General features: G+C 47.4%; 4 protein-coding genes and 1 long non-coding RNA gene across 10 annotated transcripts; 2 read left to right on the top strand and 3 right to left on the bottom strand.

Moving 5' to 3' along the window:
- Positions 1 to 84,068: 84,068 nt before the first annotated feature.
- LOC135188795 (uncharacterized) lies at positions 84,069 to 86,136 on the top strand. The gene is made up of 2 exons (XR_010307832.1): positions 84,069 to 84,461; positions 85,627 to 86,136. It is a non-coding gene; the product is annotated as an uncharacterized LOC135188795 (long non-coding RNA).
- A 73,207-nt stretch (positions 86,137 to 159,343) lies between these two features.
- Positions 159,344 to 163,229, bottom strand: GP1BB (glycoprotein Ib platelet subunit beta). The gene has a single exon (XM_064168840.1). It carries the CDS (start codon positions 160,790 to 160,792, stop codon positions 160,214 to 160,216), a length of 579 nt encoding a protein of 192 aa, XP_064024910.1. The 5' UTR covers positions 160,793 to 163,229; the 3' UTR covers positions 159,344 to 160,213.
- A 94-nt stretch (positions 163,230 to 163,323) lies between these two features.
- SEPTIN5 (septin 5) lies at positions 163,324 to 210,602 on the bottom strand. Of its 3 annotated transcripts, none has more exons than XM_064168839.1 (11): positions 210,478 to 210,602; positions 174,281 to 174,377; positions 173,683 to 173,769; positions 172,903 to 173,026; positions 172,610 to 172,744; positions 171,889 to 172,006; positions 171,469 to 171,570; positions 169,925 to 170,021; positions 168,878 to 169,013; positions 167,392 to 167,494; positions 163,324 to 166,869 (listed from the first exon to the last, which is right to left on the bottom strand). In XM_064168839.1, exons 2-11 carry the CDS (start codon positions 174,288 to 174,290, stop codon positions 166,813 to 166,815), a joined length of 969 nt encoding a protein of 322 aa, XP_064024909.1. In that variant the 5' UTR covers positions 174,291 to 174,377; positions 210,478 to 210,602; the 3' UTR covers positions 163,324 to 166,812. The 3 variants fall into 3 exon arrangements, with proteins under 3 accessions (XP_064024909.1, XP_064024907.1, XP_064024908.1); XM_064168837.1 differs by lacking the exon at positions 210,478 to 210,602 and adding an exon at positions 180,552 to 180,732; XM_064168838.1 differs by lacking the exon at positions 210,478 to 210,602 and adding an exon at positions 180,422 to 180,519.
- A 2,952-nt stretch (positions 210,603 to 213,554) lies between these two features.
- Positions 213,555 to 265,385, bottom strand: LOC135188663 (septin-2). Of its 4 annotated transcripts, XR_010307779.1 has the most exons (14): positions 265,176 to 265,251; positions 258,083 to 258,134; positions 256,964 to 257,063; positions 254,939 to 255,025; positions 253,606 to 253,729; positions 246,393 to 246,527; positions 245,831 to 245,948; positions 239,969 to 240,070; positions 236,747 to 236,892; positions 235,514 to 235,597; positions 234,541 to 234,598; positions 223,565 to 223,658; positions 217,324 to 219,131; positions 213,555 to 214,331 (listed from the first exon to the last, which is right to left on the bottom strand). XR_010307779.1 is itself a non-coding variant. In XM_064168231.1 (13 exons), the coding sequence occupies exons 2-12, from the start codon at positions 258,107 to 258,109 to the stop codon at positions 223,590 to 223,592; spliced, it is 1,050 nt and encodes a 349-aa protein (XP_064024301.1). In that variant the 5' UTR covers positions 258,110 to 258,134; positions 265,287 to 265,385; the 3' UTR covers positions 213,555 to 214,331; positions 223,565 to 223,589. The 4 variants fall into 4 exon arrangements, 3 of the variants coding, with proteins under 3 accessions (XP_064024301.1, XP_064024300.1, XP_064024299.1); XM_064168231.1 differs by lacking the exons at positions 217,324 to 219,131; positions 265,176 to 265,251 and adding an exon at positions 265,287 to 265,385; XM_064168230.1 differs by lacking the exon at positions 217,324 to 219,131 and having other exon boundaries at positions 213,555 to 214,334.
- A 13,314-nt stretch (positions 265,386 to 278,699) lies between these two features.
- CLDN5 (claudin 5) lies at positions 278,700 to 280,391 on the top strand. The gene has a single exon (XM_064168566.1). The coding sequence runs from the start codon at positions 278,775 to 278,777 to the stop codon at positions 279,423 to 279,425; it is 651 nt and encodes a 216-aa protein (XP_064024636.1). The 5' UTR covers positions 278,700 to 278,774; the 3' UTR covers positions 279,426 to 280,391.
- Positions 280,392 to 287,639: the final 7,248 nt, after the last annotated feature.

Raw genomic sequence — 287,639 nt, 5'->3', positions numbered from 1 at the left:
GGACACTTCTCTGCCCCGTCCCTGCATCCCGCCCGTGGGTTTCAGGCGGGAGCCGTGCCGGGCGGAGCTGAAGCGAAGGGCCGGGGGCAAACCCATCTGTGGCAGAGTGAACACCGAGGAGCGGGTGACACGGAGCTGTGCTGCAAACGAGGTTGTCTCCCCTCCTGAACTCCGCAAAGGGCCTAAACTGAGAGGCTGCGTTTGCCAGGCACCTCCCGCAGCCCTGTGGATGCTTGTGCCGCTCCGCAACGCTAGCTAAGCGGATCCAGCCTCGTCGAGGGGTTGCTAACCCGGGCTAGTTAGCCTTGCTGCTCTGCCCCAGGCTCTGCAATCGGCACTGGGCCGGCGCGGGGTGTGTCGAAGTCGATCGAGCCCGAAGGCTATCGTAAGAGGGCGAAGATTTCCCCCAGCTCACACCTCGCTCGAGCAGGTAGGAGGGGAGGTCGGGCTTGTCTCGCCGCCTCTCCACCAGGAATGGCTCCGCTCTAAGAAAAATCCTGGAGTTCCACGGGGAAGAAGGGCAGAACATCACCCAACCCTCGCCCTTCTCCGCGGGCATCCCTCTGCTTCGCCCTGAAACGCTCGGGCTCCGGTGGTGCAAAAGCCCGTGGCGACACCGAGGAAAAGCAACGCCTTGCAACGACACCCGCGTCCCCGTGATGGCAGCCCCCAGGTCCCATGCGGCCCGCGGAGCCCGAGCATCGGGTACTGCTACCTTCCCTGGCCTGGGCGAGGGTTCTCGCCGCAGCTGGTATTCACTGCCGCCCCGGCCCGCGTTTGGTCCTCGCAATCCCCCAGACCTTCCAGACAGGGCGGATACCGCGGACCGTTGCTTTCGCCCTCACTCGCAGGGGTTTCCCCGCCAGCACCGCTGCCCATGGGCCGGGGCAGGTGTCCCCGGGCGCTAACAGTCACACTCCGCTCCAGCCACGGCCCTTTTACTGCGGAGGTGCCCAGGTCCCTCGGGCCAGGTTTCCTCGCGCACCCTAAGCCCAGAGCTGAGCTGCAGAGAGCTGAGCTGCAGGTGTGCTACGGCCCTCATGGGCTCTCCCTGCTACCCCGGGGCCCTGCTGGGACGCGGCCCCGCCACCTTCCCTCCGTCCACACTTTGCATCTCTCCTCTCGTCCCTCCCGCGATCCCTCCTTTCTGCCTGCTCCTCTGGCCCTTACCCGGCCCCGGCGTCCCTCCCGCCCCCAACCTCTGCTCCCCGATGGGCCCCCGACGAGACCGGGTTGCGGGAGGGGCGGCGGGGGGGGCTTGGACTCTACGGGGGGGCTTGGACTCTACAGGGGAGCTGGAGGCGGCCCCGCACAGCCCGGCTTGGGCTTGGCACGGCAGCCACGGTCCCTCTCTGAGTCACAGGGCGGCAAATAACTAACGGAGGGACGGCGGTAACGAGCCGAGACTGGGCCACGCAGTGCACCGCACTCGATGCACACATCCGCAAACGCTTATTTCTCCGCACACCTCCCACTCGGGGAGGGTGAACCCCGCGGCCCTGGAGCTTCCCCGCTCGCAGGGGCAATACCGCCGAGAGCCGTGGAAAACGGTACGGGGAAGGCTAACGCTGGTGGTAGTGATGCTGCCGTCGAGACATTAACAATTGGTAGAGGTCCAGCTAACGGGAGTCGCGGCATTTACGAATTCACTGTAAAAACTGTTAAACAAGCCTGTAGTTCCAGCGGGTTCCGGGAAAACCAGAGATTTTCTGGCATTTAATCTGAGACCGTTATCGATGAGAGCTGTTATTGTAACTACAGTTATCCTCCGTATTACTCCCACTACGGCTATAATTTAGCAACTGACGTTTGAACTAAAGGAAGCGAAATTAACGAATTCATCTAACAAATCCCCACATGTGTTAACCACTCTTACCAAGAAATAGAGACAGAAAGATAGGAAGTAGAGCAAGACAGGCAAAAAGAAATAAGAATGAAAACAGGAAAAAAAGAAACAGAAAGACAGAAAGAGAAAGGAAGAAGGAAAAAAAAGAAGAAAGATCGGGAAAATTAGAAAATAAAGAGGAGGGCAGAAAGCGAAAGAAGGAAAAGAGGCAAACACGGCAAGAGAAAGAAAAAGGAAAATACAGAAAAGGACATCGGAAAGATCGCCAGAGCGGTGCGGGCAGACGAACGAAAAACTGGGCAAGGCGAGCACACGACGGGGCCGCTCTGCCCATCCGCTTTCCCGCATGGGGAGCAGTTTGGGCTGGGGGTGCTGGCACCACGTCTCGGTGCTAGTCGCTGTCCTTGTGCAGGGCCCCGTGGGGTCTCCGGGAGTTCGTCGGGGCTCACGCCCCCGCTGCGGCTCGCTGGTTTCCCCGGAGCTCACCGACTCCGCTCACTCTCGTTGAATCTCTCCGAGCGGCCGCAGCGGGCGGCTCTGTCCCAGTCCGGCAGCCCGCTCTCGCACGGCCCCGCCGCTGGTGCTGTGCGGGGATCTGAACTGCACCGACCCATCCGGCGTCGGCGCGGCAGGTGCGCGGCTCCGTGGAAATCGGCTCGTCCCCCTGCAGAGGCGACAGGGTTGCCGGCAGCAGGCACCTGGAGTCGCGCAAGAAGTGGCTCATGCCCGTGACGACGACAACTTTCCACGGCAGCCCTGTTGTCCTCCGCACCTGGGTGCGTTTTGAAGTCGAGCTGGGGTAGGAGAAAGATGGGAAGAAGAGAGACAAGGAGAGGAACAAATAAAAAGAAAGCAGGAGACAAGGGCAAGAGAAAGAAAGAAAGAAAGAAAGAAAGAAAGAAAGAAAGAAAGAAAGAAAGAAAGAAAGAAAGAAAGAAAGAAAGAAAGAAAGAGGGAGGGAGGGAAAGGAAGAGAGAGGGAAAGGAAGAGAGAGAGAAAGAGAAAGACAAAAAGAAAGAGAGGAAGAGAAAGAGAAAGACAGAAAGAAAGAGAGAGAAAGAGAGAAGGAAAGAAGGAAAGAAAGAAGGAAGGAAGGAAAGAGAAAGAAAGAAAGAAAGAAAGAAAGAAAGAAAGAAAGAAAGAAAGAAAGAGAAAGAAAGAACGAAAGAACGAAAGAAAGAAAGGAAGAAAGGAAGAAAGAAAGGAAGAGCGAGAGGAAGAAAGAAAGGAAGAACGAGAGGAAGAAAGAAAGAGAGGAAGAAAGAGAGGAAGAGAGGGAGAGAGAAAGCAAGAAAGAAAGCAAGAAGGGAAGGAAGGAAGGAAGGAAGGAAGGAAGGAAGGAAGGAAGGAAGGAAGGAAGGAAGGAAGGAAGGAAGGAAGGAAGGAAGGAAGGAAGGAAGGAGAGAGAAACACCTCGAGGAAAAAGGCTTTTAATACCAACTAATGACTGTTATAACCAGCACAATCCTCACGAACAGCAGTTGTTCCCTTGGTAAGGACAGTGACGCGCCTGGGAAAGCGAGGGCTTGCGGGGATCGAGAGACCCTGCAGACTGGCAGGGCAGGGAGCCCACGGCTGGACGTGGGACTGCGCAGCGTCCAGGGGAGCAGGGCTGGGCTCCCGCACTCCCGCTGCCTCCCGCTTGCCAGCCTCGGCTCCGCGTTATTTACCACCGGGATTTCGGGCTGGCATATCCCAATGCAGAGATCACGCACGGGGGAATTCTCACGAATAAAACTGGCAACTGCTCTCCCCTAGCACAGAGCCGACTTTCCCCCTCTTTTTTCCTTTTTCTGATCATCCCTACCCCGCCTTCCCCGCTCCCGCCCCAGCCAGCCCGACAACTGCTCGTGCTTCTCCAGCGAGATATCCATGCTGTCCTGCAGTGCAGCTGCCCTCTGTGCCCACGGTTTGGTGCGGCAGATTTTGGGACCCCTGCCCAGCCCTGGAGCGCACAGCTCTCTTGAGAGCTCTGGAATGGCCTAGACAAGGGGACCTGGCAGTTGAGGTCATTGCCTGGGGCTCCCCCAGAAGCCCTCTCCCTCTTGTCGGATTTTGAGCGCACTAGAAGCGCTCTCTAAAAGCAGTCACTCTTTGTCGCTCCTGCTCTCATTAATGATCATCAACGCTCCGGCGAGCAGGGGGACGCTTTTGCGCTGAGCGCACCGGGAACCGGGACTGCAGCTACAGGAAAAGGAGGCACTTTTAGTTTGAAAGAAGGATCCCGCCCCTCAACCCCCTCACACCCACCCACTCTGTACTGAGGTGCCAAAACTGGCTCAGCTGAAGCGCGTTTCCCTATCGCAGCACAAGTCTGAGGAAGACCGTGAGGAGCCCGTCGGAGCGCAGGGGGACACCGCCGCTGTGCTGCATTCAGAGGGAAAGCAGCCGCCTCGCTGCTTCTGCAGAGAGTCTGCGGAGCAAGAGTCGATTTCAAGCCCCCCACTTGCAGTCGAGTCACTAGAGGGAAGGGGAGACATTTCCCTGCTGCAGTCCTGTAAAGTTTTTTCCCTTGTGAGGATTTTTTTCCTTTTTCTGTTAGGCAAAAAAAAAAAAAAAAAAAAAAAAAAAAAGCCCCTGACATGCCTTGCTTTTCCACCTTGTCCCCTGTCACAGCAAAGAACACATCAACATCACTTGTTCAGAAGCTCAGAAGCTCACATGTTTGCATGGGGTATGGTGTGGCAGATGATGTTACATATTAATCACCAACACAACACAGGAAACAAATTAACAGAAACAATAAACCACATGGCTTGTCATGTTAATGGGGGCTGCACAATCTACAGGGCTTCCAATCTCTCTGCCTTGCTAAGCATTTCATCAGACACCCTGCAAACTTAAGCACCATAAGGAATGAGTGCTTCAGCTGATAATTAGCTGCTTCTTCAAACTCAATCCAGCATAATATCTGACAAACTTAATCACAAAGATTTTTCTTCTTTCATTGGTGCTGGAGCTTTGTCTTCTGGAATGTGTTCACAGCAGAGGCAGTAGGCGCTGCACAGTCACCAAGGGCAGCTCATGCTTCCTAACGTCACATGGGAGAGTGCAGTCTCTGAGAGCAGATACCAGACCTGAAGATGAAAAAAGAACACTTTCTGGAGCTGGTGTTAGTCTGAGAAAAAAGCAGTGTTGCTTCTGTCAGCCTTTTCCACTTCTCTTCTCTTCTCTTCTCTTCTCTTCTCTTCTCTTCTCTTCTCTTCTCTTCTCTTCTCTTCTCTTCTCTTCTCTTCTCTTCTCTTCTCTTCTCTTCTCTTCTCTTCTCTTCTCTTCTCTTCTCTTCTCTTCTCTTCTCTTCTCTTCTCTTCTCTTCTCTCTTCTCCTTCCTCCTTCTTTCATCTTCTCTCTCCTTTCCTCTCATTTTCTCTCTCTTTCCTCTCATTTTCTCTCTCCTTCTTCTTCTTCTCCTCCTTCTTCTCCTCCTCCTTCTCCTCCTCCTTCCCCTTCTCCTCACTTTACCAACTTGTGGATATGCCTATTGTTAGGGGCTTTTTCAGAACATTGTGGTGAGGGAGGGGAGCAGGAGTGGTGGGCCCTTCTGACTGCTTACAGACTCACACCTGTAGTACTAACAGCACATGCCTCTCTCTGACCACAAGAAACGTGAAGGTATCAGGCCACTGTACTGGCTCCTGCTTCCATCAGCCATCAAGCCAGTCACACACCTTGCTGCAGGTGCTGGGGGACAGACAGATTGTGACTGCTGGAGCTCCAGGCTGCTGGAGCAGACAGCCATAGCAGTCAGGGCCTGCCAGGCACAGAGACCACACAGCTGGGTAGGCAGCCCTGTCCACATGCACAACATGCCCAGCACCTTGCGCACTCCTGCCTGCAGGGTCCTGGCTGGAGACCTGGCACCCCGGCTGGAGATAACAGGCATCTGACTGAAAGAAAGTAGCAGGGACTTGTCCAAATGCTGGGAAGCATAGACTTTGCAATCCCTGCACAAGCCCTGCTAAGGACAACGGTGTGTTAGTAAACTAATTAAGCATAATGAAGCAGAAGAGAATAAGGCTCAGTGCTCCCACAGCTGCCTCTGTGATGCCTCAGACAAAGTCAACGTGGAGTGCCCAGAGTTGCTGCGCACATTTAAATCCCTCTGCCAGTTGCAGTGTCCTGTGAAAGCACCAGTGCTGAGGTTTAGTCACCTTGGGAAAGCTGTTTGACATTGAAAGGGATCCAGGGTAGTCTTGGCTTAGTTTTTTTGTGTAGTTTATTTATGGTATTTTAAAGGTTTGTTGTATAAAGTAACACTGCAGAGTTTCTAGTTCTTCTCAGACAATATCATAGTTGGTTCTTGTTCTTCCTACTCATTAATTCCATTTCCTCCTTTGTGCTTTAAATGCCAGCCTGGAACTGGTCAGGAATCCACATTCCCATGGATCTTTTACATCTCTTGTGATACTCTCAAAGAGTATTTTTAAATGGGTGTTTGAAGCCAGTCTTTTCTCACAGCTGTGGTATACGCATGAGGAACATCCTCCTTTTTCTCCTACTGGGCTCAGAGACAGAGACAGGGTTTGTGAAAGAGATTTGAGGGTGCCCAGGCAGACTCCTCAGTCATGAGAAGAAACACAGATGCCTTATTCCTCATGATTTTAACTGGAGAAAATCTGGCCTCAGTGAAGCCAGTGGTGGGACCCCCCCATCATCTGAGGAAGACATGCGTAAGATAACTCCAGGCTGTGCTGGCCACTGGCTCTGTGGATGTCCTGGCTGTCACTGGCCCTAGAGGCCAGGGCTCTCTGGCTCTGCCATGCATGGCTCACTGTAGTCTGTGGGCCCTTCCCATGGGCCATGGCCTGGGAAACACCACCATCCCTGCAAATAGCACAAGCCGACTGGCACTGAGGGGTGGCTCAGTTTCAGGAACTGCCAATGCTCACGCCTTCCTCTGCGGAATTACACAAGGACAGATTAAAGAAAGCCAATTTCCTTTCTCATCAAATCAATTCCTTCTGGGGCAAACAAAGCCACGAGCGCCACGCTCTTGTCCTCCCGTGATCTTGTGGTTTGCTCTGGCTGGAAGAGGCAGCTTTGGAAAACCCGAGCCCATTTCCTGCTCTGCATGCTGCAGTGTATATCCTCGCCTCAGCCCTGGAAATGCTTTGATGGATATTATTAGGCCCGGAAAGCATTTGGAGCTCCTTTCTTCTGTACAAGCTGACCAAACTGCGATGGGATGAAAGAGGGGCAAATTAGAAGGGTCTGTGGATGCTGTGTGCCTTGCTTACGGAGCCCAAGTTGCACTGCTGCCTGTGATATAGGGACCGGAGCAAAGCAGCTGTGGGGCAAAGGCTTACAGTCAGACCCCAGGTAGGGGACATCTCTTTTATACCCTTCTGCCAAGAGGCAGAGCTGATGCCAGCAAAGTAACCCTCCTGGATGCATCCAACCCCATGCAAGGCACCTTGACCTTTTCTTAAATCCACATACGAGGTTCATCAGTTCCCACTCCCTTCCCCATTAAATCTCATCGAATCTTGCAAGCAGAATCAGCCTTTTGGTCCTTTCACATGAGCCATTGTCCATCCTGAGTCTTCACAAACCTGTCTTTGCTCAGCCACCAGAAGCAGGAGTCTCACTGCTTTGTACAGAAAAGTGGCTGAGAAACACAGCCAAGCAAAACTTTCACTTTGCGAGAGTCTGGAGCTCTGATCAGTGTTTTGTTGCTGAAGCAGTCAAGAAATGACAGTGCAGAAATCTTGGGGAGCGAACAGCACTTGTGGTTATTGGTGAAATCCCATATTAGCAAAAGGGTCTGGTAAATGGAAGCAGGAGTCGCTCTGACTACAGCATCTGTTGGATGTGGAGAGTGGTTATGACTCTCTCCAAATACAATGCACATGTACAGGGGAAAATGACTGCTACAATAACAGGAATAAATCTTAATAGAGACTTGGGTGATAACAGACACCATAGGGGAGTTATCAAAATGAAAAACATATGGCAATGTTTCTGCCAGACCTGCATGGAAACCCCTTGGAAAGACTAGCACATCTTGTACCTGAAAATGAAAAAAGAGTGAGGGAGCCAGTGACAGGGAAATGGGGCTGAGGGAACAAGAGAAATTCTGTCATCGTGCCCTGATGGGAAGCTAGAGAGAAAAGGGATCCGTGTCAGCATCCCTTCTGCATGTCTGGGTCTAAAAGCAGCCAGGTTTAACAGACTCTTCCCCACTTCTCCCAGCTTTGGCAAGGCAGAAGGCTGCAAGTCAGGCTGGACAGGGGCCACTTTCGACTGCGTTCAAATGAGACCTCAAACCGGATTGCTTTTTATGATGAGACCTCATTTTCTTTGGCTGTAGCAACAAGCAGGGGCAAAGCTGGTGGAGAGTCAACACTGGAGGAGCAAAATCAGAGCCCAGAGAAGTTTAGGCACAGCCAAGGGCTGCAAGGGCAGGATGGATTTGTTTTTCTGCAGTTATAGGAGCTACAAACTGAGCCCAGACATCATGGTATGGCAAGGAACAAGAAAATGGGAAGCTTGGCTGAAATTGACAGTTTCTTGGCAGGGAGCAGTGAGAGCCAGGACAGAGCTATGTTAAATGAAATTGCACCTTCTCCCAAGCACTTAAATGTCTTCAGCAGAGGAGAAGCCACAAATGAGCCAGAGTGCAGAAACCCAGTTTCATTTTGCTCTCCTCGAGAGCAGCCTGGCAGGTGATGGACAAACACGAGTGCAGTGGACACCAAGCAGGTCAGCACGGGGTGAGGGTATTGTTTGCCCCTTGGATTTGCAGAAAGGGAGCAGAAGTCATAAAGAGCATAGTCAAGATCCCAGGAGCAAGGGAAGGGGGCCATTCCTGCTGATCATACCTCAGTCTTTGGTGTCAGGAGCAGGATATGCTGACTGGCTCCCTGTGAGGTTCTCCACCACCACAGGGACTGGCCACTGCTCCTCAGTTCTCTTTAAAGTTTGATCCCCCACCAGAACCTCACTGCACTGACTCTGACAGCCAACATGATACTGGGGTAGAGCCAGACTCTCCAGCAGAAACTGTTACCTTCTCCTTCACTCTCAGAGGTGACTGTGCAGGCTACCATCATCTTGCCCAGGGCCAACTTGACAACTGGAGATTAAATACTGGAAAATTCAAAAGACAGCTGAGTAAGGGGCTTATATTAGTCAAGACACTCCTCACACTGGCATTAGATGACCGGGCACACCAGCAGTAAATAGAGATGTTGTTATGGTAATGGAAACAAGGCTGCAGGGAGGGAGGACCACAGAGCAGACCCTAAGTGCTTAATGCCTCTAAGTTGTCAGGGACTTTGCCCCTGGCTGTCATTATTTTAATTGCATACTAAATCTGCAGCCTCTGGCCAGAGCAGGTGTCTGAGGATATGGGATGGATCAACTCTGGTGCCTATCTCAGCCATGTCTGCACTAAAGAGGGAGTCAAATGTGATTTTTGGCTACAACAATCATCCACATTGGTATAACCCAGGATTAATAACCCCATCTGACTTGTTTGCTTACAGCCAAAAATCATCCCTGTCCAGGGAGTCTGCAAGGAGCAGCATGAAGCTTTGAGCTGGTCTGTTCCAGCAGCAGAGTTGCAGATCCTGCCCTTGCTTCCCCAGGCTGCGACTCCTGACAACAGCAGCAATTGCTGCTGGGACAAAACTCTGCCCCAGAGACAGGCAGGGAGTGTCTGATCCTACACAGGCTGTGGATGCCTGGCTTTAGCTCAAGATAATGTGCATCAGGCAGAATAACTCAGAGGTCAAACAGCATCTTTATGCCAGCCTCAGCCAGAAGGTTTGATTTATTGTGTGCTTAGTCACAATAAACTACTCAATAAAGCAGCAATAAATGGTCACTAAAAAATATTTCAGAGTCAATAAAACAAAAGTGAAGTTTAACAGAGAGAAATGAATCATTAACACTCCTCCTCTTGCCTGTCCTATAAAACATGTCAGGTTTTAAAGGTGATGGGCAAACACAAAGCTCCTCTCTGGTCTTGTAAGACAGGCAGCACGACCAGCTGTGAGCAAAGCGACCACCCCAAAACCCCATTGTCAACATAGCCTCGATTCCCTCTTCTGCTGCTGGCAGGGACCCCTCCACGAGGCCGCGGCTCTCCAGGGCTGTGGGGATGCAGCCCGCACTCCGCAGTCCCCCTCCGCTGGTGCCGGGAGCGCTGCGGTGACGCAGCTATAGCCTGCAGCACTCGCAGGCGCTGCCTGCAGCAGTCGCCGCCGGCGGGAGCCAGCCCGTAAAGCCGCGGGGCGCTGAGCTCAGCTCTCGCCCTGAGCAAACACGACTTCCTAAAAGTTTAGAGGACCACCTTCACGAGCAGAATGACCCCCCGTGTTTAAACCAAACAGTCTTGACCTCTCTATGAGTTTTAACCACATAAAAGCTCACCTCTTGGACTCTCCATTAGGTTTTATGATGTGCTTCCATATTTAAATGGACATGACTCACACCAGGGTTTCTGCCGTGCCTGCGAAGGAAAGAAAAGATGAATGCCAGATGTTACGTATGAGTTACTTCAAGGCAAAAAAAAACAAGGAGAGAAAAGGAAATTAAATGTTGGGCTGGGCTTTCACAGCTCTCTCTGTTCAGGTGAGCATCAGTCTGGTGTTTGGATTTGCTGTATCAAGGCAGTTTCCTCAGCCCAGCTGCACTCCTGGCTGCCCTGCAAGCATGCTGCCCCTCTGCTCACCCTCCTCACAGTGGGGGCTTCAATTTTCTGTCAAAAATCTTCTGGACAAACCTGGCAGCTGTCAGCACCTCTCTGTTTATTTGTGGAGGAGAATGGGGAGCAGAGAAGGGGTGGAGGGCAGCCCTGCTTTGGGGTGACATCTTCCTTCACCCAGAAACCCGCAGGTATGGAGTTGGGATGGCCATGCCAATGCAGAGGAGCTGCACAAGGCAGGGCAGTTCGTGTCTGAGAGTGCAGACTCCAGCCACTGCACCTGACAAGCTGTCAGCCACCCCCACCAGCTTACAGCTGCTTTCATCTGGGCTGCAGTGGTGCTGGGAGGTAGGAAGGGCTCCACGGCAGACCACCTTGCAGCCTTGTTCCTGTCTATCCTGTTGCTATTCATATGTATAGGCAGAGCACCCCCCCAGACCCTCTGAATGTCATTGCCTGGGCCATTCTGCTCTCCACAAGCTCATCTGGCATATAGCTCACATTTTCACCTGGCACAGCCTTCAGCCAGGCTCACGCCCTGGGTTAGTCCTTCCCTGCACTCAGTGCTGTACACACAGAGAGCATGAAGCACAGCCATGCCTATGCTGAAGTCATGGGCACCAGGTCCTGCTCTCAGAGCCGACATGAGAGCATAGGGGCTGCAAAAACCCTCTGCACCACTCTGGTGAAAGAAGGATCACTCCACCTATTATATCTTCTCCATCATGAATGCAGCCTCAAAAACTTAACCAACTATTTGTGTTCAGTCTCCTCTTGGGAGGGCCTGATGCTCCATGTGGCCTCTCCTCCCTGCAGCTGGCTGAGGGGACCCACAGGTTGACATGAAAGGGGTCCTGCTGCTTCCAACTGGGGCAGGCTCTCCTGCTGCAGACAGATGAGTCTGAAACTCCACACTAAGCATGTGTAAGGACATTAAGCTGTTGGAACTAAAGGATAATTTGAAAAGTATTTTTCTTAATACTGGCATTAGGTTTCCCCAGCTTTGCAGTTGGTAAAGAGAAAAAGAATGTCCTTACTAAGGGAAAGCAAGTGAAAGCTGAACCGGGGAGGAATTAGAGGGTAGTGGATGCTCAGAGCAGGGTCCCTTGCTAGGCTCAGGGCACTGATTGTGCTTAGGGCAAGAAGAAGGCCTGTTCTCAGCCCAGCCCCTGCTGAAACACCCTAGAGGCCACTGGCTTTCCCTCACTGGTACACTGCAGCTCGGCAAAAGGCAACCGGTGTGGCCACACACATTCTGCTGTAAGCTAGAGCATCCGTGCTGCATCCTGCCTGCACGGGGGTAGGGCTGCACTCCTGCTGGGGCCCTGGAAACATGTGGGTTAGGCAAAAAGCTCTACTTTTCCCAGAACCTATGAACTGGAAGATTTCTCACCCTCACATCGCACTGAAATCCCCCCTTGGGCACCCGCTGAGCTCTGCCACTTCTTTCTGTAGCTGCGGAGTGCCCTGGGCATCAACAGAGAGCACAGACCTGCAATTTTTATTTCCCTTGGCTGGCTAAATCAGTACTGTCAGTGGCAGCAGCAGATCTGCAGCTACAGCAGCTGCAAATGGTGTGTGGTGAATTATTTTAGTTCTCAGCACTATCCTGTTTCCCAGCTTCGCAGGGAGAGCAGCTCCATGCTCTGAGGCTCATGAGTCTCAGCCCTTCAGCGCAGCCTCTGTGCTGCCTCTCTTAATTCCTATCTCTGCTCCTGCAAACGTCCCAGGCTGTGGACTCAGCTTCCACTCCCTGCCTTTGCCACCCTAGGCCAGGGCAGCAGGTGGGATGTGGAGGCCAGGGCTGCACCCCAGCTCCTGAGTGCAGGAAGCTGATCAGTTGGCAGCTTGGGGCGCAGGGCGAGGCGAGTGCTGGTCGCAGGGCCAGCAGAAGAGCCTGCGTCCTTCGCAGAGGAATTCCTGTGCCCTTGCGAAAGGCTCCTGCGCAGGGAGGCAGGAAAATCAGCGGCAGTATGGCTTTGTGTGATCGCAGAGAAATGCCAAAGGAAGGAAAACAGAAAAAGGTTCCCTTTTCCTCTCACTCCCCTTCCCCACGATGCTGGAAAGGCTCAGGAAGTGCCCAGCCACCAGGAACAATGTGGAAAAAAAAAAGGTACCATTTTCCCTGGTGAACCTGGCAGGATCCCAAGCAAGGATGGCAACACCAGGCAGGAGCAGGGCTCCATTGTGCCCTTATGGGGAGATGAAGCTGGGCTCCCTCCTTTCATTTTCTTCTTTCTCCTTTGCTAGGCCCTGCTGCCATGTCATGGCCCTGCCGGGGCATGCCGGTGGCATGGGCAGCCACAAGGGCTGGGAGGGGGTCTCCAGTGAGCTTCCTATCTCTGGCCCAGGTGGGAGCAGTGGACTGCAGAAGAACACATGCTAGGTCACTCTATCAGTCTCTTTAACTTCACATCTCGTGCCCAAAATGCCTTTTGATGGAGCATTGAGGATGCTCAAAAGCTGCCTCATCATGAACCACTCATGTCTGTGCAGACATTGTGGCTGTGACCAATGTGCAGGACATGTCCCTGGGACCACTCATCACATTTTGCAGGTGCTGCAACTACAAGAATGTCAGAGAAGAACCTGAGTTACCAGTAGTCATGTTCCTTCCCTGTCTGCGCTGCCCAGCTGGCACAGTTCAGGGAAGAAGAAAGGCAGGAGCTGATTTCCAAGGTCACAGCCCTGTTACAGACAGGCCAGGCCTGGTTCCATCCCCACGCTGGGTGTGAGGAGGGCCCAGGACGATGAGGAGCATCTATGCTCCCAGGCAGCATGTTGCCAGGAGCAGGCATCACGGCCCAGCCTCCTCCAGGGCCTTGTGCATCTCCTGGGCTCGTGTAAATGCTATGCTTCCCCAAATAGCTGCTTTTCTGGGAACATCCCACGGCCCTGTGGAGGCCTGGCTGGTTGGCATCGGATGACCAAAGCTGTTGCGTGCTCCCATTGTTCCCCAAGGTGGTTATTAATAGAGCACCATCATAATAGGGGATATTTATAAAAAACCTCTGTCCCTGGGAATCCAGAGCAATCTGCAGCCCTATGCAGGTCTGCCTGTCTGCAACCCCATGCAATTCTGTCTGTCAGCCCTGAGCTGCCCTGGTGAAAGGGAAAATGAACCCTACACCTGCTGAACAGTGTGAGAAATGTGCGGGCTGGAGGGGCTGCTGCAAAGGTCTGGGGCAAGATGTGAGCACCAGCACTGTGATCCTGCACAGGGGCAGGGGCAACTGGGGATGGCCCTTGGCCACCTCTCTGTCAGCAGAGTGAGAGGAAGAGTGAGGGTCATAAATGCTTGTCTGCTGGTCTTTGGCTGCAGCCTGGTGCTTGGGGGAAAGAAGAGTTGCCACTAAAGCCATGAAAGCTGGCATTATCTGTGGCAGCTTGATCGTCCCCAGGACTCTCATGACTACCTGTGGGGCCAGGGTTCAGCTAGCAAGGGAGGCTGCACTGGTGCCACTGCCTTTCATGCAGTGTTTGGTAAGAAGGATCCATTTGTTGCCCTTCCATGTCATCTGGCCACAGGGAGCAGGACCAAGCTCTGAGAACAGGTTGAGGATGTGCATAAAGCTCTGCAAATCTCTCAGCCCCTGTGCAGAAGATGCACCAGAGGGTGCAGACTCTTCTATAGCTTTGGAGATGGGAAAAGGAAAATGAGGCACAGGATTCAGTCAGAACAAAGCCAGCCCCTCTGTGCTGTGTGGACTGCAGCTGGGCACAGTGCCTGGGAGCTGCCAGATAGGTGTCCAAACACAGCTGGGATGAGGACTGGACTACCCATTGCTAACCTTCCAGATAGGTTATGATGACCTTGGAAGAAAAAAATTAAAGGCTATAAAGAGAGACTTCAGGGCCTTGGGTCAAGTGGTCAAGGGAGTGGGAGCCCAGGAAATATTCTCTTCTATCCTCCCTGTTGAAGCAACCAACACAGAGAGAGTGAGGAGGACTCACATGCTCAATGCTTGGCTTCCAGACTGGTGCCTCCAACAGGAGTTTGGCTTCTTTGACCCTGGGTCCCCCCACATGACACCAGGGCTGCTGGCAGCAGATGGGGTGCACCTCTCTCCAAGGGGAAGGAGGTTTATGTCGCAGGGGTTGGCTGGGATCATTAATCATGCTTTAAACTAGGCTGGAAGCGGGGGAGGCTGGAAGCCAGGCTTACTGCAAGCAAACCTGAGACAACTGTGGGGCCATGTGGCAGCTCCACTGGCAGCTCCACTGGTGGCTGGGGGGAGGTAGGTAACAATGAGTTGTGTGCTGGAGAAGAGGCAAGAGATGGCATATCAGGGAGGGAGGCTAACAGGAGCCTTCAGCCTGTTACCCTGCAGCACACTGGTGATACACAAGAACTCTTTAAATCTTGCTGGGATGGGCCACGGGGATCAAGCAATGAGGAATCAGCACATGCAGAGCTTACTGCTAGGCTGGGGGCCATGGAAGGGGCTGGGAATGGCAGGACAGTGAGAGTGGAAGCTAATGGACTAACTGCCTCTCTGAAATGCTTACATACCAATGCACGGAGCATGGGGAATAAGCAGGAGGAGCTGGAGATCTGTGCCAGGCTGAACAACTATCACAGTATCCCAGTATCATCAGGGTTGGAAGAGACCTCACAGATCATCAAGTCCAACCCTTTACCACAGAGCTCAAGGCCAGACCATGGCACCAAGTGCCACGTCCAACACTGCCTTGAAGTGCCCCAGGAACGGCGACTCCACCACCTCCCCGGGCAGCCCATTCCAGTGTCCAATGACTCTCTCAGGGAAGAACTTTCTCCTCACCTCCAGCCTGGTGTAGCCTGAGGCTGTGTCCTCTTGTTCTGGTGCTGGCCACCTGAGAGAAGAGAGCAACCTCCTCCTGGCCACAACCACCCCTCAGGTAGTTGCAGACAGCAATAAGGTCTCCCCTGAGCCTCCTCTTCTCCAGGCTAACCAATCCCAGCTCCCTCAGCCTCTCCTCGTAGGGCTGTGCTCAAGGCCTCTCCCCAGCCTCGTTGCCCTTCTCTGGACACGCTCAAGCATCTCAATGTCCCTTTTAAACTGGGGGGCCCAGAACTGAACACAGCACTCAAGGTGTGGTCTAACCAGTGCAGAGTACAGGGGCAGAATGACCTCCCTGCTCCTGCTGGCCACACCATTCCTGATGCAGGCCAGGATGCCACTGGCTCTCTTGGCCACCTGGGCACACTGCTGGCTCATGTTCAGGCGAGTATCAATCAGCACCCCCAGATCCCTCTCTGTCTGGCTGCTCTCCAGCCACTCCGACCCCAGCCTGTATCTCTGCATGGGGTTGTTGTGGCCAAAGTGCAGCACCCTGCACTTGGAGCTATTGAACCCCATCCCCTTGGACTCTGCCCATCTGTCCAGGCGGTCAAGGTCCTATGGTATAATTGTCATCACTGAGACATGGTGGGACAGCTCCCATGGCTGGAATGTTGCCATGGATGACTCTGGGCTGCTCAGGAAGGACAGACCAGCCAGACAAGGCAGGGGAGTTGCCCTCTACGTGAGAGAGCAACTGAAATGTGCTGAGCTCTGTCCAAGGCAAGGGGCAGAACAGGTTGCAAGCTTGTGGGTAAGGATGAGGGGATGGGGAAAAGGAGATGAAATTGTTGTAGGGGTCTACTATAGACCCTAGACCACGAGGAAGATGTTGATGAGGCCTTCTACAGACAGCTGGAGGTAGCCTCAGAGCTAACTCCTTGGTGCTCATGGGAGACTTCAACCACCCTGATGTTTGCTGGGAAGCTCACACAGCCAGGCACAGACAGCCCAAAAGGCTTCTTGATGCAGGTAGTGAAGGAACCAACAAGGAGAGCTGCACTGCTGGACCTTGTATTAACTAATCAAGAGGGACTGGTTGAGGACATTGAGGTCGGGAACAGCCTTGGGGACAGTGACCATGACATGCTGGAGTTTAGTGTGCTAAAGGGTAGAATCAGAGCAACAAGTAGAATTGCAAGCTTGGACTTCTGCAGGGTAACTCTGTGCTCTTCAGGGACATGCTTGCAGCAATCCCATGGGCTAAGGCTCTGGAGGGGAAAGGAGCCCAGGAAAGTTGGCTCATTTTTAAAGACCACTTCCTCCAAGCCCAAGCCAGGTGTGTGCCCCTGAGTGAAACATCAGGTAGCTGTGCTAGGAGACCTGCATGGTTGAATAAGGAGCTCCTGAAGGAAATCTCAGGGAAGAAGGAATCTTACAATGCATGGAAAAAGGGATTGGTCACTTGGAAGAACTATAGAGAAGTAGTCAGGGCTTGTAGGAAAGCAACAAGGAAGGCCAAAGCCCTCTTGGAACTGAAGCTGGCAAAGGAAGTAAAACAGAACAAGAAAGGCTTCTTCAAATCCATCAGCAGAAAAAGGAAGAACAGGGGAGGTGTGGGGGCACTGCTGAATGAGGAGGCAGCCCTGAGAACTGAGGATGCAGAGAAGGCAGAGTTGCTGAATGCCTTCTTTGCTTCAGTCTTTACATCTAAGGCTATGTACTCCAGACCCTGGATGAAAGAGAGGAAGCCTGGAGGAGGGAATGCTCCCCACTGGTCGGTGCAGACTGGGTTAGGGATCAGTTATACAAATTAAACATTCACAAGTCCCTGGGCCCTGGTGAGATGCACCCAAGGGTGCTTTGATAACTGGCTGATATTATTGCTCTGCCACTCTCCACCATCTTTGCCAAATCATGGCAGACATGAGAGGTGCCTGAGGACTGGAGCAGAGCCAATGTCACTCCAGTCTTCAAAAAGAGCAAGGAAGAGGTTCCAGGAAACTATAGAGCAGTCAGCCTCACCTCCATCCCTGGAAAAATGATGGAGCAGCTCCTGCTGGAGGGCATCTCAAGGCACTTGGAGGAGAAGAAGGTTATCAGGAGTAGTCAGCATGGATTTACCAAGGGGCAGTCATGCTTCACTAACCTGACAGCATTTTATGATGCCATAACTGAATGGGTAGATTCAGGGAAACCAGTGGATGTAGTCTACCTTGACCTTAGCAAGGCCTTTGACACTGTCTCCCATGACATTATAGTGAGCAAGCTGAGGAAGTGTGGGATGGAAGAGCAGACAGAGAGGTGGGGTAGCAACTGGTTGCAAGATAGAGTTCAGAGGGTGGTGATCAGTGGTGCCAGGTCCAGCTGGAGAGCTGTGACTAGTGCTGTCTCCCAGGGATCAGTGCTGGGGCCAGTTCTGTTCAGCATCTTCATCAATGACACTGATGAGGGCACAGACAGACAGACAGAGTCTGCTCAGCAAGTTTGCTGATGACAGAAAGCAGTAGGAGGCTTGGCTGATACAGCTGGAGGCTGTGCGACCATCCAGAGAGACCTGGACAGACTGGGAGCTGGGCACAGAGGAACCAGAGGAGGTTCAACAAGGACAAGTGCAGAGTCCTGCGTCTGGGGAGGAATAAAAAACTGCACCAGTACAGGCTGGGAGGTGATCTGCTGGAGAGCAGCCCTGTGGAGAGGGAGCTGGGGGTGCTTGTGGCTAACAAGTTACCCATGGCACAGCAATGTGCCCTTGTGGCCAAGAAGGCCAATGGGATCTGGGGGGCCTATTAGGAAGAGTGTGTCCAGCAGATCAAGGGAGGTTCTCCTCCCCCTCTACTCTGCCCTGGTGAGACCTCATCTTGAATACTGTGTTCAGTTTTGGGCTCCCCAGTTGAAGAGGGACAGGGATCTGCTGGAGAGGGTCCACTGGAGGGCTAGGAGGATGATTAGGGAACTGGAGGGCATGGCTAATGAGGAGAGACTGAGGGACCTGGGGCTTTTTAGCCTGGAGAAAAGAAGACTGAGAGGGGATTAGATAAATGTTTATAAGTATCTGAGGGCTGGCCAGGAGCGGAGGCGACAGGCTCTGCTCACTGCTCTCTGGGATAGGACAAGGAGCAGTGGGTGTAAGTTGCAGCAAAAGAGGCTCCACCTCAACACCAGGGGGAACTTCTTTACTGTAAGGGTCCCAGAGCACTGGCACAGGCTGCCCAGAGAGGTTGTGGGTTCTCCTTCTGTGAAGACTTTTAAGGCCTGTCTGGATGTGCTCCTCTGTGCTCTGTGTTAGATAGCATTGTCCTGCTCTGGCAGGGGGGTTGGACTCAATGATCTCCTCGGGTCGCTTCCAAGCCCTAATATTCTGTGATCCTGTGATCCTGTGAGAGGCACACAGCCTTGCTGCTGGGCTGCTCCACCAGGACCATGAAACCCAAACAAATCCAGTCTTACCCCCAGCCTTGCCTGAGGAATTAGAGAAATGAGGCCATTTATGTCTTCACACGGGCGGCTGAGCCTGGCAATGACCTTTGGTCGCTTCAGAGCAGGGCTGGATTTGAAATGTGAACCAGAGACCAGGAGGTGAAAACCTCCATATCCCATTACAAATCCCCAGGGATGCCCAAGACTTGTCAAGTCACAGTGCTTTGCTGCTTATTTATGACTATTTTTCTATGATTGTAGCCATTGCCAGGGCTCACGTTACTGCTTGGGCAGTGGTCAGCTGCTGAGTGGCCTCTGGGGCCAGCTCTGCTCCTAGCAAGGCAAGGCTGGGAAAATACATTGGTCCTTCCCTGTCAGTGAGTAGGAACATCATGCTGGGTGACATGGTTCCCAGGCTGGTGATACCCATAAGGAGATGCATTCACTCTTTAAGATAATGAAGTATGCAGCTCTCACAGTATCCCTGAGCCATACTACAGTGAAATAAATGTTAGATATTGAACATGCAATACTGCACATTGGCTTATCCACAGCTCGACAGCACTTGCTGTTGGATTACTAATGCTCTAAGACAGGAAAATCCTCTGTCTGGCTTGAGTTTGTCCTCTGAAACAACTGCAGAAGACCTGCATGTATTCAGCAAGTGATCTGACTGACTTTTATCCCAAGAAATGTCTAACCCATCAGATAGCCACAGCTTCAGAGAAAAGCAGGAGACAGGCTGCATTTCTTTAAAGAAAAGAGCTGTATCTCTCTCTAAACAGAAAATTCCCTTTCATCCCTTTTAAGCCTGCTTCACTCCACTCCTTCACACTAATCATCTTATTTCTACTTTTGTGGTCTAAGAGGTATCAGATCATTTTGCAGAGTAGAGGCTGAGGCAAGCCCCTGGGTGGTCGGGGCAGTCTCCCCAGAGTGGCTTTGCTGGATCAGCCCTGCAGACAGAGGGGCAGGTTCCCAGGGCCGAACAATGGGGTTTGCAAGATGATGTTTTATAGAAGAAGTTTTAGCACCCCTGTGTGGCATCACTCTGCTATGTGAGAGCTGAGCGGCACACGGAAAATCTGCCTTGGGCAGCCAGCAGCAGCTTGTGTCTGCTGGTGGAAATGCGAGTCTGCCGGGAGGCTGAGCCCGAGAGAGCTCCCCGTTAGCAGCTCAGCCTCCCCAGAAAGCCACAAACCCACCTCACGGCAGCGACCGACACCGCAGGGCTCTCCGAGGTGGAGCTTCTCAGAGGTGCAGCAGGTTTCCTGATACAGGAGAGGAAAGAGTGTGCAGAGAGCATGCAGTGATGAACCCGGGCAGATCCGTGTGCCCGGCTGTGACATTGAATGCCTGACAGCAGAAATGCTGATCATTCACTTGTTTATGATGTGGGACAGCTGATGGAGATTGCTGAAGCTGGCAAGAGCCAAGGATGCTGCAGTGACTTCCATGCAGGTGCAGGGGCTCTGCTTGTTACACACGATGGGTTACTTCCCACCAGGGGCCTGGGTGACACTGTCTTCAGAGGTGAGAAACTACTGAAGTGCATATTTGCTGAGTACCCACAGGTTTGCCACCCAAAAGTATCCAGGCATTGGTCAGAGGGAGATCAAAGACCAGTAAAGATGCATTGCTGGTTTAGGCACTATTTGGTTTAGGCACTTCTGCAGACGTGATGCAGGCTGCCAAAATGCCTGCACTGCCTTGAAAATACCACCTTGAGTCTTACTGATTCTCAGGAGGATTTATGCTGTTAAATCAGGTCTGGAAACACCAGCCAAGAAGCCTCTGTTTCTCCAGGGTCTATCTGAAGTGCATTGCTTCCAGGTGCAGGTAAAAGTGTGAGAAGTGGCTCCAGCAGCTCAGCTGATGGGAGATAATTTGTGCATTCGGTGAAACAGTGCTGAGTGCCTGCTGCTCAACAGTCCAAATACATTCTGAGGGTTGTTCATGAATAATCAAGCTACAGAAAGAGAAATATGGGACTGGAAGAAAGTGCAGCCAGACCTGGTGCTGAATAATGGGGATTCCCAAGAATGGAGCTCACTGGTGGCTTTCCACACACAAAGCTAATCCAATAAAGTGAATTGTCCAGTGCAACCTTTCCAGTATGTATGGAATAGGATTAGCTTCAGGCTCAGTGAGCAAACACAACCTTTGTAACCAATGCTGTAACCAACTGCTTGCTTTAGCAGAAGCATATTGTGGCCAACCTGAAATGGCAGCCTCAGTGAAGACAGAACAGAAGCTCCTAGGTGTCAGAGAACCACCAGTCAGTCAAGTATACAATTATGATGATGCTCTTTACGGCCCTAAAACTTAGACTAGCTTCTAGTTAACATTACATATCTGTTCCAAGTGTTTGTTTTTGTTACTTGTGTCAGGAGCAGAGTCCAAAATACCTAGCACTGCATATCAGCCTTGGGAATATCACATTCTTAGCCCAGTGGCTGGGTTGTGCTGTAGTGATTATAGACTTCTTGAAAACACAGACAAAGAATAAATTAGCTAAGTAGAAAAAAAGTTCAATGTGAAATCTCTTTGAAACAATCAAAGTCTGCAGCCTTTGCAAAAGTGTCTGCAGGAACTGTGTGGTGTGGCTGTGCTGAGAACACTTCCATTTTAATGGCAGGTTTTTAACGATTTCCACTTTATGTCATGCTCTGACAAACCTGCAGGAGTTTGCTCTGGTCTGAGGAAGCAGTGTGCTGTGCCAGAAGAGGCGAGCAGCTCTAGAGGTGAGCGGAGGCAGGAAAACATGCTCAGCTTTTAGTGCACACAGCAGAGATCTTGGCCCAAGGGCTTTTCTGCACACTGCCTTGGAGCCCAGGGGCTCGGATAAACCTCCCCTTTAGCCCTACAACCAAGGCCCTTCACTGAGATTCTGCTGCTTGCAAAATATTCTATCCGTGGCACATGGTTGCTACAAAATGCCTCCCGGTCCCTATGGCAGCCAGGGCATCAGCCTGCCTTGCCCAGTTTGTGGAGAGAGGGGGCTTTAGCAGGTGGCTGGACTGATGCTCTCCAGTCAGAGTGTCAGATGCCAGGGGGCCAGGCTGGGTCGGGTGCTGCTGTCACCAAGAGAGGGTTTTTGGCTTAGCGAGTTCTTTAGGCATCTGGCAGGTATTCACAGCCTCGGGGGGCGGGGGCTGGAGGGAGCCGGTCCAGACAAATTTGACCTCCAGCATGTAGACAGCATCAGGGAAGGGCCTGCTTTTACTACCAAGTCCATCAGGAAAAGCTTAGTAGTTTTGGGGGGCAGACCCTGCCTTGCCCCTGGCAAGAGGTGCCCCTGAAGGCTAGAGTGTGGCAGGGAGGGAACGGCAAAGAGCTGCTCAGGTGACCCCAGCCTTACCTGGAGACTTTTCACATCAAGAAAAATGTGGGGGATGAGTGCCAAAGCAAAGCAATGGTAGCTGTGACTTTAGAGAGGAAGACTTTGTGGGAGTAATTTGGGGCCCAAATTCAGGGGCCTCATGCTGGTTTTGTGGAGGGTAGCACTGCAGCCCCCATTGTGCTTCCCCCACAGGTCCTTTTCTGCAGATGATGGGAGAGTAGGTACAACCTGGGGCAGTGACAGATTTCCCAGCACATTTCTGAAAGTCTTGGTTTAGCTGCTTCTGCCTTAAATTATCAGGGCATCTCTGGACATGGGACTTCTCATCTCAAGTCCCTGCACTGTCCCCAGCAGTCAAGCAAGGCATTTGGCAAGGGAGGGCTGACATGGAGCGTGACGGTGCTCACTGCAAACAGAGACATCAGATGCCACGTCAAGGCCAAATTTAAGTGTGGGTAATTACATTTCCCCATTTAAACTTCTGGCCAGTCTCAGCTGGATAAAATGTTCCCTTCCTAGCTGGAAGTGTTGCTGTCTCCCAGGAAACTGTGACAAAGTCAGGGGACAGCTGCTGCACAGAGAGGACTGACGTACTCGTGGCACCCGGCTGCCCGAGCCCAGGTACTCAGTGGCAAGAGGCAGTGCTGCCAAGGGCTTGCCTATCTGCTGGGAGCCCTGAGAGTCTCTTTGAACTTTAGCATAGCCTAACCCAGTGTCTGGCTGGTGAGGAACTGGTGGGATAGAGAAGTCTGAGTGGTACTGGCAAAGCTGGCTAAATTGCCAGCAGTGGAGTGCTTAGCATGGGACAGGGACAGAAACCTCTGCCCATCTGAGTGCCTGTGCTCCTTGCAGAGGACACTGCCTCAGACACAGGATTTAGATACAGCCAAGTTTGCAAATGAGACCAAATCCAAAGATCTCTGAGTCAAAGACAAGCTGAGCCAATGGCCCAACTTGGTGAAAGCTGGTGAAATGCAGACTTTGCCTTTTCCTTCCCTGCAGCCCTGGTGAAGGGCACAGTCTCTCAAGTAGGTCTTTATAAACGATCAAAGCATCTGTGTGCCTTTTCAGGGAGCTGAGCTTCCACTCACAACCCCAAGTCCAGTTTAATAATGTAGCTTGTTAAATAAACAAGTGGCTACCCAGAGCCCCAGCACTGTGACGACGGAGAAGATCCGGTGTTCTCTCCCCACTGCAGCGCCAGCTGCTGATGGACATCTGTCTGTAAAACATTGGGCCTTTCATTGTTTTTAATGGAAGAAATGCCTTTTCCTGGAGACCACCACTGAATACTGCTTTGCTAGAAAGGCTCCTTCACAATCCAAACAGAGAGCAAGTGAGCATAAAGGATCCATTACCCAAAAACTCAACAAAATCTTCCTCACCCATGAAAAGTGTATGCACAGGGAAGGACGATCTTGGGGATGGGGCTTGGAGGAGGGGGGCAGCTGCTCCCAGAGGGTGGTGCTCTGGGACCCACCAGAGGAAAATACTTCCATTTTTCTATCCAATAACTCCTGCCTGGCTAACAAAAATAATCCCTTATTAAAGATAACAGGAGTCTGGCTTGTCTAATGTATTCACAGAGATTGATGTGCATCCAGTTTTCAGAGTTCCTAAACCTTCAGAGAGACAAAAAGCCACAACATCTGCATGACGGAGGGGACAAGCTCTCTTGCAGACAGTCTGGCTTCACATTTTTGCATGTGCATTTGAAATGCAGCCTTAAATTTAATCTCAGCCACTAATACAGAGTTGTCAAGGTCTTAACCTGCCTGAAGAGGTGGCCCACTCAGCCCTGCATATGCCAAGGAGTTGAGGGGTGCATGCATCTAACAATCTCTTTCGACCAAAGGCACGTAGCCACACTATCTTGACTCTCATCCTTTTATTAGACCAGAGATTTGTTTTACTAAGAGAATATGGAAAATGCAAATGCCAGTAATATGTTCCTTTAAGTGAGCCAAATTCCACATTCTCTTGTGCTCTCAGATACCTCCACCAACAGCATTATTTTGTCTAGTGTGCAAAAAGCACTGCAGGCTCTTAAAGCCTCTCACTGAGAGAGTCATTGGACACTGGAATGGGCTGCCCGGGGAGGTGGTGGAGTTGCCGTCCCTGGAGCTGTTCAAGGCAAGATTGGACGTGGCACTTGGTGCCATGGTCTAGCCTTGAGCTCTGTGGTAAAGGGTTGGACTTGATGATCTGTGAGGTCTTTTCCAACCTTGCTGATACTGTGATACTGTGATACTGTGAAAGCAAGAAAGTTCAGCAGAGATGCTGCTACTGTCCTCGTGAGGGACTGCCTCAGAGTCCCCCACTGTGAACAGAGGCAGCCAGAGAGTTACAAAAGCACTTGTACTGCCACAGGTCACCTGGAGCCACCTCAATGCTGACACATGTCCCCTGCATCTGCTTTGTGTAAGAAGGGATGATTTCAACCTGACAGGTAAAATCAGTCCTTCTTATGCATAGGTCCCAGAGGAGATATCAGTGGTGAGATAGATGCTAATTGCTAATGAGAAATGGTCCATCAGAACTGGCAGTGGCCCCAGCTCTGAGGTGGTAAATAACCCTAGTGCTGTTCTGGCAGGAAAGCAAAAATCTGCTTTTGTGTAATGGTCAGCAGAGGAGAACTCGACTGGAGCAACCTGGGGCATGCAGGGGAGGTCCCAGGGAGAAGGTTAATCCAGGAGTTGTTTTACTGCCTTGCAGGATTTGTGATCCATTTTTGTGTCTGGGAAAGGTTAACTTCAGTATAGGAAAGTTCCACCCATCTTAGAATAGCTTTGGTTTTCCAAACACAATTTGATATCATCAGAGGTGATTTCATCCTTTGCCTCTTTGTGGGTGAAACTGCAGCTGAGCAACATTCTCATGTTATGTAGAGACAAGTGCAGGAGAAATTCCTCTAGTTGAGAAGTGCTAAACTGCAGGGTCACCCTGCCAGTGTGAGGGTAGCAGAGGTGAGGAGATCCCCATGTGGGTCCCACCAAAGGTAGGTTTGAGAGTGCCCTCTTTACCAGGACATGGTTCTCCCACCCTGGGCTCCCTGAGCAATGACAAGATCATGAAAGCTCAGAGCCAGGATGTCCATCTCCTGGCTCCTTTCATTCCTGTTTTTCAGAGATGAAAAGCAGTTTCCTCCTGGTAACACCCAGGAGCTGGCAACTTTCAGTCTGGAGTAATCTAATTTATTGTTATTATTATTATCATTTTCTCTCCCAAAGAGCTGTGATAAAAATAACCCCCACGGAAAAAAAAAAAACCCAAACCCTTGGAGGCCTGACGCAAGCTTCACTCACAGCAGCACCAGGACAGACAATACCATAATAAAGATCTGAGGTATCACCAAGAAAAATAGGAAGCAGGCAAAGTAAAAAAAGGTCACTGCAAGCTGGCTGTAAACAGCCTTGCTTTGCAGAGCTCTGGGCTGCCCCGGTCTGATTGCTAGCAGGCGAGAGTGTGACGCTGCATTTTCAGTGCTGCAGGTATTTATTTTACACTCTGGCTCGGAGTCTGAGCCTCTGAATGTAAAAACAATCAGAAGGCTGAAGTGTAAATTCTCCCTGCTGATTTATTTACTGTTGTGTTTTTATAGCACCACATGGCTCTAAGTTTGCACTGGGCCCATTCAACCAAAACCCATGTCATACACTTCCAGAGAAATGAATGACTTTATAAATTCTCTACAATAATAATCCCACGTACAGGAATGCATGCAGAGAACACCCAGACGGGGCTGGAATGTTTTAAGAATATAATATTGTGCTTTTTTGGTCAGGGAAACACATTTCTCTCAGGGATATGTGGTGTGGCCCAGGCTCCAGCCCTGTCTGCCTACCACCTGTAATGAGCCCTTTGGGAGATTTTAGTTCAGGCCACCCAAACTGTGAGCTGGGCAAAGAGACATCAGCTCTACGAAGTTAACAGCCTTAATGAAGCCCGGCCCAGAGGAGACTCAAAACATCCACAGTGGGGGGAAAAAAAAAGAAAGAAAGGAAAGAAAAGAAAAGGCTTTGATAGGAAAAACATCTGATCTGTGTTCTCTAATCTTTGCTTTGTTAGTTAAAGCATCTTTAAAGGGCTTAATAGCCCTGGAACAGGGATCTCTTTCTCTCCCTTCAGAAACACCAATTAGAAAAGCAGGAAACTGCTTCCAGAAAGGGGAGCTCTTTAGAAGAAATCTTGACTTTAGCTCAAGGGATCTGATTGCCTCTTTTTCACAAGCTATTTTGCTCCCCCCAGCAGTTGTGTGGCTGAGCAGCTCTTTTCTCCAGGCGAGGAAGCATCTCCTCCTGCCAGTTTTGCTGATGAAAAGTGAATGCAGTGGGGTAAGGAGAGGAGAGATTCATGGAATAAAGGGACGAGAAGACAACGGCGTTTCTCTTTACATGCAGAGAGAATAACATCCCTACGGTGTGGCAGTCTGAGGAGTAAGCATGCTGCATGTTGGGAGCCGGGAGGCAGCGAGCTGGGTCCCAGCACCCATGCTAATCCTGTGCAGTCAAGGCTCAGCTGGGCACAGGTAGTGCTGGTGGTGCCAGATTACTTTGTCTTTGTGCTGCTCTATACTCCACATGGACAGAAAACTTCCCTTCACAGATTTCTCAGTGCTTGAAGCATGTGGGCAGCACACTTTCCCTGCACAGGGCTGGCACAGGCACAGTCAATGCCCACGCAGCAGAAGGGCTGCAGCTTGATGCAGCTCAGTATGGGCAGCCAGGTTTTGCTGCTGCGAGAGATGGTCACGGAACTCCTGGTGTCATCCTGGGGCCCATGGCCCATGCCTGCCCCTGTCCCAGGGACTGATGGTGGGAGCAGATATGCCACTGCATCCTGTGGGGTCTTGGCTAAGTTGCAATCACCAGCACAGTGGTGGCTGCTGCTGCCGCCATGGGAGTCCCTGCAGCTGGACTAAGCTGCTGATGGCTGCTCTCCTTCATGGCCATCATCCCTCAAGGCTGTCCTCTACTCCAGGCTGTATCCCAGCCCCACTCCAATCACAGCTGTTAAAAATGATAAACTCTCTCATCTTCACAGACCCTGTTAACCCAGAGCCCTGAAGGGAAACATCTGAACAAGCTCCTGGCTCTGTTCATGAAATTCCTGGACATGGTCCATGCTAGGATCTCTTTCTCTCTAGCAGAGTATTTTCCTTTGGACCTCAGGGATGTTACAACAGCTGTTTGTAAACAGTTTGCATCCAAAGTTAGCAAAGGGGTGGACAGGGGAATCACATATCAGCTTTGTCCTCTTGAACATCTAAAAAATGTTGCAGCTACCTTGGCACTGCCACTGCAGATGGAAGAAGTCAGCCGAAAATGCCAGTAACCATCAGGCAGCTGCCTGTGCCTGCCTGTGCCTGCGGACGCAGCCAGGATTGGGCTGTGGGATGCAGCCCTGCCAGGTCCCTGCCTGCTGGAGGCTCAAACTCATCTCAGAACCTGTGGCCAGGTAGAGGCCAGCAGATTTCTGGGGTAGGAAGGAGGCAGAAGCTGATAAAAGTGGTCAGAGCTGAGAAGCTGCAGGGTAGGTAAGTGCAGAGGAGACTAAGAGTGATGTCCCTCTGTGAAAGGCCTGTGTGTGTAGCTGTGGGGTGGCATAAAGCTGGGCTTGAATCCAAGCCCTGACAACCCTCCCCGTGTTCCTGAGCCTCTTGTGAAGATAGAGACCCTGAGTCCCTAATCAGATCAGCTGAATTTTGTACCAGAAAGAGATAACTGGCAAAAAAAATCTCTATAAATGTCCTGCACCATAATAGAGAGAAAGAGATCTTTGTCATTACTACATGCTGGATTCCTGGGCCTTAGAAAGGTCTGGCTTTCCTACACAGCCTGAAATGATCAGGTCCCTTTGAGAGCTCAGCCCCATTGCATGAAGCTGTCACAGCAGTGGTCTCTGGAGTCACCTGAGCTGGTGTAAAAGAGGGGCTTTGTGAAACTACGTGGCCCTGACACAAGACCTCAAATCTAGGACAGCCAGAGCTTGTCACCCTCAGGAAAAGCCACAGCACTGGGTGCAATAGGGCTGGGGGGCATCTGCAGGCCACCTGTGCTGGCCGAGCTTTTTCTGTCTCTTTTTCTTCTCAGGGTGCCCCTGAGATTGTGTTACCTGTCATCATTTCTGGGAACAAGTGTATTTTGAGAGGCATCATTAAAACTGTGTCCAGTGACAGGCTTCCATTCGTCCAACACCCAGAGTAACCCGAGTAAATGGAGCTGCAGCCTTTGCCAGGGACACTGTTTGCTCCCCCAGGCTTTTCCCTCTAGAGATGACTCTGCTGCCTGCCTTCCCCCACTGTCACAGGTGGCACAATGCCTCCACACTCTTCCCTGCTGGCCCTGATTGACCTTCACTGTGTGCTGGCACAGCTCAGCCATTCTGACAGGTCCTTGAGTGTTTTTCTGGACATGATGGATTGGCACAGGCCATCAGCAGAACCCAGGATTTTTCTTTCCATGCTTTGCTGGCAGTCTTTCAGTTGATGCTGGGAGGACCTTATTTGCTTTCTTCTTCAACTCAGTCTTGGTGTTAAAAATATTGGCACTGGTGCTGACACTGTACAGAGTATTTTTTCCAGCTCCAGTGAAAAGGTGAGTTATAACTCATTGTGCTCAGCCTGACATCAAATACTTGTGAGTGTAGACCTGTGTAGGTTGTGGAGTGTTTTGCATTCATCTGCTGGGGCTGCTGCTCGTTTTCTGATGCTGCTCAAACTGAAATACAGAAAGATGAAGTACAGGACCTCTGCAGACCTCAGGCATACAATCAGCAGCAGGAACTACCTGAGATGGGGCAAGGGGCTCTGTGGATTACTGCTCTGGTGCCAGGTTAGTGCCAGGTATTTGCTGTGGAGTGACACTGCAGTTTTCTCCAGACTGTCACCCGTGGTACAGCTCTGGGCACTGAGGCTAGAATAGCATGAAAGTGTGTGCAGAGATACTTTTGGATGTCACATCCTGAGGCAAACTGATCAAAACCTGTGTTGCAAATAATTGCTTGATAAGAGAAGGTAGAACCTGCCCTTGAACTTTCCCATACAATGAGGCAAAGGCAGAGGATTATTTTTACTGGTTGCTTTCTCCTCTCTTGGCCACAGATTCCACTGGGTACCAAACACACTCTCTCTGCTGCTTTCTGCCACTCAGATGCTGCCTGGCTTGTCAGGCTGAAACAATACAGGACATGTTTTACAAGGTACTTCTGCAGTGGGGAGGGAGAATTCGTAATTTTATGGAGCTTGTAAACTGAACTTGTAAAGTCCTTTAAAGCCCATAGCTTGGCCATTTCATCCTACTGATGCTTAGGGATAAAGGCCAGCAAGAGCAGAGTTGAAAGGGGCTGAACTCTGAACAGGCTGGAGAGCCGGGGGAAGGCAAACCTTATGAAGTTCAATAAGGACAAGTCCTCCATCTGGGAAGGAATAACAACAGGCACCAGTACAGACTGGAGGCTGCCCTGATGGAAAGCACCTCCATGGAGAAAGACCTTGGACTCCTAGCAGACAGCAAGTTCTGCATGGGCCAGCAATGTGCCCTTGTGGCCAAGAGAGAAAATGACATCCTGGGGTCCATCAGGAAGGTGTGGCCAGCAAGTCTAGGGAGGTTCTTCTCCCCTTCTGCTCTGCCCTGGTGAGATCACATCTGGAGCTTTCCAGTTCAAGGGAGACAGGGACCTGCTGGAAAGAATCCAGTGGAGAGCCATGAGGATGACTGAGGGACTTGAGCATCCACCCTGTGAAGAAAGACTGAGAGTCCTGGGGCTGTTTAAGTCTGGAGAAGAGAAGACTAAGAGGAGATCTCATCAATGTATACAAATATCTGAGGGGTAGGTGTCAAGCGCATGGGGCCAATCTCTTCTCGCTGGCCAGCAGCAATAAGGAGCAATGGCTACAGACTGGAAGACAGAAGGTTTCACCTCAACATGAGGAGAAACTTCCTTACAGTGAGAGTGACAGAGCACCAAAACAGGCTGCCCAGGCTGTGGAATCTCCTTCTCTGGAGACTTTCAAAACCTGCCTGGATGTGTTCCTGTGCAAACTGCCCTGTGTGATCCAGCCTTGGCAGGGGGGCTGGACTTGATGATATCTTAAGGTCCCTTCCAACCTCTGAAGTTCTTTGATTCTGTGATTCTGTGAAATACAGCAGGATCTGGGGAGAAAACTTGCATCTCTGGCAAGTTTTGTTCATATGCCTCAGAGGTTGGGGTGAGCATCCCTGGGCTATGACAGCAGGGGAATGTCAGGTACCTGCTAAAGCAGCCCCCAAGAAGGAATAAATAGCCATCTATTGCAAAGCACCAAGCATGAATGCAATTGAAGGCAAACAATAATGGTGAGTGTTACAACAGAGCTTCTAATAAAGCCTGCTCTGTGTCCTCAGCCAAGTGCTTTACCTGCCACTGTGGGCTCTGCAAGGTAATTATTCCATGGGCAGCCAGGATGATTGATGGAGATATTCATTAAACACAAACCTGACACTTTGCTCTCTAAGCCCAAGTAATCCAACCAGGCTGTCTCTGAATAGGGCACCCTACCCTCGGCACATTTTTAATGGAGGGGGTTCAAAATAAAACCAGCAGTCAAGTACCAGAGCCCAGACCTAACGGGGGGATCCCAGCTCGCTTCTGAGGGCCGAGGGCAGGTGCTCGGGCCAGAGCCAGCTGTGCACACACAGACCCTAAGCAGAGAGTATTAGGCTGGGACAGCTGCAGCCGGCTCTGAAATAAGCACCAAACATGAAGAGATTATGATAGATTTTGCTCGTATTATGAAACTGATTTTACATCATAAGCAAGGCAAAAAATGTCTGCTCAAAGGGATGGAAAGCTTTTTGCAGGGCCGAAGGAGCCAGCCTCAGGGCTACTGGTGGGAGTCAGGTTAACAAAGCACCTTCTCTGCACAGGACTCTGTTTGCAGGTACAGCACAGAACAAAACATGTATTGGATGGTCTGGCTTTAGTTTGAAAGAGAGGTAAGCCCCTCTCCCTTTCCCTCTCCTGTCCCTCAGGAATTTAGATTCACCTGAGCAATAGTGTTATTTCTGGTGCAAGTTGGTCTTGATCTTCCCCAGGCACTGGCCACTGCTGGAGGTAAGAGATGGGCCTCGGTAGAGCTGTGGTTGGACTCAGTGCTTTCTCTCTGCACCTTGCCAAGACTAACTAGCAAGGGTAGTGGGTGGGAACCAGGGTCTCCCAGCCCTGTTGCAGAGCAAATACTCCCAAAGCTGGATGTTTTCTCTAGGCTCTTTCAAAGCCAGTGAAAGGCTTGTGGCTCCCAAGGTGCATCCGACACCTCTGGGATGTTTCCTCACTTCCTGCACAAACCAGGTGTTGGCTGTGGTGCCTGGGGAAATCTGCTTGGGGAAGCAGGATGCATCATTGCTTCAGGCTCCTCTTATGGCACTATTTAGTCATTGGGGTTATGGGAAATAGGCTGAGCTCTCCAGGAACTGACAGTGGGACCCCATCCTGTTATCATGCTCTATGATAGCCCATCAGGAAATGACATAAATACCCTTGTTACTCTCTATTTTATTTTTCACCATTGTGAAGCATCTTTTTTGTTTTGTTTCTGCTGGTGGCAGGTGACCAGTTGCAGTGCCCTGGCTCCCCACATCCTGCTGGGCAGGCTCTGCCTCTGTCCCTCTGAGAATCAGGCAAAGGATGTGCCTGTTTGCCAGTGTTTTTTCTTGCCGCCCCAGTGATGTTGCCTGGTCAGGAAACAAACCTGTTTGGAGAGTGGCAGGAAGGCAGACTTTTATTAAGCTGCCTGTGTGGAACATCCACGGCATGATGGGCACAGTGTGTCAGCTGGGCCAAGTGCTGTGAGAATGGGAGTTCACACAAGTCTGGCTGTTGTGATCCAGAGTGACTCCAGGTCACTGACTCCTAGCAGCTGACCCCTTCCCTCTGGGAAACCTGCATCTTCCCGGAGTGGCCTTTGCCACGACGCTTTTAATCTAACTTTTACACTTTGCATCCTGCCTATCCTGGAGGGGGAAGCTTCTTCTCTTTATGTCATTGGAAAGATATAAAATATTACTGCAAGTCAATCACCCTCAGATTTCCACCCCAGGCAAAACAGGGAAGAGGCTCACCAGCTTGGTGCCACTGTCTCTCCATGCTGTGGTCACAAGCTCTTTGAGGACAGCTGCTTGAGATATCTTGCACTGAGCAGACACCAGTCTGAGATCTAACAGAGGGGAATCCTCTTGCTCTCATCCTGCACAGAAAAAGCCAGGGAGACTCATAGAGCATTCTTCTGATTTATAATGGAGCTGTGGTGGAGTAGTTCTAGTTACCAGCTGTTTTGTTAATTTGCAATTTCTCCCATAATCTGTGTATTTTTATCCCAGCTAGAGCATGGTCTGTGATATACAACAGAGAGCATTGCCATTAATCATGTGCAAGTGAAAGTACAAACTGCTTTTACTAGCTCTTAGAGTGCCAGGTCACATAAATTAACTGGAGCCTGCATGTAATGTGTCCTGAGCACTGCCTCCTACCTTTTTTTGGTGGGACAACGTCAGACAGGAACTTGTTCTATCTGCACTGGCAGCAGGACCATAGCCTCTCTCATGCTACCCTTGGGCTGACTTGCCCATGCTGTCACACTGGGGTTTGTCTGGCAATAAGACAGGCACCCTGAATGTAGAGATGTCCAGGTGCTGTGGTGCAGGACCAAGTCTCAATGGAGGGCACTGCTGAGTGATGCCCACACTGGGGCATGCATTGGTGGGGCCAGGGCTCCATCAGTGCTGGGATCCCAGAGCAAAGTGTCTGAGGCCCATGGCAAAGGGCAGATGCCACAGAAAGGTTTCAGCTGCCTGGTGCATTTCTGTGCCACTTTAGTGAGTGACTTGTATGTCACTATTGGTAGCCAGGCCCTGTTTATTGCAGGGCTCCACTTTCTCTTAGCTCTCACCAGCTGCTGTGGGGATGAGCCAGTCCTCACCAGAAAGCTAGCTGGGACATGAGCTCACTCACCCAGGGCTGCAGAACAAGAGGGTGATGGCAAAGCTCAACAGAAATAGCATCCATGACCTTAGCAGCAAGTTCTGCTAATGGGAACAATCTTACAAGCTGCAGTCCTAAGGGGAAGACAGGAAGCTGCTGAGGCTCAGCACCCGCTTCTCAGTTTGGGACTGTGATGAGGTTGGTAGCACATCCTGACACCATCCCAGGGCCATGTGTCATGTTTAATTATCCTTCTGCTATACAAGTGAGAGGAGAGGCAGATGGGAATGGTGTCCTGCTGTTGTATTTCTGAAGCACTTACTTGCTTAGCACTTTGGGAAACAAAGCTTCTCTCCATTTTAATTACAACAGCAATTGTTGGGACAATTGCTGGGACGCTGCTGATGCTAGATGCTATATTTGCATTGAAGGTGGTCTGCCTAGCCCCGAGAAAAGGGCTTTTTACTATTACTAGAGATTATAGGTGGGAGAAATGAAGGCAAAGTGAGATGATACAGTGGGTGTGCTACCAGCACATGCAGAACCAGGAGCCCAGTCTGCGTCTCTTGAGACTTGAGACCCAAGAAAAACTTCCTGCAATGATTTTACTGCAACCCAGCATGCTCTTGCATCTGAAACTCAGCTGCACAGGGTAAAGCTGTGATACAGGGGAAAAAAAGTGACTCAGCTCTTTATGGCTTCCACTGCATCTGTGCTTCCTATGGCACACAACGTGTAGCCCTCCAAGGGCTTGGGTTTTTTGGAAGGCAAGGGTGTAACCAATTCATTAGCTGGCCCCAGTGGCCCTGATTTGCATAGGATGCTCTTTTCTGTAACCCTAGAGTACCAGCAGTGGTTATAAACACGGGGTGGAGAGGGGTGAGGGTGCTGAAAACCACTGCACTCACACATGGGGCAGAGTGCTGACGGACAGGTTGTGCTTGCAGGGTCCTGGGCAGCCTGCTGAGCTCCCACATGCTGTGGGAATCCCCCAAAGTGGCTCAGCAGCTTTCCCGCAGGAATTCAGCGGCCCCTATGAGGGTCCTCCCCGTATGGAGCCGTTGCTATTGGACAACACTGCCTCTATGAAATGCCATCCAGCTCCCAGATCAGAGCCTCTGATCCTGCACGTGCAGTCTAGACAGACTGTGTCTCAGTCCTGCAGCTCAGAGCCCCTGCCTTGGCAAATCTGGGGCAGCTGGAGCACAAAGTGGATGGATCATTTTTGTGTGTCCCAGCCCTCAAAGCATGCAGAAACTGCTTGGGTTCTGACACAGACTTCGGGCTAAGCTAATCCATGCTGGCTGCCAAGCCCCTGAGCTTGATCTAGTATCACAGGAGGGCCCATGGCCTCTCCTGACCTCAAATATCCTCTCTTGATCTTACTTGGATATCCAAGTTTTGCTCAGAACACCTCCAATTCTTCATAGTGCCATCAGAAGAGCCTCACCATGAGAACCAGATGTGGTACCTGCTCTCCTGTCACCCGTTCACTCAAACACAGACTATTAATCTGTGCAGGGATGTGTTATAAATGGTTTGATACGGATGTAAACCCCAGATCTAGAGTGTTGTTCTTGGCAGCCTCTTCCACAAGCTGATGTGTAAAACTTTCTGCTGTCAAGTCTGCAAACAATTTGCTGGATCTCAGCACCTTCCATCTGAACTTGTAGCGACCCAGTGTGAGAAAGATGGGCAATGCCAGACTAACCTGCACCTTGTTTTGGAGAGCTTTGATATCTTTTTCTTTCCTTATTCCAGATGAATGCATCTTTCTGGGTTGCCTTAGTTGCCCCTATGTTTCCCCAAACAGCTGCAGAGAAGATGCCAGTGACTTCAGTGTCTTGCTCTTTCGTAGAGTTTTCATTGTGATTTTTCTATTATTTCCTCATTTTGCTCTGCATTTCTCTTCCAGTTGCACAAGCAAAGTGAGAGAAGAGATATACAGCCTTTAGGAAAGAGCATGTGGTATTAAGCCCTAGATTCTTTGGTACATTTGGATTTTCATTTCCTTTTCTCTTTTAACTGAAAGCTCACAAACACAGAAATAGTCTACATTTATTTTACTAATGCCCACAGCAGTAGCAAGGAAAAAAAACCCAAACCCTGCATATTTCAAGCAAGTTATCACTTATTTGGACAGTGTGAATTAGACCACTTACTGTCTAATCAAGTATTTTATTTCTGATGCAGATCAAGATCATCAGAAAGAAGCAAGAATCTTTTTCTGGGATTAAGAACTAAATAATTGAATAGCTCATATGGAGAGGAAGGTGGTTTTCCTGATGCTGGCAATTAGCAGTTAACTGTTGCACTCTGAGACACAATTGTTTCGAGCATCCACCAATCTATCCTCTCTACTTACCTCTGCCCTAAGTCAATAGATGTAACTATCCCTCTCATACACAAACCCGTCCATGTTCATGATAGAAAATGACCATTTATTATCCTTGGGCACTCTGGTCTCCAGTGGATCTTTCAGGAATTACTTCTGTGATCTAATTGCTACAACAAAGATTTCTTCTGATCATGTCCTTCCTTCTGCTGGTGGAAATAACTAACCTCTCACATCCTTCCAACTCCCATTGGTTTTAGAATTGTTCTTGCAGTTTCCTAGCTACTGAGTCAGTGCTGCTGGGTATTTTTCTGATGCAGAAAAGAGGAGGGGAAGCTGATGCTCCTAGCTGCAGGTCTGAAAAAGTGATTTGAACTGTTACTTGGCATTCACTCCTCTGCTTAAAACACACTCATTTCCAGCCTGGACCCTATTTGCCTCATAAAAACCTCTCCTTGATTTGTGACCCATTTGCAGGTGCCTGGGTTCTTAGTGGCTGAGTGTCCATGTCCTAAGGTGACATCATTGACTATTTGAGGACTTGCTTCTTTCCTTGAAAAGACCTTGGAATTTCCAGAGACCCAGTGAGCATGGGCTGCTGAGTGGGCTTGTTTTTACCCAGAGAAGAGGGGATGCTGCAGACTGGCTTTTGTCAGAGTCTCACACCTGATTCTGCTCTAGTGGGTACTTGTGATGGGATCATGCTGGAGAACTTGAATTGTTGCAGGGTGGTGTGACAGTGGATCACCTCGTCTGTCCTTGTTCCACTCAGCTGTTTTCTAGGATCAGTCAGGTGTCTGTTGTCAGGCCTATCTCTCTGGCTCACATCCCAATGCTCTGAGCCCCTCGGCCACATCCCAAATACACCCTCACATGTGGGAGGCTCACATTTTCATTTGCACAAAGTGCTGTGTCTACTGGGACTTGATTCTCAAGTCCATTTATGACTAAGACTGTATTTAAGATAGAAAACACCTTACTTCTCTCTCGGGACTTTATCTGTGTCTATCATGGTGTTAGTGGTTGGGCATGGAGTGACTGCTTTGTGCCAGCTCTCCTAGCGATCTTCTACCTGTATAATTTCATCTCTGCAGCAGTCACTTGTGTTAGCTTTTCTTTGTCCTTACATAAATCAGCCAGGAGGCATAGTTAGCAAAGAGCAGTCTCTCATTGTTTGCACCAAGTTCGAGAAGAGCTGCACACTACTCAGCGGCAGGAAACCCAGGACCCACCCAGATGTGTCTATGTTCAAAAATCAGGGCTGAACCCCACCTGCTCAGTCCTGTGTCAGTTCAAGCTCCCTGCAAAGACCAGACAAGGGACACTGATATGTCTAATGACTGCCCCTAAGCCTGCAAATCCACTGAAGGCACTGGCTCCCTCTAGGTAGGATGTTCATACACGGCAGTGTGACACACAGTGACAAAGAGATCACTGGACAAAGAGCTCTGTTAGCTTCTTGCTTTTCAGTGGTTGTGGATTATATGTTTAGCAGATTTCTATTCTACTGTCCTGTGATTCCCCCCAGTAAGGAGGCTTATTTTAACCAAACTGGCCACTTTCCCCCTTGTTTTCCTAAGAATAAACCATCTGTGCACCGGGGAAGTTTTTATGGGCTATGAAGGAGCACTTTGAGGTGCAAAGTATCAACATTCCTGTAAAATTAAATTAATTACCTGTTGGAAACAAGGATTCCTTTTTCCCTCGATTGACTAAAATTCCCAGGTCTGCCTTCCAGTTCCCTTCGAAACTGGGAACTCGATCAGATTAATCAAGGCTAAAGGCATTTCCGTTTGCTATCAAAACACTGCAGCTCCCCTTTGTGCTTATCATGGCGCTGCTCAATCACTCACTGCCATAGAGGAATGGGCTTGGCTGGGGGACAGGGACAATGCCTGTACTTCCTTTGACTCAGATCTACCGTCCCTCTCTTTAGACTCACTGTAGCATTGCTTACAGCCCAGAAGTAAAATCTCCTCCACAGGAATGCAACGAGATGCTCAGAGCTGGCAAAGGCACTTGCCAAAGTGAAGGAATCTGTATTATAATTTCCCTGGCATTTCTTTCCTGTCTTAACTGCTCTGTGCCTCATTTTTGCTCTTCTTCTCTGAGAACGATGCATGACTTTCCTATCCTTCCTCTCTACTCCAGGCAGCATCAGCTGTATCACATGGGCTGCCATCACATCCTTTCCTTTTGTTTGAGAAGTGTCCATAGCCTATCCCATATGCTCAAAATTCAGTGATGAAGCACAAAGTGTACTGGATGGAAAGATGTGGAAGGAAAGGATGGATGTAACAGAGACTGGGATCTCTGCAGTACATTGCATACACCCAAGAAGCCACACTAGAGCTGGGGGAAACTTCCCTTACAGAAACCAACTAGTTCCTCAGCAAATCTGCTCTCCCATTTCTGATAGCTACACAGGCTCAAGAGCTGACTGCCCAGATGTCATTTTACTTCTAAAAGCCATTTTCCAGTCAGAGCAATTTCAGAAGAAGCTCACCAGTCAATTAATTAAATCACTTAATCATAAATAAGGAGAAATCACAAAGAAAGTGATAAAATCCCTGGTAAAAGCCTTCCCAGTTGCTCACAGCAATTTCAGGCCATAGTCACCAGGAACAGACAGAAGCACTTTCAACTACAAGAATTTTTACATTCCTACAGTTAGCTCTGGGGTCTTTATGTAGTTGATTCAGGAGGTCACCTACATTAGAGATGGAGAAGACTCTCTGTGTGTCCCTGTGAGTCCCCCAGCACAGAACCCTTCCTTATGGTCCTATGCGCAACCGGCACTAGCAGAGCTTTTAAATGTCTTGGGTGAGAACTTTCTCTCCCTTGTCTTGGAAGCTAATTAGAACCCATCAGCTGGATGTCCTTTAGTTTTAACTCATTATTTGTCTTGGACATACTCATGGTGTTAGCACCAGTCCACAGCCAGGTGTGTAGAGAGGAAACTTCTGCTGGAATGGTCTGAGTGAGAAGCGGCCAGCCTGTGTTGGCATGTGGCTTGCAGGAACTCGGCACCTTTAAGACAGTTCTGTGGCTGTGTTCTGGCAAGAGGAGGAGTTTCCCCCTTTCTTTTTGCCCATGTGACACACAGTGAAGGATCCCTGAAATATTAAAATAAACAGAAAGCCTGACTTGCAGAACCTGTCTGCTAAGCCAGGAATCACATTTCTTGCTGCAGCTTCAAACCGCCATCCAGAGACTTGTAAAACATTGACAAAACCCTCTTTGCCCCCAGAGCTTTCAACAAAAACAACAGCCCAGCACCCATTCTTTACAGAGCAAATAGATCAGCCTGGTCCTGTTTCACTCTCCCTGCTTTTCCCCCTGCAAAAGCAGGAGCTCTGAGTGCATTCTCTTTGCAATTTCAATTTCTTTTCCATTCTTTCTGTTACAGCTGATTTAAGGATTAGAAGGCCCCAACATGCCAGATGTGGGGGAAGCAGTAATGGATGTAGTAAAAGAAAGGTAAGGAACCCCCCTGATCTAAAGGCTCATTTCCTGCTAACTCTCATCACTGCCTGCTTTCAACAAGGAATGCATAATCTCTTGTTGGACACAGCACTACTTGTAAAGTGGGACTGCTGTGAGTCTGGCTCACTACCATGAGATATAGTAGCATAAAGCACAGAGTGCCCATGAGACAGAGACCTCTAACCAGATGATAGATGGATCTGGGCAAGTATTACCTACATGATGGCTGCCTAAGATACCTTCCCCAGTGACCTGCTGGGTTCAAGAGCCACCACAGATGCACACAAGCACAGGGACAGGTTAATTTGTGACTCACCCAGGAGGTCTGTGGCAAAGCCAGGAGCTGAACCCGGGGCTGAAGGGTGCCTGATTATGCTCTCCACGGTAGATAGGCCTGATTCTTCTCCTTCATTTAACAAAATGCCTGCTGCTTTCTCTGTTGTGAGAAGAGAGGGACTTCCCTAAATGACTGTGTTTGAAAGCATTCTGAGTGAACAAGAGTCATGAAGTGCACTCATGGCTGGGGTGTGAGCTTTATAAGTACTGAAGAGTTTTTTTACCCCTTAATATTTGGTACTAAATACTCAGAAGAACACTGGAAGTGTGTTATTTCATGGAGACTCTACTGAGTTTATGTAGGGCTTTTAGGTGGTGCTTTATGGAATATATCCCAGCCCCTTCTGTCCTCATTTTTGGAGAGAGAGTTCAGCTTCTACACACCACCCACAAGAGCCATCAACCCTTAGGCTGATAAAAAATGATTGAGTCATTTCCAGAGGAGCTTGGGGTTCTTTTCTATGCTTTGTCTCTCAGCACTCATAAGTAGTTGGATTTGAGAAGATATTTGATGTGAAAAAGCAATTTATGACCACATCTGACTAACGCTATCCTGCACTTAGGACCATCAAGTTTCATAGTAGCTGCTGGCAGAGTATCCCAGGTTTGGTGCCCAGTGCTTCTAGCAATCCACAGCCAGCAGCCAGGCATTGGTTTGGTGAGGAAACACCAGTCCTGCACAGACTGATGAGCTCCTTCCTCCTCTGGTTTTCTTAGGGAATGCTCCTTCAGCTGTTAGAACATACAGACCTTGTCCATCTCAGAGGAAAATCAGCAGGGATAGGCAGCATCCTTCTCTTACCTACACACCCTAAAAGGCACAGATGGGGCTGATGGGATCCCTTGCTAAGCATTCTAGGGTCCCTCCATATTGCCAGTCTAAACAGACTTAGAAAGTTGGATACAGCCAGATGAGCTTTCCAGTCCTCTTGGTGAGAGGAAAGACAGAAAGGTTTCAGACAAGTGAAAAAGCCTTTTGAAAGCAGCAGAGAGGAAGGGGGTAGTTGGTTGGGTTGCTGTGCTCTAGATGATGGGAGACAAACCCATCTGAAAAAGCATCCCATGAAGATAGGTGGTTCAGACCTTGGCAACCCTTTGCTAGGTGAGCACATCAGCACCTGGAAGTGTTTCCATTTTCTCTAGTGTCCCTTTTTTTTCTTCTTCTTTTCCCATGTCCCCCCTTCTTTTTCCTTTTGCTTTTCAAGAATGTGTTGCTAGCTGGGTTTTCCTATACCTTGGCTGGCTCTGCTTCAAATTCTGTTTTGCTCATTGAACAAAAAGTCTTGGCAAAGAAACCTTGAGAAGCTGTGGATACCTCTGATCTGGTTGAAAGACTTCCACTCTGCTGAAAGCTCAGGATTTTACTAACAACCCCTGGCTGTTAATTGCTTCCTTTATGCTCAGTTCTAAAAGCAGAGTCCAGGGATACAACTATCAACTGTTCATATCCCACATTTCAGTAAGGTCAGACCTCTGCTCTAGGTCTTCTGCTGCACAGAGATCCAGTGGCTACAGAGTAGGCTGAGCATCTGACATCTTCTTGGAGACCTATTCTCTGGGATTTCTGCCCACATCTGCACAATTCGGTGCTGTGCACAGCAGATACTGAGATCAAGCATAAGATTTTTAGTATCAATGAGCCCAGTGCACAGCATGAGGAATTAACCTACTTTTGGCAATAGGTGTAAACCAAACCTGGTCAGTAACCATTTCCAGTCAAGAGGCAAGAAGGAGAGCAATTGGTTTTGTCACATAGGGGAGAAATATTTACACTGGTCAAAGCAGCCCAAACAATCCCTACCTGAGTGATAGGAGCAGAGAAAGATGAGAGCTGGGCTAGATTTTAGCAGCTGAGCTATGGTAATCTCCTGAGGGGGAATCTTGTGCCTTGGGGATGTTTGCACCCAGTGAAAGAGAGAGGACTGCCCATGTAAGTGTCAGGGACAGAAAAGGCAAAAAAAGCACGGACTTAATATCTCACCAGCTCACAGAGGAGGTGATAGAGAGATGGTGGGACAGAAGAGGGTATAAAATTGTGAGCTTTTATTAGGTGTGGATGATAACAAACGTGCTAGGCAATTGCTGTATGTTTGACATCCCAGGAAAACTGACTCCAGATCTGGCACCTAGAGAAACAAGCTCCCAAACTACAAAGCTCAAGAGTCTAAGTCAGTTCTTTATTGAATGATGCAGGAGATCAAATGAGAGAATTTGCTTCACCTGAATCAGCAAATCATTGCTAACTCATTGTTTGGGCTCATCTACACACAGAGCAAGAGTATCTGCCTGGCCTGCTGGCCTCCCTTAGTGCTGAGTGGTTTGCAGCTCTTCAGCCACAAGTGTTGGGAGCAAGGTGTGAGATGCTGTACTGAAATCACCAGCTGACAACTTCTAGGGGAGCTTGGGAAGCTCCCTGCAGCCTGTTCCCTCCCACAGTCTCTGACTCCCATGACCTCTCCACAGATGTGTAAATGGCACCTGAGAGGCCTGTGTGCAGAGCTGGTAATTTGTCCTCACCCAGTCTATCCCCCTCCGGTATGCAGAAACATGCTTGGTGTGAGAAATGTGTCCCTGGCACGGAGCCAGGGCCCAAACAGACAAAGAAATAATGTTTACCCCCAGGGCCTTTTTGACAAACAATAAAAAAGCAATAGAGTCAAGATAGATTAGGCGTCAGCTAAAATATTGCCTCTTCCTGCCAATTCTTCTGAAAGGAGGCAGAGCTGCTCCTCACACTGCACTGAAACTTCTGTTAGAATACTCAAGCAAAACAATCACTTAGACAGCATCTTTCTCTCTAGCCAATGACAATAATATGCTGGTTAAACCTTTATTGTGACCGTCTGCATTAAGGGGTGCAGCAGGCAGCTCGCTTTGACCACAGAGTCCCAAAAAAGACTTAGAGACTCACTCCAGACTTAGAATCTGGAATGAGCAGTCTGGTGATAGCACTTCTGCAAGCTGAGGAATGGACTAACTTCACCTCTGGCAGGTAAAGAAAGCAGCTTTATGTTGGTTGTTGACTTCCTTTTGTCCCATGCATAATCCACTCTCAAAGGCATCACGGAAATCATTGCCACCAGAGGGTATGGTAAGTGGGAAGCCCAGGCTGCCTTCCCCTGAGCCAGCAAACAGCATGCCAGCTGCTGACTGGATGCCTGTGCTCACCTGAATGGGTCCTAACCACAAGCAGATGAATAGGCACCGTGTGAATATTTTATTCAATAAACTTGGCTCTGCTGCTGTAGGGAGGGTGAGGCACTGTGATTTATTACTTACAAGAATTTGGACAGCCCCTGGCTTAATGTGAAAACTGGCAAGTGTCAGGAAACTCAGGAACTTTATACACATGATTATCAATGCCTTTTATTAGCAAACAGTTCTGATATCCTCCCTTTGGAAACAATGCCACTGGCCAAGCTGAGCAAAACACCCCTGTGGGCCCAAGGTGGCAAATCACACACTGCCATTTGTAAACAGCCCAGAGACAAAGATTTGTCTGGGGAACATCAGCAAGAGGCAAAGGTTCTGCTTGGGAACAGATTAAGAAAAGGGTGCAAAGCCTGGGTGAGTTTCCAGCAGGCAACACCTACAGCAGCGTTGGACCCAGACGCAAAGCTCCTATCACTCTGACTGAGCATCACTGAGAGTCTCGGTGGGTGTCTCTGCCCTGGCATGAGCTGGCAGAGGAGAATCACTCCTTTTGCAGTGAAAAATACAACCAAGCAGATGAGATAAGCTTGAGATTGCGTCCTTGGCTTGGCAAACTTGTAACTTCCTGTTACAGAAAACTACTCTCTGCACTCAACAGAACCCAGTTTTGAATACTGAGCTTCCACATTGGTTATCACACTAAAATATTTCTGTGAGTCAGCCAGATCTTGCTTACAACCCTCCACACTTGTCTAAACCCACAGATCTGGCAGTGAGACAAAATGTTTACTCACAAGCATCTGGAGCTGAAATGAAGAGTTCAGAGAGGCATATATAAACTAAGCATTTGCTATATAAATTAAGCTCTATGTCAATCCAGACAATTGAAGCATGGAGTCCTCCTGCATCTCTCAAAGCCCATGGGTGGAGTTTGCACAACAGTGATCACACAACAGCGATCACAGGTTGGACTGGGGTGATCTTGGAGGTCTCTTCTAACCTGGTTGATTCTATGAATCTATGATTCTATAATACAACATCACACTGTGCATAGACACTGGATATTAAGTTCTGCAGGAAGAACCAAGTGGTTCTGCAGGAGAGTTTCACACTGGCTGGTGTCCTGCTTAGGAGTTAAGAGACCATTCAGACCTTAAACACATGCTCAGGGACAAACTGCAAGGTAATCTAAGGCACTTCAGTTTAATGGTGTTTAAGAGTGCAGCTAAGGGGGGTTATTAGCATAACCACTCCTCACTTAGAATCATAGAATCAACCAGGTTGGAAAAGACCTCCAAGTTCATCCACTCCAACCCTAACTTGGGTAAGAGGGAAACTAATCACAGTATCATAGTATCACAGTATCATCAGGGTTGGAAGAGACCTCACAGATCATCAAGTCCAACCCTTTACCACAGAGCTCAAGGCCAGACCATGGCACCAAGTGCCACGTCCAATCCTGCCTTGAACAGCCCCAGGGACGGCGACTCCACCACCTCCCCAGGCAGCCCATTCCAGTGTCCAATGACTCTCTCAGGGAAGAACTTTCTCCTCACCTCCAGCCTAAATCTCCCCTGGCGCAGCCTGAGGCTGTGTCCTCTCGTTCTGGTGCTGGCCACCTGAGAGAAGAGAGCAACCTCCTCCTGGCCACAACCACCCCTTAGGTAGTTGCAGACAGCAATAAGGTCTCCCCTGAGCCTCCTCTTCTCCAGGCTAACCAATCCCAGCTCCCTCAGCCTCTCCTCGTAGGGCTGTGCTCAAGGCCTCTCCCCAGCCTCGTTGCCCTTCTCTGGACACGCTCAAGCATCTCAGTGTCCCTCCTAAACTGGGGGGCCCAGAACTGAACACAGGACTCAAGGTGTGGTCTAACCAGTGCAGAGTCCAGGGGCAGAATGACCTCCCTGCTCCTGCTGACCACACCATTCCTGATGCAGGCCAGGATGCCACTGGCCTGCCTTTCACAGTAAGAATAGCAATGGAAATCAAAGAAGCATATCCAGAAGTAATGAACCCCATTATATGCAAGTATGAGCTCTCATAAATGTGAATTTGAAACGAAAGAAAAATAGCATATTTCTGTCTTTCAGAGATAATGACAACCTCTCTGGCCTGCCAGAAACCAGGGAGAACTTCCACCAGCCAAGAGCTTTAAGATCAGCAGAAGTGACAGGTGTATGACCTACTCCTGTCAGTTTTAAGGAAATTTTGGGGAATATGAGGGAAATTCCACAAGACTGAAAAGAACTGCAAATTGTGCCAGCATTTGAAGAAGGGCAAATGGCAAACCCCTGGTGGCATTAAGTCAGTTAATCTGCTATTGATTCCAGGTTTGGTTGTGGAAAGACTGGTCCTGGACACAAGCACTGAGGAATTTAAAGGTAACATATTTCATGCCAGCCAGCGCAGGTTTGTGGAAAACAGGCTTTGCCAAAGTAATGTTCTGCTGCTTTTTGATGGAATTACAAGTTTTGTTAATACTGGTGTTGGTGTAACACAGAGTTTCTTATAAGGCATGAAGTTTGCTTGCAAGACACTCTGATGACAACAGCAATTGCTCCACCAAAGCACTGGAGCAGTTCTTAAGTTGATGACAATTAGGGAACTGATAGAACACAAAATAGGTGTAAATGAGGAGCTGTGATTGTGATGAGAGGGGGTTGTTTCTGGTGGTGTCCTAGCAGACTTTGTTCTTGACCAGTACTAGCCAGATTCTTACTTAAGGATACTGAACTAAATGTAAACATGAGTAGGGATAACACCTACAAGTGGCTCAACAACTGAATGTGGTAGTTGGTAACAAGAACAAAGTACATCTCTATAGACTGCTATGAAGCTCTCCCTCCTTTGATCAATATGCACTTGAACTGACCACACAAAAAACCCAAACAGCCAGTGGGAAACTGACAATCCCACTTCTGATATGTGTAGCCCTAAATGCTTTCAAAGGGACCTGGGGAGCACAAAACATCATCACAAAACTATGGCTAAGAGCATCTGAACGCAAAAAGAGAAGACTACCACAAGAAGAGTAAAATGATAATGTCTTAGCCTGAGGAATTAGTGAAACTGCTGCAAGAATCTTCTGCCCTGCTTTTGGATCCATCTTTCAAAAGGATGTGTAAAAAATCGGGGTGCACTCAGTAATGTACATTTAAATGACTCATAGAATCATAGAATCAACCAGGTTGGAAGAGACCTCCAAGATCATCCAGGCCAACCTATCCCCCAGCCCTAGCCAGTCAACCAGACCATGGCACTAAGTGCCTCATCCAGGCTTTGCTTGAAGACCCCAAGGGACGGTGCCTCCACCACCTCCCTGGGCATGCCAATCACTCTCTCTGTGAAGAACTTCCTCCTAACATCCAGCCTATACCTACCCTGGCACAACTTGAGACTGTGTCCCCTTGTTCTATTGCTGGTTACCTGGGAGAAGAGACCAACTCTCACCTGGCTACAATGTCCCTTCAGGTAGTTGTAGACAGCAGTGAAGTCACCCCTGAGCCTCCTCTTCTCCAGGCTAAACAACCCCAGCTCCCTCAGCCTCTCCTCATAGGGTTTGTGTTCCAGGCCCCTCACCAGCTTTGTTGCCCTTCTCTGGACATGTTCCAGCACCTCAACATCTCTCTTGAATTGAGGGGCCCAGAACTGGACACAGCACTCAAGGTGTGGCCTGACCAGTGTTGAGTACAGGGGCAGAATAACCTCCCTTGTCCTACTGGCCACACTGTTCCTTATGCAGGCCAGGATGCCATTGGCTCTCTTAGCCACCTGGGCACACTGCTGCCTCATCTTCAGCTACTATCTACCAGTACCCCCAGGTCCCTTTCCTCCTGGCTGCTTTCCAGCCACTCAGTCCCCAGCCTGAATATATAAAACCTCGTTCATGAGACATGGTTTGGAAACTACTCCAGACAATGAAAGGCTTAGGGAATGTAATCTGTGTAGTTCACTGAGCAGAAGCTGAGAACAGACTTCGAGGAAAGCTGCAACATTTTCTGTGTTCATTTTCACTTGGAGTGAACCCAAAACTTAAAACCTGACATCTTTTGTGAAATGGATCTTCTGCTCTCTGAGCTGTTTTCATCACAGTGATCCTCAGTTCTACCAAATAATATGCCAAGGGTAACATGAAACTGAATTTTAATTGGAGATTGATTAAGTTTCTTTCTAGGCAAATCATTTGCTAGCGAGTGCAGCTACAGAATTACACACCCTGATGTCATGAACAGTTTCTCCATGCATCCAAAGAGGTCATGTGGCTGAGAAATGGTTAAAGGAGGCAAGGACTAAGCCATGAGCATCCTGGGCTCTAATCCCACCTAAGCCCCTACCCAACATTTTGAATCTGAGCAAGTAATTTAACCCTCTCAGCCTCCAGCCCAGACATAGAATTCTGCAAAAATCAAAATCTTGTTGAAAAACAGATGCTGCATTTTGGCTGAGCTTTAGGTTTCTGAAAAACAACTCAATGAAAAGGCCTGCTGGAGACTGCAGCAAGTGGATGGACGGAGACTGCTGTAATTAGTGTCACTTCACAGTATTCACAGGGATTCTTCAGGATAAAGGGGAAGAGGCTTCTGTCTGATGATCAGTTTATCCCAGTAGCATCCCCAGAATTAAATTCACAATGCTGCCAGCAGCCAGATTTGAATTTTGTGTACTGACAGCCTGGGCAGAACCACTGTCTCAAGCAGGGGTGGCCAGAGGTAGGTGCTTTCTGGCTACCATCTCTTTTGGAGCAGAGCAGTGAGCCCTGCCATTGGAAAGCCTTCTGTTTCAGTTCATATTTATTCATGTGCTCGTTTTTCTTGTTTGGTGAATGTTGCATGTCAATATTTAGACATTGCCGTGGAAACAGCAGCACACATGCAAAGGGAAAGGAGAGAATAAGGAGGAGGGAAAGAACAGAAAGCAGTAGGAGGCTTGGCTGATACAGCTGGAGGCTGTGCAGCCATCCAGAGAGACCTGGACAGACTGGGAGCTGGGCACAGAGGAACCAGAGGAGGTTCAACAAGGACAAGTGCAGAGTCCTGCATCTGGGGAGGAACAATAAACTGCACCAGTACAGGCTGGGAGGTGACTGCTGGGAAGCAGTCCTGTGAGGAGGGACCTGGGGGTCTGGTGGCTAACAAGTTACCCATGTAACAGCCCCTTGTGGCCAAGAAGGCCAATGGGATCTGGGGGTGTATTAGGAAGAGTGTGTCCAGCAGATCAAGGGAGGTTCTCCTCCCCCTCTACTCTGCCCTGGTGAGACCTCATCTTGAATACTGTGTTCAGTTTTGGGCTCCCCAGTTGAAGAGGGACAGGGATCTGCTGGAGAGGGTCCAGCAGAGGGCTAGGAGGATGATGAGGGGACTGGAGGACATGGCTAATGAGGAGAGGCTGAGGGACCTGGGGCTTTTCAGCCTGGAGAAAAGAAGACTGAGAGGGGATTTGATAAATGTTTATAAGTATCTGAGGGCTGCCAGGAGTGGGGGACAGGCTCTGCTCACTGCTCTCTGGGATAGGACAAGGAGCAATGGGTGTAAGTTGCAGCAAAAGAGGTTCTGCCTCAACACCAGGGGGAACTTCTTTACTGTAAGGGTCACAGAGCACTGGCACAGGCTGCCCAGAGAGGTTGTGGAGTCTCCTTCTCTGGAGACTATCAACGCCTGTCTGGATGTGTTCTCTGTGATCTGTGTTAGATAGCATTGCCCTGCTCTGGCAGGGGGGTTGGACTCGATGATCTCCTTGGATCCCTTCCAACCCCTAACATCCTGTGAGCCTGTGATCCTGTGATTTTAAGGAACAACCAAGTCGACTGTGTGTCCACTTGATTCGGGAACGTGAGTTTGTTTTGCCCACGTGCTTGCAAAGAGAAACAGGACTTTAAAAGGAAAGTGCTATCAAACTGTTTACTTGAGACTGTGGGTAAGAGTGGAAGCCAGAACACCAGAGAACCCTACTGGGTGTCTCTGTGCCTGCACAGCTCTCTGGAAGAGCTGCATGGGCCCAGTGCTGCAACAGAACTGGGGTGCTTTCAGTCACCTCCCCTCCTGGCCATGGCTCATGGGGCAGCCTGACCTGCTCTTGAAGGGGTTCCCTTCTGTTCCTGTCACTAGGGCCTGAATCAGAGCTGAGGGTGAGCAGCAAGGACCGGAGACATGCAGGAATGTAAGACTCTCTGGGTTGGACACTGAAGAATATAGCATCACTCACTCATAGACACAGTTCCTCTCCACAGCTTCTCTGCTTTCCTGTGGGTGATATCTGTAAGGTCAAACTGGTGAATGCAAAGGTCTTTTAAATTAGATGCTGAAGACCAATATAGAGGACCAGTGACCATCAGCAGTATGCTATGTGTCTGGCCTGCCTTGCTTCAATGCACACTGTGCTCAGATGTGTGTCATCTGAGAGTGTTTCCAATCAAAGTTATATACCTCTGAGTGCTGATGGGCTGGAGGGATCAGCTGCAAAGAGGCAATGGAGCTTTGGAGCTCCTGACCTTCCCTTTCATTTGCAACTTGCACTGAAAAAGCAGAGACAACAAGAAGATAATACTCAAAGGACTTCTGCTGATAAGACCTACAAATGGTTACAAATGAAGTTTCAGTGAGTAAGATAAAAAATGCTAAGGATTTTTCAAGCATAAAGTGCTGCAGATAATATGCACCTGATGCATAAGAAAACTTAATTGCCACTGGGAAAACACTGGATTTTAATTACAAGAAAGGACATAGGAAAATTCTGTTCTATATTTGAGTTACATTCAGCTGAGGGGAGGGGAAATGAAAATGTGGTGACTGTGATTCCCATGGAATGTTGTTTGCTTCACAAATAGCAAGAAATTAGGGGAAGTCTCTTTTGTTTCTGTTGGTGAAAGTGGAAGAGGTATATCTAGCTATGATTTGGAGAAAGAGCCATCAATATAGTGAAGGGTAGCTATTATCTGTTGCACTTGGCAATGGGTACATCCTGAATAAAGATACAGGGATGTGCATGCAGAGACCTGAGGAAAAGTCTAACCTGAAAGAAAGGTCAGCTTGTGCTGCCAGTTAGGGCTGCAGGCTTTGTTCTGCTCTGGCTCTGCTCTTTCAGTATGACATTACCCTTTGTCAAAAACTGCCGAGTCTCAGTGAAACCCTGCAGAAAGGGGAGACTGCTACACCCCCAGGCTTTGGCAGCAGTTACAGAAAATATGTGTGTGTATATGTGTGTGTTTAGACTCTTGATTGCAAAAGAAAAATGGCATTAAGTTGGCACAAGAATGGAATTTTATACCTGTCAGTTTTTGCACAGGTCTGTAAATGGCAGAAACTTTCAACTTCTGCCAAAAAAGCATCAGGGTTCCAGATACAGAGCCAGAGAAATGATATATGTAGACCAAATACAAGAAGGTGATTTTGCTCTCAATACAGTCACTTTGGGTAGAAGAGCTCACTACATCTGCAGAGACTTGGTATAATCTAAAATTGAGATAATTCTTGGTATGGAGAGTCACATTGAACATCTCAGACCACCCTGCAGCATATAAGCACCAACAGAAGACTCTTTAGGAGATGTATCTAAAGGCTACTCAGACTTACAATCACTGATGTTTGGGAGAAGGCTAATGTGACCTCTCAGAATCTAGAATGTGGGAACTGAAGACCAAGCACCATTATGCACATGGCAAAGGTGATCTATTTGTCTTCCCCCTGAAACTGCTCTCCAGATTCACACGATGGTATCTGTGCATTTGCTGTCTTCTCACATGGGCAGGGATAAGCTTCTCTGTTTGGGCTAAGTGAAAGATGCAAAACCTAGTATTCATCAAAGCTGGCTTGTTAGCTGCAACCCAGCAGTGCATGGGGCCTTTGGTACAAGATCCTGGAGTGGCCTAGCACTAAGGAGGGGGACACAAAACTGTCCTGCAGCAGATGTGGTGGCATGCCCTTTACATGGGCCTCATTGTGATTCTCGTTCTAAGAACTCAGGAGGGACTGAAATCTTCAAGTTCTTCCAGAACTCAACAGGGATAATTAAAGACAAGTGCCAAGCTGATTACAAGTCTTCCTAGGACTCAGACTAATCCTAGTGGGTCTGAGGAGATGTGTGGGTGAGGCTCCAGGCAGGTATCTGGGGCTGCTAGTCACTTTATCTGTTCTTCTCTGTGGCTCTCCAATTTCCATCAAGAAACTGCAGAAAGCAGCTTTTTGGTGACTGTGCCATGTTCCCATCCAGACCAACAACATCCTTTCTTGGAGAGGGTGTGTAACTTGTGCTGGGTCTGCACTGAGAACGTTAAGTACATGCAGTCCCTTTTGAATCACAGGAAGTATGGAGGCTTTGGAGATTATCAGCCCATTATTAACATTTCAGAAAAATAGAAAGTGGTTTCCGCTTTATCTGTTTACTCTGTGGCTGATAAAATATTAACATGTTTCAGCCTCCACTGAATAATCCCTGGTCCTCCTATTCCCAGACATTATGGTGTGTGGCTTAAATGGATCACCCCAAACGAAGCTGTTTCTCTTGGCTACTGTCATACAGGAAGCTGCTGAGAAAGAAGGTTGTTTGCACAGGATTTAAGCACGAAAAAAATACATTCTGAAAACGTGATGCTGAGGAAAACATCAGGCAAGTAGTAAAAGTGCTCTGCATGTGTGCAGCTGTTTCCTGGACATTTCTTTCTCTTGCAGGAGTGCCTGGTTTACGGGAAATTCCAGCTCACATACAATGCCAGTCTACCCAGAACATGGGCTCCGACTTCAGCGTATTGCCCTCTTTTGTGCAACAAGCGGTGCTGGTGATTTCACCACCTGCATGCCCACAGGCAGCAGCGCTTGTTTTGATTTGATCCCGCATGATTTGTAGGAAACAGTAGTAGATTCTTCCGTCAGCTGTTTTATAGCAGGGCAGATGTTCCTGATGCTAAGTTTTGGGCCTGCCCAGATTAGATATTGGTCCAGATATAATTTAGCACCTAAGCTCCCCGGGCAAGCGGCTGGCTCTCGGGTCGCGCTGCCGCCAACGTGGCGTTTGGTGGGAGCCCCGGTGGAAAGAAGCAGAACTGCAAATCCAGAAGCAGATCTACTGGCACAGGCTGAGGGGCCCACAGCAGCCTTCTCTGTACATCCAGAACTTGAACTAAGTTTACAGTTCTTGAGAAATTCATGGTTTCCACCAGCTGGGCTGTTTTTCCAGGTTTAGTGTAGTGCCAGCAGGAGATGGGTACAGACTCCAGCAAGCCCAGATAAACTTCACATGTTTAGCATTTTCTCTTGGATAGAAACCCTAACTTGCTCCGAGCACTGGTATGGCTCATCACATGGCACACTCAGCAACACTCAGTCCTCATCCGGAGGTGCTGGGAGCAAGACAAGTGCGAGCAGGGTTAGCTGGAGTTCCCATTCTGCTGAGCTGGCAGAAAGCCTCGAAGAAGCAGATGCAGGGGGACTGAAATGATAAATGGACTTTGGAAAGGAACCCAAACATGTACATACAAATTAGTATTTAACATACAGTTGCTATTTGCAAACTATTCCCTCGTGCTTTAGCTCTTGAATGAAAGCAACTGTGTTAGCTGAGCAAACAGTAGCAGAGGGAGCAGCAGAAATGCACCTATGCTCCCGCCCACCGCTGGACCCTGGTGGGGTCCACACACCAACCAGAACACACATTGACACAAGGCACCCAAAACACTTCCTGGGCATGCTCTGTGGTGTCCTCTCTCAGGCTACCAGGCACTGCAAGGCACATGAGCCACCCTTGCAAGCTGCTAGTCCAAGTCAGGGCCCTGGACTGTGAGGAAGGGGCTGGTGGGAAGTTGTACTGTCAGCACACAGGTGGCTGGGGAGACTAATGGCTGGGCGCTTGGCCAGGTGCTTGGGTGGAAGACAAGCTGGGTCACTATCCCAGGTTTTTATTGGGAAAGGATGTCATGGCAACACATGAATCACAAATAATTTGATAGCAAAAGGAACAAGCCATGGTGGCCCAACACCTGCGTAACCACCTTGATATCTGGAGTGACACAGTGGGCTTGACGTGGCAGGCCAAGCTCTGACACATGTTGTGAATCCTCCAGATTCCCAGAACTTCTCCAAACCTCAACAATCAAACCAAGTCCTTCCCAGTCTGGCCTGAGAGTCCCTGTGCTGAGAGCCTGCACTGCTTCTGGGGCTTTGGGAGGGACCAGGGCAGAAGTGAGGAAATCAAGGCTGTGTAGCATAGTGAGCACCTTCTGTGGTGCAGCCAACTCAGCTTGCAAGGTGCTGGGACAGCAGGTCCCAGCTGAGGAGCCTGCCTGCACTCTGTAAATAGGAAGAGCTGGTGAATAGCTGCCTCCTGCCATTGCTCCTGGCACCGTGTGCTAAGGGTTGTGGAAGGCAGGCAGATCATATGGCTGAGCACCCAGATGAGCACAGCCTCCACCAGGAGTGGCAAAAGTCACCATCCTCCCCCTGACCCCAAGACAGGGCTGGAGTTTTGAGATTCCGGAAAGGTGGTGTTACTCCGTGGCCCACATTTTGCAGGTCAGGTCTTTCCCAGCCAAAAAAAGAGGAAAAGGATTACATTTCAAAATAGTTTCCCTTCCCTTTGGAGGGAGAAGTCAGAGGTAGAGCCAAGCAGCTGCTACTATGCATGATTTAAGGAGATAAGAAGTAGCAGCAAGAGGGAGAGACTGGGATTTATAGTATCAACCCTAAAAATAGCTGTTTAGAGAAAGCCTAAGCCTGGCAGAGCCTCACTGGGAGTTGCCCCATGCACCATGGCTCAACTCAGTGGATGGCATCTAGGTGGGGAAGACTCAACATTGAAGGGTTTGTCTCCATCATCACCACTTTAGCCTAAGGTACCAATGTACACCTAAGGTCAAAGTGTCTCATCCCCTTGTGTGGATGTCCCTGGGAAAGAGGTCACACTGAAATATGCTGAAAACAGAGCTGTCAACACAGCAGCTCACACCAGTTTATAAAAGGAAAGTTCAACCAAAGCCAATGTAACTTCCTCTTCGAGCACCTCTGAGCAGTGAAGTGACTTGCCCAAGCAGGTTGGTGGCAGACACTAGTGTGCAGAGGGGCTCTCCAGGCTGCATTTACAGCCAAACCCGGATGACATACCTAGGTTGGCAACCAGGCCTGGAAAGATCACCTGCATGTTCAGTCTAGTCCTCTGCAATCACAGACAACCATGTCATGCAAAACCATTTAACTTTGCTAACTGTGCTGCTCATCCTTTCCAATCTACCAGGAGTGGTTTTAGACCCTCTCCTGTCTGCTGGCGTCATCTTTGCTTTCCGTGCCAAAACAAAAGTCCCTGGGGCAGTGGGACCAACAAATACACATTCCAGAGCCAATCAGGAAAACCCATCTGCTCAAGAAGAGAAATCTAGAGACAAGCCCTAGTGAAAGTGAGATCAATAGGTATCAGTAAGCTGTCAGATGAGCTTTCTGCTCGCATTTGCTCTGTCTGTCACCCAGACATGTAAAAAGACACTGCTGCTGTTGCACAAGTGTGCTTTGTGTACTCCGTGTTGTGAGGAAAGAAGTCTCTATCAAGTGTTTGCGTTAGAAGTTGTTAGGAAGTTGATTTGCTGCCCAAGAAAAAAAAAACCCAAACTTTTCTATTTTCTTTACAATCCTTCTTTGACTTGAAAAATAATTTCATTTCTTTTTGGTGATGGGAGAGAGTGAGATACTTCATAAGGGAATTTTTGCTGGCAAAAAAAAAAGGATGTTGCCTCTGGGGATTTCCATGCAGAGAGAAAGCAGAATATTTTCCACTAAAGGTAAAGGTTTGATCCTTTCTGTTTGGTTGTCTCTCCCAGTCTGCTCACTCACAATGCTAAGCATCAGGTAATCCCAGTCTGTGCCCTGAACTAGCCTGGCTCTGACACTGTGTGCTGCCCAGCATGCCAGCCATTGCACACCTCATCCTCCCTGCCAGCGGCAGCAGAGGCTTGCTCATAATGCTGGTTTTGCTCAGACTGTCCACAGGCTGTTTCTCATAAAACCTGATCTTGTTCCTTTTGATGCAGACGACAGGAACTGCTCCTGGTTTAAGTCACCCTGCTGGAGAGCGCACACCACAACCAGCCTGCGTTAACACCGTGCAACAGAAGAGAGGGACTCAGGAAGCCATAAATCAACTGTGTTGAGTTATGACATTGGTGACAAAGGAATGGTTTCTCCTCCATCAAGCCCAGCTGAAGGTACTTGGTCTTTGAAGGCACTGCAAAGGCTGGGCTGGCAGGCCCCACAGCAGAGCAAAGTGTGTTTATTTGTCCTAACTGCACTCCAGAAACAACCAGTGCTGCTATGGATGGTTTGCATGCAAGTCTAATAAATAGCATCAATAACACTGAAAAGCCATTGCTTTGGTAACACCGAGGTCCTACTGAAAGTCTCTATGTCACCACGTTGGCATTATTCAGCCTCTTAAGCAGAACTAGTTCACCCCCAAAGAGAGAAGATGGATGAAGAGTAAAAGAGGCAATCGGGGCAAAGAGCAGTGGCTCTTCAAGGTCATAGAGCAGCTTGTCAGTTCAGCGGTCCTGGTTCAGCCTGTTATTCACTGCTCCTCACTAATCCCTCTATCATTGTTCACACTATGAAAGCATCTGGTTCTGAAGCCTCTTAAATATTATTTGGCCATTAAATCCCATGACAGAGAAGAGACTAGATGAGTGAGACCCAGGGAATCCAGGCCCAGTGTCCTGCAAAGCAACATCTGGTAGAAACAGCCTCTCTTGCTGATGTGTTCCCAGAGAAGCTGCAATGCTGGTGCTTGGCTGAGCTGTAGGATGTTATCTGAGCTCCAAGCACACTTTGAGCAACCACATCTAACAAGCAGATTTTGTCACTATAGCCCCACAGTACTTCCAAGAAGGAAGTGTTGTGATGAAAGTAGCATATCATCCATTGGATGGCCAGAGAAAGAACTGTGAGTCCAGGATGCCAGGCATTACTTTTCCACCCCAAGCAAATACCGAGATGCCCACACAGGACTCTACATGGTATCAGAGATTCACCCACACAAGGAGTTGTATAGGGTTAACACTCCAGGGGGGCATAACCCTGAACCTGACCCTAGGGGTCTTGGCCCCTCCCCAGGGGTGGGCCACACTCCAGGTGATGGTTAGCCCACTCCCCCCGCTTCCTGTCCTATAAAAGACAGAGGGGCTTCCTTGCTCGCTCTTTTCTTCACTCCCTCTCGACACACTCACACTGCATACCAGCACACGAGGCAGACACCATCACATTGCTCGGGTTGTATCCATCCCTTTTTGTACTTTGCTGCTTTCCCTTCCTTATCCTTTGGAAACTTCCCTACCTCCAATACCTTTTCTAAGTTATTGTTAAACTTTTCCTTTGTTAACTTCCAAATCGAGTGAGATTGATTTATTTGGGTGTGCTTACCTCTCTCTCTCCCTGTATCTAATCTCTGTTTTTTGGGAAAGGAGGGGAAAGAGGGGAGGGCACTCTATAAATTCTATAAATTGTTATTGGGTCTATTAAATTTATTAGAGTCTCTGGGAACTTGCAAGTGAACCCAAGACAGGAGTCAACCACCAGAGTAAGGAATCTGTTTGGATGGTAGAGCTGCAGCAGGGAGAGAAGGCAGATGGGCTGATTTGACTGCACACAGACACAGAGCTGTGTGGTTCCTAAAAAGCAGCTTGGAGAGTTCATGGTGACCTCCTCTGTGCTGCTACTGGAAAGCTGAAGGATCTGGGCCAATATAACACCAGTGCTGAAACAGCATGCCCCTGGCCAGGCCACACAGAGCATGGCTTCCTCCAGGGGCACAGCCTGGGGTAATGCACTGTTTGTCTAACTTGCCTAGTTTGTCTGTGGACTCCAAAGCAAATAACTAAGCACGCATCTTGAATTCAGCTTGTAAAAAATGTCATGTCTCCCTCTTTACTCTGTGATATTTGCTCAGACAGAAGCTAAAGTCACACCAGTGAAGCAAACAAGAAAGGAGAAAGAAGTCACAGAAAACAGTGAAGATTAAGGTCCAAATCAGCACAGGAGAATGGAGGCCATCAGATATGGTCACACCACCTCTCTCCTTCTCTCTCACACATGAAGTTATTTGTGATTGTATTTTAACAGAGCTTCTCAGAGAAGCTTGCTCTTAGCCCACAGTGTGAGATGTGATCTTTTGGTCATATAGGTTCCTTGTGTGGAGCTGGGAGGACAGGATATGCCTTGTCCTCCCTGGAAGAGGTCTGCAAATCTATACACAGCACACCAGAGCCTGGAGCCCTTCCAATACCTGCACAGCCTTTGGAGGGAGATGGATGGCAGTGCTGATCTCATGAGAAAGGTGGCAGCCTCTGCGCCTGCAAGGGGGAGCTGCCTGAAGGCTGGCGAGGCTCTGCGGAGCACTACGGCAGGATCAGGAATGCTTTTCATTCCTGCTGCTCCTGTGATGGAAACCCTCCTGCCACTGTGAAGTGAGTTGTGGATTCCCCTATTTGCTCCTGTTGGCTGCACAGACAGTAGATGATAAATTGAACACATTTGACACCACAGAAACTTCAGAGGTGACATAAACCTCAGTGTGGGTTATACGTTGGGTGTGTGTTGGTCAGAAAACAGGTGTGAGTGACCAAGTGCTGTGGTCTGGCATGCAGCAGTTATGCAGCATGTAACTGACCCCAGCCAAGAGCCTGCAGGAGTGCTGGAAAGCCACAAAGTTGGCTGCAGGTGGAGGTGGAGGTGGAGGGCTGTGGGGTGATGCCACACTTTATGGCACTCTTCCTGTAGCACACAGCCATCTCCATGGGTGTAGGAATGCTTCGCATACCCACTGAATACCAAACCCCAGTGAGATACCCTCAGAGCAGCTGTTTCCTGCCTAACTTATCCCAGGGTGTAAATGATACCATGGGTTTGCCTTCTGCACAAAGGGATTAGGGTCAAGGTGTGGGCAGAGTGAGGGAGTCAGCCCTGTGACATCATGTTTCACAGGTAGGTTTGATCTGATGCCTGTAGGTGAAGAGCCAGATCCTCAGCTTTCGAACTAACTCGTTTCACAGACTCCAGCATGCAGCAGGCTATTGAGCAGATCCTAAAGAGCCTCTTCTCCCTTCAGGGCAGAAGGAAAGCTGCTGAGCTGAATTCAGAGAGAAGCTGACACAGATGTATATGAAAGCTGGGTAGGGGATTTTTCTCATTTAGAGCACTTTGTGCAGCAGTGCCTATGTCACTGGGAGTGAAGAAAAACTAAATATGGGTCTCTGATGCATTTGGGTCAGGCAAGGTCATCACCAGACACATGGCTCTGCTTACAGACACAGTGTGGGCCTTGATGGAGCACAGCAAGGCTGCCGTGCCTTTAATCATCCCCCTTTGCCCAGAGCACCAACTCTGCTGTGCTTCATTTGTCCTGGCTTGGTGCAGAAGGTCTGAACTGCCTGAGCCTACACAAACAGCTCCCTTTGAAAAGAACTTTGCCTTCCATCTCCAGATACACAGGAGAATGATCTTGTTGGGGTCTCAGCAGCTCTCCATAGTGCTTTATGCCACACATACACATTCCACTAATTCAGTCACTTGTTTATAAATAATTTTAAAAGCAAGCACATGGACAGGCAGAGAAGTAGAAGAGGCATCTCTATCCCTCGGGAACTGCTGGCTCCTGTCCATGGGATTTTCACAGAGCACTTTTCCCTCATTAAAATTCTGTTTTTTCATGTGCCATGGAATGATTTTCTGTGCACAGAAAGGGTTCATAGTGCTCTCAGCTCTGAGCAAAGGAACCCACTGAGGGTGGCTGGGAGAAGTTGATGATACAGCTGGACCCAGAGAGGAAAAAAAGGAGCAAGAACAAAGCTACCAACATCATGGTGTCCTCCAGGGAGATGCTAGAAACATCAACCTCAACAGCACCATTTGGAGGCATCAGGCAGGCATCACTTATGGCTCCCAGCTCTGACTGACATGGAGTCTAAGGAACAGTGGCAGATTGTTTCTCACAGCAGGAGCCCCACACTTGCCTCACTGTTCACCATCACCTTTTGGTGACCCTCTTGAGGAGGGAGCACATTCAGATACATTGCTCAGCAGGGTGAGAATCTGTTTCCTCCTTGGTGTGCACCTAACATCTATCTTCAAGCCCCCTGCATGTCCCATTGGGCTGGGGGCCAGCAGTGCTGGACACAACCTAGGACAGAGGGAGCTGCCCCTGTTGCAAAGATTCTCTCCATCCCTTCCAGCTGTCTCCTTTATAGAGCTAAAGGCCTGTTTACAGTACCCTGGAGCTGCAAAGCATTTTGGGCAGAGCCAGAGTCTGCTCTTCAGCTGCTGGAGCTCCAGGAGTCTTCAGCTCTCTGGAAAACGGAGTCTAAATACTACTCATTTGGAGAATGCACAGGCTGAAGAGCACTTCTTCCTTAACTCCTACTCAAAAGGAGGACACTGATGCTAGCTGCCCTGTGCTGTCTGCCAGTCCTACAGGCCTGTCAGTCCTCCTCTAGACCCTTGTCAGCAGGCTGGTCCATCACTCAACCTTCAGCGCCCTGCCACATTCCTCAAGCCGCCTGTTTTCACACCCGCAAAACTGCTCCCAGCAAAATATTTGAACAGCTCCTTCTCAAAACACCAGGAGATTAATATAAGGCACGTGTAGTGCTGTGGACACCTCTTCCAGCACATGGAGATGAGGAAGATGCAACGAGTCCCACATTACTAGTAGGTGCCTCTCTTTTTTCCAAGCAGCTATGGCCAGAGCATAATCTCCCAGCTAATACTTGAGAGACCTTAATGTTGCACAAACCTATCAGCTGGAGAGGACCTGGCTCCCAGCCTGTGAGCCTGGCATTCCATGCTTAGAAGTTCAGATGGATCAGTCCCAGTAGGTGAGAAGAGCTCTTTCCACCTAACTGCTCCATGCAATCCCCACCACGGGCCATGCAGTGTGCTGTGTGCTCTGCTTATGCCTGCTCCTTCCAGCTCTTTGTGTCTTTTCCTTGCTGAGAGTGTTGATGTTGGATCAAGAAACAGAGCTTGTAATAAATGAAGCACAGCCTTTTAGCTCCAAGAAACTTTGGAGAGACTCACGCAAGGCTAGAATTTGGCTTTCATTCTGAAAGCCAGGCTGCAGAAAACACCTCTTTGAGATCACTTTGCTATTACCTGGGTTACTTCTTCCCACCCTTTGGCAGGAGGCTACAGCGCCAGAAAGTGTCAATTTTCTCTCGCTATTGGGCCAAGAACATCCCTGGTACAAATTTATTGCTCTTAATAGGGCTGGGCCTTTAATTCCTAGTGCATACTTGTGAAGAATTTTGGCTTGTCACAGAGGAGCAGGAATTATTTTCCTCTCTACAGGTAGAGGCAGGTCCTCCTTTGGCTGAGAGCTCTGCAACATCCCAAGAAAAGCACTGCTGCAGCACTCCCATAAAGGGGATTTGGAAACCCCATAAGCACCTGCCTGAGCTGGAAGCCAGAAGAGGAATGGCTGCTGTTCAGCACAGGGAATTTTTTTCTTACTTCTTCCCCCTTTTTTATTGCTCTGCTACTAGTTGAAGTGCTACTTTGGGATCAATCTGCTCCCAGTCCCCTGGGGAATTAAACAATAGAGTAAAGGGCTCCCATAATAAAGACTGGGCACTTCTGCCATTAAAGCCACTAACAGCTGAGTTAGGACTAAGGTTTCACAGTGAATTTTATGACTTAATCTCTTTCTTAAAGGGATCTGGTTTAAATGTTCATCAGGCTCAGTCGGCTGGGGTTTCTGCCACGGTTCTCTGCACACAGGGCTGATGTTCTCAGTGCTGCAAAAGCTGCTGCTGGTGGCTCCAGTCACCGATCAGGCAACTGATAATGGCAGGCCACCGATAATGGCAGGCCACCAAATGTTTGTCCCTGAGAGGCGTCCTGGCAACTGGAAGAAATCTGTCTTCTGCATTCCAACTAACTCAGTGTCTGCAGGACAAATCTAGAATAGAGTGCAGCCAGGCCAGGAGCTCTGCTCATGGTCCTAAGGTAAAACTCCAAAGCCTGAGTCTCCCTGAGAGCACAAACAGTGTCTGCCAAGGGGATGCTCTTTGCCCAGCTGCATTTAGCTACAGCTCCTCCTTCACGGGCATGACTATCTGTGGAGACTACTGTTACTGCAGACCCTTTCCGTAAGGATGCCTCTGCACCCATCTTGGCAGCAGAAGCAATTTTACATCTAATCTGATCCCAGTTTGCAGTAGGCTCCCCTTTTGGCATTTCTCCCAAGGACACCACTAACTTCCTCCTTCCCTGGGGCTGTCACCCTGTGAAACCACCAGCAGCAGCACACAGTGGCTTGCAGTCAGGTGCAAGACTTTGTTTCAGGGTATTGTTTGAGTTGTCCACGTTACTGAACATGGCTTTTCTTGTGCAAGGCAATAAAACCAGTCTCTGATCAAAAATCCTCTTTGGCTGTTGGCTAACTGGTGTCCTGGATGCATCACATCTGCAAAGGAGGTTTTATGACAGTTGGAAAAGCCCAAGTAAGAACTCAGGAGAGAATGAAAGGCAATGCAAATTCAGATGTCTGCCTTTACCTCCCTACCAAACTCCTCTGGACTCAGTCGTTATGGAACATTTGTGTCTCTAGTTTTCCAAAGGGATCCTATTGTCCCAGGACAGGGGCTTGGCAGACCTGTCCCTTTCTCTACACATCCATTTCTGCTTTCTGTGCTTTTCTGTGTCTCAAGATGTTTTGTGTACATCTGAGAGTCTGCACTTGCACTCAGCAAACCATTTCCCTGAGGCCTTCATTTCACAGACACTATATGAGCTGGTCTCCAGATAGCTAAGGCTGCAGAGGTTGAACAGCTAGTTACAGTAATTAACGTTTACATCCACTCTGCCTAGAAGCAGCTTTTTCCTTGGGTTTCAGTGCCTGCTTTTTCTCTTTATGAAGAAGAGAAAGACGACTGCAGTCTCATCCCAGCTTTACAATACAATGCCAGTTTAATGGCAATAGCACCCAAAATGCTTTCTGCTTTACAAACACCTGCCATTCGCTTTGTAGCAGGGGGAGATGCTACTCAGCACACAAGGGAGGCTTGATGCCTGAGTCTCAAGAGTGCTTGACTGACACACTGCCACTCCCTGAACTGCTGTCCTTATACACTGATTCCAAACTAGAGTTTTCACAAATGCAGCTTCTCTAACTGGTGACATTTGCTACATTGTGGACATTTGATTATAATGATTATTAGCTGGCATTAGAACATGATTTATTAGGATGAGAGAGCTTCCATGACTTCAGTGACAGCAGGAACTTGGGATGAGACTCGGTCCCGGCCCCACGAGGGAAAGCAGGCAGCATTTGATGGTTGTACAGAGCCTGGCAGCCTCCTGTGGTCTCCCAGGCTGACCACAGCATCCAGGCTCATGGAGAACAGGAAAAGCTGCAGATCCTACAGTCTACTTTTGGGAGACTTCAAGGACAAAACCATAAATCCAAAGCAAGTCCAGCTTCTTAGTTCTGTTACTCATAGGATAATTTGCTAGTGGTCTTATTGTTGTTGTTATGGAATATCAGAATTAGATCACAAATTTATTCCCTATATTCACAGTTTGAAAATTCCTCCCTTGTCCTCTTTTTTAAAATACTTGATCCCCAATGGAATGCCTCTAAAACTGTAACCTGAATAGGAGTGAACATTCCTTGCAAAATGAACTGTGTTTCAAAACCAATCTTCTCTTTGTGCATTTAGAATAGTTAACTTTTCATTCTCAAAATCTAAGGTTGGGTACCTGAGGATTTTCAGTTGCAAGGGCACTGCAGTAGAATGGAAGAGGCAATCAGTTTGTCTCGTGGATTGGTACAATGCTGGACAACAAAAGAGAAGCAGCACAAACAACTTTCACCCTAGGAAACTCTGCTTCATCTGTTGTTCTCAGCATGGCCTTTGTTAGCTGAGGAAGCACACAGATATTCAGAGCATCTTTCAGCACTGAACTCCCACTTTAAGCTACCAGACCACTGAACTTTTGCCTTAAAAGAACTGAGCTCAAGAGTAGATATATATGATGGCTTTGCAGCCTCAGTTAGGACAAGGGAATAAAGATAAGGGTAATGAAGGTGATAGCTGACAATAGAAAGGGGTAGCAATGCTGCCATACTTTCTAAGTTCTGCAATATTAGCTCTATAAAAGTTTCTGACACACAAATGATCGCAGTCAAACCCACCCATGCTCTAAGCTTTTATCAACAGGAACCAAACCCTGCAATAAACCCAGTTAAGGCCAGGCAGCTCCCTCCTTACCCTTTCTAAGCATATTTATCACATTTTTACTCACACATCTCACATTTTTAACAGAACATGAACAAAAGTGAACACAGCAACATACTTCCTCTCGAGGTATTTGTAGCTCTCAGTCAGAAGAGAGAAGGAACAGAAATCTACAGTCCTTTGAGGACTTCTAACCCAGTTTGAAGACCCAGGAGACACAGGGAAAGGGGATGGGTAAAGTGAGTTTAGCACTTACTTAGATTATTTCCAGCCTTTTGTTCCACATCAATAATAATTTATCTCAATCCAAGTGATTAGAGAACTTTAGCAAATCTCAGCACTGTAAGTCAGAACTGCTTGTTTGTTAAATATACAGCAGAGTTATTCTCTTCTTTGCTGTCTTTAAATAGTTCTCAGCTATTTAGGAAGGGATTTAAACTCAAGCTTTGGAAAGACAGATTATGTGAAACGTAGCATGCTGGAAAACCTGTGGTGGTTAAGTGGCTGCCCTGGAGACACATGTTCAGAAGATAGAGGAGCTTGAAGTTAGAAAGTTCATGGAAGCTGTATAATGAATTATTTTCATCTAAGTCTTTTGCTTGCATGTGTATGTGTGTCCTTTTCTCTTGGAGCTGGAGGAACTGTTCCAAGATGTGACCTCCACTCTGACATGAGATAAGTTTTTCATTATTTTCAAAGAGTAAAAGAAGCAATTTTTCTTAAACATGGAGAACAGAACCTGTAAACATCACTGGTCCAGACAAACCACCTAGCTGGGTCAGCTCACTGCTTTGAGAAAGGCCTAGAGAAGAGGTCTTAAGAGGAGAAGCTGAGGGAATTGGGATTTGTGAGAGTGAATTGCCTCAGGCCAGTGCAAGCTTCTGAAAGAATCCAGAAAGTTGAATGAGAAAGAGACAGATTTCAGAGGCCTCACAATCTTGTATTTCAACAAGATAAACAAAGCAAAATGTAGTGGAGATCCAGAACTCGTCCCAGGAAATTGAGTTCTGCAAGTTATTTCCTTCCTTTCACCAAATGTAGCAAGAACATCACTTTTTTCTTTCTTCCTTCGGTGATCTGGTTTCCTAACAGATTTCACAGGAAGGGCCTTTGGAAGCTTCCTTGCTTGATGGTGGCTTACTCTATTTCCTAAAGTCAAGATACTTCATAAAGCAAAGAAAATGCCAGTACCAGGTACTCTGTGGTGGCCCTGATCGAGCTACACAGCTTCAGGCAGTCAATGTCATCATTTCTTCATAGAATCATAGAATCAACCAGGTTGGAAGAGACCTCCAAGAAGCCAGGCCAATTTATCACTCAGCCCCATCCAATCAACCAGACCATGGCATAAGTGCCTCATCCAGGCTTTGCTTCAACACCTCCAGGGGCAGTGCCTCCACCACCTCCCTGGGCAGCCCATCCCAATGCCAATCACTCTCTCTGGGAAAAACTTCCTCCTAACATCCAGCCTAGACCTCCCTGGCACAACTTGAGACTGTGTCCCCTTGTTCTGTTGCTGCTTGCCTGGCAGAAGAGACCAACCCCACCTGGCTACAATGTCCCTTCAGGTAGTTGTAGACAGCAATGAGGTCCCCTCTGAGCCTCCTCTTCTCCAGGCTAAACAATCCCAGCTCCCTCAGCCTCTCCTCATAGAGTTTGTGTTCCAGGCCCCTCACCAGCTTTGTTGCCCTTCCCTGGACACGTTCCAGTATCTTAACATCTCTCTTGAACTGAGGAGCCCAGAACTGGACACAGGACTGGACACACTTCCTCCACTACACCAGGAAATGTGTCTCTTGTGTCAGCTGGGTATGTCCCAGGAGGAATGATTCTTCCAGGGGCTCAGTACCTCGGTGGTTTGTTCCTACCAGCCACCTTGCCCCTATTTGCTCTAGTGCAGAAAGTGAGGAATTTCTAAATGACTCAGGAGATAATCCAACCTACTCTGAGGAGCAACCTTAATTGAATCTGGACTGTTCTACTGCCCATTTTCAGCCATATCCTGTATGATTTTGTTTTTTGGACAGTGATCACTCTGTGCTTTGCATCAGGCATGTCTCACAGCAGTGGCTGTGCAGTGGACAAGAGCAGGCTCTCGTCTGTAAATAGATGTGAGGAAGCAAAGAATTGCAAGGCAGGAAATGGCCACTTGGCTCAATGAGCCTGGCCCTTTAAGTTTATCTCAAACGCACCTCCTTGCTTTGTCTTTGCATCTGCAAATCTCCTCTCTCCCCATAAAAATGTCTAGCTGTCTCTTAAACCCATTCAAAGTATTTGCTTAAGTGACCTAACTTGGCAGCAGCTCTATAGGGTTTGGGCTGGCCTGAGTGACATAATGCTGCTAGAATCCCCTGTTTATTTTTCATGTTGCCTGCAATCCTGCCATGCTGGGCTGGGCTGTAGCAGATAAACAACTCCTGTTCAGCCCACAGGAACCATCCACAGAAACCCCAGGACTACTAGAAGTGGCAGTGCTGACTCAGCATCCGAAACACTTCTCATGAAGTAACTGGAGTCATCCTATCTGGAGCTGAGTAATGGTGCTTGCAGAAGAGCCATCTCTGGGTAGACTTCTGAACTGGCTTTGGTTTGTTTTCAAGGACAGATGGAGGGAGCTTCTGCTGCCCTCTCACCTTAACCTCTCTCTTTTCTAAGCATATTGAGGAAATCTCTGGTTTCTATCTGGCAAGTAGCCAATTTTAAATGGAGTTACAGTTTGATAGTAAAGGTTCTGTGACAGTTCTCTGTCTTTTGTGCTCCTTACAACTCTTCTTAGGGTAGACACCCACCTGCTTGTTCTAACCTTACACTACTACTGCTATTTGCACTGTTTACCACAGTTTCTTTCCCTGGTGAAACACCAGTTCATAGAACAAGGGGACACAGTCTCAAGTTGTGCTGGGGAAAGTATAGGCTGGATGTTAGAAGGAAGTTCTTCACAGAGAGAGTGATTTCCCATTGGAATGGGCTGCCCAGGGAGGTGGTGGAGGCACTGTCCCTGGAGGTGTTCAAGAAAAGACTATGAGGCACTTGGTGCCATGGTCTGGTTGCCTGGCTAGGGCTGGGTGCTAGGTTGGACTGGATGATCTTGGAGCTCTCATCCAACCTGGTTGATTCTATGATTCTATGCTCTGCCTCCCACTGCAGTTTATAGCAGATAATTTGTTTCCCTTTATCTGTTGTTGAATTGCTCTTATTGCTGCTGTTGAACATACACTGCCCCAAATGCATCAAGTTTGATGATGGGTCTGATGCAGTATATTTATACCTACCAACCCCCTCAGTGCTCTTCACCCATTTTCTGTTGGCAGCCCTCCCCAGGTCTCTCTGTGGAACTGTACACCCCATAGCACAGTGGACTGAAGCCAGTGAGCTTGTCATCACATTTTCCTACTTACTTTTCCTGCACCCTGGAGAAGATTTCAAACTAAAAATCATAATTAGGAGAAAACTTTATCAGAGGACACAGAACTTCATCCACCTGCACCATTGTGTACCAATGGTTATATATAATTTCTAAACCCTTAAAGTCACCAAAATAAATACAGCAACATGCAGCCTTTTGTGGTTTGTTGCAGCTTATACTCTTGTTGAACACACTGTGAACAACCTGCACTGTTCTCCTCTGCTAGTTGCCTCAGTGTTTGTCAGCTGAGCTGCAGTGGGGGGGAGGCAGCAATTAAAACCTCCAACCATAACCTTTCACATACACTATATTCTTAGGTTACAAGCTAATCCTGCATGTTCTTATAAATGGCAACATAATCATTGACATGAAAACTTATCTGGAATATTAGGATCTCTTCAGTTCTGGTTATTTTCAATGTCTTGTGAATGGTTGCAAGATCCTGCAAATGGAAAAATCCTTTTGCTCTTGATTCAAATCCCCTTCTCATAAAGATTTTTAAATGCTATTATTCCAGGTTTGTAAATAAGAACAAACCTTTAAAGCATGTGGAAACAGAATCACATTTTTAATGAGCCCTTTTGCCCCCCTCTAATTACTTTTGGGAGCATTTAAAATGACAGGGTTCCTGATGTAGATATTCTGCAATCACTAAGATTATTGCTACTTGACTTTTTTTGGTTCATGTCTTTTGAGCACTGCTGATGTATTTTATGTCTAATGTACCTGTTCTACATACATGTGCCAATCTGGCTTTTTACCTTGATCCTGGGTGCACCAGTGCCTTGTAAGAGGAGACTAGATCCTGCTCCTCCTGGAGAGCTTAGTTCTCAACTTCTAATAAAACTTACTTTCCATTTTCCCATCTGACTTCTTCCACTGGGCAAACCCCCTGCATGTATTAAATTGTGCTGCCTAAAGCTGCTTCTTCATCATCAGTCTGTGCACAGAACATCCTGTGCTCAGAGAGATCTATACAATGCTGCAACCCAAAATTTCCCTGTTGAGGAGAAAATCCCAGTTTGTGAAAGTCTGGGTGAACATTTGCCATAGCCTCAAGCCATTACTCAAAAAGTTTTCTTTCACCCTGCATTTGGATTCCACATTCACTTCATTCAGCCTCTTCCACAGTCTGGCAAACAGCTAAAATTCACTCAACAGCTTGGTATCAATGAATGCTCTATGAAAGAAAGCCTAACCCACATTTAACTCTGTGTAGGGGATATGAAGGCTCTCAAGAAGACTAACAGTACATAGGCAGTGATGTTAAGAGTCCCTCTCTGCAGTGCCACAAGCCTGGGCAGCCTCACACTCTCCACTCATCTTTCCCACAGTTAAAGAGCTGCAGCTGGTGCCACCCATATACATGGCCCAGCCAACCCAAGATGCACACACTCCCCTGTGTGCAGCTGTGGATGCTGAGCCAAGGGGCACCCAAGTGAGGCTCATACACTCATTTAGCTCATTAGACTCAGACAGCTGTAGATTAGAGAGGGAACAAGAAGAGAGACAAACCTACTAGAGAAAAGTAGAAGGGAAGGCCCCGAGGATGGCTGTGCTGTGCTACTGCATCGCCTGTTTCCACAGCACCATGTTTGACTTGCTCCTCTGCATCTAAGTACTTCTAAGCAGAAATCTGATCTGCACATTTGGGTTTAAAACAGGCCAAGTTCCTGCTGTAGCAGTGCATGTGTTTGGTATCCAGATCTGCATGGGAAGGAAGCTGCCTTTCACAGTAGGAGATCTGAATGCCTCTAGAAGATTTAAACATCTTGGCCTTTGTCATGGAGATCCAAGTGTGGCTTCACAAACTGCACAACCCAATTGTGATGGGCTAAAAGAAAGAGGAAGGTGGGGAGATGGGAACAGTCTTCATAGAGGAGCTGGAAAATAAGGGAGGAAGGCTGTTCCTGGTTGGTACATGCTTTTTTCCACTGTTGATGGCAGATAAATCACTGACCCCCTCCTTTGCAGTCCCCGTGGCAGGTGTGTACAGAGCAGCTGCTCTTTGGGCTTTGTTGCCCTCTAATAACATGTGTATGTTCTACCTACACCTCTGTCACAGCTGCTGAGAAATAAATCTCTGGACTCATTGGAAGGTGGATTCCTCATCATGTCATGGGGAGAGGTATTTTTGTGGGGAGACAAATGAGAAGATAAGAGGAAAAAAAGAGCTTTGCAGCAAGAAATGTGCAGAACAATATTCAAAGTCATAGTCCTGTCTTGCCATCCAGATGTTTATAGAGACACCAAACCAGCACATACCAAACTCAGGGCTTCTCATTCCCACCAGACAGGCACTGCATGAGGAAAGGATATGTTCACTGTTTAACCTCATTTATTCCTTAGCAACCAAAAGCTCCCTGTACTTTCCCATCTTGGGGGCTTATGTGCGGATCCCCATTCAGTGACATTCTCCCACCATGAATGATTAAGGAATCTGCATCTTTAAAAATTGCCAGATCCCATTTCTATTCCTAAATACAGCCCTATATAGAGAGATAAGCCTGGGAGGCCATGGGATTTTAGTTAATGATCCCTTTTTATGGGCCAAGAGGCAGTGCTATGAAAAGGAGGGCTGGGGCCACTTGTCCCCTTTCTGCCTGTGCTTTGCAGAGATTTATGAAACCATTTTTGCTGTTTTACCTTGCAGTGCTGTATAGCAGAGCAAGCCAGGATCTTGCCCTGGGAGGTATTGCACAGCCACCTGCCAGGTCTTGGAAGGTATCTTCAGCACAGGCCAGTGCTAATGGGAAGAGAGGATGAACATCTTAATCCCTGGATGTAGCTGTGCCAGCAAAGCCATGCTAGAAAAGCCTAGGCAGTGGGCAATTACCTCAAGGTAGAATCATGTTCAAGGCTAATTTGGGCAGGCTTCTCCTGAAAGAGCTGCCTGGTGCCTTGCATTCCCATTTTGGGTATTAATGGCATTTTACCTCTCATTCAATAGTAGTATAATTTTGTCTTAATGAGGGGAGAGTTAACTAATTAGCAAGCTCAGTGCTGTGCAGAACTTTCCTTACCTAATACAGCTCTTGAGAACAGGTTTGTCTGAGTGTTTTACTTCATCTACCTGCAACATTTTCCTTCCTGCACAGGGCTGAATGTATCTATTTAAATTCATGCTTAGGACCAACTCCATGGTCAGTCCACAACAAGTAAGGTAGATGAGACTCAGTGTCTCATCATCTGTACTCTTCTGTGAAAGATGGTGGGACTACAAACTACAGGGCAGCAGAAAACAGCCATGAAATATGGAATGTTCTTAGCAGTGCTGCTTGACCTTAGAGCCTGCAGGCTTAGGGAGAGTAGAGTGTAACCAGCAGAGCCAGCAGCTGGATTTAACTGCCCCAGCAGGAACTGGAAACAAATGAACAGACTAACTGAAATATACCTTCCCCTTCATCTCTCTGAATCAACACCCTGCTATTTACAGTAGTGTATAATAATATTGAATCAAGATTTGCATGGGACAATTTCTGTTCCACAGCACAAGATAACTTCCCAACAACTTCTTTTTTTCAGAGATGCAAAAACATTTACTTTAATGATAATGAAAATAAAGTCAGTAAAATCCCTTTGTCCTGTCGTTTTGATCAGATAAACCATATCTACCAACTGTTAGAAGGAGGATTAACTTGGGCTGACATTTTGTTTTAATGTACTATGAGAAAAGCCCTAAGGCCAAAACATTTACGGGCCAAGTTTTAGTGTATGTTGATCTAATAGTTTCTCTGAAGAAAATGTCTTCAGAGCTGGCAGGTGTGTATTGGTTTTCTTTATTTCAGGTGTCTCCTAGCAAAATCTTAATTCATGGGGTTGGATACAAAATATTTCCAATGCTGTAGGAGTGAGGAACTCAGAAGCAGGACTCTTGGGTTCTCTTTTCAAGTTGCTGAACAGGTTGTGATAGACAGGACTGGAGTAGTCTTGCCTGACTGTTCCACAGTCCTCAAGCTGGTGGGACAAGATCTCTGGTATCCAAATGTTCCTCTGGTGTATTATTTGTAAGACCCCAGTCTTGCTCTGTCAGGTACTGCAGAAACTGTCTCTGCTAGGGACTAAATGGAAGTACAGGTGCAAGGAGATGGACAGAGGTGGCTGAAATCACCCAGCAAGTCTGAGACAAAGCCAGGTAAAGGTCCTCAGGTACTCCTAGACCTACTCATGTGGCCTGATCACCTTGAGCTGGCCATCCACCTCTGCCCACTCTTCCTGGGGAGATACCCATTTTGAGGTCTGCAGAAGACCAGGGGACAAGCCTAGCAAGCTGCTTGCCTTCTGCAAACACAAGAGGAGAAAACAGGGCATTTGCTTTGCCTCTTATCAGAGACGTTAGACCACAAGAGATAAAGCTATTAGCAAAAACATAACGGTGGTGCTCCAGTCAGAGAGCAGAGGAGATAAACCACTTATCATATCTGCTTTTTTATAGAGGTTCCCTCACTGCTGCTATAATTTTCTGTTAATATTATATACATAATTGATAGCATTTTATTTCTGATGGACAGGTTCTTTCCACTTGTCTTTTTCTTAACAAGTTGTCTTTTTTCCTCTTTCAGTTGGTTGATGTTCCCTCTGAAATCCTCAGTTTGGCTGCTTCATTTTTCTCTTCCAGGTCCACTTCATCCCAGTGGTTTTGATTGCATTTTTTAATAGTCCTTTGCCTTCTGCTGTCACTCTTTCAACAGAGATGCTGGTCTAGAAGACAGGTTTTCTACAGTGGCAGCATCAAATGGGACAGTTTGCCCTTCATCCAAAACCCTGTTCTATACCTGATGAGCATTGAACCTTCTGTGTTCTTGGGAAAGAAAAACTCCATGACTTAGCTGTGCATTTCTGAGGATGATTCTCCAGGAGAAGGTGTGCTCCTGCTCTGCAGGTACCCAGTTATTCAGAGCTCTCCTTTCCTTGCCATTTCTGTGTGCAATGGGACATGAGCTGCCGGAGAGCTGGGCCTGGACACCAGAATTGTGCCAATCCAGCTCCTGAGCAGCCTGACTATGACCTCCTTTGTGCCCAGATATCCACATGCTTCGTGCATGTGGAATAGTCTGGCAAATTCCATCTTTCTCACCAGTATCCCTCTGCTTGAATCCCTCATGTTTTCTTCTGTGAATATCTCAGAGCTGTGCTGCTTGCTTCCTGTGGCACTGGAATATGATTCCTCCACACAAGATGCCCTGTTTAAGCCAGGCCTGCATCAAACTGCATTTTGTCCCTCTTCAGTACTCTGAAGCATAATTAAATTCTTGCTTTTATCAAACTAAATAAAATTAAAAGATTCAGTGAGCATCAGAGCTCTCTGGTGACCTGCTTGCAAAGGCAAGTTCCTTGAATAGTCCCTGCTGCAGGCTCTTTTATTTTTGACATCAAAGTTCATGACTCTGAGAATGTAAAAGCACCTTCATGCAAACAAAAATTAGTCCCTAAATTATGAAGTGCTAATCCTGTACCACTGAAATTAGCAAGAGATTAGTCACTACTTTCAAAGGGCATAGGGTCAGGCTCTAGCAGAAAAATACAGTCATCCTCAGTTTATCATCCACATTCTCATGGGGCAGCCTTTGAGATGCAGCAAAGATCCCAACATGGCCAAGTTAAAGGGTATGTAGAACCACCCCCCCCCCAGAACCATCTGCATTCTCCTTATCATGCCATGCCAAGTCAAGCTGAAAATTTGGGTCGTTACCATGCAGATTATAACTAATTTCATACATATGATTTTGAAAGAGATCACTTTACAGGGCCTTTGCACAGGGATTACTTACAATCCTCCTTGAGGAGTGATCTCAAAAGTTTTTTTCTCAGTATGATAGATTGATTTTTCTATTGGCCATTTGGGATGATTACAGCAGAGATTTTGACAGGTCCTCCCATGAAGGGTCAAGTCTTGCTCCTGGAAAGATGGGAGTTGGCATGTGGCAGCCTGCAAATGGGACAGGCATCTAAAAAACCAAACACTGAGCCATGGCATTACTATGAAATGTCTGGATGCAAATGTACTTGTCCAGCCCTCTCGTTCTCATATGAACCATTTCCAGGAGTTCTCTTTCCTAGAACAGTGAAGATCTCTGAGTAATGTTATTTGGCTGCCCCCAGAGTACCTCAGCCCAAGCAGGACATATCTTAAATACCTTTTAATTCCTTCCCCTCTGTGGTGTATAATACCTTGTGTATGCCACGTTGGTACACTGGCCTCTGAACTTAGAGCCCAGTGAGAGGCTGCAGTCTTGTGCTCATCAGGGACCAATGGCTTGGGACATTGTTGGACTTTCCTGAATTTTCACCAGTCTAGGCTTTAGTGGGTTTTTTTTGGATATCCAGGCACATCAAGAGCACATGTGAGACCCATTCTTGTGGCAAACTGAGCAGAACAAGTGGTTTATTTTTTCCTAGTCAGCTGATTTTCTCCTTTATAAATCCAGAATGGAAGAGGCCGTCCCCAGGGGCAGAGCCAGGCTGCTCTGTGGCAGAGACTGGCAGTACCTGGGCACTGTGTTCTGCAATCCAGCTCCTTCCTTCTTCATTCCAGAAAAAAACATGCAGCCCTCAAAAGCTGAACTTTGTTAGTGGATGTGGCTTCTTTATAAGCACTGGCTTGGTTTGTGATGCTGTACTACTGGGTCACTTTGGCTGTGCTTCATCTGAAAGTCCCATTTATAGATGACTTCTAAAGACAGTCTAAATGCTTAAACCCATGCATTGTATGCATATAAATAAGATTATTATGAATGGTTACAACAAGATCAGAGGAAGATGTCACAGAATGTTTTGAAGGACTTCTTGGATGCTGTAGCAGTCACTAACAATCAGCTGCCCTAGTTGTCATTTACTGACAACTTACATCGTATGTGTCAATAGAGAATACAAAACACAGCCAGATTATCTATTTGCTGAAAATACTGCAGTCCCAGGGATCCCCAGCTCTGACTTGATAGATCCCCTTAAAGACCCCAAGACGCACAATTAGGAACAATAGCTCTGGTATGTTTCCCTTTCACAACCACCAGGCAAATGAACTCTGACGCAGGGAGCAGTCTGGGGTCCTTTTTCAGCCACTGCCAAAAGTCCAGGTAACCTGGAACACGGAGTTCAAAATTTTCCTTCATACATTTCCAGGTCTGAGAGTGTAAGAAGTATGTGAAGGGGAAATCTGAAGTGAAATGCATGTGTTTTAGCTGTTAAACAAGGTCAAAAGTATTTATTTACCTGACAGTGATACAACTCTACAAGTTCTTAATGCAACCTGAACTCCAAACCCCTTTTCACTGAATAAAACAGTAGGAGAAAAAAGCAAAGTGGCATCACTTGGTGAAAGAAGAACCAAGCAGTGATGGTTGCTTGGGCACTGGTCAGGCCAGCTGCCAGCTGTACAGGGAAAAGAAGCTGCAAGTCTCGGTGTGAAAACGCACCCACACAAAGCCTTAGGGTCCGTGGTATTCCGGGCTCCAGTGAAAGCAGAATAACTTTGACTCAGCTGCAGAAGCACTTAGGAGTTGTGTGGGAGTCCCCAGAACACGTAACAAATCATGGAGTAACAAAGAGAATTAAAAGGTGGTAATATGATACATGATTTAAGAACATGCACTCAATATTGCATTAAGCCCTTCTCCCTATTCACCCTACAGCCAGTCCTTTTGCTATAAAATGGTAGCAGGAGCCAAATTCTACTCCTGCATTAATAGCAATGAGCAGGAATTGCAATGGAGTTATGTTAGAACAAGCCTGGGATGGTGAGAGGAGCCTGAAGCCAGGCAGCAATGTGGTCAGGGCATGCCCAGGAGGGGATGGGGTGAGCAGGTCTCCTGACACAGTTGTCAGTGTAGGCAGACAGGCCCTAATTGGTCTGATCTGATTGCTTTTTCCAAAAGCTTTGAACTTTGCACAGGATGCCTTGGGCCTGCCGGAGCCGCGGCTTTGGTGGGGAATTAACACAATGGCTGGGCTGACCTCCCCCCTCCGCCCCCAATTGAGTTTTATTATCTAAGGGGCAATGGTTTGGTGATGAATGACTGACAGGTGTGATCAGCTGACGGGACTGGCTGGGGATGGTACACATACACTGCACTTTTACCAGACCATAATGTATTCTGCAGTGGGCAAAGGATAAAGCTGGTAAAACATTTGTTTTAAGTCTTAAAATATCAAATTCCTCATAACTATGGGCTTCCTAAAACTGGCTCTGGTAATTACAAGTGTTGAGCCATGAATAATTTCATGCTAGGAGGTGCATGAATTTTAAACTCCTCCTGCCTCCTCCAGACATTGCGAAAGCGCATTACCAGTGAGGACAAGTTTATGATCTTATCCAGGACAACTGGTGCAATAATATGAAATGAAAACCAAGACAAAAATGTCATTGTCTGCTCACTCTGTACAAAGGGATCCTGCAGAAAACTCCCTTTGCAGCCTGAGACCAGGAGTAGTGCTCCAAAGGTGTGAGAAAGATTTATGGAGCCGTTCCAAGCGCATGGTTCAGACCCTGCCAGATCCGGCCGTTCGCAGCCTGCTGTCTAGGGACTGCTTCAAGGAGTAGGGAGGAGTTTTGACATCACTGTCCCTACGATGGTTTGCATTTAACAGCTTCAACCAGAGTTTCACAAAAAGCCACGGAGACCAGAGTGATCCAGATGTGGCATGCTTGGTCCCAGAAGAATCATGCTGCACTCTGGGGTACTCGGGTTTATAGTCTCACTGTCACTGAGTTCATGGTAGAAGCGTAAGGATCTATTTGGCAAGCTCTCTCTGCTTAACATCTGCATGTTTCTGTCTGTTCACATTTAGGGCAGCAACCCCATCGTTTCACAGCTCACTCAGAAGCTACACCTCAGTCGGAGAGGAAACAGGCAAGTCTGGCTTGAGGAAAGATCAGAGATTTCTATCTTGGGCAGGGCACCCCACAGAGTATTTACTATCCAGGCTGTGTCAGAGGCAGCACTGTCAACACCATGCTCAAGAAGGATGTATAATACAGATGTTAAACACCAATTATCCCGTTAAAGATCAGGTAAAGTCAAATAATGGCAAGGGTGTGATGCTTAGCATTGAACAAATTAGGAGATGATATTCTCTCCCTAACGTTCCCAGGTGCCCCTGTGGTAGCTCTCCCTCACCTTGTACTACATCAGACCGCGTGTGCTGTTACAGCAATGCATAGTTGTGAAGCAAACAATTATCTTGACGTAGCATTTGGAAACCTTGGGGTTTGCTTCACAACCTCGGTGATAAAATGCTGACAATGTCGTTCTCAGTTGCTTCTCAGTCCCTTTGAATTGAGCTAAACACCTTGAGCTAAACATACAGGCAGTCCTGGTTTATATCAAGACATGACAATACAGAAGTCACTCAAGTCCTTGGGCTGCACAGTAGAATTTAGCTTCCATGACCTTGAAAAAGAAAATATTTGGGCACCCTATTTGTCCTTTCTAACAGCATTATAGCACTGAAGCCAGATGAAGTTATTTTCTTGGGATTTTTCATGCCACCTTCTTATCCTTTAAGAAAAATGCATCACTGTGCCACTATTACTAGGATGACATTTTCCCCTGGAAATCAAAGCACAAGAAGAACCCTTTATCAGTTTCCCCCTACTCTTCAGAAAGCTGTGGTAGCAGATGCTTTAAAGTCTCTCGTGGGTGAAGGGGAAAGGTTGGATTACTAAAAAAACAATGCAGGCTTCAGCGTGTGGAGGAGGCATTAGGAACTGCTTAGGATCTCAAACCTGCAACACCTTGAACCCATCACCAGCCAGAACCATGATGGATGGGAAAGGATAAAGGGCAGTCTAGCTGACCCATGATGCCTTCCAGTGCCCTCCAAGAAACAAGAAGAAAAGAGATTCTTATCACTCTGTGAAAGAACAGAGGGGGAAATTATCATTAAAATGCCTTCCTAATAAAACTAACAAACAGGACCTTTTTTTTTCCCTTCAAACTCCACTCTCTTATCCCTTCCCTACAAGCTTCAAGATGCCACAACCTGAAGAATTTTAGTCTTTGGATGAACCTTTCCTAAGTAGAGGTCACATCCTACTGCCTAGACTTCAGTTTTGCTAGACAGTCTTCTTTGAAAGCCTCATGAAAATAAATAATGTGGGGTCTCTCACCATAGTCATTGGTATACAGAATCATTATGCAGAATTATGCTAATACACAGAACTAATATATGGAATAAAATGTCTGTGTTTGTGAATTCACACCCCACAACACCTGCTAGAGGATCACTGATGAAACATAAATGAGTCACTTTATTTTCTGTTTGCTTTAGGTCTGGGAATTTTGCTATCTCCTTGGTAAAGTGCTGTAGGATGACATCAGTTAGTGGAAAGGTAGATGTGCTGTGGAAACCAAGGCAATAACAGACCTTGCAGCACACAATCTACAGAGTAGAGCTGGCCATTGGAACTCCATTTGCTATGGTTGTTCTCCCACCTAGATCTTTGCCAGTCTGGCACTCACAGCCCACTGAAACTCATCCATTTTCCCCTCCAATTCGTCCATGCCCAGCATTATCCTGAAGTCCAGGAACCTGACTGTCTCCTGGCACTCCAAATATCTCCCAGACTCTTTCCTGCCTGTAGCTCTCACAGAGAAGATAATCTGTCTCTCTCCTCTGTTTTCCTAGAGCCTGTCCTTCTAAACCTCTCCCATTCTGCTCCCAGGACACTGCACCTCTCAATTTCCATAGGCAGTCTTTGAACTGAATACAACATAAGTTCAAAAGCCAAGGAATTGGAATTTCTATGGACATGAGAGTGTGTTACAAGCTGGTATCTGTGGTTCCCATTCCCTAACATCTGGTGCCCTGTAATCCAAAGTCCTATGAAGCCTTCTGGCTCGAATTCCACCTGTGCAAGAGGTTGCTTATTAGGCAGACACCACAATTCCATGAAAAATAGGCTCTGAGAACTGAACCCCAAAGCCAAGGAATTTACCATCCAGCTGTCCTAGTACTTGGCCCTATATTAAATGCTCCAAAACATTTGGGTTTTTCTAGTTCTTTGAAACCAACCCTTCACCTCAGTATTGGGTTTAGGTTGTCAGCATCACATTAAGCCCCATAGATCTTTGGAATTTGTTCTGCAAGTCAATGACTACATCCAAAGTGTTTGGTGGGAGAAGCCAGGACAGATACATTAATTAACAAAAAAGGAAATCCCCTTTTTTTCCATGACTGAGTGAAGATATCTCAAACTCCTAATACAAGCCATCTTAGCCACCTTCACCATTATGCTGCCCAGATTCTCTCTCAACATCGTCAGGAATATTGCCTGAAACAGATCTTACCCTGGTGAGAAATCAAGCTCAACCTCCTGGAAAAGTCAACTAATTCTACGGGGAAAAAAAGAACAAAATAATCTTTGCTAAACATGTTCATATCTAGTAACCAGGCAAGGTCTTCTCTCTGCTTCTATCTCTGACATGCAGCTCTGACCCAGTAAACTCCTGCTCCTACTAACTAAAAAGCTCTTTCCCTTCATTCTATGAATCTTTCTTTCTTTTTCCACTCTTCAAACCAAGGTTCAAGGTGTACTTTCCAAGCAAAATACCAGTTTTGCTATACAACTGTTCCATGAGAGCTTTTCACTATGGAACTGGAAGTGTGTCCTAAAAGTCACACAGACATGATGGCAAAAGAGGATCAGAAGAGGGCTCTTTTGCTTCTGTGCTGTCCATCATCCAGCTGGCAAAAGAGGATCAGAAGAGGGCTCTTTTGCTTCTGTGCTGTCCATCATCCAGCACTGCAGACTGGGCATGACAGCCCCACTAGCTGGCAGAGATGCTCCAGTGAGCCTGGGCAGAGGGGCTAACATTAGATTTTTCTGAGTGCCATCATACAGCTCAGGCCTTTTAAAGCAGTCTTGCTGCTGAGTGCCCGACTTACTGAACTGCCCCAGATCACTTGTAAATCTTGGCTCTTCTCCTCCAGAGTCTGCCAGGTTCCCATGATCACCCAATGGGGGCTAGATTGTAACCTTTCTCCATTAAGGGTTTATTCCTAATCCTGTCGGTTCCTATCTCACAATGACATAACTTGGATCCCCCAAACATTCCAGTAATTCCTCCCTTTTGAGCCAGCAGACGTGGTGCTTCCTTGGCAAGCAGGCATCCCACATTCCTGAACTCACTTCCCAAGCTGTCTTGCCCACTCCTCAGGAATGGCTTCCCGCAGGGACTTATTTCCTTAAGGATGAAATGTTTCCATACTCTGGCAAGTTTCCCACTTCCTATCATCACATGTATCCCATGGAAAGAGAAGTGCAGGTTTCTTCTTGGCTGTTTTGAGTGCCCAGCCACCTCAGGATGACAAGCAGGTGCTTACAGAGTGTGAGGTCCCTTGTTCTGACCTGGGACACTGCTAGAGGATCACTTGCCTTGGGGCAAACTCTGCCTGAGGCACGACACAGTATAGGGAAAAGCCTTTCAGAAGTGACATTAAACTCATCAGATTCCTGAGAGGTGCTCCCAGGTTTATGCAAGAGACTAGATTTCCAGCAGCTAGCAGCACTGGGAAAGCAAATACAGTCTAAGGCAGCCTCACACATGTGAGCTCTGCTCCTGCACAGGGATATCAGAGTTTCTAAGCCTCTTTCTAGATCAAGCACAGGTGTGATGTCTGAACACTAAGCTTGTCTCCAAATGCATCTGGGCTGAATTCACCACCCTCTGTGTGGTGCTGCCGTGTGCATGCACAGCCCAGAACAGCAGCACTTTGTATCTCATCATCCACCTTGGCTCTGCTGGAAGCCCACAGTGAGAGCTGATGTGGGGCTGCCAACACAGTCTGACCAACTCTGCCTGAGTGCCCAGATCACGCTGCCAGCCTTCTCACCCACGCAGCCCCTCTGCCCTTCCCAGATTGCTGAGACCTGTGAAATTCCCTCCTGTTGCGGCTCCATCTATCCATCCCTCTCTTTACAAAACCAGAGACAGCCTGCAAAGAACAGGAGTTTCTTCAGGCATTTTTACCACCTCAGTATGCAGAGATGTGGGCACAAACTCAACACAAACTGCTCACCAGTCACAGGATGGGCAGCTGAATTTCTGCCTCCAGACGCTCTTAGCTACTCGTTTGCTCATTGGCTTTCCACTGCTGCTCCCAGGGGTGCTGCCGGCACTTACATACATTGCTGTGTGGATTCCAGTTTATTTGGGGGAGAAATAAACTCACTTCCCATTGCAGAGAGGTCTGGTGTGGGCTCTGCTTATCTCCTGCCGGCCTAGCTCTGCAGGAAGCGTCCCCAGCCCCTGCCCTGCTCGCCGTTACCGTGTGTCAGAGCGGCGGACACTGTCCCGCCGTTACCGCTCCCGCTCCAGCCGCGCTGCGGCACACGGAGCCCTCTAGCGGGCAGAGGCGGCAGCCGCAACAGCACTCACACCGGGAATGGCGCGGTCCGGGAACGGCACACACAGGCTGGTCGCTGCCTCCGTGCAGCTCCGTGCCGGCGGGCCCGGGGGCTTCTCTCGTTTTCACTGACTAAGCCCCACTGCAGCTCCGGTTCCAGTCCCTTGCCATCATGGACTGGTTCAGTCACAACCTTCAGTGACTTCCCCCAGGATGCTATGGCAGTTCTGTAGGAAGACAATGTAAAACGTGACAACTTTCCCAGCATCGCTGCTGAGACAGAGCTTGGCAGCCATGATCACCTGGTGTGCCAGGCTCTCTCTCCAGCCCCGCTGCCCCAAGAGCCACTGGTCCAAGCCGTGCTGGATCCAGCAGCTTAAAACTGCAAAGGCTGAAGCTGTTAAACTGTGCATTGCCTTGGGGAAGTGTGTCACACACGGGAGCACCCGAAGCACAGCAGCGGCAGAGCAAGCTGGGTGGAAGGCCAAGGGCAGGAAGATGCTCAAGTCAAAAGCAGATCTGTAGGGCCAGTATTCATGAAGCTGTCACTGCTGCAGGAGCCCAAAACACAGATGACCCAGGGACAGCCTTATGTTCTAAGCAGACAGGGCATAAAAGTTGCTCTTAAAGCTGAGGAAAGAGATGATGCAGAACACTGAATCCGAGCTGAGGAGTTCTCCTGTGGAGAAGAGGCCACACAGGTTTGCACTGTTCCTCTACATGAGGCCACAAACCCCAGGACCTGCAATTTCTTTGACAAAAGGGGCAAGGTGATCACCATGTGTGCAGCTGGCAGAGAGTGCCAGCTGCTGACACTGGCCCTATGTACAGCTCTGCAGCAGAGCAGCCAGAGTCCCCATGAGCAAGAGATGCTGGGAGCCAAGACTTGGGATGCTGAGGAGCTGTCAGGAATTGCCATGCCACGTGCTTTGGCTTTCTTGACTTGAAAACAAGGTTGCAAATAATATATGACCCGCAAGGGTGTCATTAGCATTGAGAGATCTTCGAGGTCTCTGGAAGAAAAGTGCTGGAGAAATGCAATCTATTAAAAGTACAATTTTCTGCTTGCCAATTCTCTTCTGCTTCAAGGAAAGGGGCTTTTGCAATGACAGCTGGGATGAGCTGGTTTTGACAAGTCAGAGTATGCAGAGTTTAATGGAAGATTTAAGTGAAACGACTAAAAGACTAAGCTGGAACACAGTGCTTTTGCCTTCTATGTCCGAGTGCTTCACCTCCTCTTGAAACAGCCAAGGCAGGGCGCACTGAAGTGTCAAGAAACCCATGTTGGGTTTCAGCAAGGCACCAACAAGTCCAGGAGAGCACATGGACTATGTTTGCTCTAGTAAATTCTCCAGCATATTCTCCCACTGGGCTTTTTGCTGGACCAGCCTGGAACCAAGCCAGCCCTAGCTGATAATCTCAGCTCTTGTAACTGGCTGTCATTTTCAGGTAGGGGACTTATTTGTACAAGGCAGATTCTCACACCTGCTTGCCACTTTCTAGAATTAATGTTTTTGCTGCTAAAAGTTCTGCTGCTTTTATTTCATGCTACACCAAAAGTGAGATTTTCCTCCAAGTCTGAGTTCCCTATGCACACCTCTGAGGGGACTCAGGGTCATCTGAAAGACCAATCCTCCCTGCTCCAAGTGCAGGTCTTTGTCACAGCCGAAGCCTGGCTTACAATATGCTGTTTAAAACAAAACATTGCACCCAATAACATGGGCCCTGAAGCAAAGCCAGGATCTTGGGTGCAGTCTGGTACACAGCAACAATCTGGGCTTAAGGAGAACAAGGCTTTTGGTTTTAAAATGTTGGTGTTTTTTTTTCTTGGAAACTTATCTTCCTGACCAGTCCAGAGGAACAGAATCTGTCCCTGAAGACAAGACTCAGCTGGGGATGTGTGCTCACTGGCTGCTCTGGTGGGCTGTGGTCAAGCCTGCACCTGTAGATCTTTCCACGCAGTGCCCTGGGCAATGCTGCCCGGAGCGGGGCCTCGGGGAGGCTCTGCCTCACAGGCCAGAAGGGGAGGCTGAGTGCACTGCGTTGTGAGAGCTCAGCCATGGTGACCAGGATCAGCCAACAAGTGCCGGCACGCACTGCAGCCTGCTCACGCACATGGCACGCAACATCAGAAAGGCCCTCCTGATTTTATAGCATCAGCTGACATCTGGGGCCACAATCTGCTCTGGTAGAGTTAAAGCAGAAGAGAAGGGAGATTTTCCCAATGTGTTAACTTGTAGTTAAATCTTAATGCCTTAATTAAAGTAAGGAGGGCTTAATTAAGGACTTAGCTAAAATTTAATACTTTAATGGGACTAAAGACTTTAATTTATCACTGAGTTGAAAATGAAGAAAAAATCACAAGGACTCTTTTGAGACACACGTACACCCGGCAGCCAATTATGAAGGAATCCTGGGGTGTCAGGTTCATCAGTCAGAGCACACTCTGTACAAGGGGTACCTCTGGTTGTTCACATTTCCATGTTACCTGCCTAAAGCGTAAGCATAGCTCAAGATCACCTCATTAAAGGGAATGTGGTACCTTTGCCTTCTTCCAAAGAGCTTTTTCTGCATTGATGAAGCCCTGTTTCTGGGCTAACTCACACTGTGGTATAAGCCCAGGGATGAGTCTGGAGGTGTCCTGGTGCACCTGCAAACACCCAGGCTCTGAGCCCACAAGCTGCCGTTTCGGGGCAGTATGTGACTGAAGATGCCCCATCACTGGCATACGGCCCACAGGTCCCAGAGGCCAGGCCAGCCCTGCTCAGTGTTATTGCAGTGACAGGAATGCTGCAAGGCATTTGGCTGGCTTTTAAAGGCCAAGTTTTCATGGGGCTCAGAGCTCAGCACCTCCCATCTTCCTCAAACGGGATGTTTATCAGCTTCTTGTGGCTGGGAAATACGAACCCAAGTGACTGAATCTCACTTACAGCTTTTCAAGTGTGCCAGCATTACACAGTGATGTTTGTGCCACAAATAAGTGAGCTTTAAGGAGCCTCTGACTACAACTTCTGAAAGAGTCCCCACATGCACCAATCTTTCAGAGGAATCACTTCCAGTCATTTGACTTTTCCAAGTGTAATCCACTGCAACAACTAATGTGGTTACCTAAGAAGGAATCAGAACTATTGACAACCACCCCTTTACGTTTCCTTATGCTGCATTTTTGCCCTACAGTATTTTCTGTAATTGATCTTGAAAATCCACTGAAAGGTCAAGAAGTGTTATTGCAATTTTACCAGCAGAGAAGTTGAGGTATGGATGGGGTAGTAAATGACTAATCCAAGATCAGACAGTGACCTCACAGATATTTTGAAGACCCTTCTCCACCAGGCTATGTGCAGCTGCACTCCTTTGAAGGGGATTGTAGCTTAAAAAGAGCCTTAGGTTCAGCAAAGGCAGCCCCTCTCCTGGGTGTAATGTGATACTGAATGGGGCTTGGCATTTTGGTCAGACTGTCATTTCTTCAAACAGAAATCTGCCCAGCCTATGGAGAAAGGACACATATGTTTCCTATAAGGAGACTGTACCTTATTTTTTATATGCATAGGAAGACTGTAATATCTGAGAAGAGTCATTACTTGCTATCCATTCATATCTGCAATCCTCTGCGGAGCTGCAAAGGCCTAATATGTTAACTACATCAGACACACGGAGGGCCAAAGCTTCATCTCTGTCCAAGGAGCACAGAGCACAGCTCAGTGCAGCAGGGGCGGCGGCAGGGTGCCAGGACTGGTCTCTGTTCCTCTGCCCGCCTTCATCAGGAGCAGAGCAGTCCTCTAGCATCCTCAGCAGTGCTTTCAGCTGCTATGCACTGCCAGAGGTAAGAGCACAGCTGGAAGCAACGAGGCAGGGCATGAGAGTGTAGTAGCCCAGACATAGCTCCTCTGCTGATTTACTAGAGGGAAACCAACCTTTAGGTTCTGGGTGACTTCGCTACCCTCAGGATGTGTGTACCTATGAGCAATGCAGAGGCAGCATGTGGAGGGTGCAAACCACAAATGCTATCCAAAACCATGTTAACAATTTCTCCCACAAAGCAAGAAGTTATGGTGGATTCTGGCTGCCAGCACTCTGCACCAGGATGCTCCTCTAGCACGCCTCACTGGCTGGATCTGTGTGCTCAGCCTGTGGAGGTAGCCTGGGACTGAGGAGCCCCATGCACTAGCAGTAATTATTCCACTTTGATTCTAGCTTCTCTCTGGCCCATGAAATTAAGGCCAAACTCTGGAGTGTGTGTGGGGGGGGTGAGGAGATGGAAGATGGGCCCAAACTGCCTTAACTGGTTCCACAGAGCTGCTGGTTGCTGCAGTGAGCAAGCCAGAACAATGTCATCTCAATACCCCGCGCTAATCTGGGGGAAACTGAGCGTGACCGACTTCACGCATGACAGCCTGGAAGCCAAGCATGGGAGGTCAGCACCAGCCTCACTCCGAGCTCCCTCACAGCTTGTTTGGAGACACAAGGCACACGGACAGCCATGTTCCATGCCAGTACCCATCTCTCTCAGCATCCACTGCCACTGGCTTTTTTCATTGCACTGAGACCCCAGTGCCCACGTGTGACAGGCCAGCTGAACTTCAGAGTCCCAGCTACCCATCAACAAGAGAGGCTGGTGCACTTTTCAGGCGTGCTGTCATTAACAAATGAGGCACAGCACTTGATTAATTCCACAGGTTTCTTCCATTAGGAGCCACTACATCATTGCTACACAAGAGCCTTCCTCCCCTCAGTGCTGACCTTCCTCCCACAGCTCGCCCATTTCCCTCGGCTGTGGAAGTTATTACAGACTGGTTATTTGAAAGACCTGGAAACCAGGGCAGCCTCTGCTTCCTTTCATCTCCAGCTCTGCTGCTCCTCACTCCTTGGCAGTTTGGAAGGATGGTGGAAGTAATTAATGGCTGGGGAGGGGAGGAGGAGATGCTCCTAAGAGAGGAGTCAAAAATTCCTCTTGACAATGACCACATGTCTGAGGCTCAGCTACTAGTTCACCTGACAGCAATAAGGGTCTAATAGTCATTAGTCACCACTGCAGACACGCTCCATGCACTTCTCCATTCTCTTTTCTTTCCCTAATGAAGGCTGAAAATGAAACAGCATCAACCACCCTGGTGCTTTCAACCACCTTTTGTCATCTTGCATGGAAAAGACTAGAGAACTGATGGCTCAAAAAGCTTTGTCAGCATCCCTGACCACAGGCAGGGAAGAATCTGCTAAGCAGAGGTAGGGCAGATTAAAACAAACAAACAAAACCACAAACAATTTAAAACTCCAACTAAAACTCTCTAGGAAATGAAACAGCTGGGAGTAGACAGAGAATACCCAGAGGGAATTGAGACTGATCAATATAAAAACTTTGTGGGACCTGATCACATGTGGCTTCCTGCAGCCTCTCCTGCACCTCTCTGCCTTTAATTTCTCTCTGCGCTTGATACAGGGCTATATAAGGCCTTGCTTTCAAAGAACTTTCTTCTTGGAGTGCAAGCTACAGGCATGAAAACACAACAGTCACACAATATCCCCAAACTAAGAGGGGAGCTTGGCTCTGCAGCCTCATGTTCAGGCAGCAGGAAGCAGAGGTTAGAGCCCAGCCCCTGACTCCCAGCCATGTGCCTGCTCTGGGTGAGAAGCCGAGGCCAGGAAGCCTGCTTGCTGTTCTCCCAGGTCTTTCCCACCCGCTCACACATGATAACATCTGAGGTTTTGGCTCGGAGTCACCTGTAATTAGAACAAAACTGGCAACTTTCTGAGGCTAAGCTCCAGATAAAATTGGTTGTGAATGAAAAATAAAAGAGAACGAATGGTACAAAGTGGAAATGATATATCTGAGTGCTGATCAAGATCTAGAAGAGCAGCAGGGGAATGCTAATGCTCCTCCATGGAGAATTTGGATATTAGGTTTTGGACTGAGTGCAAAACCAAAACATTTTGAAACACAAGCAGGAGGGGAGTGCAGCTCTGGGTCTTGGCAGCTAGTCTGTTCGCCAAAATGTCTTGCAGCCACAAGCCATGGAGAAACTCCTGAGTACTCTGCCTGTTGTAGACCTATTGACTCTGCAAGGCCAGGAGCTCAGGCACAAACCTGGCACCTGAGCCATGCCTACCTGTCAGTTTGGTATTGTTACCCAAGTGCATTGGCAAGAAGCAAGCAGGCTTGCTGGCAGGGCTCTGCAGAGATGCCTGCCTGGGACCTTCCAGCCTCGCTTGTTATCTGGCTGCTTCTCTGCATCAGATGGATTTTGAACTCTCAAAAGCCTTCTGAAACAGAGGCCACAGCTTTGCTTCTCTGGGAAGTCTTCAGTTTTAGTATTTTAAGACCCAGCACCCTGGATCACCTATCCCATATCTCTGCCAGAGAAATTAATCATGCATCCCCATTTTTCAATAGGAAAACAAGGGCATAACAAATCACAGCAGCCAGTCCAGAGCCAAACAGAAGATCTGACCTGTTGAATTCAGGTCACAAAGTTCCTCAACCAGAGTCATAATTGCTGGATCATCCATTCCTCCATCCACAGCTGCCCAGGACAGGAGTTTTCTCCCAGAAAAGAGGGTAAACGACTCACTGAGCCCAGCTGCATTTCCTAAGTGTCTTTGCCAAGTTTTCTGCCCCATTTAAGCGGGCCCAGGCATACTTTATAAAATATCCAATGGAGATCTCTGAGATAAAACCATTTCACAGTACATGATTTGGCTGCAAAGGACAAGTATGGCTTGTTTGCAAAAGAGCTCTCCTATGTCTGACCTAGACATCAGTCATTATAAGTAATTAGGGGTCCCATTACTGAGAGAAGAGCAGATCCTTTCACTGGTGGGGCAGCCATACTGTTATGAGGCAATCTGCACTTTCCAAGGAAAGCCACACCAGGCTTGACTGGCACCCAGCTGCCGTGCAGAGGTTGAACCAGATGAGCTGTGTGAAGACCAGTGGAAGGCAAATGCATGGTAGCTGCTCTGAAAGCCTCTCTTCCCCTAGATTTGTCACTGGCTGCATTATCTGCAAGAAGGCACAATGTAATCAGAAACATATTTTTGAGTGAAGGACTGACCTCTGTAGAATCACCAGGAATTTCTGAGGCTATACAGCTGCACAACTGCCTTTTCATCTCTGTGAGGCTCTCACGTGGTGCTGAGCAGCATTTCTTTCCACCTTAAATCCATGCACTGCATTTGAAATACAGCTGTGATGCACTGAGATCTTTCAGAAGATAGCAACTTTGCACAGTCAGAGATAACCAGTTGAATCAGAGGCTCCAACCTGAACCCTTCTCTACCCCAGCATTTCATTTCATCTAGATGTTTCTATGCAGAGTTCAATATCAAGTGCTTGGCCACTCACTGCTTGTCTTCCAGAGCAGCACCTCCTCTTGATTTGAGGAAGCAAGAAACAGAAGGCTGTACAACTAACCTTGTTTTGGTCATTAGTTATTCTCACTGGTGAAAAAAAGAAGAAAAGGTGCCTAGTTTTATATTCATCTGGCTTCAGTTTTCAGCCATTAACTCTTGTTCTGCCTTGCAATTAAACAGTCTCTTCACCTGGTATTTCCCTTCTGAAAAGGTGCTCATCTACTGTAACCGAGTCATCTACTGTAACTCAGGCTTTGTTTTGGTGGATTAGATAGGACAGAGCTGTTTAAATACTTCACACTGTTCATCTTGCAATCATTTTTGTAATCTTCCTTGAACTCTGCCACTTTCCTCACCTACATTTTTAAAAGCATGGAGCTAACTTCAAATATGGCCCAGCCAGCAGGTCCTAGCATCAGTCCCAACAATGTAACACCATGCCAAAAGCCTCTCCTTTCTGTTCCATGCTGATCCCCTTTCAGATTCCAAGGAGAATCCCAAGGCCATCCCAGGACACACTTCCCACTCCCACTATCTTGTGGAGGTAAAAACTTGGAGTCAGGTGTACAAGAGCTGTGGAGACTCTGGCCTTGGTCTCCAATGGGAGCAATAGAGGAAATTCTACAGAAGCTACTAACAGCCTCAAAATGCAATTAATTTCCTGCAAAGTATTTCATTAAATTCCTCCAGCAGCCACATTCTCAGAAAGTACCTCTGGAACCTCTGAAACCTTGGCCCCTGGGGCTCAGTCTGAAGAGTGCTGAACACCTTCATATCTTGTTGAGGCACTGGGCACTGAGATGCTCAGCACCTCCAAGGCTGTGGCTGCCAGCTGTCAGTCAGAGCAAAATGCCCTCCTGAAGCTAAGGATGCAGGAGGCCATGCAAGAGGAGGCATTTGTGTGCAGATGTGAGGTGTTCAGCGCATCCACTCCTGGCAGCAGGCTGATGGCACTTCTAATGTGTCTGGGCAATGCACTGTCTGTCATGCTCCTGTTGGCTCTCCGGGAGGGAAATAAGTCTTGCAGCCTCCCAAAGTGCTCCAGCTTCAGGCTTTGAGCTGGAAATCCTGGGAAACCTTTGCTGGCATTTGGAGACAGCAATTGCTGACAAAACTTCACAGGGCATGAACTACTCTATCTTTGGACTCTTTCAGCTTTGTTTTCAGGACAACATATAGAAACCAAGTGCAAAAATTATTTATACTGAAACTAAGGATAATAACAACCAGAAATGGAATAAAAATGCACAGCCAATGCTTTGTTTCCTTATTTTCTTCTTACTTCATTTTTCTCTAGATCCTCTTACCAACTGGTTTCACCTAAGGAAAAAAGGATGGGTTGGTAGTTCTAATGAACATGTCCATTTTCCAGTAATTTGAAGTCACTGTGGTATCAGAGAGCAGGTGAGCTCAGCATATGGTTTTTCTTCTCCTTCTGCAAGCAAGGGCAGGCCTCATGAATTCTCTTGCATACATAAATCCCATAACTGCTCGTGCATCTCCTACACAGGATTAAAACCTTTTCAAGGTGAGAAGTTGTAGCCACAATGCTGTGGTTGAAAAGCTGAGCCTTCACCTGGCACTGGGACAACTTACTCATGAGTTCCTGCTCTTGACAGCAGGCAAAGCACTCTGCTAAAATGCAAGTGGAATCTTTTCAAAAGCACTTCCAGAATTTAAATCTTCTATTTCAATTGCTGAAATAAGAAACAGTCCTTCCAAAACACCTGGCACCCAGGAGTGCCCCTCTGAAAATCTTCTTTATCACTTCAGTATTTTTTTATAACATCTGGCAACTTTCTGTCATGCCCAACAGCTGGGTGACAACCCTGGTGACTTTTTGCAACTATCAGCAGATAGCTGGTGGACAGTAAGTCCTGGACAACAAGTTATCCATGGGACAGCAACGTGCTCTTGTGGCCAAGAAGGCCAATGGGATCTTGGGTTGCATTAAGAAGAGTGTGGTCAGCAGATTGAGGGAGGTTCTCCTTCTTTTCTACTCTCCTCTGGTGAGATCTCACCTGGAATATTGCATCCAGTTCTGGGCTCCCCAGTTCAAGAGGGACAGGGATCTACTGGAGAGAGTCCAATGAAAGGCTACAAGGATGATGAAGGGACTAGAGAAAAGGCTGAGAGCCTGAGAGCCCTGGGGCTGGTTAGTCTGGAGAAGACTGAGAGGGGATTTAACAAATGCCTATAATATCTGAGGGCTGGGGGTCACGAAGGAAGGGAGAGGGACAGCTTCTGCTCACTTGTGCCCTGGGATAGGACAAGGAGCAATGGATGTAAATTACAGCACAAGAAGTTCCACCTCTACATGAGGAAGAACTTCTCTTACTGTAAGGGTCACGGAGTAATGGCAGAGGCTTCACAGAGAGGTTGTGGAATCTCCTTCTCTGGAGACTTTCAAGACCTGTCTGGGTGTTCCTGTGTGACCTGCGCTAGAGTTTATGGTCCTGCTCTGGCAGGGGGTTGGACTGGATGATCTCCAAAGGTCCCTTCCAACCCCTACCATCCTATGATCCTGTGATTCTGTGATCACATTATTTGTTCTTTTCTATCCCAGAGCTCAGATGCAGCATTGAAGACTCTGAACAGCAGAGCACCTTGCTGCTCTTTATGGTTACTGGGAAACACCTACGAATGCAAAGCAAACATATCCTAAAGGCTCAGATGTCAAAAGGAAGATAATATTTTTAAAGTCTTGATTTTTGGCCTACTGCATACATTTTGATCACTGGTGGTTTTGCAATTATGCAAATGGCTGAAGAGCTCTCTAAAGGTGTGGCTGAGCTGGAGTACAGACTGATATCTGTAATAAAATCCCATGATGACTTAGGAGTGCCACTTCAGGCAAATACCCCTTTCCAAGATAAAGAGCAATATACTATTGCAATAAGTTGGGTTCTTTTCATTCTTTTGCCTTCCTGATGTTTGGCACAAGTCCAGATCCTCTCTGTTCCCCACCCACCCATCAGACATATTCTGCTAAATATCCTGTCCTCTTGTCGTTTTGGCAAAAAATAAGCTATGCAGGAGAAAGAATTATGCCTGTGAGGCTCTCATAAAAAAATTCCTCTGAACGATAAATCAAAACAAAATAATAATTATCACCAGCCACAGGACCACATTTATGTTTCTCATATTTTCCTCTTACTTTTCATAGATTATCAAGTCTACACAAGAGCGAGAGCCAGATTTTCCTAAAGATATTGGTACAGCAATAATCTCCAGCTCAGAAACTGAAGCTCATCTTGTCTCCAAGAGATTTCTCAAGCTTCTTTCAGAGAGGGTTAAAATTTTCTTTAAGAATTAGAAATGGTACATTTCTGTCCTGGAAACAAAATGCCTTGTTTTGGACTGTGGCTATATAAATCTTCCATAGTCCCTCTGCTACCTCTGACTTGTATTAAATAATGAGTACTTATAAAGTGATTTTTCCTCTTAGACTCTGAAAGGCATTGACATATACCCATGTAGTTGGAAGATGAAGAAGATGAAGCATAAGGGACTTGCCCAAATTCACAGTATGCCTGGGTGGAGGCATCAGCTTTCCTGATGCATGACCTCACTCAGTAGGTGTATGACCCTCCACTGAGCGCCACTGGCACAGCTAATCCAGATCAGGCTCAAGGGCATGGGCTTCAGTGCAATGTGGACCAACTGGACAGGGTGGAGTGTTTTGGAAAGAAATGTTCATTAAAGAAATGTCAATGAACCAGCAAGGTTCAGCCTAGAAAAGAGAAGGAAAAGCCATACCTCACTGGTTTTCCCAGCTTTGCCAAGTAGCAATGTCTCACAGCCCCTGAAGCCATTCAGAGCTGTGGCAATCAGCACCCAGAGCTAGGGTGTAACCTCACCTTTCTCTCCCCAGCAGCCTTGGAGCTTGAACAGAGTCAAATCCTCTGGAAAATCCAGAAGCAGATGGAATTAATGTATGAAACTCCACCAAATAAAAGTGTATGGGACTTTTCCTAACACCTCACAGAAGTTCAGACAATCATCTAGCCTTTGTGTCAGCACCTATCAGCTTATTCCCACCCCGACAGGCAACGAGTTGTGTCTCAGTGTGTTCTTACAATAGCAATTAGGCTCATTAGAGAGCAATTAATACTTTTACTTACTAGCCAAGTTAAGAAGATTTTAAAAACTGAGTTTAAAAATACATTCTCCCATAGGAAAAAAAGCCATGATCCTACACTTTTACTGGATAGCAGCATTATTTCTGGATCTTAACTGCATCTCTTGCCTTGGGAAAGGAAAGGGAAAGGAAAAGGAAAAGGGAAAGGAAAAAGAAAAAGGAAAAAGAAAAGGAAACATTAAATGAAAAGGAAAGGAAAGGAAAGGAAAGGAAAGGAAAGGAAAGGAAAGGAAAGGAAAGGAAAGGAAAGGAAAGGAAAGGAAAGGAAAGGAAAGGAAAGGAAAGGAAAGGAAAGGAAAGGAAAGGAAAGGAAAGGAAAGGAAAGGAAAGGAAAGGAAAGGAAAGGAAAGGAAAGGAAAGGAAAGGAAAGGAAAGGAAAGGAAAGGAAAGGAAAGGAAAGGAAAGGAAAGGAAAAAGAGAAAAGAAACTCTTGTAATTACTCACCAAATCCCCTGCAAAGGGGCATTGAAATAATTGTTTTCTGATGAGTTGTTACTGTCAGGATTAAGTAGGAAATTATAGCAATGCTTTTATGTTAATACCTCAATTTTTGTGTCAGTACATTAGCTGTGCTAGTGTCAGACAAAATCCTGATTACAAAGTGGTGTAATACGAAGGTGCAAGCCCAGCCAGCTGCGGCATTGTGGGAGCAGCTACCGCAGGCGCTGTGCGTGGATGAACCTCTCTGCCCACACCAGCGGGAGCAACTGAAGTGTAGTAACATAGCTAAGGACAGAGAAGTCCAGGAGGTGAAGGCTCACAGAGAGAAGCAGCACACACCTAAGCTGTGGCTGGGATCTTCTGGCACATTTGTCCTGTGAAATGGAGTGTGATACAGCCACCAGAGACCACAGGGACACAAGCTCATGTTCAGCACAAACCAGCGCCTCCAATGTCATGGTACATGGTTTGGGTGAGTTAAGCACTGCACAGAAGCTAGCAAACCCCCAGATGTGTCAGGTTAATGCAACTATATCACATCTAACCACTTTAGGTATCCCTGCAGTATGCTCTCCTTCTCACCTGGTCTGCAGCTATCACACTTCTAGCAGACCTTAAAATGCTATTTATGATCAATGTCTATTGGAGAGAAGTGCCCTCTGAGAGCATCCATGGACAGCTGCTAATGACATAATAGGGTGAACAAAAGAAGGAGCTGAAGAAGCTAATGTGTTAGCTCTGTGAGGGCCTGAAGGTTTCAATACTAGGTTTTTGACAACTTGATGTTTGGGAGAAAGGGAGCAAAGGGGTGACATGTTATTGATGGGCTATTACCCATTAATAGCTTCCTTTTGGAGAAGCCTCTTCGGAGTAAACCTAGGACACTCATGCCTTGTCTCCTGATGACCAAGCTTCACTCTCTCTAGAGTTTGTTCTCTGCCTTCCTGGTCTTTCTGATGTATTCATTCCCAGTTAGCTGATGCAGAAGAAACTTCATAAATTAAATTTCTCTGTGGTTTGATTCCATAGTTTTCTGCATAAGTTAGTGCTAAGTACTGATTGTATGAGTTGACCAAAACACTTCAAAGACAGGAAAACCAAACACTGAGATAGAATAAACTTTCCTGGCTGCTCACAGACATAGAAACAAATGAGCTGCAGAACTGGAAGTCTCTTTTCTATTAATAGCTTTGTAGCCCAGCATGGCTGAAAAAAGGGTGTCTGCACAAACACTAGTATGGGGCCTGTTGATGGTGTCTACAGCTGTGTCACGGAATATCTTGAAGCTCTTCTTCCTCACTAAGGTTTTTGTATTTAGAAAGAGAAGATCCTGCTGCTTTAACAAGTAAGGTAGTGGTTAAAAAATAACAACCAACCAAAACAAGCCATAATACTTTCCCCTCTAAGATGACCAGCAATACAACACAATATAAGACAAACCCAAGAATAATAAATAGTCTTGTCTGCAAAAATGAACACTCTGGGAGTTTGGGAGAGCTCTACTGCAAAAGAGGCAGTGGGATACTGGAGATATTCTGATTATCACTTGGTAGTGCAGGGTGTTTCTGCAGGGAAGTGGGTGGGGTGTGCCGGGTCAAAATAAATGTGGAGGGTCTCAAGCTGACATCTTATGTTGCTTGGACCAAAGAGCTCATTCTGTGAATTCTCCACCCAGTCATCCATGGCAGGTGTAGTGGTTTAAGGCTGATTGGAATAGTCTAATAAGAGAAATTAGACCACTGGTTGTAAAAGAATGCTAATGGTAAAGTCTATGTCATTCATTGGCTTGCTAAAAGGTATAAAAAGCCAACATGTAAACAATTTGTTCTTTGCTTTCAGGCCCTGGCTTTCTTTGCTTACCTCTCTAGTCTCTTCCACTAACCTTGGCTGACTAGATAACATGTGAGCCTTGCTGGTTCTTTTCTGCCTGGGTGGTGTGGGTCCCTTCTGGGCTTTCTTTGTCCAGGAGGGAAGTTTGGATTTCTGTATTGTTTCCCAATTGTGTACAGTTGTAAATACATTTTGTATCTATGCCTGTAAAATTAGCTTTGCTGTAAATATAGCTCTATCTTACTTCCAATCCATCTGAGCTGGTCTGGTAAATTTAACTGGGGGAGGGGAAAGTTCCCAACCCACCAAAGCAGGGTTAGGGGGAAGACTGTAAAGCACTCGTACACAGTAAGCCTTTTAGTTTTGTTTTCATAACTACACGCTCCCAAAAATAAAAGCCAAACCAGCACATCAGAGGCAACATGAGCCACAATCTTGGAATGTGACTGCATGGTAATGTCAAGGGCAAGTTTCTAAACACTCCCCACCCTTCCCTGAGAAATGCAAAGACACAGGCTATTAAATAATCTCTTCATTTCAGTAATTTAGTTGCTGTTTGTACAGCACTTTGAACATGTACAGGGCCACAGCACAGGATTGCTAAGTACTGTGTTATTTAGTTGCAAAGCCTGGTGATAATCCCTCATTATGAAATAATAATTAATCATCATCATTTTATTCAAGAGCTCCTCGCCCCCACCCCCATCCAAGCCCTACAGGCGCTGACCAAACTCTCTCCCAGAGCACGCCTGGACAGGACAGGTTGGCTATGGATGCAGAGTTCAGGTATGAACTTTCCCAAAGTTCAGGGCTGTGCCTACCTGCGTGTCTCACCCAGCCTGGCGGAGGGACAACGCTTCCTAATCTCCACTGGAGGATCAAAGCTGCAGATCCACCCAGCCCAGCCACTCCTGTCATCCTCACTAGCCCAGTGAGGGAAATTGAGACATTCAAAGGGTAACTGAGGACTTTTAAGAGGCTGCAACTAGAGAAGTCCTCTCTTTCCTTGAGGGACAGAGTTCCTGACTCAGCCATCTCTGTTGTATGGTTAAAGATGGAACAGGTCTTCCGGGCCTACTCCCTGAGAGCAAAGACTGTCACCTTGGAAAACCACCTCTCAGCCTTTTTCCCAACACTTTACCAAAGAACTGTCTCCATCTGATCAGACTTTAAAGTTTTAGTCAATCTAAAGTGAAAATTACTGCGAGATGGTTCATATTCTAGCATGCATTCTGGAGTGAATACATTAATCTCCTAGATGCCAGAACAAGGACAAGCTCAGAGTGAACAAAGTTATATCTGAACCTCAAACCAATGTGAACAGTTTCCTGCACATCCTCACAAATAAGCAGCACTCACCAAAGCTGCTACTTTAGCAATCTCTCATTAAATTGACCAGCAGAAAGGAATGACTGTGGATGGGGATGGCTGCTATGAAGGGTCATTTAGACACAACACCACTGGAAATCCTTTGGTATGAGAAAAGCATGGGTGAGTGCCAAACCTTAATGTGCTTTAGATGGAGCTCCACTGATTTTGGCTTTTCACCTGTGATAGCTACACCAAGTATCACTGTACCACTGCCATGGTTCAGGTATGTTTTAAGAATTAATTTTCCCAGCTATGATTTTCCTTTATAACCGTGCTTCCAACTTTACAATGAAGCAGTTTAACTCTTTTTGATGCAAATAAAATGTGTTCTAATTTCAGGCTAGCTCAATATTTAATGTGGAGGCACTCCCCTTTCCTGGTGGTAGCAAGCCTAAATAAATCAGAATTGCTGACATGCCCCTCTAAGCTTCTGCAGCTGAGCTAGGGGTAGTGTGAGCACTGGTATCAGGCTGCACCAGGTAAAGGGAGAGTCACACCCCTTAGCAGATGCTACTCAGCACTTCATGGCATGCAGGAGCAAGGAAGCAGACTGCTCTAGCAATAGATGCCTTATTGGCACCTCTATGGCTATGAAACATTACAGTGACTCCTTCTCGATCTTGTGAACACAAATAATGCTACCAAAAGTCTGTGCAGCATGAATTAAATAGCCTGAATTAACTTCAAAGACAGAATGCCAAAAGAATTTTCAAGAGGAAGGAATCTGGGGAGTTTTTGGAAGTATCTTGGGCAGACACATTCTTGTGCTTTTTTGTTCAACAAGGTTCCTACTATTCTTTTTCAATAGCCTGGAAGAAAATGTAATACCAGCAGTGGAAAAGAATCCAGAAAACTCTGGCAGCAAGTTGGATTAGCTTTACACTCTTGCAGGAGAAGGCATCCTGAAACTCAGGATATTTAAGCTCCAAGTAGATCAATTAACATGAGAAATAAGACATTCCCTTCTGATTGTGAGTGGTGTTCACAACTGGAACAGAGATGGTTTCTCCACCACTCACACTGATTAAATGAAGGAGCAGAGGTCCCTTCTGCCCTTAAAATTCCTCTGAGTAAATAAAACCAGGGCAAAACCTTGTTTGGAGTTACACTGGATTTAATTCAGAGCAAATCCATGAACTTGTAAATATTCTCTAGGTTTACATCAGCATAAGAATGTACTTTTGAGCCCAAATACTTCATTTTCACTTTCTCACAGGAAAATGAACAATGCCAGTTCCAGTCAGACAGTGTTTTTTTTCCCAATGAGCTGATGACAATTGTAAGGTAGTTTCCATATTCTCTTTATCATGCATCCAGCTCAAACTGGGACTTTTGCTGTGTCTTTCTCTTTGCTCTTGAGTAGATTTCCATTTAAATCAAGTTGTTTGCCTCTTGGCCATAGGTCTTTCTGCAAAGAGCAACTTTCAGATGAGCTGATATTTCCAAAGTGAAGGAAGGGATGAGTCTGACCATGCTACTCCATAGTTAGAAATAGATCCTTTCATTTATGTCACAACTTCTTGACATTAAAAGATGGAAAAGTGGCATATAGAGAATGGCTTGACTGTAGAGCTGTCCTCCAGCCAAGACTGGCAGTGGGTTCATAGGGATAAGTAAACATCAGTTTCCAAAGCACACAGCCCTGGTTTTGTCCAGCAGTGGCAGCAAAACTCCAGCTGGGAAGGCAGGAGAACAGTGAAGCCCTGGACTGTGTCCCTGAACGAGCAGTCATATGACTTGAGACAGGTCATGACAAACAGCCTCAGTTTCTCCACCTCTGAAAATGGTGTGGTGATAGCTTGACAAGTCTGTTACATAGATTTGCAATGAAAAGATGTGCAACAGACAGACTTGCAACAATATTAAAACTACAGTCAAAGAGAGATGAGATGCTTCTTCCATTCCCCTCCCATCATCCAGGTTTGACAAACCAAAGGGCCTTAAGAGAAAAAATGGCCAAACCAAGTGCAGAAGCAGAACCAACATTCACTCATTGAGACCTGATTTTGCTCTTGCTTATGTGGGTGCAAAACCCACATGGCTACAGAATTACAGGATTTTAAGGAAGAAAAAGAGCACAACTTCTCTTTTTGGAGAGGTTAGTGGTACTTAGAAATGTTTTGGAGATTTCTTAACTTGAAAGATTATGGTCACGTTACACCAAAAGCAGTAATGATCTTCAGTGCTTCATATGGTACAATGAACCACCCATGATAGCATTTTGCCCTTGCATACCCACTGAGGGAACAGCTGCTCTCCAAAGCTCTCTGGTGATTGCACTCTTTCTGTGGCATCTACTCTCTTTGAAAACACTTGAGGAAATAAAACAAAAAATGTGCTGTGAGCTTCTTCCCATCAGAAACCACGGGGATCTTAAGCTGCAGAAACAAGAAAAGCCTTCCCTAGTGCCTGACAGCAAATTGCATTCTTTGTCGAATGGGAGTCAAGAGGTGACCTTGCCCCTGCCTGACTTCCTGATCCTCCCTGGCTGCCAGCACTGTGCCTGGGAGCCCTGGGCCGCTCCGGGCTTCCTCACAGTACAACTGCTCTGCTCAGCCGACACCAAAATGGCCTGACAAGGCTGGAGGGAAAAGGAAGCTGCTCCTATTCCCACAGCCTCTTGTTTGTTTTTAATGGTGAATGGTAACTCCATCACTGCGTCCCATAGGTCCCAAGGAGGAGAGCTGTGGGCTGTGCAAGGCCCATGTACTGGTGAGCTGCACAGGTGCCACCACAGCTGCAACTCTGCAGGGGCTCAACAACACCACCATGGGCAGAAAGTGTCTGGGAGGGTTGGGACATCATCCCTCTGGTCAAGAATGATTCTCTCTGTAGCTGAGTTTTTGACTTCTCCATTGCTTCCTAGGCTCTTAGAAAAGAGATGAGATGACACATGGTATCAGGTACATCGGGGCTAATTTGTCGCTTACAAACAACTAAGTGAAATTTACTAGAGATTCTTGGATAAAAGGTCTAAAGCATTACGAACAGAATAAATGGGGGGGGGGGGGGGAGGGGGGGAAGAGAAAAAAAAGAGTGAATTATAAAAACCAGAATGTACCAATGGACCTGCACGAAGCATTTGGAAACTGGAGTACCCTTCAAAGCAGATGGCTTTACAGAAACAATCTGAACAGGGAAATCATTGTAAAGACCACCAAAAAAATCCAGTTTAATGCCCAGTTCAGGAAAGCAGCCTTACCCAATAAGGAACCCTACACACATGTATAGAATAGCTAAGCATGTTCTGAAACAGTATGACTCACAAATCATATTTCATTCACAGGCACAAAATATTTCCAGTTGCATTTCACTGCTGGGCTAGAGACAGAGCATCTTTGCTTACAGTGTCCCTCATGGACATCTCAGTCCTTTGGCAAGAGCAGCACAGGAAGAGTCACTCCATCATAAATGTTTTTCTCTGAGCAACCAGGAGCACAGACGGTTCCTTTTGCTTCCAAGGAAACGTCTGTGAGGACATGCAAGAGAGATATGCAGGAAGCTCAGCACCAGATCCAACTTGTCTTTCTCATGTTAATCACTTGTCTGTCATAACACAACAGGTAATTCTCATTGTACAAGCAGGCACTTGGAAGACAAAGGCAGTCAGCCGCATGTGAGGCTTAAAATGACTGGCAAGTGCAGAAAATCTTTCTACCCGAGACAATTATGTGCTAGTCTGTGAGTTAGCTTGGGGCTCCCCTTTTGAGAACCTAGTTTTCAGGAGAACTCTAGACATGCAGTGTTTCTTTTGCAAAAACAAATATATTTTGCTAAATAAACTTCTGTTGGCCTGGCTGTATCATTAATTCTTTGAGGCTGAAATTCTTTAACACACTTTGGCTTTACAGGAACTAATGGGTTTTGCTTAGGGCAGTAGTGATACTGCTACCACCTGACACACAGCTTCTTGTGAGAAAAAATATGTTCATTGCAAATGACTACACCAGAGGTTTCCAGCATACAAAGCTGTGTGGAGGGCTGCAGCTCCCTCAGTTTCTCCAAATTATCTCTTGCTTCCAGAAGAAAGGATGAAATGTGAACATCATAACTAACACTCCTAGCTTCTTGCAAGGCAGTCTGCAAAGCTTCATTTGCCCCAGGTCTGCCAAGGCTTTAGCTGATACCACAGAGTAACAAGGCATGCCCAGCTTCCCTGGCTGGAAGTCTGTTTTATGACCATGTCCACTGTGGCACTAACTGGCATTAGAGAGCTTAGACCCACGTTCCAGGGTGAAAGTTATTACACATGCAGGCATGGCTCCTGCAGTGTGTTTGCTTCTGCTCCATATTGCTATTGTACCCTTAGGATTTAAACTGTCAAACAAAGAGCTTGCTCTTTATTTTCTTTGCTCTTGTTCTGTGTCTGCTTTACATACTGATGGAGGATTACCCTGGTCTTACCTGCTTGTCAGGTAGCTACTCCACTAAGTACTAACTGTATTGTTCTAAATCTCTCACATTTCTTGCCTAAAATTCAACTTAGTTTTTTTGTCACAAGACCCACAGATCCGATTGTCCTGCGCTCATTCTCTTGCTCTGGTTTTCCCTGTCTTTTCAAAATGAAAAGCACGCAGAAAAGCTTTCACCGAGCTAATGGAAAGGGAGATTGTTGTTTTTAAGACAGATATGTGTCTAAGAGCATTTTGGCACAGTAGAAGTAAAAAAAATAGCCAAAGCAAAGGCTTCAACAAAAATCAGTCTGCTGTCTTTACTCTGCAAGCTATACAACATATGGTGTGTCACAACAGCACAGTACAATGACCACATAGAATCTCCTCTTACCCTCTGCATCTATTACGTACACATTTCTCACTCTTGATAGCTTCTTAGGTCCCCTTTACCAATGCACCCCTCTTCTGTCACAGGATAGTCCCTGGGTGCCTCAGTTCTTGGTGAATATGAATGGGAAGAGACCCAAAGAGCAGTCGAGACATTTGTGGATCATGTGCCATGCAAAAGGAATGGTTTGTTAATAGGGAATGATGGCAAGGAGAGAGGAAATCTCGGGCCAGCTTCTCAGCCTACTGCAGCAGCAGTAGGTGGGCTGCTAAGCAGCATGGGGACATGGAGAGGAAGGGTGCCCAGGGAGGGCTCAGCGACATTGAGGGGCTGGAGAGTGGCCCTCATCCAGCCTGTTCCCATTCTTTGCAGCTGCCACTGCTGGCATAGGGTTTCTGCTCTAAAGCACTGGGTGCAGGGGGAAGAGGAAAGGCTGGTGTGGAGGCAACAGCCAGGGCAAAGGGGAGAGGAGTATTTCATTTGTTCCGGGGCCTGAAATAGCTCTCAGCAGCCCTAAGTGCGAGAGTCACATTGCGGGGAGGGGGGAGGTGGGTGCCAATTTGTCAGCAAAGCCGCTTCAGAGTTACGCCAAAGATTTATGAGCGTCTGGATGGTCCTTCCAGCAACTAAATACTGCCCAGGGTAGGTGAACCTCATTCTCTGGAAGGATAACAGAGCTCAGACGTGTTCACTCAGCCTGGCTGGGCTGGAGAATGATGTTGTCCGCATACTTTGAAGGTGGCAGCTAAGGCCCTGAGATGAAAGCTGCCTGAAGGACTCACTTCTCCCTGGATGTTTAGCTGCAGTTGGCCATTGAGAGGTTTCTAAAATGTCAGCCAAAGGATTTAGGAAGGACAGACCTAAACAGTCTGATTACAGGTCCAGGGCAGAGTGAAGACAAGAAGCTGACCTGTAGGCTTTACAGGCACAACACATGGGGCTCACATCAAGATACAGCTGTGAGAGGCTACGGCACACATTTCTTATTCACATTAGTGTATTAATATAAAATATCAGGTTTGTTTAATCAGTTTTGAGGTGTGTCCTAAGAGGAGGAACCCACAGAAGACCTAGATTTTCTCCCTGAACCCCTATTATTTCCAAATTAGAAAGACAAAACTGAAATGAAAAAGCAGCACAGTGTTATTTGACCTCTATCAGTGCCCCTGTCCAACCTCCACAGGTACTCACTTGTTTCCTCTGTCCCACCCAGCACACCCAGCTCCTGGCTGTCTCCAAGCTGGAGCACTGGGCAGTAGCACAAGAGTTTGGCTGTATTCAACACAGGCTGGAACCAGCTCCGATTATACAAACAGCTCTGAAGTCTGCCTGTGTGAGATGTGTTATCATGCATGGGGGGCACTGTGCACGCTCACTTCAACTCTGCAGTACCCAGAACAACTCTGCTGTGCTGCAAATGGAGTTCACTGAGTGCATTTAATAAGATTAGCTAAATCCAGAATGGTTTTAAGACATTTTAAACTGATTAAACTGGACCATGTGACCTGGTTATGCCTTCAGGTGGAGGGAAGGCCTTAAGTGATTATTCTGCCTCTCAACTTGGAGACCCCCAGAAGGGAAATGTTAAGTTCCCAAGCTGTGGTGTTTGAACTCTTTGGAGAACCTAGAAAGCACTGATGTGAAAATGCTTTATGCACTGCTAGGGACTGGATGACTGTGCTGAACACTTGGGTTCAGCCTGTATCCCAGGCCCAGATACACCATCCACAGCACCTCAGCAAAGGACAGGCAAGAGACAGATCCTCCAGAGAAGTGCTTTGCTCCCCCAGCCAGGTAGCTGAGGGAGCAAACAACCACCAGAGGATCTGGGTGATGCCTTGCAGTCATGGAAAGACAAAGCTCTGGAGGCTGAGGAATCATTCTTCTACATTCCTGTGTTTGGGGAGGTGTGGTATTAGGGCTATTCTGTTCCTCTGTCTCTACAGTGCCAGCAGCCTTACAGCAAATATTTCTAACCCTCCTCATTTTGTATTGTTTCTTGTACTGAGAGACCAGAGGAGAGCCAAGTCAAGCTGATAAAGATTTTAAAAGTCATGTTTTGTGGGAAAAAGTACACAACAAAAATTAAACCTCATCAGTGAGCCAGGTTCCTGAGTTCCTTCATCTTTATCAATGTATCTTTAGAGATGGGAAAGCACTAAGCATGAAACTGAGTAACCTGTAAGCTAAGACTTTACAGCAGTTTAGTTGAAATAAAATATTAGTTATATATCAGCAAAAGACAAATTGATTGTTTAAAAACACATTTCCAGGTTTATTGGCTAGGCCAAAGCCAATAGGTGCAGATGTATGAGAGTTATAATAGTTCCCATAATAAACCAAATCTTTTAATCTAAACACTTTTAAAATAGGCTAATGGAATGTATTTAACTTTCTTGCTATTAAATACAAATCAGAGGTATGTCTGTGAATCTTCATAGTGATGCTTCCCTAAAGCTCAGGTTGGACCTTGAGCTCCTCTGTATGGGAAAGGATGCAGATGACCCACTTTGCATGGGAGGAGACTATGCCAGGCAGCTGAAGAGGCATAAACCAGCCAGGCAGCCAAGCCATGTGTGGAAAACAACATTGCCTTAGTATCATTAAATGGTTCATGGAAGGAGTAAGCATCTGAGATTATGTGCTCAAATACAGCAGCAAGTGCAGCCAGCTCCAGTGACCATTTCAAGGTGGCATTCAGACACCAGGCTGGATTTCCCTCCACTTTGGGCAAAGGAAGGAGCAAAGGCAGAGCTCCTTTCAGGAATATTTCAGGAGTTAGAAGCAGCCACAAATACTTTAATGACATAGTTTTGGCAGTTTTTTAACCTCCTGCTCCTTTCCTGTAACACAACAGGAACTTCTGAAACACTGAAACTCTTTTCATTAGCTTGGTTGCTGCAGTTAGAAGAGGCAAGAGGTGATGGCCTGTGTCCTTGGACATGTCTCAGCCCGTCATAAGAATGAAGGTGAAATGCAGCAGGAAGAGCACAGCAGCAGGGTCTCTGCTCTGGGATACCTTGTTCTAACTCATATGTCAAGATTTTCCCCTTCCCCACTTTGGACACTAGCCTGAGAGAGTCTGTCTTTCCCCTGACAGTGCCTTTCTCTTCAGCACCACCTGATGCTGAAGCAGAGGATCAAAGCATGCTCATTCAGCAAAATAAAGCAATGCAAGCAGCATCCCACCCCCTGAAGCTCCAAAATCATTACCTTTTAGGAACAGCTGGCCCTCAGGCTGCAAAAAAGGAGGGGGTGATGGACCCACAACCCTGCACAGCTCCCACTGCAAATTTACTGGCCTCCTGTCTCATCTTAACAGAGTGAGGCTGGGGGAGAGAAATACCACACATAAATTCACACCATCCGTCATACGGGGGGAGGAGAAAAAACCCTGCAGTCGTCTCCAAGATTTACGAGTCCCCCTGAGCTACAGCACAGAAAAAACAAAGGCACACACACATACACACAAGGAGCGAAGGGAAACGTGATCCTACTTGCAGCTTTATTCCTTTATCATGTTCCCTGACAGCAGTCTGGGCCTGGGCTCTACAAAGAGGAAGCACACAGAAGGTGTAGCTGCAAACAGCAGAGCAACGGCCCCCAATTAGTAATGTCCATGTGCCATTCTTTGGCACTTTTCTTTCTGAATGATCTCAGAACACCACAGAAATCCTTCAGTCCTCTTCTGGCCTCACTTAAACCAGGGTAAGCTGAGTCCTGCCACCCCAGTTAACAGATTTTCTATAAACTCACCTGGCACAAGCCAGGACTAAGGTGTGCCACATCACTGCTTAGACTTCTCTGTTCCCTGGGATGTGCCCACATGGACATGCACTATCTGCTCCTCTTATTCCACTTGCTGTTCTTCCAGGAGTTCTAGAAAAGCTATGCTTTAAGACTAAAGAGATCTGTAGACCCAGATCTTCAAACATGTCTCCCTATTTTGGACAACTTGGTACCTGTAGAAAACTTTTTCAGTTTGGGCATTCAAAAATGGAGGCACAAAACAACATCTTTTTTTTCTGAGAAAGAACTCTGGTTGTGGAATCTCCTGTCTGTCTCTCACAGAGACAGCAAATGGTACATTGGTAAATGATACACTTAAAACAATCTAAATCAAGTGAACATGACAAGAGCTTATCATCAATGATCAATCACACTGCTTGTTGCTACATTCCATCCAGCTCCTTACAATATTATATCATCCATGTAGGCCGCACAGTGACAGGAACACTCCCCTCTTACATGTGTGTACAACACCTAACGCACACCCTCAGACCCAGTCCTGGGGTCTGACCACTGGGGAATGCTGCCTCTTCTCAGCTACTTGTAGAAGTTAAGGAAAGGAAACACTTCAGGAAAATCATCAAAATCAGTTAGGATTTCCTTGGCCTGCTCACTGTCCCTGAAGTTTTCAGAACCTTAGCAAATGGCATGTCCCTCAAGCTATGGATACTTCATCTTCAGACAAGGGAAAGAAGAGTGGGCAAACACCCCACAAGGTCTGTAGCACAACTTGGAAACCACAGAATCTGGATATCCTGAGTGTCAGCTGAGGGTCGTGTTAAATGTCTGTTTACAGTGAACATTGATTTAAATGTTAACTGAAGTCCTTCCACCACTTTTGCACCTTTCTCCTTCTGCTTTCTGACCAGGTGCAAAACCACAGACTTTAAATTTCTAAAGATAAGGAATACTCAAAACAAACTAGGATCAGATCTTAGTAACCTGTTTTAAAAGCCTCCTCTACAAACTCCAGCTGAGGAACTGTTAGATGAAGTTCACCTAAGCATATAAGCAGAGGTATGGTGCAAAGAAGTAGCCCAAAAGCATCGTAAGTTTCCCCACCGCTGGTCCTGACTCCAGCACAGAACCCGCAATGGGTTTACAGCTATTTCCCCATTAGCTGACATAAGCATTTGAATCTAAATCTGCCCTACTACAAAGACTTAACAGCCAGAGATTTCTTCTCTTTTTGGGCATGTTCCAATTCAAATGCTTCCTCTGAAGACACTCTGAGACTTTTACTTCAGTAGTTCTGCTATAGCCTGAGAAAATGAGTAGCATCTGCTGACATTGATGCTCAATCCTTTTAGAACACCTGTAGGAAGGGAATGGCAGGCACAGGCGAGAGGAGCACTTAGGCCAGCAGAAGACCTGGGACCCATGTCCCAGCTATGTCAATGGCCAACAGCCACTCAGTGCAAAGACTTTAATACCAACATGAGCTGTTAGGTGAATGTCGCTGATGAATTTTGCACTCTACGACCCAATGACTTTGCCTGAAGCTTTGGCTCCTAAAGCAGTATTAGGACAGATGTGTGCAGATTGACCCCAGGAGCACAAAGTCCACAAACAACCCAATTGCATCTGGAGTCAGGAGTTAGAGTTTCAGCAGAAATGGAACTGGTCCTTGATGACCAACGCTGAAGCCCACCAGTTAGAAAGATCCTCCTTCTACACTGCCAAATATCTGTTAAATCCATGTTCCATCTTTATGATAAAACTCTGTGGTGCATGAGGCATTTGGGATTAATTGCTGCATGGGTGAGGCTAAGGGGCAGGAGGCCATGTTTTGACACAGCCAGAGATGTGTAGCTCAGATTCCTTTGAGAAATTAATCTGTGTATGAGTGTGCAGGAGCTGTGCACTGGCCCAGGGGATGATTTTGCTTGGCTGTAACAGATACTGCCTCAAACAGGATTTCTTCAAGGGGATAAGGCAGGCTGGAGGAGGACTAACACAGTGCTCCAGTGGCTGGGGGATGATGTATTTGTGCCTTACCATCACACCTGTTGTTATGGAGCTCAAATGCACTCCAGAGAAAAAAAATGTCCAAACCTCACTCCAACTAGATCTCATGCAATTCAAATCCTCCACTTTCCTACCTCCCAGAGTTTTTGTGCTGCACTTTCAGTGCAATTACATGCTAAATATCTGTCTGTCAATATGCTGGATCCCCTCAATTTGTATGACACGCTTTAACGCAGGCCTAGCCAAGCCTAATGGAATGACAGCTATGCCCTCCAACCATAGACTGAGTGCTGCTGGGAGAGCTTGCCTGGCTCTTCGAGGAGCAGGACACCGGGAGGACAGAAGAAAGGCAAATGTCACCAACAAGCTGGCACAGTCAGACTCCCGAGCCAAAGAAAGTATGTTGCCTTCCTCCTAGCTGCTGGCTCACGATGAAAAATCAGAGAGAGAATGCCATGTTGTGCGTCACCTCATCCCAAACAGACACAGAGCCTCTGTCTCGGGTGGTTTTCCAGCAGGTGTAAACCTGGGTAGCTTGTACTGAATGTTACTGGGCAATGCTGGTTTAGAGCAGCTGAGGATTAGATCCCTCGGTCCTTGCACTGACTCCTTATCAGGGGTGTTTTAGTCACGCACACCAGGGGAGAATCAAACTGGAAAAAAAGAGTTTTCTTTTTGAAAGAAATCCTTAAACCCCCAGGCTAATCTTCCATAATATCGATGAATCTCTCCAAGCTTCTTTTTGTCTCCATGCCCAAAACAGCTGGGAAGGTCCTTAGAAATGACCAAATCCATCATTCTCTGGTAGGAAACAAGAAAAAAGGGCTAGAGAAAACTGCTTAACAACCAGAGAGAATTCTATTTGCTCAAAACCTGGTACAAGGGGAGGAGGAAGACAAAATGTATCCCAACTGCACAGTGTCAGGAGACTGAAAACCAGCTAGAGGGACACAGCACTACAAATAATGATTTTTCAGGCAGCAGCAGACAGCCGCCTAATCCCGTATGAATAGAGACATCACTCCAATAGCACCCGTCAGCGCCACTGCTGATGCCGATTCCAGCTGGACAGGTCTCACACAGCCCAATAAACACACCTCAATCTCATGCTTCAGTTCAAACTTCTTTTTTTTTGAACTGCTTGCTTTCTTCTGCCCCTCCACCCATGCCTCTGCTATAACCCAAGTTTCTTTTAAAAGTGATAGTAAAAAAGTTCTATGAAGTCTCTGTATTATTAGCCCTGCATTTGGTTGCAAAGGTGCTTGTGGGACTGTTCCTTTACGTGGATATGTCACAACTTCCATGGTGCAGCCTCTCCTTACAGACAGAGGTTGTTGATAATTTCCTTCTTACTATCAGAAATGTTTAATAAACACCCCTGCACATCACATACCAATTCCTTTGTCTGGACAGAGATTTAACGCATCTGAATTTCCTCCTCGGTAGGGAAAGTTTGTTTTAAATCAAGGCAAGAATTTCCTAACTTCATTTTATGGAAGAGAAGACAATTAATCAAATGAATACAAGTCAATTCCTGCCTTCTGGTAGGAGCTGTCAGCTGGAGCTCCAAGCCTTCCTCTTGCCCTCCTTTTCCTTGCAGGACTCACTGTGCCGCCATGAACCAAAGCCTATTGAAATGATGCAGCCCAGATAGGTTACAGAAAGAAAAGCTCTGGGTTCCTGCCCTGTACTGGCTCTACATGCAAGACAAACACCATACACTGCTGGTGTTAGAGCAAGACTGTGAGCAGCAACTAGCAATGTACTTGCAATGTATGTCTTCTGCTGTATATGCTGGTTCTGAGCAATCTTGTAAGCAGAGCTCCTCATCCAGGCCTAATGTCCTCACAAGTCACTGATATGCCTCATTTTAGCAATGACTGCAGTGCAAGTGCATGATTCAGCACCTCTACACAAGTATGGCAGGGCTGAGTCCTCCAAACTCTAGCTCAGTCCTCCTGCCCTCATCATTCTTTTTACAGCAGTGACATAGGGTGGTCCTGCTAGCTAATGACCACAGGGCATCAGGGATGCTTCATGTTCTAACCAACATGATCCTTTTCTTGCCTTGCAGTACTATTTGAGTCTGTAAAGAAGTATAAACCCAAACTATCTGCTTTGTTTTATAGAATCACAGAATCATAGAATGGCTTGGGCTGGAAGGGACCTTTAAAGGTCATCTAGTCCAACCTTCTTGAGGAAAGTGGGGACATCATTAACTAGATCAGGTTGCTCAGAGCCCAGTCCAACCTGACCTTGAATGTTTCCAGGGACAAGATGACAAGAACTGCAGAAAAGCACTCATAGGAAAAAGCAGCACCTGAGAAGCATCATTTCTATGCCTTTTGTGCCTTTCTCCTTGCCCCCCTAGAGCTGATTGCCAAGTCCTTTTGTAATTCATTATGCTTCCCATATGTGGACTTTTGTTGCCATGTAAACTCTAAAACTACAAATCACCTGAGAGAAAGAACAAAGCTCATGGGCAAGGATTTAAATCTCATACTTAATGTACTTTGACACCTGGGCAACCTAGTCTCAAAGGGTAGGAAATTAAGACAATCCAGACAAAAATGCCCTCAAATTAAAGTATTATAAAAAAAACCCAAGTAAAATGTGGTTCAAAATCACCAAAGAGCCTCTTTTTTTATAGAGGGCTGAAATGAAATTCTAGTCACAGATTTTCCCTGGAGCATTCCAGATCTGGACCCAAGGCACTGTTCTGCATTTTAAGGATGTCTACTGAAATACAGAAAACACCTTTGCTCTTGATGAGCTCAATCCACACTAAATGACTCCAAATTAATACCTGAAGTAATGTCAGCAGAGCCAGATGTTTAGCATTTATTAAAGTACAAACGGCTCAGCCCAGACTTTCCAAATGCTCAAAAGCAAAATATCCCAGAATATTTTCAAAGCTGTCAAAGTCAGAAGTCCTTGGTGAGGTCTTTGTGGAGAGAGCTTTGTTTTAAAGTTGGCTGCTTTTTTTTCCTAGGCCTGAATAATGATGCAAATCTGATGAGAATTAAGACAGTAAAAGAGCCTACAAAATCCTTTGGCTACACAGCAACAGAGAGGGGTCTCCAGAGAAGGAAATTTCATCCGGCTGCTTTGCTGACAGGAGAAGGCTCAGCGTGATAAAAGAGATCCTGCCACTTGCTCTGAGAAACCCCAGCAAAACTCTGTGCTGATACATCTCTGCTGACACCTGCTCCAGCTGGTCCTTCACAATTTGACAAGGCTGGAGGGCTGATGGCTAAAGAGGAGGTGGACCAGGTCCTGAGAACAAGCATAACGTTTCATGTGTCTGACATGGCTCTTTGCTGTTGCAAAGGCTGAAAATGAAAAAAACATAAATATTTGGGTGACCATTCTCTCATGCTGGCAAGGCAGAATATGCCTCTGCTGTGTTTTCTACTATATCACTGAAGCTAGCTTTTGCTTTCCCCATTTCCAGCCTCCTGTACCTTGCTTTATTGAACATGTCCTGTTATGCAGGATAAAATTTCCTCCTTGAGAATTATCCCCATGTATCCTCCTGTGTTGTTCTATGCAGCTCATTATTCTTTTCTGTTTCCTTCCTACTGTAAGTTCATTTCCCAGTACAGCACTGCTAGACACTTTTTTTCTTTCACTATTTTAACATTTTATCTTAAAAATCCATCTTTTCAGTTCCTTATTCCTCATACTCTCTGAACTTGTATCTGCACAGGAGAGCACTGCATTCTTTACCCCTCTCTAGTCCTATGGGGACCTTAAGAACATGAAAATACTGTTACTGGCTCTAGCGCACAGCCAAAAAGCCATAGAGGGTGCAGGAGACCTGATGCAGGGTTCCAGATGTGTAACACATCTTTCTTGATTTACATGAAGCATCCACTTGCAAATATTGACAACTCACAAAGTGCTGATAATCCACATAGCACACATATGGAACACACACACGTGCCACAGCGTGATGACATCAGCTATCCTGGCTATGAGGAAGGCTTACTGAAAGGTTTTCTATCACAAGGCTGGCTTGGTAGCTCTCTGTCTCCAGGGCTTTGCCATTACTATTTCTGTTTGAGGCTATGATGTATCTCATTTGTTGATGGGAAGAAGATTCTAATGGTCTGAACCTCATAGGAGAGCTAATTTCACAATCACACACACTGGCACTGCTTTTTCCTCTGGTCTGAGGGAGCATTTAGTCTATTTAGCCTTTGTAAGTCATTAAATAATAAATAAACAGGCACTGTGTTGTTCTTTCCTCCCCTTATAAATACATCACTCTGATAGGTGTTATCTGCTGCAAACACCAGCCAATTTGCTCTTCCTTTAGAGATAAGCTGAAGCATCTCTTTTCAGGGAGATGAATAACTCAGTCAGACCACATTACCTGGAGTCAGTTTGCAAGGGATTCAGCTTCCACTGGAAGGTGGACAGCCCTGCTTCCACAGAAATGAATCTCTGTGCTGCCTCTGAACCTTGTAGGCCAAAGTTTCACCAGATTTCTCCGTCTTGGAGGCTACAGCCTTCCCTGCCCTGTGGTGTCACACACCTACTTGTCCATACAGGTCTGTAAGGGAGGGATTTGCTTTTTGATGACTTTGTCAGAGTCCTGAATCCTGGCTGAGTGCACAGCATGATAAATAGGCTGTGTAGTGCTAGGGTCTGTGGAACCTGGGGAAGGAGAAATGAATCCTCTCCCCCCAGACAATGTAACAGCTGCTGAGCTTATCCTTTGGTTACCACTGCTGAGGGTCTAGACTTCCCCACCTCCACCCTGCTGTCCTGCCTCTCACTGCAGGGAGGTGTTGCGCTGCCCCAGACAGCTGTAACCAAAACCAAGGGTCCCATCACTCCTCTGCCCTCAGACACCTCTCCATTCTGCAGTGCTGTGTATAAAGTAGGGCTGCATCCTCCCCATTGGTGCCACCCCTGCTTACAGCTCTGCCAGGTAGCAGCCCTGGTTAACACATGAAGCTTTCTTGCTGTCCCCAGCAATACCAGCTCACACTCCTGGGTCCTGGAGCTAACAGCAGTGGTGCTGGGGGCAGACAGCATGAGCAAACGTGGAACAGCCACTGGGATTCAGAGGGCACTTGGGGAAACTGCAAATCCCAAGAGTGCACAAGGCACAGTCCATCCATCTTTAGGTGGGACAGAGCACTGCTACAATGAGTTTTTTTGGTAAAGGAGTGAGAGAGCTGGTGTCAGGCAAAGATTTCAGGCTCTGGCTCATCAAATTCCAGCAAAATGACCACCCTCGTAACCCAAAACAGCTACTGTGTTTATAGTAAACATAAATGATACCTGGGTGGCCTTTGAAGCCACCATGTCCATTGCTGGTAATTATGGACAAGTGGATAGAGCAGTGATGATCCAAAGCATTTGTTTTATGTTCAGACATAATTATGGCCATTATCAAATTTCTGGCCCTTCAGCAAAAAGGGGGGAGGGGGTCAACTGTTTGCTACCACAGGCAGAAACAGCAAAGGAGGGAGTTCTTCCCTGAGTAACTCACACTGGATAAAATTCCTGAGTACCACCTGGTGCAGTGGACACTGGCTCTCTGATGGAGACAGGTGATGATGGAAGGCCCCTTGGGCACACCAGACAAATGGATTCAACACCAAGGCCTCCCACATGGCTGTCCCAGCCTCCGTCGCTTGGGTCTGAGAGACAGGGTAGTTCAAACACCAAACACACGTCTTTGAATGTCACCTCTTGAGTGAGAGGAGTGGGCAGCAGCAGCATTACTAATTGCAAGGAGGTATTGCTCATGTGTTGGGAAGCCTTACCTCCCACAGTGCCACCCTCATCTCAACCCATGCTGACTAGTTTGTGAAGGATGCCCTTCTCTCTTTTCTCAAACACTCCAGCTTTATGGCAGAGGGAAGTACCTCATTTGCAAAGGGTTATTCTAAACACCAGAGCTGATGAAAAGGCCTTTATGGTGGGAACCTGAAATGACCCATAGTGAGAATTATCAAACAAAATCCAACCAAGTATATCAGTGAGAAAGGCTGGAGGGATGGGGAATGAATTTTACCTTTTCAAAGTTGGTGACCTAGTGCTAGGATCCCTTCAGCACTTATTCCCTAAGTAAAATCCTGCTATTATACAGCTTATACAGCATCTAGAAGTTGTCTGGAAGCTGGCAGGAGCTACAAATGAGCAGACTCTGTCAAAATCACATCACAGCTACAGGGTCGTATTATTCCACATGTTGATAAGAAAATATTGTCCACTTTGCATTTCAGGATTTTTCTACTGTGCTCTTAAAGGATTAGATTTTTTTTTTTCTCCTAGGAGAGAGAGGACTGAAGACTGCAAATAGAAGTGAAACAAGACCTCAAAGTGCTTTGCCTGGCCCGAAAGACTTCGGGCAGCATCTCTGTGTGGCTGCCTTGTGCAGACATAGTTTGCTGCTGAGCAGTCTCATCATGGCTGTGAGACCATGAGCCTGGTGCAGAGTTACAGGGTGGATCATCTTCCATTCCTCACTTGCAGAAGTCCCTGGCACAGCCTCATACCCTAAGTGGCACTCCTTAGTCCATCCAAGAGGATGCAGCTCCAGTGGGTTGGAGGGGCTGGAGAGATGGAGTGACTACTTTCAGGAGCTGGTCTTTGAGGTCAGGGCAGGGGCACAGTGCTAGAGCACCAGGAATGTGCTCACAGCTCTCTGTTCAGAGCACTGAATTAGTTTTTTTAACATGTTTTTAAAACAAAGATAAATAAGAGAAAATAGAAGAGATGATAAATGGATCCCCTTCTATTCCCTTCATCATTGGGCAATACCACCCAAGTATCTGGCAGGGGCAAAATATAAAAGTATTTCCCTGCCTTGCCAGACCTGAGCTCCATTGGAGTTGACAGGACCCCTGAAATTCCCTGTATGTCCCAGATTTACTCTCCTTTTCCTGCAGCTACAAAGGCTGCAATGCAGTGGCCCCTCTGGATTTTCATGAAATTCTAGACTGCATGAACAGTGTTGCTCAAGTAGGAAGCTGATTTAACATCATACTAAGCTGCTGCAAAAAGATCCAGGGCTTCCATCATGCTACCTTGATTTTCTTAGTAAGAAGCTGGAAGAAAGCATCACAAAGCCTGAATCTATCCAGCACAAAGGTTGCAGCTGTTAAAACAGCAAACTATTTCCCAGAGGGTGTCTGTGTTTGATGCAAAACGATGTGCAAAGCACCAGGCAGTGCATGGGCCTGGATCTCAGGAGATACAGAGGCTGGCCCAATTCTGACCTGCTGTGCAGCCTTAACCATGTTGCTTCATCTCTTTGTGCTTTTACATCCTTTGCACTACTTTATTTGGCCTTCCTGTTTTCCCTTTCAGCAATTTGTGTGGGGTACATCTGCTAGAACCTAGTACAGGTGACACAGGAAGGGGCTGATACCTCTTTCTCATAGTATAGTAACCTTGTTTAGTCAGTTTTTACATTACTCTTCACAACAGGACAAGAGTTTCTCTCCACAGCAGTCAGTGAAGCCTGGTAAGAGCCAGTACGGATGCTGCCACCACCCGTGAACACAGGGTGCATGGCTGACGCAGAAATCCTGCCAGCAGTCATCTTCTCACTAATGATCACTGCCTCCACCTCGGGGAAGGCCTCCTGGAGTTCAGCGCCTCTGCAGCCAGCTGCTGTTGGCGTCTTAGACAAGAGGTGCTTTAGGAAATGTATTGACACAGGAAAATTCCCAGTTTCCTTCGTTCTGTTTCTCTTCCTAGAAACTGCACCTGAAGTAAAGCAGGCAATTGGCAGCACGGTGCAAGAGAGGAATATGCTCATGAGACTGCTGGAGTGCAGAGAGCGCTGGTGACACCAGCGGCTTTGCGGCACAGCTCATCTCAGCTGGACTGTCAGCTCGCTTCCTAGCACAGCTGCCTTTAAAGCCGGCTGGAGCTAAAGACAAACACCACTCAGTACATGCAAAGTGTACCTCTGAATGTGCACCATGTCTCCAACTAGCAGAGACAAATGTTTGTTTGAGACTTAAGCCAATTATTGCTGAAGATGCACCAACAAGAGCTGGTTCAGTGGGAGAAATGCAAATGCATGCTGGAGCACGGGGTTCTATGACAGCGCGAAGGCTGCTGTCGGCGTGGTGCTCCTCCCAACACAGCTCTAATCATCTCTAGCCCAATATTTACCTTCCTGAAGAGAGCAGTGACCAGCCACTCAACAGCACCTGGCTGCTCTACAAAGCCTCGGTGGAGTTGTTTCCTCCCTGTTTTGTTGTGAAAGAGGAATGAGGACAGCTAATAATGTTCTCTCTCAATCAAATAATTGTTGAAAGTTGGGAGGGGAGGTGTTGAGGCAGGAGGGGGGAAAGGACCGTGTGTTAACCTAAGTGATAAGCTCTGTCCAGCCACAGCTCAGCCTGCCTCGCAGGCGGGGTGACGGGCATGCAGGGTTTGTTCTTAGCAGTTCACCTGCTGCTGGCTTTCAGCACTTTTTATTCAGTTATTTTGTTTATCTTGGAGGCCTATTGTCATCACCTTGGTGCCGCCAGGGCAGGCTTCAGGTGCGGAGCGCTCCGCGGGCCGCTCAAGGTGCAGCCACAGCAGCGATCAGCAGCCACGCCGGGAGGGGCTCCCCGCTGGTTATGAAAATCGCTTCCTCTGCTGATAGTGCCAAAGCCGAGCAAACAAACAGCGCTCCGGCGGGGGAGTTTGTCTTCCTCCTCGGACTTGAATTGCGTGGAGCATTCAGAGCAGTATAAATAGACCTTATTTCCAGTAATGAAGCTGGAGTAGCCACGAGCAGGTCTGAGTACCTCTTGATGACAGGTCCTGTTGTGCTGTTACTGGATGAATGGAGGTGCTAAGCACGACCATTGTTTTCAAGGGTGAGTTTCAAAAAGACTGCTTCCCGTCTTTTGAGTTCCCATTTCCAGAAGTAAAAATCCTGCACAATTGAGCCAAACACATTTGCACAGCATTTTTGGACCACTGAGTCAATTATACAACTACTGGCAATTTTATCACAGCCAACCTAATTTAGGCTAATTTGTATTGATGACGAATCATCCCAGGACTTCTGATGCAGTCTAGCGACCACAGAATTACACAATTGTCAGGGCTGAAAGCGGCCTCCAAGATCATCGAGTTCCAACCCCCCTGCCACCAGCAGGGACACCTAACACTAGATCAGGTTGCTCAGAGCCCCATCCAGCCTGGCCTTACAGATTTCAAGGGATAGGGCTTCCTTTTGGTGGCTCAATTTTAACACATTACCCTTCAGTGCAGTTTTTTTTTAGTGTTCTTTGAACTAAAAAGTAATCTTTTCATTAGAAATGTGATAAGTTTCCTTTATAAATGGTAATTAACAAAGCTGGAGCAAAGCAGGCTGAGGAAGGGCTGCTTGGGTACAGGCAATGCAGCCCTCGGTCTCCCGTGTGGCCATCAGAGCCTCCTGAGGGAGCACAGCTGCATGGCAGGGTAGCGTCCTCCAAGAATAACAGATAAACACATGCACTTCACAAGCCACTGGGCACTATATTTCTTCTGATGAGAACCATCCATTATTCCTCCATGCTCTTCTCTGTGCCACATTAGTGAGAGGTCTTACAAAGCAAGCCAGGCGACAGGTTTATTTACTCCCAGCTGCGTTGCACAGCACCCAGGTTGATTGGTATTGGTTACAAATGACCTCGGGTCTTCCATTATGGGCTAATGTCTGCAGCCCTCTGACCTCCGGAAGTGCTTAAGGAAGAGCTGCAGTAAATCAGAGCAGTACTTACTTCTGGAAGAATAAAGTCCTCATTATCGATCTGCCAGTGGGAGAGAAAGGACTGTGGCTGAGCTGCTGAACGGTGGTGTGCTCTTGGCTGTTTGGACAACTGCAGACAGAACTGCCCCCAAGGGCTGTGAGAGTGGAGGTGGAGGGGAGTGAGCCTGGCTGCATCTCTTCCAGCCCAGGACAGCAGGGGAAGTTACAAGCACTTACTTCAAGAGGTGGGTCCTGTTTGCACAGGTTGACTACTGCACAGATGCAGCTGATCTGGTACCAGCACGGGTTCCTCTGCTTTTTAGTTAAATGTCACTGCTGCCAGCCCCATTGCAACAGCCCAAAGAGGGGTGCAAAAGCTGCTGGACTTGCAGCATGGATGATGTCTGAGGGCTTGTTCAGGCTGCCCTCTGAAAAGCAGTCTTTGTAGTGGTGAGAATGGCCAATGTGATGACTACCCTTGACAGAGAGACACTTTGGAGAGCCAAGAAGTGCAGAATTGACAATCTGCACATCTCATAAACCAGCCTGGGTCAGCCACTAACCCGTTTTGGAGATATCTATGCAGGCCACTGCTCTTCACAGACCAACACTTTACTGCTTTCCTCTGAAGGATATTTGTTCTCACACACTAACCCCATTGTAAAGTAGACATTATGTCAGGAACCTCCACTAAGGTCCAGAAGTGATCCTTACCATTGAGCTTCTTACCAGAGGATATGAACAGTCTGCATGGTCTGAACAAATTAGTCATCATGGAGTCAACCTGAGATGCTATTAAATACCCTATGTGCCAGAGCACGTGCAATTACAGGAGGAAGCAATAACACAACCACAGAACACCACAGTTGCAAATCTTTTTAACCACAAGCAGTTCTCCACGTGAGAGTGGAAACAAGAAACTTTGCCACATCCTCTGTGCTGACATGTGGAGCCCCAGAAGAGGGCACAGAAGCAGGAAGAGTGTGTTTCTGAGCAGAGCTTCTGTCTCTGCAGAGGGTTTCAAAATGAGTAACAAGCAGCTTGAATGGAACTAGGTATTTCCCTGCTATGCACAGGCAAAAAAAAAGAAGACAATGAAGATCTGCTACTGAGAACCGATATGCAGAACTCACCTCTTACAATGAGGGTAAGATGACCTTGAAGAACAAAAAACAAAGGTAGTAATATAATTTCCTTGCCCATTTACCTCCTATGTAGTTCTAGCCTTTGCCTCTTTCTTAGAGAACCTGGCTCAGTCAGGTCACAGGAGCTCCTACCCCAAAGATAATCCTGTAAATCATACAGGAAAAGCAATCAACAAATAAGAATGCTGCTGTCCTAGAAGCAAATGAAAAAGCAACTGACCAGCCTGCTCAGATCTGGAGAAGCCTGGGAGATCCATCTACAGCCTTCCTCCCAGAAACAACACCACCACTCAACATAAAAAGAAAGGGAAAAAAATAAAACATTGTCCTTCAGGACAGAAGAAATGCTACCAGAAATAATCCTTTTCCCCCCCCCCTTTCTTTGTTTTTTTCCCTGACAGAGCTTAAATCCAAGCCATACAAGACCTAGAGCCATGAGCACAGAATTACCTCCTGATGACAATTTGCTGGATCACAGAGAGATTTTTGTGGCTTATGTGCTTCAAGATTCTGTATTCTATGGTAAAGGAAGTTTACAGTGGGGAGGTTTTTGTTCAGCTACAGTTAAGAGACAGGCCCAGACCAAAACCTTAGAATCACAGAATCTCAAGTCTTGGAAACGCTCTCAGAAGTATTCACACTTCACAGTTCAGACTCAGATTTCCACTATGTAAGAATCAGTAATTGTTTTTTTAACATGGCAACATTAAGCTCAAGCTCAAACACAGAGACTATAGAAAGAGGAGCACGTTTCTGTATGTGCACTGCAGAAAAGATTCTTTCAAAGAATCATCAACATCCATTGTGAGCCTGAAAGCCTGGATTCCCAGTTCAGTCTGCACACAGCAGATGTGGCATCCCCATTTCTCTCCGCCTCTGTTTAACAGCTTGTTTGTTTTTACCTTGATGTTCCAGAAATACCAAGCCACAAGATCCAGTCCTGCCAATTCTGTCACTTCACATGACAACTGTCTGTCTTCCACAAGTTGATAACAACTTTGAAATTCACTTGGCATTACAGTTTCCTTCCTGCTTCTCTCAACAGCTACACAAATGATGTCAACAGGTACAGAACAATAGTGTATCAGGAGCTGACAAGCACTAAGTGCACAGCAGCCTGTGTCCACAGGGTGGTTCCCAAAAAGAGATTTGCATGCATCTAAAAATGTATAGAATCAGTAATTTGTTCTTTTGTGTCATAGGTCCTAGATGTTCCTGGGATCAGTGGTTAGAAATTACACAAATGGATGTTGCAAACCAGAGAGCTAAACTATGCAGACTCGAGCTTTCTAAAAGAGAAAACTAAGCTGTCCCTCAGCTCTGCCTCAGTCATCACAGTCACCGGTTTTACCTTCTGCTGTGCTTGAAGGAAGCAGGACTGCAGCCCAGCTCCCCACACAATACACATACAGACGATGTGATGCATGTACAGTGCCCAATCAATGATAGCTTATCTTAGTCCTCTTAACACTTTCCCTGCAAATCTGTCATGGTATGGTAAATGACAGCAAAAATACCACGTTCTTAAGAGGTTTCTTATTTTTCAGTTCCCTTGTCTTCCTCAATGCAAAAGTGCATTCAAACATTTCTCTGACCAAGAAAACCCAAACAAACTTAACCAGCCAATCATAAAACCCAAACACAAAGCCCCACAACCAAACCAAACTGAGAATAGCACAAATAACAACCCCAATATTCTTTTTGTAGTGGAGACATTTGATGCCAGTCTCACCTTATGGCAACTCAAAATCCTGTGAATGCTCCTTAAGACACTATCCAAAATAAAAATTGCATCTGTACCTAAAGAGAAGTATCCCTGAGGCAGTAAACTCATGGCACACTGTGCTTGGAAGTGGAGATATCCTTGCCTCTCACTGCTCTATCCCATTTCCACAGTGCTATTACAGGAGCGCTGTTTTAAAACCAGATCATTCAATGGCCAGGGTTTATAGCTCAGTTTGGGAGAGGGGAGCAGGGGGAAATAAATACACTGCCTAACACTGAGCCACCACATCAATGTCCAGACATGGGAACCCAGCCAACATCTCCCTGGGGAAACACTGTTGGACACACCATGTCGAGAAACCATGCCAGGGGACTTCTTCAGTCCTGCTCCATAAGTGCTGCTTAACAGCTTTTTCCTTCTTTTTTAAATCCTTTTTTAAAGCAAGCAGTTTTCTTTCACAAGCATACCCATCCATCAGCTGTTTAACAGCGAAATGTGGACAGTTGAGGTGGGCACCTCAAACACCAGAGCCACACCAGCTTCTGCTAGAGATCTGAAAGCCTCTAAAATAGGAGCAAATGTGATTCAGGTGTGCAATGTTACTTTTCAATAACTATGAACAGGTTGAATCTGAGAGCTTTCAAAGTTTGATAGTGCCAGTAAATGTTACTACGAAGACCATGAAGCTTTGCTGCTTTCCATATTAAATCATTCTAAAACCTGTTTGGTAACTGTCCTTACAGTTAGTGTAGAGAAAAAATCCAAATTCACACTTGCCCTAGTGTTTTTGTTTGGCCACAGAGACTCTTACTGCAATTAGTCTGGTTTGTAATGCAAAACAGATGAAAGTAGAAATTAAATCAAAACCTTGCCACATATCCCAGGTGTTTTCATGCCATGCATCCCAAGCAGTTTTCCCCAAACCAACAACATTAAATTAACATCTTTCTCTCAGACCCAACAAATGCAGATTAAGCTGAAATTTAAAGGGGAAGTGAAAAGATTTTTCTTTCTCCTCACCTGCCAAGTCTTCAAAGTTCAGGGCTCTGTGTTTCTCTTTCAACACTTAACAGCAGAAACACCTAAGGTTGAGTGCAGAGATTTCCTCCTCACAGTGGCATTATTCATTATTTCTAAAGTGTCGACAAATGTCTTCAACACGATGCAACACACACAAACAGACAGTCCCTGCCCCAGTGGATGCACAGTCTGAGGCTGTTATCTTTGTTCTGCTCTGGTATATCATCACAAATTTCAGCAGGGCACCAGATGAGCCCAATCCAGCTTCCACCAGCAGTTTTCCATCGCTTTTAATTGGACTTGGCCTAGCCCCAGTCAAAGATATAGAATCAGCTATTGCAGGAGAAAGCAGAGTTCTTAGCACATCTGCAAACAGGAACAGACCCCTCATCCTTAACAGTTTTGTTTTAAATTAAGTGTATATCTGAATGTTTTCACACATCATGCATTTTGAGAACTTGAAGAGCTCCCTCTCACTGTATCTTTCAACCATAGCAGTACTACAGATCAACCAGCAGCAGGCAATTTTGGACCAAGGCAGACTGGCAGCTACGGTAACAGCTCCAGCTGGTGGATGTTGGTGAAAGTTTTGTTTTGTTCTCTACAATTTTGTGCTGATCTTTCTGCCAGGACATTTCAGCTTAGGAGAGCTTCTTGCAGTTATCCCTGATTACAAGTAGTATTTTCCTAATTGGTTCAGAGATGCTCTTCTCCCTTGTAGGCTAAATAGTCCAAGGGGCTTTCATCCTGTTCCTCAACCATTTGGCTCCATCATCAGAAACTCTGGAAAGCAAAAATGAAGATCATAACACATCTGTGCAACAGAAAAGCCAACCAGTTTACCACAAAATGTGAAAGTTTGCTGCAGCAATTTTTACATTGAAACCAGGCAAATTGCTCTCTGAGTCTTTTTAATGGCAGTTCCCCCTCCCTCCCCCCATTTCTATTTCAGTGATATTTTCAAAAGCTCTCAAACACACCTCTTTAGGTTTCATTAGAAAGTATCCAGTCTCCTTACCTGGAAACATTGCTTGAGTATTTATAATCGGGTAACTACTTGTCTACAGTGTATCAAAATACTTAGTTTTCTGAACAAAGATTTTTTAGTATAGAATCATAGAATACTTATCAAAGTTTCAACTTCCTTGTTTTGAAAAGCAGAACCTCATCTGATTTCTCTCCTGTAGTATCACCCCATTGATTCCATACTCCATGTAGAACATGAAGACACAGACACAATGCTCAGCTTCATTCATTGTACGATTCAAGATACTCTTGTTCTATCCTGAAATTGTTTATAGGGGAACCACTCATGGATATAAGCAGTAACTAGACTGGGTATTTGGATAGGAAAGCTGGGGCTGTTGGCACATCTTTCAGATGGGAATGAAGTCTTCCAAGATGCACAGGATCACTGTGAAGGTCATAGGCAAGATAGTTTCTGAGTATTTAGTAAATTTGGGCTTGGCTCATGAGTCCAAGTTCTGTATAGAAGCTGGCTTCAGCCTGAAGGAAATAAGGAGCTCTTAGGGAGCCAAAGACTAGCAGATTTCCTTTATAACCCCCAAAAGCCTTTGGGGAAAAGACTTATATGGTCTACACCTTCACCATCTAGAAATAAACTCCTCTCACTCTCTGCCTCCCTTTCACTGTCTCCTTCTGCTTCCCACTCATCCATTTCCCATAAAGTTGTTTCCAGACGCGATTGATTTGAAAACTCAGATTATCCTGTTAGAATTGCTGACTTTGGATTTGAGACCCCAGGCCAGATTGGGACAATCCCCTCAGGTCCTTTCTCCAGCTAATTTATAGCGGGTTTTGTTGAGACAAGGAGTTATGGTCTGTAAAAGGCTTGCTGTCGGCCTCTCATAAAACCCCAGCACCTTGTCAGAGAAAAGGAAGCCTGGGAAGAAAGTTTCAGCGGTGATCAGCTGGTTTCCAGATGGGTGGCCTTCTACAGGCTGTCCAGTCCCAAGAGTCCAATAAACCAGCCCTTATTTTGCACTTTGGAAAAACAAAGATGCAAACTCTCTTCTGCTCTCAGTTAGGGTTTTATAAACAAGCTCCCGGCCCTTGTGTCAAATTTATTACAAAGAAATTTGTTTTGCCACCTCCCTTTCTCTCTCTTTGCATGCATGTGGCAGCCCCTTTTCCTCCAGTTTTTCACTTTTACATGGAGTGGAGAGACTTGCATCATGATTTACATCCTTCTGGGTTGTTTTCCTATCACAAATAAGAAAGGGGGCAAACAAGTCACAAAGCTGAGGGATTGGCCTCCAAGGTATAAAACCACCCATGTGAGGCTATGTTTGTTCTCAGTCTGGCATAAATTTTTCTCTTGTTCTATGCTCTCCATTTTAACCAAACACCACCTGATTAAAGGCACAAAAGGTTGGTCAGCAATGTTGGGAGTCAGAAAAATCACACTTCTAAGTGAGAATGCTGCCTCTGAAACAGCACCGCCACAGAACCACAGTGCTACTGCTCAGAGGACCTGGGTTCACCTCAGCACAGAAAGCACACTTAGATTGCACCTACAGAACTTAACTTCAGTTCCCTCCAAAGCACGGAAATCTCCATCAGCCTCTAGACAACTATTTATTCAGCTAAATATGTCTGTTTATATGAATTGTGACATGCATAATTTTCCCTGTATTTAGCCCAAATTCCCCTTTTACTTTCAGCTCATTACTCTTACTGACATCACTGACTTCAGCAGTGTATAAGGATTTCATGCCTGGCATTACCCTGAAGGGAACCAGAGATGGCTGTTGTGGCTCCTGTGCCTGGCAGATGTCTCAGAGATTTGGATTTTCCCTATGAAGTTACAACTTTGAAGCCAGTTTTGTTCTTCTCTAACTTCAGTCTATAAATATTATTACAAGAAAGGAGACATCAGGACTCTTCTCTCAACTGTCCATCCCATCAAGATGATGACTCTGATTATAACATGTTCTGAGACTTCCAAAAAGTGCAAAAATAGAAAGCATAATTATAGGGGGAGACTGATTGTCTTCACAAAGGTGAGTATCTGTCATATTTAATCAAGACATAGAACTAAATTTTTGGGCATCATAACTGTTTGCTCACTAAAACACATAATTATGGGTGATCTTGGAATCTGAGTACTTAGACTTGTACTGAGGAAATTAGTGGAAACTATACTAAGAGAGTTAATTGCATGGGTAAATATGTGATAGAATCACAGAATCAACCAGGTTGGAAGAGACCTCCAAAATCACCCAGTCCAACCTAGCACCCATCCCCATCCAATCAACTAGACCGTGGCACTAAGTGCTTCATCCAGTCCCTTGGAGTGCTCTGAAGCATGGGCAGTGTATGGGTAAGGATGATTTAGCTGATATTGCTGGGGGGGGGGGGTGTTTAAAAATGCAAACATTCAAGAGGATCCCTTACCAAAGATTCCAGTGTTGTCATGGTATGAGAAGGAACAACCTCTTGTAAATTAGTAACTGGTTAAAAGAAAGGAAACTTGTTTTTAACACCAGAACAGCATTGCTGTGACACAGATGCAAAGGTCTGTCCTGGCATTAGTCCTGCACAGCTCATCCATAACAATGCAGGAAAGGGGTGAATAGGAAAACAACATTTGCAATTGATTCCCAAATCATTCTACATCATCAAATCTGAAACTGAGAGTCATGAGGGGTAGGAGGATCTCAACAAACTGACTGACAGGCTGTGGGAGCACCAGACTGAATTACACTTCAATAACTGCAAGTGCACATGAGGAGTAATCTAAACTCCATAAACCCTTTGACATGTCTGGATTAGGTATTACTGAGGACAAAAAGAGATTTAGAAATCCCTGGGGATAGTGCACTGAAGACATCCACTCAGTATTTGTCCTTGGCCAAAAAGGATCCTCTAGTGCTAGAAACTGTTAGGAAATAAACAGAGCAGAAAACTTTGTTATGCCTGAATGTGAGCCTTGACCACTGCACACTGTGCAGTTCATTTCCTCTAAAAGGACTCAGGGGACTCAGCAAACGGCAACAAGGATTAACAGAATACAGCTTCCATGTAAGGTGAGACTGAAGTGATAGGACTTCTCAGCTGGAAAGGAGGTCAGTACGGAGAGATATGGAGAGGTCTCTAATGAACCTGTAAATGTGATTTACTAATTCACCACACACAGTTAGGGGACCATTCGTAAAGTGAAATTAAATGTATGCTTAAAGCTGTGGCTCAAGCTCTGCCTGTTATCTCAATCTCCTTTTCCTACTTTCATCTTCTGAGTTTTACTCAGTTCAGAAGATGATAATGTAGGAGTCCCCTTTCATGCTTTTGGCTGGTAGCACAACACAGAATCATAGAATCAACCAGGTTGGAAGGACCTCCAAGATCATCCAGTCCAACCTAGCACCCAGCCCTAGCCAGTCAACCAGACCATGGCACTAAGTGCCTCATCCAGGTTTTTTTTGAACACCTCCAGGGACGGTGCCTCCACCACCTCCCTGGGCAGCCCATTCCAATGCCAATCACTCTCTCTGGCAACAACTTCCTCCTAATATCCAGCCTAGACCTCCCCTGGCACAACTTGAGACTGTGTCCCCTTGTTCTGTTGCTGGTTGCCTGGGAAAAGAGACCAACCCCCATCTGGCTACAGCCTCCCTTCAGGTAGTTGTAGACAGCAATGAGGTCTGTTTAGTCTCCAGGCTAAACAACCCCAGCTCCCTCAGCCTCTCTTCACAGGGCTGTGCTCCAGGCCCCTCACCAGCTTTGTTGCCCTTCTCTGGACACCTTCCAGCATCTCAACATCTCTCTTGAATTGGGGAGCCCAGAACTGGACACAGTACTCAAGGTGTGGCCTGACCAGTGTTGAGCACAGAAGAAGAATAACTTCCCTTGTCCTACTGGCCACACTTTTCCTTATGCAGGCCAGGATGCCATTGGCTCTCTTGGCCACCTGGGCACACTGCTGCCTCATCTTCAGCCTACTGTCTATCAGTACCCCCAGGTCCCTTTCTTCCTGGCTGCTCTCCAGCCACTCTGTCCCCAGCCTGTAAAGCTGCTTGGGGTTGTTGTGGCCAAAGTACAGAACTCTGCACTACGCCTTGTTAAATCTCATCCCATTGGACTCTGCCCACTTATCCAGACTGTCCAGGTCTCTCTACAGGGCTCTCCTACCCTCCAAGAGATCAACACCTGCTCCTAGCTTGGTGTCATCTGTAAACTTGATGATGGACTCAATCCCTTTGTGCAGATCATCAATAAAGACATGGTAATGCCTCAGTGACTAATGTTGCCTGTGAACACTGCTGGGCATGTAAAGACTTTGTATTGAAAAATTACTTATGCAATGTCACTTCTTCAGCAGGGGTCAATTCATAGCTCCCCATCATTTCTCTGATATATCTATTACAAAAAAATCCAGATTTGCTTGCCATGGTTTGCATCTCTCTTAAGGGTATGTCCACAGAGTTCAACACAGCCAGGATTTCACCCTCAGACATGACCTAACTTTTAAATAAAACCAACCTGTCCCATAAACAGTGACAACATTTTCTATCAAGACAAAAAATCATCAGTCTCAGCAGCACTGACAATCTTTGTCAGAACAATGAATTTTCAAAGGGATCCTACAGGAACTTCAGGGTGTCAGACCAGGGTTATGATCACCTTTTTATAGATATAAAATTTCCTCATAGAATGTACTAAGAACTAGAGCTGCTTCACAAAAGATTAATGCTTCACATCCACGATTGATAAGCTTCCAATACAGAAGTTCAAGAGAGACACAAAACGCTATGATCAATCTTTCCCATGCAGCTCTGCCCATCTGCAGTATTTGGCACAGATTTTAAAGTACAGTAGACTCTATAGTTTTTCAGGGATCACTCCTGTGTTCCCTCTGGAGTGACTACTGGAAGCCAAAAGCATTTAAGCAAAGCTAGATAAAATCAGCAGTGCCCAATGTGGGTTCTTTCTGGTTTCCTGCAAGTAAACAGACATGTTTACAAGGGGCTGTACATTCACATCAATCATAAGGTGACTTTGTTTACAGTAGAGGAATTTCCTGCAGGCTTTTGCTGTCCTGGTTTCTTTCTCTTTGTATTTACTTTTGTTCAAATGCAATTTAAAAAAAAGCAGTAAGTACTCCAGCTCAATTCAGAACATGACACACTGAAATCTGAAGCAGGCTATAATTCATGCCCAGATTTAGTTGTTCTTTTTCTTGTTTGTTTGTTTAAGCTAACACACACCTCTGCATTAAAAGCCACTTTTCTCTACCCATTCAATTCATCTACACCTGGCAAGAAAGCAACTTCTACTTGTCTCCCCATAAAGAACTGCTTTTCTTATCAAGCCCACAAAACAGCAGAAGCCCACCTGACACAGAGATTGGGCTTTTACTTCAGGCATCTAAGAGACAGATCCCTCAGAGGAATTAAAGTCAAAATGTTATTGAATGCTACTGAAAGACTGGCATTAATATCAGCTGAACAGCCAGGATTAAGAACTGCTGCTGCTATAAACCAGAGTGAACCACTTCTCCACTCCTTGATTGAATAAAAAATTACTCCAGTGGGGAATTAATTTGAAGAACCACTGCAGAATTTGCCCCCAAGATTCAGAATTTGGATAGGAAACTGTTTCTCAACAGCAAGTTCCTAATTTTCTGTGAGTGAAGTCCCAGAACCTCTAAATATGGAACAGAAGATCTGGACTGGAGCTTTTTATCTGTATTCACCCAGAAATGAATACAGCCAGTATGTGAATAGGAGCTGCATGGTCACTTCTGCATGACACAGCTAATATGTTGCAGCGAGCCATGGGACAGGAAGGAAGATGCAATCCCCCTGCCTCCACTTTTCCTCTCTGATCTCTCCTAAAACCCCATCTGTGCCCAAAGGAGCAGGCCTGCTTCTCTTGATGCATGAAGCTGAGTGAGGCTCAGAGCAATGAAAAGCTACATGACGCTTGTCTGCAGTGAACTTAAGCCAACACAACACGCAGGGCTTTGGCAGGCTGGCAGCAATCTGAATTGCTGTGTTGTCTCCCTGGCCTAGCAACTTGAGTGTTCTGAGGTACAAATATATTTTGTTAAAAAGTCATGAACCAAAACCTTAGCCATATTTAAGCTACTGGGTAGAGATAAGAAAATGTTGCAGCCCTCATGCGTACATCTCTCCCACCACAATGCTCCATCTCCTCCTGAAGTTATGTGCTCATTCCTTCACTGCCTGAGATGTCTGCTCCCCATTCTGCTGCATGATGTGACACACATTAGGTCACTCTGGAGCAAGTGAACATTAACAGGTCAAACAGAGGAAGTGCCAGGAAAAGGCCCTTCTTTGAGACTCAGCTTTAGGAGGCAAGGCACACATAACCTATGAAGGCTACAAAAGACAGAAGAGCAAGAATGGGAAGTGCAGAGCCAGAGATTTGATGAGAAGAAAGTACATCACTATTTCTGAGTGGCAAAGAGGGAAGTTCCACTCCCATTTGTCTTTCCAGGTAAAAGGGACTCAGCTGCATCAATGGAGCAGGGCCACATGAACTTCAGGAACTTCTTTACAGTAGTTTCCAATGCACAAGCTGTGATTTGGAACAGAGATCAGCCTAGTACAGACTCTCTTCGTTAGCATCTGTTAGCAAGAATGTCAGGTAATCGATACATTTTTATTGCCAGATAGCTACAGGGCTGGAAGAGACACTATTTCTGACATTATTTTCAGTGTTCTGCTTACAACTCACATTCTTGGAAGCAGTTCTCCTTCACCTTGTGTGGCATCGTTACTCATCTTCACCGATGCTTATCTCGCACCACAGCACTGCAAGTGTCCATGCAGACAGCAGTGTCCCTTCAAGCCCATGCTATTAACCTCCCCATCACTTCATCCTGCCAGACTGGCACCTATAGCTGGGTTAGGATTCTGCACTTCATGGTGGTGAGCACCCCCGTATTTGACTGTCCCCACAGAGCAGTTTGCCTGCCATAGGCAATCAGAGGGAACAGCTGGGACTTGGCAAGACACGATAAACAAATCTTCCCAATCCTGTAATCCAATTTACAAAGTAGCACCTCGTACCACATTTGTGCATCGCAGGTGAATACAGCCATAAGCCACATCTTTTAGCAGCTCTTGCTGCAACCATAGACATCTATAGAGCTATTTGGCACACTTGAGAATACACATTAGCAAGCCTGGAACTGCCTCCTGGAAACTTCCCAGCCTCTCTTCTTGCTTCTCCAGACAAATAGTTCTTCTCCCTTCCCAAATATCTGTGTGTTTTCCTCTCCCATACAGTGGCAGAGCCCTGGGTTCCTCAATGCTTTGTGCTTTTGAGGAATCCAGCTGCATACACACAGGGCAGAGATTAACCAGCAAGAGGTGCTAAGCCCCAGGTGCTTTTCTGCACCACAGGTGCTCTTTCCCAGGTGGAGGAGTAGCACAGGGAACCAGGCAAAATTGTGGAGCCCTCTAATCTCCTCCTGTCCTTGACCTCCTGGCTTTTGGCAAGCCACTCATCTCTCATGGTCATCTTCTGCATCTTTGCTATTGGACTGTTTGAAGCAGCATGGTTAAACCATAAGCTCCAACCTTGTGTTTCAGCTCTGCTTTATAGGTTTCCTTTGAGATTATGGAGAAGTTGCAGTCTTTGTGAACCCATGTCCCAGTGCGGACATGGCAATTCCACCTTCGGCATGGAAAAGCATATGGTGTTGTGGCACCACAGTGGGAGGAGAAGGCAGCCCTAAAACTTTTTTTCCAAGATGCCTGTCCTCAGCATACAAGCCACAGAGGGCAAAGTCTGTCTCCTCCCACACCCTGGCAAAACCAAGGACCCACTGTGCCATGTCCCATTGCAGTAATGCGCTCAGTTAATCACCATGTATGGATATATAGGCCAGGGTCTATATTGTAAAATATACTCTGCAGAATAAGTATCAAGTATATAGGATCTAGAATCATAGAATCAACCAGTTTGAAAGAGACATCCAAGATCATCCAGTCCAACCTAGCACCCAGCCCTGGCCAGTCAACCAGACCATGGCACTAAGTGCCTCATACAGTCTCTTCTTGAACACCTCTAGGGACGGCGGCTCCACCACCTCCCTGGGCAGCCCACTCCAATGCCAATCACTTTCTCTGGGAAGAACTATACTGTCTCTGGGTTACTGTGTGAAGGGAATAAAATTAAGGTAAAATTAATCTACTCTCATTTCCAATCAATTGAATAAGGCAACCTCATTTAAAGGGGGGGACACAAACAACAGTGCTATGCACACTCTGAGAAACACATAATTATCAATGGTATCTTGAAATAACATTTTTAAGAGAATTAATTTAATTTTGAATACTGTCTTGCCTCAGGACCTGTTCCTATTTGTCCCAAGACATGTTGAAACAATAAAGAACATTTTCTCACCAAGCCCCTGCAAAAAATTTTCTCTTAAGGCTTAAAAAAATTGGCAAAAAGCCTTCTGCAACAAAAATGGAAATCCTCCTTGTCGCATAAACATCACAGCGTCTGAAAGAGTTCATAGGGAGCCTGGTAACTCAGAAAAACTTACCTCTTTAAAATGGGATCCTGTTCCAGGGAAGACAAACAACTACTCTCCCTTTAGTTTTAGGAAGAGCCAACACCAAGCAAAACTTCTCACAATAATGAACAGATGATTTCTGCAAGTACTTAGGCACTGTACACTGGCGAAGCCTGCACTGTACTTGACAGATAGGTCATGATATAGTTGTTTGCTGCAGGACAATGTGACTCTGAGGCTCCTGGGTGCTAATACAACCCAAAGGATCATCATATATTTTAAAGGTTTAGAAATTACCAGAACATTACAATAAAAACACAAGTGCTTGGAATTTGTGGTTGCGGATGCCCCCTCCCTGGTGATGTTTAAGGCCAGATTGGATAAGGCCTTGGGCAACCAAGTCTAGTTGAGAAACCTCCCTGCCCATGGCAGTGGAGTAAATGATTTCTGAAGTTCCTTCCAGCCTAAGCCATTATATCATTCTATGATTAACCAATCTAACAGGTGATCTAAATATACCTGAATGTACATAAAACTCAGGTGAGTTGATCAAAACTGGGAAGTTGGCCAGAATGAGGAGCTACTTTGAATCATGTCTGGCTGCAGCTTTAAGTTCTTTGAAGGAAAGTGGCTAAAGTATAAGAGGCTTACTTCTGTTAACCCCTTTACAGCAGTGTCTGCCACACAGGAGATATTGAAGGAGAAGAAATCTATCCCTAGGTTTATTCTAGAACCCATGTGCCCTGATATTCTGGATGGAAACACTAGGTGGTAGCCTGACATTCATCTGACTTCAGAAGGAAAAATGCAAGTTCCAGCAAATTCTTTTTTTAAATGACTGTTTTTCTATGGAGATGCCATAGTGGCTGTTTAGCAATATACAGAGGTATTATGGAATAGCATAGGATAAAAGGACTTGCAATGGATCTCTTTGATAGGATCTGCCCCAGTCAGCTCAGAGCCAGCTGGCCATGGGAAGAGGAAAGTGAATTACAGTGTACTTAAAAAAAAGATCCTGAAGTTGCTATCACCCTGAGGCATCACAGATACAGAGTGGGCTCACTACAGGGAAAGAAGCAGCAGTAGCAAAGGGAAATGATTCTTCTTGTATCGTGTATTCAAGACACAGAGAAGACCTATACAGAAAAAAACACCTGCACGAGGTGCAGCCTTCTGGAGACACCCTGCATGCAGAGAGGAGGTAGTTAATCAATCCTAAAGACATGTACTACACACATTAGAGATGAGGGGAATAGGGAAGAAAAATGATTGAGCCCAAAGCAATGCAGTCACTGGGGAATGGCTTCCTCGCCTTCCTTGTTTATCCTCCCATGTGAGGATAAACAAACTCTCCTCCTCCCTTCACTCACAAGTAAGCCAGAGAGCTTAGGTTACATTTTTGGTTTTCAGGTTTTGCAGACTTCCCATCCCTCTGCATCTAGTAAAACCATTTGTCTAGTGCACTGGTGTGTGTGCTACAATCTTTTGTGTTGCCCTTTAGCATCAACTCAGAGAAGTGTTTCAGCATATGATTAAGGCCCTCTGAGGACAATGCCAAAGCTAAGCACATGCCCAAGCACACTGCTGAGCTGGCTCTACCAGCAAATCAAGATTTTTAGCTGTCAGACTTTGAATGAGTATCCTGACCCCCCTCCACCAATGGACAAAACCATCTGCCTCAGAGTTTGACAACTGCTGCAGCTTTAATCTGTTGCTAACATGTAGGGCTGGTGTGTCCCTGCCTCCAGGCATGGGTGGCAAAAAGAAGGTAAGTACTAGGGCAGAACAGTGCTGATGAGAGTAAAAGAGTAGCAAAGGACAAAACTCAAGAAGATTGAAGTCATAGGATGAAATGTAGGTAGCAAGAGACATCACAAAGGCTCCTAAATATCAAGAGATCAAGGAAATAAAGTGCTGTTGTCCTGCTCACCTAGGAGCAGGGCTGTGATTCCTGAGCTCAGAACCAAGACTGGAAGTGGAGCAGAGAACAACTGGTCCACAACTCTTCCAACCCTCACATCCAGATCATCTTACTGATGCTTATCCAAGCTGATGTGGCACAAAGGTGCAATGGAGTACAATTTGGAGGCAGTTTTAGACTCCTGTGTGTGAGTGGTTACCCCAGCACAGAAGAGGATCACTCATGCACCGTGCTGCCAAACACTCTTGCAATCCTCCCCAGAGCTCTGCTTGCCCTATGGGACACAGCAAGTCTAAGCAAAATTCCTCCTGATGTTAAGATGTGACGGAAGAGAAATTCACTTCACGTGAAGCCATGTGCCACCCAAAACCAATTCAACTGTCCTTCATTTTGATCTTTACTAGGAATTATAAGTACCTCTCCAGAAGAAAATCCACCTCCCCTATTCTGTTTTCCAGTTGGCTCAAGTTCACTCATGTTCTGAATGTCCCACTGGACTCTTCTAACATTTCACAAGGTGTCAGCTTAAATTCCCATAATCTGTGGCCCTAACTACAGCTATTAGAACACAGTAAGAAAAAAAAATCAGGAGATAGCAGAGCCAAACTTTGAAAAAGCAGCCTCTAAATATGACTGCAGCTTCAGAAATGAGAATTTGCAATGTCCAGAGATCAGGCTGTTCTCACATAAACCAGGTCACTTAGACACTGAATCTCCTGGTTTGATCACACTTGTTGAAGCTTGAAAGTGGTGAAGAGAAGGGGAACATGTAGAGCTATGCAAAGCCTCCATTTGCAGCGTGGCCAGTGCACATTTATCTTTCATATGTCTCAGTCAGGAGAAAATCCAGTGGAATATTCTGTGTTTGCTCTGCTCAGGAAATGATGAAAAGTGGCATAATTTCTCTCTATAAATCCAAACTAACAAAGCTTTTGCCCTAGGAAAGTGAAGGATTCTCTTCTCTCTGAATGCTTGTTTCTAACAGTAATTATTCAGGTGGGGTTGTTCAGCCTGGGGAAGGCTCCAGGGAGACCTAATAGCAGCCTTCCAGTACCTGAAGGCTGCCTCCAAGAAGGATGCAGAGGGACTGTTTATGAAGGCCTGCAGTGATAGGATGAGGGGCAATGGTTTGAAATTAGAGAAGAGGATATTTAGTCTGACTGGATGTTAGGAACAAGTTCTTTACCATGAGTGTGGTGGAACTCTGGAACAGGTTGCCTAGAGAGGTAGTTGAGGCCTCATCCCTGGAGATATTCAAGGTCAGGCTTGACAAGGCTCTAAACAAGGTGATCTAGTGGAGGATGTCCCTGTTGACTGGAAGGCAGCTGGACTAGATGTCCTTTGGAGGTCACTTCCAACTCAAACCATTCTATGATTCCATGTCTATGATTTTTCTACTTACCATAATTTTCAAACACAAGCTAGGAGCAGGTTTTGATCTGTTGGAAGGTAGAAGAGCCCTGCAGAGGGACCTGGACAGGCTGGATAGGTGGGCAGAGGCCAACGGGATGACATTTAACAAGGCCAAGTGCAGGGTTCTGCACTTTGGCCACAACAACCCCAAGCAGCACTACAGGCTGGGGACTGAGTGGCTGGAAAGCAGCCAGGAGGAAAGGGACCTGGGGGTACTGACAGATAGTAGGCTGAAGATGAGCCAGCAGTGTGCCCAGGTGGCCAAGAGAGCCAATGGCATCCTGGCCTGCATCAGGAACAGTGTGGCCAGAAGGACAAGGGAGGTTATTCTGCCCCTGTACTCAACACTGGTCAGGCCACACCTTGAGTAATGTGTCCAGTTCTGGGCCCCTCAATTCAAGAGAGATGTTGAGGTGCTGGAGCATGTCCAGAGGAGGGCGACAAAGCTGATGAAAGGCCTGGAGCACAAACCCTATGAGGAGAAGCTGAGAGAGCTGGGGTTATTTAGCCTAGAGAAGAGGAGGCTCAGGGGTGACCTCAATGCTGGCTACAACTACCTGAAGGGATATTGTAGCCAGATGGGGGTCAGTCTGTTCTCCCAGGCAACCAGCAACAGAACAAGACGACACAGTCTCAAGTTGTGCTGGGGGAAGTATAGGCTGGATGTTAGGAGAAAGTTCTTCACAGAGAGAGTGATTGGCATTGGAATGGGCTGCCCAGGGAGGTGGTGGAGGCACTGTCCCTGGAGGTCTTCAAGAAAAGACTCAATGAGGCACTTAGTGCCATGGTCTGGTTGACTGGCTAGGGCTGGGTGCTAGGTTGGACTGGATGATCATGGAGGTCTCTTCCAACCTGGTTGATTCTATGATTCTATGAATAGTTATCCCAAAGAAAACCACAATTTTAAAGTGCAAGTCGTGAGCACCCCCATGGGTATAGCGAGTCTCAGCAGCATTTGGCATTACAGCCAAGGTCATTTTTTCACTAGCTAGTGAGGGATCCTTTGTGACCTGTAAGTGCAAGCCTATTCCAAACCTATAGATCTTAAAAGAGCTAACAGCACATAGTCTCCAACCTTTTAGGGCAAGTGTAAAGATGCCTCTTAGATCAGATCCTCAAGATAGCCTGGGGATACTGATGCTTTCAGGTTTGAAACTAATGCCAAAACATCCCCAGATAAAAATGCCGTGAAAAAATCCAGTCTCAGGGTGTCTAGCCTGGAAATTAGACTGCCAAAATCATGTGAGTTGTTTTGTTGGGTTTTTGCTGCATGGCTTTTAGACATCACAGGCCTGTTTAAAGCGTGCATGTGGGACTCTTAGCAGAAACGCTCATTATCAAACAGTAGAGAACTGGCAAATGCTTCACATAAGATGAACCTGAGAGTGTATCTCCAATTGGTTTTTTGTTGGGTGTAACATGATACATCAGTCTGAAGAGACACAATTTCCATGAGTACCCTGGATTGCATCTTCATACTCTAGTGCATGGTTATTGCATGAGCAGTATTGTATGAGCAGCTCTGCCCATTTGGGTGCAAAATCTGCACTTGCTATATTTGGAGACAGAGCAGAAAGCCAGTTGGCATCTTCCCTCCTTCTCCCCACAAGATGCCCCTTTATAGCCCAGCAATCACCCAGTACTAGACCATGCCTTTAACCAGTCACTCATCTGGTGTTTGTAAGGGTTCCCATTAGTTCATTTGCCTGTGTTTCACACCTCCAGCATTTGAGCTCCCATTAAACTGAACCATGGAGACATTCAAACATTACAGATCATCTCAGGATACTTTATATTTAGAAATCAGCCTCAGGCTGCAACAGTTCTTGAGATTCCTACCTCCCTTCAGACCCAAGTATATAATGTATCTCCCACAAATCACTTCCATCACAAATGCCACAGAAGCCATGGAGAAGAATGAGGCTTCCATCAAGCCAAAAAATAAACAAATCAGGAAATGGAAGACACAGCCCTAACCACACATAAAATCCCATTGAAGAGTTGCACTGGTCTTTGGGAAGATACTTTTACAAACAATTAGGCCCCCTCCTGTATATTTTATATTTAGTTGCTGGCCTTTATTTCACAAAATACTTTTCTCACACATTGGCTTAAAGGTTACCCTACTGTGGTCTAATGTGAGCTGGCAAAAGCTAAATATGAGCTGCCTACAAGATAAATGTAAAGAGGAACACAGTCCATAGTAAAATCCTCCACTGCATCTGTTCACTTCATATGAACAACTGCTGCAGCTTGGTATTTCTGTTCCAATGTATTTATGAGTTTCATACATCAGTGGTAAGCGATTAGGCAAAGCAGTCCCAACACTGCAAAGAGCTCACCAGCTGAACTCTGTGTGTGTGGGACGATCAGCTGCCAGTCTGAATCCACATGGATTTTGTTACCTGTTGCCCCTGTGCAACACAGTAATCAATATTAAGGGATTACACTCTAAGAACATGAGTGGGGGTTCAGTTTTCTCTAAGTGACCCAAGCACATGCTCAACGTGTTTGTATGAGGAGATCAAGTGAAAGATCCATTAGACAATAAAGCAGCACAAGCCCACGTTCCTGTGGGCTGAAATCAAGGGCACATTTTCAAGCTCTGAGTAGGCTAAAGAAACCTGATGCCATCTGGAACAGCCCTCAGTCAGTGTCGGCTGGGTAGAAAATTCTCATTATCTTCTTACCCTGCTTTATACCTTGCTGGGTTTTTGCAGTGTCTCAGTAATCGAACAGCTAAGTACCACCCCAGAAAGAGAAACCCAAGTGCCACACAATGTTTTCTTTACGAAGTGCTTCATGTATTTGCCTCCAATAGATTTTTCATAGAAGCTAAGGATATTCATGGGGAGAGGCACAGTGAAATCAATCTGTGTCTGGAAAAGTTGATATGCTCCTTACTTGTTGTAACCTGAAGCCATTGCCTTCTTTCCTCTCTCTCTCTCTCTTTTTTTTTTTCTTTTTTTAATTACTGGTACATACATATTTGAGACCTGAGCCAAAATGATATTAGAAGGAATTCTGCTGTGGCTTTGCTGATTCTTTGAACAGGTCCTTTGATAGAAATAAACACCCATGCTGATAGCAGAGTATAAGGCAATTTCAAATCAGGTCATAAAACAGCAAAACCAGATGAGTGCTGGAAAAGAAATACCTAATGTAAGTGCATGTGGTGATCTACTACTGTAATGTAACACCAGGTGCTCTGGTGACTCCTGGTCAAGGAGGCTGGAGTGCTTTAAAAAACACTCATGAGCTAAACATTGTGGCATCCTTTGGAAGCAGAGAGGTACCTTCACTCCATTCTGCAGTCTCTGTTAAAGAGCTGATGCCTGCTCATACCCCTGTGAGGTTGTAGACTCTGATACCACCCCTGTGGGGCTGGGGACTTGGATCCCAGCAGGACCACAGGATGCTCATCCAGGAAGCCATTGACAGCACTGAGACTAAGCCCACAACCTCCAACCTCTTCTCTAACCAAGAACATAGTCTTTCCTCCAAGGCAAAGGAAGAAAATAGACAAACATATGTTGACAGGCTAATCTAAGGACAAATGTTGTGCTAAATTTCCACATTAGACACTGGATGACAAAACCTTCATTTCTATATGAATTAACAATGTATTTTCTTTTAATAAATACTTAAAGCAGAGTCCCAGTGTCAAACCCAAGTACTCGGTGTTATGATTTAGTTCCCAAAACCACGAGATCAGTGTTAAGATAGCATAACTTGGTAGGTAGTTGTTTCCTTTTAAATTTGCCTCATAATATCTGACCCTTGAGTCCTGTTTTCCAGCTTTTGTGGGTTTTTTCCCTATGACAAGGAGGGTTAGAAACTGCCTTGGTTTTTGAAAGCTGAGATTCTCCCTTAATTACATGCATGGCTCTAGGAAATACACCAAATATCATATAACTTGGCATTCTTACTGTGTTTCATGTTCAAAGCACTTTGCAAACCTCAGTTAATGAATCCTGTAAGCAGGAGTGTATTTGGAGGCAGTCAAACACTATCAATCCAAGCAGGACTTGGGACCCTAACAAGGCTCATTGGAGGATCAGGTCCTGAGCAAGCTGTCTCAGGGTCACTGGAGGACTCATAACTAGGATTACAGCTTTGGATTCCTCCTGGTCTAAAAGCTCACTTCTCTTATTAAAGATATTAGCACTCAAACAGAGCCTTATCCACTCTATAGCATCATGTTTATAGCCTTGGTCATCTTTACTTATGTTACTGATTTATTTTACTGATTTTATTTTTACATATTTATGTTACTGACTTCCCCTTCCAGCCAACCCTGCAGTAACAAAGCAGCAAATAATAGCATTTTAAAAAATGCTCAGACTATTTTTTTTAAATTGAAATCCCACACAACTCTGTAACACCTGGGAAGCAGCAAAAGACTCAAAACGGCAGCTTATGTTTCCACACCTTCCTTTCTTTCTTATCCACCCACCCAAAAATTTAACGGGAGTGTTTATTTCAAGAAAGAAAAAACTAAAACTAATGGGTAAGAGATGCATATGGAGATCCACCGGGTACTGGTCTAGAGACCGGGAAGGTCTCATTACACCTGGAGAGTCCTTTTTCCTTTCACTGCTAAATCCCACTCCTGGCCATCCCTTCTGGAAGGCTTTCTAAGGTTGGCAGTGTTTGTACTTCTTTGAAATGCAAGTCTCCTCGCTTTGTTTGTTTTTGAAATGGTTTGAAAGGGAGGAGCAGACGTCCTTAGCTACTAAAGCTGAGCTTTCCCAAAACACAAGCTGCTGCTCTTTGTTTGCATCTCGTTAATTAGCTCTGTGTCTAATTAGTGACAGGTTCCCTTTGGCTTTCCTGAAACCAAAGCTGCTCCATATCAGTAGAGGTCCATCAGGGGACTTGTCAGTGCCCGAATGGCTTCCAGCTGCTCCGCTGCCCTCCACACAGGCACAAGTGCACGCACACCGACCGACACTCGCCCGCTCCAGCTGACCGACTGGCCATTGCCCTGTCACAGTGATACCTGGCACTGAACCTTCAATTTCAGCCTAGTCCAGCCTGTTATACTCTAATTCTCACCACAGCATAATTCACCACAGAGACAGATTCACAGCAGGAGAGGAAACAGGCTCTCAGCTTCTAAGTCTTTGCTGTAGTCATCTTCCCAGCGTTTCGCTGTGACTCTTTGGTCCAGATTTCCCTCTGAGTTACCGTAGTCCAGTACACTAATTTCCCCCAAAGGTGTAAACTACTCATTCGAAGCTTCACAGCTTCTAGGGCACTCACTCTAGGATTCTGTTATTGCAGTTTTTTTATGTAGACCGAGGTGAGCTTGGTCTGTTACCAGCTTTGTTCACCTTTGTTGGGGTCTCATTTCAAATCCTTTCAGCTGTACACGCTGGTGTGTGAAAGAGGAAGGACACAGACTTGCACCATCCCAGGAGACCACTGAGACTGTTCCTCCCCCACGCACAGGCTTCCTGCTCTCCTCTGCTCACTTCCCCCCTACGGGTTTCCATCAGCAGGTCCCTAAAGAGAGAGGAGTTTATTTAATTCCCTACTGATGTCAGATCCTGTTGGTGCCAGAATGATTGATGGGCAAGCTCCATGACTGACGGGAAGATGCGCTTTCAATTAGCTGTGTGGGCTATTTCCCTCTCTCTGCCCTCTTTCTCCACAGTCCCTTTGGGGCAGTGCCCTGTTTGCAGGGTTTCTCTTTGTACCAGCACCCTGCATTCCCTACAGTCTATCAGCAGCATCAACATACACAAATGTGGCTGATTTTACACTGGACAAATCAGAACAGCGAAATCTCTGTCTTGGACATACACCAACCCAGACCCCTTCAATCCTGAGCCACTAGAGAAGGTATTTCTCCCAAGAAAGCCACAGGGTTCAGAGTATTTGATTCAAAACCTTTCTGAAACCCAGAGCCTGGGAGTCTGGCTCTACAGAACCAGGAGAAAAAGCATCATCCTTACCTGATTTTGACTCCTATTTTGACATAACCACTCTAAGACTGGACTACACACAAACCAAGATTACTCCTAAGAAACACTACCACGTGTGAAGGAGACAAGGATTCATCCTTTTGGGTTTCTCATTTCTGCAGAACATGCAATATCTTAGCTCTTGTTCTCACTCCTGTGTGATGAATTCAATCCCTGGCAAAGCCACTTGTGCAAACAGGATGGCAAGAGAACATCAAAAGGGCATTTTCACGACCCCCTCCTTGGCATTACCTTGAGTTTGCCAAATTAAACTATCTAAACCAATAAGCTTTTGCAACCGTAAAAAAATCAAGACAACTTTCACTGTTTAAAATTATGATGGTTAAGCAAAAGCATAAAAGTATCCTTTGACTTTTCTGTATGGTCTTGGTTAAACTGTGATTAAAAAAATATATCTCACAAGATCCTGATGTAGGTGACCAAAGGAAAATCTGCTGTGATGGCATCATGTCTTGGGAAGTATTTACCTTTGAAAAGGCACTTTCTGTAGCAGAATCTGACTCTCACTTAGGAGTGAACCAAGATTTTCACAAAGGTAATATACCAGTGTTTGCACTAGTCCAGGTTGCACTAGAAGTAATACAGTTTCTTCTAAATATCTTCCTGAACCAAGACTTTTTATGAAGAAGAAACATTACAATCTAAACACGGACTCCAGCCCAGAAGACCAAAACCCCTTTTCTGTGTCAGAGTTTTAGCAATAGCCAGATGTGGACGAACAGCAGGTGCCAACAGAAAACATCAGCTCTGAGCTCACATTCTCTTCACTGGCCAAATCCAAAGCATGAAGCTAGGTTATTGTTTAACTTTCCACCGATTTAGTTGGTGACAGCTGTGTGGAGATGAAAGAAATCAGGGCAGTAATGATGAACTCTATAATTTTGGGACAATCAATTTCAAAGACAAACTTAGCAAGCTAATGGGGAAATGCAGAAGAGCTGCAACATAATCCAAGGATGTGTCTCCTGTGAAGCATTTCCAGACCACCTTAAGCATGAAGCAAAGGAAGAACAGAAGAATCTGATCTGGCCATTGACACTGTCAACAAAATTTGCTCCAGCCACTGGCAGCAAAGATGAGCAGGGCATAGTGATGTCTATGTGTACAAGCACTGCAGGCAGGCAACGAGATCTAGAGAATCCTTTGGTGGGCACAGTCCCTGGAGCCATTCCCTTAGACTGAAGGGGTGAACAACTGGAGGTAAAATCTAAGCGACAGAGAAAGCTGCCCCAGATCAAGAGCTCCCTTTCTTCACGGCCTGTTCGTAATGCGCAGCCGAGCAAGTGCATCCCCGGTCTCACTCGGGCCGCCGGTGCCCTCTGCCGACCGGCGGCAGGAGGAGATCTCGGGCCTCTGCTAGCCTGCGTGGGAAGGCGTCAAACACAATGTGGAGACCTTCCCTTGGCCTAGGACCTCTCTCCAGCCTCTCCAGACATGCCGCGCAGCCACACATCTGCAAAGGGTCAGCGTAGCTGCCACAGAATCACGCACATGTGATGACCACGAGTGTCGTTCTGATATTCAGCATCCCTGTCACTCCCAGCCCCAATCCAGTCACCAAAATTCACCAGCATCTCTGGGTTTGTCTACAAGGAGCAGCCCTCTCAGCACATACTGTCATGTATCAGCCTCTCCACTCTGCACTACAGCAGGGCAGGGGCAGAGCAGCACAGCCCAGGAGTGCTCCGATTGCCCACTGAAGGAGGGGACTATCTGATTAGGGCTAAACAAGCACCCTGAAAGTTCAAGTGATGCCAGAGTCTGAATAAAGGAGGCTGCACTGTGGCCATTCTGATGGCATAAGATAAAAGGGCTGATGTCTTTAAAGGGCTCATTGCACAGAAGAAATGAAGGGTAAATTGCCCTTTTTATTTCCTGCTCATGTCAGCTGCTGATGAATTAGGAACGTGGATCCCTGCCGAAGAGCTCCCATGAGCCAAGCAGCCGGCTGAGAATTTGGGAGGTTCAGTTCTGCAGGGACACATAGAGCTGCGTTGTCTAGCAGCATCCTGATGCAGCTGTCTGTGGGCTTGGGTTATCACTGCAGGCCAGGTGAAGCAGGTGCTTGGGAGCTGTTGCTGTGACTAGCAGGGCAGCTGATGAAGGGGATGAAGAGAGGAGGTCTTTGCTAAAGGTGTGCCAGCCTTCGAACTCCAAACCATCCCTCTGGAGTAGGGAAAGCGCCAAGATCAATATGCTCTGCTCGCTCTGGCCTGGCTGATCTCAACATTTCTTTTCATCATTCAGACAAAATCTAAGTTATGAAATTGGTGCTCATTTCCAGCAAGGCCTCCTCCTAAAAGGTCTCCTTAAAAAAACAATGTAAATGAGTTTCAAAACAACCAAACAAACAAAGCACAACTTTATCAACAGGCTGTACTACAAATACAGTTATGACCCAAAGGACGTGGGGCACTTGCAAGATAGGCCTTCCTTCAGGACAAGGCTTTCTGGAGTGCAGGAGAATCAACCCACAGTCCTCTCTACCAAGTTTGGGCAAGACAAAGAAAGTAATCCCTAAACTATACCTCTGAGGCCTAGAAATGAGATCACACATCCTACAGATGGAAAAGCTTACTAAGATTGTACTCAGATTTTAGGAATGGTGCACACATCCAGAGCTTTTCTGCTTTTCCTGGCTGTATTTGGAAAAGGATATTGCCTCTCCCTAGAAACTCAGCCTCCCTTGCCAAGCTCTAGCATAGCATTGTGTGGAAGGAGAAAGGTGGGCTAAGTGATCCCTTTTAGTAATATTGGAGTGCAAGGGCACAGGGATATTGATCATCCAAAACTCAACAGGCTCATCGTGTGTAGATTTTCAATACCTGCAGTAAAAGGCTGCTCCATCCCATTTAGGTAGAATTTACTGAACCAACCACACAAGGAGTGACTAGGCACTAGGAATGAAGACATGGTAGCTGCTCCACACAAGCCTGGGAAGGAAGCCTTTCAGTTCACCTGAGAGCTTCTTTATTCCCTTTGCCCTCCTTGGCATAAACCAGGTTAAAAGGCCTTCTCAGAGCAAGAAAGGTCTTCCTGTGAAGAGCACAGTGGCTGCACAGTACTATTTATGATACACACATGCTGCAAATATCTGAAAGGAATATAAGTGGCTGAGCCAGGCTAGCAGGAGAAGCTGTTATAACTTTGTCCCAGGATTTTTGACAGGGTAGACACTTACAGCTTTAGTGGGGACAGCACATGTATTTCATGCCCCACCAGTTCAGAAGAACAAGCAGATATGCTGGCATCCTTTCAGCTCCAGCCTCTCCCCATACCCAACAGCTGAGAAGCAGCCAGGGCAGGCTCAGAGCACTAAGCGGTTGTGCAAAATCTCACAGTCCCAACACTGTTACCCATACAGAAAAGAGTGATTCAACTCTTCAAGTTCGATCTGCCACCCTGCAGCTTCCTCTTTGTTAGGATGGCACTGTGTTTCAGAAGCCCTTTCCCAGGCCTATCTTGGAGCCAGGTAACCTGGGTAAGGGCTCTGCTTCCTTACCTGTCTCATCTAAATGTGCATCATTCATTGCATCCCACACTTCAGGTGCCAAAGAGGAGAGCTGGCTTTGGCACCTGCTCTGAAGGCCCAGGAGGTGTACACTGAAAGGCAACTGCTTTCAGGCCATGGAAACAACCCTACCAGGTCTCCATTAGAGAAGGCGATGACAGTCGCACTTATATAGGTGACTAGATTTCATCCATAAGAGACAGGAGGATGCTTTATTGAAGGGCACACCAAGAAAAGGCGCCATCTTTTGGTTAACCTCTGCCCTCCCTGGTCCTTGCCACCCACGGTGAGCTAAGGCTGTTCCCTGAGCCAGAAGAACCAGTTCTGGTGGCAAGAGCTTGGCTTGCTGTCACAGCAAGAGCCTGAGCTTGCTTTATAAAAAGCACTTTCCTGAATGTTTTGCCTTCGGTGGCACTGCAGCACCTCCCCTTCCCAGGTGCCCTCTCCTGGACCAGACCTCAATTAACTCACAGCCTCAGGCTATAAATCAAGACAATAAAAGGGGCTGCAAAATAAACATGAACAAGTCTTCCCCTTTCCATTCAAACGTACTGAAGTGGCAAAGCCTTTTTCCAAGTGGAGCTTAGATACCATGTGCATCACTGGCCTCACAAGAGGGATTCCAGTGTGCTCAGATATTAATGCAGGTGACCTGGTCACTGGGATGCAGGTAGCACTAAGAAGTGCCCCATGGCTTGGAGGTCAGCATCAGGTCACCTCTCCAGAGTTCCTGTGGGGTAAACATTTCTAATTTACAGCTCACAAGAGCTGGAAAAGAAGATTTTAGAAATGGAGGTTAAATAAGCAATGTCATTGGGTTTTTTTTTATTATAAGGCCTGGCCTACCAGAACATAAAGGCATACATTTCATCCTGCAGACCTACCTGACACCTCTAATAAGGAAGAAATGTAGATCTTCAGCCTCTGAGCCAAAATGTGCTCTAAGGGATGTCCATGGGGTCAGCAAAGTTGGCTGCGTGACACTAACAACACAAAGGACTAAATTCTGCTGTCAAAGCAGCAGCAGTGAGAACTGTGAGCTTTTCTAAAAGTTTGCAGAGGAAGAGAACAGAGGGACTATAAACCATTGCTATTTGTAGTGCTCCAGTGCCTAAAGCTTCCATCTGAAAACAGGGCCACAGCATGTCAGGTGCTGTAAGGCAAAATGAGAGAAATACACTGCTCTGAAGTAGTAAAATCCTGTAGACAAGTTAGGGAAAGAAGATAAAGGAAAAAGAGAAGAGCTTTAGTCCAGTTCTCCTGATCCACCCATGCCCTTGCATTCTCTCACTGCAGAATATCCCCTTCCAAAGGCTGTCAAGAACAGTCTTTCAAAACAAGATGACCCGGCTTAGGGAAAGTTTCACCTCTGTCTCCTACAGAATTCAACCAACTCTCCATGCTGCTCAGAAACACAGCAGCCCCACTCATCTGGTCTACAGAGAAAAGAAACAGCTTTACTACCCCAAATGACTGCCAGTTCCCTCCGTGCTCCAGAATCCACATCAAATTTTATTGTAGCCTCCAGAGCCATATGGAACCTTGAAACATATTATCTACCTTGGAGGGTCAGTAAATCCCCACATCTGGGCACTACCACACTCGTTGGAAATTTTCCATCTCTCTTGTAGGTCCTAATCCAGCCCCAGGGAGTGCCCAGCTCCTGGTGAAATGCATGTTTGCTGGAAGATAAATCCTTGGCATATTATCATGAAGGTATGGATGAGGCAACTGTAGCTCACTTTTATTAGGAGATGGTCCAATACCTGTTCAGCTGCTCCTTGCAGTAGGGAATGAGTGAGCACATGTGCACACATCTGTAGTGGAACGTGAAGGGTTAAAATCCTTGGGTCTGTCCTTTTGTGGCCACTCCTTCTATTTTGATTGTAGGTTGCCAAATAAGTGCTCATTCAGAAAAGCAGGTGAGACATCTTTAGAGTCATGAGATGGATCAGAAGATATGAAGAAAAAGAGTTCAAGAGAGGAGGAAAAAAGCTGAAGTGAACTGAAGTCTTCCTTTAAGCCTTTGTCCCCCCCTGTAAAAGGGAAGCTACGACAATGCTCCCGTAGTTTGTCCAGTTAATTACAGAACAATAGGAGGAGGAGGGCTGTGATGGATCTTCGATTTACAAGATAGGGGTTTGAGAGCCAGAGAATGGTAATTACAGCAGACTTCCACACTGCCCATACAACTGACTGTTTGACTAACGAAAAGAATCCCTCCTATCTGCCTTCCCCTTGTCGATAAGAGCCGAATGCCACACAGGCACGAGTAAACAGCACAGCTGGGCTTCACTCAATCTCGAAGGGATGCCCGTTGTCCTTCCCCCCACCCTCGTCCTGGAGAGGTACCTAGGGAGAAGGTGAAGCACTGGCAACTGCTCACCTTCACCGCAGGGACTGGATACCCAGGGCAGAGATAAGAATCACTGAAGTAAGGCCACAGTCTAGGGGACAATGGAGAGGCTTGGGCCACAAAGCCATCCATCACATGGGAAACAAAGCCGTTGTCAGCAGGGACCGCTGCATCCTCCAGGCATGTCAGTTGTCGAGAGAGTTGGATGACAGGCCCCTCAAGGACTGACAAGGCCTCCAGGGAGATGCCAAGAGGAGAAGAAAGGACGTACAGCACCGGTGCCAGGAAAGGCCATGCTGTTTCACAGATTCCTCCCAGGTAAAGAAAGCGTAAATCTGTTGGTATCAGGGTGAATCTTTTGCAAATTAAACATTTCTCATGTAGCTGAGGATGCAGGAATTTTCCTTGGCACAAAGGAGTATTGCAGCTCCACAAATTAGAGTCCTTTACATATTCTGACCACAAAGCTCAGGTTCAAAATATTCAGGATTTCCCCCCTCTTTATTCAAAGGTGTGAGCCCATCCTGGATGTGTTTAAGGATCGTTTGGATGTTGTGCTTAGGGACATGGTTTAAGGTGAATCTTGTAGAGTAGGGTTGTAGGTTGGACTTGATGATCCTGAGGAGCTTTTCCAACTTGGATGTTTCTGTGATTTTGTGATTGCCTTGTTAGAGTGTAGTATATGGAGCACAAACACAAGAAACTCCACCAGCTTTTATGCTCCAGCTCTGTAACCAGCAACTAAGTGATGGAAGCTTTGCTCTAGCTACTCCATTGTAGGTGGTACACATCCGTCTTCACTCTCCTTCACACTTTATGTGCATCTCATACCACAAATTAAGGCCTGCCTAAGGAACAGCTTCTTTGATGAGCCTCTTCAATGGATACTCCTATTTCAGACTGAGTCAGTCTGACTTCCCGACCCACTCAAGCCTAATTGCCCTGTGTAGACAAGCCCTCTCATTAATAGTTTCTTGTGTATGTAGCTCCACCGAATCACCCACCTTGAGGGAACAAGAACGTTTCCATCAGGTCTGTCTTCCACTCGGAAGTAATACAAGAACAGCTATTCCTAGTTCAGTGCTGGCCTGAAAACAGGAATGAAACACATGTTTCTGATCATTTCAGAAGCTCAGAAAGAAGTTTGATTCAGAAAATGGGCAAGAAGAGGGGAAGCACATGTCCTGTTTGAAGTGTAATGTCTTGAGGGTTTATTAAGCCATCTTAGCCACTCTTAACACATGCACACGAAGTGTAAGCCCAAGGCAATGTGCAGAGTAGTTCACGATGCAGACACTAGAAATTAAGATGCCCCAGAGTTTGGGAAGTGCTGAATCCAGCAATGGGATCTGCGCTCACTACAAAGAAAGGTTGAAGTGGAGATGAGGTCTGAACTGAGATTCACAAATATCAAGGCTTACAGTGGGATACATCTTGAGTAATAAGCTGCTCTTTCTCCTTTCTTTCTTCTCATTACAGCTCCTGGGACTTTCCTTTTCTGTGTCATGTTTGGTGACTTTTTGCTTATTTTTCTGCAGTCGGGAGAGATGCCACAAACCTGGAGCTGGGCCCTTCCACCCATTAATCAAAAGCTACAAGTGCTCTGCAGGGAGACAAAATCTCTGTGTGTTTTCTCTGATATTTCTGGAGCATGGCATGGAGGGCAGGGGGGCTGGGCCAAGGACCCCTAGTTAGATTAACATTTTATTCAGAGACCTATTAATCAAAGTCAGAAGTGGCGTGAAGCGGCACCAAGGGAGAAAAATAGCTGGACAATCAAGGCCCTTAAAAAATAAAAACCACCTCAACCCCCTCCACACCCAGCTTGTTCTGATTTACTGCAACTCACAACTCATGCACAGTACTAGACGGGAGAGGGGGGGATTTGCAGCCTCTGTCCAAACGGGACTGGACCATACAGGTAAATCCTGTGGTTTTTTTTTCACATTAAGCAAACAACTCTCTGTATCCTGCCCCCAGCACCAGTCAAAAAGGTCCCTATCTTTCTTTCTGCAGAGCATAACGTGTTTTCATGCAAGCTTATACTTTTTAATTATTATTTTTGGAAGACAGCACGATTAGACTTCTTTTTCTTACAAGGAAAGACAGGCTCAGTTAACGGGAAGAGGTCTGGCCAGCGTTCTGCTTGATTAGGGCCTTTTGGAAGGGAGCATTTTGCCCCACAGAGAGGGAGATAAATGGACTTACACAGCACTTCACTGATGGGACTCAGGCACGTATGTGTCGAGAGACTGAACAACTCAGCATTTGTTCCCTCCAGCACCAGCACTAGCCCATCATGAGGTGAAGCACAGCGATGCAGGTGGTATGAGCCTGAAAACACACAGATAGAGTGGGTGCAGTGCAAAAGGGGTACTTTACTTTAACATGAAGATCAGCCAGGGAAGAATTCAACACTTATCTCTATGGTTTGCCCCCAAGAACTTAGCCACAGGAGCCCAGTCCATTTCAGGGAGAGTCCGGTCCATCTTTGACCTCTGCCTCTACAGGCTGCTTGGAGAATATTAGCTCAAGGACTTCTGAAAACTCAACACACAGAAGGGAGTTTGGCCCCATGGACCTGAAGGGTATTAAGAATATTATTCTACAGGGTCTGACCAGTAGTAACACATAAGTTAAATGGAGCTCAGAGGAAAACCTTGTGCTTTCCTCTGGAAGTGGGATAAACCAGCTGGAAGAGAGAGGACAAGGGCTAAGCTAGAGAGCGACATCATGTCAGTCATGCCAAGCAGTTCCTAGGAAACTCTGTTAGTTGTCTTACATGAAGGAAGCTCTGAAGCAAGGAAGTACGAACTTGGCTCCTTCTCAGAGGAGTTGGGGAAAACTGCATGTGTGCATCCTCTACCCAGGAAGAGCCAAGGCATCCCCAGCAGCTTTGGGTTGGTTTTCTTCCATGGCAAGTTCCTAGCAATTGCTGACAGCAGGGAGACATGGAGAACTCAATTCCTTTCTCCCTTCCCCAGGCTTCTGCCACCTCTAATCCCCAAACACAAGTATATGGAGGAAGAAGTGGATTTTTCCTGCACAGATAAACAAGACACCAGGCAAAGAGAGGCTTGTGGAATGCACAGCCCAATGGATCTAGTTTCCCAGAAAGACTGGCCTGGCCGTAGCAGAAGGTTAATTAACTCTGGCAGCTCAAGGCTGGAAAATGTCCACTTCATGCACTAGAGTGCCTGTCCATGGGTGAAGAGAGGGCCACGCAAACTATGGGGGCAAAGGTTCATCTGCAGACACATACAAAAAGCTTGGCTGGGCTTGTGCTTGGGTCCTGTGGGAGGAACACTAGAAAGATTTAGCCAGTTGCTACAGCCAGAGCAGGGTCTTGCAAGTGCAAGACGAGAACAACAAAACCACAAAAGAGCTAGAAAAACACAGCCATGCCAGGCGTAGGTGGAGACACATTATCTTATGGGGCACCCTGTCTCCGTTCTCTGAGCATCATAAGTGCCTTTGTATCAGCATCCAGGAAAAATGGCTGAGTGCTCGAAAGAGCTTGAAGACACAACCTTCAGTGGATGTGGTGGTTCACAAGCAGAGGAGCAGAATGCATCATGTTAGCATACTAGAAAAAATCAAGTTACTCCAAGGCCAAGCAGACCCAGTGAAAGCAGTATTTGGCTTTCCTTGCACACTGAAAGTGGGCACTGACCCATATGTCTGTGCACTCTTCAGTTAAGCATGTTTGGGACTGGAGAACTGTTCTCACTGCCACTTCTGCAGCTTGTCAGATTGCGGAACACATTTCCTGCTCAATGAGACCAAAGTTAGGAGAGATCTCATTCCAGTGCAGCACCTCCCAACTGTGATCACACATCAAAAAATGCCCCTGCTCTCTGCCATTCCTGTAACACCCAGGGTATGAATGTCTGAGAAGATTCATGGTAGCGTTATACAAGACATCTGTGAGACGGCAGCATTTGCCCATCAAAGAACAGGGCCTGGAGACAGGCTGCCTCCAAAACTCTGGTGTCGGCCTGTAACACAAACCTTTCCAGCCTCAGACTTACTGAAACTCAGAGGAACCTGGCAACTGAGCTAACCATGAAGAGCAGAGGAAGAAGTCCCTCTTCAGCAACGTGTAAATTACTGAGAAGAAAGTGAGGAACAGCTACATGCAGGACAGCCACGTTGGGCTGCTCATCCTTCCCTGCCACTTCCCAGGAAGCTGATACAAGATGAAGGGGCATTCAATCTCAGCTTTGCTGCTGATGTGCTCTGAGAGCAGGAACATGCAAAACCTTTCCCTGCTTCAATTTCTCCATCTTAGTAATTAATACAGCAACTAGTACCCAGCTTGGTAAAGCTCTCTGAGATCTGTTGTCGAGAAGTGGTGCTGCACTTTGGCCACAACAACCCCATGCAGAGATACAGGCTGGGGTCGGAGTGGCTGGAGAGCAGCCAGACAGAGAGGGATCTGGGGGTACTGATTGATACCCGCCTGAACATGAGCCAGCAGTGTGCCCAGGTGGCCAAGAGAGCCAGTGGCATCCTGGCCTGCATCAGGAATGGTGTGGTCAGCAGGAGCACGGAGGTCATTTTGCCCCTGTACTCTGCACTGGTCAGACCACACCTCGAGTACTGCGTTCAGTTCTGGGCCCCCCAGTTTAGGAAGGACACTGAGATGCTTGAGCGTGTCCAGAGAAGGGCGACGAGGCTGGTGAGAGGCCTCGAGCACAAGCCCTACGAGGTGAGGCTGAGGGAGCTGGGGTTGTTTAGCCTGGAGAAGAGGAGGCTCAGGGGTGACCTTATTACTGTCTACAACTACCTGAGGGGTGGTTGTGGCCAGGAGGAGGTTGCTCTCTTCTCTCAGGTGGCCAGCTCCAGAACAAGGGGACACAGCCTCAGGCTGCGCCAGGGGAAATTTCGGCTCGAGGTGAGGAGAAAGTTCTTCACTGAGAGAGTCATTGGGCACTGGAATGGGCTGCCTGGGGAGGTGGTGGAGTCGTCATCCCTGGGGCAGTTCAAGGCAAGGTTGGATGTGGCACTTGGTGCCATGGTCTAGCCTTGGGCACTGTGGTAAAGGGTTGGACTAGATGATCTGTGAGGTCTCTTCCAACCTTGGTGGTGATACTGTGAAGTATCTGTGAGATTTATTTTAATTTTACTAAGTATGTTCTCCACACTTCCTAGAACAGGAGGTTCATCACAAGGTAGGTGAAAGAATGATCAGTGCCTGGAACTATTTTAAGGTGTCCTACCATCCAAAAGGTTGTAATCCTCTGTGCTGCATTAGGATACAATAAACAGCAGCTGGGGAGCTTACAACTCTGCTTGGGGAAGTCTCTCTGTAGCAAGAGCAGGGTGAAACATTATCACAGAATTTCTGTGATTCTTTGGCTTGCTACTCAAGATAAGTATCATAGCCTTAAATATTTGAGAGAAATACTAAACCTAAACAAAACAAAGTAAGGTTCAAACTGAATTGTTTGCAAAGAATATAGTAGGAAAAGAGAAGGAATAGAGGCCAGGAGGCATTAGGCAAGCCAAAGACAACATTCTGAGAACACCATGCCACTTAATGCAGTCAAATTTATTTCAAAAGCAAAGAAATTGTTTTTCAGAAGTTATTGCATAGCCATGCGGTAGCAGGAGGCATATACTTGCCACAGATACATCTTCTCCTTCTGCCCAGCATTTTTCACTGGCAAATCTCAAAGCACTTACAGATCTTCAAATTTAGCATACTTCCAGGATTAATTTTCTAGGTTAAGTTCCTTGATAACTCTACTCAACAAAATACCCTTCAGTTTTTTTCAATCTGATCACAGTGTCCCTGCAAAAGCTGTGTTAGCCTGAAGCTACAGGGTGCTTCACAGTAGCCCACAAGTTTTGCTTTTCTCTCCATTGCAAGCCTAAGTGCATCAGCTCCAATAGATTTCATGCTTTATTTTTCTGTACAGTTTGGCATACACTGACATGGGTGCAATAATTCCAACAGAAGAGCCTCTCTTTCCTGCCATGCTGGACTCTGAACCGGGGCTGTATTAGCCAGAAAGGTAGGAGGGTAAGGCAGAAGACAGACAAGGAAATCTTGGCATTCCTCTCCAAGCTTGTAACCAGATCCTCCTTCCTCTGTTATTCTTGCCACTCAGTCTCCATCTATAGGAACTGCTGAGGATACAACTAGGGCAGCTCAGTAGGCAACAACTCTTTCAGCGTTTGTAAATACTCCACGACTAAGTTCCTTGTTTCTAGGAAACTGCCCATCAGGTCCAACCCTTTTTCTCCTGCTCACTCTTGGTCCCTTTATGTGTCTTATGCATGGATTTTGTTTGCTTTAAGCGTTAGTAGCACTGATGCTAAACTCTACAGTTGAGTGAGGAAACCTTTTCCAGACGGCTCACAATAGCAAACAAACAGCCAGCACTGAATGCTCCCACGTGCCTGCCTGGGACATCTTCACCTTTGCAGCACTCAGTTCAGACCTCCCACGCTCAATGAAGTCAAGGGGAAAGACCTCTGAGGGTGGGTTAGAGATGACCAATCCAAGCAGATAGTGAAGATGCCCCAGCCCTGATGTACTCCAGCAGCCCTGGTGTATCATCAGTGCTGTGACTGCCAGGTGGAGAACACCCACCTCCTCTCCTTCAATATGGGGAGCATGGATGTACATACTCATGGCCCAGGGGTGCTGGAGAAGTGTTCCAGAGAAGGGTAGAAGATAGTAAGTTATCTCTTCAAATGGGTAGTCATTAAAAGCGATTCACACAAGGCTCCTGCTGGCTGTCACAGCAGGAAGGAGAGCAGTTTCACACAGCCTCTCAGCTTTATATGCTTCTTGTCTTAAGCTCTGATGTCCACCTCCACACCAGCCTACTTCACATCCTGTTGGTGCCAATGCACAGAGATGCAGGGGCCTGGCTGGGTGCAGCTGTTAACTATGCAGCACCCAAGCTCAGCATCACCTCCCACCCACTTCACTCACCATCTGCTAAAGCACAGTCCAAGGAGACATCACTCCAACATCTCTGGGGCTGCATCCTGCTCACCATGGGCAGGAAGTATTAATGCCAAGCCACTCCTGTACAGATGAGCCATTGCAATCCCTGCCTATTCCCTTTCCTTTCACACTAGAGGCTTCCTTCTGCCCTGCCCTCCTACCACAGCAAAAGCTCCTGTTTGATATGCACTCCAGCTGCTTCCCAACAGGAGATATTCCCTCTCTGACTGACATTTCCTTTGAAATAAGAGAAACACAGCAGGCGCTGGACTCCCAGTGTGTCAACACGCACAGCTCAGCACCTCCAGGGGTCCTGGGAGTCCTTCCAAGACCTGCTGGATTGCTGTGGTTAACAAACGTTCAGTCTCTGAGCAACAGAACTCTTCTGCTTTCCAGGGGATAAACCCCAAATGCTGTCAGTCCTGCCTGGCTTCTGTCAGGTGGATCCACTTGCACAGCAAATCAAAACAAAGCTGTAACTTAGGCAGGATCCAGCCTCTTGCAGGAAGATCTATGCCACAGAGGCTTGGCTCCAAATAAGTCACCTTCCCTCCACAGCAGCAGCCCTCTAGGTCTCTGGTAGTCCTACCAACAAAGATCATTTACCCCATCCTCTGCTTTCTGTCCTTTTGCTATCTCAGCACATGCAGTGAAAGACACTTCAGCAGACAGATACTCTTCACCACGCAAGACATGAAGCTTGTGGAAACCATTCAGTGAATTATTATTTTAGAATGAAGCCCCCAGCTTCTGAAGCCCCAAAACCTGGTGGAATAAACATGTGTTTTTGAAACACAGATCTAAAAAAATATATACAGTGTTTCTTTAGATGTCTTCTTTACAGTTAACAAATACTAAACTTCAGGTTTTGGATTAGAGTGATTTTTTCACATAGAAATTCAAGTGGGTTGCTAGTAGGCAGGAGGGTAAACATGGAAATGTATGCATTGGTTGCCTGTCCTGGGCTTCAGCTGAGCTGTTTCCAGGACAGACTCTTTTTCACCCTAAGATGGGAAACATCTGAGATAATTTCTCATCCCACATGGATTTCACAATTTGCCATCCCTGGGAATGTAGAGTGCCTAGCACATGAGGCCCTGCAGACATCTACAGATAAAGACAAGGCGAGGTAGGAATGCCGGAGACTCACACAAATGGGGATTGAAATTACATGCTAATTTTTCCACAGCTAATTAACTACTGGAACAAGTTTAGGGGACATAGTGTCCAATTCTAATCCAAATTTCCTCTCATTTTGATGGGACTCAGATGCTTTCAGTGGGTTTAGAAATACTTGCATTACTGGACATAACTAAGGTTACACTACCAAGACATGCATAATCAAGTGCCCTTGCCCCACAGCTGTGCCTTCCTTGTGCTGGATCTCATTAAATAAGAGATTCATCTTGGTAGTTTGTGTGCACAGCCTAGCACGTGCTACAAAGGCTCCTTCAGTCAACCCTGGCTATACTGAAGTCAATGGTAGAATGGAGCAGGGCCAGAATTCCACTTCACTGCCTGAAGGTTAGATATGTTTTCAGCAGTTACATCTCCACATTGTTTTATTTTGCTTTCCTCTCTGCATGTCTAGAACAGAAACTAGGGCACTGGCTTATTGCAACACACAGCAGCTTACCCAAAGTGTGACTTCTCCCAGAGTGTGAACATCACCACATAGATCAAACCACACTGCACTTCAAGTGGAGCCTTCTTCCATATCCTCGCATGACAACACACCTCATGATAGCTTTTCAGATTACAGACAATGCAATTCCCTCTCTCTCCACCTTCATTTCATACAAGCTTATTTTTCCCCTCTTCTCTGTGTGCGTCATTCACTCAACACAGAAACAAAAAATTCTTCTGTCCCTTTTTTCACTCAGACTGAGATGGACAGATGCAAACCACTCTACCTGAAGCACTGTAGGACACCTCAGGGGAATTTGCACACTGAAATTGAAGCACAGCACTTGGAGGGAGCTTCCCTTTGTTTAGATGCAGACAGAACAGAAGTGACACATTGCTTCTTGCACTTTTGCAAACCTCAGGCAAAAAGGAAAAGCATCAAAGGGACCACCAAAATGCCACTCTTGACATATAGTGACAATGGGGACAAGAGGAGAAGAAGCAATCAAGAATATCAATGTCTTGCTTTCAAAACCTTCTGCACTGGATCATCAAATGAATCTGTTTGGTGGTTTTGGTGTGGCTGAGCCAGCAAAGACCAAACATAGGCAAGTGGCAATCTATATATTATGCATAACTTGAAAAATGCTGACAGCACTGGGAAGGGTGGGGAGGAAGAGCAGGTACCAACAGAAGAGGCAACAGCTCACAGCAGAGCTGAGGATGAGGCAAGAAGGATGATGCCAGCTTTGGTCTGACGTGAGCTGCCAGGCCAGGGTGGAGACTTTGAACTGGACTTGGAGAGAATTATTACATGGTAGAAAAACATGTACATGCAGGGAAGGTGGCCTCTGCTTCATAGGTTTTCATGTGGGCAACCTCACTGCAGCATGCTGGAATTTATGTAGCCTAAATATGAAGCCCAAGTCTCACTGACAGTCACTTTGTCTCACGTCCCCATAGAACAAAGATTTCATGCTTAAACTCCCTTCTCTCTCCCCACAGGAATCTAGGCAGCTGATCTAATATGGAGATTCACCTGAGAAAGGTACAAAACAGCCTGGGGAAAAGCCTTGATTTCACCAGCAGGTTCATTCATAGAGATCATGACACAGCACATAAGGGGACCATTGTTCCTGGAATAAAATCTCCATTTCAGCTCTCTTCTTTGACCATGATCAATAGGAGGGAATTAAAGTCTCATCCTGGGAAAAAAAATTTAGCTTGCTAACACTGTGTTGAAAGATCAGGTAATGGAGATGCAAAGCAAGTGAGGGCATTTGCACCACCTCTTGGTGAGCTTGAGAATGCTGGAGGTAAAACCCCCAGTGAGAAAAGCTCCCCAAACACAGGCCCAGCCCTTTTGCACCCCATGAAAGACAGCCAAGTTAAGGGCTATGATTTGTAAGAGACGTTGTCAGTTTCACAGGACGTCAGACCCCACGGCTCCTCCCAGTGCAGCAGGGCGTTTGATCTTTCAGCCTCTGCATTTTCTGTTCATGGACACACAGCCAACACAAACAACTCTGAGCTGTTCTGCACTTGCATCCTACCAAACCCTGGGGTACTCTCTGAGCACCTATTCCCCACCCATGCTTCAGGCAACCTCCCATCTCCAATAGGCATGCCAGCAGAAACCCACAGCTCTTACCATCACTTGCCAAGGGCTGGATTTCAGCTCTCCAAAGCTCAGACTGAACACCCCACAGAGAACCAACACTTATTTCCATCACACCCATAGCAACACAATGCCCCTTTCCTCCCCTCTCAGTTTTAGTATCATGTTTTGGAATGCCAGTAAGAACAGGACTGTTCAAACTAGGAGTTACAGGTTCCAAAGGCAATATCTGCTGCTTGGAACATCATTGTCAGTCTATTTGGGCAGACACGCTTGCCTTCGTCCTCTTCCAGGCCCACATCTCACGTTGATTTTACTAGTGGAAGTAAACAGATGAGAAGCTGTTTGCTGCCCTCTTCTGAGCACACTCACTTAACGTCACTGCAGGCAAGGGCTCTGGAATGAGCAGAGCTCTGTTTCCATGCAAAATGAATGACATTGCTGTGTCATCAAACACTGTGACAGGGCAGGTTAGAAGGCACCATCAGCTATTGGATATGAGGATGATAGATCAGAGAGTTACACAACCTAAAGCATTAGCCACCCACAGAGGACATTCCTGGCATTTTGATTTCAGAACTGTCAGGCAGAAATATAAAGAACTATCTCCCAGCACATTCTCTTTTCATCACAAACATTTCAGAGCAGCAGCATGCCCTAAGACAGGAAGAAAATTACTTGCGGGTTTAAGAGGATAAGTTGGTTTTATTTTGGGCTAAACATGCTTAAATCTTTCGTTCTCCAGCAGTGGTCTATCCTGTCCTTCCAAGGAACATGCAGCTCTATGTCTATCTAGACATAGAGTACATATGCACACCCTCTCTTCAGAGCAAACTGTGCTAGTTTGAGGCAAATTGGAATATTTTAGTGAGAAAAAATAGATTATAGGCTGTGAAAAGGAAACAATGGTGATGTCTACTTCACTCATAGGCTTGCTGAGATGTATAAAAACAAGAGCACAAAACATAGGTAAGACAGAGCAGGACAGTCAGTGTCAGTGTGTGGGTCTCTGTCTGAGACTATGCATGTAAGGCAAACTCTGAGATAAGGTAGAGGGGTGCAAAGAAGGTAGAAGGGTGTTGGGAGCCCCTCCTGGGGACTCTGATTTCTAGGAGGGGTGTTGAGTTTCTGTATTACTTTTAACTTACAGATTTCTGTATATAGCTGTATCTATCATAGCATCATAGAATCAACCAGGTTGGAAGAGACCTCCAAGATCATCCAGTCCAACCTAGCACCCAGCCCTAGCCAATCAACCAGACCATGGCACTAAGTGCCCCAGACAGGCTTTGCTTCAACACCTCCAGGGACAGCAACTCCACCACCTCCCAGGGCAGCCCATTCCAATGCCAATCACTCTCTCTGACAACAACTTCCTCCTAACATCCAGCCTAGACGTCCCCTGGCACAATTTGAGACTGTGTCCCCTTGTTCTGTTGCTGGTTGCCTGGCAGAAGAGACCAACCCCAACTGGCTACAACCTCCCTTCAGGTAGTTGTAGACAGCAAAGAGGTTACCCCTGAGCCTCCTCTTCTCCAGGCTAAACAACCCCAGATCCCTCAGCCTCTCCTCACAGGGCTGTGTTCCAGGGCCCTCACCAGCTCTGTCGCCCTTCTCTGGACATGTTCCAGTATCTCAACATCTCTCTTGAATTGAGGGGCCCAGAACTGGACACAGCACTCAAGGTGTGGCCTGACCAGTGCTGAGTACAGGGGAAGAATAACTTCCCTTGTCCTGCTGGCCACACTGTTCCTGATCCAGGCCAGGATGCCATTGGCTCTCTTGGCCACCTGGGCACACTGCTGCCTCACATTCAGCTACTATCTACCAGTACCCCCAGGTCCTTTTCTGACTGGCTCTCCGGCCACTCTGTCCCCAGCCTGTAGCACTGCTTGGGGTTGTTGTGGCCAAAGTGTGGAACCCTGCACTTGGCCTTCTTCAGTCTCACCCCACTGGCCTCTGCCCACTCATCCAGCCTGTGCAGGTCCCTCTGCAGGGCTCTCCTACCCTCCAAAAGATCAACACCTGCTGTATATATTGTAAATATCTGCTTGTATATTGTGCTAAGCTGTAAATATAAAGCTTCATTCCTTAACTTCCATCTGGCTGAGTCTAGTCTGGGTGATTTCAAAAGAGAAAAGGGAGGGAGGTAATTCCCAAACCATCACAGCAAACCTTGTCACTGCAACTTGCTGCTTTCAAGATATTTATCCAAGATGATATTTATCCAGGAATTTGAAAGAAAGAAGAACCAATGTGCCTTCTTCCCCCATACAATCTACCAGTCATTTGGAACTTCACCAAGGAAGTGCTGGCCTACTTTTTAGACATGCCAGGTTTGGAGCTCTGCAGCATGGAGACTGCAAACACACTTTTGTTTGGTTTCCCAAGGCTTTTTAATCTGGTATCTTTCAGAGACAGAAGGTGCTTGGAAGCACCTTCAGTCTTTGGTAATTCAGCAGCCTGTCCAGCAGGCCCGGTAGCCCAATCCTGTTGGACTGGCCATGATACTAGGAAGTTACTCTCAAAGCAGCCTAATAGCTTTCGTTTATCTTTGCCATAATTCCATCACTAGCTTCCCTTTGAAGACGCTGTACAGCCTTGCACAGTCCCTCCCTTCAGAAAGAAAGTAAATTTTCTCTTCAGCAGCAGCACAGCAGATCCTCTGCAGTCAGTGGAGCAAGTAAGCATCTGTGAGGTGCAGCTTTCTGAGCCAGGAGATGCCAAGACACACAGGCTCTAGATTTATGGATTAAACATGCTGCCATGGCATACAAATCACTCTGCACTCAGTGTAATTCATTATCACAGTGCTATGGCTAGTCACATTCTTCACAGGTGCAAATGATGCCAAAAAGGCTTTTTACCTTTCAAGTGCCAAGACTTAATCATGCAGAGTCAAGACCCCTCCTGCCTCCCCAGGGAAGTGAATCTAAAGTCAGCAGTTGTTCTCTGTGGGCACACCAGTCCTGATGAGTTTCCAGCACCCTATGGCAGTGATGACAGGCAGGCAGCTCAGCAGTCACAGGGTCAGGATCATGCCTGCTTCCAGTCCTGCCTCTCCCAACAACTGAGCTTGTGTCTTTAGTAGTATTTGTTAGAACCTGTCTATGTGCATTAGCAGCATCCTCTTAACTAAGGTAAATTCAGCTAAAAATCTGCAGGCAAACCCAGGGATTCATTCTGCCACACTAACACACTTTGCAAGGCCTTGTACATTCCTTGCATGTACCAGTAAAGGAAAAGGACTTCAACAACAGGCACAAAATAGCTAAAATAACAGACCTAAAGAAATGAGAAGGAAAGGGTGAAGGCAAGGCAGTAAGCCGTGCTACTTTCTAACACATCTGCATCTCAACTGTGAGAAAAGAACACTACAGGAGAACAAGACAGAAAACAGGATTTCCATTCCTCTGGCAAGGCTTTTCCTCAGGGAAAAAAAAAATCAATGCAGCACTTAACAATATTTAAAATTAGAGATTTAAAAGTGACAGGAGGATTCAAGAAGCATGAGTTTGGGCACCCTCGCAGGGCAGGCTCCCCGGAGGAGCTCTGCCTCCCCTTAGGGGACCCCTGGTGACACTGCAGCGGAATCGCAGCTCCCAATAGAAGGTGCATTGGCTGCAAAGTCCAGCAAGGTGCAGACCTCGGAATTAAAAACAAATCTGGGCTGGAACTGCATTCCCTCAGGCGCTACACTGCAACATCCAGGCAGGCCACCTCCACAGGTAGTGTCGGAAGAACAGACGCCAGAGACAGGAAAAGGGGAAAGAGGCCTCCTGACGCAGAGCTGTGAACAATACCTGTGCTCCTGAGACAGAGCTGTGAACAATACCTGTGCTCCTGAGGCAGAGCTGTGAACTATACCTGTGCTCCTGAGGCAGAGCTGTGAACAACACCTGTGCTCCTGACGCAGAGCTGTGAACAACACCTGTGCTCCTGACGCAGAGCTGTGAACAATACCTGTGCTCCTGAGGCAGAGCTGTGAACTATACCTGTGCTCCTGAGGCAGAGCTGTGAACTATACCTGTGCTCCTGAGGCAGAGCTGTGAACAATACCTGTGCTCCTGAGGCAGAGCTGTGAACTATACCTGTGCTCCTGAGGCAGAGCTGTGAACTATACCTGTGCTCCTGAGGCAGAGCTGTGAACAACACCTGTGCTCCTGACGCAGAGCTGTGAACAACACCTGTGCTCCTGAGGCAGAGCTGTGAACTATACCTGTGCTCCTGAGGCAGAGCTGTGAACTATACCTGTGCTCCTGAGGCAGAGCTGTGAACTATACCTGTGCTCCTGAGGCAGAGCTGTGAACAACACCTGTGCTCCTGACGCAGAGCTGTGAACAACACCTGTGCTCCTGAGGCAGAGCTGTGAACTATACCTGTGCTCCTGAGGCAGAGCTGTGAACTACACCTGTGCTCCTGAGGCAGAGCTGTGAACTACACCTGTGCTCCTGAGGCAGAGCTGTGAACTATACCTGTGCTCCTGAGGCAGAGCTGTGAACTATACCTGTGCTCCTGAGGCAGAGCTGTGAACTATACCTGTGCTCCTGAGGCAGAGCTGTGTCACTTCACATCAGGCTGGCCCAGGCACATCAGCATGGTGAACATCTTCCTCGGCCTTCGAGGCCTCCCGCCACGCTACAGCCAGCCCTCCCGGCAGGGGGAGGGCCTCGACGCCGGGGCAAAGCCACTGCAGTGCTCCATACTCTGGGGGCTGGCACGGAGCACTGGGAGGAGCTGAGCCGCAGTGAAGCAGCCCACAGCAGAGGCGCCATGAGCCTCCCTTTCCCCTCAGCAGCCCCGAGCGCGGCCCGGCCCAGCGCCGCCTTCCCCTCACAGGCTCCCGGCAGCCTCGCGCCTGAGGGAGCGCGCGGGCTGCAGCCGCGAGCCGCCGGCTCCGGGCGCGGCCGCTAGGGGGCGCGCGGCGGCGCCAGTCCGAGCCGCTTCCCGCCGGTCCTGTCCCCTGCCCCCCGCCGCGGCGCCAGCCCGAGCCGCTTCCCGCCGGTCCTGTCCCCTGCCCTCCGCCGCCGGCGCCAGCCCGAGCCGCTTCCCGCCGGTCCTGCCCCCTGCCCTCCGCCGCCGGCGCCAGCCCGAGCCGCTTCCCGCCGGTCCTGTCCCCTGCCCTCCGCCGCGGCGCCAGTCCGAGCCGCTTCCCGCCGGTCCTGCCCCCTGCCCTCCGCCGCCGACCCAGCGGCCGCTCTGCTGGCGCAGCCCCATTGGTGTGAGAACTGGAGCCCGAGAGCGCCGGGGCCAGACACCAGCAGCTGCCAGGGCTATCACCCTGCAGGTGTTCCTGCAGCAGGAGCCACTCTTCCCCTCCAGCCCGTCACACCAGAATGTGATACACAGGAGCACGATCCGTGCTGGGAGCAAACAGAACGGGGGGGGAGATGTGCCTCCCCGCGGTGAACTAGTGAAGGAACTGGCGGGGCTTCTACTGCGCTTGTGCGGGGGGTGTCAGAGCCAGGACATACAGAGAAGCCCAGCAGCGGTGTCCGGATGAGGCAGGCACATGGGGATCATTCCAGGGACTCGTTTGCGGCCTCGATGCATGCACGCACTCGGTTCACGCACCTGTGAGAGGAGGCTGTGCGCTCGCTGCAGGAGCGGGCAGAGCGCAGGCTCCCTCCTGCCCAGCGCCGCTTGCTTCCCTTTCAACAAAAACATTTCGTATTGTCTTTGGCACCCATGGGTTTGTGCCCGAGGTCATTTGTAACAACGATAAGCAGCAACCTCGTGGAGCTAGAAGGGAGCAGCTACTGTGGAGCTCGGTAGCTCAACGCTGTAGCGCACCCCTGTTAACATCTAAAGCAGCCTTCGCTATTTGCTCTGCTTGGCCCAAAGCCCGGGTGTAAGGGAGCACAGGAGCCACACCTAGCGCAGAGCAGAAACCCAACTCACACCATCCTGCATCACTGCTTCATTGCCATCATGCACCACTGTTTTACTCCAATTTTGCTTTGTTCCAAAAATAATGAAGGGACATCATAACCAGCTGTGGGCACTTCAGTAGGTGTCGCAGCTTGAGGCTCCAAAGAGAACCAGCTCTCTTGTGCCAGGTGCTGCACAAGCAGAGTCAGAAAGAGCCTCTGGTCTCCACAGCTCCTGGCTTCAGGTTGAACTTCTCCTAATCATGCGGGGTCCCAGTCTGACTCAGTATGCATGGAAGTCAGTATTAAACCACAAGCAGATTTAAAGGAATGGAGATAGGGTGAAGCGGGCTAGGCTTCTGAACATTCACTCCCTTCCCCCCAAACACTGGGCAAGGAGAAGCACTCAAAGTCACTAAGGCAAGCTGTGGTAACACCAAGGAAACTACTTCTCCATTGTCCTAGTCCAGTATCTTAAGTGTTCACTGTCTGCCTCTGCCCTCACCTGACCCAATGCAATGAGAAGCACAGTGGAAAGTATGGCAGAAATACTCTGCGTAGAAGGGACCAAGGACTGTAGGCCCCTACGAGCTCATGAACAGTTTGAGTCACTTCTGGTTAGTGCAGTTTATGATTTTCTTAGTCTACCAAATCAGAACCTCTCCCAGTTCTGCAAAGCAATCAAGATCACACTACAGAATTTAAAGCACTAGAACACCCACACGATCAAGTCTTTGGAAATACAGCAAGTGTCTGATGAGTTTGAGCCCTGTTTCAGACTGCAGTCAGATCAGATGCTGCACTGAACTGGCCTCTTTCAGTACCACAAGCCACATGACCTCAGCAGAGCATCACCCAAGAGGGAGAAGAGCCTTCAGTCGTGTGAAATCAATCACTGTTTAGGGACTTCTTGAAGATGATACTCAGGTATCTACGTGCTGGTGCAGATCCTGGGTGGTGCTCCGGGCTTCAGCGGTCATTCTCCGAAATTTCTGCAGGTAGACAATGATGAAGATAACCAAGATACTTTGGAGGAGAAGGAGAATGAAGAGGCAGAGCTGAGAGAGGAGAGCCAGGCTGCAGTACCAGTACTGGCAGGTGGAGATGATCTCGTCTTCTGTCAGATAGGCAATGATCCGATCCTGAAGGTGAGCTGGGGAAGTACATCTCACATCCCTGTATAAGGTCCGGTTCTGCTGCCACTGGAGCCAGGAACGCAAGTAGAGGATGTCACAGTTGCACTCCCAAGGGTTGCCCTGCAGGTAGACTACCTGGAGGCTCCTTAGGTTGTCAAAGAGCCCATTGGGAATAGAGGTGAGCTTGTTGTAAGCAAGGTGGATAACTTCGGCTGAAGGACGGAAAGCAACTGGTAGTTCTGCTACAGTCAGGCCTTTTGACGTGCAGTCGATAATGTTGGTGGCACACTTGCATGGCACAGGGCATGTGGGTGTCACGAACGGGAGGAAGCCAAGGAGGGACAAGAAGAGAATTCCACCATTCATCTTCACTTGTAAACACTCCTCTGGTGAGTCTGGATAAGTAGACACCCCACGCACTGCGGGACAGACACCACAGCCCAGGCCTTGCGCTGGTTTGCTCCGAGGATGAGTTTCTGCAAGTGAGTGGCTTTGCTGTCCTTACAGGAGATGTGAGAACTCTGGAAAGAATAAAGTTAAAAGAGGTGTTGTGCAAATAACATTTGCTTTATAGGAGAACGTTCCTGGTCTTCCAATCTTGGATTTGAGGTGGGATACGAACAGATGGCTACTGGAAGGCTTAGCTACAGCCATCAAATCTTTTTTCTCCAGTTCTCAGAAGTGTACAAGAGCTGCCTGTGTTTTCAGTATTACTTGAGGCACTTTACTAGGGTAGCCAAGAAAATTTGTGCCAAGGAATCAAAAATTAGAATATAAAACTGCTGGTGCCTTATCATAGCTCTGAATTGCACTTGTGAGCAAAGCTTTGTTCATGCAAACTGCAAGAGGCTGAGAAATAAATGTACTGTTACCACAAACAAAAAGGAGCATTTCCAGGTTTGAAAAGAAGTGTTTAAACAGTCCTCGGCCAGCAGAGAGAGTGCTGACCACTAAGGGTGGAGATCAGAAGAGTTTTTCACAACCACCTTCTGGAGCTGTGACCATGCTGGAAAACAGGGGTCAATAGGCTCCCTTTGTACTGCAGTCTCCTACCATTGCCAAACAGGAGCTGCTGTAACTTCTCTAGGAGAACAACTACACACACCTGCCACAGAGCTTTGCTGTGCCATCTGTCAACCAAATGAGAAGAAAAAAGAACAGAAGACAGCTTTGTTGACTTACCAGAGTAGTTCAATCCTTGCTTTCTTGATGGCTTTACAACACAAGATGAAGGTCTCAAGGCAGTCCAGCCAGTGCAAGAGTTCCTGCAGCTGCATAGCTGAGCTTCTGGATAATCCTCTTGCAGCTGGCAGGCAAGATAAGGGTCAGCCTCATCCCAGGGACACCTCCCACATGAGGCCTTCCTGCACGTTTGCTGCATGTCACCGGAAGCAGAGGCTTCATTGAGCAAGTCTTCCAAGAAATGGGAGCTGGCACTGCTCACAAGAACATGTTTGCTGGGAGAGATGCTGACAGTGCTGATAACTGTGATTCTGGACCAGCATACTCAGCCCAGAAGAAACATTTCAAAGTCTGTTGCCAAGCAGTAACTCAAAATGCATTTCAACCTGGAAGGTGATGTGACTGGTTTGTACCACACTCCCTGAGCACTGTGCTTTTGGTTTCCCATCTCATCAGGAAGACTGTATGTGGCAGAGTGGTGAAACTTAGTCCTTTGCAGTGTGCTGACCCTCAGGTTTCCCTTGTGAGGCAGTTACACAAATCTACTCCTAATTATCAGTAGAAGATCTGCTGAGAGAAATGGACTTCCAGTGACCACACTGGTGTCAATAATCAAACCAAGACAAACCCTCCTGGCACTTGCATCCTCTCATTATTGTTAAAATGTAACTCTTGGTGTTTCACTGTCTACATCAAAGTAATTCCTTCATAGAAAGGACAACAGATTGGGAAAAAAGAGTGTTCCAAGGGAACCTGGATAGCCAAGTGAGTTAGCAGCTCTCAGCAAGCACAGCTTGCAGGTACTGAGAAAGATTGACTGCATCTTTTATTTGGAAGCTGCATTAAACAAACACTTGAACAGGTTAAGTCCAAGGGTTGAAACTACATTTAGGTGGAATCTTGTCTTTGAGGCCACTGCACCTTCACAGACAGTTTTCTGCCATCAGCCTGACCCCCAGGCATTGGCAGTGCTCCTTAGAGGAAGGACACAACTGCAGCTGTTGCCCACTGGGCCAAACTCTCCATTGTACAGAGCAAAACGATGAATGCCCTGAGTGGGCTTATGCCAAGGTAATTTAGGGTGTAAACCACAGCAGAATTTGGCCTTAACCAAGGGAACAATCCCTGATGCTCTAAGTAATTAATATTTAAATTACTAGAAAGCAAATAATTTCATTTGTTTCACTGCAGCAGGCAGGCAGAGTGAGAAAGTGCTCTCAGGCTAACAAACCAACCCAGCTTTTCCTGCAGGGCCTGCTTTCCACTTGGGCACAGCTTGACTACCACAGGGTATATTTGCTCAGCTAACTTACCTCATCTCATGCACTTGGTGCTACCTTTTTCTACAAGCAGGTGGTCAGGCCAGGTGTGACACCAAGCTGATTTAGAGCCAGACTCCTTGTGGCTCTGTGTGCAGCACAGACTCCAATGCTTCTTTGGCTATACACAGAATGGATTTCCTGGGACTGGATCCTGCTCTGCTGCCCATAGCTGATTTAGACATTGCTCCTGGGGGAAGCTTAAAGACAGAAGAATTTCAAGATCATCTTGTCTAGCTTCTGATGTAAACAGGCCAGAAATCCCATGCAGGAGGCCCTGCCTGGAGCCTGGTCCCACAGAATTAGGTATAAGGAGAAACAGGGTCAGTTGCACTCTCTTCTGCTCAATGTACCAGCAATGCTGCCTGAGGGGACTGGAAATGAAACAGAAAGAGGTTGGCCTTTTGCATGTATTTATTTCACTGATCAATTCAGGTAGTAAACATTAATAATAACAATAATCATTTAATAAAATGGATATGTTTTTAAAGGTTTCATTTTTCTTTGTTGACAATGACAAAATGTTCAAACAGAAATTTACCAAAAAAAAAAAATTAAAATATATATTATAATGACCCAACAGATGGACAGGAAACAAAGAGCCTAGGAAAGGAGCAGGGGCTGAGGAAGGTGCATGGCAGGAGCAAGCCAGCGTTAAAGCACAGCAGAGTTGTTGAGGAGGAGCAGGAAACACCATTTGAGAGCATGAAGAGTGGGACCCTTCTTCCTGTAGGGAGGAGGCATGCAGGAGGCAGCAGGACTGCACAGGCAGGACCAGCACAGCAGCAGCAGCAGCACAGGAGGAGTTCATGCCACAACTCCCTCCCCAGGCAGGCACAGGGTCCAAGAGGTACCGACAGCCCCAGCTGCAGCCTGGGATAGCTCTGTGGAGAGGGACACCAACCCCTGCAGCGACTCACTCAGCAGGGCAAAGCTTGGCAGGGGCATGGGAATGTGCCTGGTGGTGCAGGGGGTTGCATATGAGGCTGTGGGGGGTTGCCTGAGGGGCGACATTAAATTACTTTCCTATCCATACTTCTCACTGCCAAGCTACATTTATTCAGGAGTCTCATGTCTGCTTACTGTGCAGCTCAAGGCAGCAGCACAACACTCCTCCTTTGACAAACAGATGCCATCTCCCAGGCCAGAATCCCTGGTGTCCCCCAAAGCCAGTCTCTAATCCCAATCCAGGCAGCCCTCAAACTCTGGGCAGGGAACCTCCTAGATGGATTTCAGCAGTACCACTGCCATCTGTAGAAGCCATCTCTGGTACCTCACTGCTGTGCATTTCTTTCTAAGTGTAACTTGAATCATCGTTGCCAGCTGGTAGCCAATGGCTCTCTGCAGAGGACAGACTTGTGACTGCCGATGTAGAAGCCATGTGCACTGAGCTGATGGGCATTTCCTCACCCAGGGGGACCAGGGAAAGATTCACCCTCAGCAATCCTGCCTGCCTATGACCCTGTGCTCTCACCAGCACATGGCCCTTCCACCACCAGCCTGAGAGAAAAGCTGTCAGCTCTTCTATGTCCATGCTAAATGGTAAAAGTCTCCTTTACCTTCTAGGAATGAATCTGTTTGAAAGAGGAATGTCTCCAGCTGGACAGGGCTCACGTGCAACAGAACATCCTCCTCACAGACAGGACCAGGGGGAGAAAAGAGCAGGCAGGTACTGCAGGGTGTTTCCCCTTACACTAGCAGAGATAAAGCTGAGAACTCAGCAGTCCTCCTGCTTTGAACAGCAGCAAGCCAGCTCTGGAAAACCTGCAGGAAGCTCCTGTTTCAGGCTGGCTCAGGCAAGCACATCACACTAAGGAAGGCTGTACGTCCTCCTTAAGCATGTTGGTCCTGCACATTACCAAATGCAAGCAGAATCCTTCCCCTCTCCTAGGCTGGCACTGCCACTGTCACTTATAAGCCCAATACAGTCAAGAATGGGAAAAAAAAAATCCACCATTGTTGGCCACTGCCCTTGCTCAGCTTGCACTTTTCTGCCAAGGGGCTTCCATTCTCACTTTGTCCTTCCACAATGTGCCAGGGTCTCTTCTCTGCCTTTAGTGCCCATGTTATGGCTAAGCAGAAGCTCCACACAGTGAATAACTGGAACCAGCCAACCTACTCACCACTTGGACAAGCCCTGATCAGGACTCTAAAGCCCCATGGGGGAATCAGACCAATGCAGTACTCTAGAAACATAATTCAGGGCCTGGTTATTCCTGGCCAACAACGTGCTTGCTACCCAGGGAGATCTGCTGGGGAAAGTCAGAGATGAGCAGATACAAAAGGGAAAAGGGAACAGAGGAATCAGGCTAGGAACCAAGAGGAGCAGAAGGGCCCAGCCCATGGCAGCACTCCATGCTGGAGTTGAAGGGCAGAGCTAGGTGTCCTTCCCTCCACCAGCCCCAAGTCCCTGCAAGTGTAGCAGTGTTGCTGGTGAGGCCTGCCCTGCCAGGCACATCACACTGCAGGGCTCTGCTCTGGCTGAAGTTAAAAATACCACAGGAAGCAAGAATGGGACAGAAGCTGCTGCCCAAAGAGTGCTCTTATCTCTGCTCAGCAGACCCACCAGTCTTCCCAGCACTGAGACAGGAAAAGCCTCAGACTGGGGAGGGGGAAAAGGGCTGAGTCCCAGGGGAAGGGCAGGGGAATAAGTGCCAAACGTGCTGGGCTGCGCTCAGTCTTCTGCACCTGCCACAGTGACCCAACACCTGCCTGAAAGGTGCCTTGCAGACCTCCTGTGCTAGCCTACAAAAACTGTCCCTGTCTCCAGGAGAAGCTCAGTGCAAGCAATGCACTTAGGGGACCACAAAGCCTGGGGGTAGGGTACAGCTCTGAATTTGGATTGGATTTCAGCCCAGGGGTTTCTTCCTGGGAAGTCCTGGCCAAGCACTCTGGCTAGCATAGTCCTTTTCAGAACAGACACTGTTGACACACTGCAGCTGGATGACCAGAGCTGAAACAAGAGATATCTTTACCCAGATACTGCAGGGCCATGGAGTTCCTCTACCAACACCTCCAGCATGCCATGGGAGGAAACCATGGCTGGAAAGTTGTTCACACCTATTATCTTCTCCTTGCAGGCAACAGTCAATAACTCATCCTCTCTGCCAGAAAGACATGACTGAGAGCAGTAGAAGGTGTTTTCTTCTATCCAGCCTCAAGAGACTCAGTCTCTTGCTGCTCAGTGCAAAGATCCTGGAGTTTCTTGATAGGAAAACCAAAATCAACCAACTAACAAAAAAAACCCAGAAACACCTGGGCAAGAAACCAGACAACCATCAGGAGCCCTGAGCAGGTCACCTGGCCCCAAGTGTCTGTTGGCAGAGGAACCCAAGCCAGGAAAACTCACAGAAGGGTAGAGCTGCCTTTACAATGCTCATGCTGGCCCCAGACCCAGACAAGGGGAACAGGGAGGGAGGCACAGCACCTCCTCTGGGAGTAAACATTGACGTGCATTGACACAGATAGTCTTCAAGTTTGTACACCAGAGAAACCAGGACTTTAAATACCAGAGCATTCCCAAACAACAGATTAGTACATGGGAAAGAGATCTTTTTCTTTTCTTTTTTTTTTAGGATGCCTTAGAGACTTCCCAAGCTATTTTCTTAAAAAAAAAAAAAAACAAAACCAAAACCAAAAACCAAAAGAGAGAAAAGAGAGACCATTCTTGAAAAAGAAATACACATCAGTAAACTGTTAAGTGAACAGCCTCCTCCACAATCCAGCTGACCACAAAGCCAGCACTGCTAATAAATTAGAGGGTGCGGGTGCAGCCCTTGCCCACAAGTCTCTATACAACAGGAAACCTTTTCTATACGTCCACAGCTCTTGCCAGGCCTCAGATGGTCACTGGGGGATTCCCTCTGTCCTCTGAGGATCTGCCTTTCACTGATCCTGCATCTGCTGCTGCATCTTCTGCAGCATCTCTTGCATCCGCCGTAACTGCATGAGACAAAGACAGAGAAGGAGGAGTCGGAAAGGGATCTGTTGTGGCTGGGAGCTGGTGGTCTGCACTGGTGGTCTGCCCTGGAGACAGGCCCTTAGAGCTAACAAAGGGATTTTGCTCACTCTGAGAGAGACAGGACAGGCTGCCCAGGGAGGTTGTGGAGTCTCCCTCTCTGGAGATATTCAAAACCCGCCCAGATGCTCTCCTGAGTGATCTGGTATAGGTGATCCTGCTCTGGCAGGGGGGTTAAGACTGGGTGATCTTTCAGGGTCCCTTCCAGCCCCTGACATTCTGTGATGTCCTCAGAGCAGTAACTCCTGCTTGAGCACAGAGGCATCTGTATCTAGGGTGGAATGCAGCTGTGTTTCCTTGAGAGAAGCAGCCTCAGCTTTCACACCCTGTCCTCTGCATCATGAGCCCATAATGGTGGGAGGCAGGAGTGGGAAGCCTAAGACAGCCTCCATGGGGCAATCCTAAAGAAACTCCAGCTCCAACACCCAGGTAGAAATGTGTCTCACCTCCTCATCTTTCATTTTGATCAGCTTCTCTGTCTCAGTGTCCGGTGTTGGGAGAGGCAGGATAGGGATTGGGCTTTCTATCCTGTTATCCTGAGTCAGCTTGCTAGAGAGATGGAGCAGAGAAATGCAGTCAGTCATGGTTCTGGCTGGCTGGCTTTGGTGTCACCCCACAAGGGTTGTCACTCACAGCAGCAGACCTGCCAGCAACGTGGCAGCATGTGCCCAGCCAGAAGGAGGTGCTGTGGGCCAACCTAGCACTCGGATTAGAATGAGACCAGGCCACACAAGTTTTCAAAACAGGAGGTTTTGGGTAGCTAACAGGAAATCCAAAGTAGGCTTATACAGAACAGGTGGCCTGGGCTGAAACGGGGAATTCAAGATGTCACTGGCAGGCATTCACCACTTGGAGTCACCACTGATTTACTATTGAGTCAATTCCAGTCCTGGAGTTTGGGATCTCTTCCCAAAACCTCTCTCTAGAGGATCCTTCTCTTGCTGCTAGGAATGACCACTCTCTAGTTTTATGAGACTTGTTCACTGGCAAAGAACTAACCCTGGCATGAGAAACGGTACCAAATGTAAGCTTTTCTTAAGCTGAGCAGTTGCTTCTTCATTGTGCTCCTCTTTAAATAGATACACAGCCTACCTAAATAGCAGCTGTGACACTTCTCACTGATCTCTAGCATTTACCACAGTTATTTTGGGAGTCAGTATTCTCACTGCTGAAAAAGGCAGGCTTGTCTGCTATGCCAAAACGCCGAGATGCGCTCTGTGCTAACAGGGTGTGCTAACCTGCATGCCTGCACACATGTGAGACTCTTCCTTGCTGCAGCACAGCCATTTCTGCTCTGCAACGTGGCACTACAGAGCTACCCTGCCAGTTCAGGCAGGAAGTGAAGGGGATGGTTTAAAACAGATGAGCCAAGACCTACTTAAAACTAGAATTTGTCACCCATATCTCAGCCCTGGAAAGGAGACAGGGAAAAAGAGTTTTTGAATGAGAACTCTGTACTGTCTTCTGTTTTCATTGTGACTAAAACCACAGAGAATCAAATGCAACAGGAAGACAATGCAGAGAAATCTTTGGAGATGCATTAGAGTCTTTTTAATTGCCTGGGCTCTGTTGTCTGAGAAGCAGCAGCATCCCAAGGGTCACGCTGACATCAGGACAGAACTGCAGAATGCACACAGCTATTGCCCATCAAAGAAATAGTTTATTCCTTCTTTTATTAGGCTGGATGTGTTTCACTAAGACCTAAGAACACCTCTTCAAAAGAATCTCCTGGCTCATTTCCCAAGATCTGCTCAAGAATCCTCAGGCAGGAAGCATCCCCACCACAGGCTCAGCCCACATGCTTTGCATTCGCTATACTTCCTGGCGCCATTCCCTAGGCCGCAGCCCAGCACGTCCCCAGCAAAACCACAGCCTGACTGATGAGCTGCACCACAGAGACTGCCACCTCTGGCTGAAGCAGCGAGGACCCACCTGGTCATTTGCTGGATGCACTGAGCTCGGTAGTTCTCGTAGTGGACGTCGCAGGTGACGTCCTTCAGGTCGTGCATGTGCGTGCGGATCAGCATGTTCCGCAGCTTCACGAAGTCGCAGTGTGCCTGGTTCTCCACTGCCGAGCAACAGGACAGCACCTGGACGTCACACCCCACCAGCCCTCTCCAGGGAGCCTCTCCTCACCTCCCACCACCCACACTGGACTGAAACTCTTCCACGCCCAGGACTCCTTCCTCATCCTCCCTCCGCTCCTCCCCACCACTGCTCAGGGCTCTCCCCCTGGCGCTGCTGATGCTCTGTGTTTCTCCATGCTGAGGCCAGGCTGATGAAGTCACTTCTTCTGAGCAAGAGGATTAATGAAGCCATCCAGGAGGATGCTGCTCCTAGGTACATGGATGTCACTGTTACAAGCAGTGAGCACACCCAGTGCTGGGGGGAAAGCTGCTCCTCTTCTCTGTTCAGGGATCTAAACCTGCAGGACCTTAAAGCAATGCACTAGCAAGTGGGAGGCAGCAACAGAGCAAAATGACCATTCCAGGGTCATCATTCTGCCTGTGGGCTTTACCAAATTTCTCCCTTCAGAAAGGAGGAAAGTTAGAGACAAACACATTGTGCATCAGCCCAGCAACTCCAGCACACACAGCAGCAGCAGCAGAGGTGCAGCTGCAGGAGGGTTTATGATTCACTTCCGCTGAGGGCAGCAGCCTCCTTCTAGCAAACAGACTGGCAATGCCCAGCCTCCCCCTTTAATAAGCCCCATCCTAGTGCACTCTGCCATTCACAGCAGAGCCTCTCTTCATCCTGCCATGGCTTCAGAGGAGGCTAACTGCTATGCCCCCAGTACAGACCTTCTGCGCTGGTTCCAGTGCCTCTGTTTCTATCTTACCTTGTCCCCTGCCACGAGCCAAAGGTGGCAGAGACAGTCATGGCTGAGGTAAGCTCTCTCCTCTCATCCCTACCCACCTGTGCTTCTCCCATACCTGCCTGCCCCTTGCTTCCAGTGCCGGCTCCCAGCTCCACACTTACCTTCCACAATGCCCCAAGGGTAGAGCCGCCCCCGGACCCGCTGACCCTTTGCCTCCACCACAGTGTTACTGCCGATGACCGCAAAGGGAGCACTCTCCTGCAACGAGAGGCACTGCTGAGCCCAGCTCAGCCTGGGGCTGCCCACAGAGCCCTCCTCCAAGGGCTAAGCTCAGGTAGAGAAGAACACAGAGGTGCTGGTAGGATAGGCACAGGGACACCCACACATGCCACAGCACAGACTCCACGAGAGAGTTACAGATTAAAACCTAAAGCACTGGGGTCTGCTGACAGCCTGGATGCCCAGCCTGACCTCAGCCATCCTGAGAGAAACTGTCCTGCATCCCTTTTTTAAGGGAAAGCTCTACAAAGAAGCCAGAGCAGAGAGGCTGGGACACCAAGCAAGTGGGAGAATGTTCACTGAGATCTTGCCCAGGCAGGGATGTACAGGCTGTGCTCTCCCCTGCTCAGAGGGAGAAGCTGCCACTGCAGCTCTGACAGGAGAAAGGTCACACTGCATTGCACACACAGGGCTGGCTCAGCCCAGGAGAGGGTCAGGCCTGGGCTGCTGGAGCCTCTGGACAGGTCTGTATGATCATATTGTCATCCCCTGTGCAACTCGTGTCACAGTGGTGCCTCATCACTCAAATTGTTTGTCCCTGCTGATGGCATTCTCAGAAGCGCTGACAAATGCTGCACAACCCAGGCCTCATCTTAAACATGCAGGCTGGGGTACACCAAGGGAAAGCTGACACTGCCCAGGTGGCCAAGAGAGCCAGTGGCATCCTGGCCTGCATCAGGAATGGTGTGGTCAGCAGGAGCAGGGAGGTCATTCTGCCCCTGTACTCTGCACTGGTTAGACCACACCTTGAGTGCTGTGTTCAGTTCTGGGCCCCCCAGTTTAGGAGGGACATTGAGATGCTTGAGCGTGTCCAGAGAAGGGCAACGAGGCTGGGGAGAGGCCTTGAGCACAGCCCTACGAGGAGAGGCTGAGGGAGCTGGGATTGGTTAGCCTGGAGAAGAGGAGGCTCAGGGGAGACCTTATTGCTGTCTACAACTACCTGAGGGGAGGTTGTGGCCAGGAGGAGGTTGCTCTCTTCTCTCAGGTGGCCAGCACCAGAACAAGAGGACACAGCCTCAGGCTGTGCCAGGGGAGATTTAGGCTGGAGGTGAGGAGAAAGTTCTTCCCTGAGAGAGTCATTGGACACTGGAATGGGCTGCCCGGGGAGGTGGTGGAGTCGCCGTCCCTGGAGCTGTTCAAGGCAGGATTGGACGTGGCATTTGGTGCCATGGTCTGGCCTTGAGCTCTGTGGTAAAGGCTTGGACTTGATGATCTGTGAGGTCTCTTCCAACCTTGGTGATACTGTGATACTGTGATACTGAGCGTAAGTGCCATGGCTTCGTGCTGCACTTGACTTCATGGCACCACCACCAACATCAGCTCTTTCTCATGGCCATCTACCATGTCGGCCAACGTAGGCAGGCCTTTGGCACACAGAGGGCAGCTCTGGTTTCCTCTGGAGTAACCTGCTGAGCAGGTTTCTTACCTTCAGCTCTCTATCTTGCTGCTTGAACTCCTCATCTTCATCAGAGTCACACTCAGGAAACTGGTACACTTTAATGCCAAATTTGTCAATCTCTTCCCGGATCTGAGTCCATGCAAGACAAAACCAAAAGGACACAACTCTGAACAAGACAGAAAAGCTGGGTTTATTCCCTGTGTGTGTCACCACAGGATCATAGGATTGCTGGAGCCCACAGATGGCAAAAGGATTTGCAGTTTCAGCTGGCCTCTCTGCAGGCCACTTCCCTCCTCACAGCCCAGCAGTGCTGCAGTTAGATTTGCAGGTACTGTCTATGTGTACACAGAGAAATACACACACACACAATCTATCTCTAGCCCTCTCTCTCTCTCCACTCCCTCCTCAGCCCATCCCTGTCACCACTGCAGAGAAACTGCAACTCACCCTCTCTTTTAGCTTCCGGATCTCAGAGGGGATCAGGCAGTCAGCTTTGGCGATCAGGGGCACAATGTTGACCTTCTCATGCAGAGCCTTCATGAACTCAACATCCACAGGCCTCAGCCTGCAGCAGGAACAAGGAAGGACACTGTTAGCAAGGATGCACTGGGCAGTGCTCCCTCCAACCCCTTCTACCCACCCAGCATGAAGGGAAAAGGACAGCAATGTCACAAGAGCCTGGGGCAGCACTGGGACAGCCCTCAGCTAGAGTTGTATCTTCAGGAAAGCTCTCTCAGATTTCAGCTGCTGAATGGCTCAGGCAGAGGCTGTACCCAGGCCACAACCCGGGGTCTTTCTAAAGCTGTACTCTGCCACAGGGCAGCCAACATGGCCCCTCCAGCTGCTCAGCCTGGCACAAGAGTCAGCAAGGGGCAGGCACTAAAGGCAGCTTAAAATTCCCTTTCCTTCCCACCAGTCAGGTTTAGCTAGGCAGGAAGACACAAGTCTGTGTGCCATCATCTCTCTGGCTCCCCAGACAGGCTGTAAGGCCTGAGGGAGATCTCTCTGCATAACCACAGCACAGGGCAGGGAGGTGAGGTGACACCCAGCTGAGGGACAGCATCCAGACATCTCTTCTCCTGTGCCAGCAGCCTTGCCAATGTACAAGCCACTGTGGGGCAACCCTCGGGCACGAGGGACTCTCTGGCCGTGGCGTGAGGGCTCTCACCCGTGCCCGAAGGGTGAGATGAAGTAGAGGCAGCAATGCACTCGGTTGTCCTGGATGTTCTTCCTGTTCAGGCCGCTCTCGTCACGGAAGTACTGCTCGAACTGCTGGTCAATGTAGTCAGTGATGGGCTTCCAGCTGGGAACACAAACCCACCTGTTTAACAGCACAGTGGCTCCAAAGGGCCATGAGAAAGCATCATCCTCTTCCTACTGCCAGACCCCCTTCCTGTGAAGCACCCACAGAAAACAAGACATGACCAAGGATCAGGAGGAAGGCAGCAGCGGCTTGCTCACCACTCAGTGTTGTTGACAGCATCTCCAAAGCCTGGTGTGTCCACTATGGTCAGCTTCAGCTTGACACCCTTCTCCTCGATGTCCACTGTGTGCTTGACGATCTCCACTGTCTGGCTGATTCTCTCTTTGACAGGAACATGCGAGTTAAAGGCAGGCAGTACACCTGGAGATGCCCACTCACACCCATGACAAGCCAGCTCCCTCCTTATCACCGAGCACAAGGTGTAACATGGCTTTCCAAAAACTCTGATCGTGCTCTAAGGAGCCTCAAGGGAATGGTACTGTGGGAGGCCAGCAGCAAGCAGGCTCAGAATACAGACCTCTGAAGTGCTTGGAGCTCAGCTGTTCAGAGCAGTTTGTGCAGTCACTTGGGAAGGGAAATCCCTACCACAATCTAGCACCCAAAAACAAAAGCCAAAGCTCAACACCTGAACCCAAAGGGCCAGTGCTGCTCTGTAGCCTCATCTTCCCTGCACAGAGTCACAGAACATCAGGGGCTGGAAGGGTCCTCAAAAGTTCATCTAGTCCAACCCCCCTGCCAGAGCAGGATCACCTATACCAGATCACACAGGGCAGAGAAGTCCTGCAGACAAACCCTTTTTAATCAAATACTAACTAGCGCCTCTGCAGCCAGAGAAGGAGAGCAGAGCACCAAACAACAGGGCTGGGACCCAGCAAGCCTGCAGCTGCCAGTGAAGCAAGGAAGCACAGTACTAGGCCGTAGGACAGCCTAGACCTGCAGGCACAAGAACCACTCACCCTGCTTTGTCCCCAACTTACCCTCCGCATTGAGGAGCTTTCTGTCTTTGTAGAGGTCTGTCAGGAACAGGCTATTCACCAGCGTGGATTTGCCCAGACCCGACTCTCCTAATTGGCAGAGTGCAAAGGGGAGGAGGGAAAAGCAAGTAACAAGGCCCACTAATTGACTTACAAATGAAACTGAACAAGGCTTTGGGTCCTGAGCCAGAGGAAGCAAGGGAGATGAGCTGTCAGAAGCTGGTTATTGGCATTGCCTTTTTCCAGCAGTGGGAGGATTTCTGCTGCGAGATGTCTCAATCCTTGTAGAAATGTGATCTCTCAGCTCCTCCACTCTCCCTCTCCTTCCTTTCCCTTGGCCCCTGGCTGGCTCTGCCTTCACCACCCAGACCAGCCACTCTGTTGGAGAAGCATGCTGGAGTGGTCAGGAGGGGTCCATTCCTCCTGGGGGAACTGTCAGATGACAACATAGGCTGGGGAGCAAAGCAAGGCCTAAGGCAAGGACCAGTACAGTGAGAGGGAAAAATCCAGGAGCTAAGGGAGTACCTAAGGGAAGTGAGATCTGGTCCACTCCATTCACCCACCGTATGGCCCAACAACCTCCATCCATGAGCACTCTCACCTGCAACCATCAGGGTGAAGTCGAAACCCTTCTTCACAGACTTCCGGTGGACCTGGTTTGGCAGAGTGGCAAAGCCCACATACTGCTTCTCATGGTCCTGCAGGGCAGAGGTGGAGAGGAGCAGGTCAGCACAGGCCACCCCTCTTCCTCAAGCCTCACACAGCAACTGGGAGCTGGATTCCAAAAGCCCAAGGCAGAGCCAAGGGTTGGAGGAGAGGCTGGTCCCTGTGCTGCCAATGGTGTGGGGCAGGGCACACACCTCTAAGCTCAAGCACTTCTGCCCTTCCTGCGAGTGGCCACCAAGGACCACCTCCTGCCAAGCACAGCCCTGCTCAGCTGCTCTCACCAGCCAACAAGGCCCAGCACAGAGAATACAAGAGCAGAGGTACATCCTGCTATTCCTACCAGAAAGTACACCTGGGGCTGCTACTGACACACAGCCTTCCTAAGTCTGCTTCTCCCACACAGCTGCAGGCTCCCTTCACAAGCAGGGTCACCAGATGTCACCTGTCCCCAGGCCTTTCAGAGTTATTTCTACATCCCTCCCTCCAGAGCTGCTTGTGATAGAAGGAAAACTCTCTGTAGCTGGCAGCCCAGCGTTTGTGGTGTCCTGAGCTGTGACTAGGGAAGGTGCAGTGGCTTGGCTCCCGCTTGACCTAAGAGGAGATTATTTCTTGCTGTGTCACAGCCTCTCCTGGCTGAGTAAGAGGAAATCCTGAGTAATCCCTCAGTGTTATTTCTGAAGAGACAGAAGTTCAAGGAGCATGGCAAGTGGGAAGATGCAGAAGCACTGATAACGCAGGCGAGATGCTTTGGGCGAAGGCATTACATTACTGGGGTGTCAGCTACTGCCTAACCATCCCTAGGCACAGCCTCCTGTCACTCAGTGCCCTCTTACAGCACAAAAGCCACAGCCACCCTGCAAGTGTGGCACACGCTCTGTACCAGTACACTAAGTGCACTCAAGGAGCAGCATGACCAGCAGTGGATTTCAGGAGCACCTGCCATGGATGCCACAGCCAGGAGCAAGCAACCACGCAGCCTACACTGCCCCCCAGGGACACACAGCCTGGTCGTGCAGGGCACCTCCTGAAAGGTGAACGTGGCTCACTTGCAGGATTCACAGACCTGCTCCAGATATTGCCCTCAGGATGGGCTCAACACACAGTCCAGTGCTCACAGCTCCACTCACAGGTGCCACCCACCCTGGCCACTTCATCCATTCTCCACCTGAGCACCTCTGGTCTTTCACAGCTTACAGCTCTGCAGCAGTGCATTCTCCTTGCCAAGGCCACAGCAGAGCCTTTGGCAAACACTTCCCTCCTTACACACTTCACAAGCTAGACCCAAGGGGAAGCAGTCAGTCACAAATACCTGAGCCAGAGATATCCACTCCACTTTTCAACCTCAGTTAAAATAAGCCCCCTTGGGAGTCACACCTGAGGCTAACTCATGGAGATAGGTGTTCCTATAAACCACCCCCTGCTCCCACCTGCCCTTCAAACACACAACTGTCCTCACCCTGCAGCTCTCTGGGTCTCCAGGCACTGCAGGGGAGAGCTCTGTTTCTAAATTGAACTATCTCCATTCCTGGAACATGCACACAAAAGAAACACCTGCCATGATCTAATGTGTTGAGCTTAGGGCTATGCTGACTTGCACCTGTATCCACACTGCAAGTGGGTAACACAGCTCCTGAGCAGCCCTCTGAAGCCTCTGGCTGCATGTTCACATGTGAACACTCTCAGACATCCACAGCCATGCAGACTGCAAAGTCCTGGTGGGCACACACAGCAAGGATGGCACAGACTCTCCTCCTTCAGTTTACAGCTGATCAGAAGCTGCCCACCCAGACAGCAATGACATGGCTGGTGGCCATCATGGCCCAAGAACTCTGCTGCCTTCTAGAAATTCAAGTTTGTTTTGGGTCTCAAACTTGGTCACTTTAGCCCTGACAGAGTCACCATAAGGTCTGGTCTCCCTCACCTTACCCCTCTGCTCTTTCACCCCAACCCCAGTTCAGAGGGGCAGGAAGGGACAGAGCAAACTGAGAGAAGTAAGGAGTATTAGCACTCAAAGCACTCCACTGGGAGCTCTAATGGCTGAGGTGAAAGGCAGTGGCAGCCCAAAGCAGCAGTGCAGCAGACAGTGATGAGACACCAGAGTGAAAAGTGATGGCAGCTCTGACAAGCTGCATACAGCGAAGCAGCACCTGCCTGGGGGACACTGCCAACTGCCACTCAAAAGGCTCAGTAAAGGGTAAACAGGAGGGGTACAAAACAGGGTGAGAAATGTGGGACTGGCAAGATCAATGAAAGGAGAAAAAAAAACAACCTTCCAGGCCATGTCCCTCACTGCCAGAGCTACCTCCTAGCTGCTTTGCTTCCTGGGGAAGCACACCCATGAACACAACAACCAAAGTGCAACCAAAGCCAGCACCTTCCATGGCAAGGGCCAGTGCTCAGGAAGTGGCACAAACACACAACTGCCCTTCCCCTTCTGCTTCTCCTACAGCCAAGCTTTGAGTTGGAGCAGGACAAGACCTGCCCCAGTCTTTATCAGCCTTTGGAAAGAAAACAATCACCTGCTCTCTCCAGTGACTTGACATGTGAAATAGCCCTGGCAACGTGCTAGTAAGGCCCTAGCTGAGGCCTGGGGTGTGTTTCTCCTATTTCCTTTGGGGTTTAACCTGGATGACTAAGGGCTGACAACAGAGACACCAGCAGCTGAGTTCTGGTGCAACTGCACTGACTTCAGCCAAGCATAACTGGCTGAACCTGATCTCTTGTCTCTGTTCAGCACAAGCAGGTAAGCCTGGATTCACTGTGCCTCTGGTTACCTCCCTGCAGCTCAGGGGAATCACCACCTTAGAAATGAGCAAATCCTGGCTGGTGCAGGATGCTGCCCTTCACGCATGCCTTGTGGTTAGTTTCCCTTGCAGTGAGGAAGGTGAACGCTGAGCATAACACCAAGAGAAGAGCTTCCCTTGCAGTGGGAGGCAGCCTGAGTCACAAGGGGAAATGCCCCGTCCCTAGCCATGCCCCACTCAGGCCAGTCCTGGATGTACCAGAGAGCCCTGCCAGGAGATGCAGGAGAGCATGTCAGCCCAGGGTGAAGGCTAGAGAGATGTAGGGGGAGTCATGGAGAGCGCTCTTGTTCTTGCAACAGCCTTCTCAGGAACAATGGTGTGGTCCCTGCACCACAGCCAACCTGGACTCACACTTCTCCAGGTTGGCTTTGAGACATCCAATGTGTGCACCCATCCCAGAAATGGCTGGGCACTGCAACAGCCATGTACCACTATCTCTGCTAGTGCACCAACACCAACATGCCACCTAGGGAGCCCAAGTGGGCTCCTGAGCCTAGTGCCTGCCTTGCTCAAAGCACTGAGTCACCATTTTCACTAGGGCCCAACACAGATGATATCTGCAGAGTGACTATGCATGGGACAGAAAACGCTGAAGGGGGAATACAGAGCTGAGAGGGCTATGGAAGGAGGCAGGTGGCTTTCTGGGTCATGAAAACCTAAAATCCATTAATTAGATGAGAGACTTGGATTCAGGGAGTTCCTGGAGGCATCACAGCCCCCTCTCCAGGCTCCTGATCATAGAATCATAGAATCAACCAGGTTGGAAGAGACCTCCAAGATCATCCAGTCCAACCTAGCACCCAGCCCTATCCAATCAACCAGACCATGGCACTAAGTGCCTCATCCAGGCTTTTCTTGAAGACCCCCAGGGACAGTGCCTCCACCACCTCCCTGGGCAGCCCATTCCAATGCCAATCACTCTCTCTGGGAAGAACTTCTTCCTAACATCCAGCCTATAACTACCCCAGCACAACTTGAGACTGTGTCCCCTTGTTCTGTTGCTGGTTGCCTGGGAGAAGAGGCCACCCCCTACCTGGCTACAATGTCCCTTCAGGTAGTTGCAGACAGTAATAAGATCACCCCTGAGCCTCCTCTCCTGCAGGCTGCACACCCCCAGCTCCCTCAGCCTCTCCTCATAGGATTTGTGCTCCAGGCCCCTCACCAGCTTTGTTGCCCTTCTCTGGACATGTTCCAGCACCTCAACATCTTTCTTGAATTGAGGGGCCTAGAACTGGACACAGTACTCAAGGTGTGGCCTGACCAGTGCTGAGTACAGGGGAAGAATAACCTCCCTTGTCCTACTGGCCACACTGCTCCTGATGCAGGCCAGGATGCCATTGGCTCTCTTGGCCACTTGGGCACACTGCTGGCTCAGCTTCAGCCTACTATCTATCAGTACCCCCAGGTCCCTTTCCTCCTGGCTGCTCTCAGCCACTCAGTCCCCAGCCTGTAGCGCTGCTTGGGGTTGTTGTGGCCAAAGTGCAGAACCTTGCACTTGGCCTTGTTAAATCTCATCCCATTGGCCCCTGCCCACCTATCCAGCCTGTCCAGGTCCCTCTGCAGGGCTCTCCTACCTTCCAACAGCTCCACACCTGCTCCTAGCTTGGTGTCATCTGCAAACTTACTGATGCTGGACTCAATCCCCTCGTCCAGATCATCAATAAAGATATGGAACAGGACTGGGCCCAGCACTGATCCTTGGGGAACACCACCAGTGACAGCTGCCAACTGGATGTGGCACCATTCACCACCACTCTCTGAGCTCTGCCATCCAGACAGTTCTTGACCCAGCACAGAGTGAATCTGTCCAAGCCATGAGCTGCCAGCTTGGCCAGGAGCTTCTTGTGGCAGACAGTGTCAAAGGCTTTGCTGAAGTCCAGGTAGACTCCATCCACAGCCTGCCCCACATTCACCAGGCAGGAACCTGATCATAAAAGGAGCTCAGGTTGGTGAGGCAGGACCTGCCCTTCCTAAACCCATGCTGGCTCCCATCAAGCTGACACAAGCCGGGACAGCCGCTCAGTCGCTGCACTGTGCTCCGCTCACCAGCCCCAGCTGTCGGGAAGGGGCCTCAGCCAGCTGAGCCAGTGGCGCTTTGGCACGGGGAGCCCCTCTCCCAACCACCTCCTCCATGTGGTGCCTTTGTCCCCACTGGCATCCCACTCTCACACGCCTGGGAACGTGCCCCACGCACTCCAGTGGAGAATACCAAGAGATGTGGTCGACCTGTGGGGCCTGTTACAAAGCAAAGCACTGCAGGCCAAGCAGCGTGTGCCCGCGGGTTCAGTGGACATCACAGCAACATGCCCTGTCCCCACAGCCTCCACTACTGGCCGAGGCTCCCTGACAGGCTGTGTTCTCCAGGGGAGTCCAAACCAAGGAACAAAAGCACTGAGGCATTCAAGTCCTGTTCCTGTCAAGGGCAGAAACACTTGAGATCTGTGCACAGAGAAGCCACCCCTAGCAGTGAGTGTCTGCAGGGCTCTCTGTACCTCCAAGGCAGTGATGCCATCCTTCCCAATTCCCTCCTTGCCTCTCTGGTGGATTTGCTGCTTAAACCAGTGCAGATCTCGTGTGACTTCATCACTCAGCCTGGGGATAAGCGAGGCCTCGCTGGGCATATTCAGAAACACTAAAATTGAACATCATGGGACCAGAGAAAAGGCGAAGAAGAGCCCCTGCCACAGGAGCAAACGCCAGAAATGATGCAGCTTGTGCTGGGATCCTGGTGCCGCTGCCTCCACTTCTTGGCAGCAGGAGCGCCTGGGTGCCACAGCCTCCAGCGCAGGCTGTCCAGCTCCCGCCCGGGCGGCCCTTCCTCCGGCCGCTCCCCTCCGGCCAGGCACAGCTGCCACATCCGCGCCCGCACGAACCAGCACAGCACCGCCCCAGAGGAGCGCAGAGCAGAGCCTTCGCTTCATTTTACTGCTAGGAAGCTTCGTGAATTCAGAACGCCAGCAGTGCCCGGGGCATCTGCCGCTGACATCTGCTGCCCCGGGACTATCAGCAGCCACTCGCCCACCACGGCTCGCCGCAGCAGATGGAAAAGGAGCTACCAAAGCCCAGCGTTAGCTAATACAAACCAGGCTCTGTTCGGGCGCACAGGCTGCGGCTCCTGCCCTGCCCCCCCCGCACACACGCCATTCAGACAGAATCCCTGCATCAAATAACCGCACCAACCCGCCGTGCATCTCCCAGCTGTCCAACGCGCCCCTCGGCCCGGTGCCCGCGGGGGCCTGCCCTCCTCTCCGGCCCCGCCAGCTCTCCCTTACCGGTGCCTTTCCGCCTCTCTGCTCCTCAGAGGTCTCATCTTGAGCCGCACACGTCTTCTCGGGCACCATCCTCCCCCCTCCTGTCCCCGCTGCTCCTGACTGGCACAGTGCTATAAATACATCCCCGTACCTTCAGCTTGGCCGGGTGGCTTCGCTGTGCCTGCGTCCGCGGGGAAAGCAGCCGCTCCACCAAGCGCTCCTGAATAATGATCGAGTCCATGAGCGCGGCCGGCAGGGCGGACAGCCACGGCGGGGCAAGGAAAAAACACCCACCCCATGCGTTCCCTCCCAGCCTTCGCTAAAGCCATGCGGCAGCCCCCCCCGCCCACACGCATGCACACACACGCAGGGCTGGCTCAGCTCGCAGCGGCCCGGCACGGCGAGCAGAGGTGCTCGGGCTCCCGGCAGCTGCCCGGGATTTCCTGCCGTCTGTGCCGCGGGAGGAGCCTGCCAGCAGGGACAAGGACAAAAGCCACCGCGGGCGCAGGCCAGAGGCAATGTCTCTCGCCCTGCCAGCGTCCTGCGGAGAGGCTGTGCACGTACCGGATGCTGTCCCAGCCGCGAGTCTGACTCCTTTTGTCAGCAGCGCTTGTTCAGCTGGAGGATTTCCTAGATATCCCCACGGACATGGCCAAGACAAAGGTTTGCTGCCAGAAGGCCTGCTCCTAGTGACAATGTACTGCGCTTCTGCTTGTGTATGTGAAGGGCTAATGGGACTAGAAGGCTCCCCAAAAGCAGGGTCCAAACCTAGCCTCGGCCCCCAGTCCTTGTTGACATGGATCTGCCTCCACATGATGCAGGTCCCTCTGTTGTCTAGTTCAGGCTCTATTGCAGCCTCATCTCTCAGCCCAACTGGAAGAGCAGCTGATGTATTCTAGACCTTCCAGCAACCATTAAAGCTTTGAAGACATTTCAAAATGAAGTGCCCCCTGTGTATTTGTTAAGCATAAGAATGCAGCCCAGCAACAGCCTATAGCATACACAGAAAGGGCATTCAAGCCTCATGCTTGGCTTCTGAAGGCAGGTCTAAGACCTGCTTCCCAGCCTCTTCTAGGCAGCCATAGGGACTGAACAGGAATTTTCCTGAAACAGAAGCTGATCATCCTATGTAATCACAGGATTCCAGAAGCAGGGGTTAATATCACAGCAGGTACAGTAAAATCACACAGGACTGCAACACTGAGTGGTGCTTGAGGAACCTGCCACCTGCCACACAGGTTCCTGAGCAACTTTCTGCTTGTAAACAGGGAAGGACCCACACTGCAGCCACATTCCTGCCTTACCCTCAGCCAGAGCTCCTGCTGCTGCTCTGGGAAGCACAGATATCCAGCAGTGGCTCCACAGAACCACAACCCACAGTTTCCACCATGCACCCCAAGTGTGGCTGGCACCAAGTTCTGCAAAGTCTCCAGTTGCCTGAAGTCTGGTGGCAGATGTAAGAGTGGAAAGGTCTTGGAAACACACCACAGGCTGAGAGAAAAAAAAGGACAGAAGGAAAAGAAGTTTTACCTTTGCTCCCATCCTGCACATTGAGGGAAGGCAACCTCAGATGTTGCAGGCACAAGGTCTTAAAGGCTGAGAAAAAGAAGTGGAGAAAAACTGGGAAACATTCCCAGAGCAGGAAAACTGCTGCCATGCAGCAGCTGTCATATTGCATGCATGAAGCCCTTTTCTAAACCGTGCTGCTCTGCCAGCCACATCCTTAAATTACTTCAATTGGGTTTTGGTTCCAATTGTTTCTGTGTGTAACAGTCAAGCTGGAGGCCTGGACTGAGATCCAGGTGCGGCAGGAATTGCCACCTCTCAGATAATGTCCCCTTGGAGCAGCTCAGTCTATGTTCTGCAGCGCTGCTCCATTCCTCAGGGGGTCAGTAACCCCACAACATCCTCCCAGCCCAGGGGTGGGTCAGGCCATCCTCATGACAATATTAGCTTTTTTTCCTCCTGGATTCACAATATTTAATTCTCACTTTCCTTACTGTAAGGCTCCATCACCAGAGTCTTCAGCTTGTGCATGACAGAGGACCAATGAAGGTACCACACTGCCTGCACCGGGCAGCAAGAGGAATGGCATCCAAACTTACATGAAATGACAGAGAGGTTTCACCAGTCCTTTCACATCATAAACCACAGTAGCTGTGAGCAAATCCTTTCCCAATCCCCAGGAATTCTCATGCCTTGGTAGACCTCCTTGCCTGAGGATTCCAGGCCACATCACCACAAACCACAAGCATCTTCCAAGGGCACATAGAGACATGTTGTGTCCCCACGAGCCCACTGCACCAAATCACAGCATTCTTCGGAGCTGGGATCACAGATGAAGTCAACAACAATTTGGCTGTGACAAAACCACAGTTTTGCTCATGGTCTCAGAAGCTGTGCTAACAGTGTGGAGAGGAACAAGAAGATACTGTCTCCTGAGTGCCTTGAGCTCTCACACATCACACATGCCCTCAGGACTGGCAGCCAGGGAGAAATCTCAGTCAGAGGGCCAAGTCTGGGAACACAGAGACCAGATGAGAAGAAGAAACCCAGAAAGGTAGGTCTTGGTTACAGAGAGCATCTGAAGGCTGAGTGGTCAGTGCTGTGGCTTTCAAAATGTTGCAGAAAGGTTGACTGCTTCCAGACTCAGTCTCCTCTGCCTCTCCTAGAGATGTTCGTCTTGGCTTCTCTCCTACCCAGAGTCACTACACCAGAAATAATGGGCCAATGAGAGGACACACTGGTGTGCCTCTGAAGTGCCACATGACACACCCAGAGCTGCTGGCTTAGACTGGTCTGTGTGCAAATTTGCCACAGATAGCCAAAATAAAATCTTACTTTGCCCCTGTCATTTCTGATTGTCCCCCTCTGTTTCCATGCAGCCCCTGAAACTGCCCAGCATAAAATCTGGCCTGTTACTCTCCAACAAGAAATCTAATGTATGACATGGTTAAGAGAGGAAAAATAGCATGCAGAACACCTGATGTGGTTTGCAGCAAGGAAATGCACATCTTTGCCCATACCTAGGACAAAACCAAAGTGTTTTCATCCACTGGCTTGTGGGCCACCTGTACCTCTAAGCCTCTCTCCAGGCAGGTACCAGCAGCAGCTCAGGAGGGAAGCTGGCAGCAGAATTCAGGTTTCTGATTGTCAAAGCAGAGTTCTGCCCAGTCCCAACCTGCTGAGCACCCAGCAAGGGAAATGCAGGCTTGAGGTGCAGCAAGCCCATCCTGCCTCAAGGACCATCTCTTTGTCAAACTGTGACAGCAATAAAGAAAGGCAAAAAGCAATCAGTGAGCACTGTCTGGCACAGCCTGGGTCTTTTACCTTGCTGCTGCATTGAGCACTTGCTCACTAACAGTGGAGCCAGGGCAGAGCCAAACCATACATCCACCCTTCTGCAACATCTCTCTCCTTTGGCTCATCAAAGTCAGCTCCGGGCAAGCCCTGCCCATAGCTGCTCTAGTCAGGGGTGACAGCACATGTGGGCAGAGCTGTGACTGTGCATTAGCAGCAACGGAGCAACGTCCTACTTCTCCCTTTGGTAGAGGGGGTTTCTGGCCTGCAGTGCTGAACGTGGGCTCTGAGGAGGGAAAACTCACCAGAAGGCAAAACGCACCACTAGGCAGCTACTTGGAGCACAGAAAGGTTTTCCCAGAGCAGCACATCAGCCTTCGAGGGCAGGCAGGGGCAGACTCCCCACTGTGCTCCACACCAGCCCCAGGAACAAAGAACAAGGAGCTGCGCTTCCCCCAGGGCAGGCACAGAGACACAGGCTGTGCTACTGCCGTCACGGGAGCTGGAAGTGCCACATGCGAGGAGAGCAGCCAGTGCTCAGGACCTGGCAGCAGCAACTGGCAGAGAGCTGCCACACGAGCTCCGTGCAGCAGGCAGAGGCAGATGCAGATGTGACAAGCAAGATGCAGAAAGGATGTAAGGATGAGCAAGGAGAAACTGATGCACATCAGAGATGGGGAGAGGAAATTCTGTCCTTGACTAAACATACACCCTTCAGCCACAAAAGTCAGAGCCACACACACCTTGCTCCTGGCAGCTCTCAGGTCCCATCAAAGCAGGGCTTTCTTCTCTGCAGCCTCCACCCTGGGCTTTTGCATCGGCTTAGCCAAGAGGCTCAGCTATGAGCAACAGAGATATTACAAACAGGAGCTACATCCAGAGGTTTAGGTGTGAAGAGTTCTCCCCTCACATCAGAGTGTCTAGGGGAAGGGGAGCGAGGGGAAGAAGCACAGTGCAAGGAGACAAGGCCCCAGCCAGCTCAGAGGACAGGTCCCCCACCCACCCACGGGGCAGATGATTTCTGGCAGAGATGCTCAGGCCTAAAGGCTGCAGTGCTCAGGCTCCAAACTTGGAGAACAACTGTGGAAAGAAAATCTTCAGCCTGGTGAAGACAGACATTCTTGAGTATCACCAAGACAGGGCATAGGGTCCCATCAGTGATGCTTCTGGCCAGCCTGGCCTATGCAGAGGACTGATGAAGCTCTCTACACCCATAGCTCAGCAAGGTCAGCACAGTCACATCACAACAGCATTTATGTTTTTCCCTCTGAGGCAGACAAAGCTATTTTCAGAATTTGCCACAGAAGGGAAATTTGGTTCCTGGCTGTTTTCTACTGGGACAGGAAGGGCAGATCCAAAGGAACCATTTGCTCAAGCTGAACTGGAGCAGCAGCAGGCAGTATATCCATTCCCAGCTTGGGGTACAGCAATGGAGGCTGAGGAGCTGTGGGTATCTTCCTTGCAGGTGCATAGCTGGGAACGTCCATGGCTCAGTTCTCACATTCTCCTCCTGCTACCTTCTCTGCCACTATGTAGAAATCCAGTGCTGACTTCAGACAGATGAATCCCATAAGGTTTGGACTCTGCTGTTCTGTCAGCAGGGCCACCCTACGGTTCCTACTGACCTGACATAAGTGAAAATGTCTTGCTGATCTAAACTATGAAGATTAATTTAGCCTTGAACTTATAAGCCAGGCTCTGTGCAAACGGTTACTGGCAGCATCAGAGCCCTGACACTTGAGCCAGGCTCTGTCCTTTGACACACAAGTCAAGCTTTCTTCTCCACTCAAGGATCACGGCTGCCTTGTCACATACTCCCTCCAGAAACCTATCAAATTCCATTTTAATGGTATTTGTGCTCCCTGCTTCCACTTGAAGTCCCTCACGCCTCCAAAGAGGCACTGTGTGACTCATGAGATGCCTCCACTTCCAGCTCTGAAACAGGACCAAGGACCATCAATGGCCTCCCGCTCGTTTAAACTCGTGGCTGCCTCTGGAGCAAGCTGACAGCTCTCGTCACACCCAGCTCCTCCGCTCGCCATTTGGGATCGTCGGCAAAACGGAACAAATGGGGCAGCTGTGGAGCTGGCTGGAGCTGTTCCACGAAGTGCCTGCTCGCTGTCCTCTCTGCAGAAGCTCTTCCAGCCTTCCCTGCTGCCGTACCGACAGGTTCCACGCGAGGGAGAAGCCAGCCTGCGGGAGAATGGGTACCGCAAGGAACTGGGCTGTGCTCAGGGGCTGAACTGGCAGCTCCCATTGGGGCATCCTCTGACCAGGGCCAGCCAGAAGTCAATTTGTAGATCAATCTTGCAATCCTCTCTGTTTCCCACCTCACACAGGGTGGCAGGCACTGGCACCTCCTGTTGTGAATGCATTCAAAACCTTCGTGAAGAACAGAGGTTTCCAATTTTAGCTGGTTCAAGCAGAAGGAGAAATCAGGTGGTGCAGGAAAGCCTGCAAGTCTCCTAGCACTTCCACTGGTCCCTCTGCTTCATCCTCCAGCTCTGCAGCACAAGTAAGGCTTAAACAGATTCCTTGCCTGTTACCACAAAGTCACATCTGGGAAAACCACAGCAGAGCCCTGGCAGCCCCAGGAAGCTAGGAACAGGAATGCCTGGGAGACAAACAGGTACACATCATGGCATGGATGCTGACTGGGCTGGGAGCTGTTTGGTAGGAGAGGGCGAAAGATAATGGTGATGTATCCTCTGAAATGCAAGGACACTGCTTCTCCATCTCTCAGGGTCTCTATCCAAACGGTAAGAACATCAGCAGTTTTGGAAGCTCTTGATGCACATTAACAGAACAGAAAAGGGGTGGGGATGGGATGCTACAGAAGGTCCACTTTAAAGTTACAGGTAGTGGTCCCAATCCTGCGATCCTTACTCACCGAGTAGTCCCTTTGAAATAGAGACGACTGCTCACGTGAGTAAGGGATGCAGGATCAGGCCTGTCTACCAAAGAAGATGAATCCTGAACTGGAGAGGACATCCTGGCCTCTGAGCATGGCAAGGCACCCACGCCTGGTCCAGCAGGGGCTAGCCCGTGGGTACTGCCAGGGAAAACAGCCCATACCTGAAAACAGCACAATCAAGCACTGATCACGGAGAGCAGGGCAGCAGACAAATAAAGCTGGAAAAGGGATGCTCCCCTCAAGCAGGGGTGCTCCTGGTACATCTCCAGTAGGCCCATATCAGACACTCCCAGCTCTGCAAGGAGGTCTCTTCCTAACCATGCTGTCCTCCCAGCAGGCTCCTGAAAACAGCATCATGAGAACAAAAGCCAACTGTCCTGGGACAGCTCCCAGGCTCTGGGTCTCCCAGCTACAATTAATGTAACTTTAGGAGCAGCTGATGCCCGTGGGAGGAGAATAAGCCCACTCTTAGCTCACCAGGTTATTTTTAATTCCATTAGTTAAAGGGAAAAAAGGCAGCTCTGAAAAGCAACCTTCAGTCCTGGGAGGCATCCAAGGAGAGAAAAGCCAGCATGTCTGCGGGAGGTGTAAGTCCGAGCAGCTCTGCAGACTGCACCCTCCAAGGCCAGACTTGATTTCCATGACAAGGAGGTAGAGGCACTTCCTCCTTCCTAGGGCGTCTCCTGCAGGTCTCCCTCGAGTATTCAGACCCCCAGCTCCCGCTCTCCATCCCTGCTGTCAGCTGTCCCTGTGCAGTCACACTGCAATAACATGAAGCACAGTTTTGTGCTCACTGAGGTGGCAGAGGCACACAGGGACCTCCCCCTTCCTTCCTTCGCCTTTGGGCTTGCACCGCCAGCCCATTTGACTGCGATGAACCTGCTGAGAGGCTGCCAGCCAGGCACCTACCCTCCTCCCTTTGTACCTGCAGCTTTGCCCATGCTCCACCAAGACGTTACACAGCTGTACCCAGCTGTAAAGCGTTGCCACTTGGAACCTAGCCCAGGGCAGTGTCCCCAGCAGACGTCTGTCGCAGGCTGCGATACCAAAGTATCAGGGGGATAATAAGAGATGGGGCTATGTGGCTTCCAACTCAGTTCCCTGTGATGTGCACTCAACCATCTGCCAGCCCAGAGGGGACCCCTGGGAGCCCATTTCCCAGCCCTGTCATATGACCAGCCTGTGCAAACCTCACTGTCCACATCAGCCTGCCCAGGGCTGGGCTCTGCAAAGAGACTAAAGTCTGCCTTTGCAGATGGATAATTAGATTCCCTTTCCATTTCCTTCTTCCTCCTGATGGTTTTTCTGGCTGGCAGTTCCCCCACAGCCCTGCACAATCCAGCAGCATTAGTCAGAGGGAAATTCTGCTTCTTTCCTCTCCTGGATGTTGTTCTTGGTTCAGTATAAACAGCAGAGTGAACTGCGCAACACTTGGAGCGTTTCATTGCAGAACCATTTGTCCTTTTCAGGCTGGCAAATGCAACTTTCCCTCCCACACCTGCACCCTGCTCCTTCTCCCCAAGTGACAGAGAAAATGCACGTGATTAAAATGAGTGTGGTGGTGTTGGCAATGGGGAGCAATTAGCTAACCAGCAGCAGGAATAAGCCAGCAGCTGCACCGAGGTTGCAGCACGCTTTGATTTATGACCAGAGGTGTAAAACAATCCTTTTGGGTAGGGCCTGAAAAAACTAAAATCACACCTGGCTATCAGCAACGGTGTGAGAAGCTTTCAGCAAAAGAAGACAGCACTCTCCTGCAGGAAACTTGAGAACAGATGGAGAAACAGTGACACTGGGGTAAACCAACACAGAGGAGTGCCTGCCCAGATGAAACATCCGCAGCGGTCCTCACTCAGCATACAAGGTGTCTGTCCTCCCCCGCTGCCACTGCACAGTGGCTTCCTGGGAAGCTCTGATGGTTGCAAAAGCATCCCCAGGATGTGCAGAGAGACCAGACACTTCACTTCCACTTGGAAGGACAGCTGAGCTATCCTGCTGATCCTCCCTCACTGGCGATGCGCAGACTGAAGCTTTCAGAGGTGATCTGCCAGTTCTGGCTTCTTCTGTCTCCGTGAACAACATCCTGAGCCCATGCAGAGCACTGTGGGTCTCATGGCCCTCTAATGCAAACCACTGAGGCCTCCAGCAACTCCACACTGCTGCCTGGGCTAGGTAGTTTCTACTCTCCTCTGGGCTAAATAAACCAACCAGCTGCCTGCCCCATGGAAGGGGCTTCAAAAGACTTTGGGAGATTTCAGGAGTGTGCTGCTGACTCCCTCCCCTCCCATCCATGCCAGCCCATTGCTGGCTATTCACCACGCACTGGAGTGTTACCCAGCTGTGCTGCTGGCAGGCCATGAGGCCTGAGACACTGCAGCCATTGAGCAGTCAGTGCCTCTTCCATCATTTGTGGCCTGGCACACCGTGAACAGCAGTGACCACACCGGCAGCAGTGTGGCACAGTGCTCCTGAAGGTGGCACAGCCTGGGCCATCCCCAAGACACAGCTGTGGGACCAGCCAGGCAGACACAAAGCCCAGCAGTTTACTGTATGAAATGAGGAAAAAAGGTAAGGTCTGCAAGGCAGCAGACAGCTGTGCCCATCCCACATTTCAAAGACTGTCAACATTTCTCACAACCCAAGGCCAGAGGCTGGGGACCAGGATTCACACCTGCTCCTTACGCCCTGCCAGTGCCAACACCGAGGCCGTGGCTGGGAAGGATGCTGCCAGAAGAATCAAAGAGGGAATAAAGAGATGCTCTCCAACACCTTTCTCTCCCTTTCCCCCCCATCGACTTGCTGCAGCAAACACCAAGCCTGGTTACACCTTGGCTGCACAAGCCACCACTGTTCTGTGCCCTGCAGCACAGCTGGAGATTCACATTTTGCTAAATGCTGTGCTGAAGGGAGAAATCCTCACATCACTGAGTGTCTAAATCAAACTGTGCTGTCAAAGGGAATTTAGCTAAACTTTCATCCAGGCTTAAGAATAACAGTAACTGCTGTGTTGCTTCTCCTTATCACAGATGCTGACCAGTAGGGGGGAAATAAGAACAGTTAGCCTGAGTTTGTAGTGAGAGCAAAAGACCTTCTTGGATAGAGTAATGTGTGGCTCAGTCTTAGCAGAGACTGGTATCTGCAGGATACCAGAGCTACCCATGTTCTTCCACAGTGCAGGTGTGATTATGCAAGGTCTGGGACCCACAGCAAGGATGACCACATGGATTGTTTACCAAGACATCAGGACACTAATGAACAACCTGTCTGAGACTGCTACAGAAGACACTACAGCTCACCAGGCTGGAAGCTGAGCTCAGTAGCTGCAGTGTTTTTCTGCAACAGAGGTGATAAAAGTCACCCCAGCACCAAGCCATGAGCCAGCACACCCTGACAGCACAGCAGCCTCCCTTTACTTCGCTCCAGCCCCTAAAGATATCTGCCACTGATAAGACAGGACCTCAGACTGAACAGCTACCCAACCCTCTTTCTTTCTATATTGTACAGAGACCACACTGTGCAGAGAAATCTTTACCTAGACAGCTTTTTTCCACATATTCACTCTCCTCTATGTGCTGCTTGGGGAAACCATGTACCCCCTGCCCTAGAAAGGAGTGAGATGTGCTGGTGCTGCCTGCAGAGCCCTGGCCAGCACGGAAACACAGAGCAGACAGTGGAGATAGAACAGCAGCATGTAGCATGGGAGTGTCTAGGTGGCTTCTGCAAATGGTAGCAGAAAGAGGAAAGAGAAGAGAACTAGGGACACTCTGCATGGGGAGGGCTAAGGAAGTACTGGCTCTTGTCTAGCAGCTGAACTGCAGGACTCTGCCACCTCATTTCACCAGTCACACCTTCCTCAGGAGGGAGATCAGTCCTTTTGCTCAACAGCAGGCTTCATGCTTTGAAAGGGATTGCTTAATTCTTGGCAATTTGAGGTCAGCAGCTACCCTCTTCCTGTGGTTGCTGCTTCCTCCCCGAGTGCACACAGTGTTTTTCAGAGCCCTAAGAGCCGTTATGTTCGTCTCAGCCTGATGCCAGACCTGGTCATTCCCCTCAGTGATTGCTCCCTTTTGAAGAGCTGGGGCCTGTGGTAGATTTGCTACCATGGCAGAGAATGGCAGAATGTGCACAAAGTTCTCCTTTTCCCCCCAATAAAATCTTCACAGTCTTGTCAGAAGTGAATTTTCCTGGAGAACAGAAAGGATGAAATAGCAGCACACACTATGGCCAAAATGCAGCAGTACCACCACATGTGACACTGCAGCAGCAGCCAGCTGGATAAAACTGCCACAGAATCAAAAGCTTAGAGCTTCCTACAGCTTCATGGAAGGAATCCTTCCCGACATGATCTTCTCCTGCTGCCCCAGTCCCATCACCAGCTTCATAGCCCATCGGTGTTTTCGCATGCCCCAGCACCACCCACATTGCTCTGGAGAGGGTAGCTCTGAATCGCTTGGCAGGCTCCCCCTGCACCCACAGCCACGCTCAGCTCCGCACCGGTGCAGCACCAATGCTGTGACCAGAGATGGGACAGCAGCCAGACCTCAAAGACGTTCTGGAAAATGCAGCTTGCTCCAAAGCCTCTCCTGGAACCGGTGTAGATAGTGCACAACTCATGCAGAGACCTCCCTCACGTCTCCACCAGGCTGACTTTGCTGTCACACATTGCAAGTGTGCCCTCTCAGTCCTGCTTTGCTGAACTCTTTCCAAGGTGCAGTTCTCTCTTCACAGCCCCAGAGAAAGTGGCACTGCCATCCTGACCCACTATAGCCCTGCTCCGGTCACCCCGAGTGAGCACTTTACTGCAGGGCACACACAGAGCCTGTGCACAGCGCTTGGGGCCACACACGGCGCTGGGGCAGCCTCGCCGCTGGGCGCTGGGACGCGACCGGCCAGGAGAGCGCTGCCGCCGGCAGCCACTCGGCCCACCAGGGACAGCCGTGCGCGGGCAAGCAGCCCCTGCTGCCAAGACCTCCCACAGCCAAGGAAGAAACAGAGACTGCCACCAGGACCCCGCAATGCCCTGAGCTAGAGGAGGCCCCGAGCAGCGCAGGGGGCTGGGCACAGAGCGGACAAACCTCCTGCCGTCAGCAGCGCCTGCTACAAAGGCTCATTTGTTCGGGCACACGAGCCCCTTCCAGCCTGCTGCTCCGACACGTCTGCATTGTGCCCTCCTGACTCCGGCAACAGGCAGGGCTCAGGGCCCAATGGCCCCTTTCTGCGATGCTGCTTGGGCTCACACACAAAAGACTGCAGATGGCAGGGCACTGCCGAGGTCCTGAGCCCCGCCGAGCAGCGAGCGCTGGCATCACACGCCCTTCACTACCGACAGCAGCACAAGCCTCCTTTGGGGCTCTGCTGACCCAAGCCCCTTCACAGACGTGGCAGAGCTCCTCTGTCACCCAGCCAGCCACAGTCACCTGCCACTGCATGCAGTGTTGCGGGCACTGCTGTGGGATGCTGAGCTAAAGCAACATCCCTGCTTGTCTGTGCACTGTCAGATTGTTCCATCTGCACAGGCATGGAGACAACGCTGAGGCAGGAAGGAGAAAAACAGGACTGTAAACTCCTGTCCTTACCATGACACAATCATGCTGGGATCTGTTTCCAGTCCCTGCTCCCAGTGCAACAGGGAAGAGGGAGGGAGAGGTCTACTGGCTAGATCCCATGAATGGTTAAACTCTCCCTATTTAGCTGGAGGGAGAGAGGATTTATCTCCAAGCAAGAGTCTTGATACCACCTGGGAGGAGGCCAAGAGAAAAGCAAATTCCTCCAGTGAACTTATTCCCCTCCTATACTGTCTACCCAGCTACAGGGAGTTTCCTCTGCAGCCGCAGAGCCACAGTGACATGAGAAAAGACTGCTTTTATTTTCCCACCCATAGCCCAACACAGCTCAGCATCTCCTCAGCTTGAGCTCGAGCCAGAAGACGACTGGGCTTAAGGGGAAGTGTCTGGACTCCCCCCCACGGCTTGGAAGCTGTACTTACTGGAGCACACAGGCATTTACTGAAGTCCAGAGCTGTGCCTGCCTGAGCAGCTCCAGAAGCCAGGGTGGATCTGGGCTTGCTGGACACCAGCAGAGTCCAAGGACTCCAGGCTCCAACTCTGCAAGAGGAAATCTTGGCTATTTCAAAGCAGCAGACATCAAGGCAGGAGGAAGAAGGGCCCTTTGCCATGTCAGAAAGGAGAACTCTCTGGTGATTTCTGCAAGGAGTGTGTCTGCTTCTGCTCTTCCAAGGTCCCTGTCACTGCCTGGGACCTGAAGCTGACAGCCCAGCTGTCTCCCAACTCTGCGTGCTGGATCCTCAGCACTCACACTGACATCTTCACCCCTGGAAAGCAAAGCCTCTGAGAGGCCTCTGATCACCATTTCAACTGATCCCAACTGAGGGGGCCCCCAGATACAAAGATCCCAGTAGGGACTCTTCCATCCATACCTTTGGCACCTTCCAGCACCAACACAGGACCACACTGAGCATATCTTCAAAGGCTTCTTCTCCAGCTGTGATTTTTGGTCTTTGCTCTCTTTTCTCCTTCCTACCTCCTCCTCACTCTAGTGTGCAGAAAGAGGAGAACATAAAGCCCCCCAGGCTCCTTGCACTCCATAATGCCCCTCAGCTGTGGGGCCAGGGAGCACCATGCTGCAGCCCAGCACCCAGGTACACCCTTTCCTCACAGACACTGCTTCCCAGCACTGTTGCTGTTCCCCCACGAGGCCATTTCCTCCACCAGCACAAACCAGCATTACACTCCCTGCCCCCTCTCTACAGAGACCACAACTGTTGGGGAGCGCAGCATGACAGCTCAGACAACTCCAAGCAGCCCTAAATCCTGGTAACTGGGATGAGATACCAGGACTCTCCAGGGCTGCAGCAGTCTTTCCAATACCCACACAGCCCTGAGGCTGCAGGAGGCCTTGGAGTGAGATCCTACCCTGTATGTGCCAAGAGCACTCCACTGAGTAGGAAACAAGAGCTCCCTGGAGCCTCAGCCCCTCGCCTGCATCATTCAAAGTGTGATGTAAGCTGTGGCCATGGCTCCAGATGCTGCTCCACCTCAGAGCTGGAGACAGATGAGGTCATCCTCAGTCTGCAATCACTTCCATTCTCAAGTTGCTCCCAAGACTGTGCCACAGATTAAAAACTGTGGGATGGATGGGGAGGGAAACTCAAATCAATGGAACATGTTCCCCATTAAGAGCTCAACACTTCATTAATCTCTGCCTTCCAGTTGCCTACCATCCAAATCCTCCACTCCCCCTCCTGTCCTTGCAAGAACAAACCTGGCAGGAGCTGCTTCAAGTTAATAGCAGGGTATGGCCCAAGAAGAGCAGGACTACACTCAATCCCCAGCTCCTCGAATCTAAGCAGAGCTGTGGGGAGAAATCACAGCTTGGTGCTGTCAGACTACTTCAGCCACACCATTTTACTTTGTGCCCAGCTCCAGACACTGGCCTTCAGGTGCCTGCACTGTAGCTGCCCAACCATTTCTGCCCCCACACAGTGCTAGAAATGGTTTGCAATAGCAACTGGTTCTATTCATGCAGCACTGAGCACCAGCACCATGATGCTGTGGCCTCGTTTTCTACTAGCCAAGGTGAGTTCTCCCACTGGGATCAGACAGTACTTAACCTAATGCCTGAGAGACCAGGCTGAGCAAGGAGGATGGAAATTCAAATCACCAGCAGAGAGGAATCTTAAGGAAAAAAAGCCTTGCAGTGGTCAGGCTTGGCCAGGAGAAACCAGACTGACAGTTCAGTGGCATGGTTTTAAAAACACACTAACCACAGAGGAATCAGTGCCTCTGTCTTGGAAGCTCTCAACTGACCACAGTACCCAACAGTGACTCAAGTACTAAAGGCCAAGACACATCACCCTCCCACAGTTCCCTCCTTCACGGGCATGTTTCTTTCACCCCTGAGTTTGCTCTGCACAGGACGGCACTGAGGCTTTGTGGGGCTCTTCCAGAATTCCCAGTCTCACTGCCATGGCAGCCATGGGATGGGGTCACTTTGGCAGCAAACAAAGCTGCTGTGACCCATGTCCTGTTTGGGCTCAACGGCAGCCCACGCACAGGGCCTCGGCCTCATTTGTGCCACAGCAGCAAGTGGCCAGAACAACACAGGGCACTGCACCTTCTCCATACCATGGGAGCTACAGCAAATGCAAGAGAGGGAGAAGCAAGGGGCAGAGTGTGCTTCAGAGAGCAGCCATGGATCAGGTGCTGAGTATTTCTAGGCCTTGCTTCAAGCAGATGAAGGACTGGAATTCAGGACCATGTGTGCTACAATCCTGTGCTAGTTCCCCAGGATCACACACAACCTCTGAGGCTGAGCAGTGGGAGCAGTACAGCATGACCCCTTCCAGAGAGCACTTTGCAGAGGCCAGCCTTCCATATCAAACAGCTAAACACTCAGTGAAAGAGCTTTCACTGACTGGGTTTCAGACCTTCTAGAAGCAGTGGGCACCAGAGCAAGGAACCTCTCTTAAGGCCTGGCATAGATCTGAGCTGTACAGGTGGCTCCTCTTTAGCACAGACTAGGAATAAGTATGCTGCAGCACAGAGATGTTCTGGTACAGGAAGCAGCAGGCTGTTCCCACCTGGCTGCTTTCCCACCAGCTTCTTTCTGCCAATTCTGTCTTCACATCTGCAACTTAGCAATATGCATCAGCATAGCAAGGCCCTGGTGGGGAAGCAAATGTCCAACAGACAGGTTGCCTTGTCAGGGAGATGAGCCACAAACCTCCTAGAGGGAAGTGTCTGTGAGCTCCCAGCAGTTCTTCACAGAGAGAGTGATTGGCATTGGAATGGGCTGCCCAGGGAGGTGGTGGAGTCATCGTCCCTGGAAGTGTTCAAGCAAAGCCTGGATGAGGCACTTAGTGCCATGGTCTGGTTGCCTGGCTAGGGCTGGGTGCTAGGTTGGACTGGATGAGCTTGGAGGTCTCTTCCAACCTGGTTAAAGAGATGTGCTGAGCAGGGAGTGCTTCACCTGCCACCCTGAGAAACACCAACTGCTGCGTGGAAGGGGAAGGAACAGGTCTGAAGCTGAACATCTGGGCTAAGGGATTCCTGAAGCGCTAACAGCTCTGGAAAGCGTCAGTTGTGGCACGACTGACTCACCGAGGAGTGGAGCCACTCCTTCATCAAAGCAGCTGTTGTCTATGCTTCCTCAGAAGCACAGCCTCCAGACAGAAATGCCTCCACACAGAGCTGTTGCACCCTGGGCTTCAGCTCTGCCACCTCAAAAGCAGCAGTGAGGAGAACTTCAGCAACACCCCTGCCTGCCCTGGCTGCGCCAGTGATGCCTGCCAGGCCCGCCAGGATCACGGGAGGGAAGGCATTCAGGAAGGATTGCGCTCTGCACCCAGACACCCTGGAGAGCTCCCAGCTCAAACCCTCCCCTCAACACCGTTTGTAGGAGACTGCTGCTTGCCCTACACTTCCCACTCGCCCAGCACTCAGCTTCAACTTGTGTGCAGGAATGGGCAACTATTCTGTGTGCCAGCAACCCTACATGAACAGTCCTGCAAGCAAGCATGGGCACACACTAATGCTCCCACAGCCTCTTCCTACGTGTTGTGGGGTTTCTGTTTTGCTGCTTTGTGGTTTTGAGTTGCTCAATATCCATGTAAAAGCCATCCAGACTGAAAGCAACGGCTTCACCCAGGCCAGTTTAACAAAAACCAGGCTGTACTGTATTTGAGGAATTCACAGATAAGATACAGGTAAACAGCTAAACCCACACCCAGTATTTCCAAAACCACAGGCTGCAAAGATCCACTGAATATTCTGGATAGTAAGATGTGAGGATAGGGGAGAGATGCTGTGAAATCATTTAGCATATTTAAAGCAACAGAAAGTAATCTAATTAAAGCAAAAGCTCTCTTCCCAGACAAACCAATCTTCCTCTCTGCAAAAGGAATTCCACAGGCAGAAGGACATCAGGGCCCTGGTAGAGCTTAAGATGACAAAGGTTTTCTTTTCTTTCCCCAGTAACACTTAGATTTAACTATGTAACTGTTCTCCTGGGAGCAGATCCTATGTCACTGCTCAGGAAAGAGCCTGAAGAGTTCGATGTTAAAGGTGAAAGCACCCACCCACCCCTAACTGCAGGGACCCCAGTCAATACAGACGTTCTTTCTATAGCAAACAAAAGCTTTGTTGAACCTCTCTCAAATGCATTTTTTTTCACCGTGAGGGTGACAGAACACTGGAACAGGCTGCCTGAGAGGGCTGTGGAGTCTCCCTCTCTGGAGATATTCCAAACCTGCCCGGAGGCGTTCCTGTGTGATCTGGTATAGGTGATCCTGCTCTGGCAGGGGGGCTGGACTGGATGAGCTTTGGAGGTCCCTTCCAGCCCCTGACATTCTATGATTCTGTGATTCTTTGCCCTGCTACTCTTGCTGTTGTTGGCAGACCCAGAAAGAGCAGGGCACAGGAGGAGTTCAGCCAAGCAAGAACGGCCTCAGTTATCAAGAGTACAAAAGTTAAGAGATCTTTAACAGCAAAGCCTGTGTGAGTTTTTCGTGCTGTGAAGAGCCTAGGTGAAGCAGAGACAGGGACATGGATACAGAAGCATCCAGCCTCTGAGCAAAGCACTGCCTAGCTTGTCAGCCCTGGATGCGTTACCCAGGGAGCAGACTGAATCCGCTTCCCGCTCCTAGCGAGCACATCCCCCCGTGCAGGGTGCTGAACTGGGGCACAAAGGCCAGCCCAGCCCTGCAGGGCTCGCAGTCGGAAGCGTACAAGCAGGGTCTACCACTCCTGAGCAACGGCTGTGATACTTTCAAAGCCATTTTCACAGAGCTACAGCTCTTATTCCTTTTCTGAGAGAAAGAGAAAAGGGCTATTCAGAGCAGCCTGGCACCTACCTCCTGCAGTATTTTCCTTCATCAACCCTTTTCCTGGACTTAATCCGTGGACCACAGCACATGAAAGACAACTCTAAGCCTGGCACCAGGTGTGTAAATTCCTCTGCAGCAGCCTGCTCATGGGAGATGGCTCTTGCTACACAGCAACTTCAATCAGCTAGAGTGATGATGGGGGGAGAACAGTGGCAAGGCTGCTCGCCTTTTGCAGGAGACAGAGACCAAAGCCCTAAACCCTGCAGGGGGTCATTCTAAATCGTATTGCCCCACTCCTCCTAAAATCCTTTCCACTTTAAAATAACTTCTCCCCTGAAAAACTTAGTGAGAAAGCAATCCTGAAAGGTTAGTGACCCACAGAAGGTTGGAGATCCAGCCCAATCACACTGAAGAGTTCTCCAAATATCTGTCCTTTGGAGATAACACAGCTGTGACACTGGGCTTGCTTCTATTTCAGTCTTGATTTCCACTACAAAGATTATCCTATCAGCCACCAATTCATCTCTTCTTGCCCTGTAGCAAACTGCTAACCACGACTCATTAATACAGCTCTGACCTAAAGAAACAGATAATGGTAAACTTGCAGATATTTTAGTGGTATTGCTGCTTTCATCCCTTTCTCTCTGGGCTCCACCTGAAAATAACAAACACTGCAAAGTGCCTGAGATGTAAGATCAGAGACATGAACTGGAAGAGCAGAGTTCAGGAAAATGTCACCTTTGAAATGACTGGAATGGATTTCTGGAAGTCAGAGCAACAAAAGTGGAGTAAAGAGGATATCAGACAAGACAGAAAGTCATTTGACTGTAAACTCTGTGGCTGTTGGATACACAAGGCACAGAAATGCTCAGTGTTAGAAAGAACTTGGAAGCAATGGAGTGGAAAGATTGTGTTTGCTAGACAGTGAGTTTCTAGGAGGCAGCCCAGGGGAAATGGAAACAGCCACACAGGTAAGACAGAAGAGTGAGACAGGACAAGGAGCACTCAGCTCAGTCAATAGGTTAGTGGAGAGCCAGGACTGCCCTGCAGTGTCACTTCTAGTGGCAGCCACAGCAGGGCAAGAGTCATTCACAGCCCTTCACGGAGAACAAGGTGCACAATCAGATCAGATAGACAAGAATAGCTCTTGGGACCTGCAGCACAGCATGAGGTTGGCTTCACAGTTTGACAAAATCCAGGGATATCCAGCCAATCTCCAGGCACCTCCCAGAGCCAGTGTCACACACGGAATGGAGAGGGGGGTGGGAGGGCTACCAGCCTGGGCTGCAAGGCCAAACAGCAGCCTCTTGGGATTTGTTCTCTAGTCCTGTTCTGCTGTAGGACCTCGCCCCACTGTCCCTCGCAGGCCTGGCACTACATGTCACCCCCTCACAGATATGCTCAATGTCACATGGTCAGCAGACTGAGTCCACAACCTCCCAAAACCAGCCTAACTCACAGACAGTAGTTCCGTCCCCAGTGTGGCTGTCCCTGCTGCTCAGAGTAGCCTCCTGTGCCCTCAGACTATGTGAAGTTGAGTTCTTTCCCTTCTTGACTCCAGTCTCAAGGGGGTAAGAAGGGGAAGAAACATCTGTAAGCAGCCAGGAGGAAAGGGACCTGGGGGTACTGGTAGATAGTAGCTGAAGATGAGCCAGCAGTGTGCCCAGGTGGCCAAGAGAGCCAATGGCATCCTGGCCTGGATCAGGAGCAGTATGGCCAGCAGCACAAGGGAGGTTATTCTGCCCCTGGACTCAGCACTGGTCAGGCCACACCTTGAGTGCTGTGTCCAGTTCTGGGCTCCTCAATTCAAACGAGATGTTGAGGTGCTGGAAGGTGTCCAGAGAAGGATGACAAAGCTGGTGAGGGGCCTGGAACACAAACCCTATGAGGAGAGGCTGTGGGAGCTGGGGGTGCGCAGCCTGGAGAAGAGGAGGCTCAGGGCAGACCTCATTGCTGTCTACAATTACCTGAAGGGAGGCTGCAGCCAGGTGGGGTTGGGCTCTTCTCCCAGGCAACCAGCAATAGAACAAGGGGACACAGTCTCAAGTTGTGCCAGGGGAGGTCTAGGCTGGATGTTAGGAGAAAGTTCTTCACAGAGAGAGTGATTGGCATTGGAATGGGCTGCCCAGGGAGGTGGTGGAGGCACCGTCCCTGGGGGTCTTCAAGAAAAGCCTGGATGAGGCACTTAGTGCCATGGTCTAGCTGACTGGATAGGGCTGGGTGCTAGGTTGGACAGGATGAGTTTGGAGGTCTCTTCCAACTTGGCTGATTCTATGGTTCTATGATTCAAGAGAGGATTGCTAATCTCCAATGCTGAGGTACAGGGCAAGGATAGAGGAGCTCTAGCTTTATGTCCAGAGGGAATTTGCTCCCTAGCCTGCACACCTCCCACTGCACATGACCAGACTGACAATGCCAGGCCAAATTCATGTCTTGGCTTTAAGACACACATTGATGGGACTCCTTCATGATGTAAGTCTGCCATAAGGCTCATTATAAGCCATTGCCTTACAAATACAAAGCAGGATCTGCTTTCCTCTGTTGGAGAAAACACATGCTGGCCTCTTACTGCAGCATGCCAGCCAAGAGGTGGGTGGATGCCCTAATTGCTTGATTTTTTGAAAAATCAGGATGAAAAATAGTTATTTGTCATGAAGGAAATGCCATAAACCCCTAAGGGAGACACTCCAGGTGCCTAATACACACAGATCCACTGCGCTCACAACTTAGCTCAGTCCTTGGCCATACACAGGGTATCTGTGGGAGCAAGAGCAGGGGTCTCATGCAGACATTTCCTGGACATCTGCTGTCATTGATGTCATGACAGATGAAATCTGAGTCCTCCAAAAGCACACATCTGTGCTGTAGGCTCTACTTGCAGGCCACACTTCAGTACCAAACACACCCAAGTGCATAGGAACATGAGATGGTTTGTTAGGCTTTCAGACTAATGAGCCCCAAGGAATCCTCATTAGCAACCCCATGCACACAGTGCACTGCTGCTACATGACAGGCAGCTCCAATAACACCATCACTTGTTTACCAAGAGAACAATTCTGCTATTGCCTGACACCTGCCCATGACAGTGCCACCACGGGAGGAGCAGGGAGATGGTCAGATGATATTGGCCGTTCAAACGAGGCAGCAAAATGCCTGGCACTGGCTGGAACCTCTGAGCAGCTGCTAAGGACCAGCCCAACCACCTCAGACAGAAAGGCTTTCAGTGGCATTAATGAGAGCTGCCAAAAATAATGCCATCACACAGCTAGGAGATGGCATGCAGCCTCTGTTCCAGGATCAGCAGGCTGAACAGAGCAGGCACTGAGGAAGAGCGATGCTGGGCTCCATCCAGTCACTCCAGTTTAGTTTAACTGCTGTGAAGTTGAATGCCATGAAGCTGGGCAAATGAGGCCCATCCAAGTGACACCTGCTGCATGGTGATGGTTAGGAGTATCCCTTGCAGCTGGATGTGACAGTACTGGAGTGTACACAGAAAACATGCCTCTGACCTGCTCATCTCAGTGGGCCTGATCTGAGCTTCTCAAGTGTCAGCCCCTAGGGCTCCCTGCAGACCAGAGCAGATCCAGAGTGCTGGGCTGCTCAGTGGACCTGGAGTCCTTCCCAAGCATGTGCCTGAATTAACAGCCCAGTAAAAGCCCCAAGTTCTGCTAAATAACTGTCCTCTGACAGCCACTTTCCCAGTAAATACAGACTGCCAAGGGCTCCTTTTGCAGGGAGAAGAGCTCTCTGAAGTAAGTGGAACAAAGGTGTTAATCTTGGGAGTCAGACACCAGCAGTTGCCCTGCTGCAAGCTCCAGCTCCAGGGCACTGTTTCAGCTGTGTTCAGAAAGCATCTACAGAGTTGGGACTGTAAGCACAAGCAGTGGGAGATGAGAGATCATCTCAGACAGCATCTCTCTTGCTGTCCTGATGACACACAGCAGCGAGGCTTTGCTGCAGGCCAGCCACATCACTCGAAGTTTAACCCCCACTGCTTTGATTCAGCCCACTGCCTACAGAACAGGGCAAATACCAGTTCCTGAAGGCTGTGATGTTTCTTGCATTACTGTCTGATCTCAGCTGGCACCAGCTCCTCTTAGCAGCAGGAACCTCTGAGAATTTATAGGATCCTAAAAGCCATAAACCTGACTGATGTTTTTTTTATGGCAGGCCTTGAGCAGAGGAAAATTCCTATTGGCCTGGATGGGCATTTCCAATGCTGCTTATCTACATTTCCAGGACTCCATATCACTTAATACCCAATGCAGAGACTCAGGAGAGCTTTAAACTCAAAAGAATCCACAGCCAAGGGGACCACAGATGCAGGGCAAGCAGACAACAGATGCCTTTGTGATTCATATTTCACCTGAATATATAATTAAGGTAGCATGTCATTTATTTGAAAATAAGAGTGGAGGTAAGAGTGCAGGATCTAAAGAGACTTCACATGTGTACATATCACAGCAAGAAGGAGCTCAGTGCAGCAGGCAGGATTAGAAGAGTTCCCACACTGAGGAAATAGCCAGGAGATGCTGCAAAAGGCTGCAAGTGCAGTGACTTGCTTGAGGAGTGATCTTAAAAATAACTGCAATACAAACTAAAGCAGCAGAAAGTTTGGCCTGTGCTCTCATGTATGTTCATAGCTCCAAACACCAGGGGTCTGCAATGAAAAAGTGAAACACAGTCACTGGAGCCCAAAACACATCTGTACCACCACAGGCTTTGCCTCACAGAAGGCACAAGGAAGATGCTAAGCCTGTGGTGCTTCTTTTCTCACAAGCTGTGTGGATCTATTTCTTTCCCTCCCTTTCTTCTGCATTGAGAATGTCCATAGGTCAGTGGGATGGGCTTGCTCTCCATGGGCAGTCCCCAGGAGCTAGCACTCATAACCCTGCAGTTTATTTGCTCAGCCTGCACTCCCAGCTCCTTATTCCCCTGCCAGGAGTCATTCTGGGAGAACAGCACCAGCTGCCCCAGGCGGGGTCAGACAGAGAAAGGCCATCCCAGCTCCATACACACACCCTGGACACCCTTGATAACAAGCTTCAAGATAAACAGGGCACTCCCAAAGTTCCCAGGAAGAGCAAAGGGCTGAGCTGAACAGAACTGGCAAGGGAAGGACCTCAGCTCTCCTGCTCCTTGGCTCTGAGCAGTCCCACAAGAAGTCACCGTTGCGGCACGCTCGGACAGGAACATGTCAGCCACTGTGCTGCCCCTTCTCTCCCCATCAGCTGACTTCAGGGTGAGCACTTCTGTCCTGGCACCAGTGTTGACTGCTGTCAGCTGTGCAGAAAAAAAAGCCCAAATTTAAGAGCTGATTGAAACCTGGAGTTCAGTTAACAGCTTCCCATTCCAACTGATTAAGACCTGCACTGGCTGAGAGCTCCCAGAGACCTGAGCTAGCTGAGATCCTCCAGCATGCTGCACTGCTGAGAGTTTGCCCTGAGCCTCCCCTAGCCCTCACTGCATGGCTGATGCAATCTGAAGGTGGCACAGCTTTATCCAGGGGGTTTGTGACATCTTAAGCATCCTTGCTGTGCGCAGAGCAGGGCTACATCTCTCTTCTAGAGCTGAACTGCAGGCTCCACTTCTCTCTTTTCTTTTTAATTTTGACTTCAGGAGTGGACAGTTGTGCTAAAGCCAGAAACTAAACAATTCTCCTCCTTTTCTTGGCACTGCACCCTTGCAGATGCTTGTGCAGGGTTTCACTTCCTCTTCAGCTCCTGGCCAACACTTAGCCAAGCTTTGCTCATCAGCAAGCCAGTCCCTGCAGTCCTTCTCTCAGCCGTCTCCAGCACGTGGTTGCTGGGATAACAGTCGCATGGACAGGGGCTGGGAGTGACAGACTGAGGGAAGGCACAGCAGTCTAGAGCTAAGTGTTAGCAGGGCTGCAATTAATGCACTGGAAATACAAGGGAGAGAAGCCTTCAAAACAGAAAGGACTCTGAAGTCAGGAGTGCCAGAAGACCTGGGTCTCTGCAGCCCAGTGCCTTGGGTAGCACTGCATACCCAGTGCCACCTTCCACTGTTCATGGCAACCCATATTTCTGAGACACCAAGTGGTGAACAGCAGCACACATACTGATGAGGAACACATGTGCTGGGGTCTGCTCCCAGCTTCTCTGGTGCATCACACATGAATTCAGCTCCTGAACGCTCTTGTGGGAACAAGATGACTGCAAACCTCTTCACAGCTCCAGGGATAATTCTCTGGGAGAAAAGGAATGTCTAACAGCAGGCATTTTTTTCCTGTGTTTGGAGGCTAACCACACGGTTAGAGACACACACAGAGACAAAATCCAGCCCATATAGGAATTATTCCAGTATGTCATGAAGCAACTTGCATACAAAAATCTGAGTCACCCAATGTTTTAGACATGCCACATGCTTCTTTCATGAAAATTATTCTGTGTGGTTTCACTGTCTCTGGGAAATCTCTGCCTTTGGCAAGAAGGGAGCAAAGTCTTAAGTGTTGGATAGGCAAGAAAACTTTAGAGGTAAGCAAAGAAGGTGCCCTCCAGTCAAGCTACTTGAACTGGAAAAGAAACAAGAGGAGAGGAACCCTCTTGGCTTAGCTAAGAGATGTGTCAACAAGAAGTGCTCGAAGTATTAAAGATGAAGTAGAGCTCTCCAGGCTTGGTTTCAGCACATAGAAGTAGTAGCTGCAGCATGATTGCATTGTGGGCAGTGAGGTGTTCCTCACCTCACCCTAGAGGGAAACCTCTTGGATTGAGCATTCAAAACTAATTTGGCAAAGATGGAAAGATAAGCAGCAGGGACCCAACCTACCCTGGCACAGCAAGCAGCCAGCTAGCTGAAGGCAGAATCTCTGCTAGATTGTCCATTTTGTCCATTTTGGACTGAAACTGTGTGGGCCCTGGAAGACATTGAACTCCACCAGCTGTGGAAGACTTGCCTCTCTTTAACTTTAGCAGGGGACTGTCATATTTACTGCCATAAAAATCAAATGAAGAATGGTATCAGTGTGAAGTCAATACCAGTTTTGATGGTGTTAAACAGTTGTAAGAGGCTCCTTGACTGAAAGTGTCCAGGGACTGCATTTCTCCTTCATAGCAGCAATGTTTTCACCTCAGCAGTTGTGAGCTGCCTTTTGTAACACCCCAGCAGGCTGTGACCCAGCAGCTAAGCCAGTGTCACAACCTTCTCCTGGAGTTAAATGAGTGTTGCTCCTACTTCATAAGCATCAACAAGGATGAAGCTGCAACATCTGTCACACTTACACATCTGGCTAATGTGCCAAAACCAGTCCTGTGCAATTCAGATGAGAGCAGCAGAGTTTTGGACTCACACAAGTAGCTAAGCAGTTCATGGAATTGCAAGAGACAAACCCCCTGAGCAGGAACCACTTAGTTCTTCTTTTCATAAACTGCAGTTTGCCACTTGCACTGAGAGGGCTGAGTCTCTCCCCTGCCCTGCACTAACAACCACTTCATCCATCTGGAGCATAAATAATTGAAGACAGACACCAGCAGCAGCAGGAGGCAGGTTCTGTGCCCAGATCTCCAGCACTCTTGTTTCACCATGCAGTCCATGTGCTGACCTCTTTTTAGGGCCCTTTTTCAAGAAGCCAAGCAGAAAAAGAAGGGAAAAAGCCCATGAGAAAGAAGTGCCCAGGATGGACTTCCCAGCTCAGCCCATCTGTGCAACAGAGGCCTCCTGCAGTAGGACTGTTTAGACAGATGCACAGTGTAACGACAGGCAGGGCTGAACCCCCTGACCTGCTGCAGTCCCACCCCGCTCCAGACACACTGTTCTGAGCACTGATTCTTTGCCCAGTTTGGAGGGCAGGGACCAATGTTGTCTTTTGAAATGGGCCAAAAAAAATGAATGAACACAAGGCTTTTTACAGAAAAGTAAAAGCTTCCACTCCTGTGCTACGTTTGGCCAAGATACACTGGGACACCAAAAAACAAGCAGAGATGTGCTGCTTTAAAAGTCTTTCCAGTATTTACCTCCTGATTCTGTGACTAATTTGCTACTCCCTTTCTGGCAGGCATCTTGCTAGCCAGGATGCAAAACCAGGATTGGAAAACAGAGAGGTTGGAAGAGACATTAAGATGGGAAGTCAAACAGAAACAGCCTCACCCAGGGTGATTTATGACACAGTGAGAGACTATCCAGCTGCGGTGAAATAGCCACTCACCAGCTGCAAACATCACTCTGCTTTCTCCAAGCACAAGAAGCACAACCACCCAGTCTGCACTGATAGAGAGCACAACAGACAGCCCAGGAACACAGAACCACACTGCCACTCCCAATGACTCAAAAGAATCAAAACTAGAAAATAACTGGTTTAAATCAGAGGAAATGAAAAAGGTCAGTGGTGCTCTGCTGGCTTTCCAGCTCCCATGCCTTCCTGCACCAGCAGAACTTGCCTCTAGCCACAAGATTACAAGAGCCATTGATGTAAAAAAAGCCACGGAGGTGAAAGGTGGCAATGCCCCAAACACAGTGCAGTTAGGAATCCTCCAGACTTCGAAGGGGCTCTCTAATCTCGGAATCACAGAATGTCAGGGGCTGGAAGGGACCTCCAAAGCTCATCCAATCCCACCCCCCTCCCAAGCAGGATCACCTAGAGCAGATCACACAGCAATGCACCCAGGTGAGTTCTGAATATCTCCAGAGAGGGAGACTCCACAACCACCTTGGGCATCCTATTCCAGTGCTCTGTCACCCTTACAGTGAAAAGAGTCCTCTTGGCACTCACTCTTTACATCTTCATAAACATGCATGAGGTCACCTCTCAGTCCCCTCCAAGCTAAAGAGCCTCAACTCTCTCAGTCTCAAGATCTGCTTTTGGTCATTACTGTACAGTTGCTGTACATCCACCACTCACCTGATACTTAGAATCCTAGAATCAACCAGGTTGTTTAGCCTGGAGAAGAGGAGGCTCAGGGGTGATCTTATTACTGTCTACAACTACCTGAAGGGACATTGTAGCCAGGTGGGGGGTGGCCTCTTCTCCCAGGCAACCAGCAATAGAACAAGGGGACACAGTCTCAAGTTGTGCCAGGATAGGTATAGGCTGGATGTTAGGAGGAAGTTGTTGCCAGAGAGAGTGATTGGCATTGGAATGGGCTGCCCAGGGAGGTGGTGGAGGCACCATCCCTGGGGGTCTTCAAGAAAAGACTGGATGAGGCACTTGGTGCCATGGTCTGGTTGACTGGCTAGGGCTGGGGGATAGGTTGGACTGGATGATCTTGGAGGTCTATTCCAACCTGGTTGATTCTATGATTAGTTCTACGATTAGTTAGAAAAGACCACCAAGATCATCCAGTCCAACCTATTGCCCAGCCCTATCCTATCAACCAGACCATGGCACTAAATGCCTCAGCCAGTCTTTTCTTGAACACCTCCAGGGACTATGACACCACCACCTCCCTGGGCAGCCCATTCCAATGGCAAATCACTCTGTCAACAGCCCCAACTCCCTCAGTCTCTCCTCACAGCAGAGCATCTCCAGCTCTCTGATCATCCTCGTGGCCCATCTCTGGATACCTTCTCATTATGTATTCCACAGAACTCAGCTAATCGTTTTTCTCCATATACACAGAACCTGAGGGTCAATTTAAGGTCATCACCAAGCAGCTCAAGACACAGGAATCACCACTCCTCCCTCCTCTGAATCTGCTCTTTGCCATCAGTGGCTGACTCCACCAGATTTGTCCACAGTGTGTCAAGGGCATTACCTACAATTATCTTGGGTACCTCTGCACTATGCAGAGTGTCTCTTTTTCTGGGGGTACACTGTCTTCTAAGCCCACCTGAGCTTATGTCTCCATAAGCAGAGAAAAGGCAGCTCAGCACTCGGTCACAAGGAACTGGGAGACTTCCATCGCCACTGTCCTCTGGTGGGTGAGGCTAGGAACGAAGGCTGACTTTAAAATGCTGTTCTGTCTTGGCACAGTTGCCATTTTAGACAGAAGACATCTCTGCTGTTGCAATACCTACTGTTCCAAGAATAAGGGAATTTGCTCTATTTTTTTTTTCAAAGGAAAAAAGCAAAGAAGTTTGAAGATAAGTTCAAACATATAAACCTGAGATTGTCACCAACAGAAACATGAAACCAATGAATCAAGAGTTCTCAGTGCCTTGAAATGATTCGCACTGAAACCATTCCTCCAGTCCAACTACCTATTGCACAGCATCTTCTCTCTACACTGTACCCTCTGTACATATTTTTACCTATATGCAGACCACTTCAAAATATGCTGAAGTAGAAAAAAGGGACCAAGCTGAATGCAAAAGGCACAGCCCTGTAATTTCAAACCCACTGAAAGAACTGGATCCACCAGGTAGTCTCTGCTCCCACACCCAAACAACTTTGCAAAGTGGATGGGGTGGGGAGAAATCAGCTTGGGAAGGAGAGGTTCCCATCTTCCTGATTTAAAAAGAAACAATGACTTCAAAGAACATTAGAGACATGAGCCCCAATGAGCAGGAGACAGCTTCAGAGACAAGGCAAAATAACACCCCAAGCAAACACAAGCCAACAGGCATGTTCTGCAGGAGTGTGCCAGGACACTCCAGTCTGACTAGGTATTTGGGAGGTTTCACCTGTACTCCTCCCACAGCAACACCTCAGGCTTTGGCAGAGTGTCCACCCACTGCACTTGCCCTGTTTGGTTCTCAAGCCAACCCTCTTTTGACAAATTGCTAGGTTTCCCTTACATGAGTCCTGCTCTTCTGCACGTGGGGCACCAGCTACTGCTTCACCACCACCATCCCTCAGTGATGTATAAATGCCTGGAGAGGTCTTCCTTCTTAGAGAGGTGCTGAACTGAGCTACAGAGACTGAGGAGTTTGGTGTCACCAGGCTGCTGCAGATCTTCAGAACAGAAACCAATTCCCCTGCAGTCCTGGGTCTTAAACCACAAACTTTCCTCTTGAAAAACAGGATGCACAAGAGACCAGTATCAAACCCCCACTGACTTCAGTGGCACACGTGCTCAGTGTTTTATACACCAGCTGAGAGGTTACTCCTTGGAAATCAGCGAGGTGGAGAATTTACCATCATTTTTTCTTCATAAATGGTAGCAATTAGAGATCTAAGCTCCAATTCAGGGTCAACTGGAACCACACAATGCATCAGCCCTGACTACACTATGAGGGAAGACACACTGTGTGACATCACATTATTCCCTTCTTTTTTTCTCCACTCATTAAGTCATCATTATTAAGATTTTACTGAAGGCTACCCTACTTACATGCAACATATTGTACTGCCCTCTCAGCAGCTCATTTCATTTTCTAACTATTTATTAAGAAAGAAAGAAAAAAAAGCTTTTTAATAAATTTGTAGAAATGGTTTCAGGCAAAGATCCCAGCTTTAGTAAGCATTTATATTGGTACCTGCTGCCAGATGGGAGTGGACTGCAACAAGGCAGCAAAGGTAGAAAGTTCCTACTCAGAAAGGATGCTAAATAAAGATCATTTGTGGTTTTGGACATTGACTTCAATTTTAACAGATTGCTTTGTAGTCACAGCTTGGTTTCCCTCCACCATCCACAAGTAACAGGGCTGGCTCAAATTGATAATGAACTGTGCTCTGTCATGCCAGACACTCCACACTCAGCACAAGACAGGCAGTTCCACGCACACACCTGGGCACTTGAGGAAAGACTTCCTTTGTCCCAGCAGAACACTGCACTCTCCTGCAGACAAAACCTTCTGGGGTACACACTCCAGTCTACTCTTGCCTATGCAGCATGACAATGGCCTTCAGGAATTATGATCATATCTACAACAGATTATTCTGATCTCTGCCTTGATTCTTCCTTATATATAATCTCCTTCCCTCTTTCTTTGAAAGCAAATGAACTAAACAACAGCATGGTTCTCCAGTTCACAGCTCACACTGAACCTTCTGTGATTTCAGAACATCTTCTGGATTGGTTTCCTCCAGAAATAAAATGAGAATTAACAGCAGTACTCAAGAATAACTAGGAAATTCTAGCACAACTCTAAGTAGCTGTTACTTCTGGATTCATTTTGTTCCACTGCAATCAACAGCTCACAAAAAAACGCACAGGTGTCTTTTCACAGTGTCCAAGTCAGCAGCGTATAGAGAAACACCACCTCCTGCAGTGCCACTGTCTCAGCAGTCACAGTGTTTGCTGCATGTGGAATTAAAGCCTCAGAGAAAGACTGGAAAAGCAAGGCAAGTGCAAGCCATGCTGGGGATGGGTGGACTTCTTCCCGCTGCAGGGACTCACTGCACTGCTTTGTTTTGTTAACCATTGTCTCCATTCTCGCCTTTGTGAGACACAGGAGGTCTTCCATACACAGCAGATATCGCCTACATGATGATGGCTATTAAGGGACACATGGGACTGTGATGATAACCCCCTACCTAAGCATTCAAGCTCAGCAGAGAAGGATCCCTCTCCCTGTCAAACACCTGAAATCCCTCTAAATACCAAACAGTGAACAAAAAAGCCTCATCCATGTCATCCGATTGCACCACAGCCCCCCATCCCCTCTCTCCAGGAGTCAAAGGCATGTCTTCAAATAGCTATTTGCCTTGCGAAGCAGAACAGATGTTCCTTGACGCCCAAGCCCTGGCCGCATGCGAGGCAGTGACACCAGCAAGGAGTGGCGACTGGCAGGACTGGGGCTGTGCCTGCGCATCTGTGCTGCGGAGGGCAGGGCGCGATGGGCAGACGTGCTCCCAATACTGAAAAGCCTTTGCCAGTCCCCCCCAGCTCTGCCTCCCTCCATCCAGCCCCACCCGACACACCCAAAGGCACCGAAAAGAAAGCGGAACCCAAGGCAAAGCTCAGGGAGATGAGGCCGGCAATTCGCCTCTTTCCCGGCTGAATCCAGCCAGGGAAGGGCCAGCACGCCAGCGCCGGCCGAAACGCCGCTGTGCCCAGGTAGCGGCACGCCAGCCACAGCCGCATCACCGCGGAGCGCCCCGGGAGAAGCCCGGCCGAGGAGGGCCGGGCCACAGCCGGCTCCGGAGAGCCGAGCGCGGCGGGGGAGCGGCAGCCCACCTACCTGCTTCTCCTCTGCGAGGCGGGGCGGCCAGGGCGGGATGCCCGCGGAGGGAGCCGGCAGCGGGGAGAGAAAAGAAGAGAGAGTGAGGCGTGAGGGATGCGGCGTGAGGGATGCGGCGGGCCGGGCCGGGGCGGCCGCACGTCCCCGCCGCCTCACCTGGGTTGCCCAGCTTGCTCTTGTACCGCATGCCGGTGCTCATGGTGCCGCCGGCGGCCCTGCCTCACCGCAGCAGCGCCGGCTGTGAGGGGCCGAGGGTAAGCGCGGCGAGGGCCGCCCCGCGCCGCCGCCGAGGGGCCGGGGCCCGCCCCGGGCGGCCAATCCCGGGAGCCCGCCCCGCCCCGCGCCCGCCCCGGCCCGGGCCCGGCCCCGCCGCCCGCCTCTGCCCACCGAGCGGCAGGCGGGCACGGGTGCCACAAGCCACCCGCGCTGGCTCGGCCAACGAACGGCGGCTCCCGCCCGCCGCTGTCAAGCATAGCCCGGTGCCTGGCACCAGGCCGGGCTGAGCCCCGGCGCCGGGGGTCCCGTACCGCTTGCTGGGCGCTGCAGGAGGAAGCCCTCCCTGGTCCCCGCCAGAAACTCAGCACCCAGCAGAAGGAATACCCCAGTTAAAAAACCCACACACAAATGGAATAAATAGGAAATGTGCTTCCAGATATAGCATCTCGACGTGCAGTGGGAAGCCTGGCATCGGGCTGCAACTGCACGCAGGGCAGCAGGCGCGCATGTTCTGCTCCCATTAAACCACTTTAAAGAGGCGATAGAAGCTATTTTAGGCAAAAGCTGCCAGTATAGCTTTTTAAGGAAAGGAAGCAGAGAACGCAGTTTTAAACACTCCAAAGGCAGCAGAGTAGCACTTGATTTACGAACAGCTCACAGGAACCTCAACAGCAAAGGAGCAAGAGAGGGGATGTGAAACTTCAAGGCACCCAGATTTGTCCCCCTGCCTTCCAGAACTGCAGGAAGGGGTCGCATCTTCCACATTTCAAGGACAGGTTAATAATCAGACTTGAAACTCTTCTGAAAATTGGATGGGATAAGCTTGCACAAGTGCCTCAAGGATATGCTCCTGCCTTGGAACACAACTGACACTGATGCCAGTGAAAACTTCTCAGACCCTTGTAGTCAGCACAGCATTTATCTTGCCATTTCTTCCAACTCCTCATGCAAAACATTTCTCACATCAACACACAAGACACCTCCGAGACCAGGAGCTGGCAATACCAGACACGTACATGTTTAAACCCATTAGCTCATACCCAGTTCAGTTTTTAGTCATTGATTCAAACCACCACAACAAAAGCAGATCAGGTAATTGTCAGTATATTTGCTTGTTTTTAAATGCTAGGGAGCCACAGCCTCTATGCCACAACTAAAGGCACCAACAAGCCAACCAGCCCTTCATGAGTCGTTTTATAGTCTGCCACAGTGTTTTATATCTTACTGAAAGCTGAAAGGACCACAGACAACCACTCCTTAATCCTGCTGAACAGTCCTTAAAACAAATAACATGTGGGCATTTTTTTCCCAGTGCTGGACAGCATGAGCTCAGGGAAGGCTGAAGTGGAATTCAGAGAAAGGGTTGTCTTCCACAGTCCTAGCACTGCCAGCACCAACAGGAATGGAAATGCAAGGTCAGAACTCAGGCTCTAGTCAGGGTCCTTTATCTAGAGATCTTCACAGCAGCAAAGACTTGTTTTATATATATCTCCCATTACACTGTGAGCAGAACTAAATAAATGTAACTGAAGATTAACATCAAAGAAGTAATACAAGACAAAAATTAAGCCTACATTGAAAGGAAAGAACTCAGGCGTGGCATTTGCAGTGCTGCAGACCCTTCTTGAACAACTACTCAAATAGAACTCAGGTTTTGAGACAAAGTCCTTCAGCTAGAACCCACAAACCTGAAGAAAGCAGACACTATCAACCAATAACCAGCATCCACCAGCAAAAAGCTGTTCACTGAGGCTTCCCACACAAGAACTGAAACTTCTGGTGTTTTGCATTGAAAAAGGGTGGGGGGAGAGCTCCATTTTCAATAACATTAAAGACTAGATGGTTTTGAAAGTCTATTTCCCCACTGTCCTAGTTTGCTTTCAAAGATGCACCTTTCATGTTACCTTAGTTCAGAGGGCTAATCCAGTATGAAACTAATATATGTAACCAAAGTCTTGGTTTCTCAGGAGGGGTGTGGCTTTTCTGCCTTTCACAAGCACAAATGGACAGCACATCATTTTAAGATGCAGATTAGGATGCAAAATTCTGGAAGAAAAGGAACAAGACAGAGACCCATAATGGCACACAATTAATGAGAAAACGTCTGCCCTTAAAACCTCTCACCCTGGCCTTCCTGACAGCCAGGCTTAAAATTCAAATCTTCACCAACCTTGATGAGACTTTATATGAAGACAAATCTGCCACTCCATTTCTTCTTTCAACTTCATTATATAACAGTGTTGTGCTCACTTTATGCAGTTCACCTCCAAACACAAGCTAAATAAGCATCCCTGTGATACAAAGAATTTGTTAATGCTACTCCGACTAAATGCTCATTGCGAGGCAGCAAAATTAGGGCTAACCATTCCATGAAAGACACTTCAAATTAGTGCAGAAGACAAAGTGTCTCAATTCCATACTTTCAAAATGATTCAGGCATATGCATGTATAATGCAGACAACACTACAAAAGCATGTAGAAGAGAGCTATACACTCAGTAATAACATAAAGGAGACGGCAATGTCTATGAATTTAGAAACTGAGGTGTGCAATCAGATTTTCCAAGGTGTTTACCCACTTAAAGTATGTCAGAAGGCACCTAATGAGCTGTGGAAAAAAAGTGGATGCAAAGCCTTGCTACCTGACTCCCAGTTAAAACACCTTTAAAGTTGTTTTGAAATGAAATCAAAGCAGTTTGTATGTAGACATTCTAGAAAATGCCTTCATTGCCCAGGGTCGAGATCCCAGTTCCTGCGAATATGCACCACGCACGATGCCATTACAACATTCCACAGATTAGATTAAAAAAGCCAAAATCCAAAAGGAACAACAACAAAAAAAAACCACCCTGAAGTTCAACATTTTCCACATTCATACAATTTATTACAAAACTTCAATGAAAATTAGTGTTATGGTATATAAAAAGTTCAGTACATGCCATCACTCAGCTGACAGATAAAAATGCTTGCCACAGAAATTCTTGCAATCAGTGCTGGAGACCTGAAGATAAATCTCCAGAGGCATCCACAGGAGCTGTTGGCATGTGCAGTGTTTATGCTGTGTTAAGGCACGATGATTTAGGAAAGTCAGCTTCTTTGCATCACTGGTGAATCATCAGTGCTTTGCACATTTTCTCATAGCTGACACAAATAGAAACCACCAGAGACGAAGCTCCAAAACTAACCAAAGCATAAAGAAAATGATGGAAGACTGATATGATACACAAGGAGTTCAAATGGCAGGTGAGTGATGCAAACACACACACATTGACTGTAAACAGCCCACCAGGTCTTTCAGTACTAATCACAAATTGCTCACAACAACCTAGCTGATCCACGACTAATTCCTCAAAACCAGCACGACCACTAGCCCAAACAGTGTACTCTATCAGCTGTGGTATAAAAGGGTAAAGGAAGGATAATAAGCCCCCATTGATAAGTATGAAGACAGTGTTACCAAAAGAAAAGAGCTACAATATACTTGATTAACATGGAATATAGAAACCAAGCCGTTTCACAACACGATCTTCAGACTTTGTGTTTCACGCAGGTCTCGATCTGCGGCATCCGGCTTTTGTATTTCAACGTTACCATTCGGTCAAAGACAAGACAGCACCCATCCACTTAGAGACCTGTATGCTGCTGGGAACAGAAGTGGAAAACAAAGAGCATTAGAAAGGACCAACTCTCAGCACTGTCAGAGCCCTCGGAGGGCCAGCTACAGCCCCTCCAAGCAAAGCAGTGTAATCCAAGGAACTGAGTGTTTCAGTCACTGCATCACAGGGACCTGCATTGGAACTACAGCAACTGAGTCGGATGCAGTTTGGCCCCAAATATTTATCACAAATGTCTAATAAGAGCACATAAATAAAGAATCTATTTTTAGTTACATACTTGAAGCACTCACACCATGGTCTCTCTGCAAGAGCCCAAGAACTGCATTACAACTCATCTCAACAGCAACGCACACAAGAAACCAACGGCAGTCAGCCTGTTGTACCGAGTGCTACTTCTGGGGAGGAAAATAAAATCCACTTATCTGAACAGGGCTAAAAGAAAGCAGCAGATCTGATGTCATGCACAAACAATCCTTATGACACTGCTTAGGTATAACAGGAAATAAACCAGATTTTTTCAAGCATTGCCACAGCAGGATTCATATGGCTGAACAAAGGGATACTGCTCTGCAAATTCAAACATAACTCCCAGGGTTTGATACAGCTCTACAGCTACTTGCCAATCAAAAATGCTGTTGCAAAGAAAGTAAATTCCAATTTTCCCTAAAAATTTGGCCTTAAGAAGCTGTGTCAGATTTGGAACACAGGAGATACCTCAAATTCTCCAGTCCCCAAACCACTCACTTCCAACACGAGAAAAATAGTGCAATCCAAACATTCGTCTGGATGGAAAACAGAAACATCCTAGAAAACATTGTGCAGTACAGAGCAACACTTGTCCAGACTGCAAGGAGCAAGGAAAGCTGACAAAAGGGTCCTTTGCTCTTTGCCATTGTGTTCAATACAAAATTTTAAGGAGGCTACCACTTCCCATACCAATCAGAACAGCCAACACGAAGGCTCCAAAGCCAGACTCTGACCACTGATAACCAAACCAAATACTCATATTCACAATGAACCTACCGTGCTACACTGCTACTTCAAGTATTAAAACCAAGCCAAATTTCTGCCACTGCCTGCCTAACTCTGTTAGAGAAAATACCTGAAGAGGAAATTGAAACTGAGGTTTCAGTCTGACAAAAAGGCTAGAATTTCCAATAAACCTGAAGGCTCAGGTTATAAGCATAGCTGCGCACTGCTGCTACCAGCACTGGCAGCAGGATTATTCACACGGTTATAGAACATACTTGGGCAAAGTATGTTTGTGCATTTGCAGTATGGATTGCTTTCACTGCTCTCCTAATCTCCTCCTGAGACAATATTTCATGAGACATTACACTGATAGCACTCTTTACAAATCTGATCTCTGGGTTTATCCAATTAACCTTGCAGCCCCCCCATGCTCATCAACACACAGCTTTAAGAAACACCTCGGCCTGCAGTGAGAACTCACACTGTCATTTCAGACAGACCATGCATTTCTCCAGCATGTCAATAAAGCAAAACTTGCCCAGTAAGCAGCACTAGGTACACCTGCACCCTGATGCACATGGTCAGGTATCTCACACAATCCTGTGTTTGCAAATGTTTTGAGAGCTTTGGGAAGGAATGGATTTGCCTCCCTCTCAGCTGCTTCTAAGAACACCACTACTCTGCAAGGCAGAGCTTGACATCTCTTTATGTACACTTCTGAATTCACAAAGAGAGAAACTGCTTATAAGCAGTTACATTTCCTCACTGACCATTGTTTTTTCTTCAGGTAACATCTATTTTATGCTCTAGCTACATTTTCTCACTGACTGTTTGACACTTTGAGTGTCAAATCATTAGTAAGAATTTGGAGAAATGGCATCTTTCCAATAAGAAAGAGTATTGGATGCAATGCTCTGTTAGCTAGTTCTGAGATCTGAGAATATCAGAACAATTTGCTAGCAGGTGTTCCAATCTTTTCCATTTTATGCTTTGCAAACATTGTGTCATTCCTTGGAATGCTTTTAAGTTTGCAAAGGAGAGACTGTTTTGGGAGGTGTTGAGGACTATTTCTCTCTCCTCTCCTCTGTAAGAACAGCAGTTCTAGAAAGTGGTCTCAGTGCTTTATAAGATGCATAAATCCTATAGTGTTAGAAACTATAAACCACTACTGCTAGGAGAGAATTTTCCTTAATGAAATAGGTCCTAACAAAGCCAAGATAATTTTGCATATGGAAGTGCAGGCAGATAAAAATTACAGAATCCCAGAATACTAAGAGTTGGGAAGGACCCCAAAAGATCATCCAGTCCAACCCCCTTCCAGGGAAGGATCACCTAGGGCAGGTCACACAGGAATGCATCCAGGTGGGCTTTTAACATCCCTAGTGTAAGAGACTCCACAACCTCTCCAGGCAGCCTGTTCCAGGGCTCTGTTATCCTCCTTATGCTCAAGGGAACCTCCTCTGCTCCAGCTTGCATCCATTGCCCCTTGTCCTATCACTGGATATCACTGAGCAGAGCCTGGGGCTCCATTCTCCCAATATTGCCCTTTGCATCTTGATCAACGTGAATGAGGACATCCCTCAGGCTCCTCTTCTCCAAGCTAAAAAGCCCCATCTCCCTCAGCCTGTCCCCACAAAGCAGATTTTCCACTGCCTGCAGCATCTTTGTGACTCTGCACTGGGCTCTTTCAAACAGTTCCCTGACGTTCTTCTTGAACTGAGGGGCCCAAGCAAGCTTCTTTAAAAGCCAAAAGCCAGACAATACTGAGGTACAAGAGGTTCACAGACCTGGCTTATACTGCTACACCTTTTTGCTTTGGGGAAGATTTGCACAGCTTATTTTTCATTCAAGGCCACAGGCAGAGATGCTGTGGAACAGCAAGGTCACAATCCAAGTGCAACACTGTCTTTTATTACATTCCACCAACTGAAAGCAGTATGATTTAATAGGGAGATGTAAGATGCTATTTTTTAGATGAGCAAAGCCAAATGAAAGTGTTACTGTTCTATACAGCAAGGATTAGAAACCCTAACATGACTCACCTGAAGCCTGCCTAGCCCTCCACACAATGTGGCTCTTGAGGACTCAGCTATGAACTTTCTATAAAAGTTAACTTCAAGGTCCTATGGAGCCAGACAAGTTCCAGACTTGAGCTGTACAGTAGCAGAAGAAAAACTTCTATCAGAAGCCTACTGTAAGGGAAACAAAAACTTGTGTGAGCCCTTCAGTGTAGGGTTTGCTGAACCACTCCCCAGCCAGAAGAGCTGAAAAGAGCTGGAGAATGAGAGCACTCCTCCAAGCCAGAGAAACAGCCACTGGCAGTGCCAGGCACTTGTTCCAAATACTACAAATTTGCCCAAGCTTCACATTCTCCAGGCTCTCAAATTCAGCTGCCAAAAACTACAACAGGATCTTCACTTCCTCAGATGACATTTCTCAGCAGATCAATTCAGTATTCAGCAGCATCGTTTTAGCAGGCTGGTTGCTATGACAATGCCTTGTGTTGTTCTCTTAAATGATGTCAATTCATTGGTAGGAAGAAGCAGCTCTTTGGTGCCTTTAGTACTGGTTCTACCAAGAACCAGAACAGTGTTAGTGTGCTCAGGAGGCTTTCAAATACTTGTGGAAACCAGAAGCTGTATTGAAAAAAAAATTCAACATCCTACAGATATTTTAAGTGTTAAGATGCTTAGTTTTTTTTTCTGAGCACATATCCCTAACCACAGCTATATTTCCAGCTGGCTATATTTGTTTTCCATAGGCTGGCTTCTGTTACTGGTTTGTCCCAAAATGATCTTGAAGCTGAGTGGGAGACAGACAATCCAGATTTGTAAGAATAAGAAGAGGAAAACAGATTGCAGAGATATACTTTTAGGAACAAAGAAGAAAAGAGAAGAAACACCCCTCAATAACCACTTCATTTGAAACAATCATTCCAGCTTGTTGTAATAATTGTTCATCTGGGATGGACAAGTTCAGAAATTGGCAGATATGCTGTTGGGATTACTGCAAGCTTATTTCACAAGCATTTTGTAGTATCCAAATAAAGCTAAATCTAAACCTGGTTTAGTTTTTGTTAGCTTACTCCACCCCTCCATCTCCTTCCTTTCCAATCCTTCATTTGAACTGTCAAGGAGAAGCAGCAGTAAGCTCCTCCACTTTACAGCAGGGTCTTGCATTTCAGAAGCAAAAAATCTGAACAAAATCAAGCTTGTCTTCAAGTCTTTACCATGCTTCACATGGACTTGTAAGATGAGTATATCAAAATTTAGGGTGAAAAAAGATACAATTATTCCTGCTCATTCCTAGAGTATGCTGGTGAAGAGCTGTGCTCTCACTGCCTGCTGCAAACACCTTCACATGCACTGTGAACAGTCCCTGGGGCTGTTCAAGGCAGGATTGGATGTGGCACTTGGTGCCATGGTCTAGCCTTGAGAATTGTGGTAAAGGGTTGGACTTGATGATCTGTGAGGTCTTTTCCAGCCTTGTTGATACTGTGATACTGTTTGCACACAGAGGCCATGACATGCTTGGAAGAAAGGACAAAACAGTGTCAGTCATCACCTTTGCTAGGGCTGCTCTCAAAAGTTCTTCACCACCATCTCCTAGAATAGGTCTCCTCACAGCCTTTTGTCAAAACCTGCAGTTGGCAGCATGGTCACTCCTGTTCCCAAAGGCATCTTCCTTTCCTACCTCTAACCCAGTTTCCACCAGTGCTCCTCTTCATTCTCTTTCCAGTTTCTGCTTCTCCACAGCAAGAAATCTGTCTATCCTCTTTGGAAACTTTTAATATATTCCCTGTGTACAAGCTTTGCCTTTGACACTCCCTTTATGCTTCTCTTACTCCAGCCTTCAAAGTGAAAAAAAAAAAAAAGTGCTTGAAGTAAATTTTCCCTCTTCTATTTCCATAAAACCTTTCAAGATGCCCCTATTCAAAAGGGCTCAGGCAAACCAGACCTTCCAGTCATCTCATAAGGATAATAGAGACTCATCAGTCTTTTTGGCAAAGACTTGACTGTAACATTTCTTAATCATTATGCAATGCCAGACTCCTTCCAGAAAAGCCCAAAAGCATTTAACAGCCTTTTCCCCACCTCAAAATACAACTGAAATCAGAAGTATTCCACAGATTTTGGGTATTACCACAGTTCATTATCTTCCTATTTAATCACAGAATCATAGAACCATAGATAGAATGGTCTAGGTTGGACGGGACCTCAAAGATCATCCAGCTCCAAACCCCTGCCATAGGCAGGGACACCTCCTGCTAGAGCAGGTTGCTCAAGGCCACATCTAACCTGGCCTTAAACACCTCCAGGGAGGAAGCAGCCACAAACTCCCTGGGCAACCCATTCCAGTGCCTCACCACTCTCACTGGAAAGAACTTCCTCCTAACATCTAGTCTAAAACTACCCTCTTCCAGCTCAAACCCATTAGCCCTTGTCCTATCATAACAAGACCTTGTCAATAGTCCCTCCCCAGCCTTCCTGTAGGCCCCCTTCAGATACTGAAAGGCCACTATAAGGAGGCACCACCCCTGGAGGTCTTCAAGAAAAGACTGGATGAGGCACTTGGTGCCATGGTCTGGTTGACTGGACAGGGCTGGGTGCTAGGTTGGACTGGATGATCTTGGAGGTCTCTTCCAACCTGGTTGATTCTATGACCCTATGATCCTCGAATCCTTCTCTTCTCCAGACTGAAGAGCCCCAACTCTCATAGCCTGTCCTCACAGCAGAGGTGCTCCAGCCCTCTGATCATCTTCGTGGCCCTCAAGCTCTTACCTATGAAGGTATTTCCACTACGCTTCTCTTTTCCCAAAACACCTTACATCATCTTTCTACCTGTGTTTTATGAGGGGGGAAATACTTTAAAGGGACTTTATAAGAAAAGTAAAACTTACTAATCCAAAAAGAGTAAAAGTTACTTTTTAACATAAATTAACTATAAAGCTGTGTGTTTTTCTCAGCAGAAAGGGTCAAAGGAGCAAACAGAGAAGACTGCTTTCAGTTGCAAAGCTGATGCTTTCAACTTCTTGTAAAACTAGAACCTGAGAGATGTTCAAGATAAGCTGCAATAGAACAAAAAGACTCCTAGCAAGTTGCCAGTTTGGTTCTGGTAACTGCTGTGTTAATTACAGGTTTCCTGGTTTTATCTGGAAATAGAGCCTTCAAAAAAATACAGCAAACAAATCTGATGGGAATGCTGAAGGTTCAAACCATCATTCCTCCTAAATTGCAAAGTCACTTAACATGCACAAGAGAAGCTTCCCTAAGGCCAAGTTCTGAGTGAGGTTTTGCTTCAACGGGCTGCCAGGATCACACAGCAATGCTGGGCTTCAGCACATCAGCCAAAGAATGGCACTAAAAGTCTATCAATCAACTCAAGGCTAGCAAAAAAGTCAAAAATTCTTTCCTGTCAAGCAATATTATTTCCATAGCAGCTGCAGCAAGGTAGTTTAGCTGAGTCCAAAGAAACAGCAGAACCTGCACATAAGAAGATCTTGTTCAAATCTCTCAAATATGTTCACATTCAATATTTCAGAGAGGTTCACAGATTGCTTTGGGTTGGAAGGGATCCTCAAAGGACAGCTTGTGCAACCTCCCTGCAGCCAGCAGGGACATCTCCAAGTAGATCAAGCTGCTCAGGGTCACATGCAGCCTGATCTTGATTGTCTCCAAGAACAGGGCCTTAACCACATCCCTGGGCAGCCTGTTCCAGCACTTCACCACCCTCGTTGCACAGAACTTCCTCTTGATGTCCAACCTAAATCTACCCTGCTCCAGTTTCAAAGCACTGCTCTCATCCTATCCCCACAGGCCCTTTCAAACAGTTTCAACCCAGCCTCTCTATAGGTCCCCTTCAGATATTGAAATGCAGTTCTAAGGTCTTCCTGGAGCCTTCTCTTCTCCAGTCTGAACAGCCCCAAATCTCTCAGCAGAGGTGCCCCAGTCCTCTGATCATCTCCTCTGGACTCTCTCCAGCAGGTCCATGTCTGTGCTGGGAGCTCCATAGCTGGACACAGCACTGTAAGTGAGGTCTCACCAGATCAAGGAGGCAGGACCACCTCTCTCAACCAGCAGACTAAGTAACTTCCTTAAGTTTTAGCTCAAAGTAAATCACAACAAGATTGTGCAGACACTTAGTTAAACCTACAAAGCTTTCCTGCTTACTACATCCTGTGCTCCAAGATGTATTTCAGATTAGCAAAGTGAAGTATTCACAGAGTAACACTTTACTTGCATGCACAGGGGCATGGTCACAACTGTTTACTGATGTATCCATGGCTGCAAATTCAGCCTGGGACAAACCCTGCTCCAATTTGGTTTTACAAGTAGCATACCCAGAAGCTGGGAAGCACAGCTAATTCTAGTGCCATTACTGGCTACCCATTAGTGGGAATACTGCATCCTGTCAGCACTCAGATACTGATTTCACAGCAAATCCAGTATCTAGGAACTGAAGAGCTCTGAAGAGATTTCCATCCTTTGCCATCCTGTGCTCTGCAAGCAACAACTATAGACAATCCTGCTAAATTGAGGGTGAGGAGTTTTTCTTACTATCCCTCTAAAGGATTACAAATGTGATTTGTAAGTCTCAGAAAGGACTGAGCTCCTTTGCAAAAGTCACTAATAATTCTGTACACCACATCAGGTTGCCTGCATCAAACAGCCATGTTCACAAGCAGACAGCTTGGCCACATGATAACAAAGTCACCATGAAAACTTGGGACCTCCAGTTCAGACTCAAATATTTAGCAGGCTGTATAATTACCAGCTCCTGTCTGGGGAAGTGAGAGCTTTGTGGCAGACACTGCCTGGTCAGCCACGAAATTATCCTCAGATTTCCAGCTCTGGGAAAATGTAATGTTGGTATGGAAACTGGAAGACATGATGTGAAGACTTCTCTATCTGCAAAACTTGGAACTGTGACAAGAAACCTGTGTTTGAATTACTTTTTTTCCTCCTTAACTCAAAGATCACCACACACATACCAGTAAAATCATCAACATCTGCTTAAAGACAAATCCAGTGAATAAGTTTATTCCTTAGGAGACTTTTTTGTCTTTTTCTTTTTAACATAAACAGGAAGACTGAAGGTTCAAATAAAGGCAACAACAAAAAAAAACTCCTTATTTTAGGCTTGGAATGTTGGCAGTTGCCACAAGGTCATAAGGGATAATATAATCCATTTTATTCAAGCTTTACATTCCAGAAGAGCAGCAATCACAACTAGAGTATTAAACTGAAGTATTAAGCAACAAGACTACTCATATCCTTCCATTTTTTATCCTTGTAGTTGAAAGAAAAATCATGCCTGAAGAAAGCATGAATACCTGCTCCAAGAATTTTGCTCTTCACTCACTCTGATCCCACCTAAATCCATCAGACATGACATCAAGGGAGTCTGCATCCACCACACATAACCAGTGTGTCTCTGATTCTGTTTGGTTCCTCAAAGCTCAGCAGCCTACATACCCTCAAACACTCTAACTTTGGTTTATATATACTCCAATTAATTCTCTGAGTAGCTTTTGCTAACAAATCTGGATGATCTAAAAATAAAGCACTGAATAAGCATTTACAGGTCTTAAAAACAGCTGGAGAAGTAATATTTGCATAATCTTTTTTTTCCTAATTAATCCAGAAGATCACTCCAGTTTTTCCTGTAAGTACTGACAAAGCAAGTCCAAAGTGCAAAATTCATAGAATGGCTCAGGCTGAAAGGGACCTCAGAGGTCATCTACTCCAAACTCCCCACCATGGGCAGGGAAGCCTCTCAACTAGACTCAGCTGATCAACATCTCATCCAACTTGGCCTTGGACACCCCTCTAAGGAGGAGGCATCCACAACTTCCATGGGCAACCTACTGCAGAGTCTCACCACTCTCATGCAGAAGAGCTTTTTCCTAAGCTCCAGTCTAACCCTGCTCTCCCTCAGCTTCAAACCATTCCACCTTGTCCTGTCTCTAGACACCCCCGTGAGATGTCCTTCCACAGCCTTCCTGTAGGATCCCTTCAGGTATTGGAAGGCAGCTCTAAGGTCTCCCTGTAGTCTTCTCTAGGCAGAAGACCCCCAACTCCCTCAGTCTATTCTCACAGCAGAGGTGCTCCAGCCCTTGGATCATCTTTGTAGCCTCCTCTGGACTCACTCCAACAGCTTCTTGTCCAACAGTCCCTCTTGTGACAGGACACCAGAGCTGAACACAGTATTTGAAGGGGGGTCTCACAACTAAAATGCTGGAAATCTTAAATAAGAGAAGTAAACATGCCAGAAAAATCATACCTGATGCATCCAGATGTTAAACCTCTTAATCATCACCAGGCTTCATCCTCATTTGGGCTTGCATCTGTGCAATCATCTCCTGCATGCGGCGCAGCTGTAAGACAAAAACACCCACGTTTCAGACAGTTTCCTGAGGAATCCAGAACCCAAAACTTAACTTTTTTTCTTGCATGGCTGAACACAGATCTCATTTGCCCCTTTATAAATGACAAACATTAGAATAATTCACATGGTTGAATATTTTGTTTTCCCCATCTCAGATTCTTTAATGCAATTATAGAATCGACCAGGTTGGAAGAGACCTCCAAGATCATCCAGTCCAACCTAGCACCCAGCCCTAGCCAATCAACTAGACCTTGGCACTAAGTGCCTCATCCAGGCTTTGCTTGAACACTTCCAGGGATGACGACTCCACCACCTCCCTGGGCAGCCCATTCCAGTGCCAATCACTCTCTCTGCCAACAACTTCCTAACAACATCCAGCCTAGACCTCCCCTGGCACAACTTGAGACTGTGTCCCCTTGTTCTGTCACTGGTTGCCTGGGAGAAGAGACTGACCCCCATCTGGCTACAACCTCCCTTCAGGTAGTTGTAGACAGCAATGAGCTCTGCCCTGAGCTCTGCCTCTTCTCCAGGCTGCACACCCCCAGCTCCCTCAGCCTCTCCTCATGGGGTTTGTGTTCCAAGCCCCTCACCAGCTTTGTCATTCTTCTCTGGACACCTTCCAGCACCTCAGCATCTCTCTTGAATTGAGGAGCCCAGAACTGGACACAGTACTCAAGGTGTGGCCTGACCAGTGCTGAGCACAGAAGAATAACCTCCCTTGTCCTACTGGCCACACTATTCCTGATGCAGGCCAGGATGCCATCGGCTCTGCTACCCACCTAGGCACACTGCTGGCTCATCTTCAGCCTACTATGTACCAGTACCCCCAGGTCCCTTTCTTCCTGGCTGCTCTCAGCCACTCTGTCCCCAGCCTGTAGCACTGCTTGGGGTTGTCGTAGCCAAAGTCTAGAACCCTGCACTTGGCTTTGTTAAATCTCATCCCATTGGCCTCTGCCCACCCATCCAGCCTGTCAAGGTCCCTCTGCAGGGCTCTCCTACCCTCCAACAGATCAACACCTGCTGCTAGCTTGGTGTCATCTGCAAACTGGACTCAATCCCCTTGTCTAGATCATCAACAAAGATACATCTGACTTCTAACAATACATCTAACTCCCCCAAAAGATCTGTAAGAACATTTATAATGAAACCTAAGCAATAAAATCCAAATCTTCTGAAGCTTGCAGCACTCAGTTTAACATTTCATGCACAATAAAGACAACATGGGCAAACTGCTTGAGTGAGCTGAAGCAGCTTTGTTCTGCTAGGAGCCCTCCAAGCACAGTATCATGTATGAATCCTCATCTTGTTAGCAGCAGTATCTGGTTAACCACAATTTGCAGAGTTGACAGCCAAGCAACATGTAGGCAGAAGGAAAAAAACTACACCAAAAGCAAACTAGGAAGATGTTTACAAAAATCTGGAAAGACAGACTAAACATACTAAGCATATTGATGCTTACATCTAAACAATGACCTTTCCTGCAAGTAACTGTTGGGGGTTTCTTAAGGCTTTTTCTTATAAGTTAAATTCCTTTCTCAGAAAAGGCCTATTAAATATAATGGCCTTTTTCTCAAAAAAAAACCCAAACCAAACCACACACACCAAAAAAAAAACCAAAAACCAAACCCACACCAATGCTTCAAAGAAAGAATAAGAAACACTAAAAGAGCTTTTTGAAATGCACATGCAAATACTTCTGATTTGGTTTACAAATAACTGGGTGTTTCCTTCCAGATGCAAGTGGGGATGCTCCACACACACAACAAGATTTGGACTGGAGGTTAGGAAGAAATTCTTCATAGCGAGGGTTGTGAGGCACTGGGGAAGGTTGTCAGTGAGGTTATGAATGTCCTCTCTCTGGCAGTGTTCAAGGCCAGGCTGGATAACACCTGAGCAATCTGCTCTAGTGGCACCGTCCCTGGGGGTCTTCAAGAAAAGCCTGGATGAGGCACTTAGTGCCATGGTCTGGTTGACTGGCTAGGGCTGGGTGCTAGGTTGGACTGGATGATCTTGGAGGTCTCTTCCAACCTGGTTGATTCTATGATTCTATAAGTGCATTAATCCTGGACTGGGGTGCATTAAGAGTGTGGTCAGCAGATTGAGGGAGGTTCTTCTCCCCCTCTACTCTGCCCTGGTGAGACCTCACCTGGAATATCTGGTCTGGTTTTGGGCTCCCCAGTTCAAGAGGGACAGGGATCTACTCAAAAGAGTCCAATGGAGGGCTAAAAAGATGATTAAGGGGCCAGAGCACTGCCCTGTGAGGAGAGGCTGAGGGACCTGGGGCCTTTTGGTCTGGTGAAGAGAAGACTTAGAGAAGATCTAATCAATGTTTACAAATATCTGAGGGCTGGGGCTCAAGAGGGAGGGGACAAACTTTTCTCAGTTGTGCCCTGAGATAGTACAAGGGGCAATGGATGTAAACTACAGCACAGGAAGTTTCACCTCAACATGAGGAAGAACTTCTTTACTGTAAGGGTCACAGGGCACTGGCACAGGCTGCCCAGAGAGGTTGTGGAGTCTCCTTCTCCAGAGATTTTCAAGCCCTGTCTGGATGTCTTCCTGTGTGACCTGCACTGGATTCTGTGGTCCTGCTCTGGCAGGGTAGGATGGACTCGATGATCTATGGAGGTCCCTTCTGACCCCTTACACCCTTACACCCATAGCAGGGAGGTTGGAACTGGATGATCTTTTAGGTCCCTTCCAACACAAACAATTCCATGAATCTATGAACTGCCCTAACTTACAAAGTGGAAAAGAAATAGGCTGCAATTGTCATCCACATTGTACAAAACATGAGTCCACCTCCCACTGCACATCATGTAACAATCTGAGGCTTGTATAGGAAGCTTTCACTATTCTAAGAGTAACTGCATAGTTTAACATAGCCAAGTTATTACAGAATTGCTTTCCCTTTCAGGAGAGAGAGAGAGATGACCACCACACTTCATCTCCAAAAGCACTGCTATGTTTAAACAAGTGAGCTGCATTTTTATCCAGTCAGCCACATTAGCCACTCTGATGGCAGTGACTCCACCAAGGGCAATGCAAAAGAACTCGATATAGATGCTGGGCTACATGCAGGTGGTGTTGAGCTGGTTTGGGTTCTTTTTCTTCATAAAAATCAAACCAAAATAAAACACACAAAAAACCCTCAATGAAACAGTAACAACAAATGCTTAAACAAACAAAAGCCTCACAAAACCCAAAAACCAACTAAGCAAACAAAAAAACCCCAAACACACACACAAAAAAATTAAAACCCAAACCAAAACACAAAACACCACACACACAAAAAATCCCAAATCAAGCTGAAAGAAACAGAACAGAACAGAGGGAAAAAAATCAACAGCAGGTGCCTCTATCACCTTTTCTTGCCTGGCTTCAGGTATAGAGAGTAAGAGAAGTGCAGAGCTTTCATCACAGCTAGAGGTAGCAGAGCTTGCCCAGAACTAGGTGGCTCATATGCTGATAATGATCATAGAATCATAGATAGGCTTAGGTTGGAAAGAAGCTCCAAAGGTCATCTAGTCCAAGCCCCATGCAGTCAGCAGGGACATCCTCCACTAGATCAGGTTGCTCAGAGCCTTGTTGAGTCTGATCTGGAATATCTTGAGGGATAAGGCCTCAGCTACCTCTCTGGGCAACCTGTTCCAATGCTCCATGACCCTCATGCTAAAGAACTTGTTCCTAACATCCATCCTAAATCTCCTCTAACCTCAAACCATCGCCCCTTATCCTATCCCTACAGGCCGTTGGAAACAGTCCCTCTGCAGCCTTCTTGTAGGCCCCCTCCAGGTATTTATCTTCTTGCTGCAGCCTCCCAGGGTTCAACAGAGGCTAATCCAGCTCCTGTGACTGCAGCACTGACACACTCTGACAAAAGGGGATTCACACAGCAGCAGTGTGAGATGCAGCTAAGTCTGTAAGGTTCATTACATACCCATCTACACTGCTCTGCTAACCACTTCAGACAAAAAGCTTCTGATCAAAAAGACAGCATAATGCTGCAGGAAGGAGGAGGAAAAAGCAAAGCAGAACATCTTGGAAATGAGAGTTGCATTTATTCCATGGTCCAAGAAAGAATCAACTTGTAAAAACACAAAACACCTGGTCTTTTGAACTGCCTCTGCAGATTTAGCAGCAGAATAGCAAAGTAGCTTTTTTGGAAGCTCGCCTACTTGAGCTTTCCCAAGAGCAATCCAAGCTGAGCCATGAAACATTCCCAAAATAGAAACCATTCAGTAATCACAGGGGGAGATACTGCTGCACATGGATTATGGTGACTGCTCAAACACAGTGTTCTGCTAATAGGCAATACTGCATTTTAAGACTTAATATAGCTTTGAGTCTCACATTTCTTAACCTTAATTGATAAAAAGATGCCCACACCATGAAAGAAATCAGATAGTCAAATGTAAGGTAGAATAAAAGCGCTAGGAGAGCTACTCTGCTCTAACATTAAGACTGTACAGATTTGCCTTCTCCATTGCCATGTGGTGTTTTGGAAATCTACTGCTAAAGTGTTCATCTCATTCATTAGAAAATCCTAGAATGGTTCAGGCTGGAAGTGACCTTAATGATCTAGTCCCAAACCCCTGCCGTGGGCAGAGACACCTTCCACTAGACCAGGGTGCTCAAACTCCACCCAACTTGGCTTTAAACGCTTCCAGGGAGGGGGCACTTCTCCAAACTGTTGCAATGCTTCATCAGCCTCATGATTAAGAACAACTTCCTTACATGTAATCTAAACTTACTCTTGTCCCTGGCACCACGTGTCCTTGTGAAAAGGCTCTCTCCAGCTTTCTTGTAATCCATATTTAGATACTGGAAGGCAGCTATTATAGTCTCCCTGGAACCTTCTCTTCTCCAGGCTGATGAACCCCTCAGCTTGTCTTCATAGAAGAGGTGCTCTAGGCCCTTCATGATCTTTGTGGCCCTTCTCTGAACTTGCTCCAACAGGTCCATGTCCTTCTTATGCTGGGTACCCCAGAGCTGGACACAATACTCCAGGTGGAGCCTCACAAGAATGGAGCTGGGGAGAATCACCTCCCTTAACCTCCCTTATTCTGATGCAGCCCCGGATATGGTTGACCCTCTGGATCGCAAACACACATTGCCAGGTCAGGTTGAGCTTCTCTGCAATCAATACCCCCAGGTCTATCACAACTGATGATAGATCATAGTATCATAGTATCATAGTATCATCAGGGTTGGAAGAGACCTCACAGATCATCGAGTCCAACCCTTTACCACACAGCTCAAGGCTAGACCATGGAACCAAGTGCCACGTCCAACCTTGCCTTAAAGTGCCCCAGGGACGGCGACTCCACCACCTCCCCAGGCAGCCCATTCCAGTGTCCAATGACTCTCTCAGTGAAGAACTTTCTCCTCACCTCGAGTCTAAATCTCCCCTGGCGCAGCCACACACTGAACCCTGGCTGCATAACTACAAGGCTAAAGTCAGAGGGAACAAGTGAACTTAGGAGAGAATGCACAGAATGATCTTGGAGAGAAGTTGATTTGCACAGTAGGAGTGCTGTCAGCTCAAGTGTAAAATTAAAATTAAATGAAGAATCAAGCAGTATCATACTCAAAGTGGTAACCATGTCAATCTCTTCCACAATTCCTCTTCAAGAGTAGGACAGAATGCAAGAACCACTCCTACACATTACAATACAAGCTAAACACATCTTGCCTGGCTTCACCTTACTTCACCTTACACTGAACAGAAAGAAACAATCTTTCCCCTTAGCACAAGTGACTGTTAAAAGATCACACAAAGGACTGAAATTGATGTCATATCAACATCTGCAGTCCCTTTGCTGCTGAGGATTATGAGCATCAAGGGCATACTATGACTTTGATCTTGCTCAGCAGTAAACCTCACTTGTAAGAGCAGCACTAACATATTCTGCAAGGTGCTTGCACTCATCCCCTAAAGAAAGGAGACTACACAACAGCACAGGGTCAGTGCACAGGATGAAAAGGAAGCTAGGAAACAATGTTTGGAAATCTGTTAAAACAAACAATTCCTGTGAATTTCCAGATAACAAAAATTCAGAAGAGTAAACTTAACCTTGGTGTAAACTCCACTGAGTTTACTTATGTCAGGACAGAAAAGTTACTTTGAGCTATCCTGTAACTGCTGGGTAGCGACCACACAACTACTGTAGAAATACAGAAAGGAAACAGACATCTAAAATGAGGGTTAAGGGTAAAGAGTTAAAAGTGACTCACACAGCTTCCTAGTGGCTTCCACATCAACAACACAGCAAGACACAAAGCTTTGTTCTACCTACAAGGTCTCATCCGCAGTATGTTTTGCCCAGAGCACAAACTGCTGCTGTCTAAACAAGGTGAGTGGCCTTTCAGTGACAGTCCTACAGCTATCACAGGATAAGAAATGTTAAAAACCAAACCATATCTACACCTCAGTGACATGCTTCCCTTCCCCACACCAAGTAGGATTATTTATGCCCCTGCCTTTACATAAAAAGTTCATATGGGAAGAGGCTACAAGAACAGGGCAGGATGGAAAACTGCAGAGAGTCAATTTTCTAGTACACCAGGATGTTCCCATGACAGTTGCTGCTGGTTAAAAATAATTCCAGTACCAAAGAGTACAACTAATCTTGTTAACTGAAGGCAGGAAAAATACTCCTGACAAAGTCACTATACTAGAAAAGAGGCTACCTCCAAGATATTTATCTTGGCATTTGCCTTTCATGGGACACATTTTAAATAGCAGAAGTCACTCTGGCCACAGCCATCGGTCTACATAGGCAGCAAGGGTGCCTTCAAAGAACAACTCAAAAGGACAGAGAAACACAATTAAAGAGAGCTGTTCATCACTCCAGCTCCCAAGGGATTCCCACTGTTAATTTCTCACTAAGGGTTTAATTTCATGATGTTCTCCCAGGACTGAGACTGCATCTCTATGATTCTCTTCACAGATGAAGGCTGAAGCCTTCTGCACAAAGCCCACCTGCTTCCCCCTGCACTAGGCAATGCCATTCCACCACACAAACCCTCAAAGGTGTTTTTATTCCCTCAGGTCAACAGCCACATTGTCTCTCCACGTGGAAATTCTCATCTGATCCATCCTGAAAGCACTTACACAAATCCCTGCCACACCAGGCAGTTACCCACACAGTAAACGTTCAGCGAATCCTCACCTACCCAGAGGGCTGCTGCTAGACCCCTGCCTAGCAGCCCCACACCCCAGCAGGCTGTCCCCCACACTGCCTTCCATGCTGAACCACAGTTCTTCATCTCATCTGATAAAGAGTCAAACACATTCAGAATGCTGGAGGACAGAAAAGAATTGCAACATCGTGATTTATTCTCCTGTATTCAGCCTGCTGCTGCCCAACCCCACCGAAGCCAGTGGAGAGAAGGGAATTGGCCAAAGCCTCAGGGTAGCTCACTTGCAAAAATAAAAAGCAGGAAGTTTGTTCCTTGCTGTATCATGTAATCATGGCTTAACATTTTTCTGAAAGTATTGCCTCTCAAAAATGTGAAAGATTCTTATTATGAGATATTTTCAGAGTATAAAGAGCGTGGCACAATACTGCAAACCTTCCTAAGCTTGTGCTCCCAAGATCACAATCAGCTGGACTGCAGCATACGTGCTGTGAGGAACATGAGTACCTTTACTCTTATTTCCACTTCCCAGCTCAGAAAAACAGCTCATCACTTGCAAAGAAGCAAAAGGCACCACCAGACCGCGCAATAAATCCAAAATGACAGGTTAGCAATTCCAAACTGCTGAACTTTGGCATAATACAAAATCATTTAGCAAAAGTGATGCCTTGCTAAAGAGCATCCTGGCACCAGCCCAAGCATTCATTCCTTCCAAGGTTATATAAACCTCACCAAACTGTAAATAGAACTTCAAGCACCATTACTGATGGGAATGCAAAATAGGAGGGGAAATGGAATATTTGTTTTCTCTGCAAAGGCCATGGAATGCAAGCCCATTTCCTCCGTGCCTCTTTCCTCCTCATACTTTTCCCAGTCTGAACCTTAGGGATGATATGGAGATGAAGGGATTTCATACTGGCTTATCTACAGAAGATTCAGTAAAGCCTCTTGATCTCTCTGAGACAATAGAACACAGAAGTTAAAAATCTATTTGTTTTTTCAAGTTCCAGCTTAATCCTCTGCAACTTCAGCAGCAGTTATTCAGAGATGATTACTCCCGGAGGAAACTTTCAGAGAATGCCCTCAAAAAAAATCCAAGACTTCATGCCTTTAGCTATATTATATAAAGACAAATGCATGCCATACATAAATAAATAAAAATACTATATATACATTTACAGAAGGGTGGTCAGAACAGGCCAGGCTGTAATAATGTGCCTGCCATATTTCAAGTTGCCAGGAAAAGTGGTTACAGGGTAATTTTGAATGACATACATTTGAAGAGAAGTAATTCTACAAGGACATCCAAACTCCTGCTTAACTACAAAATGTGGAATTTATGTAGTGACAGTAACAGGAGAAACAGTAATGACTTAAATTCTCTAAGTCTACTGCCTGACTCTCTTACAGATTCACAGACTGCATTGGCTTGAAAGGGACCCTCAAAGGGCATCTTGTCCAACCTCTCTGCAGTCAGCAAGGACACCTCCAACTAGAGCAGGCTGCCCAAGGTCACATCCAGTCTGATCCTGAATGTCTCTAGTAACAGGGCATCAGCCACAGCCCTGGACAACCTGTTCCAGTATTTCACCACTCTCACTGCAAAGAACTCCCTCCTGATGTCCAACCTAAATCTACTCTGCTCCAATTTCAAACCATTGCCCCCCCATCCTATCACTCCAAGCCCTTCTCAACAGTCCCTCCCCAGCTTTCCTGTAGGCTCCCTTTAGATAAGGAAATGTGGCTCTGTCGTCTCCCCAGAGCCTTCTCTTCTCCAGGCTGAACAGCCCCAGTTCTTTCGGCATGGAAATCCTCAATTTTGGAAGAACTAAGGAAGTTAAAAAAAGAACACAAAAGAAAAAAATCCCCCCAAAATCCCCACCAAACAATGCTCTTGACATTTACAAAGCAAGTAGTACTCCTGGCAATCAGCTGATGGTAACTATTGCTTCACACACCCATTGGAGGTAGTTAATTTGTGTACGGCATACTTGCAGGAGTTCCACTCTCCTAAGTGTTTGGCCATCAAGTCTGCTTATGCTGCTGAAATGAAGTTACAGAGTGTTAAAGATGTAGCTGATTTAATCTCCACTAATTCATGTTATTAACTACCAGTCATGGTGATAACCTGCTGCTTCTGCATTTCCTCTAGCAAAATTCTTTGCTGTTTCTGTCAACATGCCAGTGTGAGCCAACAGCTAACCAGGGTTAGCTGTTTTTAAATATGGATTCCACAAAGGAAAAAGGAAATGCACAGAGCTAAGTAACTATACTGCAAAAACTTCCAACCATGGGAGTCTGAATCTTTTTCCTCAGGAATACATGAAAGTGCTTGCAGGTTTCTTTTATTTCTCACTCCAAGTGACTTGGAGTATGCATTGATCTTTTAAATCGCATCTTCGCCCATTTGTGGACTTGGAACCAAGTTGAATTGGCTAAAAGAAGGATAAACAGAAAAAATATCATCTTCCAACTGGCAGCAAGTCTTAACTTTCACAACACAGGCAGTCCTAAGCATTGGCAGTGTAGTGCTTGAATTTAAATACTAGGCTAAAAATCTCTGAAGCTTTTGAATGTCAGCGTAAAAGTCTGAAATTGAAAGGCCTAGTAAAAACCTGACACCAGAGTCAGCAATCAGAGATTGAAAACATCAACTCTGTAAGTCCAGTGGTACAAGGGAAATACTACCAATTCAGCTGCAATTCAAGATTAAGATGCAAAAAATGCACATTCATTATATTACTGGATTTTTAGGACTCAACAACCTTTTACTACTCCACAGCCACAAGACATAAGGAGAAACTGACTGGTAACATGCTCGCAGGAAGCAATGCACGTCTGAGATGACATCAGACCATCAGTCTGCCCCAACATGCCAAGTTTAAAGCAGCATAATAGAATATGAGAATGGTTCAGGTTGAAAGGGACCTCAGAGATCATCTACTCCAACCTCCCCACCATGGGCAGGGAAGCCTCTCAACTAGACTCAGTTGATCAACGTCTCATCCAACTTGGCCTTGAACATCCTCAGGGAGGAGGCCTTCACAACCTCCATGGGCAACCTATTCCAGAGTCTCATCACCCTCACAGTGAAGAGTTTTTTCCTAAGCTCCAGTCTAACCCTGCTCTCCCTCAACTTCAAACTATTCCCCCTTGTCCTGTCTCTAGACACCCTCATGAGAAGTCCTTCCACAGCCTTCCCGTAGGATCCCTTCAGGTATTGGAAGGCAGCGCTAAGGTCTCCCTGAAGTCTTGTCTTCTCTTCTCTAGGCTGAACAACCCCAGCTCCCTCAGCCTATCCTGGCTGCTCCAGCCATTGGATCATCTTTGTGTCCCTCCCCTGGACTCACTTCAACAGCTCTGTGTCATTCTTATGATGGGGACACCAGAACTGGATGCATTATTCAAGGTGGGGTCTCACAAGAGTGGAGTAAATAGCAAGAATCCTCTCTTTTGACCAGCTGGCATAAACTGATTTCAGTAGTTTAAAATAGCAGCTACTCCTTTGGGAAATGAGCATACAAAGTGATAAATATCTTTCCTACAACCAAGAGACCACCCACAGCATGCAAGTGGCTACAAAGAGCACACTTTGTGTGAGCAATTTGTGTGTTCAGATGAGGTCTGTCACTTTTCACAACTCCAATCTTATACTCCACAGGCAGCAGCTGACATAGAATACTGAAACTGGAACACAGCATGTTATAGCTCTAGAAAGTCTCTCTTACCTCAGCCTCTTTCTGCTGGAGGATTCTATCCTTATCTACCACTTCTTCTTCAACAGGCCTATTAAACAAAAGAATGCATTGATGGTGTAAGATGCAGAAGTAAAAAGCTCCAATAACATATTCAAGTGGCTCATATTTCAGCTGATGTAACAAGGAGAAAGTCTGCAAGTGTCCATGCAGGGAAAGTTAGGACAGTCTTAAACCCATGCTTCCCTTTTACCTCATAGACTCCTGATTCATTTTCTGTTTCTTAAAATTAAATGTCTTTACAGGGATTTTTTTTTCCCATTTACTCTAACCAAGAGACTCCCTACACTGTCTATATATGGTACAAAAATCAACCATTCCTTTCTTCCTCAAGGTCAAAATGCCTGGCTGAAAAATCAGGACAAGAATAAGTTACCATCAAAAAAGATACAATACAAGTAGATGTAGACTAAGATGTAGACATTAAGTTGCTAAGGAGAAAAAACTCATTAAAAAAACCCAAACCAACCACATATATTATCAAAAAAAGATTGTTTGGTCTAAACTTCTCTACCTCTATATGAAGGAGCAAGAAAGCAGCCACCATAGCAGCCCTGCAGTAACTAGAGGAACAACAGTCTACCTAATCAGACAGGCTGGAGTCTACTTAAGTGCACCCAGAGATTACTTCTTCCAAGTAGACATCATTAAATCAAAATCTGTCTTGCATCCAGCTCACTCCTACTTTATGCACATACTCATTAAGAGAGAAGGGAATGGATGAAAACCCCAAGAACAGCTGTTTGTGAGCACAGCAGATCACTAGATCTCTTCAGGAAGGAGCTTCATGCTAATTTCAATAACTCCAGACTGGAATCTTGCGAGAAATCTTTAGTTACAGGTGGAATTTGTCAGAAGGAATAACAAGTGCAGTGTCCCAGTGGAAAAGAAACAACTCAGAAGCAGCAGAGCCCAAAGGCACACACACACAGAGACATACACTTACTTGCCAGTACGTTTTAGCCTCTCTGAACGGAAGTTCTCATAGTGCAAGTCCTGGGTCACCTCCTGCAGGTCCTGCATGTGCGTTCTGGAACATGCAAAGGGATAGTCAACACTTTGTCCTTCTCAGAGGCAAGAAAAACACTCTTTTATCTTCTAGTCTTGTTTATTATAAAGGATGTGTTTACTGGAAAAATAATCATTCCAGACTAAGATTGCTATAAAGCTAATGTCAGAATGTTGCTTTCAAGACTATTAGGCTTTAATTCATACTTAAGTGTCCCCCCACCTATAAACTTCAAAGACTCAAAGCAACCTTGTGAAGACAGTTACTCAGAATGATACTCTCATTCCTAAAGTATTTTTTGCCTCTTAGGTGCTATCAAGTATAGTTTGTAACTGAGAACTAGGTGGAGCTCCTTGGTTCAGGGAACAGCTGACACTGACAACTGGAAAGTGTTGGGGAGAGGTGGAAAGAGAAACGAATGGTTGCTACCAAAGACCAGCAGAGGGCAATCCCTGCCCAGGAGACGGTGAAATCAGAACCCAGCAGAACGCAATTACCAACAACAGCAACGAACCCAGCCGAACAAAAAAAATGAGTATGCTACCAACGTGCAAGTTAAAACCACACAAAGAAACACCAAACAAAACAAACAAAATAACTCAAACACCAAGCAACCTGCCAAGCAGCCCACCAATAAGCAAGGCAGGCAGCAAGCAAGGCAGGCAGCAAAAAAGTTACTTCAAAGTGTCTACATGGGCAGAACATCTGTATCTGCTAAAATCATAAACTGATGGGTACCAGATTTAACAGGATTTCCTATATTTCAGGAAAAACTGAGTTTTGCCTTCAGGATTTTCTTCACAGTTTAATCAGTCACTTGAAGCACTAGTTTAAAAGCATCTCTACCCTACCCACTGTGGGTTTACACCTGGGTTTACATCTAAAGCCATCATAAGGCACAAAAGTTGGCACGTATCTGGCAACGTGAAATAAAACATCTCAAGTCAGAAATTCACAGAATCATTGGGGCTGGAAAAGACCTCTGAGATCATCGAGTCCAGCCTATAACCTAACACCACAACACCAGCTAAATGAGGATTAGAGAGGCAAAACCAGCTGCAGGGGGCTAAAAGTCACTCTCCACTGCCATCAGAGGGATTGGTTGGAAGCCTGTCGTCGCTGCAGGGGTGACGCCAGCACAGGCGATGGGACGACCTGACCGTTACTCACACCAGCATTGTGCGCAGCTTAAGGAAATCGTTGTGCTCTGGATTTTCAACTTCCACCACTCCCCAGGGATACAGACGGCCTCTGATTTTTTTCCCTTTCACCTCAATAAGTTGATTGGATCCAATGACAGCAAAGGGGATGCTAGCCTAGTTGAGACAGAGCAAAACAAGTTATGGTTTGACTTTTGACTGGTGTGCTGGTTTGAGACTAATTGAAATACTTTACTGAGAGAAATGATATCCTTAGCTGTGAGAAGACAGAAAAAGCAGCATGTACCCTATGTCACCCATTCTTCTGCTGAGAAATGCAGCTACTCAAAATAGAGATAAGATGGGCACTCCTCACACACTGCTCAGCTCTCGCTTCTGGGCTGTGCCTTCTTTCTGGTGGTCTGGTCTCTGTGGCTGCCTCTGTCTTAACTCTAATCTGATCTAACCCTTTTCCCTCTAAACTCCTTGTCGTCTTTTCTTGCATGGCTGAACACAGATCTCATTTGCCCCTTTATAAACTGGAAACATTAGAATAATTCACATGGTTGAATACTTTGTTTTCCCCATCTCAGATTCTTTAATGCAATCATAGAATAAACCAGGTTGGAAGAGACTTCCAAACTCATCCAGTCCAACCTAGCACCCAGCCCTATCCTGTCAACTAGACCATGGCACCAAGTGCCTCATCCAGGCTTTTCTTGTACACCTCCAGGGATGGTGCCTCCACCACCTCTCTGGGCAGCCCATTCCAATGCCAATCACTCTCTCTGTGAAGAACTTCCTCCTAACATCCAGCCTATACTTCCCCTGACACAACTTGAGACTGTGTCCCCTTGTTCTACTGCTGGTTGTCTGGGAGAAGAGACCAACCCCCACCTGGCTACAACCTGCTCCAATCTCCAGATTCATCATGCGAGATATATGTGGGTTGATCTGGTTATCTCTGAAGGGAATAAAAGAGGGAGAGGGAAGGGGGTATTGGATTGGGAGCCCTCCTGGGGACTCTGATTTCTGGGAGGGGTATTGTGTTTCTGTATTACCTTTAACTTGTATATAACTGTATCTATTTGTGTATACATGCCTGTATATTGTGCTAAGCTGTAAATATAGATTCACTCCTTAACTTTCAGCCAGCTGAGTCTAGTCTGGGTGATTCTCTTAAGTGGGGGGGGAGTGGCGGGTAACTCCCAAACCATCACAACTGGTTCCTTTTGTGGTTTGCTTTTCTCTGACAGAAAGCATAAAGACTTCTGAGTAACAGCGAGGTGGAAAAGAGATGCTGAGAAAGGTGTGTTCTCACGAGTGCTGAGCACAGGGGCATGAGCACCTCCCTGCTCCTGCTGCTCACACCATTTCTGATACAGGCCAGGATGCTGTTGGCCTTGTTGGCCACTTGGGCACACTGCTGGCTCATGTTCAGCCAGCTGTCCACCAGCACCCCCAGGTCCCTTTCCACCAGGCAGCTCTCCAGCCACTCCTCCCCCAGCCTGTAGGGCTGCTGGGGGTTGTTGTGGCCAAAGTACATGACCTGGCACTTGGCCTTGTTAAACCTCATGCAACTGGCCTTGGCCCATTGCACCAGTCTGTCCAAATCCCTCTGCAGGGCCTTCCTACCCTTCAGCAGATTGCCACTTCTGCTTAATTTGGTGTCACCTGCAAACCTGCTGAGGGTGCATTCGATCCCCTCATCCAGGTCATTGATGAAGAGATTAAACAAGACTGGGCCCAAAAATGAGCCCTGAGGGACTCCACTTGTGACTGGTCGACAACTGGATTTAACCTCAGTGACCACAACTCTCTGAGCTCGGCCATCCAGCCAGTTTTTAAGCCAGCTGTGCTAGTTTGAAGCATGCTAGAATGTTTTGGTAAGAAGAACTAGATTAAAGGCTGTGGAAAGAAAACAATGGTGATGTCTGCTTCCCTCATAGGCTTGCTAACCCACTTTGCTTCCTAACCCCCTGGCCAAACCTCTATTCTTCCTTGGGACTGGGGTAAGGTTGAGAGGGGTAGGGGGAAGGTGAAGGGGTGGTTGGGAGCCCCTCCTGGGGACTCAGGTTTCTGGGAGGGGGTTGTGTTTCTGTATTACCTTTTACCTTGTATATTTCTATATATAACTGCATATGCTGTAAGTATCTGCTTGTATATTGTGCTAGCTGTAAATATAAGCTTCATTCATATTTCCAGAGCTGGCTGAGTCCAGTCTGAGTGATTTCTAAAGCATGGGGGGCAGGGAACACCCAAACCATCACACCAGCCTAGAGTCCACCTGTCTAAGCCATGAGCCACCAGCTTCTCCAGCAGAATGCTGTGGGAAACAGTGTCAAATGCCTTACTGAAGTCCAGGTAGACAACATCCACCGCTTTTCCCTCATCCACTAGGCAGCTCACCTGATCATAGAAGGAGATCAGGTTGTTTAAAGAGGACTTGCCCTTCATGAATCCATGTTGGCTGGGCCTGACCCCCCCCTGCAGTTATCCTGCACTTGCCATGTGATCACCCCCAGGACAAACTGTTCCATAATCTTCCCTGGTACCGAGGTCACTTCTTTCATCCTGTCTTCACAGAAGAGGTGCTCCAGCCCCACATCAGAAAAGCAACAGATGTTGTTCCAGGCAATGCAATATCTCATGTACAACACCTGCAGCTTTGTTAAGGATCACTTTGTCTTAACAGAGGCAGAAAAGGAAATGACGCTCTGCTTTAGGAACACTTAACTGTTGTTGAAGTACAGTTTGGGCATAACGTGTCATCTAACATCACATCATGCATGGAAAACAGCCAACAGAAACATATCTTAAAGCAGCTAGAGAGAATTTCAGATACATTCTTCAAACACCTCTGCAAGTGTCACAGCACAAAGAGGAAATTACTTCAGTAAAACCTTTACTATCCGCTCTAACAGAAGGAAAATCGTTAATTAGTAAAGAAACCACAATAAACACATTCTCTCTTTGCTCTCATATTGAAAGGTTTGAGTCAGAAAGCAAGAGTGCAAATCCCAGCTCTCAGTGAAGAACTGCTTACATTTAAGAGAGAAAAGAGGAGAAAGGTATAACACTACACTTGAAAATCTGATGAAGCAAAACTGGAGTAAAAAGGATCATAATTTGAAGTCAACATTTAAAGGCAACTTGAATTTTCAACACATTAGAAAGGAATAAAGTATCTAGAAGCACATGGCAGGCTTGAAAAACTACTGCAGCAAAATAATAAATGAGGAGAGAAACTTGCCTTCAGAACTCTGGTTTGTTCTTTGAACTCCTCATCCTCATCAGAGTCTGCATCAGGGAGCTGATAAATCCTAATGCCATGCTCCGAAATCTCATCCAGAACCTGGAGTTTACAAACAAAGGAAGAATAATAAATTCCTATTTCACTGAAGAGATATGAAAGATAAAAATATAAAGAACTGATTTACCAACATCTAGAAAATTCAAGAGTGTTTTCCTGCTGTAGTTTGACAATGCTGCTATTCCTTATGCTTTATGTACTGCCAAATTAGTTTCTGTCCTATGAGATTATCCTACATGAAATTAGTTTCATTCTACTTCTAAAGGAAATAAAGACAAGCAAAATCCCAAACCCAACCAAACAAGAGCATTTTCATTTTTCTTCATTCAACTGAGACAACCTCAAGTCCACAAGCAGTCTGGGAAGAACAGTTCAAGGTATAAAAGCATTCAGCAAGCAACCTATGTATTTTGAGATCTAAGAACACTAAGTGGTAAACCAAAGGAAGCCCACAGTAGAATTGGTTTGAGTCTAAAGATTGTGGTTTACTATTTACAAAAGTATCTTCAAACAATTGCTGAGGTTTTCTAACTACAGAGTTTCTCTTTTAGAGAGTTTACTAATGAGCATTTTCAAAAGCCAAAACTCTTGCTGGGTGGTGTAACACTGCCACAGGTTGTTCAGGGAGGTAATTGACGTCCCATCCCTGGAGATATTCAAAGTCAGGTTCAACAGGGCTCTGAGCAACCTGGAAGATGTCCCTGCTTACTGAAGGGAGCTGGATTAGATGTAGATGAACTTTGGAGGTCCCTCCCAATCCAAACCATTCTGTGATTACTTCTGAATTAAACTATATTCTAAAATACAACCTGCAAAATCAGAACTGGCTACAGATGAAGAGTTCACCTGTCTGGCCACCCAAAGTGAAAGAGACTCACTGACTAAATGCCTTTTGTGACGTTTCCAGTGTGTTTCTTAGCATATGACCTTAACTAGCAGATTTTTGTGCAATGCTACAGAAATAAACATTTAAAATACCTATCTCTATCTCAAGATGTAATAAAAGCATTCAGACAAAAACCTGTAGCTGTACTTTGGGAATGAACATCAGGGTCAGAACATTATCTGCTACAAATGGTAAGTGCACAACTAATAAAACCACTGTAATACAAGGTAGTCTTGCACAGCATTTTTAGAAGACTAACAAAAATGCACCTGACTCAGCATCCCAAGTACCAACTAACACAGGATTCAGAATTTTTAACAAGAAAGAATGGCCTGAAATTGCAGCAGGGCAAGTTTAGGTTGGACATGAGGAACAATTTCTTCCCTGCAAGAGCGGTCAGGCACTGGAACAGGCTGCCCAGGGAGGTGGTGGAGTCACCATCCCTGGAGGTGTTCAAGAAAGGGGTGGACATGGCACCTGGGGGCATGGTTTAGTGGCCATGATGGGGCTAGATCCGTGGATGGACTTGATGATCTCACAGGTATTTTCCAACCCAAACAATTCTGTGATTGTTAAAAGGCACAAAAGATAAATGTATATGTTCAGAAAACACAGCAAATAAATAACTTCTAAAGATTTATGTGGAGCATAAAAGAGAAGCAAACAAAACCAAAGCAAAGTTAGCATGAAAAAAAATCAAGTAAAAACAATGAATTTGGAGAAGTGGTTCCTTAGTTACAACATCAAAGCCATGCAGCTCATGTCAGAATGTATTTTCCTGTATTTGATATGCACAGCATTTGAAAGGACAGTGTCTATTGTCTCTTGACTCAAGAAGACAAAAGCTTATTATCCACTTCATCTGGAGAAAGTTATTCAAAACCCACAAAGAGAACAAACATCCATTGGAGAAAAAACATCCACAAAGTTTTCTTTACTGTCATTAATGTCTGAAGTTAACACACACACACACACAAAAAAAAAAATCTTTATTCTTTTACACATTCTTTTCCTAATGAAATCACTGCAGGGATAAGCAGCTAGCATAATTCCAGGCTTTTGGCAGTTCCAAAAGGTGGTACAAGCCAATCCTTTCTTCAAAGCTCGAAGGAATGCTCCTACTGCCATGCTATTAAAAATATTTAAGTCAGAAACCCTACCAACTGCACTTCTCACTGAAGAAAGTGTGGTGCTATGAGGAGAGCATGAAGAATGCTGTGATTCCACAGTAGCTCTCTCCAAAGTGACTGTGGAGGTCTCAACAGAACAAGGTTAACTGTGTAGCCCTCCTAGAGTAGTATTTCTCAACCAGCTGCAACTGCAACCTCACAACCAACACATAAAGCACTGCTGCAGTGGTGAACTCATGGTAGACAGAGTCTGGTCAAAATCAAGAGGTGGGAGAAAACCACTAAAGCATTCAAAAAAGCCAAGGTATGGACTTGTGCTGCCATTACTGAATATGTAACTGGACCTTAACTTGTTAATACAAATACAACCAGACTTCAAATAGAGGACTCAGTGAGTCCACAGGACAGCCACAAAAAATATCAGGGTGCTGGAAGACCTCTGCTACAAGGAGAGGCTGAGGGAGCTGAGGTTGTTCAACCTGGAGAAGAGAAGGTTCCAAGCAGACAAGGTTAGAAGGAGACCTAACAGTGGCCTTCCAGTACCTGAAGGGGACTACAAGAAGGCTGCAGAGGCATGGTTTCCAAAGGCCTGTAGGAATAGGACAAGGGACAATGGTTTTAAACTAGAAAAGAGGAGATTTAGTTGGATTTTAGCAACAAGTTCTTAACCATGAGGGTGGTGGAACACTGGCACAGGTTGCTCAGGTAGGTAGCTGAGGTCTCACCCGTGGGGATATTCAAGGTGAGACTCAACAAGGCTCTGAACAACCTGATCTAGTGAAGGATGTCCCTGCTGATTGCAGGGGGCTTGGACTAGATGACTTCTGGAGGTGCCTTCCAACCCAAACCATTCCATGATTCTATGATTAACACTGTTGGGTTCCCTGATCCTCTGTCAGGATAGCGATCAGTATCTGCCCCTGTACTCTGCACTGGTTAGACCACACCTTGAGTACTGTGTTCAGCTCTGGGCCCCCCAGTTTAGAAGGGACGTTGAGATGCTTGAGCGTGTCCAGAGAAGGGCGACGAGGCTGGGGAGAGGCCTTGAGCACAGCCCTATGAGGAGAGGCTGAGGGAGCTGGGGGTGTGCAGCCTGGAGAAGAGGAGGCTCAGGGGAGACCTTATTGCTGTCTACAAATACCTGAGGGGAGGTTGTGGCCAGGAGGAGGTTGCTCTCTTCTCGCAGGTGGCCAGCACCAGAACAAGAGAACACAGCCTCAGGCTGCACCAGGGGAGATTTAGGCTGGAGGTGAGGAGAAAGTTCTTCACTGAGAGAGTCATTGGACACTGGAATGGGCTGCCCGGGGAGGTGGTGGAGTCGCCGTCCCTGGGGCACTTCAAGGCAGTGTTGGATGTGGCACTTGGTGCCATGGTCTGGCCCTGAGCTCTGTGGTAAAGGGTTGGACTTGATGATCTGTGAGGTCTCTTCCAACCCTGATGATACTGTGATACTGTGATCTACAGCATAAATAAAAGCTGTCCAATCTGGGGGTGATTATTAAACAGCTGTTTAAAATCCTTCAGCCTATTAGAAGAGGAATGACCATGCCTGAAGCACAGCTGTTCCCATTACAGGGTTTCCTGCCAGGTATATAAACAACCCCCACACTCACTGACGCGTGCCCAAGGAATTAGATGCTATGAACCTCTACCTCCACAGCCAGCAAGACATTGAAAATGAAAAGGAAGCTTGGGAACAAATGTTGCCAATAAGCAACCAGCAGCTACATTCACACAGCTTAAACTGAAGCACGTGGTTGCTGTTTTAGCAGAATGGAAGATCACTACATTGTGACCTGATGACAACAGAAGATGCACAGCTGGACTAGGTGGGGCAGCGCTGCAGCGCGATGCCTTTAAGTAGCTGCATGAAACCAGAAGCCACATTGAACCTGGCTGAGATCTTCCAGATAAAATGCAAGTGAAACAATAACGGGAAAGCCAGCAACAAGGGGTGCTAGAATAATATATTACAGCTGTTAAACCTAGTGCTTTCCTGAAAGGAAAAGGAATCCAATAAAAACAAACTGTGTTTTATGGTCCTAACAATGAAACAGCATTTTGCTTCTTCAAATCCAATTTTTATTTGCCTCAGAGGATTCTGTGTTCCTAAAGATTAGCCTTCCCAGGGGAAATAAAAAAAAAAAGGTCAAAATATTAGTTCTCCTCTCATGAAGTCATACTTTTGAGCAGGTTTCCTTAGCAGCCTTGCACGGCACAGCTTGTGAAACTGCCTTGCACTTCTTCCCACTCAAGAGTTTTGAAAGATAACTTTGAATTCCAGAAAGATCAAACAGGAATTACTCCAAGCTGGGTTTCCTTCACAAGCTCCACACACTTGCTGCTTAGTCCAAAGAAGTGAAACAAAAACATCTGACTTTGGATTGATGGCCAAATGTCAGAAACATCTGAAAGAAAAAAAAGACTTCAAGCTGCGTCAGCAAAGCAGGACTTTGATTCTTGCTCTTGATTAGAGACTCTGTCAGCCAAGATGCTTTGAGCTAGAACAATATACAGTAGGTAGACTTTCAAAGCTTTGGAACCACATGATACATTTGTCTTAGTATAAACTCAGATTGTATGGTGACCTTCGCCAGCAGGACAAAAATAATCCCTTGTTTACCTGTTTCCTAACCACTCCCTTCGACTGCAGCAGAAGTGCACTCATCTTGTTATATTTAGCCATGGCATAAACGTGCTGCCCATACATTTAAGTCAAGAGCAGTCTTAAAGATCAGTTAATTGAAGGTAATTCTGCTCAAACTAGAAAGAACCAGATATGGTCAAGAGAGGCTGCCTTTAAACTAATCTCTTCATCACAGGCTATGTAAACTGGGATTCTTCTCCCTCTTCCACAATAAGCATGCATCATAAATGCTGTGCTGCAAAGCAGGCAATCCACAATTCACACTGGGACATGAGTTTGGATGCACTACTGCCATGTCTCAGTGAAAATCTGGTGTTAACACACAGAAGTGAAGATAGAATCATAGAATAGACTATGTTGGAAGGGACCTCCAAAGGTCATCTAATCCAATCTCCCTGCAATCAGCAAGGACATCCTCCACTAGATCACGTTGCTCAGAGCCTTTTGAGCCTCACCTTGAGTATCTCCAGGGATAGGACCTCAACTACCTACCTAAGTAACCTGTACCAGTGCTCCATCACCCTCATTGTGCAGAACTTGTTGCTAACATCCAACCTAAATCTGCTCTTCTCTAATTTTAAACCATTGCTCTTTGTCCTATCTCTACAGGCCTTGGAAACAGTTCTTCTGCAGCCTTCTTGTAGGCTCCCTTCAGGTACTGGAAGGTTGCTCTTAGATCTCCCCAGAGTCTTTTCTCCAGGCTGAACAACCCCAGCTCCCTCAGCCTGTCCTTGTATCACAGATGTTCCAGCCCCCTTGGGGTGAAGCCAAACCTAAAGATACACTCTCAGAACACATCTAATGCACTCTCCACCACTAATAGGCATTTAGAAGAGTAGACCACATGAGAGCTAGTCTGATTTACATCTGCACTACCTGCTTTCAGGCTGATTTGAGCCCTCCTTACAAATCCTTTTTATCAACACCTGCTCTACAGGGCTGCCCTGCTTGCTAAAACAGATGAAGTTAAGAATGGCCAGCAGTGTAACTGGTAAAGCACATTTGATTTCCCTGAAGATTACCCACTTCACAAATCCTGAATATTAGGCCTTTGGCCCCTCTTCAGTTAGGATTTACTTTGTATTTGGCTTTAACATTGTATGGGTTGCACTGTTCTCATGATCAAGCATTAGACCTACTCTTCTCTTCAGCCTCTCTCTCTCCTTCAGCGTCAGTGTGTCAGCCTTGGCAATCACAGGGACAATGTTGACTTTTCCATGCAGAGCCTTCATGAATTCTACATCTAAAGGTTTCAGCCTGCCAACAAGCAGAAAAAAGAAGGAAGGAGGGACAAGGAAGAAGAGAAAAAAAGAAAACAAACATTTTTTTAAGCAGACCAAAGCATTACAAATAATTTAGTTCAAATACCTGCATGAACCATATTTCCAGAATATAAGAACTCGGAGCACTTGCTCAGCAGTTTGGTTGTGTAAAGGCTGAACTGCAATTAAAACTGTCACTCTAGAAAAATTACAAGCTGTTATGTCTCTGAGTGATAAACAACATCATACTGACTGCTTCAAAACAGTATTAGATGCCAAAACGGAGACAAATTAGAGAGCATTAACTCCCAAAGTCCAGTTTAATTGCATTGGCTGACAGTGTGAGAAGGAACTCAATTAGCATTAAAGTTTCCAGTTCAAGTAATGAATGAACAGGATACAGCAACCTAAAACATGAGAGCTCAAGAAATTTCCTTACCCATGCCCAAAGGGAGAGATGAAGTAAAAGCAGCAATGGACTCTGTTGTCTATAATGTGACGTCTGTTCAGGCCACTTTCATCATGAAGGTACCTTTCAAACTGGTTGTCAATGTACTGGATAATAGTTTTGAAGCTATGGTATGGGGCAGGGAAGAAAGAGAAGCATCTTAGATTAGCTTTAAAATCATTTTAAAAGAATTATGAAAACATAAGATCAGAAGGAAGAGAATCACACTTAAGAACACTTCTGCTACAAAGAATTTCACTTCCTAGCATTGTGTCTGCTACTGAGGAAAAGCATTTTGATAATGCAAAAAGATATGTTCATAGCAACCACCAAGTATCTATTTATGCTTAAAGCTAATTTCAAGTGTTACTCCATCCACTGGATAAAAAGTTCAAGTGCAAGCTTGGAAAAATAACATTCAGTGTCAAGACATCACAGACAGGAACAGAAGATTGAGGATTTTTCTGCCTTTTTTTTCTGGGAGTAGGGGGCAAGGATTTGTTTTTAAGCCAGCTGACAAGTGACATATCCCGGATATCCTCTTGATTTACAACCCTGACCCTGGGGCTAGGTTTCCATAGTTACCTCTGAAAATTCTGGTCTTCCAGTCTGTTTGAATTAAGCACAAATACATTTGCAAGTCATGCACTAAAGCATCACATGATTTATCAAGCTATTTTTGTTACCTTACAGAATCCTTTTCTGTTGGCAAAGAAAAATACTTCCTACATAGTTCAAGGCAATTTTCAAAATGTCCTCCCAAGAAAAGACACAAAATTTGATCACATAATCAGATACAAAGAGCACTGATGAGAGAGAAGAAGAAAACTTCAACTAAGAAGATTGGTTTAAAATATTCCAGAGCATATAGACACCTGCAAATGACATGAATATAAAGTGTCCTTTTATATTAAGTACTGCAGGGGAAGGGAAATAAACACATTGATAAAGATAACATGAGGCAGATTGTGTGTCATGGACAGATCTTAAACTACTTGAGGGAAAAACTGAGCAGGAAGCTTCATCTGAAAAAAATATTGTTTCTGTTATTGGGAAAGTGCAAATCTGACAAATTTAAGGAGGAAACAGAAATGAGAGCACCAAAAAGGTTAATAATCTGGAAAATGAACACACAGAATGGTGGCAAATGCAGTGACAGGCAATGAAGTTCAACCCTGGGCTGCGTGGCTGAAATGAAGACAATGAAATTCAGCAACAAAAATGATGGGAGAGATCCTGAAAGGAATTTCATTTTCAAAAGCTGAGTAAGTTTTTGTACCTATGAGGAAAAATTTCATAGTAGACTATTTATACACATTGATATCTTTGCAAGATTTGCACCATTCCAAGGCATATTAAAGAATATGAACAGCAAAACATGAGGTTTATTGAGGCTTGGCCTTAGGGCTGCTCAAGTATTTAAGAAGCAGCACTTTAATACCTGCTGGAAAAGGACAGTGTGGTGGAAAAGGACAGGATGGTGGAAAAGATGGGCAGAGTCCAATGGGATGGGGTTCAATAGCTCCAAGTGCAGGGTGCTGCACTTTGGCTACAACAACCCCATGCAGAGATACAAGCTAGGGTCGGAGTGGCTGGAGAGCAGCCAGACAGAGAGGGATCTGGGGGTGCTGATTGATACTCGCCTGAACATGAGCCAGCAGTGTGCCCAGGTGGCCAAGACAGCCAGTGGCATCCTGGCCTGCATCAGGAATGGTGTGGTCAGCAGGAGCAGGGAGGTCATTCTGCCCCTGTACTCTGCACTGGTTAGACCACACCTTGAGGACTGTGTTCAGTTCTGGGCCCCCCAGTTTAGGAGGGACATTGAGATGCTTGAGCATGTCCAGAGAAGGGCGACGAGGCTGGGGAGAGGCCTTGAGCACAGCCCTACGAGGAGAGGCTGAGGGAGCTGGGGGTGTGCAGCAGCCTGGAGAAGAGGAGGCTCAGGGGTGACCTTATTGCTGTCTACAACTACCTGAGAATGGAGGTTGTGGCCAGGAGGAGGTTGCTCTCTTCTCTCAGGTGGCCAGCGCCAGAACGAGAGGACACAGCCTCAGGCTGCACCAGGGGAGATTTAGGCTGGAGGTGAGGAGAAAGTTCTTCCCTGAGAGAGTCATTGGACACTGGAATGGGCTGCCCGGGGAGGTGGTGGAGTCGCCGTCCCTGGAGCTGTTCAAGGCAGGACTGGACATGGCACTTGGTGCCATGGTCTGGCCTTGAGCTCTGTGGTAAAGGGTTGGACTTGATGATCTGTGAGGTCTCTTCCAACCCTGATGATACTGTGAGACTGTGATACTGTGAAAAGGACAGGATGGTGGAAAAGAACAGCATGGTTTATCTTCCTCCAGATCTTAAATACTCTCAGCTGGTGAAAGGTAATGAGACTGAAGACGTACAAATATTAAGACACAAACCAAGCACAAACAATGGGAAAGCAACTATCACACATTTCCCTGGCAATTTAATTAGTTTACATGCAGTTTCCTACTTCTAGCAGCTATAATTTCCCCTGTAAATACAGCATTAGTGTCCTGTACCTCCTGGCTTCCGGGAAACACCTGGCTTATACCACTGTGCTATCATGACTTAGGAGATATCCTGTATTTTAACAGCAAACAACACAACCTTTGCATCTGAGCAACTGGGGGGAAAATGAACAGTGTTACCAGGCTGCCAAAATCCACAAAATGCAGCTTAAGGTAGGAGAGCCCTGCAGAGGGATCTGGACAGGCTGGATGGGTGGGCAGAGGCCAATGGGATGAGATTGAACAAGGCCAAGTGTAGGGTTCTGCACTTTGGCCACGACAACCCCAAGCAGCACTACAGGCTGGGGACTGAGTAGCTGGAGAGCAGCCAGGAGGAAAGGGACCTGGGGGTACTGATAGACAGTAAGCTGAAGATGAGCCAGCAGTGTGCCCAGGTGGCCAAGAGAGCCAATGGCATCCTGGCCTGCATCAGGAACAGTGTGGCCAGTAGGACAAGGGAGGTTATTCTTCCCTTGTACTCAGCACTGGTCAGACCACACCTTGAGTACTGTGTCCAGTTCTGGGCCCCTCAATTCAAGAAAGATGTTGAGGTGCTGGAACATGTCCAGAGAAGGGCAACAAAGCTGGTGAGGAGCCTGGAGCACAAACCCTATGAGGAGAGGTTGAGGGAGCTGGGCCTGTTTAGCCTGGAGAAGAGGAGGCTCAGGGGTGATCTTATTACTGTCTACAACTACCTGAAGGGACATTGTAGCCAGGTGGGGGGTGGCCTCTTCTCCCAGGCAACCAGCAATAGAACAAGGGGACACAGTCTCAAGTTGTGCTGGGGTAGGTATAGGCTGGATATTAGGAAGAAGTTCTTCACAGAGAGAGTGATTGGCATTGGAATGGGCTGCCCAGGGAGGTGGTGGAGGCACTGTCCCTGGGGGTCTTCAAGAAAAGACTGGATGAGGCACTTGGTGCCATGGTCTAGTTGATTGGATAGGGCTGGGTGCTAGGTTGGACTGGATGATCTTGGAGGTCTCTTCCAACCTGGTTGATTCTATGGTTCTATGATTAACATAAGCAAATAAAAGAAAGCAGCAAACAGAAAGTTGTCATCAAAGAATGACCTGAGACACTGCAGCCAAAGCAAAATGAAGCTGATGATCAGCAACATCAAGTTAATCTGTACTGGTTTTGCTAACCACCCCTTTGATGCCACATTGGTCTCCCAAACTGTGCACAAAGCGAACTTCTTTCTCATTTCTCCATAGATCCTTTCTTTTACCTGGGTAAAGGCTGCCTAAGAACACACTTCTCTCGTGATCCCAATGTCACAGATTCACTGACTGCATTGGGTTGGAAGGGACCCTGGCAGGACATCTTGTCCAACTCTCCCTTCCATCAGAAGGGACATCTCCAACTAAGGGGGAGGTGATTCTCGCCCTCTACTCCACTCTGGTGAGACCACACCTGGAGTACTGTCCAGTTATGGAGCCACTACTACAAGAGGGATGTGGACATGCTGGAGCATGTCCAGAGAAGGGCCACAAGGATGACCAGAGGCCTGCAGTACCTCCGCTATGAGGACAGACGGAAAGAGTTGGGGTTGTTCAGGCTGGAGGAGGCTCCAAGGTGACCTTATTGTGGCCTTCCAGTATCTGAAGGGGGCCTACAAAAAAGCTGGGTAGTGACAGGACTGGAGGGGAATGGAGCAAAGCTGGAGGTGGGGAGATTCAAACTGGACGTGAGGAGGAAGTTCTTCACCATGAGAGTGGTGAGAGCCTGGAATGGGTTGCCCAGGAAGGTGGTTGAAGCCTCATCCCTGGAGGTGTTTAAGGCCAGGCTGGAAGAAGCTCTGACCAGCCTGATCTAGGGTAGGGTGTCCCTGCTCATGGCAGGGGGTTGGAACTAGATGATCCTTGTGGTCCCTTCCAACTCCGACTGATTCTATGATTATAAATCAGGCTGCCCCAAGCCACACCAAGTCTGACCTTGAATGTCTCCAGGGGCAGGAAACATATCCCTGGGCAACCTGTTCCAGTAGTTCACCACATCATTACCCAGTGTCCCTAGGAAGCCATTCTATGCTTTAATGTGCTAGTTTGAAGCTAGCTAGAATGTTTTGGTGAGCAGAACTAGATTACAGGCTGTGAAAGGGAAACAGGGTGATGTCTACTTCACTCATAGGCTTGCTGAGAGGTATAAGAACAAGAATCCAAATATAGATGAGGCACTTCTTCTTCTTCTGCCTGGGAGCTCTGAGCTGCATTTTTTTCTCTCTAGCCTCTCTGTCACCTCTCTGATTAATCCACTTTGCTTCCTAACCCCCTGGCTGAACCTCCATTCTTCCTTGGGACTGGGGTAAGGTTGAGAGGGGTGGGAGAAGGTGGAAGGGTGGTTGGGAGCCCCTCCTGAGGACTCAGGTTTCTGGGAGGGCTGCTGTGTTTCTGTATTACCTTTTACCTTGTATATTTCTGTCTATAACTGTAACTATCTGCTTGTGTATTGAGCTAAGCTGTAAATAGAAGCTTCATTCAAATTTCCAGAGCTGGCTGAGTCTAGTCTGGGTGATTTCCAAAGTGTGTGGGGGGGTGGGTAACACCTAAACCACCACATTCAACCACCCCACCAGAACTTCTGCCATTCTCCAAACACACAGCTAAGCTGATGCCAAGAGCATTCCTAGGTGTAGTTTGATCCTAGAACACAGAACTCCAGCTAGCACTGGAGCTTCTCATAGAATCTAAAAGGTTATCATTATGGTTAACTGGACAGCCTCCTGACAACAAACAATCCTTGCTAGCACTTTCTCTTTGACAGAAAATACATAAAACTGGCTCCAATTCCTCTTCTTGAAAGTCAAACTCCTTCATCAAGTCAAAAGCTGTTGAGAAGCCTACTCAGGAGAAAGATGTTTGGAGCAAGATCAGCAACTGCTGCTTCCTGGAGCCATGGTACCAGTTTGATTTAGCTCTATTCAAAAATAAGCACAGTAGAACTCCTAGCTCAGAAAGCCAGGTAGGCTGCACGAATTGCATCTTTCCCCAAAAACAGTGCTTCATAAAACTTGGACCAAGACCAGCCCCATCTACTGGTTAACCACACTTGCAGCAGATGCTCCTGAAAACAGAGAAGTTTGAAAACACAAACTTACTGCTTCCTCTGCGCAAACAAGGAAGGAAGGTAACTGTACTGCATTCATCTTGCCTGCAGTTAGGAACAAAGAGTCCATCCATCCAAGTCCCTACTACATCCTGTGAAGGCTGACAGTCTTAGTCAAAACTGCACTCACCACAGCTCAAAGGCTTTTTGTGTGACATAAGAAAATGGGACTAGAGTGGGGCAAAATTAAGTGCACCTTTTCATTGTGTAGTTAGTAAGCACTGTTTGTTCCAGTAATGTATTTGGATGATTAAGATTTCTCACAGAAGATGAATAAACCAGTAAATTGTTCTACTGGGTCTGAATCATCGTGGAATGACTGTGCAGCAAGCCTTCAGAAAGAAAGGGGAAAAATCTGAGCACAGAAGTCTCTAAGAAACATCTTAAGAGAATAAACAAAGGGCCTTAGAACACAATCAACAGGAAGAGCTCTACGTAAGACAATAGACAGGCTGCACAGCTCTCAGCTCCAGAGGAAGGAAGCTCTGGTACAACAGTGCACAAAATAAGCAAGACCCTGTTGCAGTCCAGAAAGATGCCTTACTGTTAAGTCTAGAAGTTCAACTATTTTTAACTTCATAAAATAGGGAAAGTGGGAGGAAAATAAAAATTCCACTACAGCTTCACTTTCAAACTTTCATTTAATAGATCATAAAACTTCTCTGCCTGTGTTTCTACTGAGCACCAGAGAAAGAAGAGAAAAATCATGTCTGATAGCAATGTTCTTCAGAATGCTCCAGGCCATGTCAAGAAAAGATCACAAAAGATTCTGTCAACATCACAGGGGTTCACTTTATCAGATATTCACCTCCTCAGAAGGATGCCTAGCAATAGGACAAGGGAGACTAAGTTTAGACTGGATCTCAGAAAGAATTTCTTCTGCATGAGGATGCTGAGACTCTGCAATAGGTTGCCCAGGGATGTTGCAGGTGCTTCCTCCCTGAGGGTGTTCAAAGCCAGGTTAGATGAGGCCTTGATCAGCTGCATCTAGTTCAGAAGTGCCTCTGCCCATGGCAGGGAGGTTGGAGTAGATGATCTCTAAGGTCCCTTCCAACTTATGCCATTCTAGGATTCTATGATACAATTCTATCAGAGCAGCTATGGAGATGAAAAATTGTTTGCAGTTGTCACAGATGAGCTTACTGAAGAAGAAGCCCATTAATCTGGGGGGAGAATGACAGACAGCCTGGAGGCCACTAATGAAACCTAAAACCATTAAAAAGTGGTTAGAAAATTGAAGCAGGAAGTTACACAAAGCAGCACAGTTTTGCTAGAGACACACAGTTTAGGCAGCAATGGTTATAACGGAAACCTTGCTTTGAAAGCTCACCTAAACTAAATGTCACTGATGATAGGAAGGTGAGCACCCAAAATGGGTGTTTAGCTGCAAGGACTCAGAAAAAATCCTCTACCGTGAACTGAAAAAACCCACTCCGTTGATGTTAAGCATAATGAATATGTTGCTTCCTTGTAGTGCATCAAAGTTACCCAGAGATCACCAGCTGAATCACTTCAGAGACAGACACCAGAGCAGTGTTTAAGACAGAAACTATCAAGCAAAGCATTTACACACATACCAGTCCTGGCTGTTAATGGCATCTCCATATCCCGGTGTGTCGACGACCGTTAGACGCAGTTTCACTCCTCGCTCCTCAATCTCTACTGTGGAAGCTTCGATCTGAACAGTCCTCTCTATTTTCTCTAAAATAAAACATTCTCATTGTCATTACATTTATCAGTTGCTGCAGAAGCCCCTGAAAGGCAGAGCAACAGAGCAGGAACTGCACTATAAAATGAATTGTAACCAACATGACATTGAATATTTCAGAGCTCAGACCGAAGCCAGCCAGTGAAAAGTGAACACCACATTTCTGTAAGCAAACCATAAGCAATGCCTTGAGTATTGACTGTTTGGTGTACTGATTGCTGAATGGACTGATTGAGTTGAAGTTCAAGAGGAGCCAGTCACATGCTCATGCAGCTCAGAAGGCAAATCGTGTCCTGGGTTGCATCAAGGAGTGTGACCAGCAGGGCAAGGGAGGGGATATTACCCCTTTATTCTGCTCTGCTGAGACTCCACCTTGAACATGCATCCAGTTCTGGTGTCCCCAACATGAGAAGGACACAGAGCTGTGGGAGGAACACAAAGATGATCCAAGGGCTGGAACACCTCTGTTATGAGGGATTGCTCATCTTGAAGAAGACTCCAGGGGGACCCTAGAGCTGCTTTCCCACACTTGAAGGGATCCTACAGGAAGGCTGCAGAGGGACTTTTCATAAGGGTGTCTAGCACAAGAGGGTACGGTCTGAAGGCTGAGGGAGAGTAGGGTTAGACTGGATCTCAGGAAGTTCTTCAGTATGAGGGTGGTGAGACTCTGGAATAGGTTGCACATGGAGGTTGTAGATGCCTCCTCCTGGGGGTGTTCAAGGCCACGTTGGATGAGGTCTTGAGCAGCTGAGTCTCGTTGAGAAGTGTCCCTGCGTCTGGTAGGAAGGTTGGAGTAGGTTCCTTTCCAACCTAGGCCATTCTAAGATTCTATGAAACTAATAAGTATTTGCACCTCTAAACATAATTTAAGTCCTTACAGGAAAAAACATATCAGAGGAAATAGAGATTGGAGAAAAACTATGTTTGGTTATATGGACTAAGGTCCATATACTGATCTAAACTATATCAAACTAAACTAAGCCAAACTAACAGGTTTGGGAGGTTAGTTTTTAATAACAATATATGAATGAGCAAAAAAAAACCTGAGTCTTTGAAAGGAAATGTAAATTAAAAAATAAATAGGAAAACTAAAATGCATCTAGGCAGCATGAATTGAACAAAGGGTCTCAGAGGTGAAGTTATCAGAACTGAGCAACTGGAAGGACATTAAAATTTCACAGAGAAAGTGCAAAAGCATATACCTGCAGCTCCAGGAATATAACGTTCTGGATAAAGATCAGTCAAGAACAAACTGTTAATTAATGTGGATTTTCCCAAGCCAGATTCACCTATAAAAAACAAATCATTCATGTTATTAAGCACATACACCCTTTTACTCCAGGCCTTTAAAGCATCTCCTCTTTTCTCAAGCCCACACTACGGAGGAAAAATAATTTGTTCACCAGGATCCACCCTAGTTTTTGAGATAAAAAACATCAAAGGTTCAGCTAAGCAACTTAAAACCCACAGGAAAAACAAGCCTCCAGTGTTTTTATAAATGGTGCATGAAAATGCTAAGTCTACTCTAACAGATCTCACAATAAAAGCTGAAAGGTCACACAGCAATTCGACTACAGATCTAGAGATAGTTAGGTTACTTCAGGGAAATAAATGCTGTTGTTTGTTTGCTTGAACTTACAAAACCAGGAGCTTTAACATTCCTGCTGAAAGTTTTCCTAAAGCAGAAACTGAACCTGCCACTGTTAGGAAGGAGAATTAATAAAGGCATCCCAAACTAACAGTTGTGCTTTGCACCCTTACAGTTAGGACACATCTCATGAAACATGGAACAGAAAATCATTAAGAAAATTATTCTAAATTTGCCTAAGAAGTTCCACAATTCCAGTTTGTATGAACTGAAGTTCATATCAATGCTGTCCTACATCACAGGATAGGAAAGACATTGAGGCACCAGAGTGTGTCTAGAGAACAGCAACGAGGCTGGTAAGGGGTTTGGAGGGCATCACACAAGGAGTGGCTGAGGGAGCTGGGGTTGTTTAGTCTGGAGAAGAGAAGGCTAAGGGAGATCTCACTGCTCTCTACAACTGCCTAAAAGCAGGTTGCAGTGCGGCTGGTGTTGGTCTCTTCTTCCAAGCACCCAGTGACAGGATGGGAGGAAATGGGTTTAAGTTGTGCCAGGGGAGGTTTAGATTGGACATTAGGAAAAAACTTCTTTACTGAGAGTGGTGAGGGGTTGGAACAGGCTGCCCAAGGAGGTGGTGGAGTCACTATCCCTGGAGATGTTCAAGAAGCTGAATATGTGGTGCTTCAGGATAGAGCGTAGTGGTTCCAGTAGCTGGGTTACTGTTGGACTCAGTGATCTTAAAGGTATTTTCCAACCCAAATGATTTATGATTCTAATAATGTAACAAATGCAGTCACAAAACCTGAATTTCAAAAAGTCACTTTTTTCCTATGCCAAGGAATCTGTTTAGAAGATTTGGTCACATTAGATGCTACTATCCCAGTCTTAGAGATGATGAAGTTATCTGTATTTATCATTAAAAACTACATGAACTAAGAGATGCTAAACCCATCACAAATTACCTATCTATTTTACAGACTCTGCTGAACAGTCTGTCACCAGATAATCCCAACTGGTACTACAAAGCACAGAGATAAGAAGGCAGGGTTATGCATCTCTTCTCATTTTCATTTTTCAATAGCACATCATTCCAAGGTAACTACTCAAAAAAGTGATAGTGCTGTGGACTCCTTTTGCACTTGTAATAACATCAAATTGATTCAATGCAAGCATAATTCAACATGTCACTGAAAAAAGCTTTGTGCCTAGAGGACCTTCCATCAAAGGTCTTTATTCACAGAAGAGATAAATTAAGTTTAGTGATAAAACATCAGTGTGAGTCAGTACAGAACAGCAGAAAACACAAGAATAGCAGCACCATTTCAACAGCAAGATATTCACCATGTGCACTCATGCCTTCAGTGGGGAAATGGGAGCCAAGGAAAGATTAAGCAACTATCTCTTCCACCTGATGATGAGTCAGGAATACAAGAATGTCTTGCTGGCTCAAAGTCACCATCTTTAAGCACTCCAAATACTCCCTCCCACCAAACATAAAAAAATAGTAAGAGATTTAAAAGAAAGATCTTGGAACACTCTATAATTAACAGTCCCTTGCTAAATAGGAAGACTTGTATGCCTATGTGAAAGAAATCGTTTTGCTGTTGTTTAACACTGAAAAATACTTAAACAAATCACTTACCAACCACCATCAATGTGAACTCAAAGCCTTTCTTCACAGATTTCCTGTGAACCTGGTTGGGCAGATTGGCGAACCCCACATAGCCTGCTGAGTCGGAAAACTGACAAGAAAACAAAAGTTGAGTATAAATGAGATCTCCTTCCCCCTAAAAAGTTGAAGCAGAGTTCAGTTGATCCTATACAATGAAGTACAGAAGTATACAAAGCACATGGAAAAATAATGAACCTATGTGTTGCTGCTGTAGAGAGGCAGACCTTGAAACAGGTCATTCACCAATAGTCTGATATAAATAGAAATCTCTGAAGTAACCTTGAGCTACACAAAAGTTTCAACTCAAAAACCTGCAAACCTGCAAGGACACAGTACTGTTAGTCTTAAACTGTAAAAACTGTTCAAACTTTGGAATCTGCTGCTGCTTTCTACAAAAATAATGCATCAGCTCATGTGCAGAGAAAGATTACCAAGGAGCAACCACACAGAGATCTGTCTTCTGCTTGTTAAGTTTTTCACCTATCTTCACAATGTTTGACTTTTAACACAAAAGCAGGAAAAAGAAATGTGCCTGAAAAACTTATCAAAGAGATTTGGGCTACAAAAAGGCAGTTTGCTTCACTATCTCTTATCAGCTGACTGAAAACTTAGTAGAAGCCTAAACAAGAACATCAGATTTTATTTAGGGACCTATGAGCTAGCTGAAACCAAACCTATTCTGCATAGATGAGTTTAGGATGAGAACACCTTTTATCCAGTGCCACACTTCCAGTGGGATGGGGGGGGGGATACAGGGGAAACCACATGAAAGGCAGTTAGTTATTTGCTAACAACCCTTTTAAAACTCACCCAGGTAGGCAAAACCATTAGAAGTGAAGGTTTATCAAATGCCATTTCACTAGGTAAAGACAGCATTCCAAGCACAGACTGAATGCTTGGCCAACATCCAAAAGCCTGATACTAAAATCACCTGGAAGCTCTGTTACCACTGAACAGTTCAAGGAACACATCAGAAGCAACAAGGTCTCATTTCTTCACCATTCCACCACTTCAGCAAAGTGAATAGGTTTCTTTTCAGAAGTCAGACAGGTTCTAAACAAAATTTTGGCTGTGCAGCCATCTCTTTACCTTCACTTTTTCGCCTGACTGAGACATGTTTCGCCACTCCAAGTTTCAGACACTGGAAAATAAAAGCCACAGTACATGTTAGCTGACTTAAAGACTACATTTGCATTAATTTTGAACTTCTATATTGCACAAAATATTTGATTCTACTAGAATGAAGTGTCACATACTCTCCTACAAGGACAGCCTGAGGGAACTGGGGTGGTTCAGCCTAGAGAAAGAAGGATCCCGGGAGACTTAATAGCGGCTTAAAGGGAACTACAGGAAGGCTGCAGAGGGACTGTTTCCAAAGGCCTGCAGTGATAGGAAGAGGGGCAATCACAGAATCAACTAGGTTGGAAGAGACCTCCAAGATCATCCAGTCCAACCTAGCATCCAGCCCTGGCCAGTCAACCAGACCACAGCACCGAGTGCCTCATCCAGGCTTTTCTTGAACACCTCCAGGGATGGCGACTCCACCACCTCCCTGGGCAGCCCATTCCAATGTTCATCACTCCCTCTGTGAAGAACTTCTAACATCCAGCCTACACCTCCCCTGGCAAGACTTGAGACTGTGTCCCCTTGCTCTGTTGCTAGCTGCCTGGGAGAAGAAACCGACCCCCACCTGGCTACAACCTCCCTTCAGGTAGTTGTAGACAGCAACGAGATCACCCCTGAGCCTGCTCTTCTCCAGGCTAAACAACCCCAGATCCCTCAGCCTCTCCAGGGCTTGTTTGGAATGGTTAGGAATGAGGGAGGAGATTTGGATTGAATTTTAGCAATAGGTTCTTTACCATGAGAGGGGTGGAACACTGCAACAGGTTGTCTGCTGGGACAGCTGGGGCTCCATTACTGGAAATATTCAAAGTCAGGAACCTCAAGACATTGAGCAATCTCATCTAGTGGTGGATGTCCCTGCTAGTTGCAGAGGGATTGGACTGGATGACCTTTGGAGGTCCTTTCCAAACCAAATCATTCTATGATTTTATGATTATTTTCAGTCACTTCAAAGTACTATCACTGAATGTGAACATCACACCAAACACTGCAGAACTCAGCATCTGGCTAACCCAGGCTGGACATGAAAATTCACTCTGCTCTAATGGACTATTAAAAAGACTTGTTCTTTAGTTTCAGACACCCAGAACAGCTGGGTTTTGGCAAGCCCTTATCTTTTTCCTCAAGGATGTTAGTTGTGCTATAGATTAGTTATCACAGCAATAGTGAGGCTTTTAATTTAGTGTGGCCATAGAGCACTGACAGGAAACTCAGAAGTGGCAGGAGCACTTCACAGCTTGGTTTGTTGATGATGCAGCTCTTGGCCTGGGAAAGCAGGGAAGTGACCTATGCAGGCACCTGTGTGTTCAGAGAGAAATGCTTTCCTGTTGGGTAGCAGGACTTGTTTTAGCAGGATACAGGCCAGCTTCTGACACCAGCAGTTTGACAGTCAAATCCTAGCAGGGACACACTAAAGCTTCAGACTAGAGGAAAAGTCAAAGTTAGTTTAAGTGGAGCTTGGGACATTGAAAGAGAGCATGTTCTCAGCTCATATGGCATTCACTTGTCCTGAAGCAGGCATTTCAAATCCTGGCAGCTGTTTAGACACCAGCTACCCTGTAAGCCAGGAAAGGTTTGGGGTTTTTTTCCTCCAACTACTTTTATCCACATACTCAGTTAGTTTGCTTGCTAATGAAAGACTAATACAGCCACTGCTGGAAAATAGAGACATCCTGATCCTAACCATTTTCTGACAGCCTCTACTTGAGCATTCCTCAAAACAGACTGGGAAACACCTCTTAAGAATGGGTCTGAAAAAAGCAGAGCTTATTTTCCTTTGACCAATATGCAAGGGCTCGTTCCAGTGTTCAGCCATCTAGTGTCACAGATCCTTAAAGACGGTCACAGCCCCACTGACAGATGCAACTCATTGCTCTGTGCACATCTTGCTTCTGTGTTTGGAAACCTCTGTGGTCACCTAGCCTGTAGAAATTGGCAACATCATTCAGAGGCTTAGGGAAGTTCACAAATTGCCAGTTTGGGTACTAATGCAGGTAAGAGTTTCTGACCTATTCCTTGCAGTGGCATGAGAAGCCACCCAAAGCAGCTGCCTATAGTTACAGGTGAGAAGGGAGAACAATTCTGCTTTAAATATGTATGGCAAATTCTCTAATTACTTCTGCTTTCAACTGACTACATAGTCACATCCATCACAGTGTTACCCAAGCTACTTGACTAAAAAGCAGAAGAACCAAAATTGTTGTCAACTCATTGTGACACATCCGGCTTCAAAATTAGCCTGAGAGCTCATAAAATGACAAATTCACAGTAAGTCATTCCAAAAACAACTTACAAACCTGTAGCTTACTGGACAAACATTCACCTCGTGTCTTAGTCTGACTGAAAAGTTGCTGTGGATCAGCTGCTCTGACCACATCATGACTGCATGTCCAGTCCTGGGCCCCTCAGTTCAAGAAGGACCTCATGGAACTGCTTGATAGAGTTCAGTGCAGAGCCACAGATGCTAAAGGGAACATCTTCCTTATGAGGACAGGCTGAGGGTGCTGGGTCTCTGTAGCTTGGAGAAGAGGAGCCTGAGGGGCAACATCATTCATGTTGGTAAGATGTGCAAGGCAATGCTGGGACAACAGAGCCAGGCTCTGCTCAGGACAGTCCAATGATAGGGCAGGGGGCAATGGAAGCAGAAGAATTCCACGTGAACGTGAGGAAAAACATTTTCACTGTGAGGGTGACAGAGCCCTGGCACAGGCTGCCCAGAGTCTCCTTCTCTGGAGACATTCTAGACCTGCCTCGATGTGTTCTTGTGTGACCTGCCCTAGGTGATCCTGCTCTGGCAGGGGGGTTGGACCAGATGATCTTTCAAGGTCCCTTCCAACCCCTGACAGTCTGTGTGAGACCCTGTGTGCAGTGCATGATTAAATTTCTGTGTACCAGCATCCAGTTAAGCTATTTCCCACTGCATTTTGTTAAATACAAATAGTCTAACAAACCAAAAAAAAAGCCCTCATAAAACTGCTGTTCTACAACACCCAAGTAAGGCACTGAGGTACAGACAAATCCTCAGGTGCTCAGCCTCAGCACATTTTGCTGTTCATAATACTGCCCTCATGAGGTTCCCCAGAAAATTATTCCATTAACCAACTTCCCCCGATGACCAAAGCCACCTTCCTGAAGGTTTTACCCTGTAACTTTAGCAAAACATTCTGATACATCTTCTCACAGCTCCAAATAACCACAGCACTTTCAGCACCACCTACAAGTGATAACTTGTCCATGAACCAGACTACACTACGAATCACTGACTGCTGAAATCAGTCCGTGTACAACTGAGCCAAACATTAAAATAAACCGAAGCTGACTGTCTGACAATACTCTGGATAGTCTCACATCTGGAAATTGGAATGCAAAACAGAGCAAGTCACAGCTGTTCAGTATTCTGTACATTTTCAAAGCCCAATTTCAGTCACTATGAGATAAGCAAAGCAGCACAGACAAACTATGTCAAAGAGAACGGAGCAGATAAGATATAACATCATTAACCTGAAAAAAGCAGTCAAACTATTTGTAAATAACCATTTAGCAGGTCTAGCAGAAAAGAAAGGACACTGTGCTACAGCATAGAAATGTCTAAATCAGGTTTTGAACAGTGGATAACCGAGTTCCATTTCAGATCCCAGCAAATTCCTCCCCTGAACACTGTGCGGTTTGGCAATTGAAGGGTGTGGATCACCACTGAATTCAGCTACAGCTGCTTCCTCTACAAATGCAGCAGCCTGGAACGTGCCATCCTACCATCTTCTGCTAAGAACAGTATTCCAGTGAAAGAGAAAGAGAGGGGAAGGAAAATGGGTCATTTCCTTTGTTCCTGTCAGGATGTGAGAAGTAAACTGCTAGGAACAGGCAGACTGGGAGCTTCTTAATAGGGACTAGCACAAAGAAAAAGTGTTTCCATATAAGGATATCAACACCATTTTGAAATAATCCCTTCAGACTGACCCTAACAACCATCTCTACAAGCAGAGCAGCCCTCTGCGTTTAGCAAATGAGGCCTCTTTCATTCCATCTGTGATTCCAGAACTCTAATACTTCCTTTAAAATACTTAATAACCAAATAGAGAACCACGGAGAGCAGTAAAGTCCTGGAGATGATCTCAACAACATGAAGCCACATTTTCAGACTTAAAGCAGAGAAAATCCATGAATATGTGAGTAAAATACCAATACTTGTGGTTCCTCACAAGAACAACTACAAGAATCATAGAATGATTTGCGTTGGAAGGGATCTGCACAGGTCATCTTGTACAAACTCCCTGCAGTCAGCAGGAGCATCCTCCACTAGATCAGGTTGCCCAGAGCTCTGTCAAGCCCGATCTTGAGTATCTCCAAGGATGAGGTCTCAACTGGGCAACCTGTCCCAGTGTTCCATCACCCTCATGGTGCAGAATTTGTTTCTCACATCCAATCTAAATCTGCTCTCCTCTAATTTCAAACCATTGCCCCTCGTCCTGTCCCTGCAGATCTTTGGTAACAGCCCCTCTGCAGCCTGCCTGTAGCCCCCTTCAGGTACTGGAAGGCCACTCTTAGGTTTCCCAGGAGCCTTCTCTTCTCCAAGCTGAACCCCAGCTCCCTCAGCCTGTCCTCAGCTTGTTTAGCCTGGAGAAGAGGAGGCTCAGGGGTGACCTCATTGCTGTGTACAACTACCTGAAGGGACATTGTAGCCAGGCGGGGGTTGGTCTCTTCTCCCAGGTAACCAGCAACAGAACAAGGGGACACAGTCTCAAGTTGTGCCAGGGGAAGTCTAGGCTGGATGTTAGGAGGAAGTTCTTCACAGAGAGAGTGATTTCCCATTGGAATGGGCTGCCCAGGGAGGTGGTGGAGGCACCGTCCCTGGAGGTGTTCAAGAAAAGCCTGGATGAGGCACTTGGTGCCATGGTCTAGTTGACAGGATAGGGCTGGGTGCTAGGTTGGACTGGATGATCTTGGAGGTCTCTTCCAACCTGGTTGATTCTATGATTCTATGATTCCTCACAAGAAGTACTGAAGAACATAACGTTTTTAAAAATCAAAACTTCTCCAGTTGTGTCTTGCATACAAACAAACAAGGAAGGTATGTGAAAATTGAAAGTTCACTGTATTGCAAGCTGGATACAGGGGTATTTAAACATTAAGCAGTTAACACTTCTTCTGGTAGGAAGAAAACTCAAAATTGTATGAGTCACTCAATTTTACCAAACAACTGTTCTCTACATCATCCTTTGTTCATAGCCAGTCCTCACCTCTGTAGTTGGAAACCCCATCCCAGAAGCTGCCAGTGAGCAATGTCACTTCCTCTACACTAACAATCCCAGATGATTCCATTTTCCTCAGCAGAAACAGATGTTACCAACTGAAGTAATCCTTCTTGCAGACTAACAATTCCAAACATTTCTGTGTTACTCTTATTCAGGAGAAGGACTGCATCACTTAAACCAGATACAGCAATGCAACAACCCAGCTAGGGCACTTGCAGACAGACCAAGATAAGTGTATGCCACTGTTCTGTCTTTTAATTAGTAATCAGTATTTATAAACTTCACAGACTTTGTTTTGATGTTGTATAATGAACCAGTGACATATCACACAGATTATTACTGGGAAAGCACCACTGTGCATCAAGATGTGTATCTTTTCTGTCACCTAGCACTGCATATACACAGCAAAAGGAAGTCACAACTCATTGAGTATGAAAGAATATATACGAGCACTGTTCTTAAAGCAAAAAGCTCTAGACAAAGCAATGCATAAATCTAAAGGGCTAATTCTATATATGTTATTTGTTCAGTTTCAGTGTTAACATAATGCTCTAGACACTCTCCTTTCTTGCTGTTATTTCAATGGATAAAGTCACTTTACAAGCACACAGGAGGGGATAGGTTGGACTGGATCATCTTGGAGGTCTCTTCCAACCTGGTTGATTCTATGATTCTAAGATTCAACACTACCATTCACATTAATTATCAGTTTTAGTGGCACACTACCTACACAAGCAGCTTTGGGCAGTATTGTCCCAGACTTACTGCATAAGAAAGAAAAATATTTTAAACCAGACCTCTCATCACGAAAAACAGGGCTACATTTTTTAAATTCCAAAGCTAAACATATTGGCCATGGTCGCTCATCAGGCACTCACAGGCAGCTCTACCTCACATCCATGAGGCTGAACTAGAACTGTGGACATACTGGCAATGCACAGCAAACACTGATAAATGAGCATTTAAAACCACTTCTAGACCGTGCTTATGCAGAATCACAGAATCAACCAGGTTGGAAGAGATCTCCAAGCTCAGCCAGTCCAACCTAGCACCCAGCCCTGTCCAATCAACCAGACCACGGCACTAAGTGCCTCATCCAGTCTTTTCCTGAACACCTCCAGGGACGGCGACTCCACCACCTCCCTGGGTAGCCCATTCCGATCCCACGATGCCATCAAGTCTCTAGCCTGCACGTGAATAACAATTTAAGCCTTCAAATAAAGAAAGGTCAGTCGCTTGTTCTGTCTACTGCCAGAGCTCTGCCTTGCTGCTGCAGCATCCCTCGGTCCCTAGCACTTGGCCGCGCTTGGTGTGGCAACTTTAAAAACATTCGAGGAATGCCCCACGGAGACAGAACTTCCTGTCCCATCCTCGGCCCTCATCTCCGGCCACCGCCTGCCGGGCAGACCCCAGCAGCAGGGAGGCCTCCCCATGCCAGCTCTAACGCATGCCTTGTTTACCAACACATAAAGGCGTGCCTACAGCACTCCATCACCCCACTACGGGCTCTGGGGGCTTCCGACCCGGTACGCTTCTCCCCTCCTCACACTACAGCTCCAAAATGCTGTTTCCGAGCAGAGGGAGGCCAGAGGCAGGCCGCCGGGCCCGGGCACGATGCACACACCGCCGCTGGCGAGCTCGAAACCGGGCCGGGCCCGAACCCCTACCACCGGCCCAGGAGGGGCTGCAGTCTGAGCAGGGCAGGGCAGGGCCGAACCGAGACGGCGCGGACAGCGGCCAGACGCAGTAGTGCCCGGGGTGGCGGTGCCCACCCATCGGCCAGAGGCGGCCCAGCCCCCGGCGCTTACCTGAGCCTGCGGCCGCTTCCGCCGGTGCCTGGCTGACAGGCCGCGATCCGCCCCCTCCTCCCGACCAGCCCTCCCGCATCCCACACGCCACCGCGGCGAGCGCCTGCCTACCTTCAGCGCGTCTCTATGGTCTGGGCCGCTTCCCAGGCCAGCGGCGGGGCGCGGCTCCGGGACGAGCGAGAGGAGAGGCAGAGTGTCTCTGCCGCCCCGCCCGCCTGCCTCAGCGCCAGTGGCGGGAGTGCCGGCGGGGCGTTGCCATGGAGACTGCAGCTGGGGACGTGGCGGGATGCGCCGCAGCATCCATGAGCTCACGCCTGGTTCCGGCACCGGGCCATGGCGAAGGGGAGCGGCTCAGTAGCGGCTGCTTTTCTCCCGAGCCACCCCGTAGTTGGTGGTCCCAGTGGGACAGGCCTGACACAGGACGGGATTGGCGAGCATCTCCCCTCCCCAGATCCAAGCAGCCGCTCCTCGGTTTCCCAAACCGCTTCACGCTCGCCGTCTCCCCGTTCCCTCGAAGGGAGCGGTGCCACCACCCTGCAGCCTGATGGTGGGCCCAGGGTTTATCTGAAGCTGGTCCTTGGCGCTGGCCCTGAGTGCCCTGCCCGAAACATGGAGCATCTTTTCATAGAGTCATAGAATCAGACAGGTTGGAAGAGACCTCCAACATCATCCAGTCCAACCTAGCACCCAGCCCTAACCAATCAACCAGACCATGGCACTAAGTGCCTCATCCAGGCTTTTCTTGAACACCTCCAGGGACGGCGACTCCGCCACCTCCCTGGGCAGCCCATTCCAATGCCAATCACTCATGTGAAGAACTTCTTCTAACCTCCAGCCTATACCTTCTCCAGCACAACCTGAGGCTGTGTCCCCTTGTTCTGTTGCTGGTTGCCTGGGAGAAGAGACAGACGGAGTCTGCTTGACTTGCCAAAATAACACACGTGGAGGAAGGCTTATGTGACTGAGCCAGCCCTCCCAGGGCTCACTGCACTCCCCCTGTACGACATGGCAGCCAGTGCTGCAGCAGCTAATGATGTTGAAACAGTACCGGTTTGTGTTTCTTCCCCGCTGTGACATCGTGTCACAGTGCACCGCGCATGTCTGGACAAACGGGCTCACTGTGGAGCAGCACACACGAGTAGCCTCCAAGAATGAAACACAGTCAGGGCTGGCTCTATTTAATGTATCCCCTTCTCAAATTGTTCTATTCCTATTTCCTACTCAAATACCGTTGAGCGTGGAGATTGCCTCCACCTGCAGTTTAGTGATCCTACTCACAGTGGAGAATCTTTTGGTATGGCAGATGTGATAGCCAGGGGGAAATCTAGCTTACAACTCCATGCTGTTTGATTCTAAGGCAGTATGTAATAGGAGCCTCTTTGGGTTACAGCTGCTCAAGCACACATGAAGCAAATTACCCCGACGTCCTCTGTAGGTATCTTACTCATCACCACACACCCTCTGCCTAAGTGAGAGCAGTTCTGCCTTGGTCTGTATCACCACTGAAAGGGTGAATGGGATTCTCACCAGCAGGTTCTCTGAGGCACCAGGGACGCCAGCAAACATAAACCTAGGCTGTAAATGATACCTGTAGTCAGATTACAGAACCAGATCACTTTCTCGTAGTGAAACAGTGTTACTGCTCAAACGCTCCATACGGCACTGACGAGGCTAAACCAGAACACCGGCAGAAGTCCCAGGAAGGCTTTTTCCAAGCTCCAAAAAGCAGGTTCTGAAATGTTCCTAGTAATCCATCTCAACATTTAGCAGAGGGCAGTTCATCTGTGCGACCTAGCAGCAGATGTTTTGACTTACAATTTTGAATACCAAGAAGCACATTTCTGTTTTGTCTGTATTTCCATCCCTTAAGCAAACAGGGTTGCAGCTCACAACAGGAAAATGTGGAAGTGAAACAAACGCTGCTGAAGGCAGGCTGGCATTATTTGCTCCTTCACATTGTGCTCGTATTATCAACCAAGCATTGATGTGATCTGAGTAAGAACAACATAAAAGCCAAAGAAAGTGCAACCGAGTTCCGTTTCCTAGGACACAGTGTAATGTTATAACACAAACAACTGTTATACACAACCTTCCTGCAGCAGCTAAAAGATGGTATTTTTGGTCGACTTCTGAAACCAAGGCCTTATTTTATAAGTATTCCATGAATATCCATACAGGTGGTTTGTATTATTGCCAAAGGAACAACAATACCGGTACAGGTTGGGGATTGATCTGTTGGACAGCAGCAAAGGGTACCTGGAGGTCCTGGAGGGCAGGAGGGTGACCTTGAGCTAGCAATGTGTCCTTGTGGCCAAGAAGGCCGATGGTATCCTGGGGTGGATTAGAAGGGCTGTGGTTAGTAGGTTGAGAGAGGTTTTCCTACCCCTCTATTCTGCTCTGGTGAGTAGAGGGTGAGTATTCTACCCCAGTTCTGGGCCCCTCAGTTCAAGAATGACCTCACAAAACTGCTTGGAAGAGTCCAGTGCAGAGCCAAAAAGATGCTGCAGGCAGTGGAACATCTGCCTTATGAGGAAAGGCTGAGGGAGCTGGGGTTTGGAGCTTGGAGAAGAGGAGCCTGAGGGGTGACCTTATTCATGTTTACAAAGATGTGAAGGGCAGTGATGGGAGGACAGAGCCAGGCTCTGCTCAGGAATGTCCAGTGACAGAACATGGGGCAATGAGTGCAAGCTGGAGCAGAGAAGGTTCCATGTGAACAGAAGGAAAAACATTTCCACTGTGAGGGTGACAGAGCCCTGGCACAGGCTGCCCAGAGAGGTTGTGGAGTCTCCTTCTCTGGAGACATTCACAACCTGCCTGGATGTGTTCCTATGTGACCAACTGTAGGGGATCCTGCTCTGGCAGTGGGAGTTGGACCTGATGATATTTCAAGGTCCCTTTCAACCCCTAGCATGATTTGATTCTGTGGTTCTTTCACTAAATCACGACCCTGTGATGCACACAGTATTTTACACACAGGTACTGCTCTCACGAACACCGAGTCAGCACCTGAAGAAATGATAAGAGATTAGCATGAGCAATGCCAAATACAAACCAGCATCAGCAGAGAGTCTCGTGGAAGTTAGTACTTTCCTAGAAGTGTCACTCCATTCCTTTGGCAGGGTTTAGTGCAATGGGTGAAGTACCCTCCAGAAATTTCAAATGCCCCAGCTTCGAGGAATACTAACAATTCTTCCAAGCCATGGCTGGATCAGATGTCTACCCAACTGTCACACGAAGAGTTCACAGAAATCCCAAACCTCCCAAAATAGCACCACTGTGCCACAAAGTAACATCAGGAAGGGCATTTTGGGCGAGAGGAAAAGTCCGCTCTAGCCAGTGCCCTGCCTCTGCAATGCCCAGCAGCAGCCGCTGAGGAAAAGATAAACGTAGCAACGTGTCTGTGTATCCTCCCAGCTTCTGGCAAGCTGGGACTCAGCAGCTTCCTGAGCCAGAAGTTTTATCTTGACAGTTTTCCATGTTTTATTCTTGCTGCTTTTTGAACCCATCTCAACTTTTGGCATCTGAGAGCATCCTGTGACGATGAGTTTTACCGTGTGTTAGGTGCCTGCTGAAAAGGTGCTTTGTTACTTTTGAAGCCTTTGTTACATTTGAAGAGGCTGAGGGAGCTGGGGGTGTGCAGCCTGCAGAAGAGGAGGCTCAGGGCAGAGCTCATTGCTGTCTACAACTACCTGAAGGGAGGCTGTAGCCAGGTGGGGTTGGGCTCTTCTCTCAGACAACCAGCAATAGAACAAGGGGGCACAGTCTCAATTTGTGCCGAGGGAGGTATAGGCTGGATATTGTTAGGAAGTTGTTGGCAGAGAGAGTGATTGGCATTGGAATGGGCTGCCCAGGGAGGTGGTGGAGTCGCCATCCCTGGAGGTGTTCAAGAAGAGATTGGATGAGGCACTTAGTGCCATGGTCTAGTTGACAGGATAGGGCTGGGGGATAGGTTGGACTGGATGATCTTAGAGGTCTCTTCCAACCTGGTTGATTCTATGGTTCTATGATTCTATTGTGAGACTCGTTATGAAACAGCAGCGTGCAAGATCACCAAGCAGCAGAACTGGAACTGTCTGGGGCATGCAACTGAGGAATGCTGCATCACAGAAACCAAAAGAGAATGCATGGCCACAAAAGACACTGCATAATTGTTTTTCACAGAGGTGCAAAGAGAAGAAATCATTGTATTGAAGAACACTGTTCCTCCTAAATGGTTAAATAGTCTGGAAGTGTTAATCCAGTGAACAATCTGACTGTGAACCACTCATTCCCAGAATTATTATTTCTGAAGGAATGTTGTTTTATTCTTCCCTTGCAAGCTTAAATGCCTTTTATAAAAGTTCCTGGTACCTCTAGGTTTACACTAACCAAAGTACAATTAGAGTCCTTCCTTGAATTCAAATCTTAACTCTGTGTGGAGTCACGTCTTAGCAAGTTAGAAATGCCTCATGCATTCAGCAAAAGACATTTTGTATCTTTTGTTCTGCTCCTTAGCAGAGAAAGTGGTGTGACAGTGCTTATAATAACCTAAATACCGCTGTATCACTGCAAACTAAACTGAGTTGTGATGGATAAATCAGCTACATATTCCTTGGCATTATTTCTATTCAGTCTTTTAAAAGAGAAGATATGCTGCTTAGACAAAACAAAACTGTCTCTTTTCTGTTCTGAGATCTCTTTTAACTTGATTTTCTTTCATAGATCATAGAATCATCCAGGTTGGAAGAGACCTCCAAGATCATCCAGTCCAACCTAACACCCAGCCCTAGCCAGTCAACTAGACCATGGCACTAAGTGCCTCATCCAATCTCTTCTTGAACACCTCCAGGGACGGTGACTCCACCACCTCCCTGGGCAGCCCATTCCAATGCCAATCACTCTCTCTGACAACAACTTCCTCCTAACATCCAGCCTAGACCTGCCCTGGCACAACTTGAGACTGTGTCCCCTTGTTCTATTGCTGGTTGCCTGGGAGAAGAGACCAACCCCACCCGGCTACAGCCTCCCTTCTGGTAGTTGTAGGCAGCAATGTGGTCCCCCCTGAGTCTCCTCTTCTGCAGGCTAAACAACCCCAGCTCCCTCAGCCTCTCCTCATAGGGTTTGTGTTCCAGACTCCTCACCAGCTTTGTTGCCCTTCTCTGGACATCTTCCAGCACCTCAACATCTCTCTTGAATTGAGGGGCCCAGAACTGGACACAGCACTCAAGATGTGGCCTGACCAGTGCTGAGTACAGAGGAAGAATAACCTCCCTTGTTCTACTGGCCACATTGTTCCTGATACAGGCCAGGATGGCATTGGCTCTGCTGCCCACCTGGGCACACTGCTGCCTCATGTCCAGCCTATGCTTGAGACTGTTCCCCACACAGCTCAATGTGTTTAGAATTTGAGCCTAAAATGATGTGACTGCTGCAACAGCTGTATTGTAAGAGTGTATATATATGTATCATGGAGATACTGGCCCATTGCTGTAAGACTCTGAGCATCTTCAACTCTCCCAGTCTTCTCTCAAGATAAAATTATTCAAGCCTTGATTAAACAATTTTTCATTTCCACAAGACTTAAGTTTGTGTTTGTCTCAGCATGTGAGTGCTTGCATTGCCAAATTCCAGTGTTTCAGGACCAAACCTTTTAGAAATAAATATGTAAGAGCTGTGTGCTGGAGTTGACATCCTTCTAAAAGATTGGCAGAGAAAAAAAGTGCTTTGAACATAACTGGCCTGAATTTAGATACTCCCTGGGCTTTTTTTTTTTTTTTTTAATTTGGGTGTGGTGATGGAGAAATTTAAGGGTAAACTTGCCATTCTGTGCTAGCATTTGGTGACCTGGTAAGCTGATCAAGATACTCTTCTGTGTATTGCTTTACCTGTGGAATCACCAATGGGGTGAGTCATTCCAGCATCTCACATTTTCATAGAATCACAGAATAAACCAGGTTGGAAGAGACCTCCAACATCATCCAGTCCAACCTAGCACCCAGCCCTAGCCAATCAACTAGACCATGGCACTAAGTGCCTCAGCCAGGCTTTGCTTGAACACCTCCAGGGATGGTGACTCCACCACCTCCCTGGGCAGCCCATTCCAATGCCAATCACTCTCTGTGAAGAACTTTCTCCTAACATCCAGCCTAGACTTTCCCCAGCACAACTTGAGGCTGTGTCCCCTTGTTCTGTTACTGGTTGCCTGGGAGAAGAGACCAACCCCACCTGGCTACAGCCTCCCTTCAAGTAGTTGTAGACAGCAATGAGATCACTCCTGAGCCTCCTCTTCTCTAGGCTAAACAACCCCAGCTCCCTCAGCCTCTCCTCATAGGGTTTGTGTTCCAGGCCCCTCACCAGCTTTGTCACCCTTCTCTGGACACGTTCCAGCACCTCAACATCTCTCTTGAATTGAGGGGCCCAGAACTGTGGTTTTGTAGACATGCTGCTTCAGGAATTGGAAATGTCACAGCTGCTGAAAGCTGAGCCCTTTTGAAGTGTGCAGGTCAGAGGTGGAGCTCTGGCAGTGTAAGAACAGGAAGCCAGTATCTGTGGATGCACCAGGATTTATTGACACAAGCTACTTTACAAGTTATGTAGTAAGCCCTATGAAAATCTGCAGCTGATAAGGATTTTCCCTTGCTGGGGAAAAAAGAAAAAGGCATTTTTAGTGACAGACTACAGAAAATGTTTGAATTATATCAGTCTCAGGGGAATAAACCTGTTTCTTCTGCATTTACAAGCCCACCTTTCAAAGATGCTATCTATGGCAATGAAGAATCTCAGGTTTTTTTCTCTGGGAAAGGGACATTTTGCATCTTTTCACCAATAACAGCCATCATTTCCTCTTACTGGAAAGCAGCTTCACTGTTTAGAAGGAAATCAGGTTGACAGAACAGTTCTACACTATTCCCAAAGACGGGGTTGCCTCAGACTTCTCTCACTTAAGAGTCAGCCCTGCTGAGAATCAATCGCTCTTCTAACCAGAAGAGGTGTCCCAAGCCTCTCACATTCTCAGGAGCACAAATTTCCTGGGACAGTAGATAAATGTAGTACGTTTCCCATCACTGTCCCGTAACAGTCTTCGTGGTCATGCCTTTACTAATTGCTTTCAACATCTGCAATATGTATTTAAAACAATGGCATTTGTCCTTGCTGACAGAGTGACAGCTGATGTGATTTCCCAACAATGACATGGGAAAGAGAACTACCAGGATCCTGGGACACCACAATCTGTGGAAGGAGACTAACTTTGCAAGAGTACAAAATTAAACTACGCTTCTCCTGGTAGGAAACATGATGTAGAATGGGCTCTGAGGAGTGAAACAATGCATGAAACAATGTATATTTCCTATAGCTTCCCCTCTTCCCCTGCCCCCAGCCTGTCCAAGCTTTAGTATATTCTCAAGAGCTGGTCATTGCATTGAAGCATTTGAAGCAACACAGCCTAAGCACATATTCAGCGTGACCTCTTGGTGAGTGGGATGATCAGCCTGTTTAGATGCTCATCTCTAGATGGGGCAATCTGAGCTTTGTGAAAGAGCCACCCTTCAGCATGTTAACTGCCCTGACATGCTATTAACACAGGACAGGGCTGTCCAGTGACACTGTGGCATCCTCTTGAAAGTCAAATGCAAAATCAAGGTGCTGATGTGTTAGGTGCACAGCAGCTCACCACTGTAGACCCTGACAGTGAAGACTGGAAATACGCCTGTTACAAGGGGTGCTTAAGTAAGACACAGAGACCCAAAGATCAATTCCAAACAAGAAGAAGTTTCAAATGCTGATCTGGGAGGTTGTGTGTAGAGGAATTTGAGCAGGCAGGTGTGAAATTTGGTTCTAATGATAGTTTATCATAATTAATTTCCTCATTATATGAGGAGAGCACTCACAACACTGTCTCAGTCCTGCCACCATGTGTAGTACAGCCAGAAGTAGTGCCAGTGGGCAGTCCACACAAGAAAAAAGAGCACAAGGAGAGTGTCTGTAAAGTGCAGAGAGTGACACAGGACTAGGGCTTATAAGGAAAGTGAGATACAGCAGCAAATATATGAAGGCTGGAAGCAGATTTCACAGTATCACAGTATCATCAGGGTTGGAAGAGACCTCACAGATCATCAAGTCCAACCCTTTACCACAGAGCTCAAGGCCAGACCATGGCACCAAGTGCCACGTCCAATCCTGCCTTGAACAGCTCCAGGGACGGCGACTCCACCACCTCCCCGGGCAGCCCATTCCAGTGTCCAATGACTCTCTCAGGGAAGAACTTTCTCCTCACCTCCAGCCTAAATCTCCCCTGGCGCAGCCTGAGGCTGTGTCCTCTTGTTCTGGTGCTGGCCACCTGAGAGAAGAGAGCAACCTCCTCCTGGCCACAACCACCCCTCAGGTAGTTGTAGACAGCAATAAGGTCACCCCTGAGCCTCCTCTTCTCCAGGATTTGTTACCCCCTTTTACTGTGTTTCCAACTACATCTATCTGCTTCCTTCCTTTCTCTTCCACAAGTCCTGTCACATCGCTGCTGAGGGGGAAGAGTAGCGTGGGCATCCATTTCTCAATCCTGAAGGGCAGCAGCAACACTTGTACTAAAAAAAGGTGTTGGATCCTGCCTCATAGAGCAGCACTGATGCCCCTTGCAAAATTCTGGTGTAGGCTTTTTAACCATTGCTTCTCTATGTTCAGAAGATGAACTAAGAGAGGAAATGACAACTTCATGGTAACCACTTCAGCTTGCTTCAAAAATAAATGATCTTGAGTTAAATCCTATGGTGAAATTGTGCACTTTCATTTTGCAATAACCTGCTAAAGGTTGTTGTCTCATCCCTTTGTGCCAGTCCTCTGATGTGTCACCATGGTGTGAAGATGTGTTGGCACTGCTGACATGCAAGGACTTCATGGAGGCCTGTCTTACTGTGGAAAATAGTACATCCACTCCAGGGAGGTCTCTTCTCTTGGGAAAAACAGTTGCACTGTAAAGGATAACTTGGACAGGAGTAGTCTTGACTGAGAAATTTTAGGCTCTCTAAATAAAGAACAGATCCCTTCATATCTGTAAATTTCCTTGCCTTTATTTCAGCGCTAATTAGTCAAGGCAAAACATGGCACAAAATCCTGATTTTGATTAGACATTTGGAAGAAGTTCTTCACCATAAGGGTGGTGAGACACTGGAACAAGTTGCCCAAAGAGGTGGTGGAAGAGCCATCCCTGGAAGGCCAGGCTGGATGTGGTTCTGAACAGTGGAAAGCATCCCTGCCCATGGCAGGGGGATTGGAAATAGATAACCCCTGAGGTCCCTTCCAACCTTGACAACTCTATGATCCTTCACCTTCGCTTATGTCTGTTCCAAAAGCCATCTTGAGGTCACTGGGCTTCTAGTTAATCTTTTGACTCATCCTCTGGCTTTTTCACACAAGTAATAGTAGGTTTGTGCATAAGTTTGCTACCAAGTGTAATTTTCTTCTCTGTCTTCCAGGTGCTTAACATTTTAGGGACAAGAAGCAGCAGACACACAGAGGTAAGGGATACTCCACAAATTACAAACCAAGAATGCTCTGGAGACTACATTTAGGGTCCCAAAATGCCAATCTAAACATTGCTGCTGGGATGCTTCAAGGCTAAACAAAGCCCTAGCAAGACTCAAGGGCTGGGCACAGCAGCTCTTCTGTGTCCTGGTACAGTGCTCACACACCAGGACAAGCAAAGCTGGTGGGAGCCTGGACCCTCCTTAGCAGCCCTCCCAGAAACTCTGTGCCTGGTATTTGTCCTGATTACGTCAGGAAAAGAGTGAAAACACAATCACCTCTAATCCCAAAGCCCCTCTTGCTATAGTATGGCTTCTGTGCAATTGTTCTCAGCTTGAATGCCACTTCCTCCCATTTTCACAGGCTGTGAAGCCCCCTCTGTGTCCCCCAGAACAGTGTAATAAATGCCTAGCTGGAGCACCAAGAGATGCAAGGAGATTCATGGTCACTTGTGAATGGGTTACTTTGCTACAGGAACACCTTTGAATTCAAAGGGATCCAGACTTTATCGGCAAGGATTTCGCTTGTAAGCAGAGATTTCAACACTTAACAGCCCAGGGAAAAGATCAAAAATCAGAACCTTTTCATTTGGGGAATTTCACAGTATCAGTATCAGTATCACAGTATCATCAGGGTTGGAAGAGACCTCACAGATCATCAAGTCCAACCCTTTACCACAGAGCTCAAGGCTAGACCATGGCACCAAGTGCCACGTCCAACCTTGCCTTGAAGTGCCCCAGGGACGGCGACTCCACCACCTCCCCGGGCAGCCCATTCCAGTGTCCAATGACTCTCTCAGGGAAGAACTTTCTCCTCACCTCCAGCCTAAATCTCCCCTGGCACAGCCTGAGGCTGTGTCCTCTTGTTCTGGCGCTGGCCACTTGAGAGAAGAGAGCAACCTCCCCCTGGCTACAACCACCCCTCAGGTAGTTGTAGACAGCAATAAGGTCACTCCTGAGCCTCCTCTTCTCCAGGCTAACCAATCCCAGCTCCCTCAGCCTCTCCTCGTAGGGCTGTGCTCAAGGCCTCTCCCCAGCCTCGTCGCCCTTCTCTGGACACGCTCAAGCATCTCAATGTCCCTCCTAAACTGGGGGGCCCAGAACTGAACACAGTACTCAAGGTGTGGTCTAACCAGTGCAGAGTACAGGGGCAGAATGACCTCCCTGCTCCTGCTGACCACACCATTCTTGATGCAGGCCAGGATGCCATTGGCTCTCTTAATTTAAATTCATTCTCAGTGTTGTGACATCAACAGCAGCAGAAGCCACAATGTGCCCTAGCTGATGGGGTCCTCAGGTCACCCCCAGAAGCTCTGTCAGTCAAGTTACCAATGAGTCAGGTAAGCAGGCCAGTGAGCACCTTCCACCAATGGGCTCATTAGGGGTAGTCTGTGCAATAGACTCACTTCCAGTATTACTTTTTAATAGAGTAACTGCAAATGGAGGTTGTTGCCAGTAGCCAGGATAAAAGCCAACATGTGGGGCAAGGGAGAGAAACAAAGAGACAAAGGTGAGATGTGAGGAATGGAAATTCCTCTAAGCAGAAGGGTTCTTTTACCCTGCTGTTACCAAGCGTGTCTTTCCCCAGAGAAATAATTGCTTTGGATTAAGTGATCTGCTGGAATCAGTTGCTCGGTAACAGGTAGCAAGGGAAGGTGGGGTGAGGGCTGCAGATGTAAAAGAAGCCATGCACTGGGTTCCCTTCTCAGCCCAAAACCCTGGGCAGCTGCACAGGCCCCAGAAGTGCCTCCCGGCCAGCACAGAAGCACACAGACCATTTATCAGAGGAAACTCAGAGTTCCGTGCTACTGGGCAAGTGGCAAGGGTGGGGCTTTCCTGTGCTATGGGCTAGGATAACTGGCATCTCTTCTGCCCTTTTTAATTGTTATTCTGTGCTGTTTTCTGTATAATCGTTATTATCATCATAAATACAGATGTTATAGTTTCAGCTTGTGGTCTGCATTTCTTCCTGTTCATCTCTGAGATATCTCTGTCTCTGTGGCTGGTTCTTTTGCACACTCTCCTCTCCCTGACACCGGGGACTTTTCTGAGTGATTGTAAGCAGCCTCCCTCTGACAGACTGCACAGCCCCAGTCACAGATTCCTCCAGGACTTGCACACTGGAATTTACAGTTTTAAAGAATTGAGGTAAACTGTATGTATATCATATACAGCTGGGAGAGGAGATAACTCCTCTTAACTCCCTTTACCAGGCAGTCTCTGCTAGGAAGACATTTTCCATGCTAGAAATGTTTACAGCTCCTCAGGCAGAGATAATCAATGGGAGACTGCAGTTGTTACATGTCAGCATGTCCACACCATGATGGTCCACAAGCTGCTGATGTTCTTCTGTTTCTTTATATATATATACATTTTTTTTTCAGAGTGTCTTGTGGGTAAAATTTGACTTCTGGTTGGAAAAACAAAAGAAGTGAAAGGGCACATCCAGAGTGTTGTGACCTCATTGCCATACTCCTGTTACCAGCACTTGGGTGCTCTGCAGAAGAGTCATCAAAGCATCTGTCAGGATGTAAGCAGGGCATTAGTCAGTGTTAAGCCACTAGTCACATCCTCCGTTGTCAATGCATGTGATTCCTTCAGCCTTTGCTTGTTGCTTCTTCTCCTTCTGCTTCGCACATGGACTTCTCCATTCATGTTGCCTTCATATCAGTCTTAATACTTCTATCACAAATCTCTGTGTGTTGTAAAACATGTTGCAAATTGCTGTACAACAGAGAAAACACTTACATAGGGGCAGGAAACGTGCTCTTTTCAACTCGGGAAGGACTTTGGACTAACTGAAACCAAATCTAGATAACCAGTTCAAGTCAGTCTGAACTTAACTTTCCACTTTGTCTAAAACATTGAAATTTTCAATTTTGTCTCAACCATTTAAACTTGTTTAAGATAAACCAAAACACTCCTGGTTGAAATCAAACCCAATCTTTATCAGGGCGCCCAGTGGAAACCCACTGAAGCACAGCTCCCTATGAGCACTGTGGGGCAGCTGGAGAGGTCTGCACTGTCTCTTACAGCTGTAACAGCAGCACTGCCACCTCAAAGGTTCACTGCATTTGCCAGCCTGGGGGACTCTGAGCTGCTGGTGGCCTGCAAGGGTTGAACCAAGGTTTCTTTGCAAGAACAATCCAATACATCAGTGGTCCATGAGGAGACTGAAGAACTTGCAATATCTACACAAGCTGGTGGTGAAACCTTTTGCAGATATGCTCTTTTTGATACAGGTATTTAACAGACTACTAAAAAATTGAAATATATTTGCCAAATTAAAACAGTAAAGTGAAGTTTGAAATAATTATGGCAAGATATTTAAATATAATGCCTTGCTCTTTCCTCCAAAGAGATTTTCATGCCTGGTAAGAGCAGTTATTCTTCCTGTACCAAATTAATGATCTGTCTACTGGTACTGATAGATGATGTGCAGATTCCATATTCCAAGCTCTTCCATTTTCAGTGTGGTTCCTAAGCTGTTTGGTGGTGCTTGCCTCTCACAGTATGCAAGAAGAGGCGTGTGGGTCCACCAGCGTGCTCAGCCTTTGGGAAATGGTCAGTTAGGCTCTGATAATGGGAACATCTGAACTGCTGGGTGCCTGCACTAGCAAGACCTCTCCGAAGGTCTGGCTGCGGACTTCGTCAGCAGATAGGAAATACACAGAAAATGGCACTAAAAGAAAGACACCTGAGCGGCCAAAACCCTCGAGGGATTCCTCCAGCCCCACACTTTTCTGGGAGCGAGCAGCGTCCTTGCAGGCTCCTCCCAAAGCAGAGTGCTGGGGCTAACAGAGCGATGTTACCCCGGCTCCGAAGGCAGCCGCGGGCAGTGGGGCAGCGCCGTGCCCCCCGCCCCGCGGCGCTCCCCCGGCGGCTGTAAGTGCCACCGCCCACCGTGACCGTGCGAGCCCCCTACGCGGGAAAGGGCCGGGCCGAGCAGGAGGGCGGGCAGTGGGAGGGCCCCCCCGGCTCTTCATATAGCCCTGCCCGCCGGCGGTGGCTCATAACCCGCTCTGCAGCCGTTCGGGACCCGTGGTGCAGACCTGCCGCGCCGTCCTTTCTCCAGAGGCTTTGGTGAGGCAGCAGCAGCAGCAGCATGACTTCGGCGGCGGTGGAGATTTTGGGGCTGGGGCTCGGCATCCTGGGCTGGGTGGGAGTGATCCTGGCCTGCGGGCTGCCCATGTGGCAGGTGTCGGCCTTCATCGACGTGAACATCGTGGTGGCGCAGACCATCTGGGAAGGACTGTGGATGAACTGCGTGGTGCAGAGCACGGGGCAGATGCAGTGCAAGGTGTACGACTCCATCCTGGCTCTGCCGCCCGAGGTGCAGGCGGGCCGGGCGCTCACTGTCATCGTGGCGCTGCTGGGGCTGGTGGCCTTGATGGTCACTGTAGTGGGCGCTCAGTGCACCAACTGCATCCGTCCCGGCAAGATGAAGTCCCGCATCGTGATTGCCGGCGGGGCCATCTACATCCTCTGCGGGGTCCTGGTTCTCGTCCCGCTCTGCTGGTTCGCCAACATTGTCATCAGCGACTTCTACGATCCCACTGTGCCGTCGTCCCAGAAGCGGGAGATGGGAGCCGCGCTCTACATCGGCTGGGCGGCCACGGCCCTGCTTCTCTTTGGGGGTGGCCTCATCTGCTGCTGCTCCTGCTCCCAGCGCGATGAGACCTCCTTCCCCGTCAAGTACTCGGCTCCGCGGCGGCCCACTTCCAACGGCGAGTACGACAAGAAGAACTACGTCTGAGCGGGGCTGCTCCGCGGTCCCGGCCCTGCGGGGACACGGACACGGACTGGCTCCGGCCGCCTCATGGGCTGGAACGGGGCACCGCTCCGAGAGTCTGCGCTGAGCTCTAGCGCTCCCCTGCCTCGAGGCTCTTCTTAACGGGATCCCGTAAAGCGGCAGCCCTAGGCAGGGCAGCGCCCGGCGCACCGGCGGCTCTCGCCGCTTAGCTACGGGCAGCGCCGCGCTTGGCGCCGCCGGGGACCCGGTACTGACCGCCCGCCATGCCGAGACGAGCAAAGCCCTCCCCGGCCGCACAGTGCAGCCGGACCAGCATCTCCGCGGCCCGAGACGGCTGGAGGCACAGATGAGCCCGGGAGAGCCGCGGCAGCATCTCCCGGTACGCCCCGTTCGGGCTCCGTCCCCTGTCTGCCCGTCCGGCTCCCGGCGCTTCCCCGGCCATACCGTGAGAGACTTGTGAGTACTTCACCGGCCGCTTTTGCCGCCGGCGCCTCTTGGGGCACCACCGGCTGGTGGGACCAGGACCTCAGGTGTTCACTGTTGCCAAGGAGACGCTTCCTTTAGTCATTTTCTCTCCTGAAAACCTGCATCTGGCTGTTGCCTCTGGGACTTCAGCTGGCTCGGGGCGTTTGTTCTTCTGTTTGGGCAACTAAACTAGGGATAACGTCCAAAGCGTGACACTAACCGTGGTTCTTGCTCCCGCAGGCAAGTAAACTGTTTGGAGAAAGGCCTTTGATTTTCTTCAGTTGTTTCAGTCCCTCAGAGAGGTGCTGTTGTCCGTGTGTCTGTGAGATCTTTGAAAGACATTCAGGTAGTTGCTGTCATTTAATGGAGAACAAACAAGATTACAGTAGGTTGCCTGTTAAGATTCTTTATCCTTTCTCCTTCATCGGCTTTTGTTCTGTTTTGACTTGAATATGAACTCATTGCCAGAATCATTGGAGGACTAAACATCGAGATCTGGGGGGGGGGGGGGGGGGCGTTCGTTGCATGCCCTAGCTCCAGTGGTGCATCCCTCTGCATCCTCATCTGCACCACAGGGGGCTGGAAACTTAAAAACTGCCCCAGATTTTGATGGCTGGGTTATGGATGGCTCTCGTGGCCTTCTTGCCAAGCTCCATTTGCTGCCAATTTTGAATTCTGTGTTCAGTTGGATGTGCACTTGATTGACTCCCTGCTATACTTTTGATAACACTTCCCTTCGTTTACTAAATTGGGCAAAGAAAATGATAGAAGAATTTTACCAAGTGTCTTGAATTGAGACTTTATGCTGGCTGATCAGGAGATGTGAAGTCATAGCTCTCGTAGCTCTCAGCTCCTCCATATTGCCCTGGTAACACTGTGCAGACTGGAAGAAAGATGCTCTGAGCAACATAACTCACATTTTCTGAGCTCAGCTTCACCACAACCTGAAACATTATCACACACTTTCCATTTCACACTGCAGACAAACTTTTCTAGAGGAGAGATTAAGGAGCAGTGTGATACTCTTCCATTAATACTCTCTTCATGCATTAGTTCTGCCTTTAAATCAACACAGAATTCTGCTACAAATAGTGGCAGGACCTGTATTGCCATAAGATTTCTGCCAAGAGTTAGTGAGGAAATGTGCTGTATAAGTTCCTCAGATCACAATGCTACAACCTCATGGGTTCCTCATGACCACGTAGCCCTGCAGCACAGACACCTAACCTGAGCAGTAACTCCTATACCTCTCTGGTAATGCTGAGACTAGGGACTGGCCATACCTGTGTGTTTGCAACAGGTTTACATCAACTGTGCTCTTGCCTCCCTTAGCAAAGTTAAAGGCCTGGTGGTATCAATGTGTACACTGACCGGAATGAGAGATTGATGCCTAGACCCTGCTAGTTTTAGTGTTGGATATTGAACACATGATTTACTCTTCTAAAGATAACTGCTTTATTTTTTAAACAGATAAATTGCAGGGTCTGAGCCCATGAGAGAACACAAAAGCAGAGCAGCAGCTTTAGAACTAGTTTTGTTCTATAATGAGGAGCAGTTCTTATACCATCTGCATTCAAATAAAAGCTATCATGTTGTTATGATGTGATATGTAGTTTTGGTACAAGAATGAAATATTCCTTATTTCATCATTGCAATTGTTAAAACACTGTAACCTTGTAAACTGTAAACGTATTTAAGTGCATATATTTTGCAAGAAATCAACCCAAGTTGGCTTGTTGTTGTTTGGTGGCCTTATTTGTTTCATGGTTACATTGGTTTTATGTTAAATAGTAATGGCGAGCTGTAGTTGTCACCCAGCCCACAGACACACTACACCCTCAATCAGCTCCCTTATGTCTTCAAATGAGTCAGCAGATATTAAGTCAGATCCTGGACCTCACTCTCTTTTAAAGAACAAAACCCCATCCCCTGCCAGCAGACCTCCCTGCACGTATCTGTGCTGCAGAGCTTTTGGAAGTGCTGCAAGATTGGGGCTTCGACAAAAAGATGAAATCTTCCCAGGCAGTGCAGCGCTTAGCATTTAAAATTAAACCAAAACTAGTGCCTTGGGGAGAGGGAAGGAAACTCACATCTTAAAATGGATTTGATTTTAACTAGCCCAACTTCTTCATTGGTAACTTTGTGTTGTATCAGAGCTGGGTCTTCCAATAACCAAAACCTGAAAGAACTACACTGCAAAGCCTCTTGGAAGACGCCAGCGCTGTGTCTGTGCTAGCACACAAAGCATCATCTTCCCAACCCCACGTTGCTGCTGATGTAAGACAGTTTCACTGAGGTCAGTGGGGCAGCTCCCAACAATACCAGCAGGAAGTGAGGCCCATTTGAAAAAATAGGTTTGTATTTAATCTCATCCTTCAGTGTACTTATTTGTTGCTATGCTTTAAAAAATATCCCAACACTGACTAATGTCACTGGCTTCAGGGTAAGAGTCTAAGCAGGGTTTTGCTGTTTTGTTTTCCACAAGCAAAGACCAAGTCCTGAACTTTTAAGAAGTGCTCCTGAGCAGCCCTGAACCTCATCTCAACAAAAAAACAAACAAACAAAAAAGAAATCTATAGCACTTGTTTACTGTTTTTATTTTGTATTTATGATTTCACATAAAAATAAAACTATCTAAGCCAATCCCTGATCAGGGTTACTGTTTTTTTTTTGTGAAAGGCATTGAATTGTCTGGGCTCAGGAAGATGGGGTGTGACATCGGTGCCCAAAGGGCAACTTTTACCTGGGCTACCTTTGAGGAGAGAGCTGGGTCCCTTCTGGGGAAGAAGAACTGCTCCCTTGCAGAGCAGTTAGCATCTCTGAAAGCTGAAGCCTCAGACAAAAGAGCAAGCAGCAGTGGTTGGTCTTGTGATGTGAGCACATTAAGAAGTGGAGTGCGAGTCCCAACTATTTTGAGAACAGCTCCAAGCATGAAGCTTTTTAAGCTTTCAATTCCTACACATCTAAACTAAAAAAGAACAAAACCCCACTGTGGCTTGGATCAGCCCCAACTCGACCTGATACCCTAATCCTTTCTGTCACTCGGGGTTTTTTTTTCCTTTAAAAGTGCATTCAAGCTGGGGAAAAACATTTTCACAGATGCAGTAGAACAGAACCTGTGGAAAAAAATGGCTCTTAAAGGAAATTGTAGAGGCTAATTGCTAGTGGGGAAATCTGCCTAAGTTAGATGACTGCCAGGGAGGTCTTTCAATATTTTGTACTATTTTTCCTCCCCAAGATTTTCAAGCTTTCCTAACAAACTGTTGCTTTAAAAATGAAGAAAAAAAACGTCTTCAAAGACTTCATTTTGCAGCATTCTTGCCAGCTGGGTTGAGATTAACAAAAGCTCCTTGCCACCCTCCCATTGCTATACACATGCTGAGCTGGAAAAAGGGTGTCTGCTGGCTTGGCCTTTGTCCTGCTAAACGAACCATTTCATAGTTATGAATTTGAAAGTAACCTGCAGTTCATACCCTGCAAATCTGGTTAGATCCTGTCTGTGCAAAGAGGGGAAATGCACCGGGCAGCGGGGAAAGGAAGCTCAATCAGTCACGTTTGCTGCAGGATGTTTAGGGAAATGTTTCCTTTTCCTGCACAAAGATGTTTGTGGGGCATCTGCTCTTTGGAACACACTGAAACATTTCACTGTTGGGGTGGGAAACCAGTGCAACTCCAGATTTTTATTTATAAATCTATTCCCTGACTAAACATTAGGAAAGAATTTGGGGGTTGATTTTTTTTCCTTGCCCATCCCTCAAACCGCAAATGCAGGTAAATAGCCTCTTAAATCTACTTTCTTCAACTGAGACTGATCCTTACGTCTGTAACGCTCAGTGACAATCCTGCCTGTCACAGCTCTACACCACACCACATCTGGATGTCACAGACATGCACACATGCAGCAATATGTTAATGCAGCATTCAGCATCAGGTGCCACCCAAAATGCCTCCTCTTTTTTGTTTTGTACACTATGAAGCACACATTTGAAGGTTTGCTTTTATAAGTCTGCTTGGGAGGACACAGCACATATGTCTGCTGTTATTAGATTAATCAAGAGAGAACAGTGAATTATTTTCTCAAGTCAGATATTGTATTTGTTTTACTTGTAAGCTGATTGTGATGGGATAAAACATTCCAAATGCAAAGCCTCAAGGGAGCCTCATACTTCTGTTTTAGAATGAACTGAGCTCTGTCATTCTTATTTTGCTCAAACCTTTGTTCCTGACTCTCTGTATGACTACTCCAGACTATTCCTTGCTGTTTCTCTGCAGGAACAGGCTCCCTGTCTAGAAAATCCCTTCTTCTACCTACTCCAGCCTCCACTTATAAGAAAAGGACAATTTCAACCACTGCACCATTGATAAAACCTCCAGTGGCAATAGTGATGACTTCACAGTTGCTTGGATACATAAACCTTGCTTCACCTTTTCTTTTCTTAAACACAGATTGGGACATTATGCCATGAATCAATGTAACTGTGTTCTTTCTTTCTCACATTTTGAGAATTTGTTTACAACACTGAGCCTCCCCCTCCTTCCAGAGCTCACCATGTAACTTCAAGCCAGAATTTGGCAATCAAAAGTAGCAAGTAGTAGGACTTAATGTGGAAGCACATGTCTTATGCCAGAGGCACCTAGCCAGGGCTCATGCTAATCTTCTCATCATGCTTGATTCCAGCTGCACCCAAGCCACTTTTAAGCTGTCTAGCTGAAAGGGACCTGGGGGTTGTAATTCACAAACAACTCAAAATGAGCCAGCAGTGTGCCCAGGTGGCAAAGAAAGCCAATGGCATCCTGGCTTGAATTAGAAATGCTGTGTCCAGCAGGAATAGGATGATTGTCCCCATGTACTCTGCTCTGGTGAGGCCACACCTCGAGTACTGTGTTCAGTTCTGGACACCTCAATGCAAAGAGAGATGTGGAGGTGCTGGAGCCACTGCAGAGAAGGGCAAAGAATCTGTGAAGGGCCTGGAGAATAAATCTTATGAGGATCTACTGAGGGAGCTGTGGATGGTTAGTTTGAAAATGAGGAGGCTGAGGGGAGACGTCATGGCTGTCTACAGGATGTTGTGGAGAGATTGGTGCTGGTCTCTTCTCACAGGTAAATAGTGATAGAACAAGAGGGAATGGACTCAAGCTGCAACTGGGTAGGTTTAGACTGGGAAATCTTTTTTCCCATCAAGAATGGTCAGGCATTGGAATGAGCTGCTCAGGGAGATGGTGGAGTCATCAACCCTGGATGTGTGTAAAAGTCAGTTGGGTGTGGTGCTTGGGGATATGGTTTAGGGTGAAACTAGTAGGATATCAGTTGAACTTGGTTATCCTGATGGGCTTTCCCAACTGGAATGTTTGTGTGATTCTGTGATTCCATTGCCTCACTCAAACTAGCACCTGCTGTTTGGGATGCTGATCACCTTGAGATACTCGAGACCTAGATGATGTGCCAAGCCTATCCCATAGAAACTGCAGTGGGATTGTGACAAATGTTCATACATGTTATAGTCTTGCTTGCTTCGATGCACAGTCACAAACATTCTCTCTGCACACAGGGCCAGATCAGGTAGTTCCTTACAAGTCTGTTAGATAAACACATATCCTGATTTTGACAGATAATTGAACTTGAGCCGCATAGATCACACAGAATCAATCAGGCTGGAAAAGACCTCTGAGATCATCAAGTCCAACCTATTATCCAACCTATCACCTAGATCTTACAGTTGCTTTCAGCTGTACCTTACTTAAATAAGCTCATGTGAAAGTACTAATCAGTAAGAGGCTGTTTGAAAAGGCATCAAGGAAAATGGATATATAAAGGAGCATGGATGTTAAGCAGCCTGCATACAATGAACTGATCGTTACTGAACTACTGGCTTTAGCTTTCAGTTTTGAGAGCAATGGGGTCACACAGCATGGGCAACTGTGCATACAGCACAGCTATTCTTAAAGCAAAAGAAGAGTGAGCCTTGAAACTACTTTCTAGCTGTTTAACTTTCAGTCTGTGAAAGGAAAAGAATAGCACACCTTATTCCTTGACCACAAAACACACCTATCTCATGATGTTAAATTAAGAGAAGACCTCCAACATTCAGCACAGAACAACTCTAACCAACTAGAAAAACAGGCAGAATATAAAACAAGTTGTATCTTTTGTTCTGATCCTCCTCAGAGCATTCTGAATGGCAAAGGCCGTTCACAATGACTAAATCCCTGGCAGCAATTGGCAGCATGTTCATAGCAGATGTAAGATGTTTCTGAAGCCCTGCTGCAAGCTACTGTTTCCTTTGGGAAAAAAAATGCTCAGTTTAGAGAGACTGGAGATAGTGCTAATATGGACAGCAATAGTCCAACTCAAGTCCAGGGAGGTTATCTTCTGGTGGATCCTTCAGGCTGCCCCAACCAGGCTGAGAGTTTTTGTGAGACAGAGAGGTGCTCTGGTGTACATAAGTATAACAGATGAGATGAAGCCAGTTCATGCTTGTTTACAGTGGGGAACAAAAGTAAATCACAGAATCACAGAATTTCTTAGACTGGAAAAGACCTTCAAGATCATTGAGTCCAATCATTAGTTTCACACTGACAAGTCCTTGACTAAACCAAATCCCTCAGCACAACATCTAAGGACTATGAATCGCTATGGTTGGAAAGGATCACCAGGATCAGCCAGTCCAACCTTCATCCCAGCATCCTTCATTACCAGACCACAGCCTCAAGCACCACAGCCACTCTCCTTTTAAACACCTCCAAGAATGGTGACTCCACCACCTCCCTGGGCAGCCTGTTCCAGCGCCTGACCACCCGCTCAGTAAAGACCTTCCTCCCAACATCCAACCTAAACCTCCTAAATGTTTAAAAACCTCTAAATGTTTAGAATAGCTGTTTTTTTACAGGCAAACAACAGAGAATCATCTCAAAAGTGGCTCTGATCCAATGAGCACACTGTAAGGTCTGTGCCAGTTGTAATATCACTATGTGAGGTCTCTCTTTACTGGCTAAGTCCTGCAATGAGGTAAGTTTCATGGTTGCAAAGTTCAGGTGTTAGAACCTTACAGCACCAGCTGTTCTGGCATGGATGATTTTTGTTTGAAAGATGATTAGAAGATTTTAGTGGGATAAACAAATGCATCAAAAGCTAGGGGATGCCCAAAACCAAACCCTGCAGTGGCATTTTTAGTCTGCTAGCAAAAATAGTTTTCAATGTTAAATTTTGGAATTCAACTGCATATGTTCCTAAAGACTCAACCAACCAGGTTAGCTGACAGGAGTCTGAGAGACAGTATCACAGTATCACAGTATAATCAGGATTGGAAGAGACCTCACAGATCATCAAGTCCAACCCTTTACCACAGAGCTCAAGGCCAGACCATGGCACCAAGTGCCACGTCCAATCCTGCCTTGAACAGCTCCAGGGACGGCGACTCCACCACCTCCCCGGGCAGCCCATTCCAGTGTCCAATGACTCTCTCAGGGAAGAACTTTCTCCTCACCTCCAGCCTAAATTTCCCCTGGCACAGCCTGAGGCTGTGTCCTCTTGTTCTGGTGCTGGCCACCTGAGAGAAGAGAGCAACCTCCTCCTGGCCACAACCACCCCTCAGGTAGTTGTAGACAGCAATAAGGTCACCCCTGAGCCTCCTCTTCTCCAGGCTGCTGCACACCCCCAGCTCCCTCAGCCTCTCCTCGTAGGGCTGTGCTCAAGGCCTCTCACCAGCCTCGTCGCCCTTCTCTGGACACATTCACCTTGATCTTGTGCCAGGT

The sequence above is a fragment of the Pogoniulus pusillus genome, chromosome 30 (assembly GCF_015220805.1).
Source record: "Pogoniulus pusillus isolate bPogPus1 chromosome 30, bPogPus1.pri, whole genome shotgun sequence".
In the NCBI taxonomy this organism is placed as follows: domain Eukaryota; kingdom Metazoa; phylum Chordata; class Aves; order Piciformes; family Lybiidae; genus Pogoniulus; species Pogoniulus pusillus.
Note: the sequence above shows the minus strand (reverse complement) of the source record. Positions and strands in the feature narration are given on the sequence as shown.

Bases quoted from the DNA above. Each gene is read 5' to 3' on its own strand.
- CLDN5 (XM_064168566.1), top strand. From the start codon at position 278,775: ATGACTTCGGCGGCGGTGGAGATTTTGGGGCTGGGGCTCGGCATCCTG.
- SEPTIN5 (XM_064168837.1), bottom strand. From the start codon at position 180,641: ATGGACTCGATCATTATTCAGGAGCGCTTGGTGGAGCGGCTGCTTTCC. The intron at 173,770-174,280 runs GTGAGAGTGCTC...TCTGCCAATTAG, and splicing joins CTTCACCCTGATGGTTGCAG to GAGAGTCGGGTCTGGGCAAA. The intron at 170,022-171,468 runs GTAAGAAACCTG...CTCTCGTTGCAG, and splicing joins AGCAAGATAGAGAGCTGAAG to GAGAGTGCTCCCTTTGCGGT.
- GP1BB (XM_064168840.1), bottom strand. From the start codon at position 160,792: ATGAATGGTGGAATTCTCTTCTTGTCCCTCCTTGGCTTCCTCCCGTTC.
- LOC135188663 (XM_064168231.1), bottom strand. From the start codon at position 258,109: ATGTCTCAGTCAGGCGAAAAAGTGAAG. The intron at 240,071-245,830 runs GTAGGTCTAATG...TGTAAACTCCAG, and splicing joins GAGAGAGGCTGAAGAGAAGA to GTTCTGGATGAGATTTCGGA. The intron at 236,893-239,968 runs GCAAGTTTCTCT...TGTCTCAACTAG, and splicing joins AACAAACCAGAGTTCTGAAG to GCTAGCATCCCCTTTGCTGT.